The 288,358-nt window shown below is 38.6% G+C and overlaps 1 protein-coding gene across 2 annotated transcripts; it reads left to right on the forward strand.

Moving 5' to 3' along the window:
* Positions 1 to 37,774: 37,774 nt before the first annotated feature.
* On the forward strand, positions 37,775 to 229,050 carry LOC136877344 (saccharopine dehydrogenase-like oxidoreductase). 2 transcript variants are annotated; one of them, XM_067151304.2, is made up of 10 exons: positions 37,775 to 37,849; positions 64,423 to 64,618; positions 79,362 to 79,549; positions 94,059 to 94,188; positions 94,315 to 94,370; positions 160,689 to 160,819; positions 160,964 to 161,201; positions 194,882 to 195,049; positions 202,829 to 202,923; positions 223,952 to 229,050. In XM_067151304.2, exons 2-10 carry the CDS (start codon positions 64,435 to 64,437, stop codon positions 224,055 to 224,057), a joined length of 1,296 nt encoding a protein of 431 aa, XP_067007405.2. In that variant the 5' UTR covers positions 37,775 to 37,849; positions 64,423 to 64,434; the 3' UTR covers positions 224,058 to 229,050. The 2 variants fall into 2 exon arrangements, with proteins under 2 accessions (XP_067007405.2, XP_067007406.2); XM_067151305.2 differs by lacking the exon at positions 37,775 to 37,849 and adding an exon at positions 61,276 to 61,313.
* Positions 229,051 to 288,358: the final 59,308 nt, after the last annotated feature.

Genomic DNA, 288,358 nt, shown 5'->3' on the forward strand with positions numbered 1-288,358 from the left:
TCCTCTCCACTATTGAACAAAATGTAGTGCTGTAGATCTGTCACCTCGATTGTCTTCCATCTTATCTCCTGTAATGCTGCCACATCTATCTGATATTTAAGTAATTCCTCCTCCAATTTTCTACTAGCCCCGGCCTGAAAGATACTTCTCACATTCCACGTTCCAATATATCCGTATCGTTGCCATTTAGCGCGCTTTAGTCGTCGTAAGCTTGGGGCCGTCCGGTTATATTGATTTGGTTTCTGAACAATATGTAGTTTTGTGGTAGTGGAGTTGTTAGCCCCACGTACCAACCCCCAACCTGGAGGACCAGGGTATCACTCTTAGTCTGGATCATCACCTTAGACCTGTCCGGCTTGGGTGGCCCTACCAGGAGCATATGCTCCCGCCGGCATAGCTCTAAGGATCATTTGAACACGCAAGCCTCCAAAACACCCGGCAAAATGTATTTTGCCTTCGTCAAGGTGGTGATACCATCGGGAGGTTAGTAGTGCAATGAGTTACGTTTTTCTAACAGAAATCAGTATCTGCCTGATAGTTTTAAGTGTTTGGAACACTGAACCTTTAAAGAAGGCAGCAGCGAGATTAGCGATATTCTGTTGCTGGATTTTAAATTCCGCGTACGACATGCATAAGGTTGCAGCCTTGATGTTTTGCGCCGTGAAGATGGCAGCAGTGAGGTTAGCGATGCTCTATTGTCTTTAAAAGTGAAGTTAGGGTTCGTCAAGATGACAGCTGTCAAAAACGCACATGGCGATAAATGTCCTGGAAACTTTTCAAGAAGGCTTCCTTTGGGATGGTGTTCAAAAGCCCGTCACGTTTCGTTGGATGTCAGGAATATGATCAAATCTCTTTCCTATCAAAGCGAGTTATAGCTATGGGAATAGGAAGAAGTCTGGAGAATTGAGACCTGGTGAGTATGGGGGATGTTCAAGATGTAATAAGTAGGAGGGAACATCTATCCGAAAAATCTACATAGGATAGTAATTGTGTATAGTTAAACTACTATATCAGTGAAGGTATAACTCCCCGTATGCGTCTTGCGTGATGTAATAAGGATAACTCGGAAGGCTGGCTGTCTATCGGTAAAAGTGTGCCTACAAGATGTTTGATTTTGTGTGTAATTTGGCTTAATGTAAATAGAGTAGAATTGTAAGATTACATTCAGGTTTTAAACCGAGCTGTTAGCAGCCCACAAGATAGTATTCCGTGGTATTCTATATCTTCTACAGACATATAATGAGAATTAAGAAGCAATTGCACGTTGTAAACAAGGATAACCCCAGTAGGTACCTACTTTTGTGAAATAGTGCTAGGAGGAACATCTACTGTAACCGTCAAAATAATGATTCTGTGCAGTTAGGTACCAGGTCTTTTGAATTACCACCCGTTTTTGTCCTGTGTGTCGTAACAAGGATAAGCTGGTTATGTATCCTTGTACCTGGGCGAGTTGGCCGTGGAGGTAGGCCCAGGTCTTTTGAATTGACGCCCTTTGGCTTCTTGCGTGTAGTAATAAGGATAACACAGACGAGTTGACCGTGCGCTTATGGGCGGGCGGCCGTAAGCTTGCATTCCTGCGTGTCGTTATAAGGATAACACGGGCGAGTTGGCCGTGCGGTTAGGGGCACGCGGCTGTGAGCTTGCATCCGGGAGATAGTGGGTTCGCGTCCCACTGTCGCCAGCCCTGAATATCGTTTTCCGTGGTTTCCTATTTTCACACCAGGGCTATACCTTAATTAAGGACATGGCCGCTTCCTCCTAACTCTATCCCATCGTCGCTATGGGACCTATCTGTCTCGGTACTTCTCATCCAGGTGATTGACGGGGACAGTACCTAACTTAAGGCCACGGCGCTTTTCTCCCGATTCCTTGTCCATCTCTTCCAATCTTTCCATCCCTCTACCAAGGCGCCTGTTCAGCATAGCAGGTAGTAAGGCCGCCTAGGCGAGGTAATAGTCATCCTCCCCAGTTGTATCCCCGGACCCAAAGTCTAAAGCTCCAGGACACTGCACTTGAGGCGGTAGAGGTGGGATCTCTCGTCGAGTCTGAGGAAAAACCAACTCTAGAGGGTAAACATATAAAAAATAAGAAAGAAAAGGCAACAGCCTATAATATTTGCCTGGTATGAAAATGGGTGTCGACATAGGGTTTCAAGGGTAGCTCCATACGGGCGTCAAATCAAAAAACTTGCGCCTGGCCTCTCCGGAGGCTACATGCTATTATTATTGTTCCGAGGTATCTGTGGAACAGCAGAGGTGAAAGAAGGTGCGGGGGTGAACAGGTCTCAGAATCCGAAATTAAAGTTAAGATAAAATTTAACAAGGTTATATTTTCTTAGCAAAATCAAGAAATAACAAGAATGGCAGGTACAGAGTAGCAAGGTAACAAATGTACAATTACAGTATTCACATGATTTGGGCTTCGAGCCCCGGACTCACAATTCTTGAGCAATTAGCCCAACTTTACGATATACACAATTCAACAAAGGGGCAGAAGGCCCCTATCATGCCCAGGAGCACTTGCTCCCAATTACACAGTAAAGCCTCCTCGAGGCGCGCAGGAAACAAAATTTTTAGAAAGAGCAATCTGCTCTTAAGTACGAGCCTATCCAAGGCCACACCAAACTCCACTTTCAAGTTGTCCTCCAAGGACATGAAAACAGGGGTAAAATACCCAACCTACTGAGGCCTATTAAGTAAGGAAAGGTTAATTACGTGGCCTCTAAAATACCAACTTGAGAGGAGGCGTTCTTGCACTCCTAACACACTTTATATAAAACCTACTTGGCACTAGGCCGTTACTGCAAGGGCTAATCCCATACTAAAGAGGTGACTTTTAGAAGGAAACAATTTACATTACGTTAAGGAAGAAACGGTTGTAAAAAATAAGTTCACCTCAATGCAATATGAGTGGGAGCTCGAGAGGGTTAAGCACTCTCTATCCCAATATGTAGTTTAAAAGATAGCATAGATACTAAGTGTCTTTACATTTTAGGGGAAAAGTTACATAGTGGAAAAGCTTCGGACCTGTCCCGAGAGTTAAACTGCTGAGCTAACAAGAAAAGAAGTTATTAAACGGCCATTACCTTGTGGTTGAACTGCTGCCCGAAGAAAGAGGCGCTTCCCGCCCCCTGCTACGTAATTTATGCACTGATAGATGTTACTGAAGTGGCGCGGAGACCCGAAAATCAGCAGTTTATATACTTTCGCGGAAAGTTCGAGGCGTTTCAAGAATGAGAACACCCTCCCACAAGAATTTTATTGGCTAACCAAGAAAACCCCTACACAAGATGAAGAAGAAACACATTATTGGTGGAAAATTAAATCGAGAAATTCGGGATTGGTAAATTCAAAACAAGGGGAAAGAAAGGGTTAATATTGCCAACTTAAACAATGACTGAAAGAAATTTTACAAAGAACAAACTTATGAACACCAAATTTCTTCAAAAACATAGTTCTTTCACTTCGCACCAGGGTGCATAATTGTATTTCTTCAGTAGTGCCATCTAGAAGAGAATGTCCACACTTCTTACTACAGGCAAAACAAAAATACATCGAAAACGACCCAGTTCAGAAACTTCAAAATTTCCAAGTAGTGACATCTTCTGAGAAACTTGAAAATTAACACAGTAGATAAAGTTCCGGCTTCCTCCAGTAGAGGAGTTTCAACTGGCGCAAGGTTCGAATTAGCGACGTGGAGGTGTACCACCCGGTACAGTTATTATTATTTAATTGTTATTTATAAGTTGCTTTACGTTGCACCGTTACAAAGAGGTCTTATCGCGACGATGGGATTGGAAAGGCCAAGAGTAGAAAGGATGTGGCTGTAGTCTTAAATAAAGGGACAGCCTCAACATATTTGCCTACTGTGAAAATGGGACACCACGTAAAACTATCTGTACAGCTCCATCGCTAAATGGTGGGTTTCCAGATATTTTTCAATAACATCCCCTACACCAGTGACGCAACATTTTAAAATCATATGTGATAAATATTTTATTATAATTCTCAGTACTGTATGGAACTGTATGCCTGTAGGTAAGAGTAAAATTGCTGCATGCGTGCTCTGAAACATACATCCGGTCATGCCAGCGACGTGCAGGCAGAATCTCGCAGTATCTCGTTCATTTCTTTCTATGGCTTCATGCAAAGCACCCACCCACGTACAAAAATCTTAATATGATGTACCGGTAACGGCGGTACAGACTAAGTCCCCGTTATGAAAATCTTAAACTTACGTGTTATGCTCCGGTCCGCTTACGAAGAACTGACTCGACAGCGAGCAACAGCTGCGCGCGTGTGACGTAGTGAGCGGGTGACGTCACAGCATGCCCCGCTGCACCACACAGCCTGGATTGATGCAGAATGTTCTACAAGTTTCGGATCAAATATAAATACGTGCTGCTTCGCTCAGCAGAGCAGTGTCAGTGTGTCAGTGTGTGTTACAGCTTGTTATAGTGAGCAGCAGTGTGCTGCAGAATGTGATACCAGTTTGCGGCCGGGATTTCTATAAGCACACTAGACTGTCGTATTCGCGCAGTCAGTTCGCGGGTGCGGTAACCGAACGTGAAGCCACTGCTAAGTTTCAAGTTCGTGGACTTTAATATAGTCACGTTGAATGTGGACTTATTCAGATTTCCTTATATTGTGACAACCTTTTACTCCGATAGGACGTGAGGTGAATTGTGTATCGTCTGGACATTATTTATTGACTGTTACTCTATACGAGTGTCCAAGACCCGCAAATATCTTCGAGTGTTCGAAATTGAAATTTGATGGACTTAAAACTGATTGCTCCTTGCCGAGGACTCGATACTTTAAGTTATAAACTGTATTTAATCCAAATTTAAATTACCAATCCGTAAATTGTGTCGACATTTTTGAACTGTGCAGGTGTGAACAGCGCATCTCTATTTTAATGAACAGTGCATTTCTACTCTAATGAACAGTGTATTTCAATTCTGCGCACATTTAGTTTATGAACAGTCAAACCAAGGACTGTCAGTACACAGTTAATTTCGTCTTTTGGTTTCAACACGTGAACGAGTTTGATTCACGAGCGGAACATCTTTATTTCATTTAAATTGGACAGTGCTTCAATGAACTAAGTAATGTAACATTACTTCACGTTGTAATAGGTGCAACAAACTTTAAATAACTTTAAACTGGACAATCAGTTCCGAGTGGACTTTACTTTGTGAATGTTTCTTTCACTTGACACGTGATAAAGTTAAGTGACATTTCATCGAGACATTTGTGTTTGGACTTTGTCAAAAGCATTTATAAACACTCTATCATCTGTGCAGAAGCAGCCGTTGCACTAACTCGCCCCAGAGCTGAACGATGTTCATTTATGTTCACCATTTACAAGGACTACCTCGACGCCATGGATCTTCAAAGCACCGAATAGATCTTCTAGAACTTCCATCGGGGGACGAATGGTGGTTCGTCGCTATGGAATGTGGAGCTGCCGGAATCCAAGGACATCGCCAGCCATAGGACGAGGAAAATTTTCGACTGTATACGCTGTACAGAGGTGATATTAATTTCAATCTTTTAATAAACTCTGAAAACAAAGTTTTTAGGATTTCTTTTAAACAAAACCCTCTCCCTCTGTATGCACTTCAGCGACTGGTACACGCCCTGCGTCTCATCTCTACCAAAGTACCAAATTTACTGTTACAGAGGAGAGGGGTAGAAATTGGCGCCCCAGTCGTATCGGGGCCGATTTGGAGTGCAGTAAAATTAGAAATTAGCGCTTCAGCAATATCAGAACTTAATTATGAGTGCAGTAGACATTAAATTGACACTTAACCATTCTAGACTCAATGTTGAAGTACTAGTAATAATTAAGAAGTGCAGTGATAGACAAAATCGCACTAAATCGTGTGACTTAGTAATTTAATTCAGATACATTTCCAGTGCTTTATGTGGAATAACTATTAATATTACAGTGAACTTTCTAACAAGATTTAACTTCTCTATAATAAGAAGTGTTATCAATGATATGGGATCATTTTTGTGTGTTAAATGTCTTGGAAATTTTTCTCTTTGAATGACTTTGAACATGAACTTTTAACCATTGGACAATAATGGTGATATCTGAATCCTTTTCAAGTGGTTTATGATTTTCTTGTTGCTTGGTTTAAATGCATTACCATCAAAATGGAAAATATTTTAGCTGCTATTGAAGCTCTTAAGATTAGCTTAAATGAACGTATCGCCAAATCGCATGCTCAAGTAGGTGCTGATTTACAAGCTCGTATTAACGAGGCTAATGCCGTAACTGCTCAATTAGGTACTACTTTAGAATCTCGTATTAATGAGATTAACACTCGTATCAATGAGACCAGTACCGCAACTGCAGCCAACTTAGAAAGTCGTATCACACAAGTAACTAAAATAATTAATACCAAGTTTACCGAAGTTAATGCTAATTTGGAAAATAGGCTTACTAAAGCTGGTTCTGAGATTGAAAAACGATTCTCAGAAACTAATGCGAAGATTAATTCTAAGTTTACGGAAATAAACGAACGCCTCACCCGTGACTTAGAAACAGTAAAACAGGACCTTAAACTACAAATAGTTGAAGACTTAAAAGCTTCTTTTCCCACCTCACATCAATTGATTAAGGAAGTTGAAAGCTTAAAGGCAGAATTTAAAGAATCTCATGGTCAGTTATCACAGGCACAAGCAAAAATAGCCTCTATTCAGGATAACATCCATGAATCTTTTAAGACTAACTTTCAGAAAATAAGTAATGAAGTCAATTTACTTAAAACGAGGCAGGAGGAAACAGATAAGCATGTAAAAAACCAATTAGATAGCGCACATACTCAAATCATTCGCATAGGCCGCGATGTAAATGAAGTGAAGCAGGACCTCGAAAAGGAAGTCCAGAGTGTGGAAAACTCCATCCGTGGGCAAGTTAAGACTATCAAGGTCGAATTGCAAGGAAAAATAGAGACGATTGATAATAGAATCTCTCAGGTGGAGAAGGAGGTGTCTACACACCAGTGTCAAGGGTCTAGTGGAGATACTTCTAGCATTTCCACAGTCTTAAAATTATCAGACGATAAACCTGCAAAATTTTCCGGAAAGGAAGAGTACACAGCGAAAGAATTCCTTCTCAATATTGAAGAATACTTTCAAGAAAATAAAGTACGATCCGATCATCAATTGAGGATAGCTTCTAGATTATTGGAGGGGAAAGCACTAAATTGGTACACAGCATTTAAATTTAACATTAAAACCTATGATGAGTTCAAGGAAGCCTTGTTGAAGAGGTTTTGGAATTCGGAAATTCAGCATTTGATTAAGTTACAATTATACTCTAGGAGATACAACACAGCTATTAATTCTTCACGATATTCTGATTTCCTCATTTCCCAATTAAAGAAGATGCAGTTCTTTGATCCTCCTTTGCCAGAACAGGAGTTAATACAGGTAATAACTTTACAATTTCCGGCGCATGTACAAGAAATTCTTGTGGCAGCCAATGTTCAAGACCTAGAACAACTTGATGATTTATTAAGGAAACTTGACACTGCACATACACAAAATCTACCTAGGGTTACTAAGACGAAAGAGGTTGCAACTAACCATGTCGAAGTTAATAACCCGCCGAGATCGAATCCCGAACCCCGTGAGGAAGTAGAACCACGGAGAGATCCGTTATCTCATTTCCGACGATTCAGGAGACGTCCATACAGGCAAAGTGCGCCTTATAGACGTAATCAAACGTGGAAGAAACCTACCGAATCACTTACTCGAGATAGAGATTCGCCGAGAGCCGAGATCGAAAAAAGATGGAGAGAAACTCGCGAATATATCCAGAATCGAAACCGGGATGAAGGATTACCTGGCGCTACCTCTTTAGAATATCAAGAGCATGCCAGAAGACAGAACACGACGCCTGCGACCAACCTCGAATCGACAGGCGCAATTAAAAAAAAAACTTCGACAACACAATAATAAGATTGCCTGAAAACCGTAGTAGAGGGGAAATAATTTGTGTCACTAATATTAATTACTGGTACTTGGATGACTCAGATCTCTTGTATGAAGATCCCACTCCTACAACACCGAAGGTCCAACGAAGCCTTCCAGTTATTAATATTACTTTGGATACCCTTTATGTAACTGCCTTAATCGATTCTGGAGCTCAAGCTTCATTAATGTCTGAGAGGTTAATTGAAATGTTGAAGGGAGGAGAAGACATGTTATTGATACCAGTCGCACAGATTAAAATTAAAGGGATAGTACCGGACAGGCATATCAAATGTAAATTTCAAGCTTTTGTTACATTTGACATTGAAGGTGTTCAGTTCGAGCATATATTCCTAGTCATTTCGCCGATGAAATTCAACGTCATCCTAGGGTCAGATTTCCTAGCCAAGTATGGGGGAATCATTGATTATCCTGCCAACGTCATACGATTTTTTAATATCGACTCTGTAGAGTTGCAGCTGGTAGACTGTAATAATTTGAAGTGCCAAGGTCTGGGTACCCCATTCATAGAAACCGGAGGCAAGATGAGCGATGCTTTGCCTGCCGATGAAATAGATTGCGAAGAGGGTAGACCCGGTCAAGAGGGACCCGTCGAGGGCCAGAAAGTGCCCGTTTTTGAGGATATATTCGACGAAGGTCGTGATCACTTCATATTTCTCACCAGTGCGGCTGAAAGCCCAGAGTTCGATTCCCGCGTGGCAGAAGCAACTCGACAAATATTTGAAAAATTCCCTGAAGTTTTTGATGACAAACCAGGCGTTATTAGAGATTTTGAATAACAATTGAATGTCAAGGACACCTCTCCTTATAAAAAACGGCCCTATCCAGTTCCTGAGAAGTACCGAGAAGAAGCCAGGACTGTGATAAAGGAAATGGAAAATAATGGTATCATTTCTAAATGTGTCACTCCGTATCTAAATCCCTTGGCTATTGATAAGAAAACCAGCTGTTTCACATCCCGAACTTCGCATTTATGCAAAGTTTTGCCCGCTTTATGTAGGACCATATAGGATTGCAGAGGTTCTCGAGAACGGGGCATACAAAATCAAGAAACTGGATGGAAGCATCGAGGGCATTTACAATGCAGCCAACCTAAAGAAATATTTCAGGAGAGAATATCATTAAAAGAAAATCCTATCGAATTTTCTTTTCCCCAGGAGGAGGGGGAGATGTACCGGTAACGGCGGTACAGACTAAGTCCCCGTTATGAAAATCTTAAACTTACGTGTTATGCTCCGGTCCGCTTACGAAGAACTGACTCGACAGCGAGCAACAGCTGCGCGCGTGTGACGTAGTGAGCGGGTGACGTCACAGCATGCCCCGCTGCACCACACAGCCTGGATTGATGCAGAATGTTCTACAAGTTTCGGATCAAATATAAATACGTGCTGCTTCGCTCAGCAGAGCAGTGTCAGTGTGTCAGTGTGTGTTACAGCTTGTTATAGTGAGCAGCAGTGTGCTGCAGAATGTGATACCAGTTTGCGGCCGGGATTTCTATAAGCACACTAGACTGTCGTATTCGCGCAGTCAGTTCGCGGGTGCGGTAACCGAACGTGAAGCCACTGCTAAGTTTCAAGTTCGTGGACTTTAATATAGTCACGTTGAATGTGGACTTATTCAGATTTCCTTATATTGTGACAACCTTTTACTCCGATAGGACGTGAGGTGAATTGTGTATCGTCTGGACATTATTTATTGACTGTTACTCTATACGAGTGTCCAAGACCCGCAAATATCTTCGAGTGTTCGAAATTGAAATTTGATGGACTTAAAACTGATTGCTCCTTGCCGAGGACTCGATACTTTAAGTTATAAACTGTATTTAATCCAAATTTAAATTACCAATCCGTAAATTGTGTCGACATTTTTGAACTGTGCAGGTGTGAACAGCGCATCTCTATTTTAATGAACAGTGCATTTCTACTCTAATGAACAGTGTATTTCAATTCTGCGCACATTTAGTTTATGAACAGTCAAACCAAGGACTGTCAGTACACAGTTAATTTCGTCTTTTGGTTTCAACACGTGAACGAGTTTGATTCACGAGCGGAACATCTTTATTTCATTTAAATTGGACAGTGCTTCAATGAACTAAGTAATGTAACATTACTTCACGTTGTAATAGGTGCAACAAACTTTAAATAACTTTAAACTGGACAATCAGTTCCGAGTGGACTTTACTTTGTGAATGTTTCTTTCACTTGACACGTGATAAAGTTAAGTGACATTTCATCGAGACATTTGTGTTTGGACTTTGTCAAAAGCATTTATAAACACTCTATCATCTGTGCAGAAGCAGCCGTTGCACTAACTCGCCCCAGAGCTGAACGATGTTCATTTATGTTCACCATTTACAAGGACTACCTCGACGCCATGGATCTTCAAAGCACCGAATAGATCTTCTAGAACTTCCATCGGGGGACGAATGGTGGTTCGACGCTATGGAATGTGGAGCTGCCGGAATCCAAGGACATCGCCAGCCATAGGACGAGGAAAATTTTCGACTGTATACGCTGTACAGAGGTGATATTAATTTCAATCTTTTAATAAACTCTGAAAACAAAGTTTTTAGGATTTCTTTTAAACAAAACCCTCTCCCTCTGTATGCACTTCAGCGACTGGTACACGCCCTGCGTCTCATCTCTACCAAAGTACCAAATTTACTGTTACAATATGACTTAATATTCTCTCTATCTTCTACATGTAAGTATCTCAGGTAAACAAAAAATGTGAATGAAGAATAAAACTCGTATGTTTCGTTATATCTAAGTTTTTACTGCGTGCACTTGAATGAAGTGTGCAGAGAATTAAACTTGTGTGTGTATGCTATATCTAATTGTAAGTTATTTTTACTGCGCGTAGTGATGACATATACTGTGCCAGTAAAATATAGCCCTACTCTACTGTTGATTTTAAAAGGGCACAAGACATTTCTCAGGTCAATCCTGGGCGAAAGTTAGCTAGGGCATGGTATAGGAGGATAGGTCCTATCTACAAGAAAATTGAGGCCTTTAAATAATTTAGTTTATTCAAATTACATGCAGGTTGAATTGCATATCACCTTGGTGCAGATATTCGATGTCTTCAGAATCGCCTACAGGTAACCTCGTACTCCCAGGTCTCCTTGTCACCACGGAATAGAATCCATTCTGCAGGGTCCTTTCGTCACCATGGAATGGAGCTGGAACACACAGATCCGTCCGACATGGGAGTCGAACAAGGACTTTCACTATATCCTCACACTATACAGTGTTGTCACTTGAACAGCCTAAGTTTGCCCGCACACATTGACGAAATTCGGGCTATATTTAACAAAAATAGCGTCCATTTGATAGGTATTAGTTAAAGCTGGTTATCGCCATCAATTTCAAACAACATGGTTCACATTGACGGCTATAACCTCTACCGCTATGATCGTACAAATAAGAGCGGTGGAGGTATTGTTCACTACTGCAGAGATGACTTGAAGTGCCGTGTCATTTGTACCTCATCGACCGGTGAATTGCCGAGGACGGGGTGAATGTTCGTTGAAGTAGTTGCTAGTGGACAGAAAATACTTATTGGAGTGGTTTACCGACCACCTAAAGTATCTTACTTGACCGAGTTTGAAACGCACCTACTTAACTTGCTACCAGCCTATCAACATATCATTATATTAGGGGACTTCAATATAAATCTACTTACGAAGAAATACGATACTAAGAAACTAGAAGACTTGTTTTTCCTCATGTGATTTGACTATCCTTCCCTCTGACCATACTAACCATGTACGTACAGCCAACAACATTTCCCACACCTTAATAGATCTGAAAATAACAAACAACCCTCAGAAAGTGGTAAACCACGGACAAATATCAGTACCGGCCATATCCACCCACGATCTTATATTTCTTGCGTACTCACCTCGCGTTCCAAAATATAAACCTAGGTATATAACGTGCAGAAATATGAAAGCTATTGACATCTATGAATTAAGACACGATGCCTACAATCTGCCGTGGAATTGCATTTTAAATCTGACAGACATTGATGAAAAATATATACATTTAATTCGTTAATACACAATCTATACAACAAACATGCACCGAAAAGACAGATCATAATATCCAGCAAAACCTTATCCATGGCTAACCTCTGCAGTTAAAAATATGATGTCTCAACGTGATGCTCCTTACCGACATTACAAACGTACTCAGGACCCAAATGACTATGAAGAGTATAGAATAATTAGGAATAAAACTAAACAAATCATCCGTAATCTTAAATTTAAATATGTTCGACGAATCAGTAAGTAACCTAAATACGGCCAGTGCCTGGAGGCATCTCCGAGCCATGGGCATAGGAAAAACACTTGAACAGCTTCAGGTACCCGACATTCCACTCGACGATTTAAATGAGTATTTCACGGAAGACAGAACTCAGTCTAATCCGCTTAACAGACCACGCGTAAATAACGTCCCAGCAACCGTCCCACAAAATCGCCCCTGCTTTGCCTTTCGTATCGTCAGCACTAATGATGTTAAGAAAGTCTTGTATTCTATTAAATCCAAAGCAAGCGATGTCGATGAAATTCCTATTACTTTCATACATAATATTATTGGCGCTATTCTACCCATTCTCACCCATATTTTTAATTACTGTCTCAAAAACGGCACACTACCGACAATTTGGAAGTACGCCAATGCAATTCCACTTCCTAAAAACCCAATTTCGAAACTCCTTTCCGATTACCGTCCCTTTTCGATTCTCCCTGCTCTCTCCAAAGCGTTAGAACGGTTGGTACATGCGCGAATACTGGAATACCTTCAGGCTCACTCTTTTCTTGACCCGCTACATCTGGCTTCAAGAAGGGTCATAGCACAGCCACTGCCTTACTCAAAGTGACTGAGGACATCAGACAAGCAATGGACAAAAGACAAGTGACAATACTCACACTCCTTGACTTCAGCAGTCCTTTTGAAACGATAAAAATCCAGACATTGCTGATGAAACTCAAATCGTTTTTCGGTAATGTTGCTTAAAAATTTTTCACCGCATATCTTACAGATCGTATGCAACGTGTTACAGTACAAGATACTGCTTCTCAGTGGTGACTCCAGAAGACAGGAACCCCCCAAGGTTCTGTTCTTGGTCCACTTTTGTTTGTCCTCTATATAAATGACATCTCCTCTAAAATAAAGTATAATAGACATCATCTCTTTGCCGACGACCTCCAAATTTACTGCCACGTTAATATAAATGATATATCGAATGCAATAAGAGATATTAACTCCGACCTCCAACAACTCAGTGTGTACGCCAGTGAGAACTCTCTCCTTCTCAATCCCCAAAAAACTCAAACAATCATTATCGGTTCTCAGAAATTATTAAACATCATGTATAAAAAGTATGCTATTCCTCCGGTGACATTAAATGCCACCGCATTCCCGTTCAGTAAGGAAGTGAAGAACCTAGGTATGACTCTGACTGAAACTCTTGACTGGTCTGCACACATAAGCAATACGTGTAGAAAGATGTACGCGACGCTACACCCTCTGAAACGACATAAGGACATTTTGCCACCAGACGTAAAGATAAAACTACTCCAAACTTTGATACTACAAATACTTGAATACTGCGACATTGCCCTCATTGATGCGACCTGTGAACAAACTATGAAACTTCAATGCGATGCTACATAACCCCTAGCTACAAATTTCTTTCCTGTCTGAAACCAGAGAGGCGACGGAAATTCCACGTACTTACGTTGATATATCGAACTCAGAAGGAAAATCTACCCGAATACATCTCTTCACAATTCCATTTATTATCCTCATTCCATAATTGTAACACTAGATCTGGCACTTCCCTCGCTATTCCCGTCAACCACTCTTAAATATATAACAGATCCTTCGTTGTGGCTGGGTCACGACGTTGGAATTCACTCCCAGCTGCTGTCAGGAACTCAAACTCAATATCGAAATTTAAGACTGCATGTAGAGATTACCTGTTGAATGCCGTATGATGACGTATGATAGATTGTGTGATTGTTGTTATTATTATTATTATTATTATTATTATTATTATTATTATTATTATTACTATTATTATTATTATTATTATTATTATTATTATTATTATTATTATTATTATTATTATTATTATAGTGTAATGTACATAATATTTAGCTTCTTACTCATGTACATAGATCACTTTTATGGCCATACTTATATTTCCATTTACTTTATTACTTATTGTGTTCTCTTTATGCATTGCTTATTTTTTCAGTTTGTATCTTACTTTTTCATTATGACTTTGTATCTTTCTATTTATCTTTACGCTTTGAATTTTATTCTATTTTATTTGTTGAACTGTGATTTCTTTATTATATGTTGTCCAAATCTGTAAATTTTAGCTTATCTTTGATTTTATGATAGAATAGTACCTTTTTTTATATATGTATTATCTGTATATTAATTATGTGGTTAAGTGTAAGAGAGGGCCATGAGCCCTAACTTCGCCACTGCTAAAGTTAATACAATAAATAAATAAATAAATAAATAAATAAATAAATAAATAAATAAATAAATAAATAAATAAACAAACTCGTATCTTGTACCTGAAGCTATAGACGATATCGAAGCTTCTCCGACGATCTTGCCGCGGGGTAATCACTCGTGATTTACTTATACGAGTGTCCACATTTACACAGTCCCCCGACACATTTGTTCGGCACCAACGATTGACTTTGATATTGATGTAACACGAAGTTTGAAGTAGATAGAACTTTACTTGTCACATGTAGATAGAAGAATTCAAATGTCATTTAAGAAGTTGAAGATGCGGGTAGCATCGAATTAAGAAAGAAAAATAAATAAATCACAGTTCACGGGTATGGACTTTTGGAAATAATGAAACTAAAGCTCGTTCACGTATTGTGCACTGTTCGTGGTTGCTTTCCACAGAAAATAATGTTGCACTTGACACAAAGAAGTAAATATAGCCGCTCAAGGGTTTATCCATTGGACACTGCTATTAGCGTCGAAATGATAAATTGTTAATCACCCTTATGAAATAATAATGTTTGGAAATTATTATGTACAGTTATAAATTCAATCCGGTTTGAATTGATTACCGTTCACTTCAACACAAAATCAATCACTTGTATCGAAGCACTCGAGTATTGAATTGCGCAATAGGCAAATACTTGTGTATAGCGAAGCACTTTAAGCACTTTCAAGATTACCTTTGCGTAACAAATGAAATAAATTGAACTGAGTTTCGAAATAGAGACATTCTAAGAAAAATTCCACAGTTAGTGACATAATGTTGCAGTGTGTCACTTTGAAATAATTACCACATTTACAAAACTTAATAGTCGGGAATCTGAATTCCACAATCCGTTGAAAAATAATTTTAAAGACTGGACAAATACCAAAGTCCATACGCACATTTATAACACTTGATGGTGAAAAATCTAAGTTCCACAATTCGTTGAAAATTTTATTAAAGACTTGACAAATATGAAAGTTCATTAGCACGTTTATAACATTCGATGGTTAGAAATCAACTTTCCACAATTCTCTGAAAAATTTTAAAGAATTGAAGTCCCTACTTGCACACAAATTTTAAGTCCTGTTTACTCGGAGAACCTAAGTTCATTTCACTCGGAGACTTTGAGCAGTACTATGTTCCGACGACCAGAATTACGACGTAGCATGGTGAGTCTTACACATCAGAGCTCCCAGCTGTGACTGGTACCTACGGCTTTTTTTGATACGCTCCCCCGCCGTGACCATCGACTCAATCTACATGGCCTTCGACATGCTATTAATTTCTAAGAAGAAAAGAGATAGCTGGGTAGAGTGGGAAGTGATACAAGGAGTATCTGTCTGTTTCCATGTCAGACACGTTACCAGGCGAGATTGTGTTAGGTATATGGCGTTGAAGTATGGTATTGAAGGGTCAGGGAAAAACCACATAGGCAGAAAGGAGGAAGACCCTACATGTAAAACCTGACATCTTTTGATAGCACATGCAAGGATGTGGGCTGTAGAAAGACCAGAGGTTGTGTTAGTTAGGAACAGATAACATACACGAAACATAAACGCATTCCTCGCCATTCCATCGCCTGGGGATCAGTCCGTCTGGGCACTGCTGTGACTAGCGCGGTCCTTGTTGGCTGCGGAGCCATGCGTCGAGTACCACTAGGGCCTGCCGCACGGCTCTACCTCCTTGGGGTACCTCGTACCCAGTTTCCGATCCCGGAGAATGAGGCCAAGCCCGCCGAGGCGGTGGCCTCCTAGAAGGGGGTGGGTCATGGCGCCGGGCCTCCTTCCTCTCTGCCCGCGCCATGGCCCGGTAGACAGGGCAATTGCGATGGGAGGCCGGATGGCCCTCCCGAGCAGATGGCGCACACCGGCGCCTCCCTAAGTGCTGCGCAGGCCGTGTAGTGGTGATCACCACCACAGCGGTTGCACCTCACCTCGAGCCCACAGCTGACCTGACGGTGGCCCCACCTCAGACAGAAGAAACACTGCAAGAGCTGCTGAGGGGGACGATTTACTCTCACCTGACTGCCGCTACCCGCTGAGGCCCTCTCCTGATTGGCTCCTCGGTTGACTGCTGTTCTTCCTGGGGGTTTCTTCTCGGCAGGGGAAGAGGCCTCGTCCTGGTGGCCCTCCTCCCGGCCTGATGACCCCGGGGTAACTGGTGGTTCCGCTGCGTCGCCGTCTTCTTCCTTCTCCTGGCTGGCGGCGGCGGCGTCGGTCGGTGCTAAGACTTGACTGCGTTCCCTGTCCTGTGGGGCGCACATTGAGGTTTGCAGCTCGACAGACTGGCTGGCAGGCTGGGCCTGGACAGCAGCCTCAGAACGCCAGGGGGAGTCCTCCTCCATTGCTGTGGTGCCGTCCGCCGTCGCGGGCGCTTTCCTGGATTGCGACAGGGTAACGGGCCCTTCCTGGTAGGCCTGCTTCTGCGTCCACTTCGTGAAGGTGGTCCATGGAGGAGCGGTCTGCGTCCACTTCGCAGTACCGAGCCGCTCAGCCTGGGCCGCACAGTCGCGGCGCCAGGGGGCAGCATGCCTCCGTGGTGGCGTCGCTGGTCTCCGTCTGGGTGGCGTGGACTAGGTCGGTGTTAACCGCCCTATGACTTAGCCTTCTCGGCGTCTTGGTGACGGCCTCCCTAGTCTCCGTCATGGCCCTGACTGCGTCGGGGTTCATCCCTGGCACTCCTTCCCTCCCTGGTAGACGGATTACCTGAAAGAGAGTAGAAAGCTCCTTCTCTGCGTCTCGCATCCGCTCCTGGTCATGATGCCTGATGATGAGACCTCCTGGTAGGAAGCTATCGAAGGACATGGTTGTCGAGATGATGCTGCCTCCGTGGCGAGGGCGCCGCATTCTGTCCAGGACGAGGCCCCGTTCAGAAGATATAGGGCGCCCCGTCCTGTAGTACACGAGCAGCGCCTCGTACTCCGGGTCGGTGTAGCCTTCGGAGAAGAAGAAGCCATCAGGGGGGGTCGCACCCGTCCCTGTACGGCTCCGTCTCCACCTCGATCACCGGCTCCCCCTGCTGCAGCTCCGGCTCGGGTGAAGGCGACTCGTTGTCCGCCGTAGTCATCACGTTGTCCTCCGCTGCCCAGAAGTAGTGCGGCGATCGCCACACGTCCGACTTCTTCATCCTGGTCCTCCTGAAAGAGAATAAGCGAGCACTGAGAAGTGCTCAGCTCAGACAAAGCTCTTTCGAAGTCGTACTAATAAGTACAGCTGCCTGGTTAGCACTTGAAGAGTACCTACTGAGCGCCTGGCAAGGAGAGAGAAAGTGGAGCGAGAGGCACGTACCTCCTTCCGCTTCGACAGTCAGCTGCTCCTTGGGTACCTACTGCGTAGCTGGCTCGTCTTATATACGATTAGGAGCTCATACGGCATCAGATGTCGTGATTATTAAGAAGTGCAATAACGCGAAAATCCCTCGGTATATTTGCTTGAAACTTGCCATGCTAGACGTTCACATAAATCCCCACAAAATACCTTATCTCTCGATTTGATACGACCACTATCACAGAAGTTTTTGAAAATATCCAAATCGAAGTTTCTGGAAGGTGTGACATTTATTCTGGAACACCAGTCCATGTCGCGTGGCAAGTGGCTGAGAGGGCGGGTAGCCTATCTCGCTCCTTCGCCTACGTCACTCGCAGCTGTCTGCACCCCATGCTGGCTCGCTCTTTTAAACGCAGACGCATCAAGTATGCAGTATATGGCGCGCGTGATAAATAAAATTCATCTTAAAAAAGAAGTAGTGTTTCCTTACCTCATATAGTGCGTTTGTTAACATGTATAGTCTATTGTTATTTTACACATTCCATAATTTTTCTCTACACATCAGAGAGATTCAGTGTTCGATTCCATGCATATAATAGTATTTTTTTCTGTTACGGTGACTATGTGTTTGTGCAATGAATCATATGTAGACAGCACACGAAATAAGGAGTAAGGTAGTTTTTTATTCTAGCCTCAATAAGAGTAGTCAGGTTTCGAATCCATGTCTGTAATAGAGATTTTTTCTGTTACAGTTACTATGTGTTGCATGTAATAGATATTTTTTTATCCTGACATTGAACAGTGTGATCAGAGTTCGAATCCATGACTTTAATAGAGGTTTTTTATTCTGGCACGGCCACAACAGAGAGTTTCAGTTTTCGATTCCATCCATGTAGTAGTAGTTTTTCTGTTTTGGTGACTATGTGTTTGTGCCATGAATCATGTGTAGACCACACACGAAATAAGGAGTGAGGTAAATTCAGAGATTTTTTATTCTAGCATTAATCAGAGAGAGATCAGTGTTCGAATCCATGTTTGTAATAGTCAATATTTTCTGACACGGTGACTATGTGTTGCATGTGTTAGAGATTTTTTATTCTGGCATTGAACAATGAAACCAGCGTTCGAATCCATGTCTGCAATAGAGAATTTTTAAATTCTGTCACGGTGACTATGTGTTTGCGTTATGAAGTTAATGTTACATATAGATCAGTGCATGTGTGCGTATTTACAATTAAATTAAAACAAGAAATAAAGTGCTTCAATAGGTTGAACCACTTTATTTATTGTTTCAATTTAATTGTGATACAGTTCAATACGGAACATCATGAATTTTTTATCTTTAAATTACATGTGTGCGTATGCTATAACGAAAGTTTTTCCGTTGTCATGTGTTGACAGCTCGCAAAATAAGGAGAGAGAGAGAGTTTCCCGTTGAGTTTTAGGGATTCGATTCCATGCAATCATCGCCTGCCTGCGTGTCAATTTATATTGTTTTGTTTTATGAACAAGATACCGCGCCCTTCTCCTAACATATATTTATAATCATGGCAAGATTTTCCTGTTCATAACACGAGAGAATGTTTATTGCCTATTCGAATCTTTACATGTATATTTGAAAATTATGTGCAAGGTAAGATAGCAACATACTATGTATGTTCTAAACACAAAATTGTAGCTCTTGGTAGAGGGCACAGCACAATGTATTTTCCGGTCCTCTGTAACAAGATTGATTGTCGACATGTTTAGTCATGTTCAGGTTCGATAAGGAGGAGAGGTTACGCGTCGGATAGAGATGTAAAGCCTTGCTTAAGATGGTGTCTGGAAGGGGGACATCTCACAAGATGGCGTCGGGAAAGACATCTCGCTATAAAACTATGCGCTGTAAGCTTAGACCTCTCCAAGATGGCGTCGGTAAGGGAGATCTAGCAAGATGGTGTCCGGAAGGGGCATCTGGCCAACCTGTGATGTTAGGCACCTCCAAGGTGGTGTCGGGGAAAGGGTATTCGGCAAGATGGTGTCGAGAAGGCATCTAGCCTTAAAACTAGGACCCTGTGAGGTTAGGCCTCTCCAGGATGGCGTCGGGAAGGGTATCTGGCTGGATGGCGTTGGGAAGGGGAATCTAGCCTTAAAACTGGGGCCATGTGAGGTTTAGCCCCTCCAATATGGTGTCGGTAAAGGCATCTAGCCATAAAACTAAGACCCTGTGAGGTTAGGCCCTCCAAGATAGTGTCGGGAAGGGCATCTGGCCGTAAAACTGCCACCAGTCGTTCTCTCTTTTCAGAATTCTGCGTCACACACCTGTTGGCTAAGTTCGGTCAAGATGAAAGCAGTGAGGTTAGCGTCGTTCACTTTTAAAAATTCCACCTGTCAAAAGCACGTGGCTAAGTCCCGTCAAGATGTCAGCTGTGAGGTTAGGTTTGCTCACTTATTCAAATACCGCGTCTCATACCTGTCAAAAACACGTGGCTAAGTCCTGTCAAGATGACAGCAGCGAGGTTAGGGGTCGTTCTCTTATTCAAAATCCGCGCCTCACATCTGTCAGGTTAGGACCTGTCAAGATGATGGCAGTGAGATTAGCCACGTTCTCTTATTCAAATTCCGCGCCAAACAAGTGCACGTGGTTAGGACCTGTCAAGATGACAGCAATGAGGTTAGCCACGTTCTCTTATTCAAATTCCTCGCCAAAACACGAGCATGCGATCTTGTTTGTAAACAATAGCACGTGGTCGTTACATCATGGGGTCAAAGACCTTGACAGGGGTCAATGACCTCGTGGGAAAATGCTGACGCAGCACTCATTGTTTTAGAACATGCATTGCTCGTACTACTATTGATATCCAACATTATGCAGATAGGTACATCATTTTCAGGATGTTCATTCTCCAGCAGTACTTGTTCCACGATAGACATCTACAATTTGAGATCAGAGTATCAGCTCGTGATGAAGAAAAGAAGAGGAAGAATGAGAGGTCGCTTTACACCGGTTCATTTACTGTTATGGCACACCTTTGTCTTTGAACCTTCGATTACATGCTGAAGAGATTTTGGGGATAAGCCGAGCAGTCGAGGGGAATTTTCTTAATGCGGTGTATGGCCGCATTCATTCACAATATAATGTGATCGTCCATAGCGTCACAATATAGTACAGCATATTTCTGATTAGATCTTGTCTTTTAACTATAAATCTTTCAAATCCTTCTGAAATTCTGCTGAAGTTAAAATTTACATTCTGCCAGCGCTTCCATTATTTTGTACAACAACCTCGTGGTATTTCCCTCCTTTAATAGCCTAAAACTCTTAATCTCCTTGGTACCGGTATTATATCCTCCCTGGCTTACAAATGGAAATTGAAGCCAGTGACCTTTATGGACAGACTAGACAATATCTATGGCCCCATACATAGATTATTTTTACGTACACATTAATTATATTTTCTAGGCAGGCATTATTTCTTGTAGGCTGATCATTTATGAGGTGAACATTGCATGATCTTAAAGAGTCACAAGAAAGTTACTTAACCTTCGATTGCTCTAGAATATTTATGTTAATATCTCTCAGAAATATAATGTAGAATTTGTTGTATTTTTCTAAGTGTTTTGTTAAATTATCCCATCCTTGTGTGAGAATATTAACATCTGAATTAGGAGTATGATACGGAGAAATCATTATCAATTTTATATTAGAAATCATAATACCCGCTGCTTCAATTTTTTTCATAAAATCTATCAAGATTTAACGCAATATGGTATATATTGTGGTTGAATTTTTAGAAACATTTCAGCAACTCCGTGTACAGTCATTCTTATGCAGTAACTTCCCACGGGTTTATATCCTGATGGTTCATGTAAAATGACTCCCTCTTATCTACGCCAATGTTCATTGACGCATAGAACATCAAACAGAAGTGTATTAATAAAATGTTCTATGTAATTAATTTTTATTATCGAATGTACATTAATAAAGAAATTTCTTTTTAAACAAGATTATCCAAATTAGTTTGCTATAATATACTATGTTCAATAATGTTCTTGATTACCCAAATCATTGCCAAGATAATTTCATTTAAGCTCCTGTACTACAGATTTATGGGCTTGGACTCCTTGTGTTACTAATTGATAAATAATTGCGGTATCTACACCCTTGGATGTTTTTACGTTCTTCCTAAAATGTTAAATTTGATCACCTAGCGATCTAGTAATATTGATTTGCTACCTTTCTGATTATTATTCGTTAATTCTCAGTATCATATCCTAATTCTCAATCAATTTTCCTAGCCTGTAACATACTTCGTTTGTTCCTCTACTGGTTCATGTGAAGGCCATGCTTTGTAAAATTATCCGTAGGAAACCTCTTACTTTCAAAGTAAATTGCTATTCCTTTTCTGCTTACAACTTTAGCTACAAATCCGATCATATGTTTGCTCTCTCAAAAACATATTTTAAGTTACGTATATAAATCATGTCTGTGCGGTATTGCATGCAATATTTGATTTTTTTGTGTTAATTTTAACTGATGATTTATGACATGACAGTAATTATATTTTTATTTAGCCCCCACACACCCATTATCACCTATACATCTTTCTCTCCGAAGTTTTTCGTCTCATTTTCAATATCACAGTTTTTTTCTTACAGGAGTATTCAGCTTAATGATGCTTTATACTTTGTTACCTGGACATAATTAGGAACGAAGAATTCATTACATTGCTGACCGAGTCTGTCGCTGATCAGTAAGATCTTCCTCATCTTGCTACCTTTCGTTATTGAAGTCTTCATCGTCCTAGTTCTCTTCTTCTTCTCTTTCTCCGCTGAAATGAAATATTCCCTTTTTTGTTTCATTCGGAATGTCAAATCTGTCTGAAAGTTTCATTGGATTTGAGTCCACTGTTGTCAGAATCATCGGCCTAATTTTCCTGCTCGACCTAGGCCTAAACACCGTCTCAATAAGTAGTTCAATTTGTGCAGCATTACGTCCTCCTCAATTACACTATTACCACTGATTTATTTAAACAATCCAAGGGCAAATCGTCGCACTCTGAACATTCACTATCCGTAGCATCCAACATGTTGTCATTATAACATTATAACTATCCATTGAAACACATTCCAAATAGTAACATATTCTGTACACCATTTCTCACACACTTTTATTCAAATGATTGTTATTTCTGGTTCCTTTGATTTTACAAAAATGAAGGACCATCAGACGCCATTGTATATGCTTCTGGCACCATTTTGCTTAATATGGCTTCATCGGTTCTTTCTTTAATCATCAGCTGTCTTATTTCTCAGTTTCAGATGTACCGTGGGTTATTTTTCTTATATCTAGCCGATGGGCACTTTTTAGCGTACGAACAAGTCAGTTCAAGGTCAGTAAAATGAACGTAGGTAACGTGTGATACATGACTCTTGTTAAGTCTGCAATAGTAGTAATGTAAGTATGAGTGATGTAAGTAAACAGTGGTGCGTAGAGTTTTCTTTGAATATAAAGATGCCGGTCTCCAACCGGTACTTGAGTTGTGCAGCCATCAACGAGATACAGACAGAATAACACAGTGGGGCTGTATAAATGACGTCAGAGATCCTTGCGGAGGCAAGTTCATAAAGAGCAGTCAAGTTTCGAGTTGTCAAAACAAAGCGAGTTGGCGCGAGGACATAAATGATGAGATGACATGGAGATTGTGCGCTACGATTGAACATCGTGAATTTGAAGAAGTGAAAAGTTAGATTCTCGCCTTTATGAATGTCAGCCAATCGTATACTCAGCATACGACTGCACTATTCGGTGTAACGTGATTGATAATGTTCCCTACTTTCAGACTTATCATAAGTGATAATTTCTTGGTACCTGTTTATCTTTACCCTTGAACGTTCATTTTTGTTGTAATCTGGTGTTGATGTACGATACACTGAAATTTGATACTGAAGTTCTTTCTCCTTTTTCTCTCCTTAATGATCCTGAAGACTTGTGTTACGCTTGGGCATTTTGTTTGATGTAGGTTTATTTCAGTCAAACGTACAACAAGCATGGAAAATACAGTATCTAACTGGTGTTCGTGAAATTTAAAAAAGTGTTTATTGTACACTTAGCGAGTTGGCCATGCGGTTGGGAGCGCGAAGCTGTCAGCTTTCATTCGGGCGATAGTGAGTTCGAACCGTCGACAGCCCTGAATATGGATTTCCGTGGTTTCCTATTTTCATACGACGTAAATACTGGGGGTGTACGGTAGATAAGGCCACCGCCGCTTCCTTTCAACTCCTAGCCGTTTTATATCCCATCGCTGCCATAACAGCTATCTGCTTCGGTGCGACCTAAAGCAATTTGTATAAAAGGAATGTTTATTGAAGACGCCAGTCGTATTGATATTTATAATTAGGCTGCACTTCATAACGGACGATTTCCAAGGTTATTTTTCAATTAGTAATCCCAATATGATATGGTAAAAGGAAAAAAGTCCCTACAGTATAATAAATATTTTTACCGAGCGAGTTGGCCGTGCGGTTGGAGTCGCACAGCCGTGAGCTTGCATTTGGGAGATAGTGGGTTCGAATCCCACCGTCGGCAGCCCTGAAGATAGTTTTCTATGGATTTCCATTTTTACTCCTGGCAAATGCTGGGGCTGTACGGTAATTAAGGCTAAGGCCGCTACCTTCCCAATCCTTCTACTTCCCCATCCTCCCGTCGCCGAAATCCTTCGATGTGTTCGTGCGACGTTAAACAAGTAGCAAAAATAAATACATTAAACAATCATAGTGGTACTCATGTGGATGCCATACGTTTAAAAATATGATCATAATGAGGTTGTAACCTGCCGTGGGTCACTTCCGTTTTAAATATTTCCTTCACAAATACACATTTACGTCCACAGTTTTAACTGCAATTTACTCTTTGTAACCGTTGAACGACTGGTTACACAGTAAACATCTAATAATAATAATAATAATAATAATAATAATAATAATAATAATAATAATAATAATAATAATAATAATAATAATAATAATAATAATAGGTTTATGAATTTATGAACACAGAAGAAACAGCAAAACGAACTCAATATTCATAGATGCGGAATACCATAAAACGTAAACATGACAACTATAAAATGGATGTGGAAAGCGGCATGGACCCTACGAGTTTTATGAAATGTATCCGTATTGAATGAACAAATAGTAATGGTTATTTCCCCTGAATATTTTTAATTAAAGTAAACAAAACAAAATAATAAAAGAACGAACCCAAACGCATCATAGAAAGAACTAAACAAACTCATTTATTAGATAAATGTAAGTATTAACTGCGCTTGCAGATATATGTTATTGTAATGGAAACTTTTAAGTTACACTTAAGTGTACACTGATGCATTGTGATTTAAATGAGGGCTAATCCCAATCTACACAAATTAGGAAAAAGACATAAAATCTTAACAGAAAACTTGTGTCAGTACCTAAAACAGTGGCGTATGCTGCAATCAAGACATGGGCTATCACTAGACTTAGGTTACTCATTTTCGATAGTTTAGTGACCGTCAAGCCTTAAGGGTTTTGAGCTGCAGCTAATAGCCATCGGAGTAGCCTGCCCTAGCCTCTGCTACTGCCAATACTCAACACTTGATCAATGTAGATGGTAACCAACGAGTCAGCCTCCTCGTACTCTTAATACCCCTAGCTCGGGGACTGGGTCTTCACTATTCATTTCATCAGGTCACCATCAAGCCTTTCCAGAAGCTATGCATTATTATTATTATTTCTTAATCCGTTTGTCCTCCAGGGTTGGTTTTTCCCTCCGACTCAGCGAGAGATCCCACCTTTACACTCAAGGCCAGTGTCCTGGAACGTGAGACTTTGGGTCGGTGGGATACAACTGGGAAGGATGACCCGTACCTCGTCTAGGTGGCCTTACCTGCTGTGCTGAACAGGGACCTTGTGGGGGATGCGAAGAACGGAAGGGATAGCCAAGGAGGAGGGAAGGAAGGGGCCGTGGCCTTAAGTTAGTTACCAACCCGGCATTTGCCTGGAGGAGAAGTGGGAAACCACGAAAAACCACTTCGAGGATGGCTGAGGTGAGGAATCGAACCCTCCTCTACTTAGTTGACCTCCCGAGGCTGAGTGGACCCCGTTCCAGCCCTTGTACCACTTTTCAAATTTCGATGCCGAGTCGAGATTCGAACCTGGGTCTCCGGGGGTGGCAGCTAAACACACTAACCACTACACCACAGAGGCGCACATTATTATTATTATTATTATTATTATTATTATTATTATTATTATTATTATTATTATTATTATTATTATTATTGTTATTTTCTCAGTTGCAAACAATAAGCATGGCCAACAATAAAGTTTGTGAAGTTCGCATGAGCCACATAACCACAAATACTTTTAATACTTACCGTATTTAAGTTGAAATACCCTTTGTATGGATTCTTGTTTTTCTTCTCCTGTTCACAATGTAACTGAGTAAGAGGTGGGGTAGGCTTACCATTTTTAATTATCAGCAATTTTTCTTCATATTTCAGTTGCGAGAACGGTTTATCCAACAGCTTACACATGGTTCAGCCATCGACATTCGCCAGCAAGCCTCGTGCGGCGGGTCGAGGGGAGTGGGCCGAAGGCCTGGGCTGCGATGTTAGTCTCCGATGCGATGCTCTCAGAAATATGAGCGACGTTCTTTCTTTCTCAATGTTTTCAAGTTTTGTAAATGGAAGAATGTGTCAGATGCTTACATTATAATAAGATTTAGATTTCCATCCTTCTCATTTGAAGCTTGGGCTTCACTGATGGCCTTGGTAGACCTCAGTATACGCCACTGACCTAAAACACTTCCAGTAAAGAGCATAGCATTTATGTGGGTGTGGTAGGAGATACAGAACTACGAAAGGCAAACCCGAGGAAACGTTAAATTACCGTAAATGTTAGTTACAAGGTTAAAAAAGTAAAACGGAATTGCCTCCCTAAACAACATTGCACGTGCTTAACTGAAAAGCTAAGTCATTTCGATCATTTTAATGATGAATGTGAATCTCGAGGATAACCTTCTGCGCAAGAAAATAAATAATTACATTTAACTGAAGTAAAAGAGCCTACAGTGCTTACCACGAGACAGGTATGCCATGACGGGACCGATGCAGGAGCACGACCGCTTTCTAGGATAGCCAAGAATCAAAGACGCAGAGACTACCTCTCTCCCACGGAAGGAGCAGATGAGATCGAGAAACAGGAAATAGTGCAATCACCAAAGTAACCGATCAGGAGACGGAGTTTACTCTCGACTTTCACATTAACCAAAATAAACATTATTTTGTTTTCACCAATCAGAAGTCTCTTATTTCTCGCTGATCCAGAAAAGTCTCTTACGCAACAGGAAATGCGCTTCTAAAACGGCACATGTAGGTACACGCTGTTTCATAATTTAGATACACGATAATTTTAAGCTCACGGCTACATGCTAATTTTACACACACACAAAAAATTCCAAAACAGTTTTTTTGTTCAAGAGTCCAAACCAGATATCTTATACAACACAAATAATTTTTAAAACAAAAATGAAGTTTCCATCGTTTCCCCCTTGCTGCCTTAATTCCTGCAACACTTTAATCACAACAGCAAAGCAGGGTAACGCCCGTACTCCGATTTCGTGGCTTTTTCGTATGTCACTGTACGACGATTCCCCTTACATCCTTTTCGAACTACACTACAATCAGCTGATCGTGGTGTTCGCCTCGCGCCGCAACACGCATGCAGTGGCCTTATTCACACTCTATGATTATTATTGCTCTAAGCTTTCGGCTAACAGTCTTTAATTTTGCACCAGTAATTCTATAACGCGTGAATTCAATATTGTATTTTATTTCATTCAATTGTCTCCGAAGACCATAAAAAGTAGTTAGTGGGACGTAAAGCAAATAACATTATTATTATTATTATTATTATTATTATTATTATTATTATTATTATTATTATTATTATTATTATTATTATTATTATTATTATTATTATTATTATTATTATTATTATTATTATTATTATTATTATTATTATTATTATTATTATTATTATTTCATTCAGTTGATCCTATTGTTATATGGGACACAGTAATAAAGGATAAAGTAGTATTATACATGCAATGAGAAATAAAGAGAAATATACAATCTAGTAAAGAAGCACAGATAAACAAAGAAATGGCATAAGTTAATTTTCAAGAGCTAAGTATTCTTCAATAGAATAGAAACAGTGCTTAGAAACAAATTTGTATAATTCTTTCTTAAATTTTGAAGATGGTTTCATATGCTTTAATGAAGTCTGGCAATTTATTAAACAAATTCACTCCTGCATAACTCAAACTTAATTCATAAAGCTTAGTTTTGTGTGGTGCTATATTTTTCGTCATTCGACAGCCACGCTCCCTTGCTTATGTGACCACCGAAAACATGGTGGACGGTCGTTTAATTAGCTTCAGCCAGGCAACCCTTCCGTCTTTCTATGTTGTTCTAGGTCGTTGGTAACCATAGATGTGACAGATACCACCTAACAGAGGGCCACAAAATGTTTATGGCATTTGAAGAGTATAGCAAGCACTAAATTACTCCACAAAATGTTTATGGCATTTACAGAGTATTGCAAGAACTAAATTACTAATACCCATTCGAGCGATCATTTCTTTAATTTACCGGACGAGTTAGCCGTGCGGTTAGGGGCGCGCAGCTGTGAGCTTGCATCCGGGAGATAGTGGGTTCGAACCCCACTGTCGGCAGCCCTGAAGATGGTTTTCCGTGGTTTCCCATTTTCACACCAGGCAAATGCTGCGGCTGTACCTTAATTAGTGCCACGGCCGCTTCCTTCCCATTCTTAGGCCTTTCATATCCTATCGTCGACATAAGACCCACGAGAGTTGATGTCTGACATTTGAGCGGCGAAAGCAGTAACTACGAAGTAAGCTGCGTTGTCATAGTTACCTCAATATGCGGCATATTACTCTTTCATACAGGCTGAATATTTAAACAACTATTGTATGTTGGCCTAATGCAATTCAATAAACTTTGACCCAGTGGCGGCTCGTGGGTTGTAAGTTTGGTGCAGCCCAGCCACTGATCTCTATACATGGATGGCTGGTGGCTTGGTTAGCAGTAAGCCAAATAGAAGATGACTGGCGTAGTAAGATGGCAGCGAGCGCACCGTGCAGTAGACCCATTGAATAGACCACGAGGAGCGGGCTTGCTTTGTTTATGCTTAGTTCAGTGACGCCAACCCCCTTGATTGTAGTTCCACGGGTGTTCTGTGCTGTGTTATTTCAAAATAATAGTAGTGTATTTTATGAATTTAGGTTTGTTGCCTTGTAGTATGCTTGTAAATTCGTCCGTTCGTAATCTGTTTATCCTCCAGGGTTGGTTTTTCCCTTGGACTCAGCGAGGGATCCCACCTCTACCGCCTCAAGGGCAGTGTCCTGGAGATTCAGACTTTCGGTCGGGGATACAACTGGGGAGTATGGCCAGTACCTCGCACAGGCGGCTTCACCTGCTATGCTGAACAGGGGCTTTGTTGGGGGATGGGAAGTTTGGAAGGGATAGAGACAAGGAAGAGGGAAGGAAGCGGCCTTGGCCTTAAGTTAGGTACCATCCCGTCATTTGCCTGGAGGAGAAGTGGGAAACCACGGAAAACCACTTCCAGGATGGCTGAGGAGGGAATCGAACCCCCCTCTACTCAGTTGACCTCCCGAGGCTGAGTGGACCCCGTTCCAGCCCTCATACCACTTTTCAAATTTCGTGGCAGAGCCGGGAATCGAACCCGGGCCTCTGGGGGTGGCAACTAATCACACTAACCACTACACCAAAGAGGCGGACACTGCTTGTAAATTACAAAATTAAATTTAAATGTGCTTGTATTTATGTGAAATCCGAATGAAGAAACATCCCACCGGGTATTAACATACCGCAGTGTTCAGCTTATGGATGTACAAACAGAAACGATCAGCAGAAGGAGAAATCATTTCATCGGTGAGTTTTATACTGTACATAATAATCTTCCTAGGGCAGTGTTTTGAGTGGGAGCAAAATGGCAATTTTTCTAGGTTTCCTTTCTCGAAACCCGAACATCTAAGATCATGGATTAGGAGTATCAGGCGGGAGACTTGGGAGCCTTCTAAAACAGCTGTTCTCTGCTCCCATCACGTTGAGGAAGACTGTTTAGATAAAAATGGACAAACTGCACGCCTTAAAAGTGATGTATAGCCAACTGTTTTCAATTTTACTGAACATTAACTGCAAGTAAAGATTTACTTATATTTTTATTTATTTGTCATAATTAAACTGACGGTTTTGATGAAATAATTGACGTGACCTTATAACAATCTTAGAAAATGAAGTCTGGAGGAATTCTAGACCTTATTTACATCAGTAATATTTATGGGTTTCAGACACTGGAGTGGTGGGAGAAGGCAAAGTGTGGTGGGTGTTTTAGGCTATCCCATTATACTAGTTGTGGTATTTGGGGCTCATTTAACGGGTGTTACATATTTCTGATGATGACCATCAATATTGCTTTGGTAGCTGAATTTAATTAAAGAGGTCTGTAATAGTAAATTAAGCTGCAGGTAATGTGATATATTGACAAGTTTTGAATATTTGCTGGTTTTATGAATGTGTACATTTGCTTCAATTATATTTTAATTTGATAAACTGTGCGTTATTTCATAGAAAGAGAAAACAGGAATTCATTATCAAGCACCGATTATGGTATGTCGAATCTAGGTCTGTATAGTGAGCTACGTTTATAGGTACATCATTTTAAGAATGCATAATTTCGTGACATCCATGTATACAATTTACAGCAATGTTTCCAGAAACTGTTTTTCACTCGTATTGTGTTACCGATCGCTAATTGCATGTATTCAGCACCTAAGTTAATATTAGTCGGCCGTTATTATACACTCGTTTTTATTGCTATCCCGGAGATTTATTGACCACGGAACGACGTGTCAGTGATCCCAATGTCCTTATGCTTTGAGTGAACATGTCCCTATATTTTTAATTATTCCAACGCGCCAATAATTGCGATTTAAAATTGACTATATTATCATTGCTTCCCCATAAGGAGAGCTCTAGGTTGGGTACGCCAACATGGCGAACCGCGCGCTCAACTTGGCGTACTTTCTCCTGCAGCGGAGAGCTGCCATCAGCGATCCATTTATAGAGATCAGTGAGTCCAGCACTCGCATCTGCAGTAAATATGTAGCCTACATTTTGAATAGGTGTGTTGGATAATCTAGCTAGGAGGAAATAAGGGATCGGGGAGATCTTTTGGTATGATAATGGTCTACAAATATCCGCTGTGTAATTTTCATGCAATTACTTTAAAAAGCACAATGTAACTATAACATTAACTAAAAAACAAATATTACATTCGGTAACGTCTATTGCTTGTACGTGAAATCTATTCTTCGGTCCTTTGAAGCAGCGAACTTACCAATGATGTCATCGTAAAAGGGCATTGTATCCATCAAGTCGTTGAGCAGACTTCTCCAGGGATATGGTTGCCAGCGCAGTCAACCTCTCCTGCGATGTTGAATTCCTTAAGGAGGTTTTTATCCGCTTAAGACACGAAAAGCTTCTTTCTACTGAGGAGCTGGTAGATGGTATGGTAAGTATTAATTAATAATTTATACGCTTCTTTGAAAACGTCCGTGAGTTCATTTTTATTGAGCGACAGAATTATTTCCTCCAAACTGGTATTTTTGTAGGTGGAATCAGAATAGATAAACTGAAGTTCATTTTTTAACCTTTGTGTGTCAAATGTCATGGGATAAGACATTTTCAAGTTTTCTAGACCATCAAGAGGGAGGATTTTAGAAAATTCTTCAAACTTAGAGCTATCCCCTAAGCAAAGAAAATGGAGCTTCTGCATATCTTGAAATCTTGTATCAGTCTCTACGGAGACTAAATCCAGTATCTGAAAATAAAGTACTCGATAGTTTAGAAAATTTTCACTTTCTGTTTTTAAACCAGAATGTCTTTTTAGTTCAATTTTGGTTTCCTTCTCAGCCGTACGAAAACTGGTTTTAAATGTTTCTTCACTCCTTTTACCTAGTATCCGTTGCTGTGTGGGTCTTACTTTTGAGAGGCAGAACTAAACGTTCAGAGACTTCTTTTGGATCACGTTAAATAATATATTAGCAAGCTCAAAAATGTCATTGAATACTATTGATAAAAATGTGAACTGGAAGCTATTAACAACCCCTCTGATTGGCGAATGGTTTTTTGGTCTGACTGAGGATCGTACATGAGTCTTTCAAAAATTTATTTCAATCCCTCCCACTCCTCGACAACCACGCTCAAAAGTTTCCCATGTGACGACCAACGTGTATCCACACCAGATGGTATTCGCTTCGCAATTACTGAATCAGCGACGAAAGTTCTTTTGGCTGATAAATGAATAAATGAAAGAATACCACCAAGACTCGCAAAAAAAAACAAAAAAAAAAAAAAAAATACGGCACTCTGATATGTTGGTAATACTCTGCTGTGTGCCGAACAATGTACAAATAATGCTTGACTGGCATCCCCCTTGACCTGTTTGAAGACCATTTAGATGACCTGCCATGACACTAGTTCCGTCATAACACTGAGCAATCAATTTAGTTTTGTAGGAAATTTCACTCAATACAGTCTGCAGCAAGCTGAATAAAGTAATCGCCGTACGGTTTGAACTAACTTCAAAAAACCAAGAAAGCGTTCAACTAGCGCACCTTTGTGGATAATATACCGAAGTATCACCGAACACTGCGATTTCTTTGTGATATCAGTTGTATCGTCGACCTGCACTGTGAAAGGAAAGAGGTTTCTAAAATTTCTTCTTTCACAGCATCCCTAATGAAGGTATAGATGCAGTCTATCAACTCACATTGTATAGTTTTCGATTCTGCGCTAAAAACTTTCTTTATAGAAGCATAATGCTGCTGCATTTCAAATGAGCTGTTGGAAACTAGAAGTTTCAACAGTTCTTTGAAATTCCCTCTATTTAAGGAGTCGCCGCTCTCATCATGGCCTCTAAATGTCATTTCCTGCTTAGAGAGAAATAAAACTGCATCGATTTGCAATCGCATGAAAAGTCTGTTAAGCCTCACATTCTCATTAAATTTTGTGATGTATAGACGAGCATTTTTCTTAAAGCGCCAGCAATTTGATTCTGATTCTTCTTAAGTTCTTTAAATCCCACGGCATTTTTATATGGTCCGAGGAACCTTCGTGCTTTTGGAAAGACCTAATAGCACAGGACATATTTTCTAATCCTGTGTGATTCCAGACTCCCTGTTTCACTCCAACAATAAGACAAGGCCAACAAAAGTGTTTCTGCAAATAATGACTACCGCATAACCACGGATAACTACTATACCAAGGTACTTGGAAAGTTCGTGTGTGCATCTTTCCGGAGGCAGTACCTGTTATTTTCTGATATGTCAAATCTGGCTGGGGACGATTGACTGATAAAATTTCTCTTTTATCCTCCTCCTTCCATTTCGAAAACGGAGTTTCTCTTAAAATACAAACTAAATCCACGGAGGGTTCCATGTTAAAGCACGCTTTGGAGGGAACACTATTCTTTCACACTACAAGAAAATATTTAAATACTATAATACTACATATTTATATCCCTAATGAATTTCAAACGCACTTCCTCTCCAAACATCCATACGACAATAATCATTCTACGCTTCACATAGTAACTATGAAAACGCCAAGAGCTCACCGTGTGAGCTGTGCTATTAAATGCTCTTCAAATGCGCTCATGTTATTTACAGTTCACTCACAATTAATCCGCCACACGGCCACGATTCACATTATAACAACGGACATTTATTTTCACTATGAAAGAATACTCCGTGCACCGCACGTTCAAATTTATAACAAGCTTCTTGTTACAGCTGGTGTAACAGTAGCCACAACTCTCGCGACAAAATATACTAGTAAATGTGTCTTTGTTTGATTGTGTTTTAGCGTGAGATTGAGATACCAATATTGGCAGCAATGCTGTAGGAGCCCGCATGTGTTCAACCTAAGCAGAGAGGGCGGGTTACACGTTCGGTAGTGATGGGTCGCGTGATGCAAAGCACTCGATGCATTCTGAGCAAGCGATGCAGTACGTGCCTCATGATGCTATCTCGATGCCGTATAGTGACGTCAGGCGCATGAGCCCTTTGTCTCGAAGTAGTGCTGGAAAACGTACCGAGAGCTCTCGATGCATTTCGAGCAAGTGATGCAGTCCATGACTCGTACCGGTAATCCTATCTCGAAGTTTGAATCGGGACATCATGCGCATGTTAATCCCTCGACTATACTACCCCTGCTGATCAACTAATTACGTCTCCGAAAATCTTAATAATTAGTTAGTGGGACGTAAAGCAGATAACATCATTATAACAACTAATGACGATACGCCCACTTCTTTTTAATCTACTCGCAGTCAACTTACTACGTGTACTTCCTGCATTTTACTTATGCACTGTCCGCTTCCACGGCGAAATGGTTAGCGTGCTGGCGTTTGGCCCAAGGGCTTCCGGGTTCAATTCTCGGCTAGGTAAGACATTTTATTCTCCATTGATTAGTTCCTGGTTCGGGGACTGGCTATGTGAAACAAATAGTAATGAAGAGTGTGACATATTTTTAATATTTTATTGAAACCATTTCTTTTACGACGCATCGAGTTGTGTAATTATTTGAACAGAAAGGAAAATATACCGGGAATGGCATAAAGATACTCGTGTATGTGTGCATGTATATGAAAAGGGACTCATTCTAGGGTTAAGTCTTCTTCTGGACTATCGATACTTTTATATAAGTATGGTAACAAACTGATCGTTTCCATGAAAAGGATCATTGAAGACCAGCCACAATATTATCCGGCCTGTAGGCACATACACAGGATGAAGCCGAACTCCGTCGACAAACTTTCGGAAGTTGTTGAGGGAAACCTTCTGTGAATATTGGTAGAAGGTACCCGTGGTCTCCGGTAGCTCGTTTTAGAGTAGAACCGGTAATTAAATTATGATTTATTCGGTTTTATTACCGCAAACAACCTTATTTCTGTGGAAATATCTTCACAACAGAGAAAAAGTCTGCAGTATTAAATAACCAAAACGTACAACACAAAACCCAGAGTAGCAAAGCCTGTAATATATAATAACCAAAACGTACAACACAAAACACAGTAATGCGATAATCCTCTGTAGAAACACGTACACTTTTATCACAGTGTGTTCAATATTTTCTGCCAGTGTACTGTTTTAAAGGTAACAATTCCATGTCGTTGGCTTCCAGCACGTTACCGAACTCCTGCGGGACATAATTCCTACACCCCGGCGTCTGTCAAGAACTAGCATTTAGGACGGACGTAAAACAAATAACATTATTATGAGTACTATTTTCAGTGCAATACAGATACAAAGCTAACTGATCTCATGACATGGCCACGAGATAATCACGTTTGTTTACATTATGATTGGTGTATATCGCATGTGTTCAAGTGGAAGAGATTTTATTATATATTGGTTATTTTGTATGCTCAGTAACGTTACACTTACTTCTATTAGCGATTTGGTTGTTTCTGCACGAACAGGCGTGTGTTTGGTAGCCGAAAATCCGATTGCAAAACAAAAACAAACAAAAATATTTGAAAAGAAGATTCGAACCACCACAAAACGTAGCGGAGGATAATACCCAACGATGCTATTTAGCCAACTGAGCCATACTAACAGCTCTAGTTCAGTGTTTGCTAATCATTTCTGTTTCTACCATATTCGTCCTGGCTGAGGTCCAATTGGAGCGTGCCTCGAGATGCATCGAGATAATGACGTCAGGCTCGAGTATCTCAAACGAGAGTTATGCCCATACCTACGTAGACCTCGAAGATGCATCGAGAGTGGTGACGTCAGTCTCGAGTATCTCGAACGAGAGTTTTGCCCACCACTAACGTTCGGTTGGGTTCGGATAAGATCGTCCCAGCTCGGGCCAAGCAGCCGAATATCCCAGAGACTCGCTGGGCTGCACTACGCAAAATACAACCGTATGCGTACTCATGACAGTCTTGAGCGTTGTCATGGCAACCGTTGTTACACGTCACAAGTCAGCCCGCACTGCTTTGAGCATTGAAAGGGCTGCACTCAGTCCGCAGCACTCGTAAGTGAAGCGAACAGCGGTGGTTGCTTAACTATGAGCGCTACGCATGTTGAGTAATCACAACATATAGAGCGCACTCTTCGGTTTTTTCAACGAATATGTTTTAAACAGAAAATGTAGGGATACAGAAAATGATAGACAATTGTTTTGAGAAATGTTAGTGCAGCCGGGCTGTACCTGGTGCACCTGAAAAGCCGCTACTGCTTTGACCCGTTCCTAAGCTCGTGTTAATAATTCCGGCATTTATGACAGAACATGTCATTGCCGATAAATACGAGATTTCATATTCACTAAGCTGACAATAACCTCAACAAATGTACATACCAAATAGAGAATATAACTGTACAAGCCACTGATTAACTTACAAAAATATAAAATAAAAACGAAAATAATATTCAGGAAACAAACATGTCAATAATTACATAAACCAGCAACAACTAACGCAGCTAACACAGTACTACTCCCAATAATGTCACAAAAGCCACTGAGAGCAAGCCAACCTACGTGGCTAAAGCGTTCTTGAATGTGACATCTCTGTTATTGTTGCCATAGCAACAGACCATTTTCGAGCAACGTGAAGCCGGCTTTACATTTACGAGTAACTCGTATACGAGCGCTCGTATACGAGTAGGAAACGCGTTTACATTTATGGTGCTTACTCGTATAAGAGTACAGTTTCCAATATGGCTGCAAGCAGACGAAAACGTCTTGCTATGGCTGGTATCTTGCTGTTGTGTTTTAAGACAAGAGAATGAAGCGAAAAAAAGTCAGGAGCTTTTGGGTTAAAGAATCCTTGAAGAAAAGACCCATTTTTGGAATACAGGAACATTTACTAGTTGATTTATTAAACGAGGGAGGAGATGGTTATAGATACTTCTTAAGGATGGATTTTAGTACATTTGAAATGTTGTACCTTTTGGTAAGTGGACGAAATGACATTTACAATACCGGTACCGATATGCTACATACTGGCATATTATTAGTAATTAATTTTTTCTAGGTTGCCTCTCATATCCCCAAAGAAAAGACTCAGATGAGAAGTTGTATCAATTCTCAGCTGCAATTGGGAGTGACTCAGATTTTTAGCTACTGGAGATAGCTTCAAATCATTAGAATTCTTGACGCGTATATCAGCCTCAACTATTTCCTTGTTCATTCCAAAATTTGTTGATTTTCTTTTTAACTAGATCCGTAGTTATGTTTAACTTCATAGGCCTTATTTCTCGCATTGATGTCCGGATATTGAGAACACTTAACATTCCACAGGCACTCCGCTCTGTAGTATAAATTAATGAACTCCTCCAGATTTTCACGAGACATCCTGCAGTATTTGGTCTCCACCATTTTTAAAACAGTCTAACTCGGATGCAAGTCGGAAGCCTCTCTACTTTGATTGCTATTCGTATACGAGCTACGAGTACGTACGAGTCATCGTTTACATTTACGATTTCTTATCCGAGTCAGTCCGAGTAGCCTACTCGTATAAGAGTTACTTTTGCGCTGGTGGCGCTAAATGTCAGACTTCAATTCTCGTAGGCCCTACTATATCTTTGACGGTGCGACGTAAAACAAATAGCAAAAAAAAAAATAATAATAATAATAATAATGTTGACAGTTTGTTGCGTTCATTCACTATCTGAATGCTTCTAACTACTGTGTGTTCACCATTGAAAGTCGTTGGTCCTGCTATGAAGTCTAATGGTGTTGCCTCTTTTACGTCACCTTCTCTGCTTATTACTCCTTGCAGTTATTGGAAACCTGTCATGTCTGCTGAGCTATGTTCTTTGCTTTGGTTTTTTGCTGACTGGATGTTGGCAGAGGGCGACGACTGAGTTCAAGTGCTGAGTCGGTGACTGGGAATCGTTGAGGTTAAGGTAGTGAGCGTTTGATACATGTGTATTTTATGTCTGCAATAGTAATAACGGAATTATGGTTCATGTATGTAAACAGCGCAGGATAGAGTTTCTTTTGAATATAAAAGGTGCTTGTCTTCAACCGGAACCGGTACTTGGATGTTTTATCCTGAATTTTTTTACAGTAATGCTACTGGTGTTGCGTCCCTCTTACTACTAGGCTTTTCGGAGACGCCGAGGTGCCATCATTTTGTCCCGCTGGATTTCTCTCCTGTCCATGTACCCTTCAAAGGGTGTGGTGGCATGTCGTGCGGGTGCAGAGTTTTTGCCATGTTTTCTATCCTGCGATAGGTGGTGGTGGTGATTATTGTTTTAAGAGGAAGGACAACTAGGAAACCATCCTCTTATATCACTAACTAGAGAGAAAATGTGGAAAGGATCCGACACTTCGAAAACTGAAGGTATCGGTCAAAGGAAGACAAGGGCCACAAACGGCGTGAAAATGAAAAACTCCTTAGGCCTCGGAAACCTAAAACGGTCGGGGCCGGAAAAGAACAAGATTTGATCAAGGGAGGTCAGCTAGGATAGGTGAGCCTGACACAAGTGGAAGCAATGCCAGGACTCAGCTCATGGTCCCGTGGTCGCCAACGCACGCTCCCAAATTGTGAACCCCTGTGGCCTATCCTGCGCTAGATGTGTTGCTTGATGTAGACACTTCCCGATCAACTCAATCTTCTTCATGAGTCTGTCCTTGATCTTGAGCTCTTCTAAGACAGAAGCATTCATCTGGTGCTCAGTCCAGGATACTCTTAGAACTCGGTGATTTTCTAGCACTTCAATCTTCTTCCAGTCAGCTTTATGAATTTTCCAGGTTTCAGTTCCGTATGAGGCAAGGGGGAAAACTCTGTATTTGCCAGCCTGAGTTTGGTTGTGTTAGTGATGGCTGTCTTTCCAGATCTTAGTCATCTTCACCATCACATTGCATTGCATTGCAATGTCACCTAATCTCATCCGAGCAGCCCCTGTTGTTTGTTATCAGGGCACCGAGTTAAACTAATCAGCTCACTACCTCAAAGTCTCCTATTTGTCTCAGGTGTGACAAGTTGTTTGCCCAGTCCACGATCATGACCTTAGTCTTGCCAATGTTGATCTCCATTCCACATTCCCTGCTGGCTTATGTGATCCAGTCCATGTTAATCTCCATCTCCCTGGCACTCAATGCTATGATGAGGGTGTCGTCTGCATACTCAAGTTGTTGATAGTCTTCCCTCGTAGGGGTGGGGGCGATATAATTAACACCTGTGGTGCCCCCTGCATGTTGTAAGAGGCAACTGAAAGGTGGTGCTCCGAACTTTGGAGCGTGAGTTGGTGACCACAAGGCTTTTAGCAGAGTCCTTGCACTGCTTCCACTTACTTGTCAGGCTCCTCGCTTTCATCTGTCCTATTTGACCTCCCTTGATCAACTCTTTTCTTTTCCGATCCCGACGGTATTAGGTTGTGAGGCCTAGGGAGTCTTTAATTTTCACGTCCTTCTTGGCCCTTGCCTTTCTTTGGCCAATACCTTCATTTTTCTAAGTGTCGCATTCCATCCACTTTTTTCTCTCTGATTAGTGTTACGTAGAGAATGGTTGGATAGTTGTACTTCCTCTTAAAACAATAATCACCACCACCTTTCCTCCAACTCGAATGCCTCCTTCTCAGTCTTCTCGCACCTTCCTCATAATGTGCTCTGAGTAGATGTTATAGAGCAGAGGCGATAGGATGCACCTTCCTTTGACAGCAGCGTCCGTCTTGAATGTTCCTGAGAGTGCATCGTTGATGCAGATGTGTGACCTGTTGTCACTGTAAAGTGTCTTGACTAGTTTGACAAGGTGTTCTGGAGTTCTCATGTCTCATGTCCCGAAGTATATCCCAGAGTGTATTCGATCTTGCTTTGTCGAAGGCTTTCTTGAAGTCAACGAAGCACAGAAACATTGCGATGTTGAAATCTTTTTCGATAAGCTTACGTATATTCAAGATTTGTTCTCTTGTGCCCTTTCCTGGGACAAAGCTTCACTGTTCCTATGTGATCTGTGGTAGCAGTAAATTCTTGAGCCGCTCGTTGACTGTGGAGGAGGACCTTGCTGGCGTACTGTATCAAGGCCACAGTGAGGTAGTTGTTGCAGTTGGTGGGTGCTCCCTTCTTGTAGATGGGGGTGAAGATTGACTGGCATCATTTGTCTGGCCACTTACCCGTCTCACAGATCTCCTTGCACAGGTCCAACAACACGTCTACTCCAGCTTCTCCCATTGCTTTGGGGGTTTCTGCTGTGATGCCGTCCAGTCCAGGCGACTTGTTACACCGAAAATGTCATATTGAATTTTTCACCTCTGATCTCATGATTGCTGGCTCTCCCTCTTCTGCTGGAGTATTTTGATTTCTTGTGGCTCATGCTGTATCATCCTGATGTGTCTCACTGTAACACCTACATACTTTGGCTATGCTTTCCGAATCTGTTTCTTTTCTCCATTTGTATTAAAGATAACTTGGGTTGACACCTTGAACTCCCTGGACAAGTACTTCACTTTTCTGTAGAGCTGCCTGGATTCATGTTGGTCAGCATGGTGTTCCAGTTCTTGACAGATGTTTCTGGGGTGGGTATTCTTGTTTCTCTCGGACCCTGCCTTAATTCTTCTGTTCAGCTCCCTCAGCCTGGCTTTGTTGTTTTCATGGGTTCCTCATTCAGACCTGAACATTCTTCTTTCTTCAACCAGTGTTGGTGTGTTATTCGTCATCCAGTGCTTTTTCTTCGTGACTGGAATCTGTTCACATTTCTTAGCTGCCTCCTGTATCCAGCTTTTGACCTGTTTCCACGACTTGTTGGTGTCTTCAGTCACGTGAGGTATTGCTGCGCTTTGGAGAGATGTAGTTAGAGCTGTGCTGGTTTCGAGACACAGATCCTTTCTGTCCGCTTCGTCCTCCTGATGGTGTGGAGTTTGAGCTTGCAGATAGCAATGAGAAGTTTGTGATCCGGGCCACAGTCTGTTCCCCCCAGTTTGTCATTGGTGTTATTGACATGTTCTCCACCTTCTCCTCACCGGCACAAAGTTGACCTGGTTTTCATGCTTTTTGTTAGGACTAGTCCAAGTCGAGAGTCGGCGTGGGTGGTGTTGGAACAGCATGTTTGCAATCGCCAGATTATGATCCATGGCAAACTGCAGCAGGCGATCTCCAAGTCCAAATTGACCTACATCATCTCGAAGATGAGGCTCATTCTTAGTGCAGCCTACTTTCGCATTGAAGTCCCATAGGATGTAGACGGGTTTCTACACCAGCTTGTTATTCACCAAGATCGCAACTCCATTCCTGCCTGTGTTCTGCCCTCCTGAGATATACACCATATGGTTGTATGTGGTGAAGTGTCCCTGTTTCTTCGAGTGTGTCTCAGCTATGTTGATATTCTCCCTCATTAGATCTCGCTCCACGGTGTGGAGTTTTTTCATCTGTAGTAGGCCTCTCCCTTCAGGTCGCTATATTGATCTTTTCTCGGGCTTGAAATTTCTCTCTCCTTCCAGTCGCAGCCAATGGCCGTAGCTGTGTTGAAACACCCGGTCCCGTTAGATCTCTGAAGTTAAGGAACATTGGGCATGTTTAGAGGCATGATTTTTTCGCATTAATTTATGTTCAATTTCGCGAAAAGGAAGCAATGTTTCGCGTTATTTCGTGAAGTAGGGCTGACCCCATCGCTTTAATTTTGCTTTAATACTTCCCTAAAGTTATTCGTAAAAAGTTTAATTAGTGAAATTTGTGAGTTATTTATGCGAGATAAATAAAGAGAAGCAATGTTGATAATCATTCATTATTCCTTATGTAATCTTGATTAGAACTATAAAATAGCCCTAATGAAGATTCCATAACAAGTTACCCTTTCACCCTACAAGGCCATAGCTTTCACCATATATGACCATATCATTAAGAGATTTTATGGAATATTAACACGAAGAGATACTTCTGTCAAAATGAGAAATCCTTATTCTGTCTTCTGTTTGCCTTCACTTACGTGATATTGGAATAAAATTTCAACATTATTTTCCATGAATATCGCTGTATTTTTGCACTTATCACAAAATAAGTAAATTTAATTTTAAATTGGCCTGGTTGCCTTAATTCACTGTAATTCATGAAAACAAAATCACTAGTTTCTTAACCAGAATCATATGATTCGTTAAGATATTTCGAAATCGCTTCAACATATTTTTTGTCGCATTTATCGTTAATGCGAAAATATCATGTCTCCAGGCATGGTCAAGATTTGGATTGGTTGCCACGTGCCGTTGGTGGGGGTAAGGGAATGGAGCAGCGGAAAGGAACTGACCACCCTACCGTACGTAAACTCCGGCTCAGGCACACCTCTGCGGAGGTTCGGACCTGCCTTCAGGCAGAATATACCCTTACCTTACCCTTCCAGTCTCATATTTCGCATGTTGTGCCTGGTCGCCTACAATAACTTGCCCGGTACAAAGGCCACTAAGAAAGGTTTCCAATACGCAAAAACGGTTGGCTGGACATCCCTGTTATGGTGAGGGATGAAAAGAGGGGTGAAAACCCGTCTAGAAGACAGTAGGATTGAAAGCAAGTTAAGATGTCAGTGTAGTCTAAAGGTGAATATCGTGCAATTATCTGCTACAATTTTGCTCGTGGATTAACGGTTGACCAGTGCCTGGAGGAAATGACTCCTGTGCTGGGGAAAGACTGTCCACATTGGACAACAATTTTCTGCTGGTACAAAGAGTTCCAGAGGGGAAATTTTGGGGATTGAAGACGATCCTCGTTCTGGGCGACCGTTTCGATCAGTGACCCTAGGAAAACATTGAAGCTGTGAGGAAAATGTTGCAACAAGAGAGGCAGGTAGAAGAGACCTTCCACATCCCTTCACCAGCTATTCATTCAGTTCTACATAACCATCTCAATGTTAGAAAGTTTTGCTCCCTTTGGATGCCCCATTCACTTTCAGAGGAACTAAGGGCACATCGAGTGAAATGGTGCCGAAAAAGGCTAAAACAGTTTGAAAATGGGACTTTGTGTAATGTCAATAGCATCGTTACAGGTGACGAAACTTGGCTTTATTATTACAATGTCCCAACAAAATCCCAGAACAAGGTGTGACTGTTTGAAGATGAGGGTACTCCTGTGACTGTGCGAAAGTCATGTTTAGTGAAGAAGAGGATGATTGCAGTATTCTTCACTAAATGGGGCATCCCGACTTGGGTTGTGCTAGAAACACAAAGGACAGTTACTGCGAAGTGGTACAGTGAGACTTGCCTCAGGTCATCCAGGCTCTCAAGCAGCTCCGTCCAAGGTCACGGCTCAACACTTGGCCTCTTGCGTCACGACAATGCTCCAGCGCATCGTGCTAATGCAACAATGGATTTTCTTGCCAGATCAGGGTTGACTGTGCTTGATCACCCTCCATACAGTCCTGATCTTGCCCCATGTGACTCCATACTCTTCCCAGAAGTGAAGGTGAAAGGGCGGCGTTTTGCATCTGACGAAGAGCTACTGGCAGCATGGGATCAAGAGAGTTAAAATGTAGGCTAACTGTGATAAGTGGCAGAGTTGGTTCAGTGACTGGTTTTGACGTATAGAGAAGTGTATTGAGTGTGGTGGAAATTATTTTGAAAAAGACTATAGTGTTCACTCACATTGCAAAACTTTTCTAGTGCCCTTTGTAGCCCATTTCTCTATGCCCGACCTGAACTTGGAACAGCGTTGGTTGTCAGCCGGAGCGCTCAGCAACATCAATTCATTATTGCTTCCTTTCATGAGATGCATACATGGGGATGAGATAATCAGGTGTTTCCCCTTTGCCTGCCTGATTTTATGCCGTTCACTGGTCTATCCAGTTCAGCCGCCTTTAGGGACGATTTCTCATCCTAAAGCCAAGAGAGTGGCCTGTGTCAGTCTAGGACTGATTTGGTGGCTTATCCCGGCAACCTCTTGGACCCCTTTCGCAGCCGCTCCTAACCTAGAGAACAACGCTGCCTGATGGAAATAAATGGCATTTCTTCCATTGAGGGTCGATCACTATCCTAAGAGAGCTCGTCCACCCGAAGCCGTTGGCTCCCTTAGGGTGTCAGGTTATTTCCTGCCGTCTAACTTGATGTTGAGTTGCTACCTGTGTGGTCTACTCCATACCGATCCACCAACTTGAGCCCCTTCAAATACCACTTGACTGAGCCATGATCGAACCCCCCAATTTCATCTCTGATGGCCAGCAATCTACTGTTGATCTACTGTGTGAACTAGGTATTCAGCCCAGTAGTGCTGAATATTGTTGCAGTTGTTGAGTATAAGCTCTGTTCATTTAAGTTTCTTCTCTGTTTTATCAATAAACTGTTCTGAAAGTGATTTAATGGACATTATTCAATTGCCGGATGCGTATCATCCTTGACATTTACCGATGTTCCTTCTTAAATTAGGCCTATGCACTTCGACTCTGATGTGAAGGATACATTCCCTTGCCTTAGTCACTTTTCAAATATGTAAATACTTGCTTTTTAAATGATGGAATTTATTTGTTACTGTTCATACGATGTTACTGCACTGAACTATACAATCTTGAAACTATGGAATGTGCATTTCTGTAAATACACAATATGTTTGATGCGATTTTGCAAGTAAATGAAATGAGCATGGAAATGATTGGGTTGCCGTTAGTGGATTGCCCTTGGCATGATTGTGTAAGTTATTACCTATGCAATGTTCGAACGTACAAAATGTCGGACGATTTGGCTTCTTACTCCTTCATTCCATGCCTCCGCTGTTTTCTGTTGATGTTGGCGAAGCCCATTGCGTTTGAGTTCACAATGTTTTCATGACACCTTTGATAATCTGTTCGCCCTTGAGCAGTTTTGCTTTTATCGATGTGGTCGGCTTTAATCAGAATCAGAACATTTTATTTTGTAAATGGTGTATTTTCCCCAGTAGCAAACTCATAAATGCAAAACAACAATATATGCATATTTACGTATAGCCTACTACTCAGAATATTGTTTTTTGTTGAGCTCTTACTTCCTCCTGACATGACTTCATTCTACCTGTGAACAAACTGCACATCTTTTGGGAAAGAATTGAAGATGTCCTTTAAGATATTCCATTCTCTTTCTTTCCTTTCCATAAATTAATATCTCTCCCAGTTATTGTGCATTTATTTGACATAATTTTTTAAAACTCGTGATTTAGTCTAACTTTGCAGACCGCTTCAGGTTTTAATCTCCTTCCGTTATAGGCTACTCCGAAACACTTTCTGCTGTATATGCCAAGAACATACTCCTTCCCCCATTCTTCCTATTGACCTCTTTTCCAGTAAACTTTCCCTAACAAGTTTCTTTAGCATATTATTGATACTGCTAGTCCTGTGGTACCTCATTGTATACCCAGCTACCGAGCTTGATAGCTGCAGTTGCTTAAGTGCGGCCAGTATCCAGTAATCGGGAGATAGTGGGTTCGAGCCCCACTGTTGGCGGCCCTGAAGATGGTTTTCCGTGGTTTCCCATTTTCACACCAGGCAAATGCCGGGGCTGTATTTTGAATAAGGCCACGGCCGCTTCCTTCCACTTCCTAGGCCTTTCCTCTCCCATCGTCGCCAAAAGACCTATCTGTGTCGGTGCGACGTAAAACAAATTGCTAAATGTATACCCAGCTGCTTCTCTTGGATACCACATATCTGAAGCATACTCCAGTCAAAGTCTTATAGGTGTTAACCCTTTGCTGTTCCCCATTTAAGGGTGGCTGCCTGGCCAGAATTACAGTGTTTTCTGGCAGGGGCATTTAAATCCCAATAGATGCAGCAGCATAAATGTCTCCCTTTCAATAAATTATCATAGAACTCAAACAAATTAAGATAGGAATGTAATTTCTTTTGCATTTCATTTCGAAATGTTCAGTTCATAATTTTTGTTTTTTTGTTTTTTTGTGGTACTTACCCGAATCTAAATATTGCCCAAGTTTCCTAAACAGTTACATTGTAAAAATGTAAAGTCGATTTCATTGTGATTATTTGCCGTACTAATGGGCACGTGTAAAAGTTTCCTAGGAAGTAATTTCAATTTCAGGTAAAACAACCAAGCTCATGTATATTAGAACACTCACATACACCCTTATGTCAACAGCGTAATGTTTAGCAAGGTAATATCAACCGTGCCAGTTTTTCTCCATAAATATTCCACGTGAATATTCGTCTGCTTTATTACAAGCTCTGAAAGAAATAAAAAAAATTCCTAACTTCTGCAAGGTAAATCATGATTTGAACCAGTATTGTTTTCCCATATTTCCAGTTCATAGAAGAATTATTGTGATATTACTAGTAACATTTCTCCGTAGCCTTGTCCCTTGCTCTTCACACAATATTTGTTCAAGTTTTTCACGATTCTCGGAATCATTATCACTACTACATTCATCAGAATATTGTTCTAACCTCTTAGAAACTTTACTGTCTACACTAATATCTAACGTACTCAATTTTGCATTCTTTCAAACCTTGCAACACTTCTCCACCATAAGTAGATGACATGATGAGAACTCAAACATAATCTCTAACTGGAATATGATGTTTATAAACTAGGTCTGCTTGTGAAATACACACAGGAAAGACTGTCATCAAGGGACTGAGAGCTTGTTGAGTCTTGGAAATGCACTGAGGTTTCATAAGACCCTTCAATATTTCCGTCAACACACTTTTAATGCCCGCGTGTGCTACAAGCGCTTTGGAGTGTTCAACACACCAGACGAGTCATTAAACTAGAGTGCTCTAGAACATTAGGAACGGCATAGGGTTAAATATTTAATCTCTTTTATGCCCCTGTTTGCACCTTTTAACATCTATATTGACATGTGCATTGACGTAAATGCCTTTTTGACCAAATCTCACATATGTCTTCTCCAATGAAATTGACCACCCCCTAATGTGACTCCTAAATATCTACAATTACCCTGCACTATCTTTGTGTAAAGTGGAAGAAAAATGAAAGAAATTGAGGAAAATTAAGTCGAATATGTTCATTTTTGTGAACTTTTCAATATGATCTATGAAGTGGGAAATATTCCACATGATTGGATAGAGCCCACATATATTCCCCCTCCTATAAGGCTAGTCCCCTGTCACTGTAATGACTTCTGCCTGACAACTTTTACAGGTCTCATACTGAAGATTCTCCAAGTCATTCATAACTGAATCTACAGAAGATATGAAATATATGTTGGTAGAGAACAGTTCGGTTTCAAGAATAGAATAGGTGCAAGAGATGCACGCTTTACCCTTGAGACGCTAGCACAAAATTGTTTAGATCAACAGAGGGACATATTCATCTGTTTTGTAGAATACATCCAAAAGCTCTTGTGAACTTGGATCTTGATGGTAAAGATACAGGTTTTCTGAAGAATCTCTGCTGGCTACAGACTGCAAAATTATGAGTGTAGGGATCCTTGTCAGATGAAATTGGCATCCATAGAGGTGTATGCCAAGGGTGTGTTCTGTCTCTCTTTCCCTTCAACATATACTCAGAGCTGATAATCAAAGAAGCTATTGAGAATGAAATGGCTGGCATTAAAGTGAACGGAGAAATCATCACTAGGTATGCTGATCATACAGTGCTTCGTCCAGTTTCAAACCTTGGGCTACAGCATATCATTAGCCTAGTTAACATAGCCATTTCACCAAGCGAATTGGCTGTGTGGTTAGGGTCGCTCAGCTGTGAGCTTGCATTCGGCAGATAGTGGGTTCGAATCCCACCGCCAGCAGCCCTGTAAATGGTTTTCGATGATTTTCACACCAGGCAAATGCTGCAGCTGTACCTTAATAAAGGCCGCAGCCGCTACCTTCCCAATCCTAGACCTTTCCTATCCTTCCATCACCGACCTTCGCCTCTGTTGTCTGCCATTTCGGAAGGCAGTTCCTCTTTGGCTTTACTCTTGACAACTTAGTGCTTGAGGTCCATCTTGGATCAAGATATTTTTAGAATCTCAAATCCTTTGAACGTAATGTTTCCAAGAAATCCGGTTCACCAGTCTACTATTATCAAGTCTGTCCACAATTAAGAACACTACAATCAAAACATAGAATATTATGCACATTAATATTATTCAACGGCATTGTATCCTTTGTCATTTAACTTTGCATTCTACCAAGACAGAGTGAACCCCTTTTTATAGTTCGTTAACATTCATTTTATGAGGAACTGTTTTTCACTAAAGACCTTTACTACAATGGACCTCCGTACCGAACATAAAAATGTTTAATGTTTTAAATAACATCAGGCAAATTTATTTTAATGCATGTCAATAACCAAATTCTATAATTGCTCAAGAAACACTGAATACTCCTAATGTCAAAAGCAGCTGTAATTTTTAAGAAATAGCTTTTACCAAAGACTTGTACTGCAATGAATCTCCATAACAAGTAAAAATATGTTTAATGTTCCAAATATGACAGTGGCAGATTTATTTTAATGTATGTTAGTAATTAGAATGTATAATTGGCCAAGAAAAACCATATGCCCTTAAGGTCTAAGCAGCTGTAAAAACGTTTTAAGAGATTGATTTTAATTGAAGTAGATGCTTGTTCAGCATTTAGCAATAACTGTAAGGACTTGACAACGTTTTAACTATTCATATCCAAGTACAGAGTTAACAAATTATAATATATCGCATAAGAAATATGCTAGTAATTTCAATTAAAAGTTTTGTGGTGAACATCAAATTACAAAATAATTGAAGACTATGGTTCAATTTGTATAAAGTCTTGTAACAATTTTCCTTTGGCTGATGATGGCGAACACAAATGCCGAAACTGGTCCCAGTGTTGAAATCTAATAAATATGTGATCTACTAATGACGTCACACTGTTGTAGTATTGAATAGGTGGAAATAATTACCCTCACTCCTTAATGTAAATCTGGATTCAATACGGACTAAAAATGAAGTTTTTGACATTAAAAAAAAAAAAAATACGTCACGCGACGATGGGATAGGAAAGGTCTAGGAGTGGGAAGGAAGTGGCCGCGGCTTTAATTAAGGTACAGGGCTGCCAACAGTGGGGTTCGAACCAACTATCTCCTGGTTGCAAGCTCACAGCTGCGCGCCCCTATCCGCACGGCCAACTCTTCCAGTGACCAATATTTTAATGTGTTGGTTATAAGTGAGTAATTCTTTCTAGTTTTAATATGTTGTTTTAGCTGAAGAAGGCCCAATTATGGTTCATAACATACTGTTATTAAATGTTTGTATGTAATGTATTGAACAGGTGGATTGAGCTTTTGTAATCTCTTGATAAGAAATGTTGTCCGTTGGAAGCGATTTAACCAAGTTGCAAAAAAAGGGATGATCATTGACTGGGGCCAAGGGGGTGGCATTTTGGAAACTGCAACATTTGTGAACTGTTCACAGGGCTCTGTGGTAAAGGTGTATCATCAATGGGTGAGTGACACCATTGGGAATAACCATTCTGGAAACTGCAGAGCTTTACATTCATTGAGGTCCAAGGTGAACATTGAATATAACGGTGTGTGAAAGCCAACCGACAGGCTCCAGTGGAACAGTTCACTGTCCAAATGAACTGGGGGAATACAGTCACATTTCTACTGTATCAGTTCAGGAAATCCCTCTGTGAATGGGACTAAATTGAGGGTAACTGCACCCTTGCTAACTTTGGTACATCAGCAAAAGCAACCGGCATTTGTTCGACCCTGTGATGACAGGTAGCCTCCTCCTATGAGTCATATTTTCAGCTGCATAGAACGGATGGACATCAGTGTGTCCGGCAAGAAATGCCAGCAAGCCAATACCCTGCAACCTTTGCTGGATGAACACAAGGTGGTGGGGGCAGTGTTATGTTCTGGGGAATGTTGTTGGTTATTCTCTAGGTCATGTCGTCTTAGTGGAAGGCACTTTTGATCTAGTAGGTTATGAATCCATCCTTGGTGATCACGTTCACCGCACGTGATGATTGTCTTTCCTCATGAGGATGGAGTCTCCCAGCACGATAATGAGCCTTGCCACACATCTAGAAATATTGGGACATGGCTTTAAGAACACGATCAAGTCATCAAAGTTCTTCCATGATCCCCTCAAAGGACCCCAATCTCAACCCAATTCAACATCTGGTAGACCAGCTTGATTGTCGTGTTCACCATCTGTCTCCTCTGCCACACACTCTTTAACAGTTATGGGATGCCCTGCAGACAGCATGGCATGAAGTTAGTGTATTTGGGAACCTGATACCTGTGGAGGCCTATCTGCACATGACTGAGTCACTGCCAGCATGTCTAGCTGGTTACTGTGGATACTAGCAGTTGTGACTGTGTATATAAACACTGTTTCACTTTTCTGTTTAGTGTTTACATTTTCATATCATTACTATGGTTCGGGACACATCATTGCAGGCCTGAAGGTCAACCGACTCACCGCTCTGCCTTACAGCCCTCGTCCGGCGATGTTCCCACACTATTCCACCACACCTTCAGTCTCCTACTTTATCTAGATGCCAAAATGTGCAGTTGTTTGACAGCAGTGATCTTATTACGGTTGTTTTCCACTATGTGTAATTCTGACACTAATAATGAGGATGTTCCTCATATGCAACCACTGAGAAGGCCAGGAAAAGGACTCTGCAAGAAATTACTTCAATGAACAGTGTAAAATGTATTATTACACATGCATACAGATTTTTTCAAACTTTGGCTGATAATCAAGATATTTTAAATACTGTAAATTTCAAGCAAGTTCAAAAACTGACTGAAGATGCATGTGGAGTACTGTAGGTATATTAACTGTTCAGAACATTAAAAGGGCTATAGATAGTGCTGAAGGAAACAAGCCCCACCTTAATGTGCTGTGGAAGCAATTTAAAAGAGAAAAGAAAGTAATCTGATTAGGTGATTTTGATAAGGAAGCAGTGCGTAAATCTATCTTCAGTTTTTATGATAATGGAGAATATCCAACAGCCGAGGTCAGACTCTATTTTGTTGAAAAAATTAACTTCCAGGGTTCAAAGATCTCCACGTCACATTTCTTAAGAAGTGTGGGTTTTAGTGCAATGACATACGAAGGTTTTGGATTGAAAGAAATATAATGTGGGCATGTGCAATATTCTGTCATAAAATGAATGCTGTGAAGAATGATGCTCTTGGTAGACCTATATAATGCTTATAATATGTTTTATGTCGCACTGACACAGGTAGGTCCTATGGCGACGATGCAATAGGAAAGGGCTAGGAGTAGGAAAGAAACATCTGTGGTCTTGATTAAGGTACAGCCCCAGCAGTTGTCTGGTGTGAAAGTGGGAAACCGCAGAAAACCCATCTTCAAGGCTGCTGACAGTGGGGTTCGAATTCACTATCTCCCGAATGTAAGCTGACAGCTGCGTGGCCTAAACCATGCAGCCACTTGCAATTTACCTATATTTTATTTAGATGAAACATTTGTGAACCAAAATCACAGCAGGAAAATGATTTGGCTGATCGCAACAAAACTTTTAAAATAGCAGCAGTTTCTCAACATCTGCATGATGACATTGAGAGAGCGACTACAGAGGACTGAATGAAATGTGACCGACATGTAGAAGCCTTATAAGATATGTGTTCATGATGTGGCCATTGAACCAATTGTGATGCGTCTGACAGAAGATAGTTCCGATGACAGTTCTTCTGATGACTCAGACTCTCGTGAAGAGTGAAGAAGGCCTTGCTTCTCTGTTGTACCAACCCCCTGTGGGTGCGGGGCGCAGACGAATACACCCATGGTATCCCCTGCCTGTCATAAGAGGTGACTAAAAGGGGCGACCTAGGAACAGAAATGGACTGTGGTTTTGGTATAATGTGATAGTGTGTTGAACCCCCTGTGGATGGGAGGGGTTGAATACATCCACAAATAATCCCTGTCTGTGATAGAAGACGACAAAAACTGTCATGGTCATCGGTCCCCTCTTTATTTTTTTAATTTTTTTGAGGGTCAGTTGTAGACAGATTCAAAATTCTTGCCGCTCAGAGATGGGCCTTTTTCGTGTGCAGTTACATTCAAAATCCCTATAGTATTCCCAAAAATCATGTCGAGTGGGAGTGCCATGTACCCGCGCAGTAATATCCAGCTGATAACACAGGTCCCCACACAGCCAAATGCCAAAAGGACATATTATTGTTTTTTTAATCTATATTTATTACTCTGTACACACTATGGTATACATGCTATTGCGGGTGATTGGAGGAAGGGAGTCTTAGGCCTAGTGCTCAATGCCTCAGTTATCCCGTATTAGTCATCGTCCAACATCAGACACCGAGCAATACCTGCTATGACCAGGTGGGTATTGCCTTGACTGCTTGGTTCAGCTACAGAGGTCCATGATCGGAGTTGGTGGTATTCGGGGAGGAGGATTTTGTGCATGACTTCGAAATGGCTTCAGCCTGCCAAAGCCACCGAAGTCTTTAACTTTTGATTCACTGAGGGGTTCCACCCCCTGGAAACATGCGCAGTGTGAAGGTATGGGATCCAGTTTCCCTATGTTCCTGGTTACTACCAGAACTGATGGGAATGATTTCAAGCTTGTAAAGTCTATTTTGTTCTGTAGACACATAGAAGGTGTCTGGCGAACTGTAGGATCTGGAAAAAAAAGGTGCAACGGTAGTTTGTTGCTAAGGATGCACACTGCTTTGCAAGCTGATCGGTTGCTCAAGTGTGACTGCTTTGGCGATATCCCTGTCAAAGTGGAGGAGCACAAAATCTTTAATCTGGTTTGTGGAGTTATCTTTCACGGCATCTTGAACACTGACGATGAGTTGATGGAAGACATGAAACACCATTGCGTGCACATGTCCAGCGCATTAAGCGTAAAGTCAATGGCAAAGACGTTGCCACAGGTGTGTTCATTGTCTCCTTCAATTGTCAATGTTACCAGAAGAAGTCAACAACCTATCGCTGCAATGTGAGGCCATACATCCTGCCCCCCATGCGCTGCTATCAATGAGAGAGATTCAGGCTAATGGTATCTTGTTGCTCGAATCAGTCTGAATTTGGTACATTTGGAAGAGGAGCTTATGGCGCAGAAGAGTGCACAACTCCTTCCAGGTGCATTAACTGTGCCGGTCTCCATTCTCCTCAAAATCAGAACTGTCCCTAATATCTGAACGAGAAGAAGATCCAGGAAATAAAGATCCTGGAGAGTCTTTCCTATCAGGAAGCATGCCGTAAGTTCAATTCTACAACCACACCTGCCAAGACTCTAGACTGTAGCGTCATGGCACAGAGTCTGCCCGGTTCATCGTTTACATCCTCAATACCAGTGAAGATCGCTGTGCCCAAGGCTTCTGTGAGCAAAGTTGCAAAGAGTAAAAGCTCCAGGGCTCCAACTGGAGGGTATGAATCAGTGTCAGCAGGTACGCCTGCTCCAAAACCTAAGCGCTCCCCTCGTAGGAAGAAATCCCACCACCAAAATACGTCGAAGTTCTGGGCGTCACTCCCCTCGTTTGTTGATGACAGGGTGGACATCGAGCTTTCATCTACAAGACTGATGTAATATCACTTACTTGATATATTGTATTCAAAAGGTCTTGTCAATTTATTTCTTATAGCTAATTAGACAGTTCGTGCCAAGTATAGTCTGTATTCAAGAAACAAATCTCAGACCAGGTCACCATACGGTCTTCAGAAATTTCAGGCTATAATCGACAGAACGAGATTATGCCAACCAGACTTCTGGTGGCGTTGGTATTTTTGTTCATTCTGATACCTACAGTGAAGAGGTTCCACGAAGAACCCCACTGGAGGCGGTTGCGGTAAGAGTTCCGTTGTCTGTCATAGCAACAGTTTGTAATGTTTATTTTCCACCAGGTCAGTCTCTTAATATAAATGGCGTTATTAATCTTAAGATCAGCTTCCACCTTCATTCTTGTTGTTGGGAGATTTTGATGCCCATTACCGTTTAAGGGGCTCTACAATGCCTTGCCCCAGAGGAAGGGAGTTCAAAAGATTAATAAGAGAGCTGGATTTATGCATTTTGAATTCAGAGGAACCAACGCATTTTAGCACAGCACATGGCACTTATTCGTGCATAGACGTTAGTCTATGCAGCCGAGTGCTCATTCCCCTAGTCCAGCAGAATACACACGATGACCTCTATGACATTGGCCATTTCCCTATTAGTCTTTGTTGAAACAGAAATCCATCAAGGTTCCTCCCCAATGGTTTCTTAAACTTGCAGATTGGCCAAAGTTTACATCATTAGCTGTCTTAAATGATGCGAATATCCAGAGCGTAGACGATGATATAACTTATATCACGTAAGTTATTCTTGTTGCTGCTGAGTCCATTCCATCCGTTTGAGGGACTCCTCGACAAAATCTCATTCCTTGGTTGAACTACAAAATTGCAGCAGCTACTGTATAAGGGAACGACGCCGTGCTCATAAATGGTATCCTAGGCAGCTTACTCTGGCCAACTTGGTAACATTAAAAAACTCCATGCTAAGGTGTGAGTTCTTATTATACAGAGTAAGAAAGCTTCATGGGAGAGATATGTGACGTCTTGACGTCACATACACCGTCATCTCAAGTGTGGTCTAAATTTTGAAGTATTTATGGTATACAAGGTCATTTTCAGTACCAGGAATTTCCATTGCAGGCAGTATTGTTACTGATTCACCCACTGTTTCTAATCATCTAGCCAGTCATCTCATGGATGTGTCTGATTCCGGGAATTACCATTGTGATTTCCTAGCTCTGAAGTGGGAGGCAGAACGTCATCACCTCAGTTTTGCCACTCAAGCTTCAGAGGACTATAACGTGCCCTTTACAACGTGGAAACTCCTCAGTGCCATGGTGTTTTGCGAGGACGCGGCTCTTGGACCAGATAATGTCCATAACCATATGTTGAAACATCTTAGTGAGGATAGTCTCTTATATCTCCTTCGTGTGTTCAACTGAATCTGGATAGAGGATGAGTTTCCATCACAGTGATGGGAGGGAATAGTAATTCCTGTCCTCAAGCCTGATAAAAATCCTAAGTATGCAGGAAACTACAGACCTATTTGTCTTACTAACTGTTTGTGTAAGGTTTTTGAGAGGATGGTGAATTGCAGACTAGTGTGGTGCCTGGAGAAAAGAGGACTTTTGTCCAAGTACTAATGTGGTTTTCGAGCCGCTCGCTCGACCACTGACCACTTGGTATGTTTGGAGAGTTCTATCCAGGACGCTTTTCTCTGAAAACAGCTTTTAGTGGCTGTTTTCTTTGACTTAGAAAAGGCCTATGACACCACAAGGTAATACGGCATCCTTTCAGTCCTGCACCAATGGAGTTTGCGAGGTAACTTGCCAGTTTTTATTGCAAATTTTTTATCCCTCCATCTATTCCATGTCGTAGTGGGGAGGGCATATTCACAATACCACGTTCAGGAAAATGGAAAGGGGATGTTGCTCTTCCTGTAGTTGACACCTATCAATTCCTTGGGCTCCTTTTCGATAGCAAAAGGGAGCCACATGTGTGGCAGTTAAAAACGAAATGCACAAGGAAGCTGAATATTTTCAAGTTTCTTAGCGGCAATACTTGGGGGAGGGGGCAGATTGCACGGTGCTCCTAAGATTTTAAAGGGCACATATTTTATCTAGATTAGACTATGGCAGTGCAGCATATGGATCAGCAAAGGAAAGGGTCCTTGTGAAACTGAATAGTATCCACCACAGCAGAGTTAGGTTGGCAACGGGAGCTTTTCGTACAAACCCCATTGCTAGCCTGCTTGCTGAATCCGATGTGCTGCCTTTATACCTGAGGTGCCAGCAAATGCTTCTTTCCTGTGCTGCAAACTTGCGACAGATGCCTTTTTACCCTAGCTATACCTGCGTATTCCTCAATGGAAACTGTCCGCTGTACGCTGATTATCCTCAAGCCACATGGCTGGTTGAAATGCGCTTGGATAGCAGTCACAGATGGTTTGATGTACCTTCGGTTCCTTGTCTTGTCAGATGATCATGTAGGGTACCTCCGTGGATGATATGACGACCCGAAGTAATCCTGGATCTGCACACCGGCCCAAAGGAGAACATGGACCCCTCCATTTATCAGAGACTCTTCCTGTCCATTGTTGGCCGGTATCCAGATACAATAGTTGTTTACATGGATGGATCGAGGACAGAAGCAAAAGTAGGCGGTGCGTTCGTTGTCGACAATGACAGGTTTCTTTTTCCTCTACCAGAAGCCTGTAGTGTGTACACAGCGGAGCTCTATGCCACCTTTGAAACTCTGCGTTATGTGCTGTCCAATGAGCGCCAGCACTGTCTGCTGTGTGCGGACTCGTTGAACTCGCTACAATCTATTGATACATGTTTTCCTTGGCATAATCTGATGCTAAAAATTAAATAACTGGAGGTTCAACCTGTTCAATACTCAAAAGAAAGAAACGTAGCAATCACATTTCTATTTAAATGGGACCGGTTTCGACCTTAGTCTAGGTCATCATCAGCCATAAAAAACATGTAAAATGTTTAAGAATGTTGGAGGTCAGTTTTTCACTGTTAGGCACAAAGACACGACATCACTGACCTCCAACATTCTTAAACATTTTACATGTTTTTTATGGCTGATGATGACCTAGACTAAGGTCGAAACCGGTCCCATTTAAATAGAAATGTGATTGCTACGTTTCTTTCTTTTGAGTATTGAACAGGTTGAACCTCCAGTTATTTAATTTTTAACATCAATAATTTCAATACGGAACAATGAAATTTTTATCTTTAAATAATCTGATGCAGCGGATCCAGGACATGCTGGCCGGGTATTGGGATGCTGGCACCAGAATCACATTTATGTGGCTCCCAAGTCGCATGGGTGTAGTGGGAAATTAGTTAGCTGATAAGGGTGCCAAAGAGGCTGTTACATTACCCCCGTTGCCTTCCCAAGGTTCGAACCAGTATGAAAAAAAGTATGAAGACAAAGGAGAAGGAAACACCTTGGTGGAATGAAAGAGTGAGAGCAGCAATCAGGGAAAGAAAGGGATCGGGAGAAAAATTAACTGGATCTTACTAGAGATGAGGCAAAGATCAGAAATCTCGAACAATTATACTGAAACAAGAAACTAGACGTTAAAAGAACAGTTACAGAAGAAAAGACCAAGGGATGGAATATATTCACTTAGAAACTGGAGGAAGACAGCAGAGGCAATCAGAAACTAGTGTATATTGTTATCAGAGGTAAAAGGAAGCCAATGAATACCATAAAGGCACTTGAAGATGAAAATGGAAATCGGGTTAGGGCAGAAAGTGACATGAGAGAAGTCCTGAAGAACCATTTCGACCACCTACTGAATAGACCAGTTCAAGAACAAAATACAGAACCAGAAATTCAAGCCTACAATGAGGAACCTCCCATCTTTTGAACAGAAACTGAGACAGTCTTAAAATCTATGCCTAAAGGAAAATCTTCAGGTGCAGATGAAGTGATTGCGGACATGATAAAGGCATCAGGCATCCAGGGTATACAGTGGCTGCACAGAGTACTAAATGCCATATGGACAGACAACAAAATACCTGCAGATTGGAGGAAAGGCATTATAATTCCCCTGTTTAAGAAAGGCAGCAGATGGAAACCCACCAACTATAGAGGAATAACACTGCTGTCTCATGGGCTAAAAATTCTAAAGAAGATCATAGAAAGGAGATTGAGAACCATCATTGAACCACAGTTAGAGGAGGAGCAATACGGATTCCAAAGTAACAGATCAACAATGGATCTAATTTTTAGCACCCACATGCTGATGGAAAAGTATTGGGTGAAGGGCAAGCACCTGGTCGTTGTATTCCTGGACATATAAAAGAAGCCCTCTGATAGTATTATAAGAGATAAAATCTGGGAGTGCCTGAGGAAAAGAAATGTGCTTGAAGGACTGGTAAGGAAAATTCAGATGTTGTACAAAGACTGTACTAGCTGTGTACAAATTGCGGAAGGTCGTTAATCATGGTTTGAGACCAAGAGTGGAGCTCAGCAAGGAAGTGCGCTCTCCCCACTACAGTTCATCACTGTTATGGACAACATAATGAAGAACGTCAAGGAAAGGTTAGGTGAACTGAATGCAGTGGCCTTTGCTGATGATATCATGAATTGGGGTGAAACAGAAGAGGAAGTACAGACCCAACTCAACGTATGGAAATCCCAATTCCAGGAATATAACCTGAACATCATCGAGACCAAGACAGTAGTGATAGCAGTCAACAGAGAAGGGCATCCAGCAAGTGTAAAACTAGGAGACCACAAGCTAGAGTGTGTGGATAGTTTTCCTTACCTTGGAAGTGTAATCTCCAGTGATAATTTGGTCAGAAAGGAAATTACAGAGTGCAAAACGGATCAGAATTCTACCAACACTTTTATGGGCCGAGATTATTCCAAAAGCGGCCAAACTGATGATGTTTAACAGCTATTTCATGCCAATATTGACCTATGGCATTAAAGCGTGCACCCTCACAAAAAGAGATTCATCAGGACTGCAAGCATCAGAGATGAAATTTCTTAGATCCACCATCCAGAAGACCAAGATGGACAAGTTAAGAAATGAGGAGGTGAGGAATGAAGCCGGAATAAAGACATCCCTATTAGACAGAATCGGCACATCCAGACTACGGTGGTAGGGCATGTGATGAGGATGGAGCCTACAAGAATAGCCAGAATAAATTTGGAAAGACAGGTGGAGGGGAAAAGACCAGGAAGACCTAAAACCCAATGGATGGACATGATCAAGGTTGATCCAGTTGACAGTGGATGATGTTCTCCATGAGAAGTTGTATATGGACAGGAAGAAGTGGAAGAGGCTCATTAATAGTAGCCGGGAAGCTGGAACTGTACAATGATGATGATGGATATATTTTAAAATGTCATCATCCCTTTTCATTCCATCTCGTACCATTAGGGGGCCGATGACCTACAGTAGATGTAAGGCCCCTTTAAACAATAAACATCATAATCATCAGCATCTGTTGTACCATCAATACCAATGCATGAGGAAATAAAGATAATCGGTGCAAAATAAATATATTCCTCATTTCCATTGTGTTCAGTTCAGTGAATGTTTACAATTCTGTTTTTAGTCGTTGACACTTCGTTTTATTATGCTGTATCCTTAAACGAATCGAAATGAACTCTCACTGTTGTATTTAATTCTATTACAAATTGAAAATTGAATGTAAATTGACCTAATTTTGAAGAAAAATTACAAATTTTCTGTGCCTTAATATCCTGTTAATTTATCTTTTCATGATTTTTCTGTACAGAACAGAATAGAATAACCTTTTCTACCAGTTTAGGGGTAACTGGAAAGAGGGCACTCGTTAATTAGCTTATGTACTTTTTATGACAAAACACTCTTAGTAAATAATGTAGCTTAATTGTGTTTTAATGAAATATCACTATACAGAAATTATTTCAGAGTATATTTTTAAAGTAATTTTGATTTCCTTTTTTAACAGATGTGATCCTTATGCATTTTAAGTGTGAAGTTCATGTATTATAAATCAGCCCTTCACACCACCCCTGCGTGCAAATGCCAGGTAATCACTTGCTTCAGGACTGTCATTGGTGTGGTTCGAAGCCACTGTTCCCGAGTCTGGGAGTAGCTTGAACACATTAACACTCATAGCTAAACACGTTGGGTGGGCAAAAACACCACTTCTTTTTAAACAGCACATTTTGATGATGATGATGATGATGCTTGTTGTTTGAAGGGACCTAACATGCAGGTCATCAGCCCCACAGCACATTTCTTCACGAACATTAATTTAAGAAGCGACGTATAGACATATTACCTCTTAATAGGAACAGGCATGAAAACTTTTAAGCGCTTTATTGTAGTGCAGAAAGAGAAGTAACATCAGCTCAACTGGACAACACCACACTGACTACGCGTGACCTGGAGACCTGTAATATTGTGTTCCAAGCTATAAATACTTTAAACAGAAGCGTAAGCTTAGATGCTTTCTCTACGCTTAATCGGTTGTATACTTTTAATGCACTAACCCATAAAGGATTTTTTCATCACTTGCTAAGAAACCTGTGCTGTATGTAACTGCTCAGTAATGAGAAAAACTTTGTCCTGAAATTTATCATTTTTTTTAATTTTTTACTTTTCTACCACTTGCAGGTTGTAACCTGTTGAAGAACATCTGACTTTCCAAATACAAACGCTGCTTTCTTTTCTTCTTCAGTTAAATCCAGTGCTGAACTCCTTCCGTTTGGATCCAGCATCTAAGCTAAGAAATGAGCTGGTGTTAGAAACCTAATCTCTGATTTCAAATTTTTTTTAATGTGACATGTTTGTTCTTTGTAGCTTCAAATCCCATTTGAAGATTCTTCTATGTATCTACTGACTTGGAAATGGTACAGTTGTTTTTTGGAATGGTATCAAATACAGTGGTAATAGGCTTTAAATGAATATCCTCTACATTTTGTTTTAATACAAAATTAGAAACTGTTTGCACTGCTTTGTCAATAGTTCCACAGTTTTCTTCACAAATTTCTAACAGAGTTGGCCAGTCTTTAAGATGTGTCTCCAGGCAACCTACCATGGTATTCCAGCACACTTTACTTGGAAGCACGAGTTTTGTTACACCAGATTTTTCTGTAACATGCATTAGTGATTATTTCTGAAGGACTTTATTACATTTATCAAATGTTCTCTTACATTTCGCAAATGATGACATACAAATCTTTATAATTTTCAAGTTGAAGATGCAGTTTTTGATATTTTGGCAGCATTATGTTTAACAGCAGTGGTGTCCAGTAAATAAACATTGCCTGTTTTGGTGGTAACTGTAAGGCATAGCTTATTATAGGTTCATTGTAAATATTTGACTAACTATTAAACCATAGGCACATAGTTCAGTTTTTTTTTTTAAGATAAAGGAACAAGTTTTTTTCTTCTTTTCTTCATAAATAGTTTCTAATAAAGACACGCTAATTTTCTTTCTGTTTGGAGGGATGTAACCTGGGCTAAGCTGTCGCATAAGTCACTTAAATCGAGGATGTTAAACACTACAAAGCCAATATCCAGTATTCGGGAGATAGTGGGTTCGAACTCCACTGTCGGCAGCCCTGAAGATGGTTTTCCGTGGTTTCTCATTTTCACACCAGGCAAGTGCTAGGGCTGTACCTTAATTAAGGCCACAGCCGCTTCCTTCCCAGTCCTAGCCCTTTCCTGTCCCATCGTCACCATAAGACCTATCTGTGTCGATGCGACGTAAAGCCAATAGCAAAAAAAAAAAAAAAAACCTCACTACAAACAGGAGTATTTGTTGCAAATATACAGTATTATGAGCTACTTAATCATCCAGAGACTACTTCTGCATTGGTATTGATGTAACCACATATGAATCCCATAATGTTGCAACTTTTTCCTTCTTTCCGTGAAAGTATTTTGATATAATTTCATTTATCTAGGTAGAAGAGGATGCTGCAATACCAGTTTTGGGAGTGGCAAGAGCAAAAGTAGGTGTACTATATTCCATACAGCTTTACTTCCAAATTGACAATTCGCAAACCATATGACCAACGGCTTACCTATATCGCCAGCACTTCACTACTGTGACAACACTAAAACTTAATAGATGCTGTATACACTTACTAACAATATTAGATCACTGAATTGAGAAATATAAAGGATTAAGAATAAAAGAGAATGAGGAAATGACAAATTACTTGCTGCTAATGGCTGAAGAAGGAGGTTATGGTTTACAGAGGGGACACACTGCTGGTCTGAGTCACTGAAAACCTCCAACGGTATATCACTGTCACTATCTCCAGCTTCCAAAGAGATTATTAAACTTTTGACGCAGTTTGTCATTACATTTTCATTTTCCCACGTCTCTCATATTACTGTTCATGTATATTGGCACTAACAGTGACCTCAGCTTCACCTAACACATTTTCCTCTTCACAAACTGTGCTTAGTTTTTGAACAACATAACCCATATATGCTGAGCAATATAGCTTAACCATGTTGAATGTATGCAATAGAGTTGGCAATCAGGATTGGAGATCTTGCTTTACCGATATAAATCAATATGAATGGCTTGGGATTGGCTGGATGTCTGTGTTTCTGTGCACACTCAGTAGAGAGCACCAAAATTGGCCAAAACTTCAATTTGGCATGTGAAAAGCCCATCAAGTTCATGTTAATACCATAATTCCTGGACTGATTAGTGGTGATTTATTTATGACTTGTTCTTGCTACTGAACCAGAAGGCTCATGGAATATATATTATGTTAATGCACCAGTATCCCCCACTCCTAAAATTAACACACTCCTGAGCTTGACCCCAATCCAAAATTCTCATCAATGTCCCATAATTGAGTCCATCAGCAAAAGTCATCACACTTCCTAGAAATTTCCCAGATAGAGGTGGCACTGGTGGGCATTGATGCATCATAGTGGTATTCTGTTTTTATGGTCCAAGTCTCACATCCATACGTGAAGATTGAGAAGACAAGTGAGTGGACTAGTCTTTACTTTGTACTCAGTGTAATTGCTCTATCTTGCCAGAGCTTCTTTCATTTTATTTTGCCATACGTATAGATCCCAACAAGATGTGACGCTTGATTTTCTTTTCACGAGGAAGAGAATGCCCAAGGCTGGAATGGGAGGACTATGCAGAAAGGTTTACTAGAGTTGTGCTGCCCTCACTGAGGACAGGAAAGCATATGCAAAGTGACTGAAGGAGTTTTCAGAAAGAAAAGTTTGGAGGGCCATATAGAGGTATAGCTTATAAGAAGATTCTAATCTGGTACTGCACAGTAATACTACTACTACTACTACTACTATTCTTCTTCTTATTATTATTATTATTGTTATTATTTACAATAGGATAAAAAACATTCTGCAACCACAACTTGGAGAATACCAAGGAGGATTTCGCCCATACAGAAGTTGCCCAGACCAAATTCTCAGCCTGAAACTAATAATAGAATATTACAAGTACAGAGATAAACAGCTGTTAATTTCATTCATAGATTTCAAAAAGGCTTATGATAGTATACACTGACTTACTCTTTTAAAAAACCTCAGATCATATGGCCTTCATCCTAAATTTACAAAAATTATTGAACTAACTTTAACTAACACAATTTCAAATGTAAAGTTCAGGGGAGAAATGTCAAATGCTTTTACAATAATTACAGGTCTCAGACAATGTAACAGATTATCCCCATTGCTCTTCAATGTGGCTCTAGATTACATCAGGAAAATTTGGCAAAAAGAAAACCCACCTAAAATCAAAATTGGGGCAAAGCCCTCAATAAGGACAAACTGCCTAGGGTTTGGAGATGATTTAGCTCTTTTAGCCCTTGACATGGAAGAAGTCCGTGCTCAGATCACCAGTCTCCAGAAAATTGCATTAGAAATAGGATTACAAATTGAGAATAATGAGATCGTGCCAAAGTCATTATAAATGATAAAAAAATTAACATAGTCCTACAATTTAAATACCTTGGAGAAATCATTATGCACAACTTAAGTGAGAAAGCAACATGGATAAATAGAACTAACAAAATGAAAAAAGGCACAATTTCTATCCTGGTCAACTTATAACAAAAAATGCTTGTCAGTAGACACTAAGATCCAACACTACAAAACAGTAACTTTGCCTGAAGCTAGTTATGCTTGCAAAACCTTGTTCCAAATTAAAAATGAAAGAACTGATCAGCTCCTCAAAACTGAAAGAAGAATTATTAGAACTTGCATAAATAAAAAGTACCAGGTTGAAGGAGTGTGGAGAATCTTCCCCAATGAAACTGTCTATCGAGAGATTGACCCAGTTACCAGCACGATGAACAAGAAAAGAATCTCTTATTTCTTTCACATCTTACAATTACCAGAAAACAGGATTTTACGACAACTAGTGATGAGAAATCTGGGAAAGAAGACAGGAGGGCATTGGATCAAAGAAATTCAAAAGGATCTCCATACAGTTGGACTCGAAATTACAGATGCAGAGAACAAGAATAAAATTACCACCCTTCTTAAGAATCACAAATTTTCAACTGAAATGATGCAGAGAAGGCCTGTAGAGATTTCACACGAATTAAGAACACTGCGATCAGAACAAATGAAGAAGTACTGGGCAGATAAGAAGAATCAAACAGTACAACCTTGAAAGAACATGGATGATCAAGTGGTCCAATATGGCCAATAAAGTTAATAATATCATCCTAGACAGAAATATATTTAAGTACATTCATTTTACCACAGGCCCAGTAAGAACATAGGCTATTTTTGTCACTAGCTGCACCATTGTATGGAGCTGATAGACCCACAGTTAAAATGAATTTGCAACTTGGTGCAGTCATCATTGGTATAAATATTGATGAAGTTTCTAATTAATGGTCACAGTAACATCCACATGCATTAATTACTGCTGCGGCAGGTATGGTTATTTTGGTTATATTTCTTATCAGATAAATCTTAACTCTTGGTAATATTTAATGATCTGCATCTTTCTATAGTTGTCTTAACAACTCTGAACTGTGTAAGTTTATTTCTTAATTTTTTTTGGTTCTCTGTTGTGTATAACTTACTATAATATGATTTTAACTTTTTCAGAATATCAAAAAAATGGCAGCAGTTGAAGAACCAAAATTAGATATTGTCATCTTTGGAGCCACAGGTTTTACTGGTAAATGTGCTGTTCAGGAAATTATAAAACTTGCAAAGGAGAAGAGTGACTTATCGTGGGGTGTTGCCGGCCGCAATGAAAGCAAGTTGAAAGAAGTTCTTGCAGATATTTCCAAGAAAACAGGTGATTATTATTTCTATGTGCATTGCATTTTTCAAGCATTTCTTATATTTGATTTCTTAAATTAGTGTGATATGTTTATGAACTTAATGATATAATTTAATTTCATTAGAGGTAGTGTAAAGCAAGGGTCGGGAACCTTTTCATACCCGCGGGCGACAGTCAAAGTCTCGATAGCTTGTGGGCCGCGCAGGTCTCAACTGAATATTTTAAAGTTGAATGAAAAGTTAAAATTCAATAATTTTGTAATACTTTAATGATGCTGTTAAAAATTAGCTTGGAAGATCCAGGTATAAGTGTGTACGTCACACTGATGATAGAATCGGTTATACTGCCATTCATTCGCCGTATTCAAGTAGGTATTTTCCAACAGGATAACACTAGTCCTCATACCACTGCTGTCACCCAAGGTGCTCTACAGAGTGTCAACCCGTTGCCTTGGCCTGCAAGAACACCAAACCTTTCAGTCATTGTCTGCAAGCCGATACTCAAAAAATTGTTTGGTGTAAATTCAAGAATGATCAATTGTATTGTTTCATGAGGGGTAATCATTACTATGATACATTGTCATTAGTCTCGTTAGACAATGACTTAAAAGATGACTGTTGAAATGATTATACTGATGGATAACCATCGCAAACACAGATAAAGTTACTAGTGCTGTGGCTGGTAGTGAACAGCTGTTATCCCATGATAGTGCTGGGAATTAACAGAGCAGAACCGAAGCTTCCTGGGCATTCTGTCAGAGGTTCTGAGTACATCTGCAAGTGAAAGATTGGCGGGAGAACGATAGTTCCCTCCGAAACTTCTATTCCACTCACCACTTTCCTTTACGTGTAGTGGAGTTGCTGTATTGTTATTTAGACATTACATGCATACTGTATAACACTTTAGAATGCAGTGATGATGAATGGATGTAGGGCCTGTTAGCAAATTATACCAATTGAGGTTACAACTCACAATTGTGCAACGACACATATTTGATGTTCTGAATGCTGACCTATCAAAAGGAATTATTTTCTTCAGTAATCAGTTCAGAGGCAGATGCTATTAATATAATTTGAGAGAAATCATATAGATAATACTTATTTTTCAGTTTGAGGAACGTAAGGGATGCAAAAAATAAATATTATATAATTGAACTCTATTCTACAGATGCACCAAGTATAATAGGCCTACGTATGAAGAAATAATAATAATTTTTCTTAGAGATATAACCAAATATTATATATAATATGCAGGATGTTGAAATATTTTTGGTGGTGATGGTATGCATCAAAACAAGAAAAAAAAGTAATAAACATGGGTCCTGCAATATATAAGTTCTGAGATCTGAGCATGTGTTCATAGGATGTGCCTGATGTAATATCATTCATGGCAAAGTATTTCTCAGCCCTGCAATAACAGCAGACTACTGGATAATAATAGTTGACATCCCTGAAACGGAATGAAAAGAACAATCTGGTTACTCACCAAAGTGGCCGCTGTTTGAATCCCGACCAATGCATGTGGGTTTTTAAAATGAAAAGTCATGTCCCTGTGGTTTGGATTCCATGTAAAACTCGAGGGCTCATGACTGTAATCTTAATGTCAACAGTCAGGTAAAAATAGCTTAGCTTTTAAAAAAATTGGTTGCGGATATGAGCACAGTTGTTGCATTGGTCCTCGAGGTCAACAGACAGTTTTGATTTCCTTCAGTATCATATTAAATAGTAGTATGAGCCGAAGGGCCATCTGCTGCTATTGTAGGTCAAGAATGCATGAATGATGACATGTACGCACTTCCTATGAACAAGTGTTCTGATCTGAGAATGCATGTCTTTTAGGACCTATGTTTGAGACTTTTTTCCTTGTTTTGATGCATACTATGAAATAGGTTACAAACATAATAGCGGAAACTCTCTCAAAAGTGCATTGGTTGCAGGTGAGACAGGGTCGCTAACTCTATCCATTGGCTCGCAGTTATAACTATTTGCAGGTGTCGTTTGCTCGTGTTGGCTGCTATGACACAATACCTGAAGCAGGGATGTTGAAATTTCACTTGTATATAAAAACTTACTGCTTTTAAGTTTTAAAGGAATTATGGAACAGGTTTTCAAGTACAAAATGCTTGGTTTGGGGTTAGAAAATGTTATTAGTCATGAGATAAAGGCATGAAAACTGACATCCATTTTAGGCCTACAGCTAAACCAAAGCCACTCTTACACTTAACTTGTGATATTGTCTACAATTTTCAGTTAAGGCATGAAAAGTGACAACTATATATATTCAAAAATAGGTTCTTTACATGTTATTTTCTGTAAATTGAAGTTTAGACATGACAAATTGATGTAACAATAACATACAACTATAGGCCGTACATCCATATTTACATTAAATTCTCTTAAGCATACAGACATACTTTTTTTTTTTAATTAGAGATTAATGACAACAGTGCACATACCATAATTATATACTGTATCATATTAGATCAACATGCACATTCACATGAAATCACATGTGTGTTACTTTATGTAATTAACATTTTTCTTTCCCTGTTGATATGTAGAGATCATTTGTTTTATTTGCGAAGGCTTTATTGAGGACTGCAGAGTATTTAAGAACCAACAAGAAATAACAATTGAGGTTCGTATCCCACTATCGGCAGCCCTGAAAATGGTTTTCCGTGGTTTCCCATTTTCACACCAGGCAAATGCTGGGGCTGTACCTTAAGGCCACGGCTGCTTGCTTCCAACTCATAAGCCTTTCCTATCCCATCGTCGCCATAAGACCTATCTGTCTCGGTTCGACGTAAAGCCCCTAGCAAAAAAAAAAAATAAAAATATAACAATTGTTACACATACCCTCTATGCTAACATATTCACTCATTTTTTTTTTACATTATTCTGAAAACTATTGGACAACTTAACAAATGAGCACATTCATTGTGGATTATCATGTTACTTGATTCATATTTCTTCATTAATTTGTGGAAGTTTTCAGGGTCGTGGGAATTCTGTTCAAGTGGCATCAAAACACTTTTACTGTCATAGTGTGGCAATCTTGAGATTGCCCATCCAATAACATAATTGTCTGCATTTACCTCTGTAGTTTGCACAAAATTGTCATTGATCTCATTACAGTTAGGTCTATTATCTCTGTTATTTAATCTTACGTTCATAGTGTAATTCATTTTCAAATAATTGTATTTGGTTAGGAATACCGCAGCATCAGCCTCACAATTGCTATCTTGTAATGGGGATAGTAAGTTATTTATGATAACAGTCTGTTCTCAATGCACTGCAAAATTTAGATGAATCTGGAGCGACATTATTTCCCCTTTTACCCCTAAAATGGCAAATGTATTTTCCAGACAATCTTGCATCAGCCTTCTAGTGAAGAAAAATTGAAAATCAAATCACACTTTCAAATCTGACCATAAACACTTAAGAGCAGTGATATCATCTCTCCAACTTTGAATGGATAGTGGGTTGTGTTTACTAATAGAACCTCAGTGTAACACTACAATGTGCTTTAAACTTTCTTCAATTTCTGCCAATTTTTCTAAATGATCAGAAATTCTACAAAGGGGGCTTTCTATGTTGCTTTTGAGGAATTGAAGATATGAAATATGTCAACACATTTCAATAAAATCAGCTATAATAGCAGCAGATGATGATAGGAAATTAATTGAACATGTACTTTTATGCCACAAGTGGCAGAATGACTCAAAGTCCGAACGGTTAAACACACTCCCAGTAGTGAGAGGGGGCTAGTCTGGGCACAATGGTTGGATCTTTGTTGTAAAATTCCTTAATATGAGACCAACTATGAATTTTCTCTCCTGTGTTGAAATTATACTTCAGATTGTTTCTCAGTGATTTGATCAAGTTAGGGGCATCATAGAAAAAGTATGTTTTTTCATCATTTATTTCAATATATAGCTAATACTGAATTTTCACGAAAGTGTTAATAACATATCTTTAATGCTCTGCCCTGACATAGCTAGCACCTCTGGTCAAATGATCTATATAAAATAACTTGTACTGACTGACCGACCGACCGCCGAAATATGAAATATCATATCATATCTACCACTCCGCTGTACGAAAACATAATCATTCTTGGTGACTTCAATACTAATCTACTAGTTACAAGTAACGAATCAACATACTTACAAAACTTATTCCATGGCATGGATTACAACATACTGACACTAGATGCGACTAACCATGTTCACAGAATAAACCACACGTCTCACACACTGATTGACCTTATTATAACAAACAATCCGCAGAAAGTGGTAAAACATGGACAGCTTGCTGTACCAGGTATTTCGACCCACGATCTCATATACTTATGTTACTCTCTCAAGGCACCAAAGTACAAAACCAGGTACATAATGCGAAGAGACTTCAAGCATTTTAATACTGAGATAATACGAAATGAAGCATATCAAGAGATAATACGAAATGAAGCATATCAATTGCCATGGAATGACATTCTACTGACTAATGACATTGATGATAAGGTTGACAGACTGAACTCTTTAATATTAGGACTGTATGACAAACACGCTCCGAAGAAGCAAATTCGAGTTTCTCACCCTTCGTCTCCTTGGCTAACAAATGAAATTAAGTCGGTCATGGCAAATCGTGATGCTTGGTATAGGCGATTTAGGCGAACTGAAAGCACTAGTGATTTCGAAAATTACCGTATTCTCCGAAATCAAGTTAAGAAATTAATTCGTAACAGCAAGTATAAATATATTCAAGAGATAACAAACAGACGAAATTCAGCACTAATATGGAAAGATTTGCATCAGATGGGTATAGGTCGCAGCCTGACCATGCAAACACCCAGTATACCACTTGATCTAAATTCTCATTTTACGAAAGCAGCATACACTAATAATGATATTACTGACAATAATGACTATGATGCTAACTATCCTAATAATGATGATAATAATAATAATAATAATAATAATCATCATCATCATCATCATCATCATCAACCAGTTGATGACCTAACTGATGATGATATTAACGCCATAAATGCTAATTCCCGAGTAAATCAAGTAAAATTCACTTTCAAAAAAGTTGGGGCGAACGATGTGAAGCGTGTAATTTACTCCCTCAAGTCTGATGCTCCGGGTAATGACGACATACCATTATCTTTCATAAAAAATATTATTGGTGCCACATTACCTATTCTGACGCATATATTTAATCATTGCCTTGTACAGGGAGTATTCCCAACTGTGTGGAAGCACGGTATCGTCATTCCTATTCCTAAGAAGAATTCTCCTAGTTTACCATCAGATTATCGCCCTATATCCATTCTCCCACCCCTTTCAAAAGTACTAGAACGCTTGGTTCACGAACAAGTCCTCACTTACTTCACTAACTTCTCACTGCTTGACCCTTACCAATCTGGTTTCAAGAAAGGACACAGCACGACGACTGCCCTACTGAAAGTAACCGATGATATCCGACAGGCAATGGACACTCGACAAGTGACTGTACTGGTTCTACTTGATTTTTCTAGTGCTTTTGATACTGTTGTTCCTCAACTGCTACTTTCAAAATTGGACTCATTAAATTTCAGCAAGACGGCAATAAACTTTTTCAGCTCGTACTTCAAAAATCGCTGTCAGTGTGTCAAAGTAAATAATAGCAGATCTGAGTGGCTTAACAAACCCCTCGGTGTCCCCCAAGGGTCTGTACTTGGACCATTGCTGTTTGCAATTTACTTACACGATGTTGCCAAATCGATTACACATTGCAAGTATCATCTTTATGCTGATGATCTGCAGATCTACTACCACTCAAGAACTGATAAAATTCAGAGTGCTGTAGAAAAAGTTAATGCTGATTTAAGTCTCATAAGTAATTTTGCATTGAGTAACAATCTCAAAATTAATCCACTTAAAACGCAAGCAATAATCATTGGTACTTCAAAAAACTTACACGTCTTAAAACAATACGAAATTCCTCCTGTAGCACTAAACAATACCATTATTCCATTTTGTGAAACAGTTATGAATCTTGGTGTGGCTATAAGCGAAACATTGAACTGGTCGCAACATGTGATGAAAGTGTGCCAAAAGGTATATCAAAGCCTGCATCCTCTGAAGCGGTTTAAAAATATATTTCCTCGGTCCTTGAAAATAAAGCTCATTCAATCACTCTTGTTTCCAATTCTCGAATACTGTGATACAGTTTTTATTGATATCAATAACAAGCAAAGCATGAGACTGCAAAGTGCCCAAAATGCATGCATCAGGTATGCATTCGACATACAACCATACGTCCATGTATCCCCATTCTATACACAATTATCTTGGTTACGACTGAATGACAGACGTAGACTCCACGCAACTACTTTGGTGTATCAAGTGCTTTCTGAAAACACTCCTCCTTACCTATCCACCAGATTTCGCTACCTTAGTTCCCTGCACCTGGTCAATACCCGGTCAGGCTGTACGCTAGAAATTCCTGTGCATCGAACCGCAACCTACAACAGATCGTTCACTATCACCGCCACGAGCTGGTGGAATGAACTCCCCAATGACATCAGGGAAGCTAAATCTAAGACAAAATTTAAAATCCTTTGCCAGCGTCATCTTTTAAGCACTTCCAGTCTTTCTTGAGTGTGAATGGGATGCATGAATGAGAGTGAATATGGTTGTTTATTGCAATGTGTTCCTGTATATAATTTAGTTATACTTTACTCACCTTAGTTTAGTTAGTGATACTTTAGTTGCTTTAGTTATACTTTAGGTTGTAAAGATTTCATATGTTTAAATTTTATGTAAAATATACATTGTATATACATGAAGTGGTTAAGTGTAAGAAAGGGCCGGGAGCCCTAACTTCGCCACAATACAGTTGTATACAGTTGTATAGTATCATTTGAAGTAATTCCACATACTGTATATCAGTTGACTATATTTGTAAGTAGGACAGGATATATTATAAGTAGAATTTTGTAAACAATATAAATTTATTAAGGATGAGCTGTGTGTTTAATAGAAAACATTGTTAGCGTAAATTGTATAATATTGTATTATAGGAAAAATTTTCTTCTCTTGTTAATTTAATATTTAGTGCTTGACAATAATGTATTTTAGTGTACCATTTGCCACCGAGGTAGACACCTCATTTGCAAATAAAGAGATTTTGATTTGATTTGATTTGATTTGATTTGACAATAAAGACGCTTTAATAATAATAATAATAATAATAATAATAATAATAATAATAATAATAATAATAATATTTTATTTCATATTCATCTGTGCAAATGTTATAGTGTGTTTTTAAAGTTGTTTTAAAGTCATATTTCATATTCCCTCCTCTGCGAACCATGTGACCTTGCCGGGGTGGGGAGGCTTGCGTGTCCCAATGATGCAGATAGCCGAGCCGCAGGTGCAACCATATCGGATGGGTATCTGTTGAGAGACCAGACTAACGAATGGTTCATCGAAAGGGGGGTAGCAGCCTTTCGATAGTTGCAAGGGCGGCAGTCTAGATGATTGACTGATACGGCCTTGTAATAATACTCAACATGGCTTAGCTGTGTTGATACTGCTACACGGCTGAAAGCAACGGGAAACTACAGCCGTAACTAACTCCCGAGGACATGTAGCTCTCTCTGTATGGATGATATACTGATGATGGCTTCCTCCCGGGTAAAATATTCCGGAGGTAAACTAGTCCCCCATTCGGATCTCCGGGTGGGGACTACACGAGAGGGGGCGATCATCAGGAAGATGGATACTGACATTCTGCGAGTCGGAGTGTGGAATGTTAGAAGTTTGAATCGTTGTGGTAGGTTAGAGAACCTGAAAAGGGAGATGGATAGGCTAAAGTTAGATGTAGTTGGTATAAGTGAAGTACGTTGGCAGGAAGAACAAGATTTTTGGTCAGGCGACTACCGAATTATCAACACAAAATCAAACAGGGGAAATGCAGGAGTTGGTTTAATAATGAATAAGAAAATAGGGCAGCGGGTAAGCTACTACGACCAGCATAGTGAAAGAATTATTGTCGTCAAGATAGACACCAAACCAATGCCCACCACAATAGTACAGGTCTATATGCCTACTAGCTCAGCGGATGATGAAGAAATCGAAAGAATATATGAGGAGATAGAAGATTTAATACAATATGTAAAAGGTGACGAGAATCTAATTGTGATGGGAGACTGGAATGCAGTGGTAGGCCAAGGAAGAGAAGGTAATACAGTAGGAGAATTTGGATTGGGACAAAGGAACGAAAGAGGAAGTCGGCTGGTTGAATTCTGCACTGATCATAATTTAGTCCTTGCCAATACTTGGTTCAAACACCACAAACGACGGCTGTATACGTGGACGAGACCTGGAGACACCGGAAGGTATCAAATAGACTTCATTATGATTAGGCAGAGATTCAGAAACCAGGTGTTGGATTGCAAAACTTTCCCAGGAGCAGACGTGGACTCTGACCATAACTTGTTGGTCATGAAATGCCATCTGAAGTTGAAGAAATTGAAGAAAGGAAAGAATGCAAAAAGATGGGATCTAAACAAGTTGAAAGAAAAGAGTGTGAGGGATTGTTTCAAGGAACATGTTGCACAAGGACTAAATGAAAAGGCTGAAGGAAACACTATAGAGGAAGAGTGGAGAGTCATGAAGAATGAAGTCAGTAGTTCTGCTGAAGAAATGTTAGGAAGGAAGAAAAGATCAACTAAGAATCAGTGGATAACTCAGGAGATACTAGACCTGATTGATGAACGACGAAACTACAAGAATGCTAGAAATGAACAGGGCAGAAAAGAATACAGGCGATTAAAGAATCAAGTGGATAGAAAGTGCAAGGTAGCTAAGGAAGAATGGCTGAAGGAGAAGTGCAAGGATGTCGAAGGCTGTATGGTCCTGGGTAAGGTAGATGCTGCATACAGGAAAATCAAGGAAACCTTTGGAGAAAGGAAATCCAGGTGTATGAATATTAAGAGCTCAGATGGAAAGCCACTTCTAGGGAAAGAAGACAAAGCAGAAAGATGGCAGGAGCATATCCAACAGTTGTATCAAGGTAAAGATGTAAATAATTTGGTTCTGGAACATGAAGAGGCTGTTGATGCTGATGAAATGGGAGACCCAATTTTGAGGTCAGAGTTTGACAGAGCTGTGAGTGACCTCAATAGGAACAAGGCACCTGGAATTGATGACATTCCCTCTGAATTACTGACTGCCTTAGGAGAAACCAGCATGGCAAGGTTATTTCATTTAGTGTGCAAGATGTATGAGACAGGAGAAGTCCCATCCGATTTTCGGAAGAATGTTGTTATACCTATTCCCAAGAAAGCTGGTGCTGACAGGTGTGAAAAGGTGTGAAAACTACCGCACCATTAGTTTAGTATCTCATGCCTGCAAAATTTTAACACGTATTATTTACAGAAGAATGGAAAAACAAGTAGAAGCTGAGTTGGGAGAAGATCAATTTGGCTTCAGAAGAAATGTAGGCACACGTGAAGCAATACTGACTTTACGTCTGATCTTAAAGGATCGAATCAAGAAGGACAAGCCCACGTACATGGCATTCGTAGATCTAGAAAAGGCATTCGATAATGTTGATTGGACCAAGCTATTTATGATTCTGAAGATGAAAGGGATCAGATACCGAGAACGAAGAATTATCTACAATCTGTATAAAAATCAGTCTGCAGTGATAAGAATCGAGGGCTTTGAAAAAGAAGCAGCAATCCAGAAAGGAGTGAGGCAAGGCTGCAGTTTGTCCCCTCTCCTTTTCAATGTTTACATAGAACAGGCAGTAAAGGAAATCAAAGAGAAATTTGGAAATGGAATCACAGTCCAAGGAGAGGAAATCAAAACCTTGAGATTTGCCGATGATATTGTTATTTTATCTGAGACTGCAGAAGATCTCGAAGTTGCTGAATGGTATGGATGAAGTCTTGGGTAAGGAGTACAAGATGAAAATAAATAAGTCCAAAACAAAAGTAATGGAGTGCAGTCGAACGAAGGCAGGTGATGTAGGAAATATTAGATTAGGAAATGAAGCCTTAAAGGAAGTAGATGAATATTGTTACTTGGGTAGTAAAATAACTAACGATGGCAGAAGTAAGGAGGACATTAAATGCAGACTAGCACAAGCAAGGAAGAGCTTTCTTAAGAAAAGAAATTTGCTCACTTCAAACATTGATATCGGAATTAGAAAGATGTTTTTGAAGACTTTCGTGTGGAGTGTGGCATTGTATGGAAGTGAAACATGGACGATAACTAGCTCAGAGAGAAACAGAATAGAAGCTTTTGAAATGTGGTGTTACAGAAGAATGCTGAAGGTGAGATGGATAGATCGAATCACGAATGAAGAGATACTGAATCGAATTGGTGAGAGGAGATCGATTTGGCTAAATTTGACGAAAAGAAGAGATAGAATGATAGGACACATCTTAAGACACCCAGGACTTGTTCAGTTGGTTTTTGATGGAAGTGTAGGTGGTAAGAACGGTAGGGGTAGGCCAAGGTATGAATATGACAAGCAGATTAGAGCAGATGTAGGATGCAATAGTTACGTAGAAATGAAAAGGTTAGCGCAGGATAGAGTGGCATGGAGAGCTGCATCAAACCAGTCTATGGACTGATGACTCAAACAACATTTCATATTCATCCATGCAGATGTTATAGTGTGTATAAAGTTGTTTTAGGGTTTTATTGTGTTTGCCCGATTTGACTTTGTGGCTGATGATGGCACATATCTGGTGCCGAAATTAGTACCTCATTTGAACGATATGTGATTCTTTCATATTAATAAATATCTTTGTATTGAATAGGAGGAACCCTCTTAATTTTTAAATATTGTGATTGGTGACAGTCACAATGACAATCATATCTATATTGTGATGTGTAAATAGATATAGTTATAACTTGTTTGAAAGGATTAAGTACTTTCCAGACAATATAGGCTGCAACAAGGGCAAAGCTCCATGCGAAACCTAAAAAATTTAAAACTTTAAATTAAAAACACAGCAGTAACTCTAAAACTACAAAATAGTTCATAAAATATCAATCAACGTCGCAATAAAGAAATCTACTAAAATTCACTTGACACATCATTAACAGGTAATAAAAATCATAAAAGTAAACATAATGTACCTGGCCAGTGCATGGAGCAGCTCCATATCAAGACATGTTATGTGACCTGTTTATGATGAATGGTGCGGAACAGTCTTATATGAAGTCTACATCCTCTCAAATCCTAATGTGTTTGAAATACTTACTCCTGACTTACTGAATTCATGTTTCTAAAGTCTTTCTGCACAAAATAATGGGAATATACAATGTAACTTTTGTTGAAAGGTTCTGGTCCATCTCTCTTGAATATATCATTCAGGTCTGCTGCAAATAACCTAGTACTTGCATATAATAAAGTCAGTAATATCAGTTAGAACTTAATTTTCTTATGCCATAAAATGAAGTATTCTATATAAACTGACGTTGTGTAAACATAAAGAAATGTAACCTAACATTTCAATTCATACTTGCATTTCTTTATTTTTTGGAAATCTGTAGAAAGACTTTGATGCACTTTTCTGTCTGTAATTATTACAACTATATATACTGGTAGTGCAAATACTGCCTCTTCCAGCCATCTTTGCTTAAAATAATTGAGTATTATTCACATTTGACTTTGTATTACTTCCCAGCTGTTGATGACCAGTTTTTAGAGTCCACTTCAAGCTACCGTAGTGAGTCACTGTTGCAAGTTTTCATGCCTGCTTTCCACTGTTATCTTTGTAACCTATTTAATAATATCACCTCCTAAACTAGCGGACATTTTATTTTAACACTCTGTATTGTCCCTTGGTGTTTCTGCATAATAATAAATCTTAACTCCAGCAAGTTTGATTTTCCATTTTAAAGAAGCAACACTTTGACCCTTCCTGGGGACAAAGCATTTCTTTTGTTTTATATTATTTGCCCTGATGTAGTAAACAATCTTTCTGCAGGTATAGACAACTGGAACACACTATATGTATCACTGAAGAAAAAAAAAAAGTAACTTTTAAAATGTGTTTCAGTTTGCTGTATGGAGGTGAATGTAAAATAAAAATGTTCCTTTCTTTTAAGTGTGCTCTCATCCTTCCATAGGCACGTTAAATGGTTTACCTGCTTCTTTGTTTAAATTGATGTTTTAATAATTTTACAGAGTCTTAAATGCACTTATTGTACAAACCTGTTTGATTTCCAAAAGTTAATTTTTTCAAAAAAAACCCCCACAAAAACCACCACCTTTGGAATTTAAAATCAATAAATTTTCAAAAATTAACGTTTTCTAACACCTCTAATTATTACCACACACAATTTCTACCCACATGCCTTCAGTGGTCAACTCCAACTTAGGACATCTTGTTGAATTACTCTGATTTTGCAGCAATAAGAACTCTGCCTCCTGAAGTTGGGAGCCAGTCCTTACAGAACATGACAGAAAAATCTGGTAACACTTACAAGTATTTTATTCTGTCTGACAGTCACGGTTTCATTGATATACACTATAGTGAGATTGAGGCTTGCGAGTGAAATGAGAATTTTTTTTTTTCTGAGTGCAAAATGCAGGAATGAAATGGCTTCATAGAGTAATAAGATTAGCATGGAGTATTAGTAAGATACTTTCTGATTGGATGAATGTGGTAATTGCAGCTGTTGATTAAGCAAGGGAAGAATAGGAATGATTGCAAAAATGATCAAGGTATTCCATTAACAAGTATAACAGGCAAGGTGTTCAGTGTATTGTGGAAGGGAGGGTGTGATCAATGGTTGTGAGGTATGAAGGCCAATGTTGTTACAGACCACCCCTAGATTTTCAATACGCATCAGTTAATTGAAAAGTGCTACAAGAGGAATAGACCATTGTATTTATGTTTCACAGATCTGGACAGTGCTTATGGCAAAGTATGGAGGGGAAAGATGTTAACCATACTGAGGGATTTAGTAGATTATTAGTAAAAGTAATCGGAGACATTTATGTTGATTAATGGTAAAATGAGTTTTTGGTTGAAGGTACTTACAGAGGTTAGACAAGGCGGTAATCTTTCAACTTTGTTGTTCATAGTTTACATGGATGCTCTACTGAAAGATACAAAGTGGCAGGGTGGGTTTCAGTTAAGTGGAAATATTATAAGCATTTTGGCGTATGTCAACAATTTGGTCTTACTGGCATATTGTGCTGAAAGTGCACAATCTGACGTCTTCGAACTTCAAAATAGGTGCAGTGAATATGATATGAAAAGTTCGCCTTTCCAGAATTAAAGTAATATCAGTAGGTAAGAAACCTAAGAGAATTGAATGTCAGATTGGGAATAGAAAACTGAAACCGGTAGATCATTCCAAGTATTTAGGATGTGTTTTCTCCTGGGATGGTAGTATAGTACTTGTGTAGTATAATGTCCAAGGATAACTTAGCTAAATATGAAGTAAACAGTCAAATCAGCAAAGCAATACATTTTTACCTCCAAGTAAGACAGCTACTATGGGATAAACAAGTACCACTCAAAACCAAGATGACACTGTATAAATCATACTACACCCCTATCCTTGCATACAGCCTGGAAACTGCTACATTAACAAGAAAGGACAACTCAAAACTCCAAGCAGCAGAAATGAAGTTCCTACGCACAATGATCCAGAAGACCAGGAGGGATAAAATCAGGAATTAAAAAGTCAGAGAAGACGTAGAAGACTTTACTCCAGGAGATCCAAAAGGCAAGACTGAAGTGGTTTGGTCATGTGAAAAGAATGAGTGCAAACGGGTCTGCAAGAAAGGAGTATGAAAGAGAAATCAGGGGAAAGAGAGCAGTGGGCAGACCTAGAGAAAAATGGACAGACTTAGTGAAGAAGGATGTAGAGGAGAGAGGTCAGGATTGAGAGCGGATTGTGAACGAAGAATGGTTTATGGACAGAACAAAATGGAAGGGGCTCATATACCACACCTGGGAAACTGGAGTTGGTCAACGATGATGTGATGATGGTAGTATAGTAAGTGCTGTTGAATTAAGGTGTGGCAAAGCTAATGTAGTGAGCTTGCAGTTGCGATCAACAATATTCTGTAAGAAAGAAGTCATGTCCTGGACAAAAGTATCTTAACAATGGTCTGTTTTCAGTCCAAATTTGCTTTACAGGAGGTGAAAACTTGGCGGACTCAGTATATTTTGCTCACAACAGACATGAAAGTGGTGAGAATGATCACCGGTACAAACAGGTGGGAACAATGGCAGAAGGGTATTTTGGAATAAAGAGATAAAAGCTAAGTTATAAATGAACTTGATTGATGAAACAGTACACACAAACCAGCTTCGTTGATGTGGTGATATGAGGCGAGTGGAAGAGGATAGGTTATCAAGGGGAATGATAGACCTGGTCATGGAGGGCACAGAAGTAGAGGGAGACCAAGATGATGATTAGACTCAGTTTCTAGTGATTTAAGGACGAGAGGTATGGAACTAAACGAGGTTTCTGAGCTAGTTACAAATAGGGGATTGTGGAGGCATTAAGTAAATTCACAGAGGCTTTCAAGATGAACATATTGTATAGGTATACGTACTGTATTTTCAACATTCCTCTATTCACATTTTCTGAGAATTTTAGTTGCACAATGAAAATAATTCAACCTTATTTTTTCCTCTTTTCTCTTTTGTAGTATTAATTTTTTTTTAGATGCATTGTTATTATATGCAAACAATTCCAATTACTTTTAATATTTTTCAGGGGAGGATCTTGGGAAAATTCCCATCATTATAGCTGATGTTTCTCAGGAGGACTCTCTCCTCAAAATGGCCAAGCAAGCTCGTGTGATAGTTAATTGTGCTGGACCATATAGGTTCTATGGCGAACCTGTTGTCAAGGCTTGTATTGCTGCTGGTGCTCATCATGTAGATGTCAGTGGAGAACCTCAGGTAAGGAATATTCTGGTAGTTGATATAGTTTTAAAGACCTGCTTTTATTGATGTGTCTGAAACTATGTTTCATATGTTACATCTAGCCAATATTCCATTTTACGTGTCATGGCTCCATGGCTAAGTGGTTAGTGTGCTGGCCTTGGTCACAGGGGTCCCAGGTTCGATTCCCGGCAGGGTCGGGAATTTTAACCATCATTGGTTAATTTCGCTGACACGGGGGCTGGGTGTAAGTGTTGTCTTCATGATTATTTCATCCTCATCACGATGCGCAGGTCGCCTACGGGTGTCAAATCAAAAGACCTGCACCTGGCGAGCCGAACATGTCCTCGGACACTGCCAGCACTAAAAGCCATACGCTATTTCATTTCCATTTTACCTGGACTGTTTACAAATTTAGAAAATCCATAGAGGTACCGTATGATCCCGAATACCGCCCGCACTTTTTCCCCCAAAATATTGGTTCTAAATCTTGCGTGCGGAATTCAAGTCGTTCATTCTCGTAAATATTTACTACGTTCACATGGAGTATTGAAATAGATTTGAATACGGTTACCATACTCAATATAGTGCATGTAAATGGGCATTCAGGTCTTATTTTGTTTTAGTTGCGTTCTAGAAAACAAGATTGATTTTTTTTTTCTCAATACGGTTACAGTGGCATGTAAACGTGAAATTTAAGGTAATGAAATACGGTAAATCAAAGAATATGGGTAAATATACGGTAAATATGAAAGCCGCTACTGCGAATGCTCAATCGTCATTTGTTTCACAAGTGTTGCTGGCATGTTGGGTGCGTGAATAGCTGATCTCACGGCATATCGTACTTTGCAAGAGTCGAGGCTGTTTGTTACGGAAGTCTACCTCGCTCACACTCAAGTTCCGTATCTGTCCTGTGAAAGTGCTGTCTCGATAGTAAGCGATAAATTCAAAACGGCGTCTGCGGTCATTTACTGTGTGTGAGAAACTTTGTTGTAAGCAAAGCTGAAATATACGGAAATCGTACCGTTGGCAGAAAGTACGATATTAATGAATTGTGTATTTGTGATTGGCGGAAGAAGGAAAAACTTCTTAAAAGTAACGGCGATCGCAGAGCGTTCCGCGGGCGGAGTGCAGTGTTTCCGGAAATTGAACGACTCCACAAATTTGTGATAGAAAAACATGAGTTAGGATATGGTGTTTCTAGTGAAATGTGTAAATTGAAAGCACTAGAGATCTCAAAAGAACTCAAAATACAGGGTTTTACTGCAAGTCTCGGATGGAGAAAGGGATTGTGCATTCGGAGACATACGTCTATTTCACAATGTCTCCCTGGGGCGTATGAAGAAAAATTAATGGCCTTTCAGTGTCACATTATTCAATTGAGGAAGCAAAATTCTTATTTGCTGTCGCAAATTGGGAATGCTGACCAGACACCTGTCTATTTTGAAATGCCGTTGGAAAATACAGTGGATACGGAGGGTTCTAAAAGTGTAACCATCAGAACAGATGGTAAGGAAAAGCAACGATGCACAGTAATGTTGTGCATATTAGCGGATGGAACCAAACTCCCTCTATGTGGTTCTGAAAAGGAAAACACTTCCGAAAGGAAACTTGCCGTCCGGTGTTATTGTTAGAACACGAGTCTGGCTGGATGGACAGTGTGTTAGTTGAGGACTGGGTGAAGTGCATTTGGCAACGTCGGCCGGGAGCTTTGTTACAAAAATGAAATGGGCTTGTGTTGGACAGTTACCGAGGACATACAACTGACTCCGTAAAAGATACGATGAGGAAAGGAAAAACCGATCTTGCGATAATTCCCAGAGGACTCACTTCTATTCTACAGCTGTTGGATGTGTGCGTGAACCAGCGTTTCAAAACTGCAATGAAACAGTTGTACACCGAATGGGTGTCTGATGGTGATCACGTGTTAACACCAACTGGACGAGTGAAGAGGCCTGAAGTGGGACTAATATGCAGCTGGATCAAGACTGCATGGGCGCGCATTCCCAACGATCTAGTGTCCAAAAGCTTTAAGAAATATAGAATTTCAAATTCAGTGGACAGTAGTGAGGACGACTATTTGTGGAAAGATGCCAGTGACGAAAGTTCGTAGGGTGAAACTCAGATGACAACGGTGAATTGTGAATGATCTGAGTATTGTACCAATTTTATTTATGATTTTATGATGATTTTATTAATTGTAAGCTGTTTGAAATTATGTTTGTGGTATATTTGAAGAAAATTAAATAGGTATGTAAGTTATTTCATTTTTTTATTTTCTTCTGTATTTTGCTGTCTCAAATTTAGGGTGCGGGTCTTATTCGGTGGCGGGTGGTATTCGGAATTATACAGTACTAAAAAGCAAGAAGTTGTATATAAATTGTTTCACTTATCACTTACAGATACAGTTTAAAATGTACAGTACACTTGCAATGAGGTTTCTTCATCTCCTTAGCATTGTCCTACTTCATTGTGAGGTCCACTGTTTTTCACTTTGCTCTCTATATCGCCATATCCTTTGCATTGTTTGGAGTTATGCTAACCAGGAACATGTCCTTCGGAGTATCAAGCCATCATTTCTTTGGCCACCGTCTTGATCAACAGCCCTCAGGAGTCAATTCTAATGCTGTCTTAACAACTGAAGTGCCGCTGTTGCTCAGCACATGGCCATACCACCTCAGATAAGTGTCTTGCATTTTCTTGATTATTGGAGGCACACCGAATACCGTCCTTGCATCCCGATTTCTGACATGGTCCAGTTTTGTGAATCCCATTGCTATTGAAGCATCTTCATTTCCATAACATGTAGGTATTCATGTTTCTTTGTGACAGGCCAGCACTCTGTCCCGTACAATGCCACTGGACTTAGTCATTCTGAAAATTTTCGGTTTTATGTATAGTGACTTCTTCTGATTGAAAAGAACCCTCTAACCTTGCGCCACATCATCCAGGTAGCAATGACTCTGTTCTTTACCTCTGGAAGTGTATTACAATTCGAACGGATGACTGATCCTAAATATTGAAAATTTTTGGTGTTAGGAGATCAGCGCCATCAATGTTCATTGACCCATCGTTCTGCTCTCCACACTCCAAGTACACTGCCTTCTTCAGATTCTCAGTCCATGTCTATCAAGACATGTTTTCCAGCATTGGATTAACTGCTGTAAATCTTGTCAAGTTTCGCTGTCAACAATGATATCATCAGTATAAACCAATGTCCAAAGGTGGAGTCTCTAGTTCTGCAGCTATGGTGCAGGATGAATAGAAGTGGAGACAAAGATGGTCCCTGAATAACACCACCATGGATGTTAAAAGCTGCAGAGGTTCCTGGGGTGCATTGGACATGGCTGGTAACATTACTGTAAAGGATCTGGGTCTATCAAACATAAACATCTGGTACTCCACGCATCCTAAACGCATGCCAGATAAGTTTATGTGTCACTCTATCGAACACATTTTCAAGATCCAAGAAACCTAGTTGAAGTGTTCTTTGTTGTTCATAGTACCACTCCTTTAGGAGGTATAGGGCATGTATTGCACCTATAGTCCCTGTGCCTTTTACAAAACCACATTGGTGTGAGTTATGTTAGCTAGGTCGTGAAGACTAGAATCCAGAACACATTCAAAGATCTTCATTGTGTGACATAGTAGGTGAATTGGATGGTAGCTGGAACAATCCATGACATCACCTCTACGTTTCCATATTGGAACCATAATACTACTAAGCCAGGTGGGAGGAACTTAATTTTCATCAATTATTTTCTTGAATAAATCTGCAAGAAACTGGGCCATCTTATGTCCAAACAGCTTACCCACCTCTTGATAGCGGCATCTACTTCATCAGCGGTGATCATCAGCAGAACACAGGTCTGCGTTTGATATTGGAGGATGAGGAAAGTCTTCATCCCTTTTCCTACGGCTGAGGATCTCGTCTGGTCTTCGTAGTAGTTCCTGGTTTTCATCCTTTATGGTTATGACGTGCCCAATGTTCTGCATCGAGTGGTGACGATTCCGTGCCAACTGGTAGATCATCTTAGCACTCTCTGGGTTGTTCAGCTGGTCATAGACATCCTTGTCGTTGTCTACTTTTGCATTTACCAGTTCACGTTTTGCTGTTGATTTCAACTGTCTTTACTGCTGATCATCCACATCGAGTCCTGTCCTAAGCCAGCTCTTGTAGTCAAATTTCTTTGCCTTAATGGCATTTTGCACATGTTCATTCCACCACCACACCTCCTTGTTGATGAAACGATGACCAGGTTTTGTGATTCCTGAGATGGTTGTGGCATAAGTCATTGTGTGTTCAGTGGCTGTTGTCCAGACCTTAGCAGTAGTATGACCGTGTTGTAGAGCATCTAAAGTACTAATGGAGATTTTCAGCCTGGTATGATGCTGATTTATTTTCTAACATTTAAGTTTGGATGTGATCTTTGGAGCTCTCATGTGGTGATCCAGTTGAATCCTGTAGCTTAGCACAAGCAGATGATGTTGAGATGCATTGTTGTTGGATGGAATGACCTTTGTGTCAGTTCGTCAAGTCTTTTTATCAACCGGTAATCAACTTGTATATTTCTTCTGCCGCTAGTGTAGGTGATGAGATGCAACAGATGCTTCTTGAAAATGTATCGATCATGCTAAATCATAAGCTTCAGCGCACATCCAGAATTTGGTTCCCATCCTCATTCCGCACTCCAAAACCTTGACCACCATGGATTCTGTTTTAACCGTCTCTGTCTTGTCCGACATGCCCATTTAAATCACCAATGAATAAGATATCTCTGTCCTCAGTAGATTGTGACTTTCAAGACCATCCCAAAACTCATCCTTTTCATTATCAGGGCATCCAGTTTGTGGTGTTTAACATGAAACTACATGCATCGCTTTGGAGCCACTACTGACATCATTCGGTTAGATAAAGAAATGACTTTGATAACATTATGTCGGAACTTGGAGCTCACCACTATGGCTATGCCATTCCAATTTGTGTCTTTCCAGGATAGAACAGACTTTACCCTTTTCTAATTTCTTTGGCTTTGGAGCCAGTCCACTTGGTTTCTTGGATGCAGGCAGGGTCGATGTGTTGGGTTTTTAGGAAATATTGTTGCGAATAAAACAGTGTCTGTTTTTATTACTCAAATTTATTTCAGGATGACCCAATAAGCGAACACACATACACACACACAATTCTAATCAACCATGAATGGGCCACACTTACTAATTACTGTCTATTAACAAGTCTCTTCCTTATGGCACAGCAGGCAATCTGGCCTGTTGCTATTACCTGGGGATGGCTAATCTTTCCCCAAGTCTAGTCACCTCATATAGCAGCTGTGTGTAGACTGTTGGATGTGAACGCAGCGCTACTGGTTATACAACACACGATGACTATTCCTTGGTTTGACTCCAGAGACAGTCCAGTAATTTAGTTGCTTCCTTGTTCACAAATTCTGGCTTTTAATTAATGTACATATTGTAAACTATGTAAATATCACCTAAAGCACAACTTTTGTAAAAAAAAAAAAAAAAAAATTTTAGCACAAAACCTTGACCACCATGGATTCTGTTTTAACCGCCTCTGTCTTGTCCGACATGCCCATTTAAATCACCAATGAATAAGATATCTCTGTCCTCAGTAGATTGTGACTTTCAAGACCATCCCAAAACTTATCCTTTTCATTATCAGGGCATCCAGTTTGTGGTGCTTAACATGAAACTACATGCATGGCTTTGGAGCCACTACTGACATCATTCGGTGAGATAAAGAAATGACTTTGATAACATTATGTCAGAACTTGGAGCTCACCGCTATGGCTATGCCATTCCAATTTGTGTCTTTCCAGGATAGAACAGACTTTACCCTTTTCTAATTTCTTTGGCTTTGGAGCCAGTCCACTTGGTTTCTTGGATGCAGGCAGGGTCGATGTGTTGGGTTTTTAGGAAATATTGTTGCGAATAAAACAGTGTCTGTTTTATTACTCAAATTTATTTCAGGATGACCCAATAAACGAACACACATACACACACAATTCTAATCAACCATGAATGGGCCACACTTACTAATTACTGTCTATTAACAAGTCTCTTCCTTATGGCACAGCAGGCAATCTGGCCTGTTGCTATTACCTGCGGATGGCTAATCTTTCCCCAAGTCTAGTCACCTCATATAGCAGCTGTGTGTAGACTGCTGGATTTGAACACAGTGCTACTGGTTATACAACACACGATGACTATTCCTTGGTTTGACTCCAGAGACAGTCCAGTAATTCACACAGTCACATGCAATGAACAACCAAACAGCAATAGCCAACATTATTCAAAACAACAGGACAATACAACAGCGAATATTAACACAGGTCCAATCACCCTCACAGTCACGATGGAGGCTTCTCTCGCTAACTCACGGCAATCCTCAGTCCACAGAGATACACAAAACACACAGTAATCTCGTAGTACACAGTCTTCTATTTCGCAAGCCATCTGCAGTCCAGCTACACTCTGGGCACTACCAACAACAACATCAACAGCTCCTCCTTCAGACCTTGGTGGGACGCTCGCAGCAGCCACACCCTCTTGTCACCCTCAGCTCAGCCACCGAACCCCAACATACTTTAGTCTCACACTGACTCCACCACGGAGCCCACACTGACCCCAAGTCCAACACCAACTCTGACTCCACCACAGAGCCCAATACTGACTGACTGACCGTGGCTAGCCTCCTTTTTATAGTTCAGGTGATGTCCACCAGAATATTCGTGATGTGGCCAGAGGCAGATTATTCTCGTTTTATCTTCAAGAAATTCACAGGTAAGCCAGCTGATGAGGGCAATACATGAAAATGCCAACCATGCCCTCCAGGCTGGCTGGGAGCTCCCTAGTTGGCTGACTCACTAGTCCCTTCCAAGAAGTACCAAACCAGGCTGGCATGTAACTGTATTATCAGGCTTTCTATTAGCACTGGCATTTTAGTGACCAGTCTCATAATTCTTGTGGAGAAAGTAAGGAAGTCACACAAAACCATTTGGTGTATTTTGTTGCATACTTTATGCCCTTTGATAATTCAAGCCCCTTGTTTAATGTGTTAAAGTGAAATTTTTAGGAACATTTTATCAAGTTATCTGTCTTCAATAACTAATGGAAATGGAACAATTGTATGATTGTACCATTCATCACTATCAGTAAAATTCTTTCAAGAATAAAATTACTTTGTCCACCTATTCAACACAATTATATTTTGTAGTGATTAAATTCTACATGAATTATAAACACCAGTTAGGAACATGTTTCACCCTAGTTTTGGACATCTTCAGCCTAATACTAATCTTAAGGTCAAGTCTTAAATCTATTAAACATTGGAACTTAATCCTAAAGACAATGGTCTAATGCTAATTTTTTTTTTTTAAGTTGTGCTTTAGGTGATATTTACATAGTTTACAATATGTACATTAATTAAAAGCCAGAATTTGTGAACAAGGAAGCAACTAAATTAATTTATTTTACAATGACTAGAAAACATCCAAAGTGTAAATTGGATCTCTCCTATTGTATGGATGAAGTTTATGCAAATGTGTACATATTGACTAGAGATTGATTACAGCGTGAATTGGGGCTTCTCCAGCTGTATGGATGAACAATAGGTTGAAGGCTTTACAGCTGGTTCGTTCAAAGGTGGTTATGGTCACCTATGTCGTAAGTATATTGTTACAAAACCGGAACCGTGGTATAAAGCCGATCATGTTGGGTTTGAATATTCCTTTAGAAAGAAGCATGATTGGACGGTAATATTTTATAGGTTAAAACATGTATGTTGGAAACATATTGTTGATATCATTCGTTAGTGCTCATCTGATAAAAATGTTTGGAATATTGTGCCATTCTTGTCGATTAACGTTCCCTTTGGTGCACTGTTCAACCTTGGGAGGAATTATGAGTTGTCTGTAACTGAATGAGAAAAGGGATTTAGAATGATGAATGTGAGCCCAATATAATAATAATTATTGTAAAGTATTTACCCCATAAAAGTGGACAAACTTACTTGTCTGGAACCATTTGCTTCGGTTGTGTCTGAACGACTAACCTTGCTACTTCTAGTGAAGTATTGATGCGGTAACAGAGCGTAGAGGGGAAGGGCGAATGAGTTTCAATTTTTGCATCTGTGTTGTTGCTTGAGAGGTGTTATTTAAAGTTAAACATTTCATGTTCCGTATTGAATAGAGAATTGGAATGGGCGGGCCCAGCATTAGGCGTGGCAATTGGAGCGCATGCGTGATGTGATTTAAACATACTGGGGACTTTATTTACGGCCTGGATTAACCTCAGAGTTGCCTCATATAACAAAATTTTGTTGTCAATGATGTTGTTAAGATTGATATTTTTATTATAAGTTTGTTCCAATTTAAATGTACAAGTTTTCCGTCTTGCTCAATAACTTCCCCTTACCTAGGCTTCTAACAATCGTCAAATCTTTCTCTATTGAGGTGAATTTATGGCCTGTTTCACTCATATGCTGGCTCATGGCCGAATACTTGTTATGCTTGGAAGCATTGTAATGTTCCAAATACCTTGTGTAAAAGTTCCTCCCTGTTTGACCAAAATACCTGTACCCACATTGTGTACATTTTAACCTATAAACACCAGATCCTGAGTAAACGTTATTATTATTGACCCTATTGTGGTTGAGGAATATGTTCTGGTTATTATTTACTGTCCTGAAGGCTATGTTAACGTTGTGTTTTTTAAAACATTAGTGATCTGATGGATAGCCGGGCGTGTTATACGTAAATGTGGCGTAGCTGTTTTTCTTTGATTTCTCTGGGACTAGATTGGAAGATAGCCTAATTTTGATCTTATTAATTAACAGATTGATTATACTTATTTTAAAGCCATTGAACTGAGCTGTCTTATGTAATTCAGCTCTATTTCCAAATTTTTGGACGAAAGGAATTTGTAGTGCCCTATATATTAGACTACGATAGGTTGCTAGTTTTTGGGTCTTAGGATGCAAGGATGAATCTTTAATAGTTATGGGTGAACGAGTAGGTTTCCTAAAAATTTGAAATTCAAAAGTGTTATTCAAGCGTGTAACTGTTAAATCTAAAATTTTTAAAGAATTATTGACTTCATCTTCTTTGATAAATTTGACGTTAAGATCTATTTCGTTTAGTGAGACAATATATCGTCATTGTTAGTAATGTCCTTATTGATGATCACGAAAGTATCGTCGACAAATCTTAGCCACAAACGAATGCCCTTTATTTGTGAAATAATTTTTGTATGTTCTATTGAATCCATGTAAATATCTGCTAGAATGTCAGAAAGAAGGTCTCCCATAGCTAGGCCTTTCTGCTGATAATATTTACCATTAAAGGAGAAGTAATTATTGTTTAGAACTAAATTCAATATCTTCATGAATTCTTCAGTTTCCATTTTACTAAGACTGCTGTGTTTATTGATGTTGTCATGGATAATTTTAATGGTTTCTTTAGTAGGAATGCTTGGAAACATGTTTGTGACATCGAAAGAACATTAAATATGGTTGGGTTGCAGTTCAAATTTCTTCAATATTTTGCAGAAATTAATTTAATTTCTTAAGGGGTATTTATTGTTGAAAACATAATGCAACCCAACCATATTGTATGTTCTTTCGATGTCACAAACATGTTTCCAAGCATTCCTACTAAAGAAACCATTAACATTTATTATCCATGACAACATCAATAAACACGGTGGTCTTAGTAAAATGGAAATTGAAGAATTCATGAAGATATTGAATTTAGTTCTAAACAATAATACTTCTCCTTTAATGGTAAATATTATCAGCAGAAAGGCCTAGCTATGGGAGACCCTCTTTCTGGAATTCTAGCAGATATTTACATGGATTCGATAGAACATACAAAAATTATTTCTCAAATAAAAGGAATTTGTTTGTGGCTAAGATTTGTTGACGATACTTTCGTGATCATCAATAAGGACATTACTGACAGTGACGATATATTAGTTTCAATAAACGAAATGGATCCTAATATCAAATTTACCAAAAAAGAAGAGGTCAATAATTTTTAAAATTTTTTAGATTTAACAGTTACACGCTTGAATAACACTTTTGAATTTCAGATTTTTAGGAAACCTACTGATTCACCCATAACTATTAAAGATTCATCCTTGCATCCTAAGACCCAAAAACTAGCTGCCTATCATAAAATTCCTCTTTTTCCAAAAAGTTTGGAAAAAGAGCTGAATTACATGACAGTTAGCTCAGTTCAATGGCTTTAAAATAAGTATAAGCAATCAGTTAATTAATAAGATCAAAATTACCGAGGTCAATAGCTGCAGTCGCTTAAGTGCGGCCAGTATCCAGTATTCGGGAGATAGTAGGTTCGAACCCCACTGTCGGCAGCCCTGAAAATGGTTTTCCGTGGTTTCCCATTTTTCACACCAGGCAAATGCTGGGGCTGTACCTTAATTAAGGCCACGGCCGCTTCCTTCCCACTCCTAGCCCTTTCCTGTCCCATCGATCAGTTCTTCTACATCCGTTTCTTCTCAGCTGCCATAGAGCTCTTTTCTGCTTCCCAGCTTCATCAGGACGGTGAGCTTCAACTCTCATTGGAGTTGTTCTTGACAGATCTTCAGTCTTGGTGAAGAAAGTGTAGGATAACAGGAAACTGGATAAGTACAGGGAAAGGGAAGAGATTGAAGGATAAAGATTATGCAAACCAAACCAAAAAAGCAAGTTGCAACAGTCCTGAAGGGCCATGGCGTACGGTGCCCTACAGCATCCAGTTTCTTTCAAGCAAAAGCTGAGAACAAACTGGAAGTGCTATAGTTCTACAGCTCCGGACTACACAGCCGGTGAGTTCAGTGGGTTAATAAGGGTGTCAATATATTAAATTGAAGGGGAACAGGATGTTTCGGGGTTAAACTACTTAAAACATTCTTTGTAATATGAGTTGCCAACCAAAATGAAATATCAAATAACAAATTTATTTAACAAAGAAGAGAAGTGAAGTGCAAATAATATTTGAATGGTTACTGAATTTAATAAATTTACATTAAAATTTATTACACAAATACTGTCCAAAAGTGGCTTCTTCAATTATCGTCAGATTTCCAGCAGGGGAAGTCCTATGTATTCTTCTGTGACGTGGTTGCTGAGTGATTTCTCTTACAACTTTCTCACGGTGCAGACAGATTCTACGCAGTATGATGTTTGCTTAAAAAGATAATATTGTTGAGTTAGAGATGAATAACTTTGCTTAATTTTACCTAATAACTTCCCTGTTTGGGAGATATTTACATTACACTACAGGGCATCTTAACCTATGAAACAAGTACATAAAAAAGACTTGCAAATCTCGTTCACTATCCGAGATGAACCTACCCGTATTGGATCCATGCAATACCTCAGAACAAATATAAATATGATTACAATACAATGACTATGCACGGAGTAGACCGGATATCGCCCAATTCCTGTAAATAAATGGCACAAAGAACTGCATTTTTCTTTCCAGCTTTCAAAGCGTGTATATGACCTTGTTAAGAATGTGTCTGCGGAGGCGATGATCTTCTCCTTGGCAAGGCGACTGAAAACCCAAACAAATTACGTCAGAACTCACACCCACAAATAACTCCAGACACTAGCAGGGAGGGAGAGATGGCCATCTCGGATTCCACACTTGATTTATGGGCCCACACAGCCGGCTTAATGGCTCTGACTACTGCGGGATTTCTTTCACTCATTACATGCCCACAAGTAATAAATTGAATTACTTGGCCCTTTCATAACATTATCAATCGTGAAATCTTAACTCTTTATTTATTTCTGTGCGTATATCTGCACACAATATTGCTCATCTACAGAGCTCAATACCAGCAATTTAAACCTCTTATATCACACGCTTATACTTGCGTATGTACACAAATTAGGGCTCTTTCTTTCTTAGCATCTCTGGGCTGATTAAACTTATATATCTTGCCAGGACCTTATTTATCTACATTAAATAGTCTGGCATTCATATCCCACTCATCTGTAAATGTGTTGTAAGGAGCTGTTACGAAGATCTTACAGCTTACAACGCCGACCACAAATATGACATGCTCATGCAGTTATCTATCTAGTTCACCTAAGACACAAGGTCTTCCTATCCCATTTGCTAGATTGTGCTGGTCACTCTATTGATGATATTACAGAATAATCCCTCCTTCAACTGAATGACAAATTTATGCACACAAAGAAACAGCCTAGAACTATGACCAATTGAGAATGGCACACAACTAAATAAACTACACTACCAGTGCATGCTTGGCCTGAGCGCAACATTTATTTACATGGTCACCTGAAGGGCAAAAATTCATTTTTACAACATTAGCGAAGCCATCCACTATCTCATGCTTAAATGGAAGAATCTGCATGACCTTAATTAGTTGCTCATCTTAACGATCCTCCATGGCGGACTGCATCCTTTAGCAGGTCATGCTTCTGCCGTTGACACAAGGCAACACTCCTAGGTACGACTGCAACAACATCACCATGATCTTCTGTCTTCTTGACTGGAACACTTGGTATTTATATCTCGTACGGACCGTCATGACCTAACGCCGCATAATTATGGATCTTTTTCTCCCTGCTGCTACTGAAGTCTCCCTTCCTTTTCTTGAACAGCTGGGCTCGCCGTTATCTATTTGCACTTGCGGGTGGGTGTTTGTGTGATCGAATGCAACTGGAAGGAAATGCAGTGTTAACATTTGTATCTTGTTAAATGCGTACTTCCTGATTTTGCATATTAGTGCACTCCTGACATCTATTTGCATATAGTTTGAAGCTGACAATTCTATGAGATCACACACGGACTTCACTCCTAATACCATGTACAATAAAGTTCTGGACTACTACTTCTTCCTTTCACCTACGCCACCGTAATTAACACATTCATAATTCTGTGGCGTTTCTTCGAGATAATCACCTAATATTTCGGCAGATTAATTTCTGTCCATGTGTAAAAGGTTCATTTTAAGGCAGTTAGATTATACTGTTCTCTTTGGGCCTACACCGACTTCAGAACAAGTTAGCTTTCAGAATATACTAGATTTCGACTTATTCGAAGAATAACTGTAGCGAATAAAAATTGTTTCTAACTCGTATCGCCTTAATCGGCTTTCTGCTCAGTTTATGACACACGATTACTGTATTTGCTGTAACTCAAATGCACAGACAAAAGTTCTCAAACTGCAAATCACAAGTATAAAATGCTTTGTTCTATCTAAGTGTGATTGACATGAGACACGTAGCTCACGCGCAAAGTTGAGTGTAGAGAATGATCTCCACGTCCTCAGCTCAGTATTTATTTGAGTTACTATCCCAAGCCACGCCAAGATTTTCCCTGCTTTGGAAACTTGAGTTCTGTGTTGGGAGCTGGCTTGGTTCCCATGGTGCTCAAGACAATGATCAGTTAATTCAAGGAGATGATAATTAGCTTATTGAGACATATCAAATCACTCAGAAAATTACGCTCAATATTCCTATTGTTTTATATTTTCTAGATTCCATCTATGGACAGAGATACTTCTCAAGTTTTATATCTGACAGGCCTGGATTTTCCTGCTTTTTCCCTCTCACATCTTGGCATAAAAAATTCCCCGACTTGAAATGGTTGGCTTGGCTTATCTCCCTCCTTGTTTGGCAGGGAACCGCACCCCAAGCGAAGCTATGATGCTCTCAAAAACGTGCACCATTGCGTCATATTACACCACATTACACCATCCCTCTGTGGTCTCGTCTACTTATGATAATTGCATAAATATTACTTCCAATGGCCCATGAACCGAAGGGTTCAGTACCAAGTGACTGCTGCTCAGCCCAAAGGCCTGCAGATTATGAGGTGTCATGTGATCAGAATTACAAATCCTCTTGGCCATTATGAATGCAGGTGGTAAAATACTAGGAACATAGGAGAAACATTAGGTGGAAAGGAACCCAGTGTGTCAGTATAAATAATGGGAAGCAGAATGGCTGTAAAAGAACTGGGATTGAAAACAGTAGTGCATTGTGATTGTGCTTGTCCTTCTGTGTTTTCATGTTTGTCCTTGTCTTTCTGTTGCTCCATCTTCCAATGCTGACCCGTCATTACATGTATGCCATTGTGTGTTCCTCTTTCCTACCTTTCTGTACATGGCTTGATTCATCACTGTGTTTATTTTGTTCCATTCCATTAGCTTTATTGACCTGTTGGGTCCCTTTTCTCTTTTGGTGTTTGTTCTAGGTTCCCAGTTTTTTACTACCTGTGTTCATATTTATCGTTTTGCCTGTGCCCTATATCTAAGCTTATCCAGAGTAGTTCTTATCCTTTTGTCTTCAAGACTGAAGGTGTGTCAAGATGTTACTATCGTTCTGTACATGACTATACATTAACTTACGTGTAAATAATTTGTAGTGGTCCTCTGTTTTGAACAGTATATTTCTCTTTTGTATTATTGAAGTAATATTGTTTAGAACTGCTGTATTAATAACTTCAATATGAATTTGTCTTAATAGTACATGGAGAAAATGCAGTTGGAGTACCATAAGTCTGCAGAAGAAAAAGGTGTATACATCGTCAGTGCTTGTGGATTTGATAGTATACCTGCTGATATGGGAACAGTTTTCCTCATCAACAAATTTGAAGGTATGTAGTATAAATATCAATTCATCATAATTGCATAGATGTTATTGATGGCTAAAATTATTCTGCTACGAGAGAGCAAGTAACATTCACATCTTTATCACTCGTCTGAAATATTCTATTTTTCAGGAGACGTGAATTCAGTTGAAACTTATCTGGAAAGCTGGGCTGAAGGGAGTGTAAAGGTAAATAATTATGAGGCATAGAAAAAAAGTCTGCACTTCAGTCTGTCAAACTTGAGACTACATAATTTAATAGTATTACCCCTCTTTTACACTTTTCAAGGGACCCTAGGTATACTGGAGTAAAAGGGGTGGTGGTAGGTGGGGAGCCAGTGTGAATCCTGGGAAACAACTTATACAGTAGAACCCGGCTTAACCAAAATGCTCTTGCAAAATTGTATTTTAATATTTTGTTTTTACCCTCTCGTTCTTAGCCGTCGCTATTAGTAATTCTCTTGTTATATGTGCTGAGAGCTACTAGGCAAACCGTGTTTTTATATTATGACTTATGCCAGAATGCACGTGTAGCATAAATCAAAACAGTTTCTTACCCTCTAGGTCATTCCGTGGTACATTTTTTCTTGATAAAGCAGGAATTATTATTACTGTATTATTATTATTATTATTATTATTATTATTATTATTATTATTATTATTGCTGTATAATTCATCATGAAGATTATGCAGGCGACTCCGACCTTGACAATAGCAGTTCTGAGAATTGAGTTACAGCAGATGATGGATTTAATGCATTGGAGGTAAGATTGATTTCGAATTTTTATTAAAATACAGTACCACACGCTTTAATTACAGTATTGTAATAAAATTACTGTATACAGTATTCAGTTCAGTAGTAACAAAAAATTGTTTCATTATTTCAGTTGCTTTGAGCTTTGTTGAACAAAGCAATGAATCTACACCAGCTGATGTGCGGTTGATTAAATGGTAGCGCGACACAGCTGCACCAAGAAATTTTATAAGAAAATCACTGATTTTATACAATGAGTGATATGTAAATCTTTTAATGTTAATATGCAGTATGCACCTTTGCTTAAGAGTTTATACATTTTCATTTCAACGTTTAACTTCCGAAAATATTTACCATGTGTCATCCGAAAAAATGTGTCAACAGAAGTGGCAACCCCTTTATTTTGGATAAACGGGATTGTACTGTATATGCAAAAAAAATTCTGGAAAAGGAGGGAAATGTTCCACTAGTGCATAATAATAATTTATAGAGAAACCTGGACTGGGACAAAATGATGGAAGAGGAATGGTGGAAAGAGAGAGAAAGTTAGAGAAGTATCATAAATGCCTCGACCTGGCATGAGCTGGATAAGGGGAAATGAGGAGGAGAAGGATGATGATGATGATGATGATGATGATGATGATGATGAGACTATTTAAATCTTAATCCTATTACTTACCTCACATAAAGGGCCATTGTAAATTAACTGTTAATGCTACAATGCCTTCATAATTCTGCTTATCCACTGACCTGGTGAACTGATAGAATATTGTGTGATGTATTATCTGCGCACTTTTTAGCGATAGATTTACACCCTAGTGCTGAATCGGTCGACTTCGGTTATCTTCGAGATTCGTATTGGCAACCTTTGAAATACAAACTAAGAATTGCTTTTGATTGCTGTGCGACATCTGGCATACACTTTACGTACTCATACTGTTGTAGCCGGGCTGAATGGCTCAGACGGTTGAGGCGCTGACCTTCTGACCCCAACTTGGCAGGTTCGATCCTGGCTCAGTCCGGTGGTATTTGAAGGTGCTCACATACATCAGCCTCGTGTTGGTAGATTTACTGGCACGTAAAAGAACTCCTGCTGGACTAAATTCCGGCACCTCGGCGCCTCCGAAAACTGTAAAAAGGTAGTTAGTGGGACGTAAAGCAAATAACATTATTATTACGTACTGTTGTTGTTTACACAGCAAAGCCAAACTATAGAATTCATGCTACGAACAAGTTTTGCAACGAGAAAAGTTATATAGTATTATATATTGTGTGTGTGACACAGTTGTTGGCGTAAGATAATAAAGGTTTAGAAAATTCATATCGATCGATCATATTATCGATTCAATTCAGATTTCATTTCCATTCACTAGGCAGTATTACCGGAACCGGCAGTGCTCCCTCCTTACTCGTCAACCCAATACAAAAAATCTGTCACTAAAAAGTGCACGTACAATAGTATATTCTTTTTAAATCTGGTTATCTTTCTTAGAATGGCCATAGAATTTTCTAAGATGTGATAAATTTTCCTTCTCTGTATGGAAAATTTTAATTGCTACCTATTCACAACATTAATGCATTTATTCCAGATGGAAAACTACACAGTTTCGTACCAAAATAGTCCAGAATCAGTCTCTGCTAACACTTCTTATTTCTAATGTACATTAAGGTTATGAAAATTACTTTCACCCCCCTGTACAGATGTAGAATGTCCAGTTCTTCTTCCACTGGCATCTGAAAATCGAGATGATACTTGAAGAATCCTGCTTTCAAGAAACAGTTTGAGATGGTAGTCTGCTTCACAGCTATCCAAGACTTTGCAATGAAGTGAAGCATATGAAAAATTGAAACTTTAAATGACGACGAATTTTTTCCAGCATCCATAAGGAATAAAATTTGCTGCACCAGGATTTTCCTATAAAGTGTCTTAAAGAAGTGTGTAACTCCTAAATCCATATGCTGCAGTTTGCTTGTGCAGTTACCAGGCAGAAATTCTATCTGCAGCACATACCTCAAATAAACATCCATGGGATGTGCAGGACAATGGTTGATGGAAATGAGGATCTTCCTATTTTGCACACCTATTTTTTAATCCAGAGCAGCCAACTGATGTTGAAAAGATCTGAAGTCATCCAGGCTTTATGGTTGGCATTTTAGGCAGTTGGTAATAATCGCACATTCTACAAGCAATGAGTCTTTTAAATTTTCCCCATCACACAGGGGTGGAGCTTCTTGGAGCCATCTGTATTGGCTCCCAACATCACTGTGAGCTTCATTTGGCTGTGTTTCCCACCGTGGCATTTATCACCTTTGAATGCCAAAGTCTTGTTGGGCAACCTACTGAAAAGCAGACCAGTTTTGTCTTGGTTAAAGTAATTCATGGGTTCATATTTGTTGATCAGCTCCTGCAATCTTCCATTGATGCAATCTTCTGCAGTTTTGTCACTAATTGCATTTGATTCCTCACAAAAGTTTTATAGGTTATGTTATACCTTTTTCTAATTTGGTCGATCCAGCCACTGGATGCGCTGAAATTTTCAGTGCCAAGAATGTTCACCACTTTATGCATCTTTTCTCTTAAGAGCACACCATCAATTGGAATGCCCGCAGCTCTTTATGTTTCAAACCAACTTTTTACTATTTTTTACCAGTTCCTTGTTTTTGGAATACAGGTGTGTGTGTTTTTGTTTTGTCCGCATTCTGAAGCAGTTGATGTATGCTTCCTCTATTTTCTACCATTGTATTCAGCATGGTTACAGTGCTGCAACTTGCGTGCCCATGCAATTTATAAATGCAAAGAGGAGAAGAATTGCACCTAATCAGTACTTGTTTATTATTGTTGTGGCACAGGAAATTATCCAAGCCATTTCTCGGAATGAAAGAACACACAACAATATGTTCTTTTTCAATACTGAAAAATTACTGGGGTTTGTTGAATGCATTGGCAACTAAGTACTCACCTGCGCACTAAAAAAAAAAGTCTTTTGGCAATATTTTATGGAACTTTTTTAAATATTGACTATTCAGATGTTTGAAAGTTGTCAGGACATTGTCAGGTGTCTGTCAGCTGTGAGATAAAGATCAAATACAGGCAGATGACTTAGAAAAATTGGAAAGGAAAAGAGCTTTGCCTGGAGAAGAATGCAATTGTTATTAAAAATACAGGACCGGTTTCAACCCTAGCAGGTCATCCTCACGTGAACATACATATACATATAACACATCGTGCAATTGTAAACATTACCATATCTTATGAGGAATATTATGTGACGGTAACATGTCAGGTTGTACTCATGATTAGGGCATTCATCAGATTGGAAGTTGGGTATATGTTATCATGCGTGAATGCGCATCTATGAGAAGTGAATATTCCTACCCTTAAAACTAACTTATAAGTATTCATAAAATAAAAACAACATATGCGTAAAACACTTTCATGCTTGTGAATGTTGGACTTTTGGACTTGCACTGTTTCTTAGCTCACCGAGCTCGATAGCTGTAGTCGCTTAAGTGCGGCCAGTATCCAGTATTCTGGAGATAGTAGGTTCGAACCCCACTGTCGGCAGCCCTGAAAATGGTTTTCTGTGGTTTCCCATTTTCACACTGTAACCGCTACTACGGTGGTTACACAAAACAAAGCACTAAACACAGTAAAGGGGGGAAGGTAAGAGCAACTACATAATATCAGAAACCACTACACACTCAGAGAAAAATTAGCTGAAGTTACGCGGATCTCTGCCGACCAAAACATACGTAAATATCAGTAGGGCCAACTAGTGGACAATAAACCAGGAAAGTGGAAGCAGGCAGGACCTACCGAGGGCATGGACATGGCTTAGATTGCAGATTCCAAAATAAATCAACCGTGATCCTTAAATTTGAAAAAATATTATTTACAAATGAATTTTACAAATACATTCCAAACAAAATCCACCAACTTGCAACTTACGAACTACAAGCTCTGTGATACACATAACTTAGCGGTTTTTTGATAATACTTAACTCCCAAGTTCAAAATTTCAAAACAACTATACATCTAGTTACCAATGCAATTGTACAATGCAATTTACAGTGAAGTAAACGTACTCTCCAAAACTCTAGTGTTCATCAAGTGAGACTGAACTACCAGAGGCAAAATGCAAGGTAATTATATTAAACTACAGTCTACATATTTAGTGAAACAAGCAAAGGGAATGCCTCGAAGACAAACAGGCAAGCCCAGCTGAAAAGCTAAGGCGTCATAAATAATTAATTTGGCGAATCTAGGTTAGGCTAGGGCAGACTCTTATATGAAATAGCAACCGAACATTACGGAAATTTTAGCTGGAACGGAAATCAAGAGTGCTTACCCGAAGGTGGCCCATCCCGTTAGCGAGGCGTCGCACACGACGTAAAACTTCAGACAGACTAAGGCAGACCAGGCCAAGACAAGACAGACAGAATTAACACGAACGCTGCCTCGCTCTCTATATATAGGTAAACCCTGGCTTTGGAGTAGCCAATCAGAATGCACGAGTCCGCCCATCCCCTCCTAGGTTCACCAATCACAATTCCTACTCCCGTCGCGAACTTTAAATAACATTCTCGAATACACACGCTTGCGAACCTTCCATTTCCAGAACAGTCAGAAAATATATTCTAGAAGACATAACCAACAAAATACAACACACCCTGCTCAAAAATTCATGTAACATTTCTGGATACTTCCAGTACAGAACTGAAATCTACTATTTACAAATACCATATGTTACAAATATTACACAGTACAGGTTAGGTCATTACAAATAAAACATATTACCACACTTTACAAATAAGGTCTTCAATAAACACTTTCCACTTCCACTACATTGTTCACCTGTGACATCACCAGGCAAATTCTGGGGCTGTACCTTAGTTAAGGCCACGGCCGCTTCCTTCCCACTCCTAGCCCTTTCCTGTCCCATCATCGCCATAAGACCTATCTGTGTCAGTGCGACGTAAAGCAACTAGCAAAAAAAAAAAGTTTCTCAGTTCTTCAGTTTGACTGCTGTAATTAAGTCTTGTTGTCCACAACTGTGCATTATATTAAAAACTCAATAGCTTAAATTGTGGTACAATACCAATATCTTGTTTTAAAGATTTTTGTCACCATATGTACACGAAGAGTAAGAAACACTTAACATCTCTAAAAGGCAAAATATTGAAGTAGTGTGGATTCAGTTGAGGCTTGGACGGAAGTGTAGAAATTGCAGCTTGCCGTATATAAAATCCAGTTGTTTACATTAAAAGATCAGTCATGATGTTCTGTGCCGTATTAAGTAAAATTGTAAGGCATTAACCCTTTCCCACCCTTAGCGCCTGAAAGCGCCTGGCTGTTCACATTGTCGTCCGGTCCTTAGCGCCCGAAAGCACCCAGCTGCATTATCTGCACATGTCTGCTATCTATGCAATGGTTTTATATTTTTTCGGCGCGGAGGTGTTGTAAGGCATTTATGAACTCGCAGTACAATCTACAAGGTTTAGAAAATAAGAGAAGAGCTATAATCTATCTTGACATTACCTAGGTAATGGTCTTGAACTTCCACGAGTGCGGATCAGGTGTTTCGTTCGTAAACATGGCTGGATTGAACACTGCAGATTATTGAAACTAAGCTAAATATAGGCAGAAAAATGACACAGAATCGTTGAGTAGGGGTGGAGTTGAATTTTTAGTGAGTAAATAACATATCAGCAAAGATAATTTTAGTGATAACAGTGATATAGGCTAAGTGAAAATGGATATCAAGAAATCGGACCTAATGGCACTGCAGCGGCAGTTCAAGTAACAAAAATATTTCGTTTCATTGCTCCAAATGATTATATGGGTTATATTGAACCTACCCATAATTTAGAAAGAGTATTATGAGAAATAGATTATTTATTACAGATGTTAGGAGGTGACAATCTATTCAGTGATATAATCAATTGCCTATATAAGTTATCAATGCAGCATTCAAACAGGCGCATTCCAGTAAAATAGATACAGAATGGGAAGACACACTTGCTCAGCGGAAATAAAAGCTGATATACGTGGGCACCATTCCACTTCCAGAATCATGTGATTATTGGTTTAGAAGGATTCAGTCAACATGAGAATATGACAAATACAGCCTATCTCTGTGTCAAGTATCACCAGCAGGGGGGGGCGTGAGGTTTGAACTAACAACCTTATTTTATTACTCAATGAATAGAGAAATGGATGTGATGGTATGTTTTCTAATATTATTGAAAATGTGAATACATTATGATCAATAGTTTTTATAATATTTAACTTTTTCCAAAACAGTGTGTCTGCTTCAATGTTTCCTAAATAATAGGTTGAAACCTGGGGATAAGCGGAGTGAAAATGTGGACGGGAAAGGGTTAAACCAGAGTGGTGGCTCCTTCTTTTTTTGTAGTTGTGTGATAATGTAAGGATTATCTGTGAAAGATAAGAGTAAGACGCAAGTGATATCAATGTATTGAAGGAATGCCTCTGTCATGTGGGAGAATCTATATGTGTACTTACTACTGTTGTGGTCCTGAGGTTGTATATGGTTTGGGAGCACGTTGTGTACTGCTCCGTGTTCATCTCGAGCTAACGCCATTTGCTGTGAGGCGGAGGTGCGGGAGTAATGGCTGTTGAGGGGGTAGGGGTAGAGCTGGGCATGTCTTCCAGTGGTTCTCTTGCTCGTGTCAAGTTTTGTTTATTGATTCTCTTGAGATAAACATTTTTTAGGGAAGGAATGACTATCAAAGATAATATTTGTTTTTTCTGTGATTTCATTTATATTAAAATTAGGGTTGGTGTATTGATCTAGAGAGAGAGAGAAAATTCTATTATATTGAGCAAGGTGCCCTTGGGGTTTTTCAGAATTTGCTTGTCATTTTCAATGTTAGTGAATGTTTGTTTATAATCTTCAATATGTTGGCCTATGGAGGAAAAATGATTGTGTTTTATGGCATTTAAGTGTTCATTATAACGGATTTGAAAGTTCCTGCCAGTACGTCCGATGTAGCTGGTGTCACAGTTGTTGCATTTTATCCGATATAACCCTGAATGGTTGTATTTATTATTACTGTTAATTGTTGTGGCGTTGTGTATGACATTGGCACTATTGTGTGTAGTTATTAATGCTATTTTTAAGTTGTATTTTTTTTAACCCACTGAACTGCAATTTTTCTTGAAAATAAGGGTATGATGCGCAAAGGTATCACCGAGATATCACTATAAAATTTGTCACAAATGGAACATAACAATTGCTTTTACACATATCAAGTGAAAAATTCCTGGCACATTAAGAAATACCGTCGTTATTTGAGAAATATGAAAACATACTTAAGGCTTGTAGACAGGACTGGTTTATGTCGTATTCCGCTGCTGATGCCGTCTTTTGTTTTTTTCTTGAGGTCCAGGGCTAGCACCGAGGAATGCGAGTGCTATATCTGTGGATTCTCATTATCTTTGTCCATTATGAGTAGAGCGGCTAGTTCAAAAAGCAAAATGGAGGTGAACAGTATTCATTTTTCGATGAGGCAAATGAACAGGTTATTGTTAAATTACAAGACCTTAAGCTATTGCCGAAGTAGCATGATCCCTGGACCAATAAATAACATAATGAATCAGTTAGGGCACAAGTCCACAACTCGTCGTGATCAAAGAACTTCAGCGAACAAAGACATTATATACGAAATTGTTCAACGTGTGAGACAAAAGACATACGTGTGTCACTGTGAGCGTAACACCAAATGTACTTGTAAAGTGGTAAAGTACGCATACATAATATACTCCAAAAATGAAATATTTCTTAATGTGCCAGGAATTTTTCACTTGATATGTGTAAAAGCAATTGCTATGTTCCATTTGTGACAAATTTTATAGTGATATCTCGGTGATACCTTTGCGCATCGTACCCGAAAATAAATGTACATTGATTGTGAATTAATCTGGCTTAAAAGAGAACACTTTTGCTACAGCAAGTTAACACACTGAAACACAGTTCACAATCTAACAATAGCTCAACACAGTGTGGTAGATTTTAAAACACTCATATACATGCAGTGCCTCCTTACACTTATCACATTCATAGTGGGATTCACCCCTTTTCTTTCCCTTGAGATTTTTTCCTCTGCAGTCATAGCAGATCTTGCAAGAAAAGCCGCAGTGAGAAGATGAAGAGATTTTGGGAGAAGGAAAAGGCAACGACATCAGCTAAATAAGTTTAATTGCGGTCATTAGTTGGACATAAGGAATTAATAATAATAATAATAATAATAATAATAATAATAATAATAATAATAATAAATACAAGACTGACAAACCGCATCAATACCTTCTTTCAGCAGAAGAAAAACTATGGGGCTTGGAGAACTGAACTCGGTGGTAGCAAGAAGATTACACCACATATTTTTTGGTACATTGTCTGTTTGTGTACACTTTCAGTCTTCTAGGTTATACACATGCCCACCTGCATCCCTGTCTTCATTTTCTTCAATAATGTCATCTAATTCTTCGGAATTAGTAATGCTAACATCACTCGAAGGTAATTCAGTATCACTTTCATCGGAAGAACCATCACTGACATTGATTTTCTCCAAAAAGCGTAATATTCGAGCTTCATCCGACTCGGCCATGACTTTGACTTTACCTTCACTAAAGCTTCACGCGGCAATTTACTCGATCATATTTAGACTCTTTGGTGGCGAAATACGTAGCTGAAGGGCAAAGATAGCTGAAATACGATTACCAACATCTCGTAGACATGTTGGAATTGCAGAGAAATATTGATATGTATCCTTGGAAACCTCAACAAAGCAATAAAGAGGGTGGACGGAAATTTCCGTCATTGCATTTATGGGAACCCGCGGACAATGATGGAAATTTCCGTCATTGCAAGGTAATGGATTAAACATTGGTTATGGGATATATATATATGCGTATTATTGAAAGTAAATAATAGCTAATCTTTCTTAGATTTTCTGTTTTTGTTAATTTTGATTTGGGTTGAAATTTTATTTTATGAATAATTTTGTTAATCATTTCTTTCTTATATCCATTGTGTTTGGCTATTTCATGAATTAGTTGTAATTCTTTATTTAATTCTTCTGTTAATGGTATGCTAAATGCTCTATGTATCATGCTATAGTATGCTGCTCTTTTATGTATATTGCAGCGTTATATAGCGGCGTTATTGAACACAGATTCCACCCACCTATAAAAAATCTAACAGAAACGGAATTCGATGAAATGGAAACAGTCATATCAAGCAAGGGACCCAAACATAATTGGGGAAATACATCAACTTTCCAGAACATCACAACCACCATCACGGAAACCAAAAATGCTGTACAAAAAATCCCATCCTATTTACATGATGAAGCCAAATACGAAATCAAAAAAAGACTTCTACAATATATGAATAGAATTCACGACAATAGTCAAAACAACAACACTATCAACAGTTCACTTATAAAAAAAACTCAAGGACAAGATTAAACAGAATAACCTACTCATAACCAAAGCCAACAAAGGTAATACTACTGTTATCATCAACAAGGACGAATATATAACAAAAACTAAAGAATGTTTTCAAGATAATACCTTTCATATCAAACACAAAGATACAAAGAAATTTCAAAGCATTATTAAAAAATGCACATTTTCTTTTAACAGAAGAAGATTCTGTAAAACTTATCGTAATGAACCTACAATTACCAACCCCCAAAGCTTACCCCAAAATACATAAAGAACACATACCAATGAGACCCATCATAAATTACAGATCAAGCCCAACCTATAAACTATTACAATTTATTCAGAAATTCGTTAAACTACCCTACATATTCTTAGCCAAAAAACAAGTACGGAATTCAATCGATTTTTGCAATATTACAAAAGAATTAAAGATTGAACAATACCACATCCTTGCATCATTCAACATAACAAATATGTATCCTAACATACCTACACAGAAAACTATAAAATTAATTGAGCCCACTTTAAAAAAAACAAAAAAAAAACTACAGTAATCTAAGAAGTTTAGAAATAGAAGAATTTGTAAAACTACTCTAATTTGCCATCAGTAACAAGTATTTTAAATTCCACGATACTATTTATCAACAGCAAGGCCTACCCATGGGATATCCTGCCTCAGGCATACTGGCCAAAATCTACATAGATAATTTAGAGCATCAATCAATCAGTAAAATAGATTGTTATTATTGATAATAGATTTACCAATGAAACCAACATATTTAACCAATTGAATACAATAGACGCATACATAAAATTCACTAAAGAAATAGAAAACAATCGTACCCTAAACTATTTAGACATATCCATAACCAGACATGAAAGTCACCTATCTTAGAAAATATATAAAAAACCCACACACACCTATAATACTATCAAAATGGATTCTACTCGTCCCAATATACATAAAAGAGCAGCCTGCTATAGCATGATACATAGAGCATTTAGCATGCCATTAACAACAAAAGAATTAAATAAAGAATTACAACTAATTTATGAAATAGCCAAACACAATGGATATAAGAAAGAAATGATTAACAAAATTATTCATAAAATAAAATTTCAACCCAAATCAAAATTAACAAAAACAGAAAAATCCAAGAAAGATTACGTATTATTTACTTTCAATAATACACATATATATCCCATAACCAATGTTTAAAAAAAATACAACTTAAAAATAGCATAAAAAACTACACACAATAGTGCCAATGTCATACACAACACCAGAACAATCAACAGTAATAATAAACACAACCATTCAGGGGTATATCAGATAAAATGCAACAACTGTGACACCAGCTACATCGGACGTACTGGCAGGAACTTTCAAATCCGTTATAATGAACACTTAAATGCCATAAAACACAATCATTCTTCCTCCATAGGCCAACATATTGAAGATTATAAACAAAAATTCACAAATATTGAAAATGACATGCAAATTCTGAAAAACCCCAAGGGCACCTTCCTCAATATAACAGAATTTTCTGTCTAGATCAATACACCAACCCTAATTTTAATATAAACGAAATCACAGAAAAAACAAATATCATCTTTGATAGTCATTCCTTCCCTAAAAAAATGCTTATCTCAAGAGAATCAATAAACAAAACTTGACACGCGCAAGAGAACCACCGAAAGACACTCCCAGCTCCACCCCTACCCCCTCGACAGCCACTCCTCCTGCCCCTCCGCCCCTTCCCCTCATTGCAAACGGTGTTAACCCGAGACGAACATGGAGCAGTACACAACGTGCTCCCAAACCATATACAACCTCAGGACCACAATAGCAGTAAGTACACATATAGATTCTCCCACATGACTTAGACATTCCTTCAATACATTGATATCACTCGCATCCTACTCTTATCTTTCACAGATAATCCTACATTATCACACAACTACAAAAAGGAAGGAGCCACCACTCTGGTTTAATGCCTTACAACTTTACTTAATACGGCATAGAACATCATGACTCATCTTTTAATGTAAACAACTGGATTTTATATACGGCAAGCTGCAATTTCTACACTTCCGTCCAAGCCTCAACTGAATCCACACTACTTCAATATTTTGCCTTTTAGAGATGTTAAGTGTTTCTTACTCTTCGTGTACATATGGTGACAAAAATCTTTTAAACAAGATATTGGTATTGTACCACAATTTAAGCTATTGAGTTTTTAATATAATGCACAGTTGTGGACAACAAGACATTACAGCAGTCAAACTGAAGAACTAAGAAACAGTGCTAGCCATAAACTCAAACATTTACAAGCATGAAAGTGTTTTACACATATGTTGTTTTTATTTTATGAATACGTATAAGTTAGTTTTAAGGGTAGGAATATTCACTTCTCATAGATGCGCATTCACGCATGATAAGTTATCATTGATAACATATACTCAACTTCCAATTTAACGAATGCCCTACTCATGAGTACAACCTGACATGTTATCATCACATAATATTCCTCTTAAGATATGGTAATGTTTACAATTGCACGATGTGTTACATGGAAAACCATCTTCAGGGCTAACAGTGCGGTTTGAATCCACTATCTCCCCAGTGCAAGCTCACAGCTGCGTGATCCTAATCGCACAGCCAACTTGCTTGGTTTATTGTGAAGTAAAATTGCTTCACTGTATTGGCTGATAGCTGTAGAAATTGAGATGGTGATTTAGAATATTTAGAGATTGTTACTCTTGGAAGGCACTTATCATGCTACTGAGGAAAGGCCTAGGAAATTTTTCAGATTGCTGGTAATGCAAAGACTGCCAATGCTGCCATTCAGGAATAGAGAATCCAAAGACATTGTTATTTTTGCAAATGGAATGTGCAGAGTTGAGTCGAGCCAAATTTGAAATTGTGAAAACTGGGTGAGTTAGCCATGCGGTTAGGGGCATGCAGCTGTGAGCTTGCATCCGGGAGATAGTGGGTTTGAACCCGACTGTCAGCAGCCCTGAAGATGGTTTTCTGTAGTTTCCCCATTTTCATACCAGGCAAATGCTGGGGCTGAACCTTAACTAAGGCCACGGTCACTTCCTTCCCACTCCTAGGCCTTTCCTATCCCATCGTCGCCATAAGACCTATCTGTGTCGGTGTGACGTAAAGCAAATTATTTTAAAAAATTAATGTGAAAGAAATTAATTTTGATTACACATTGATATTCTAGGTGTCAACCAAGCAAAGTGGCCATGTTGTTAATATGCTGTGGCACTGGAGCCAAGTTCTGCATTAGGGAAACGAATGGGTTCAAACTCCAGGGTCGGCTGTCCTGAGAATGGTTTTTCTGTGGTTTTCCATTTTCACTTCCAGGCAGATGCGGGGACTCACTCAGGACAGTTTAGGCCAGAACTAGGAACATATTAAGTTTCAAGTACTGCTTGCCATGTATGCGTTGCATTTCAAAATAATGTCTTGCAACCCATTGATGTTTTCCTAGGCAATCACCTTTAAATTTTCCTATTATGATGAAGTTATCAGATTCCCCCTTAATTAATTTTCAACAGGAACTGATGATGACTCCAAGGGAGTCAAAACCGGTCTTCTCATAATTGAATATAGTTTACAATGTGTTGAATGTTGGAACATCCCTCAAACTCTATCTTATTCAGCTAAAAAAATAATCAATTAACAAAATAAAAAGCAACTAAGAACTGAGTACATATATATCTAAAAACATGAAGGTGAATAATTCACCATTTCCATTTAAACAAGTCGAAAGGGACTGGAAGTCCTGTAAGAAAAGAATACAATGATCAAGATAATGTGTACATTCAGTGGGTTAATGATTCTGAAAGTTACATATATAATCCATAATACTATGTGCTGGCTTAAAATCTTGATATCTAATTAAAATAAAGTGACAACCACTTTAATTGCAAATAGTCCACTGAACATCTAGACTGTTATTTCTAATTGAACGTCATCATCATCATCGGTTTGCCCTTCCAGCGAGCCGGGTAGGGTGTTTGAAAATGAGCGCCTTCCAAAGTTGCCTATTCAGAAACATTTCGTTGTCCAAGACAGATTCCCAATTCCATCCTCTTCTCTCCACATCTTCCCTCAGTTCTTCTTGGCCTCCCAGCTGGTCTTCTACCTGTTATTCTCTTTTCCAAATAAGCACATAGTAACCTTGTGCTATTCATTCATTTAACATGCCCAAACCATTTAAGTCTAGATGACCTCTTTCCTCCGTCGATTCATTAAGAAACTTCATTTCACAGGCTTGAATCCTACTACAGTCCTTTGATTTTAGAGTGCAGGTTTCCAGAGAATATGTAAGGATGGGAATGAAATATGACTTGTACATGACTTGTACAGGGTCATTTTTGTTCTTTGTGGGACCTTCTCATCCCATAGTAGGTGTCTAACGATACTGTAAAAGTTAGAGCCTTCGGTTACTCTGTTTGTTATTTCTATCTCAGCTCTGTTATAACTAGCTGTTACGCTTCCTAAATAACTGAATTGGTGTGCTACTTTAACTTGGTGGTCTTGTATTTTTATGTTGCATTCTGTATTATGTCTGCTGATTTTCAATGCTACTGTTTTTTGATGGGTTCAATTTCATTCCATTATCATCAAACTTCTTACACCATGCATTCAGATTATTTTGCATTCCCTTCTCTGTTTCATCCCATATTGCCACATTATCTGCAAACACCAGAGCCTGAAGATCTTTATTACCTTTTCCTTTTAGTTCCTTTAAAATGGTATCCATAACTGCTATGAATGTTGAACGTATAAACGTATAAAATGTGCCTAGTCACGTAAGATTGTCTGACACTAGTTGATTATGCAGGGCTTCTGTGTATAGCTGTAGTCTTCTATTTTTTTCCAAGATTGTATTGACATCCAAATTAATGAGTGAGGAAAGTTAAGTCTGAAAGCGATATCCTATTTGTGTCGGAACATGAAGTCATTTCGATCAACTCGCTGAACGATGTGTTTGATCAGATATCCCTTGATGTTCCAGTGGGAGTGCAGTAGTTAACATCTGGTAATGTTGTCACTTTATTTTAATTAGACATCAAGATTTTAAATACTGCCTGGGAAGTGAGCAGCTCAGGATAAATTGCTTGAGGTGTTAAGAATTGTTCTGAAGCTTTAAATCTCTTGGACAAAGAACCAGAGAAATTGTGGTGTTAAATTAGAAATAATGGTTCATGTTTGTGGGTTACTGTAGTCACGTCGTAGTTCGTGAACCATGGGCAACGGCTGAGTGGCCTAGTAAGTGGTCCTGAGAGTCGGGATACCAGTTACTATGGAATGGGAGTGGGCATCTCGGACATATTCTGAGTCGTGCTCAGGCGGCTAGGACTATACAATTCACCGGTGGTCCATAACCCGTTAGAGGAGAGATCCTCACTTGGACTATGTGCAAGTAGGGCAGCATCCTGCTTCATGAATCGACTGAGCTCAGAACATTTTAAGCAAGCCTCGGACCTATGGGAGTAACGGAGTCCCACTCCCATTTGACAGGCGAGGGACTCCTTGGAAACAACTTGGCGAACGAAATGGAATTCGATGGGGAGCTATCAATATTAATGGGGCTTATGGAAGAAAGAAAGTAGAACTGGCCGAGTCAGCAAAGAGGATGCATCTGGGCTAGGAGTAAGTGATATTCGGGTAAGGGGAGATAACGAGGAAGAGATAAGAGATTATAAAGTGTACTTGACGGGTGTTAGAAAGGGAAGGACAGAGTCTGGGGTAGGGCTCTTTATCAGGAATACCATTGCACGGAACATAGTTTCTGTTAGACACGTAAATGAGCAAATGATGTGGGTAGATTTGTCAGTTGGAGGAATTAGGACTAGAATTGTGTCCGTGTATTCACCATGTGAGGGTGCAGATGAGGATGAAGTTAACAAGTTTTATGAAGCATTGAGTGACATCGTAGTCAGGGTAAACAGCAAGGATAGAATAGTGCTAATGGGCGATTTCAATGCAAGAGTTGGGAATAGAACTGAAGGATACGAAAGGGTGATTGGTAAATGTGGGGAAGATATGGAAGCTAATGGGAATGGGAAGCGTTTGCTGGACTTCTGTGCTAGTATGGGTTTAGCTGTTACGAATACATTCTTCAAGCATAAGGCTATTCTTGCAAGTAATGAAAATCATTTTTATTTTATTTTCCGTATTGAAAGATTCTCAATAATAATAATATAAAAGAATTTATTGGACTCCAACCTATTCAATACATTACTGGATGTTAACATTTTTAGTTAAACATCGTTAAAATGGAGACATGTTTCGCCCTCCATGTGGGGCATCATCAGTCATATCAAAGCACCTCAAAATTAAACCAGACGTCTGGTTGGAAATTATGAGCAATATTTATAAGAAAGAATACATTAAAAACACGTACAAAGTCCTATCCAAAACGAAATAACAACAGACTAGTTAGGTACACATAGTAAAATACGCTAGTGGTTTCTTAATATTAAAATGCACAGTATAAAAATGGAAGTAATCAAAGTCCGTATGATATTGAGTTCGATGGTGGTTCTGCGTAGTATATACAAATGTTGGCAAAATAAAACACAATTTATAATTACTGTACACTTATTTCTAATTGTTAAAAATGATGAGGTAAAACATTCCAATTTGACTATTTATAATTTGGCTACAACCAAAATAATTCGCCCTAGAATTCATGAGGTAGTCAAACTCCGTTGGTCACTCTCTATTTGAATGGAGTGCACAGTGCAAGTGAACAGCTTTTGTTGATTATAAACTGAGGCTGTGCTAAGACAGAGTTAAAACAACACCAGCTTCAAATGAAGATAGTTGAAAACATCATTAGGTTCTTCCTAGTTGACTAAAAATTTGCGTATATTTTGTTGTTGAAGTGTGGGAAAGTCAGTTGTTGGTTGAATGGGCAACGGTCGAAAATGTTGTGCAGTGCAATCGGTGTTTGAGCTGTCCTACATGTGAGGGAAATCTGAAAATGGAGGATTTGTCTTAATTAGTTAAGTGAAATGACGGAAAAAGAAAAGAAACGGGAAATCATTGAGAAATGAAAAATGTGAAAATTAAAAATTTACCTTGAAAGCTGTTGAGCTGTTGCCTAATTGTTAGGAGGTTTGTGGAGCACTGGCTGTCGCTAATGTCCTGCTCCTCGTGTTGTACGTGTGACGTCTTAGTGGAGGGGAGTGGATTTGAGAAGGCGGCGCTGTGGGTATGTGATTGGCGCTTGGGGAGGAGTTGTGTGTATTGGAGGGAGAATAGGGGCGTGATGAGTTGAGCGGCTTAGTGGGGGTGCTTGGAGAGCTTGTTTTGAGGATGTTAACAAGTCTTTTGTCTTTCAGATTTAAACTATTGAGCGAAAATATTAATTGTTCGTAAAGAGGGCTTCGGTTGTCTATTGGATCATTTAAATTCTTATTCTTATTATATTTTTGGTCCAAAAAAATGTATAAATTTTCGAACTCGGTCATGAGCCTGCCTTTATCTAGTCTTTTTAAAATTTGGAGATCCTGTTCGATTGTGGTAAAGCTATGTCCGGTGTCTTTCATATGGATGCTCATGGCTGAGTGTTTATTGTGCTTTTGGGCATTGAAATGTTCTGCATATCTAATTGCAAAGCTCCTACCAGTTTGACCGATATATGAACTGTTACATTTAGCACATTTCAGTCTATAAATGCCAGAGCCCGAAAATTTATTGTTGTCCGAGTTTATCTTATTGTGGTTGAAAAATAGCTTTTGATTAGAATTATGGGTCTTATAGGCTACCCTAATATCATGTTTTTTTAAAGGGGTAGCGATTTGATGTATAATGGGGTTAATGTAGGTGAATGATGCATATTTAGGCTTATTAATTTTAATTGGGGAGAGGTTTGTGGCCAATTTCAATTTCACTTTATTGATTATTTTCTGTATGATTGAGGGATTGTATCCATTGAAAACAGCTATTTCTTTTATGGTACTTATTTCTTTTTTTAAATTGACGGTTGACATGGGAATTTTTAACGCTCTGTACACTAAACTGTAAAATGAGGCTTGTTTGTGCGATTGTGGGTGAAGAGAATTTTGTTTTATGGTTGTGGGAGTGAATGAAGGTTTTCTGTGAATCTGGAAATCGAAATTGTTTAAGGTCCTGGTGATTGTAATGTCTAAAAAATTGATGATATTATTGTCCTCATCTTCTTTAGTAAACTTGATGCAATTGTCAAGGCTGTTTAAGTAAGTTAGTATGTCTTCACTATTATTGCAGCTTTTGTCTATTATTGCTAGTGTGTCATCGACATAGCGTAGCCAAAGACACAAACCGTTAATGCTGTTTGTTATTTTACTATTTTCGAGGTTGTCCATATAAATTTCGGCGAGTATTCCCGAAATGGGATCACCCATGGCTAGACCTTCTTGTTTGTATATCTTATTATTGAACGTAAAATAATTGTTATGAAGGACGAAAGTTAGTAACTGTAAGCATTCTTCTATTTCTAACTGACTTAAGGTGCTGTGTTTAGAAAGATTAGTTCGTATGATTTCGATAGTTTTTTTTAGCGGGAATGTTCGAGAACATATTGGTAATGTCAAATGAGCACATTATGTGGTTAGGCTGCAAATTAAATTTATTTAAAGTTTCGCATAATTCTATTGAGTTTTTAATAGGGTGTTTATTGTGAAATGTGAAGTGTTTCTTAAGGAATTTTTGGAGGAACTGAGAAGTTTTGTACGTTGGGCTATTTCGGCTATTTATGATGGGTCGAATGGGAACATCATTTTTATGTATTTTTGGCAGTGATCTGACGGTGGGTAATTTGGGATTCATATTGATGAGTTTTTGATGTTCGTGTTCATTAAATAAGAAAGGTGAATTTTTTAGGATTGTTTTTAAATTACGCTGAGTTTTTAAGATAGGATCTTTTGAAATTATTGAGTAAGAATTATCGGAAAAGAAATCCTCCGTTTTTTTGACGTAGTCGTGTTTATTCATTAGGACTACGGCATTGCCTTTGTCGGCTTTCGTTACTATAACATTATTGGTGTCTACCTTTTTTCTTAATTCGTGGGTTTGTTTGAGAACGGTGAAATTATTGATGTCGGAAACTTCTTTTATAAGGGTGGGTAATTTCTTTTTTATCTCATATCTCACGTCATTTTGTCTATCGAAGGGAATTTGTTTATTTATATTGGATTCAACTTCGGCTATTGTGGTAATTATATCCTCGGCTTTATTTGGACTAGGCCAATTATATTTTAGGCCTTGGTCAAAGAAAATGATTTCATTATCCGAAAATGTGGTGTTAGATAAATTGATGGTGGTTGGAGTGTTTTTCCATGAGGGGGTGAAAGTTTCTCTAGTTTTGTTTTGGTTTATGGATTTAGGTTTCTTTTCTAATAGACATGTCAACTTGTGGTCTAAGGTTTTTTGTTTTTTGTCTAATATGTTCTGCAATTTACGTGCAATGTGTCTTTGGTATGAGCTCCATTCGAGAGGTGATAATGATTGAGCAGTGATCAAATGTTCCCGGTAAAGCTGCAGGTTTAATAGAGATTTTTTTCTATACATTAGTTTAATTTCATTTCTAAGCCAGATGGTGTTGACTTTATTTTGGACGTCTTTAGATTTCAGTGTTGGAATGTTTTTCCTTTGAGTTGATTTTAAGAAATTCGGCACCAGACCTAATCTTAAACATTCTTTTAAGAATAAGATATCTTTTGAAATTTTACCGATTTTGATTTTGAGGTTTTGATATCTATTTTTATTTTTATTAGCCTGGTTGGCTTTATCATTGCAAGTAATGAAAATCATTTTTATTTTATTTTCCGTATTGAAAGATTCTCAATAATAATAATATAAAAGAATTTATTGGACTCCAACCTATTCAATACATTACTGGATGTTAACATTTTTAGTTAAACATCGTTAAAATGGAGACATGTTTCGCCCTCCATGTGGGGCATCATCAGTCATATCAAAGCACCTCAAAATTAAACCAGACATCTGGTTGGAAATTATGAGCAATATTTATAAGAAAGAATACATTAAAAACACGTACAAAGTCCTATCCAAAACGAAATAACAACAGACTAGTTAGGTACACATAGTAAAATACGCTAGTGGTTTCTTAATATTAAAATGCACAGTATAAAAATGGAAGTAATCAAAGTCCGTATGATATTGAGTTCGATGGTGGTTCTGCGTAGTATATACAAATGTTGGCAAAATAAAACACAATTTATAATTACTGTACACTTATTTCTAATTGTTAAAAATGATGAGGTAAAACATTCCAATTTGACTATTTATAATTTGGCTACAACCAAAATAATTCGCCCTAGAATTCATGAGGTAGTCAAACTCCGTTGGTCACTCTCTATTTGAATGGAGTGCACAGTGCAAGTGAACAGCTTTTGTTGATTATAAACTGAGGCTGTGCTAAGACAGAGTTAAAACAACACCAGCTTCAAATGAAGATAGTTGAAAACATCATTAGGTTCTTCCTAGTTGACTAAAAATTTGCGTATATTTTGTTGTTGAAGTGTGGGAAAGTCAGTTGTTGGTTGAATGGGCAACGGTCGAAAATGTTGTGCAGTGCAATCGGTGTTTGAGCTGTCCTACATGTGAGGGAAATCTGAAAATGGAGGATTTGTCTTAATTAGTTAAGTGAAATGACGGAAAAAGAAAAGAAACGGGAAATCATTGAGAAATGAAAAATGTGAAAATTAAAAATTTACCTTGAAAGCTGTTGAGCTGTTGCCTAATTGTTAGGAGGTTTGTGGAGCACTGGCTGTCGCTAATGTCCTGCTCCTCGTGTTGTACGTGTGACGTCTTAGTGGAGGGGAGTGGATTTGAGAAGGCGGCGCTGTGGGTATGTGATTGGCGCTTGGGGAGGAGTTGTGTGTATTGGAGGGAGAATAGGGGCGTGATGAGTTGAGCGGCTTAGTGGGGGTGCTTGGAGAGCTTGTTTTGAGGATGTTAACAAGTCTTTTGTCTTTCAGATTTAAACTATTGAGCGAAAATATTAATTGTTCGTAAAGAGGGCTTCGGTTGTCTATTGGATCATTTAAATTCTTATTCTTATTATATTTTTGGTCCAAAAAAATGTATAAATTTTCGAACTCGGTCATGAGCCTGCCTTTATCTAGTCTTTTTAAAATTTGGAGATCCTGTTCGATTGTGGTAAAGCTATGTCCGGTGTCTTTCATATGGATGCTCATGGCTGAGTGTTTATTGTGCTTTTGGGCATTGAAATGTTCTGCATATCTAATTGCAAAGCTCCTACCAGTTTGACCGATATATGAACTGTTACATTTAGCACATTTCAGTCTATAAATGCCAGAGCCCGAAAATTTATTGTTGTCCGAGTTTATCTTATTGTGGTTGAAAAATAGCTTTTGATTAGAATTATGGGTCTTATAGGCTACCCTAATACCTTTTTTTTTTAAAGGGGTAGCGATTTGATGTATAATGGGGTTAATGTAGGTGAATGATGCATATTTAGGCTTATTAATTTTAATTGGGGAGAGGTTTGTGGCCAATTTCAATTTCACTTTATTGATTATTTTCTGTATGATTGAGGGATTGTATCCATTGAAAACAGCTATTTCTTTTATGGTACTTATTTCTTTTTTTAAATTGACGGTTGACATGGGAATTTTTAACGCTCTGTACACTAAACTGTAAAATGAGGCTTGTTTGTGCGATTGTGGGTGAAGAGAATTTTGTTTTATGGTTGTGGGAGTGAATGAAGGTTTTCTGTGAATCTGGAAATCGAAATTGTTTAAGGTCCTGGTGATTGTAATGTCTAAAAAATTGATGATATTATTGTCCTCATCTTCTTTAGTAAACTTGATGCAATTGTCAAGGCTGTTTAAGTAAGTTAGTATGTCTTCACTATTATTGCAGCTTTTGTCTATTATTGCTAGTGTGTCATCGACATAGCGTAGCCAAAGACACAAACCGTTAATGCTGTTTGTTATTTTACTATTTTCGAGGTTGTCCATATAAATTTCGGCGAGTATTCCCGAAATGGGATCACCCATGGCTAGACCTTCTTGTTTGTATATCTTATTATTGAACGTAAAATAATTGTTATGAAGGACGAAAGTTAGTAACTGTAAGCATTCTTCTATTTCTAACTGACTTAAGGTGCTGTGTTTAGAAAGATTAGTTCGTATGATTTCGATAGTTTTTTTAGCGGGAATGTTCGAGAACATATTGGTAATGTCAAATGAGCACATTATGTGGTTAGGCTGCAAATTAAATTTATTTAAAGTTTCGTTTTGTCATTTTGTCTATCGAAGGGAATTTGTTTATTTATATTGGATTCAACTTCGGCTATTGTGGTAATTATATCCTCGGCTTTATTTGGACTAGGCCAATTATATTTTAGGCCTTGGTCAAAGAAAATGATTTCATTATCCGAAAATGTGGTGTTAGATAAATTGATGGTGGTTGGAGTGTTTTTCCATGAGGGGGTGAAAGTTTCTCTAGTTTTGTTTTGGTTTATGGATTTAGGTTTCTTTTCTAATAGACATGTCAACTTGTGGTCTAAGGTTTTTTGTTTTTTGTCTAATATGTTCTGCAATTTACGTGCAATGTGTCTTTGGTATGAGCTCCAATTTCAATTTTACTTTATTGATTATTTTCTGTATGATTGAGGGATTGTATCCATTGAAAACAGCTATTTCTTTTATGGTACTTATTTCTTTTTTTAAATTGACGGTTGACATGGGAATTTTTAACGCTCTGTACACTAAACTGTAAAATGAGGCTTGTTTGTGCGATTGTGGGTGAAGAGAATTTTGTTTTATGGTTGTGGGAGTGAATGAAGGTTTTCTGTGAATCTGGAAATCGAAATTGTTTAAGGTCCTGGTGATTGTAATGTCTAAAAAATTGATGATATTATTGTCCTCATCTTCTTTAGTAAACTTGATGCAATTGTCAAGGCTGTTTAAGTAAGTTAGTATGTCTTCACTATTATTGCAGCTTTTGTCTATTATTGCTAGTGTGTCATCGACATAGCGTAGCCAAAGACACAAACCGTTAATGCTGTTTGTTATTTTACTATTTTCGAGGTTGTCCATATAAATTTCGGCGAGTATTCCCGAAATGGGATCACCCATGGCTAGACCTTCTTGTTTGTATATCTTATTATTGAACGTAAAATAATTGTTATGAAGGACGAAAGTTAGTAACTGTAAGCATTCTTCTATTTCTAACTGACTTAAGGTGCTGTGTTTAGAAAGATTAGTTCGTATGATTTCGATAGTTTTTTTAGCGGGAATGTTCGAGAACATATTGGTAATGTCAAATGAGCACATTATGTGGTTAGGCTGCAAATTAAATTTATTTAAAGTTTCGCATAATTCTATTGAGTTTTTAATAGGGTGTTTATTGTGAAATGTGAAGTGTTTCTTAAGGAATTTTTGGAGGAACTGAGAAGTTTTGTACGTTGGGCTATTTCGGCTATTTATGATGGGTCGAATGGGAACATCATTTTTATGTATTTTTGGCAGTGATCTGACGGTGGGTAATTTGGGATTCATATTGATGAGTTTTTGATGTTCGTGTTCATTAAATAAGAAAGGTGAATTTTTTTAGGATTGTTTTTAAATTACGCTGAGTTTTTAAGATAGGATCTTTTGAAATTATTGAGTAAGAATTATCGGAAAAGAAATCCTCCGTTTTTTTGACGTAGTCGTGTTTATTCATTAGGACTACGGCATTGCCTTTGTCGGCTTTCGTTACTATAACATTATTGGTGTCTACCTTTTTTCTTAATTCGTGGGTTTGTTTGAGAACGGTGAAATTATTGATGTCGGAAACTTCTTTTATAAGGGTGGGTAATTTCTTTTTTATCTCATATCTCACGTCATTTTGTCTATCGAAGGGAATTTGTTTATTTATATTGGATTCAACTTCGGCTATTGTGGTAATTATATCCTCGGCTTTATTTGGACTAGGCCAATTATATTTTAGGCCTTGGTCAAAGAAAATGATTTCATTATCCGAAAATGTGGTGTTAGATAAATTGATGGTGGTTGGAGTGTTTTTCCATGAGGGGGTGAAAGTTTCTCTAGTTTTGTTTTGGTTTATGGATTTAGGTTTCTTTTCTAATAGACATGTCAACTTGTGGTCTAAGGTTTTTTGTTTTTTGTCTAATATGTTCTGCAATTTACGTGCAATGTGTCTTTGGTATGAGCTCCATTCGAGAGGTGATAATGATTGAGCAGTGATCAAATGTTCCCGGTAAAGCTGCAGGTTTAATAGAGATTTTTTTCTATACATTAGTTTAATTTCATTTCTAAGCCAGATGGTGTTGACTTTATTTTGGACGTCTTTAGATTTCAGTGTTGGAATGTTTTTCCTTTGAGTTGATTTTAAGAAATTCGGCACCAGACCTAATCTTAAACATTCTTTTAAGAATAAGATATCTTTTGAAATTTTACCGATTTTGATTTTGAGGTTTTGATATCTATTTTTATTTTTATTAGCCTGGTTGGCTTTATCATTGCAAGTAATGAAAATCATTTTTATTTTATTTTCCGTATTGAAAGATTCTCAATAATAATAATATAAAAGAATTTATTGGACTCCAACCTATTCAATACATTACTGGATGTTAACATTTTTAGTTAAACATCGTTAAAATGGAGACATGTTTCGCCCTCCATGTGGGGCATCATCAGTCATATCAAAGCACCTCAAAATTAAACCAGACGTCTGGTTGGAAATTATGAGCAATATTTATAAGAAAGAATACATTAAAAACACGTACAAAGTCCTATCCAAAACGAAATAACAACAGACTAGTTAGGTACACATAGTAAAATACGCTAGTGGTTTCTTAATATTAAAATGCACAGTATAAAAATGGAAGTAATCAAAGTCCGTATGATATTGAGTTCGATGGTGGTTCTGCGTAGTATATACAAATGTTGGCAAAATAAAACACAATTTATAATTACTGTACACTTATTTCTAATTGTTAAAAATGATGAGGTAAAACATTCCAATTTGACTATTTATAATTTGGCTACAACCAAAATAATTCGCCCTAGAATTCATGAGGTAGTCAAACTCCGTTGGTCACTCTCTATTTGAATGGAGTGCACAGTGCAAGTGAACAGCTTTTGTTGATTATAAACTGAGGCTGTGCTAAGACAGAGTTAAAACAACACCAGCTTCAAATGAAGATAGTTGAAAACATCATTAGGTTCTTCCTAGTTGACTAAAAATTTGCGTATATTTTGTTGTTGAAGTGTGGGAAAGTCAGTTGTTGGTTGAATGGGCAACGGTCGAAAATGTTGTGCAGTGCAATCGGTGTTTGAGCTGTCCTACATGTGAGGGAAATCTGAAAATGGAGGATTTGTCTTAATTAGTTAAGTGAAATGACGGAAAAAGAAAAGAAACGGGAAATCATTGAGAAATGAAAAATGTGAAAATTAAAAATTTACCTTGAAAGCTGTTGAGCTGTTGCCTAATTGTTAGGAGGTTTGTGGAGCACTGGCTGTCGCTAATGTCCTGCTCCTCGTGTTGTACGTGTGACGTCTTAGTGGAGGGGAGTGGATTTGAGAAGGCGGCGCTGTGGGTATGTGATTGGCGCTTGGGGAGGAGTTGTGTGTATTGGAGGGAGAATAGGGGCGTGATGAGTTGAGCGGCTTAGTGGGGGTGCTTGGAGAGCTTGTTTTGAGGATGTTAACAAGTCTTTTGTCTTTCAGATTTAAACTATTGAGCGAAAATATTAATTGTTCGTAAAGAGGGCTTCGGTTGTCTATTGGATCATTTAAATTCTTATTCTTATTATATTTTTGGTCCAAAAAAATGTATAAATTTTCGAACTCGGTCATGAGCCTGCCTTTATCTAGTCTTTTTAAAATTTGGAGATCCTGTTCGATTGTGGTAAAGCTATGTCCGGTGTCTTTCATATGGATGCTCATGGCTGAGTGTTTATTGTGCTTTTGGGCATTGAAATGTTCTGCATATCTAATTGCAAAGCTCCTACCAGTTTGACCGATATATGAACTGTTACATTTAGCACATTTCAGTCTATAAATGCCAGAGCCCGAAAATTTATTGTTGTCCGAGTTTATCTTATTGTGGTTGAAAAATAGCTTTTGATTAGAATTATGGGTCTTATAGGCTACCCTAATATCATGTTTTTTTAAAGGGGTAGCGATTTGATGTATAATGGGGTTAATGTAGGTGAATGATGCATATTTAGGCTTATTAATTTTAATTGGGGAGAGGTTTGTGGCCAATTTCAATTTCACTTTATTGATTATTTTCTGTATGATTGAGGGATTGTATCCATTGAAAACAGCTATTTCTTTTATGGTACTTATTTCTTTTTTTAAATTGACGGTTGACATGGGAATTTTTAACGCTCTGTACACTAAACTGTAAAATGAGGCTTGTTTGTGCGATTGTGGGTGAAGAGAATTTTGTTTTATGGTTGTGGGAGTGAATGAAGGTTTTCTGTGAATCTGGAAATCGAAATTGTTTAAGGTCCTGGTGATTGTAATGTCTAAAAAATTGATGATATTATTGTCCTCATCTTCTTTAGTAAACTTGATGCAATTGTCAAGGCTGTTTAAGTAAGTTAGTATGTCTTCACTATTATTGCAGCTTTTGTCTATTATTGCTAGTGTGTCATCGACATAGCGTAGCCAAAGACACAAACCGTTAATGCTGTTTGTTATTTTACTATTTTCGAGGTTGTCCATATAAATTTCGGCGAGTATTCCCGAAATGGGATCACCCATGGCTAGACCTTCTTGTTTGTATATCTTATTATTGAACGTAAAATAATTGTTATGAAGGACGAAAGTTAGTAACTGTAAGCATTCTTCTATTTCTAACTGACTTAAGGTGCTGTGTTTAGAAAGATTAGTTCGTATGATTTCGATAGTTTTTTTTAGCGGGAATGTTCGAGAACATATTGGTAATGTCAAATGAGCACATTATGTGGTTAGGCTGCAAATTAAATTTATTTAAAGTTTCGCATAATTCTATTGAGTTTTTAATAGGGTGTTTATTGTGAAATGTGAAGTGTTTCTTAAGGAATTTTTGGAGGAACTGAGAAGTTTTGTACGTTGGGCTATTTCGGCTATTTATGATGGGTCGAATGGGAACATCATTTTTATGTATTTTTGGCAGTGATCTGACGGTGGGTAATTTGGGATTCATATTGATGAGTTTTTGATGTTCGTGTTCATTAAATAAGAAAGGTGAATTTTTTAGGATTGTTTTTAAATTACGCTGAGTTTTTAAGATAGGATCTTTTGAAATTATTGAGTAAGAATTATCGGAAAAGAAATCCTCCGTTTTTTTGACGTAGTCGTGTTTATTCATTAGGACTACGGCATTGCCTTTGTCGGCTTTCGTTACTATAACATTATTGGTGTCTACCTTTTTTCTTAATTCGTGGGTTTGTTTGAGAACGGTGAAATTATTGATGTCGGAAACTTCTTTTATAAGGGTGGGTAATTTCTTTTTTATCTCATATCTCACGTCATTTTGTCTATCGAAGGGAATTTGTTTATTTATATTGGATTCAACTTCGGCTATTGTGGTAATTATATCCTCGGCTTTATTTGGACTAGGCCAATTATATTTTAGGCCTTGGTCAAAGAAAATGATTTCATTATCCGAAAATGTGGTGTTAGATAAATTGATGGTGGTTGGAGTGTTTTTCCATGAGGGGATGAAAGTTTCTCTAGTTTTGTTTTGGTTTATGGATTTAGGTTTCTTTTCTAATAGACATGTCAACTTGTGGTCTAAGGTTTTTTGTTTTTTGTCTAATATGTTCTGCAATTTACGTGCAATGTGTCTTTGGTATGAGCTCCATTCGAGAGGTGATAATGATTGAGCAGTGATCAAATGTTCCCGGTAAAGCTGCAGGTTTAATAGAGATTTTTTTCTATACATTAGTTTAATTTCATTTCTAAGCCAGATGGTGTTGACTTTATTTTGGACGTCTTTAGATTTGAGTGTTGGAATGTTTTTCCTTTGAGTTGATTTTAAGAAATTCGGCACCAGACCTAATCTTAAACATTCTTTTAAGAATAAGATATCTTTTGAAATTTTACCGATTTTGATTTTGAGGTTTTGATATCTATTTTTATTTTTATTAGCCTGGTTGGCTTTATCATTGCAAGTAATGAAAATCATTTTTATTTTATTTTCCGTATTGAAAGATTCTCAATAATAATAATATAAAAGAATTTATTGGACTCCAACCTATTCAATACATTACTGGATGTTAACATTTTTAGTTAAACATCGTTAAAATGGAGACATGTTTCGCCCTCCATGTGGGGCATCATCAGTCATATCAAAGCACCTCAAAATTAAACCAGACGTCTGGTTGGAAATTATGAGCAATATTTATAAGAAAGAATACATTAAAAACACGTACAAAGTCCTATCCAAAACGAAATAAATACTACGCAGAACCACCATCGAACTCAATATCATACGGACTTTGATTACTTCCATTTTTATACTGTGCATTTTAATATTAAGAAACCACTAGCGTATTTTACTATGTGTACCTAACTAGTCTGTTGTTATTTCGTTTTGGATAGGACTTTGTACGTGTTTTTAATGTATTCTTTCTTATAAATATTGCTCATAATTTCCAACCAGACGTCTGGTTTAATTTTGAGGTGCTTTGATATGACTGATGATGCCCCACATGGAGGGCGAAACATGTCTCCATTTTAACGATGTTTAACTAAAAATGTTAACATCCAGTAATGTATTGAATAGGTTGGAGTCCAATAAATTCTTTTATATTATTATTAATAAGGCTATTCACCGCTACACATGGGAGGCTAGGGGTACCAGATCCATAATAGACTATATCTTAACAGACTTCGAATGCAGGAAATCTGTTAGGAATGTGAGAGTTTTCCGGGGATTTTTCGATGATACAGACCACTGTCTGATCTGTAGTGAACAAAGTATCTCTAGGCCTAGTGAAATCTGTCTGCAAACGAATAAGGGTAGAAAATCTCCAGGACGAGGAAATTAGACGGAAGTACATGGATGTGATTAGTGAGAAGTTTCGAACAGTAGACATTAAGCAGGTTCAGGATATAGAAAGTGAATGGGCGGCATACAGGGATGCTGTAGTAGAAACAGCCAGGGAATGCCTTGGAACAACTGTGTGTAAAGATGGGAAAAGGCGAACATCTTGGTGGAATGATGAAGTGAGAGCAGCTTGTAAACGTAAAAAGAAGGCTTATCAGAAATGGCTCCAAACAAGGGCCGAGGCAGATAAGGAGTTGTATGTAGATAAAAGAAACAGAGCGAAACAAATAATTGTTGAATCCAAAAAGAAGTCATGGGAAGATTTTGGTAACAACCTGGAAAGGCTAGGTCAAGCAGCAGGGAAACCTTTCTGGACAGTAATAAAGAATCGTAGGAAGGGAGGGAAAAAGGAAATGAACAGTGTTTTGAGTAATACAGGTGAACTCATAATAGATCCCAGGGAATCACTGGAGAGGTGGAGGGAATATTTTGAACATCTTCTCAATGTAAAAGCAAATCATCTTGGTGGTGTTGTGAACAGCCAAGCTCATGGAAAGGAGGAAAATGATGTTGGTGAAATTACGCTTGAGGAAGTGGAAAGGATTGTAAACTCCATCGTCATAAAGCAGCAGGAATAGAGGAAATTAAACCTGAAATGGTGAAGTATAGTGGGAAGGCAGGGATGAAATGGCTTCACAGAGTAGTAAAATTAGCATGGAGTGTTGGTAAGGTACCTTCAGATTGGTCAAAAGCAGTAACTGAACCTATCTATAAGCAAGGGAACAGGAAGGATTGCAACAACTATCGAGGTATCTCACTGATTAGTATACCAGGCAAAGTATTCACTGGCATCTTGGAAGGGAGGGTGCGATCAGTTGTTGAAAGGAAGTTGGATGAAAACCAGTGTGGTTTCAGACCACAGAGAGGCTGTCAGGATCAGATTTTCAGTATGCGCCAGGTAATTGAAAAATGCTACGAGAGGAATAGGCAGTTGTGTTTATGTTTCGTAGATCTAGAGAAAGCATATGACAGGGTACCGAGGGAAAAGATGTTCGCCATACTGGGAGACTATGGAATTAAAGGCAGATTATTAAAAGCAATCAAAGGCATTTATGTTGACAATTGGGCTTCAGTGAGAATTGATGGCAGAATGAGTTCTTGGTTCAGGGTACTTACAGGGGTTAGACAAGGCTGTAATCTTTCACCTTTGCTGTTTGTAGTTTACATGGATCATCTACTGAAAGGTATAAAATGGCAGGGAGGGATTCAATTAGGTGGAAATGTAGTAAGCAATCTGGCCTATGGTGACGACTTGGTCTTAATGGCAGATTGTGCCGAAAGCCTACAGTCTAATATCGTGGAACTTGAAAATAGGTGCAATGAGTATGGTATGAAAATTAGCCTCTCGAAGACTAAATTGATGTCAGTAGGTAAGAAATTCAACAGAATTGAATGTCAGATTGGTGATACTAAGCTAGAACAGGTCGATAATTTCAAGTATTTAGGTTGTGTGTTCTCCCAGGATGGTAATATAGTAAGTGAGATTGAATCAAGGTGCCGTAAAGCTAATGCAGTGAGCTCGCAGCTGCGATCGACTGTATTCTGTAAGAAGGAAGTCAGCTCCCAGACTAAACTATCTTTACATCGGTCTGTTTTCAGACCAACTTTGCTTTACAGGAGCGAAAGCTGGGTGGACTCAGGATATCTTATTCATAAGTTAGAAGTTACAGACATGAAAGTAGCAAGAATGATTGCTGGTACAAACAGGTGGGAACAATGGCAGGAGGGTACTCGGAATGAGGAAATAAAGGCTAATTTAGGAATGAACTCGATGGATGAAGCTGTACGCATAAACCGGCTTCGGTGGTGGGGTCATGTGAGGCGAATGGAGGAGGATAGGTTACCTAGGAGAATAATGGACTCTGCTATGGAGAGTAAGAGAAGTAGAGGTAGACCAAGACGACGATGGTTAGACTCGGTTTCTAACGATTTAAAGATAAGAGGTATAGAACTAAATGAGGCCACAACACTAGTTGCAAATCGAGGATTGTGGCGACGTTTAGTAAATTCAGAGGCTTGCAGACTGAACGCTGAAAGGCATAACAGTCTATAATGATAATGTATGTATGTGTGTATGTATGTAATTAGAAATACCATGAACGAGAAATATGACAATAATTTACAAGATATTGAAGGAAAGAAAAAAACAAAATGGATATCATCTGAAAACATTCAAGTAGCTAAAAGGAGAAAGGAAACTAAAATTCTGAAGGACAGAGAATTAATAATAAAGCTCAGCAGAGAAGCGTTCAAACGGGGAAACAGCAGTATTATAACAGTGTTTGACTGACATAAAAATGGAGAACAAAAAAGATTATACCCGAAAAGTCTTCCTGCAAATATCCATTGAGAAAGAAATTTCAATCAAGAGTTGAAATAATCAAGGATGCAAATGGACAAATGGTACGTGGTGGAGTAGGGATCAAATGAAGATGGAAAGAATGTACGAAGGATTTGTATAATCAGGATGTACACACTGACAACTCAGCAGAAGGAATTAATTTTGATCTGCAACCTCTGGTATTAGAAGATGAAGTCCAATATGCTCTTAAGTTATTGGCCTAATGATAGGGCTTAAGAATGGATGAAATTCCAGCTGAACTATGGCAGGCTATAGAAGGATCTGTCAAAGTTCTAACAACAATATGCCAGCACATTGGGAAAACAGCAACACGGCCCACTAATTAGAAATAACCCATCTACTGTATATTGCAGTACCGAAACAGGGAGATCCGACTGGTTTGAGTAGGAACTGAAACAAGTAAAATATTAAAAACAAACGTTTTCAGTTAAACAACGAGGAAGTTAAGGAAACTAAAAATATTTCTTATTTTACTACATAACTTGGAAATCATGCAGGCCATCCAAAATACATGAAACAGAATTTGCTAAAGATACTTTGGAATCTTGCAGAGCACTACCTTCTATATTTTGTTTGGTCCATATAGATATTTTCTTTTTTGTGTTGTGGAAGAATGCATAGTTAAAATACCTATTTTCTTCATTTTATTTGTTCTAAATGTCGCAGTTCTGCAGTGCAGCATGTCGTTTGCTCCTGACATTTTCTCATTCCACTGAAGAACAATTCAGTTGAATCAGACTTGAATTCCATTGTTAAGAGAGTGAAAGCCGTTCTTATGGCCAGTTTCTGGTACACCTTATCTGTGAATTATGTGTGATTATAACATTAGTGGTAACTTCACGAGTTTCTGAAAACTAAAATCCAAATTTATAAGCTCAGGCAACAAACATTAGGATATTGGCATGTTTAGCATCTCTTATCCTCTCATAGACATCTACACATATGTTTTTAGTAAATTTTTAGTAATATCTAGTTATTTTTTTACCAGCAGAAGTTTTCTGTAATGTAATTTGGTTGGTTAACATCTACACATTCTTCTCAATAATAATACGATTAAGAAATCTGTTACTGGTAGTATTGGCACGACACAATACGCAAAACAAAATGTGCAAAAATTTCAACTTTCGAAAAGAACTTGTAAATAGACTTTATTCTTCAAAGAAAACAGGTGATTGAAAATAAGATGATGGAACGGTAGCTCAGAAGAAAAGGTCCTGAGAGGACTTACATAAAGTCGTCAATGCATCTATAGAGCATCCAGAAAAGACTACAGTTCTTATGGGTTTCTGTTTCTATTGGTGTTTCCCACTTCAGCTTTAAATGTATATAAGAATTATAATGAGGTCCTATCAAAATGTATTATTTTTGTTATGAAACAAGCATTGGTTGTACCATATGATTCTGAAGATATCATTTTGATATCTTTGAGTTTGTCCTTTTAATATTACATATGCGGTTCACTACACAGAACAGTAGGCCATGCTAATCAAATCGTGCCATTTTAGTTAAGGCTGAACATGTGAAAAGGAGAAGTGGTGAAGTTATCAGGAGAAAGAACACCTGATGGTGCTTAATACGTTTTCAATTGAAAACTAAGCATCCCGGACAAAGTGTAAGCTGGGTAGTAGACAAAACCGTGAATACTTTAGGAATTTCGAGGTCTTCCATCTTCAAAATAAGGAAGGAAGCCATTGAAGGGCCACTCCAGAGTTCTAGCAAGAAGCAGGAAAGAAAAAGGATCATTCATGGTAATTCCAGACATTAACTACAACGATTTTATCAGAAGTGGAATACGGTGCATTGTTCATGAATTCTATTTTAGAATTGAACCGCCAACTCTGAACACAGTCCCGATTTTCATAAACAGTAACTCCGAACTTCCCAATTTTAAGAAATCTACTGTATGTTGCATGTTATTCTCAGGGAAATGACCTTTGCGGATGAAAGAAGGGGACATAAAGCAGTGTTAATAGAAAGGGAAGATATTGTATCGCGGCATCATAAGTACCTCTGACAAATTAAAAAGTACAGAGAAAGAGGCCGGAACATTGTTTATTCAGATGAAAGTTGGGCTAACACTGGAATAATCGTTGCTCAAGAGTGGAAAGTTAAAACAATTACAACGCCAGTATAAACTTTTCTTGCAGGGCTATCAGTTGGGTTGAAAACTCCTATCGCTCGTGGGCTGCAATTTGCTATCGTTCACGCAGGTAACGAAAAGAGGTTCGTGCCTAATGCTGCCTATGTCTTTGTGTGTAGGAAAAATACTGCCGACTCACACAATGAGATGTACGGAGTGTGTTACGAAACATACTTTTTAGAAAAGCTTCTGCCAAACTTGCTTCCAAATTCCATTATTGTTATTGACAATGCTTCTTATCACAACAGAAAGGAGCCTATACCTATAAGAAGCCAGAAGAAATGCACTACACAAGAATGGGTGAGGGAACATCATATTCGGTATGAAGATGAAATGTTGAAAAAAAAAAAAACACTTACTGGGTAGTTTTGCTTTGGGAAAGGGAAAATACAAGTATAAGATACATGAATTTCCTTTAGGAAGAGGACACTTAGTATTTCGACTGCCCCCCTTACCATTATGAATTAAACCCCACTGAACTCGTTTGAGCTCAGGTAAAACATTACCAGTATGTGAGCTTACATAATACAGACTTCAAAGTGAAAGAAATGCAAATGTTGAGGAAGGTTTAGCATGTGGAGGAATTATGTGAATCACGTTGAGAAATTTGAAGACAATATATCGAAGGCTGATGAAATTCAGGACGACATTGAACCCGTCATCGTCCACCTCGGTGGCTCTTCAGACGAATATTCCTCAAGCAGTGTGTAAATGGAAGAGGTGAATATTCCACCTCTGCCTTGAAATCTCTACATTGCTGATAATGTAAGTACAGTTGATGGATTTATTTTTAAATTATATTTATGTTTTACTGTATTTGTCTATCTCTGCTTGTGTGTTTTCGCATATTCATACGAATAGGTCAGTCTGCATACCGTTTTGTAGGTTACAGAAGAATATTTAAGTTATATTTTGTGACGAACATGAAGCCTTTGCATCTCTTGTCAATTACGAGTAAATTTATGTGAAGTGAGCTGTAGGATACTGTAATCTATGAAAATCCACCGCCTGTTTCTAGTCTTTTGCTCGGGTCAGGAATGGAATGAACGAAGCCCCCACCCAGCGGCAAGAATAGGATTTGTGCTGGCTGCTGAAGCCTGTCGCACTCCTCTGGGGCATACTGTAATCTATGTAAATATTTAATAAAATAGGCAATTCTTAACCATTGCAATATGATTAAAATAATTGAATATGAATAAAATAAAATACTTAATCACCTCACGCTTGGGTGTAAATTGTAATCTAATTCAAAATGTATGAATAAATAACCGAAAAAATTACTGACATAATTAAAATAAATTAATAAAAATAATTAATCGAAATGTCCATAGTATGGGCACCAGAGTTCACTAGAATGGATCCCTCGAATTTTGATAGAGCATGATCATTCTTTCTCTCCCAGGGCGTGTACATAATGCTGCGAACTGGTACATCTGCTTCAGGCCTTACCTAGCCTTCTGAAAACAACTAAATAGGTTCATCAATAACTCCACTGATTCTAAAATAACTATATTCTGAACAATATCCGTGCAAGAGCACCTCATAAACACACCAAAATATACATATAATAAACACACAATATTGCTGGAAGACTCCATATTTACAACGACGACAACAAAAACAGTGGGAAACCAAAAGCGAGGACCAAGCTACCATTTGCAGTTCGTCCGTTGAAAGTTCATTACAAAGCATATATATATGGATGAATACCCTTCACTGTCTCTGTGTATCAACACAAGTTGCATATTCTCATAATTGGCACTTATTATATCACACAGGTACTGTACCTTTATAATACTGTGTTCACTGACTTGTTTTAAAGATACATTTACTTGAGAAACACACGTTTGCTGTTCCAGAACATAAATTATGGAAAGTCTGAAATACAGCACTCCGTAGCTCTCACCAAAATATAATACCAAGCCGCCACAAGCGATACAATACCAAGTGCTTAAACACTCCACAGTTGTAGGTTATTACCACACTTCACAAATATAATAAGACCATGTTCCACAAACATTACATCTCCTCTCCTCCGCTGTTTGAAGTCAAGTCTCCTCCACCAAAGTTTGAAGTCCAGTATCTTCTCGCCGTTTTATCACATATTTTATCACATACCTATATAGACCTCAGCTTTCCCCTTCCTCTCACATGATATGTGTAGATTGATCCTGGCCATCCAATCACGAGTAGAAGATCCTCTGGTCAAGACCACGCCCTGAACCTCTTCCAGATCCCATGCAATAACAACCAGGCTGCATCATCAGACTCTGGGCTATTCACATGACTCATAGGAACTTTCTGACCTGGAAATAGCACTGTTTTCCTATCTGTTTGTATGAAACAGATTACTCGTATCACATATGGAGACCTTCCAGCTTACGATGTTAAGAATAAACGTAGACATGAAATAATAATAGTAGTAGTAATAATAATAATAATAATAATAATAATAATAATAATAATAATAATAATAAATCAAATACAGTACTGACAATAATATCTCTCACTTCTAAATACAGTGCGAGGGTGTGATATATGTACTATCACAATACATCACTAGATAGAGATGTCTCGCTGTCATCAGTCCTTAACGGAGCTTCCTGTGCTGTAAACTACACTGTATTTGTCTTAATAGTGAAATGTTTATGGAGAATAATAAACTCAGCATTCCGGTCCCTTAAAGCAACAGGGCAAACAGGACGAAATTTCCTAGTGAGATACCAGGAACATGTAAATGCCAGAAATACAAGAGATATTTGGCCATGAGCTTATATATGACCGAATATAATAATAGTTTTACTACAATAGAAAGAGACTTAACCATTCTGCGAACTTTAAATAAGGGTAAATCGATGAATATTTTATAAAACATTTACATTGAGATTGATCAAAAAGAGAACACTAGTCAGAATGTAAATTAAATAATCGGTAATATAAATATACTGTCGGAAATGGCTTGCAACCTAGATTTATGTAAGAAGGCCATCAAAAAGGATCCAAAGAAACATTCCATACGTCTCCTTCCTGTCGGCTTCACTACTAACGACATTTCCCCTACTTTGCCCTCCATTTCTCCTCTTTCGCTTCATGCTCCTCTCACAGCCATACACATACATACTCAGCTGACGGCGTAAGGGAATAAGTAAACATAGCGGGACCGGCTGGGAGGTAAGCATTTTCATTGAAATGACGTATGGCTTTTAGTGTCGGGAGTATCTGAGGACAAGTTTGGCTTGCCAGATGCAGGTCTTTTTATTTGACTCCCATAGGTGACCTGCGCGTCGTGATGAGGATGAAATTATGACGGTGACGAAACATACACCCAGCCCCCGTGCCAGCGAAATTTACCAGTTATGGTTAAAATTCCCGACCCTGCCGGGAATCAAACCCGGGACCCCTGTGGTCAGAGGCCAGCACGCTAACCATTTAGCCATGGAACCGTACAGCATTTTCATTATTCCTTAGACACTTCACTACCATATGTTTACAAGGTTTTTCTTTATTTCCTTTTTTAAAACGAATTTTCATATCTTGCGTTACAGACTCCCTACAACATCTTAAAACTTTAAAACAAAAAATCAACCTCAACTTCTGTTATTCTTTAGGAGTCTTCCCCGATCATCGTATTTTAAAATTTTACATTTTAATTCTCCTCAAGATATTAAACATACATACTTCTCCAGCTTTTAAAGAAAGAAGATCCCTTATGTCGGATTTTTTTATCTCAAACTCGATTGAACCACAGAACCCAGTGGTGAGAGTCTGGTGCGCTGCCGCCTGAGCCACGGAGGCTCACAAGGATGCTGTAGAACACAAATGTCCTGGCTTCAAAATATAAAACAGTGGTCAAAACTGCACCAGATAAATTCCGTATTGACTACAAGATGATCTCCTGAGTGAAAGAATTCAAACATTTTGGTGAATAGATTACAGAAAATTGTAACGAAAAGAAATCTGTTGAATCGAGAATTCAGAAAATGAAGACTGCTTTTCAGTTAAGAAAAAAAAATCTCTCCTGGAACCGCAAAATCCGATACTATATAACAGTAATTAACCTGGCATTGCTCGCAGTCGGGGATATATCACACTGTTACTCGTACTTTCATGTTCCTAAGGATTTCTTTTGCCTACTTTCATTCAGATGAGAAGATTTATTTATTATAATTTTAGTTTTTAAATAATAATATACATTTTTGGGTTTAACTCGCTTAATATAGGTTAGAATGAATGATTGATAAGGATTTATGTTCATCATATTAGAATTGGTTTAATTTAGAGTGCATTATTAACAGGAATTAAGGTTAAACATATTAGAATATTTTCTTGAAATCTGAATAGTAATGTGACATATAACCTTCCCATGCACAAACAAAAAACAATAAAACAATTTTTCTGCCTATAGAAATGTCATTGTTGAACCTCTTTGTTAATAAGGCAACAGTTCTTGTTCGTGTGGAACAGATGTTTCAGTATGCATTTTTAATAACTCTGTTGTCACCTTCATTCTGTTTCCAAGTCGCTTTGATCGGGATTTTGAAAATGGTGCGGTTACTTTGTTGTCTCCGATAATTGGTGCCGTGCATTTCACACATCTGGATGCTGTTTTCCTATTCCTCTTTCTTGGACAATATGAACATTTTTCACTTCCTGATGATGTCACCTTGGAGGATTAGGCTTTTCCCCCAAAGATCTCTAGAATTTTCATATGAATATGTGCGTGAATTCCAGATTTTGCAACTCTTTCGTCTAGATGAAATTTGCTAAGGTTCAGCATGAGGGTCTGCAGGTACTACCTGCGGGGTAAATCCTGAGATGTATTTGAACGAACAATAATCTGACTGTTGATACCGGCAATATCCAACATTGTGAAAAGTATTCTTAAAAGCCATCTGCAGCACACTCTAGTTAAAGTGTACAAATACTTAATTTCATCAATATCAACTCCTCCTTTCATCAAATTATACAAGGTAATTCCTTCTGGTTTCATAAGGTCCCCAGTTGTCTCATCAATGATTGGAGACTTGTGCATACTGGAAATGAGTAATATGTTCCTCTTCTTATTAGGCACATACAAAGTTACATGCAATGCTCACCAAAAGCAAAAAGGCTGCTATTTACAGGTGTGGATCTAATGTTGACTAGTTCTGGAAGGATCTCTCGCTTATTTTTCTTCATTGTTGTTACCATTGTCATATTCTTGTCCTGTACAAGATCATTCCCATTTCCAATGGATGAAAACCAGTTGTCAACTGTCACATTCCGGTCATTGTTTTCCGTTGGCTGAACCATCCTTCTTATGACACTGCTAGGACTTTGTCTAATACAAAGGGACCTTCAGGCTTTTTTCCCACATATACAATATGTATCTATTTTGGCAGTATAAAACATCTGAGGACATACCAAGGCCAAAAATTTGCAATTACATAATTTGAAGGTTGGTTTGGAATGTATTGCCATGCACCTGCCAGAAATGCTCCCAGCATTTTGTCTAGTGTGACATATTTGCCACCACTGTAATTGTCTTCATTTTGCTGAGCAAAACTTTGAAATATTTCTGATTGGAGCCAACTTATCCAAAGCTTTGCTTTGCTGCCTAGTATGAATATCATCAAATCTCAGTGCACCAAGAAACAAATAAAATCTATTGTAATTCATTACCAGCTGAAAATACTCCAGTGCTGTCAAATCAGTTGCCCATAAGTCTTGGATATTTTGATGTTATGATTTCTTAACATATGTTAAGTATAACAAACCAATCAGGGCCTTTATCTCGTTCACAGTTGTGCTCAACACATCACGCTCACGGGTGTAATTTTGTCTGAACTTCTGCAAACGAATGTTTGTGTAGCTCACTATATTAGCAATCACAAAGAACAAGTCCCACGACTGAAGAATTGTCATTGCATGCTGAGCACGTGTTTTCACGGTGGGTAAATGACAATGTTTTTCTTGCTCCTTCACCTGTTGCATAATGGGGTATGGATGTTCCACACCTTGACATTGTCTTTATCAACATAATGAGGCCCAATATGCTCATCAAAATCAGGATCATGAGCAGCTACTTCACTGCTAGTGTCATGATCACCGTTTTCAACTTCACCATCTGAATCTTCTCTATCATTGTCTACCAGAGGAGAGCCTAAAATTTTTTTGTTAGATTAATCTAAAAGCTACCTTTGAATGTGTTCATCACATTTCATTAATATATCATTAAATCATGATTCAACAATCGTATTTGCAGTACTTCGCACATGCGTAGGGTTACCATATGTCCTGGCTTAGCCGATACCATACCAGTTTGGAATCTCTGTCCCAGTGTCCTGCCTGGTTCATAATTTTCCCGGTTTTTATGGAAACTGCTTCTCGAAAATAATTCACACTATTTCATTCTTTGTAAGTGATCTTATGGCGTTGACATATTTTCTTACGTAACACGGTCACCTTTAATATTGACTAGCTAAAATCCGAAACGTTGACTTGGTAAAATCTATATGATTATGCGTTGTTCCATGTGCACTACTAATGATTGATTCTTTATATTATATACATCGTTTAGCTGTGGGAAAACATAATCAATGTAATGACTCAAGTAATCTGCCACTTGGTTATTGTTTTCTCTGTTGTCTGGTGAATATTGTCCTCCCCTTGTGCTAGTGTTTCTACTTTCTTTCCAAAATGCCGAAACGGAGTTTTAAGTTTACGGGTGTGCTTCGGAAAGAATATAAGATTTCGAAAACACCATGTAATCAAGAAAGCAGAATTAATCAAAACCGACTTTCAACCTATTAGGTCGTGTTAGGTACATTTAGTATGTATTGAAGAGATGTTAAGTACAGAACAAAAATGGCCAACCAGACACCAGTGGGATACGAACCCACAACCTCCCGATTTCGCGTCGGTTGCTCTACCAATTGAGCTATGGTGGCCTAGGCCATCTTTGTTCTGTTGGAAAGGATCTGAGCTACAGGTCTGGTACTACTACCATCACACTGTAGAGTGCGTTTAAGTTGCCCGTTGAGGGCCAAGTCAATGAATATTGAATTTTCACAACCGCTTTGTAATCGAAATCGACTTTCAACCTATTAGGTCGTGTTAGGTACATTTAGTACGTATTGAAGAGATGTTAAGTACAGAACAAAAATGGCCAACCAGACACCAGTGGGATACGAACCCACAACCTCCCGATTTCGCGTCGGTTGCTCTACCAATTGAGCTATGGTGGCCTAGGCCATCTTTGTTCTGTTGGAAAGGATCTGAGCTACAGGTCTGGTACTACTACCATCACACTGTAGAGTGCGTTTAAGTTGCCCGTTGAGGGCCAAGTCAATGAATATTGAATTTTCACAACCACTTTGTAATCGAAATTGACTTTCAACCTATTAGGTCGTGTTAGGTACATTTAGTACGTATTGAAGAGATGTTAAGTACAGAACAAAAATGGCCAACCAGACACCAGTGGGATCCGAACCCACAACCTCCCGATTTCGCCTCGGTTGCTCTACCAATTGAGCTATGGCGGCCTAGGCCATCTTTGTTCTGTTGGAAAGGATCTGAGCTACAGGTCTGGTACTACTACCATCACACTGTAGAGTGCGTTTAAGTTGGTAGAGCAACCGACGCGAAATCGGGAGGTTGTGGGTTCGGATCCCACTGGTGTCTGGTTGGCCATTTTTGTTCTGTACTTAACATCTCTTCAATACGTACTAAATGTACGTAACACGACCTAATAGGTTGAAAGTCGGTTTCGATTACAAAGCGGTCGTGAAAATTCAATATTCAAAGCAGAATTACTTGTTCACATTGTGGCAGTTCTTTTTCTGTGGCACGTGGAGGTCGATCTGATATCGTAGACCACGTGCGGAATGTGAAGCACAAATCTGCTGTATCAGAAACATCTAATTTGAATATCACCACGCGGATCCTCAGAACAAGGAACTTACAATGGCTGGTAAACTTTTGCTTACCACACAGCCTCTCATGATTTCAGTTTCAAATTAGCTGACTGTAGTTTGAAACTAACTTCTCAGCTGTTTGATGGGAAACTTAGTCTTGCATGTATGACACGTTATTCAATAATATGCACAGTTTTAGCTCCTTTACCAGTTGACAAAGTCAAGGAAGATTAAAAAGAAGCCTCTTTTTTAAGTGTCCATTGATACCTCTAATATTCAGGAGATAAAAATGTTATCAGTGTTAGTGAGGTATTTCCTACCTTCAGAGGGAGTGAAAGTAGAACTTTTAAACAATTTGTCAAATCCAAGTGAAACATCAGAGATATTAAGCAACTTTTTAGTATTTGTCATGAATAAGAATGACCTTGAGCAGAAAGTAATAGTCTTCTGTGCAGATAACTGCAACATAAACTTTGGGGTAGTGAAAAGAAGATGTAGAAAAAATGTGTACCATCAGCAGAATAATGAATTTGACAGAGAATGTTTGGATATTGGCTGTGCTGTCCATATACTGTAGTGCACAATTGTTTTCAAACAGTTGTCTTTGGTATTAGTTGAGTTAGTGTTTATTTAAAATTAAATGTTTAAACTTATGATAATGTAATGATTAGGGCTCAGATGTTTAAGACGTAAAAATAGCCCAAATAAGCAAGCAAATATGACCTCAAAAGTGACAAAATATGACCTCAAAATGGACAAAATATGATGTAAAAATAACAAAATATGACCTGAATGTGATTAATCTGAATATGTCCATTTTAAAATAAATTTTAAATTGAAACGGCAATCCCTTTGATTCATATATATTAACTAAATTCTTGAGTCTTACTTTCATATTATTTTTCTGAATATACATGTTCAGTGGTTATTCACAGTCAGTTGTCCTTGATTCACTTATCAAACATTTGTGAATACATACTTATAAAGTACTAATTTCGCTAAGATTATCAGATCACACAACATTTTAAAAGTCAAAACATGTGGTGGTTTGAAATATAATAAAACTAGAAATCAATATATTGTTTTTAAAATATTTCGAAACGTTTAAGCCCAGATTCCATTAATATTACTTAAATGCATTAAGATTTAAATTAAGTAGACGTCTTTCAATACATTATGGTAGGGCAGCAGGGAAAATGGTGCAAACTCACATATCTTTTTCGTTCTTCTCCGCGGGTGGAACTGAAGTGTATGACAAGATTCATCTTCAAAGCATCAGGCGGAAAGACCGATTATCTTAACACATTCTTGTAAGAAGAGGCTCCTTTGTACATCACAAGACGTTATTGGTGCATATTTAAATATAGTTACATCACTGCTGCTGAGTATGCAGTCATCTTAAACTGTACTGGTACCTTCTCCTCTAACATCATCATTTATCTTGTACGCACAGCAAAAACCGTTATTTCGATTAAGCACGTTTTGAATTTTCCGTTTTACACTGTCGCCAGATATTTCACGTAATTGTTGTACTGAAAGTTCAACACTTCTAACAATTTCAATATTTGCATGAATTTCTATGCTAGTAGCTTCTAAACGAGTAATTGCGCGCGATATAATTCCAAAGTTCGACTTAATATATGCCAGACTTTCTGACAACTGTTGGAAAACAATTCCTGCACAATCTTGATAGAAGAGGCAGAGTATTCCACTTGTATTAACTGCAGATGTGATACCGAGAAGCAGTTTTGTGAACATTACTTCGCATTCGGTAAGTTGAAGATGATTTTGCAAAGCTACAGCTGTCGTCAAACCGGCGAAATATGACGTTTCTACGAAAATAGCTCAAAATATGACTTTATTACAAAAAAAAGCCAAAATATGCATTTATATGACCAATAAAAGTCACTTAATTGCGATGATAATCGCTTGATTTGCACCAAAATCCAATCAGGCAAGAAAATAGAGACAAAGAAAAAAATATGACTTTTCCTAAACGTCCGAGCCCTAGTAATGATGATGATTAATAAAATTTGTTTTTGTGTTTGAGAATTCAAAGTGTCCCGGTTTGTGGAAAACAAAATATGGTAACCCTACACGTGTACAAAAAGATACACTGTTACTCACAGGTGAGCGCCACACTCACTCTGTTAACTATTAATAAAGATGGGTAGGTTCAGCCTATTCAGTACCTTAAATTATATGTTATTATTAATTATTCATTATATATTAGGACTAGATTCAACCTTTCTGTTGGGCCATCATCAGCCTTAATCACAAATGGAAAAGACATAATTTGCAATCATCAAAACCTGACATATCACATTGACTCATTGATACAATGTGCTATGATCATGTATGAGTCTATTTAAACTTATATCCCTTGCACATGTGAATCACTTGTTCTTGTAAGAAAACTATTGTCATGATATATATGAGGTAAATATTACACGTTTAAGATAACACACCTATAGATAAAATAGGAGTTTTGTCTGTACATTGCTCAGAATTTAGAAAGGATGGTATTTCTATATCGGTCGTGTCCATAGCAAGGAAATGCACATTTTAATTTTCCGTAATTTCTGTCTGTCTGTCTGTATGTATGTATGTATGTATGTATGTATGTAAGTAAGTATGTACACGCATCATGAGAAAACGGCTGAAGAGAATTTAATGAAAATCGGTATGTAGTGTCCGGGAATAAGTCGCTACAATCTAGGCCATAAATAATTTTATTCACGCTGAGAGAAATGGCAGTTCAGAGAAGGCCTAAAATTTAATTCTCAAATATTTGTTATTAGTGGTCCTATCTTTATGAAAATCTGTATGCAAAGTCGGGAAATAAGTTGCTACAATCTGGGCCATAAATAATTTTATTGATACTGAGTGGAATGGTAGTTTAGGGGAAGGCCTAAATTTTAATTCTCAAATACTTGTGTTATTAGTGGTCCCATCGACAAATGCTACATAATAGTATTAAATTTCCGATCATTTATGTCTGATACATTTTTACCGTAGCGGCTATGATGACAGAGATATTCATGAATTTGGATTTTTGTTGTTAAGTCCATATCACCGAGCTCGATAGCTGCAGTCGCTTAAGTGCGGCCAGTATCCAGTAATCGGGAGATAGTGGGTTCGAGCCCCACTGTCGGCAGCCCTGAAGATGGTTTTCCGTGGTTTCCCATTTTCACACCAGGCAAATGCCGGGGCTGTACCTTAATTAAGGCCACGGCCACTTCCTTCCAATTCCTAGGCCTTTCCTATCCCATCGTCGCCGTAAGACCTATCTGTGTCGGCGCGACGTAAAGCAAATAGCAATAAATAAATAAGTCCATATCAGCGCCAAGTCACGAGAAAATGGGTAAACAGAATTTAATTAATATCATTATGTAAAGTCGGAGAATAAGGAACTACAGTCTATGCTGTAAATAATTTCATAAGACGCCATAATATCACAGAGCCTAAAGAAAACTAAATGTGAAGGCCTACAATATGGAAAGCTCATAACATTGAACAACAATAACACTACATTGACCATTGTTTGTTGTGATGTGCTTTGTGTCTTCTGTTGCCAGTCATGTCCGATAGATGGGATTACTGCTGTATACCGAGATTTTTAAAAATTTGCTTTACGTCGCACCGACACAGATGTGTATTATGGCGACGATGGTTAGGTAAGGGCTAGGAGTGAAAAAGAAGCGGCCTTGGCATTAATTACAGTACAGCCCCAGCATTTGGCTGGTGTGAAAATGGGAGACCACAGTAAACCATCTTCAGGACTGTCGACAGTGGTTTTCGAACCCACTACCTCCCGAATGTAAACTCACAGCTGCGCGCCCCTAACCATACGGCCAACTCGCCCGGTTGTACCAAGTATAACAGCCTGCCTGAATATTGGTGGGAAGTAGCTATAGAGTTAGATAACTTTCTTCTTTAGCATGCCATTCCTCTGGTTCGTAAATTTTCTGATACTACTGGTACGTAACAAACTGGTTCATTATAGCATTCGAGCTATTCAATCCTTTCCCTGAGGCACTGATTGAAATAAGCAGTGTGTATATTTAACGGAACAATGGCAGACGACTGTTCACAGGTGTCTGCGGCCTGGTCATTCTAGCACTGGAACTTTGGACTGTTAGATCGGCGTCGTCGTACTGTTCGTTAAGTGAGAAAATGTGCAGTTTTTCATTTGAGCGAGTATTTTGTATGATGACATTGCTTCTAATCCCTACATTCCTACTGACATTTTTATAATGGCCTAAGTTAACTGTAGTTAGGAAAACCACAAAGACAGTCTTTCTGAGAATCCCATAGCGAAGCATGGGTACATCAGCTAGTTACAAATATATTCTTCCAGTATATGATTTTTATGATGTCCTTTGGTGTAGTTCAACTCTTTTAGGATAGGTGTATACTGTAAGGTAATCAATGTGAGAAGTGTATAACAAAGATCAAACTTTATATTATGAATAGTTTTATTATCAAGTCCATGACCAACTGGTATAATTGAAGTTGCAATGATAAGCTATAGGCTATGTGAACATGTGAACTATCATTTTGTAATACTTATGGGGATATTTACAGTATGAATTTGTGGCCTTCTTATCTGGTGGATTGATATGTTAAATTATTCTGTATAAATCTGAATGTTTGGAGAAAAAAAAGGAACATTAAATTGGAAATGGAATAAAATATTATTATCTTTAGGTATATTGTGAAGATATTTAACCCATTAGTGCATAAAGTTATTTTTTTGCGTGTCATTTCAATTTATCTACACATTTCTACTCTTAATAATTACAGAAACACGTTCCAACAATCAGAATGTTCATACAAGTGATAGTTTTATTTACACAGGCCATCCTATATATCGGACGCTATGCACTCAGGTCAGTACAACAACACTAGTTATTCAGCATTATATTGTACAATAATGTTGCAAGTGTGTGCATCATCTGATGGGGGGGTAAGAGAGACAAGAAAAACAGTCAATCACTAAATGAGTTGTGATCTCGTCGACTTTGGGGTTGCTTCTTTTGTGTTACAATTTGACCTACTAATGCTTTTGAATTTTCTATCAGGGATATCGGAAACAGGGGTATTGGCCCAATCTTATATATGACTATTTTCCCATGAGAGTTTCCTTTTGCACGGTTTTCTGGTTTTTCAGTTCCATCTGTATACTTTCAGTAATATTTTGACTACCACTGGACGTAGCCTCCCTTTTTCATATTTTATTGAAACAATTTGCCCTTCACATTTACTCAGAAGTAGGTTTCTACTAAGGTAATTTATATTACCCTCATACTCATCTGTCATTATCATCAAACGTTTTATACCCATCATCAGGAGGTTTGATGTGCTGCTCCTCTCCAAATGTTGGTTCTTCCTCCAAAACTTCCAACATTTCACTCACCATCAAACTGTGTGCGTCTGTGTAGTAAGGGACTACAAATGTCTGAGACGGTAGGACTCCCTGTGCATAGCGTCTGATTTTCAGGACAGCTATATTTACAAGCCTCTGTCATGTCATTAATAAGACATAGTTGACATCTTTGCATGTCGGTAGATTCATAGGACTGTCAACAATACGGTCCACACCAAAGTTTACAATTATTGGAAATATTTCTTAATTCATAAATAAAAATCTTGACTGTTGTACTGTTGCACAAAACTCTGTACTATCTTGCCGCCATGTTCGCAGTAAGTGTGATTCAACAATAAATCGTAAGGATAAAGACTTCTGTATTCTTGTTTCTTGTTGCCTTTCTGAAGCACAAGAAGGTATTACCTGCTTAAAACCATGCATAAATCTCACACAATTTTATTTTTTGTGACGTCCGATTTTTCGGACGCTATGCACAATTGGGTTAATACCGATTCTAGACTGATCGGTCATTAGGTGTAAAGGAATGGTTTATGACGGTGGAGAGTGGGAAGAGAGTTGGTGGGGAGGGTCAGGTGGGGACACGTTATGTAGATGATATGCTAGCAATTTTAAATGAAAATCTAGGAAATGCATCCTCAACCTTATCTAATTTAAATAACAATATTTACATCATATATCAAAACTATAGTTTTCTTACAAGAACAAGTGATTCACTTGTGCAAGACTTCTATGATGTTAGGAATGTGACAAACAGCGATTAGAGCAATTTATAAATAATAATAATAATAATAATAATAATAATAAAGTAATTCGGGAATTAATCCCGGGAATTTTTTCATTAAGAAATTGTTAAATACACTGTAATATTATAAATACAAACTAATATTTCAACAATCATTTTTTTTTTTTTAACTTCGCTCCAGCTCGAAAGTCTAAGGTGTAAGATAAAAGACTTCGTCCAGTGGAGCGTTATCTGGAAAAATGCCCATAACACTGGCAGCAATTCCTATCCGCTGTCTCAGGAATTCTTTTGAAGAGGTGTCTCCAGTGATTGCTGTTAGTCGTTTGCCAATATCTGAAATCAGACTTTTAGCTTCTTGACACCATGTCCCCATCGTTTCGACTGCGAATACCACGAAGATGTAGTTGTCCGTTATTGCTCTTTATTTCGCCCTTTTATTACGCACGGCCATTTCTGCAGCAGAACCAGCAGCCTTGCCAGTGTGAGGCAAATGCGATGGTGCTAATGTGTCCACACACGTGGTATCCCACAGGAGAGATCTGCCTTTGTTCCATGGGACTAAAGTCAGACCATCAGGGTGTTTTCCGTCTGTGCAGCTAATTCCACTCGGTTCTAGGACAGAAGGGACATCGATAGACGTAAAAGCTCTTTTGATAATGTCATTAATTGAACAGTGTCTTGAAAATCGGCCAGCACTCTTAGGGCAACTTAAAGCATGGCGTCCATAAACGTAGACTTCCGCTCCACACATGCACTTATGTGACTGGCATAGTTTGCAACCAAGACGTAAGCCGATCGCTATTTTAAACGACATGTTGTCCATAAGCGTGCCAACATTGGGTGACGGAAAAGCCTTAAGCCATGAGCCCGCTTCCTTTTCCTGGATAGCAAGATGTCGTGCTCGATCAGTTTCTGTTGGACATGACAAAATCAAAGAATCGAAAATTCGTTGGGTGTTGATCATATCCCAACTTCTTTGTGAATCCAGGGATACTGGAGGACTCAAGTTATTGGTCATGATATTCCAGTGATATCTTGCGTCAACCAGATGGCATATCTCGACATTATCACCGTAATCAGAGAACAGAGACTTGATAAAGTCAGATACTCCATGAGCGGAAGCAAGAAAAGCGGGGATGGAAATATCACTTAATACGAATTCCGAGGCCTCCAGATCTTACTGGTAAACATGCCAGAGTCCAGTTATGTTCCTCAAATGGTATATTTAGTAGAGACTCGAGACAACTTCTTGTCAAATCATCAGCCTGAGCAAGGAACGAAGGAAATAACCATAGAGGTGTGGTCCGCAGAAAGTAATTAAATTTTGGAATAAAAATACAGTTCTTTAATAAGAGTATGCCATGTGAGAATTGATCGCTTGGAGACCATCATACAGCCTCATTAATTCTGTTAGCTTTTGCTTCGCAATTTCCTCCACGGCCTCGACTGTAAGCGGTGATCCAAGCAAGGATAGACTGGAATTTGTTGTAACGTGAATACCGGGAACAATATCTTGAATTGCAGAAATTGTTGTCTCATCTCTCACGGAACAGAAGTAGATTTCACATTTATGCGGATTAACTTCCAAACCGATGTTTTTACACTCAGTGATAATTTTCTTTAGATCCATAAGTACCGTATCAGGATCACTGCCGATGGTTCCATCATCCAAATAAAATAGGTTAAGAGGACTGTTCAAGTCTGCGATGACAGGCTGGAGTGCAAGACTAAAAAGTAAAGGTCCTGTTGGATCACCTTGCTGTACCCCAGACTGTGACGAAATAATATGAGACCCGAAATACAGGTTAGAAGGGTATCTATACGCTTGCCAAAGGAAAGCATAAAGTCGCCTTAGAGGAGATATTCTTCTGAAATTTCGCTGGCAAATCGTACAATGGAATAGCCTACTCTCGGGGTGCGTACTAGAATGACTTTGAGGACTTGAAGGCGTTCTGAAAATACTTCCACAAATTGTACAATCAAACTGTTTACTCGCTGGATGAATGAAGAGATGGGCTTTGAGATAACTTCATTGGATGAACGCCTTCCAGCAGATGATATAAGTTTAAATACACTCATATATTATCATAGCATGTTGTATCAATGAGTGTCAGTGTGATATATCAGGTTTTGGTGATTGTAAATTACATATAATGTCTTCTCCATTTGTGTTTAAGGCTGATGATGGCCCAATAGAAGGGTTGAAACTGGTCCTAATATATAATAAATAATAATAACATATAGTTTAAGGTATTGAATAGGGGTACCTATCCATCTTTGTTCATAGTGATACATTGTCAATATGGACCATAATGAAATTAATTTCATATGACACTCATTCTGCTCACGTTTGTGCCAAGATTTAAATCAAAGTGGCTGATAAAGCACACGCGATAACTCACGTTTCTGGCTTCTTGTATCCATCAAAGTGGATACTCAGAAAGGAAGGTAGATGAGAGCTTGGCTTCCCAAATTCCTCTAGGTTTGACTTACAAGTTGTTCAAAAATAAACTGTGTGCAGCGCTCACCCGCTAGTAACAGCGGGTTAAATCTGATGTTCTTTGTGCATCTGAAACACGTACCCTCCAATGTAAAACATTAAAAGGCCAAATAGAAGTGAAGGAACATAAAATAATGAAAATATCTTAAGATCAAGGATAAAAGATGGAGTACATTATCCAAAGCCTAATGCAGAAATATATTTAAACATTTCCAAAACCACAGGCGCAATGCACATGCGAAGAATCCAGTTCATGGGGGCACTTAGAAAGAATGGATTCAGACTAACTCACAGAATTCACACATTTTCAAAGAACAAGGGTATCCGGCTGACTTGGTATAAACAGACAGAAAGGGAACTAGGATCACCAAATCTACTTGACCGAAATGTGGGGTTTCGAGGAAGAAGAGAGGAAGACTCACCGACATAAGTACATAGTCAATGCAACGAAAACACACTCACTTGTTGCATATTAAGGAATATTGGACTAAACGAAAGGCTCGAAAATGTTGATTCTGTGTGGCTCGAAGTTACCCTTTTATGAAGAAGAAGAAGAAAACAGTGGTTAGAGATTCATTCTGCTGGAGAATTGTTTATGCTTGCGCAAGACAGAAACATCTTGGAGGTAGTGATAGCCAACGTTTGGGGGACCAAGCATGGAACTTGAAGATAAAACTACAAGTTTTCTTTCAGATCTTGGAATGCTACTTTGCTCAATCATTCCTTCAGGGTACAGGCTTTTGAATTGCATATCCTTATTGATGGTGTCCTGGCTTCTCTGTTTGGTAGTGCATGTGGTCATCAATCATTGATTTCCAGCTTGTAAACTATTTTGGCTCTGGTGGAAGGTTGTGCTGTGGGAATATGACTGTGGTAGCAGAGTTGGCATTCTCTCACTCCCTTAAAAAGACACACCAAACTGCTGCCAGTCGATGTAATTTGTGGCATTATCGAGTAGTGTAATACCTAATATCGAACAGAGCATTCACATTTCCAGGCCATGGACACAACTTTCTGCACTGTTTTTTTTTTCTTTTTTTTCTGACCAGCACTCAGTACCGTACATTGCAAAAGGGCTAGATTCTAGATCATGGATTTGAGATAGATTATCAGTCTGTTGCATGGTACACTGGTGAATTCCTACCAACTCGTCCAGAGCACATGCACTTATACTCACTTGCTACTGATGCTGCCATCATCTTCAGATGTGATTCAATGTACCAGAACAAGTTCATTTTTTAAAAACTGTATTTGCAGCACTCCAGGGGTGGCAAAAGTCTCCAAGTATTCTGAAATGGTTGAGACGAATGTTCCACATCTTAACTTTCTACTGCAGTTTGTCTCCTAGTTTTTCAGAATGTATATCATTAGTGAAGAACCAAATTGTAATGCCACATATCTTGGCCAAACAGAGCTTAATTTCCACACCCGGTACAAAGATTACAAAAATGCAATTATACACTGCAGATACTCAGCCTTCTGTCAATACATTGATGCAAGTGTAATGGACTAATATAATTTGGAAACAACTCTCTAAAATTCTCTAACCTGTGGACAAATAATGAAAATATCGAGCTTTATTATTATTATTATTCTTTCGAATGGGCCACCACAGGACCACGTGCCAATTTCAATTCCTCCTTCTTTGTTCTTTCCTTTTCTTCCAGTACGCTTTCATCTGTTCACTGTGTTTCTTCTTTCTGTCTTCAGACCACTTTGAACCAGTCTTTTTTACTTTCCTACCTTGGAATCCTTCTATTTTCAATACTTTTTCCCGAAAGCCTTCTCTTATATTTATTTCTTCTGTTGTTATATTGTTTTTTTTTTCTAAATCCTTTCTTACTTCATTGACCCAGCTTGTCGTTGATTTCTTACTCCACAAATATCTGAATCTTACTGGTTAATCTACTATCTTGCATTCGATATAAATGTCCAAAAAACATAAGTCTCCTTTTCCTCATTACATCTGATATATTTTCTATTTTTTTATATATATTTCAGCATGACTTCGTAATTTCCAACCTTGTGCTGTGTTTTGTGGGCCTAATATTTTCCTCATGATTCGCCTTTCTAGTATTTCTAGTTTATCTAAATTATAGTTTAATGCCAGACACTCTCTTGCATATAGGCATTCTGGCTTCACTACTGTGTTGTAATGCCTTATTTTTGCATTTTTTGATAGGCATCTTTTATTGTAGATATCTTTGGTGACACCATAAGCTCTCTCCATTTTATGTACCCTCTCCTCTACTGCAGATTTTTCTAAACCATTTTCTTGGATTATTTCCCCTAGATATTTGAATTTTTTTTACCCTCTCTATTTGGCCAATATCTGTTTTCAGAAATTTTGGTGCATCCCAAATATTTGTTAAAAATTTTGTTTTTTCTGCAGAAATTCTTAAGCCAGTTCTGTTGGCGATTCTTTCCAAGACATTTACTTCGGTTACAGCAGATGTCACATTTTCAGAAAGTATTGCAAAGTCATCTGCAAATGCAAGACAATTTATTTCAGTCCTTTTGTTTCCTCTTCCTAACCTTATCGGTGAAATGTTGAGTTCAATAAGTTTTTCATTCCAAATTCTCACTATTTTCTCTAGGACACAATTAAAAAGAATTGGGGTTAGTCCGTCACCTTGTCGTACACCAGTTTTTATTTTGAAAGGCTGTGATATCTCTCCCAGAAATTTCACTTTAGAGACTGTGTCTGTAAGTGTTTCACGGATTAGATTTGCCAATTTAGACTTTATGCCAAATTCTCGAATTATTTTATATATAGTTTCTCTGTCAACAGAATCAAAAGCCTTTTTGAAATCTACAAACATGACTACAATGTCCTTTGAATTAAGTAACCTGTGGCGAATTATTGACTTAAGATTAAATATTTATTATTATTACTTGTGAGGTATGGTTATGAAGTTGTTTACGTCTATTAGTATTATTATTTACATAATCATGTACGGACTTTATTTGGTATAAATCGTTGTCATATCGTCTTGTGTAACAAAACGTGAGGTTATGTCATGATATGTATGTTGTATGTCTATTAATATGACTATTTAATGTAAGAACACGTAACTAATAGTATATAATAGTATATAATTTATTATTACTATTATTATTAAATATGATGTATAAATCCAATGTAATGTTGTGCAACGCAGGGTAATAGTCCAGAGCAACACATCTAGAGTTGTATAGAACATTTCATTCATTGTACATAGGCTATTGGAGACTCGAGAAACTAGAAAACATGTTGTCATACTTGTCTAGAAGCCTGGCCAGGCAATGTATATGAAGAGAGACAGTCTTGAGAGTTGGAGTTGAGTTATTAGCGTGACTTGTAGTGGAAGTTGTTAGCCGAGTGGGTAACTCGTGTTGTGATTTTGTTGTGTTGGTAGTTGGTTGACATGCTAATGTTGCAGTCTTCTTAATCTTCTTCTTCTTCTTCTTCTTCTTCTTCTTCTTCTTCTTCTTCTTCTTCTTCTTCGTAGAAGTGGTTTTTTTTTTTCAAAATGGTGGTTCATTAATGTGTGTGTATAATGTGTATATAATTTGTAAATAAAACAGTACACAATTGACAGCATCTCGTTCGTGCGTTTTTGTGAATATGAGAACATATATGACACGCTCACCACTCTATGGACATCAGCACAGATCTCAAAATATTACTCATCAAAAATAATATAAAATCTTGAAATATAAAGAAGTCAATAGAAATACAAATCATGAAAAAAGCCAACCAGAATAACCTCAATGATCACCACATATCTAAAATATTACCCACTATTCACTCTACTAAATTAAATCACATATCTCTAAGGCACAACAATTCAAACTCCATTAAATAAAATATTAAAAAATTTGCAAGTGCTCATTAAACATTCCTAAATCTATTCTAAAACATTTTTTTTTTAATAATTAAAGTTATAATAGACTATTAGTACAGCTACGCGAAAGCCAATGAGATCACTGGAGCATGACTTTACGGAAAGTTATCAGTAAACAATACAATTCAGTTCTAGCTGGAAAATGAGGAGAGAGGAAGCACAGGAGGATTACATCATTATCATAGAGAAAAGTTCAAGCGTTTCAACAATGATTAGGTAGGTGTATTAAGAATTTTAACCCTTTTAGTGCTATGCTCTCATGCTGAGAATGTGCCAAGAATGCTAGGCCTAAAGTGCCAAATAATTTACAATATTGAATATTTTGACTAAAGCCCATTAGGGATGGAATTATTTTTCTTTCAGAATATATTGTTTTCTAGTTTATTTAAGATTGTTGGAACATAAAAGAAGCATAAAGACAAACAGAGTAATTATAAACTCGTTAGTTGCCTAGATATTACCTGTGACCACATGGTCACGCTCGTCCTAAGCAAGTACAAATCTCGGATCATGAAGGCGATTGAACAAAATGCACATTCTTCTGTATTTTTTCAAACACTACATTTGGAATGCAGTTTTGCCTGATTGTGCCTTTGCCACCACAGACTTCCGAATGTGCTAGAAGAGGCATCCAGTACAAAGTTCGTCAAACTTCAACCGTAATGGCAGACATTTAACTTGTTGGGGGAGGTAATTTATCATCTCTAACATAGGAGCACCTGTCTTTACAAACTTCACCTCATCATTTACGTTGGAATTGTACCCTGAAAAATTATGAAGTTCGCAAGATATTGATTTTTGTATGCAAACATTATAGCGTAGGCGTAAGAATAGCTTATAGAACTAAAATCACCAATTCAAGTGTACTATTCAATTCACGTGCCATTATTATTATTATTATTATTATTATTATTATTATTATTATTAACAACAACAACAACAAATATCTCAGATCAGGGGTATATAAAATCAGCTGTCAATCCTGCAAAGCATCGTATGTTGGTCAAACTGGGAGAAACTTTGCAATAAGATACCAAGAACACTTAAATGCTAATAGATATAATAGTTTCTCAGCCATAAGTATGCATATGAAGGAATCCAACCATGATTACATGTCAATCGATCGAGACTTAAAGATTATTAGTTTGGCACAAAAAGGTCCCTTACTCTATATTGTACTGGAAAAAAAATGTCTTTAACCACAGACACTAGCTTGAAGTGCATGGAATATTTCTAAGGGGACAGTACGTAAGCATTGGAGTCGGTACAGAGAGGGGTATTAGTTCATTGAATTTATATTCTTTTCAAAATCTGGTTTTATTGTTTATTTGAAACAAATTTGTATCACCTTTTACACAAGTTGAATTAATTCATTGTAGCAGGCTGGAACCACCGGACTCCGGGATGATTATTGGGCTCGGTCTGGACAGGGATCACGCCCGTCCTTGATGCGAAGTTCTCAACGTTCTAGAATTTCTTGAATTTCTGAAGGATCTGCAAGTTCTCAAATTTCTAGGTGCAGATGTTGCAGGGTTCGATCTCACATGAGAATACTTTGAGGTGAGGCATGACGAACACACAAGTCCCCCGTATGGTATTCAACTCGCTTGTATCACTGTCAAATTAATTAATTTTTGCTTTAAATACTGCGTTAATTCATTATAAGTGGGATATGTCAAATGTTAATGAAATCAACACTTGAATTTTTGACTCTAACACCTCGTTGAATCACAAAGGTTCATGAAATTAACACTTGAAAAGACAACCATTGAACTGAGTAACTGATCACACGCTGCATGTCAGCCGAATTGATACTTAGGAAAATTATGTACAAATTTACTACGTCAAGTTCGCGACGTAAGTCCGCTGATATTGGCACGACAGTCTGAAAATATTCTATTACATCGCTAACTTGTATTATCACTATTCCTAATTGACTTGTTTTGTCAATTTTATGATTGGAACACAATGTTGAACATAATATTTACAGTTTGTTCAAGTTCAGAACATATTAGCATGTTTGTTACAAGTTAAACAAGTTTAATGGCACTCAGAGAATGTTCTACACTGTCAGTAAATAATTATTGAAATTATGTGCACTCAGAGACTGTTATTAAAGTTTAACTGCACTTGAAGAATGTTTAACATTGTCTGTGAATAATTATTACGAAGTAGAATCTATAAATTTAAATGTGGCACTGAAAATTTTATGTTCTCTCGGAACTTCTCGAGAAGAAAACACAAATTCAGATATGGCATTAATATTCTATGTTCCCACGGTTTGTTTGGAAAACACAAGTTCAAATGTGGCACTCGGAAATATTCTATGTTTCACAGTTTGTTTGGAAAACACAAGTTCAATATGACACTCGGAAAAATTCTATGTTCCTTTGGAGCGCAGCTGTTTGTAAAGAAAACACAAGTCCTAACATGGCACTTGAAGGGAAATACTAGGTTCCACTTCCACTGGAACCGAGCATTAGAGATCTAGAGTATCATCCGACCAAAATACAGAGTTCCGACTGGACATAGGTTCGGTCTGCTGCACATGTAGAGCTCCACCCGTCACCCGTATCGCAGAGACGGTGGAGTATTACTGGCTGTGAACAACCTAGATCGCCTTGCTTTTTTACCTGGAGCCAACGAAGCATCACGAAACGTGGATATTATCCACCTCTATAACTCCTAAAGTACATGGTAGATTTGCTAATGACAAATTGTATTCTTTATTTGAAACTTTTATTCCGCTTCTTTGTAGATTCATGTCTAATAATGAAAGGTCCCACCCCCAACCAATGATAACTTCGCTTGCTCCGCCTACAGTTCCTTTATCAGTCACGTCCAGTTCAGTCCCCCCCCCCCCCTTCTTTCCTGCCGTCCCTCCTCAAGATCTTGAACCTACAACACATGATAAACCTGGTTAGTGTGCACAAAACCACGTGTGTAAACATATCGTTCAACTGGGCAAAGGTTTGTCAAAACTTTGTTACTCACAAACACATGATACTACATTTTTGATACTACATTTTTTTTTTTTTTTTTTTTTTTTTTTTTTTTTTTTTTTACCATTCAATTTACTTTAACTTTCCTTTTACAGGCAATCATACCACCGAGACTTATGCAGTTATGATAATCTTTAAAAAGCCAAATTACATAATATCAATCATTATTCAGATATTGCCTAGTCCAATTAGTAGACTTGCAACTAATGATAACATCAAGAGAACATCACGACCGGTGCACACAGAAGATTTTAAACCACGACCTTATAAGAACATAAACTTTTTCTTAATGAGAACATTTTAACATTTTAATATTCATAATATCATCTTCACTTCAGTTTTAAATGTGTTTAACTACAATATGTAATGTTAATTTTACCAATCTACTGAAGATGATCCAATTAAGATCGAGACATAATGAAATGTTAAGTTTATTAAATTCACATTAACCATAAGGTGTTGAATAAGGAGGATACTGTTCAACAATCATTGTTGATTTAAAGAATATTAGTTTAGCTGTCAATACGGAAACATGAAATTTATATTTTGTGGTTATAGCCGAATCGAATGGATTTGTTTTTGATGCACTGCTTGCACCCATGGAGTCCTAAGTACAGTACTCCATAAATTTGTCACAATTCAAATGCTGTTCTGGTTTGAAGTGAGTAACTTAAGCGGTCTTCAGCAAACTTACAGCTGGTCTCAGCTACCTCATTTTATCCAGCTCATCTGCGCAATATAAGCAATGCATAATTTAAATAAACCTATCCCTGTGCATTGAATTACAAACCATCTGGTTTCGCATGCCAGCTATAGAATTCCTGTATTTCCATCGATGCTAGCTATAGAAATAAAAACAGGCACTTGTAAAAACAGGCCTCAGCAGGCACTTACAGTTGATTACCTGTAACGTTATCCAACAGGCTGCCACCATCCTCATCAGATCCCTTACGAACTTCAGGAGGCTCCGTATATATATCCTATCCAACTCATTTTCTAAGGGCCTATACTATGACAGCCAGGTAAAAGCACGGTTTAAATTTGTGCGGCATTGTGCACATTTATCTGTAAGTTCAGTTGAACACGCGTATGACTTTTGCTTATGTGCAGTATGGGGGAATATTCTCTAGTTTAGTTATGCCAAAGTTGGAGAGGAAGTTAACGCTCTCTGGGACTCTGCTGTAAGAATCAAGATGACTGTACATCATGATGAATCTGCACTTGCATGATGTTGTACGAAAAATAAGTTATTATAATGTAATCTATGTATATACTATATAAAATATATCACACTTCTGTTCAGCTATCACTGAGTTTTTAAAGACTTCTTGAGCCAGTGAGTTGTTGCCCAAGTATATGAGTTGTACACAAGTAGCTTAATGTCATGCTTCCTTGGTATCTGTAGTCATTACAGCGTCATCGCTTGATGCTGCCACATCATTATTTGTCAGTTTGAGTCGCATCAGTTGAATCTCTTTTTACCTTATAAATGTTAGTCGCCAGGGTACTAAAGATGGTGGTATATATTTCCTAATCACTAGAGTGCATGTCAAAGCTTGAGTTTTACTCCAAACCTCTCCACAGTGCTTATATGGCGTAGGGGTATATGATATTCAAGGTGATTCATCCATCAAATGAGGACATTGAGGAGGTTATATTTCTTTGACTTCAAAACAACTTACTACAAAGTATTTACACTAAAGTGAGATAAATGCTTGCTAGTTACTATTCTAACATGGTCTTTAAAAAAAATGAATTACTGGTAACTGCTTATTAAATTGTCAACAGTAATTTGAATAATGAATAATAAAATTACATATCCTCTGCCTGCTAGTGATATCCACGCTTCCCAATTTATTTTACATCTTAATAAAATTGGTGGCATTAATTACAAATATAAACTTTACTTTTGCTGTAACTCGCATTGTCGTAATTAGTATTAGAGAAAAAAACTAAATTATATCTTGTGGTATGAATAATTTGATAAGATACATAACTTGCATCTTACCTTTTGTATCCATGTAACATTTTGAGTCTCTTTATTGTCTACAACAATTTCTATGTTTTATTACATGCTTAATTAATTTCAAAATTTCTTCGTATGCGAAGATCTCAGTCCTAATTCTTTCTTGGCAGGAACTTCAACATTATAGCCAAATAGAGGTCTAATATTGGACTCTATTAATACAATTCTTTTTAAATAGGGCTAAACCAATGAAAAAATGGAAACAGGTATACCACTGTGCTGAATGTCACTATATTTTCAGTAACCTCATTACCAATGCAATAAAAATGCTACTACATCTTATGCATAACAATACCATAATTAAAATCTGTTGGTAGTACATAAGAAAATATTTAACTTCTAGTTTCCAAAATAGCATCCTGCGTATCTGGCTGTTTATCTGACAGTCGTACTATAGGCCTTAAGAGAACATTTTTAACACACAAACTGAGAATAAAATAATAACATGGAGTAAATAAAAATGTACTCACCAAGGACTAGCATTACCATATGGTAACGTAAGATTTAAATGGCCTTTGTCAACCTACTAATATGATTTTCTTAAAACTAAGAGTACTACTCTCTCTAGCCATATACAAAGGGCACTAGGAAAGTTTTGCAATACGCAAAAACCGTTGACTGGTCATCCCTGTTATGGTGAGGGGTGAAATCCGGTCTAGAAAACAGCAAGGTGTGACCTTCACACGAGTTGGTACCAAGCAGTGGGATTGAAAACAAGTTAAGATGTCAATGTGGTCTAAAGGTGATATCGTGCAATTATCCGCTACAATTTTGCTCGTGGATTAACTGTTGAACAGTGTCTGGAGGAAATGACTCCTGTGCTGGGGGAAGACTGTCCATATCGGACAACAATTTTTCGCTGGTACAAAGAGTTCCAGAGGGGAAATTTTGGGGTAGAAGACGTTCCACTGTCTGAATCAGCGACTGAGGGAAAACATTGAAGATGTGAGGAAAATGTTGCAGGAAGAGAGGGAGTTGACATATCAGCAGGTAGAAGAGACCCTCCACATCCCTGCACCTGCTGTTCATTCATTTCTACATGACCATCTCCCTTTGGGTGCGCCATTCACTTTCAGAGGAACAAAGGGCACATTGAGTGAAATGGTGCTGAAATATGCTTAAACAGTTTGAAAATGGGACTTCGCGTAACGTCAATAGCATCGTTACAGGTGACGAAACTTGGCTTTATTATTACGATGTCCCAACAAAATCCCAGAACAAGGTGTGGCTGTTGGAAGATGAGGGTACTTCTGTGACTGTGCGAAAGTCAAGGTCCGTGAAGGAAAGGATGATTGCAGTATTCTTCACTAAACAGGGCATACTGATTTGGGTTTTGCTATAAACACAACGGACAGTTACTGCAAAGTGGTACAGTGAGACTTGTCTGCCTCAGATCATCCAGGCTCTCAGTCAGCTCCGTCAAAGGTCACAGCTCAACACTTGGCTCTTGCATCACGACAATGCTCCAGCGCATCGTGCTAATGTAACAGTGGATTTTCTTGCCAGATCAGGGTTGACTGTGCTTGATCACCTTCCATACAATCCTGATCGTGCCCCATGTAACTTCGCACTCTTTTCAGAAGTGAAGTTGAAAGGGCGGTGTTTTGCATCCAGCGAGGAGCTTCTGGCAGCATGGGATCAAGAGAGTGAAAATGTAACCGAAGAAAAGTGGCAGAGTTGGTTCAGTGACTGGTTTCGACGTATGGAGAAGTGTATTGAGTGTAGTGGAAATTATTTTGAAAAAGTCTAAAGCGTTCACTCACATTGCGAAACTTTCCTAGTGCCCTTTGTACCTAGGTATTATGTAAAATAATATAATGTATTATAGCCGCCCCGTGTCGGCACGAGCACTCTACACTCAGGGTCTTGACAGGTTCTTCTCGTTTTGGGGCTACTTCCGATAATTATAATGCCAGAGCTAGCTAGAGTGACTGGTTAGTATATAATTGTTTGCTCACACCCCCAATATTGAATAAAGATGAAACGCGTCAATTATGAGGTGTTGAGCTGGGAATCCTATTGGGCGACCAAAAGTGTCAGGTCGAAAATATGACGTATCAAATTAAACAAATTGCTTATGTTATATGGCTTCAGGTTGGAACGAATTCACAAATATGGTTGATTACATCTAAATAATATTGATAAGAACTGAGATATTCTGGATTGGAACAAGTTTATTAAATATAAAGTCCCTAACTAAAGTAAGACGAAACCAAAGCGTGTCTTGACATCCCAAATATATAAATATTGAAATCTTCACCAGTCATTTATCCAAATTCAAATCAATGCAATGCGGTGATAGCGTTACATAATTTTCATATTTCAAAAGGCTAATCATTGATACGAACACCAGTTCACAATGATAATTAATATTATCCTAAAGATTGTTTAAAAAAAATATTATGTGACTTCCTTGAGTATAATCTGCCTGAGTATAATGACCTGTGTTATAATAATCATTGCCTGATTGCATTATCGTTCACCCATATATGTCAGACTTAATATTTCATGTGTTACGTGTTTTTGGTGATTTACATTCATTTTCGTGTATCTGGTCCTGACAATAATGCTTTTTCATGGTTCAAATGAAATCAAATGAAATCAAATATTGACGACTATGCCCTAAATAAACTAAGTTGTCCTGAAGGCGCTCGCGTAAACGTGAAAAGAAACACATAACAACCCTCACACATACCTTCGAGGATCTATCTAACCTAATGAAATGACGGGTGATATGAATGATGAAAAGACATGACACAATATCAATATAACACAATCACACTCAAATAGCAAAGTTAAAATATCACTTGATATCTAATCTACATACTAAATAACTACTCTGTCCTTCAAGTGCTACTCTTAACCTATATAAGATATCATGGTACACATCCTCGTAACTATGTGTGTGGTGAATAACACAAATATCGCAAGTATACCGCTTCAAAATCAGTCATAAAGCATAAAAGAACATGGTGTGAATCTCAGATGCGGTAATCATGACATCGTGAGAGTACTGTAAAACATTCCAAAACAGCCGACGTTACTTCGTAGATAATAATCATCACCATTATAAGGCCAATATTAATGCCTACATATGTGACATATATACATTAGGCCCGCCTGTTGTCTAAGGTATGAACCACACAAATGAACAATATATGTTTCATAGCGGACTGTTCAGTGAAATGTCACCAAATCTCGTATGAATTTTTATAATCTTAAATGCGCAGCACATCTCGTAACCAATACGAATTAGGTACGCTCAAACTCTTCACAAGCTTCGGTTGCATATCACGGTGTAATTCAACACCGACCTATCGTCTATCACAACTGGTACCAACATCACTCAATCAATGTTCACTCATCACTTATATTATCATGACACTTTAAATCATATAATATCGTTCCACAGATCCATTATCACTCATAAATTCACATCAAGCACACTACTTACCTTATCCCTTTGAAACACCACGATATGCCATATTTGCTTAATTATCATTAGAAACCATGCCGTGATAAATACTCAACTGTTAATTCAACGTCCATTTCACAACGTTCATCTACGACATCACTAATTGCAAACCACATCCCCATTTGCTGTGTGTAGCTATCATTCCCCTAGCAGTACCAATATGCATCATATATAAGCCGATATATGTCACACGTATTCACATCGCATTATTTATCAAGCAGTTATAATGATATAGATTGATATAATCATCAAGGTCGACCTGTTTCAACAAATGATCACACACGCACATATTACCATATAAATTTCAATATTCCGTTTTCAAATGTGTGTGTGTGTGTATATATATGGATCGCAAAATACCAAAATAACCCAATATACCCAATTACTTATCATGTGCATACCCCACATTCCAACGAGCTACTTCAGGACATCAACTGCTGCTACAAAATTACATCTTACTACTAAGAAAAGAAATAAAGTCTACCAGAAAGAGCATTATTATCAATAATTGATTTACTGACTTGGGGACCAGGGTTCATGGATGCGCGTGGTCCAGGCATTCCTCCACGTAATCGCGGCATTACCGCGGCCAGAGCTCACTCTCACATCCTAGCCTCTCATATCATTAGTACAGTACATGTTCCAAACCGTCATATATTCCTTTCAAGCAGATCAAACCTGAAACAGTCTAGTGTTAGATTAACAAGTTCACACAGAGACATATTATACTGAACAACACCATATACTCCTTGCTTTAAATAACTCTTTACAAGATACTGACTTGGAATCCTTCCACGCATAGTTGATTTCAATATAATGGCTCGGATTTCTTATAACTTTCAATATCTTCACAATATTGGTCAGCTATAACACAGTTTTGAAAGACCTGTCGTGTATTACAATTCTTTCTCAAGACTATATCAATATCCTCTTGATTTCCTCCTTATACTTTCGTGAGACCTTCTCAATTCAATTGCAATCTTCTCAAGATTCACACAACAACAATAATCTGCCTTTTGATTTTTCATTATAACAAAGACATGTAATGGAAGTTACAAATAACATTTCCTTTCAAAGAGTATACCTTGATAATCAATACACAGGTGTCGCCACTGTTATACTTATGAACAGTCAATATTTTATCCTACGTAATACTAACCTATTTGCATTCCCCTTTGGTTTCGTCCTATACAGTACATGTTATAAACTACAGAATTAATTAATCTTATATGACTAGTATTATACATTCTCAAGTTTAAAATGTGCATAAAGTCCATTTCTTCACTTTCACCATTTTACACTTGTGATATGTATAGATGAACATATGTCCAGACCACTCATGCGCCATATTCTTGGGTCACGACAAGCTTCAGTTTCTGCATCGGCACTCGTGTTGTTGCCTTCATACCATATGGAAACGGCACAGTATATAAGTTTGATAAATGCAGTAAACTTGCAAAATAATACCATACCTTTTCATGGGCTCCATGTTTGACTTCACTTCAACAAGACACACAGCTTTAGTAGTCACTAGTGAGCATTTAGATATAACGAAGCAATCACTATTATCATTTGGAGAAGTTTTACCTCCCTTCTGTGAGACTTGCTAAGAAATATACTCAGCTGAAGTCAAATTTATCAACATAGATGAAGAAAATGCATAATCTGGAAATCTGTGACCATGTGGACATGCTAGTACTTGAAGGAAATGTTAAAGATAGTATGTACTTACTACTGACAATGATTGAAATACCATTCAGATTCTAATTTTTTTTTTTTTTTTATGAACACTTTGAAAACAAAAATAGCAATAAAAATAACTCAAAATTCAACTTACAGATAAAATGTGTTAATCCCTCTGCATTGCTGCCATCCAAGTGATTAAACACAGAAAATTTGAGAAATATTTGTTTGATATTTCTACAAGTGCATAGTAAAGAACAAATAAAAGTATGAACTAGATTTTGCGCCTGGCTTAGGGGTGTGTTTCAGACCATGTGTTTCATAATATCCATGTGAGGACTGGTGTTCAGAATCTTGGCCAGTGGCAAAGACGACGAGCTGCTCGACTAAGTGGTATGTTCCGAGCTGTCAGCGGAGAGATGGCGTGGAATGACATTAGTAGACGATTAAGTTTGAGTGGCGTCTTTAAAAGTAGGAAAGATCACAATATGAAGATAAAGTTGGAATTCAAGAGGACAAATTGGGGCAAATATTAATTTATAGGAAGGGGAGTTAGGGATTGGAATAACTTACCAAGGAAAGTGTTCAATAAATTTCCAATTTCTTTGAAATCATTTAAGAAAAGGCTAGGAAAACAAGAGATAGGGAATCTGCCACCTTGGTGACTGCCCTAAATGCAGATCAGTATTGATTGATTTGATTTTGATTGATTCATGGAAATACAGAAATTGATAGCATTATTACTGTTATCAGTACTGTCATTATTCTGGAGATCGTCACTGTCACTACCGGTATGAATTCCTATTGGCATGTGGTTGCCTATTTGTCTTGATCATTACTATCACTGTAATCATGATCTTAAACTTCCTCCTTATCGTGTGTCTGAGGACATCCGAATCAATATAATCCTTGCATTCACTTAGATTATTCATAAACTCAGCCAAATCACCACCATCAACAAAATCACTCTTACTACCAATCTCCATTTTGCCAGCCATCACATGGTCAGAGAAACATATAAAATTCTGAAAGTCATTGTGCGTAAATAAATGAACAAGTGTGCCACCTATTGATAAAATAAGAAACTACATTCTTCGCCCTATGGAATCAATATGTAAAATGGTACCATCAGCCATTCATAATCATATTAAATGCAGATAATAAGGCATGCTGTTCAAATGACTATATATCATTTCTGGCACTTTATGCACAAGTACCCAACAATGACATATTGTTGTCTGTTATTCTAAAGGTTAATATAAATGTTTTTACACTTGTTCATAATATTCATGAACTCATTAAAAAAATAAGATGATAATAATAATAATAATAATAATAATAATAATAATAATAATAATAATAATAATAATATAATAATAATAATAATAATAACAAATTTAAAGTGTGATTCAATGGAATCTAATGATGTTCTTTCAAGAATGAAGCATGCCATTCTGTTTTTGATTAAATTATAATATCCTTTTCAGCGACAGTCTGTTATTAAATGTTTTCTTTTTCACATATTTTCAAATTTTATTTGTCCTGAATTAATTTTGACAGGCTGAAAATCCTCACAGTTATAATGGATTAACAAGTCAAAACTGAAAAGAAATGGCTTCTGCTATAATAAAAAAAAGTAATCCAACAGTGTTCTTTTGGTTAGATTATCACTGTTTCTCTCCAAATAATACAGTGTTCTTATATCATGATGTGTTGCACTTGATCCTGGCCAGCTGAGTTCACTTATTCCAGAATGTGAATTTCCAGTCTCCTAATTTTTCCTTGCATTGTTGATTTTTCCAACTGCATAAAACCTCTCACATTCCATGCGGCTATACAAATTTTAGATTTCATTACTTTCACCCAGGGGATTCCTAGCACCTCTTGTCCATTTGAAGGCTGCCCGGGACTAGGGACCATGTTAATTGAATTCTTTACCATATTAGCTTCCTGGGAAATTATTTATTAGAGTGGTTTGCCATTGCCTTCCCTGGTTTGTAATTTGGGTGTACAATTTTGAAGTGCATTATTTGTTACTAATAAGTATCTTTGTTTTGTCGTAGGGAGCAGGCATTCATTATGGAACTTGGGCATCTGCTGTGTATGGGTTAGCACATCAAAATGAACTTAGGCCTTTGCGTCAGAAGTTATTCCCTGAAAGGCTACCTGAATTAAAGCCAAAATTGAAGCCAAGGTTTGTATTCGTTGTTAGATATGTCAAGGTTGGTAAAAATGTATTATTGTTTATGGGATGCAAATCTTATAAAAATTAAATTAAATGTCTTATTTCTATTGCTGTTGATCTGCTATGTTGAATGTTCTTATACTTCGGTTTCAGAGGATTGATACACAAGAATGAATATGTCGAAGGTTGGTGCCTTCCTTTCCCTGGTTCAGATCGTTCAGTAATTCAGCGATCACAGAGATACTTCTATGAGAAGGAAAAGCAGCGACCTGCACAAATTCAGGCATATGTTGCCTTCAAATCTTTCCTGGCAATTATTGCAATCTCTATAGTTGGAACTGTGTTGCTTGTGCTGAGCAAGTTTAACTTTGGAAGGAAGCTCTTGTTGAAGGTAATAACATACTAAATACTTGAATTAGAAAATGTGTTGTATGTACCATATAGAGGCACCTGTTTTTGTTAGGTGAAAAATTGCTTTTCTTTTTCAAAATTATGATATAATATTGAAAAATTATGTGAAACTTGAATATTTGAAGTGACCAGGGGTGATTTAAGATCATTTTTCAGATAGAAATTTATTATTAATGCTACAATCAATTTTTATTTCTCTTCTATAATGCTCCTCAAGGTAAGTTGCAATATAGGATTGGTCCTTATCATGTATTCAAAATCTTTGTCTCAAGTGTGGTAGTCTTCTAGAGCATATGTTACCTGATGAAGTGAAATTACTAATGATCTATGCAAACATATTATTTGCAACTTCTTTTTCTGCCACATTAATGATAGTAATAGTTCAGGAATGATAGAAGTAATTCTCTTAGATAGGATTTTATGATTCCAACAAATCAAACCAGTGAAATCTTATAATGGGTGATTAATGTGGTAGAGAAAATGCACATTTTTGAAACCCATTATTACGTAGAGATCCATGAAATTAGTTAAATTTTTTAGCAAAATACATTTTTTTAAATATGTTTTTTGTGTTTAGGAAACTGGGTGATGTTATTACATGTTAACCAATCGCATACCTAGTGCAGATGAAAGTAATGAAGTTATTTTTTGAACTTTTTAACACTTTATGTACACATATTTACATAGAAATTTATACAAATACAATTCTTATTTGTTAACAATCATTGTGTTATACAAATCAGTTGTAGCCATATTTCTTGGAATATCTTCAGTCACAAGCCCAAAATTCTGTAAATAGAAATACCTTCTATTAGGTTCCTTTAATTGAAAATATGCTCAAAAAGTGAACTAGATATAAAGTTGAGGTTAATTACCTGTTAGAAAAATGCAACAATCGTGAGAATTTCTGCGTTCTTTAATTACAGCCGTTCCCCACGGTTGCTCTCCATTACTCCATAACGTGAGCTAGAGCGCTCAGTATCCATATTTGACATAGGGAACCACACAGCTAGTAGAGCAGTTGAACATTTGGATTAGTTATCTTTCAGGGAGCAGAAAAGACCGCAAATGTTCAATGGAGAGGTATCTGACCAGAACATTTCTTCTTTTACTGTTTTCTGGAAGACTGTGTAGCACTCAAAGAATGCTTGCAGACTAACTGGAGCTACATATGACAATTTTCTTGGTTCTTTCTCTACACAATCTACAGTTAGGATCTTGTTGCACAAATTTTTGGGGGCAAACAGGTTTCAAAGAGCTTCAAAAACAGTCTTTGAAGGGTCATCTACCATCAACTAGCTTAGTTTCATCAAACTTTTCTGCGCTGTTGTCTTTAGAATGTCTTCACAGCTTCAGCTTTGTGAATTGCTGACATTTCTTTAAGGTAGCATTAAGCTCAAGCAAAAATGCTTCACTAGTCCACAGATACAGCATGTTCTGCAGTACTCTGATCTTAGAATACAGAGTATGAGCCATAGCTCGCTCATGCCCAGCTCCATGGCTAAATGGTTAGCGTGTCCCAGGTTTGATTCCAAGCGGTTTGGGGATTTTAACTTTCATTGGTTAATTGGTATAGTCTGGGTGCTGGTTGTGTGTGCCATCTTCAACATTAGAATTCATCAATGGTAGGCCCCATTCTTAGAGACAAGCAGCTCGCCTATCAGGCGTCAGCTCAAAAGCCTTGCACCAGGCCTCTCCAAGGCCACATGCTGTTATTATCATCATCATCATCATCATCATCATCATCATCTTCCTTCCAAGTATTGGGCCATGTGTCCCGTTACGGTCTTACATTTTTCTTTTTGCAAGACTTGAAAGCAATCAAATGTTGTTGTTGTTGTTGTTGTTGTTGTTACGGGGATACCGTGGTTTGCAGAGGTGAAAAGAAGATGCGAGCATGAATGGGTGGATAGAGAAAAGATCAAATTTTAATTTAAAACTTTAAAATTTGGAACTTTATTTTTTTTCTGGAATTTTGTTTCTTTTCAGATTTTAAACTTTGTTTAGACAATAACAAATAACAATTTGCTATACACAAGGGGAGCTGTACAGCTCTAGAAACAACAGATACCTTATTTACTCGCGTATTAGACCCCTTTATTTCCCACTTTTACAGCCAAAAATAATAAAGGGGGGTCCAATATGCGATAACCTCAAAATTTTGTGCAGCGAACACATGACTTCTAGGTTATAAAGAGCTATAAATTGTACGTGTAAACATTCTATACTATTATTTAACAAACTTAAAATGTATTTAAGTTATACTGGCTATTTTCGTCGGAAGGCAGTATTTCTAAACGTAAAAAGACAAAAAAAATGGTGAACACGACTTTTAGGCCTACAGTACATATAAAAGTCCGTTTTAGTTACTCATATCACGTCATTGGTTACATCTCATTAATTCCTCTGGTAAGGTTGACGTCAGGAAGGGCATACGGCAGTAAAAACTCGCTACGAAGATTCTTCTCACTTAATACTCGATCCCGTAGAAGAAAGGGATAAGGGTATCGTGTTATCATATACAGTGAAACCTCGGAATGCGAGTAACTTGGTCTGCGAATGTTTTGCAAGACGAGTAAACATTTTAAATAAATTGTAACTTGATAAAGTGAGTGAGGTTCCGCAATACGAGTGTCACGTGTGCCTAGGTTTCCCCTCTACTGTTCGTTTGTTGAATGGATGAACGAGGTCTTTGGTCCTGTAGTGAAGACATACCTTTCAGAAAATAATCTGCATCTCAAAGTCTTGCTGGTTATGGACAATGCTCCTGCTCATCCTCCACGCCTTGAGGCCTTAACGACGACTTAAAGGAGGAATTCAAGTTCGTTAAGGTTAAGTTCCTTCCTCCCAACACTACTCCACTACTCCAGCCTATGGATCAGCAAGAAGCTATACACCAATGAACTATTTCAGCGATGCTTCAAAGTGACCGAAGAAACAAACTTTACCCTCCGAGAGTTTGCAAGAAATCATTTTGCTATCGTGAACTGCCTGAAGGTCATCGATAAAGCCTGGGATGGAGTCACCAAGAGAACTCTCACTTCTGCTTGTGGAAAGCTGTGGCCTGACTGTGTTCTTGGACGTGACTTTGAGGGGATTATTGGTGACAGTGAGCCGCCGATTATCGATGAAATTGTGTCCTTAGGGAAGACTATGGGGCTGGAGGTGAATGACGTGGACATTCAAGAGCTGGTGGAAGAACATAGCCAGGAACTGACCACCAACGAACTGATGGACCTGCATCACGAACAACAGGAGAAGTTTATGGAGATCTCATCCAGGGAAGAGGATGAAGAAAAGTCAATGGAATCTCTCACTTCAACTGAGATTCGGGAGAAGTGCAAAATGTGGGAAACAGTGCAAAATTTTGTAGAAAAACACCACCCGAATAAGGCTGTAGCAGTGGGAGCGATGAATCAGTTCAATGACAATGCAGTCACATTTTCGTGAAATCCTCAAAAAGAGGCAAAAGCAACAATCATTGGACAATTTCCTCGTTAAAGTTGTACGAATAGGAAACAATTCCTGTGAACCAACAGATAGCAGTGATTCCGTTAGTGAGATTCGTGCTACACAGTAACTCTTCTCATGTCGTCTCTAGTCTGCCTCACACCAACAATAATTCTATTGCAAGTAAAAGTACACTTTAATTTGTTTTACATTGTTTTACGTTATATTTTGTTTTAGAAATGGTATGCGAATAAATATTTTAGTGTTGTGGACGAATCATCTGCGTTTCTATTGTTTCTTATGGGAAAACTTGCTTTGATATACGAGCACTTTGTATTACTGTAATTAAATATTGATACAAAAGAACTTAATGGCCAGTCATTTGTCTCTGTCAGTTCAGCAGTAGGCCTACCACACATAAACCTGATCACTGCTGTCATTTGAATTATCGCCTTGCGCCGCCAACTTCCCTTCCTTGCTACCGGCGTGTCAGCATTATAAGTGACGTCATCTTTACTGCTATCTCTCGTCAGTTGCTTCAGCCATGCTTCATTCTCTAATCTCTTTGAGCCATGCACTGCAATCAAGAGCATACGAGGTCTTTTTGAACCTTTTAAAAATAATTTCATTCCCGACTATAGAGTCTAAACAGTGTAAATCTATTCCCAGATGGTCTCTGATATTCCCAGTTGGTGTATATGTAGCAGAAGCCACTCCTTCCGAATGAAGCTGTACTGTAGAAGGCATGCCAAACCATCAGCTGATAACTAGCGTATGTTACGAGTTGTACTTCCAAATGTAATACATAGTAACTGGAAACATTCTTTTGATAACTGCGGCTGTTGAAACACAGACCCTTATTTTTAAGTATATTTCATGCTTGTTCTCTACATTTATCACATCAGGATTTGCGTAAACAGCTGTCCATGAGATAAGACAGACCACATTGTTTAGGTTAGGTATATTATCGCCCTGATAGTGCCAAAAGTTTGACGGAAAAAATAAAAATAAATAACAGGAAAATATACCGCATTTATGGATATCTACAGGTGTGGCGGTAATGCGGTTTACTATCATAATGTTTAATTTTGTACGTTCGTTGTCTCTTTTTTTATTAATGCATACCCTAGTGTGTTTTGTTTGGCGTCTCCGAAAATAAATTTAAAGTACGTGGCGACATAAAATTATTATTATTTGTTAGGTTCGTTGGCGAGTAAAACGATCATTTTAATTGGATAGCTTTTATCACGTTTTAAACTTACTTCTCTCCAAATATATACCTATAATGGCCCGAGTTAGGAGATATTAAACGACCACTTTGTTAATGATCTCGCCTGCTGTATAAATAGCAACAACCACGAATATTTCTCAACTAAAGTAAACTCCTTTCCTCATCCCGAGGTGATACAGCTCTTTTTAGACACACCCCCAGTGGAGGGGAGTTACAGGTACCGCATATCAGCCTTCCTGCCATTTGTAAATCTCTGGCAGTACAGTACCAGGAATCGAAGTCAGATCCCCGAAAACAGCAACTAATTGTGCTAGCCATTATGCTGGCGGACATTATTAACTACAAAACACAGACATATAGCATGACTGATGCATGCTTGCAATGCGTGGGTTGGACACGAAGCTAGGCCTATTCATCTATTTGTGCGACGTCATCAGAGCTGCAGTAGACCTGCGCTACAGAGGCGGACATTTCTTAACTACGAAACACAGATGTACCGCATGGATTCGACGTGTTTTTCATTGCGTAGGTCGTACAGACGAAACTATTCACAAATTTGTGCGATGTCATCAGTGCTGCAATAAAACTTGTACCGGTACCCGCTTCGAAGCGGAATCGTCATCGTTCTCTGACGAATTACATTGGGGGGTCTTATACGCGAGATTTATTTTTTCATTATCTTCGTCTCGAAAAGCCAGGGGTGGGGGGGGTCTAATACACGAGTAAATACGGTATCTGACGTTTAAGAGTAAAAAAGAATTAGGTAGCTTGAAAGTTACAGTTACCAAGAGCACTACTACTCCAATCAATTACAAGTCAGGGGACTGGGTGCCATCTGACCTTCCAAATAATGAAGGGCGAACACCCTCGTGTGAAACTTGATATCTTGAAATAAAGTCAACTAAATTCTCGTCCAGCCTTTGGACTCTGAAATAGTACCTTTGTATCAACGAGGACATAGCTCTTGCTGGAATGAAATTGGCTAAAAGATGGGCATGGAAGTCTTCTACAGAGCGTCTGTCAGTTATTGCCTTTACAATTTTATCAGAGAGGACGCCAACCGAGTATGGGTAAATGATTTGGAGAATTTGAGAGTGAGACAGAGAAAACACTAAAGCATGATCCTGAAATTCTACTAGAAACCTTAGGAAGGTGATCACCTCGTTGGTTGAATTTACAGAAAATTTTGAGGTGTCCTTAAGCAACATGGCTAAGGGGTGGGGCAAACTACTGAAACCTGGTGAAATAATCGGAGACGGCATTGGTGGCGAGGGGGTTCAAAAGCGGCATTACTGATGATGAAGGGTGGAAGTTGTTGTGGATGATCAGCCACTTGTCCAGATGGGGCAGAAGTTGTGTTGTGGGACCACAGATTTCCTACTCTTAGCAGATTTACTAGGGTCCTCTTCCGTTGTTAAGTTTACTGTTGGAATATAGTCACTCTTAGCACTGGCAGCTCCTGACAACAGTTGATTAACCTTATTTGACATCTCAGAAAGGTGTTCAACTAGGGTATTAGCTTCACTGGCATGCTCGTCCTTCAGTTCCCGAGACAATAGGTTCCTAGCCCTATTGTAAAAATTGAACAATCTAGTTTGAGCTTATTTCCAAAAAAAATTAAAACAGGGGCTAGCTCAGTATTATTGTCGATGATGGTGGACAGAGCCTCGTCAATTTCCTTCTCCTCATATACCGGAATACAGATGGGAAGTTCTAAAGATTCTTTAAGTTTAGCAGTATCTATAGCAATCGTGCCACCAGACAGGACCTTTCTAATTAAAAGTTCATAAATTAATTCTTCCTTGCAAATATACCACAGTGCAAGGACTCCTTAGGACCAGAATAGTGAAAGAGAAACTGACAAAATTTAGAAAATTCCAGAAGCAGAAAAATGTTTAGAGTTTGGTTTCAAGATTTATGAACAGCCGTCAAAAGGGGCTTTATCCAGACCCATTCAACCGTGCTCTGTTTCCACTTGTTACAGGAATACCGTGGTTTAATGAGGTGAAAGAAGGTGCGGGCATGAATGGGTGGATAGAGAAAAGATCAAATTTGAATTTAAAACTCAAAAATTTGGAATTTTATATCTTTCCTGGATTTTTGTTTCTTTTCAGGTTTTAAACTTTTAGACAATAACAAATAACAATTTGTTATACATAAGGGGAGCTCTACAACTCTAGAAACAATAGATTTCTGACATTTAAGAGTAAAAAAGAAGAATTAGGTAGCTGAAAAGTTACAGTTACCAAGAGCACTACTGCTCCAATCAATTACTGGTCAGGAGACTGGGCTCCAAAATTTACAACATTAGAAGGAGCATCTTTGCTCCACACAAGTACTCTCTAGGAGAATATTCTCCAAAATTTACAAGATAAAAGCCTCTTAAAGGCACAGTCTGCATTTTACAAAAAGCAAACAGTAGTCACTATCTTATACACTCAACAGTCTAAGATACATTTAAGTCAGAAATTGAATAAGAGAAGTTAACTTTAACAGAGGCAATGAGTGCCCATTCTACATTGCCTTAGTAAAAGAAAAGTTTAAAGTTATTGGCCGAAGATCATAATTTTAGGAGGCGAACTCTTGCACTCCTTCGAAATTCATAAGAACATAATTAAAAAGCCTATATGGGCTTAATGTGCTGTCACCTCTCTTATTCAACATTTATTCTGAGGCAATATTTAGGGAGGTGGTGTTGGAGGAAAACAGCGGGATAGTTATAAACGGACAGGCAATTAACAATATCAGGTACGCAGATGATACTGTTGTCATAGCAAATGAATTACCTGTGCTTCAACGTATGACAGACAAATTAGTCCAGCGCAGTGAAGAGTTTGGCCTGTTTGTCAATGCTTCCAAGACCAAAGTTGTAGTCTTCTCTAAAAGAAAAATTCCAGCAACCCTGTCAATAAACGGCATTAAGATTGAACAAGTATCCTCTTTCAAATACTTGGGTACTGTGCTAGATGAGGAATGTGATTCCAAGAGAGAGATAAAATCTAGAATAGAACAGGCCAGGAGGCAATTTCTTAGCATTAAACAGCTATTTACAAAATCAGATCTAAGTGTGCAATTAAGAATGCGAATGATTCGGTGCTATGTATTCTCCATTTTTCTCTTTGGATGTGAAAGCTGGACTCTTGACCAAAATCTAGAAAAAAGAATTGACGCTTTTGAAATGTATCTATATCGCCGCCTACTCCGAATACCTTGGGTGCTGAAAATTTCAAATGACGAAGTCCTTCATCGCATGAAGAAACAAAAAGAACTATTACTTACTGTTAAAAAAAAAGGAAAACCCAATATCTAGGGCACATTATGAGAGGCAAGAAGTACCAGCTATTACAGCTCATCATTGAGGGTAAAATACAGGGGAAAAGGTCTGTTGGCAGGAGGAGGAATTCATGGCTGAAGGACATCTGAAGATGGCACAACTGCACTTCAGAAGATGCTTTCCATACTGCAACATCACGTCCAGAGCTGGCTATGTGGACCGCCAACCTCCGCTAGGAAAAGGCACCTCAAGAAGAAGATGATATGGGCTTAAGGTCCGACATTACAGAGGCTAGGCCTATACTACGGAGGTGACTAGATGGAGAGAAAATTTAAATTACCAAAGGAAGAGATAAATTTTAAAGTTCACAAAATCATAGTCACCTCAAAACCAAGTGAAGAGGAATAAAAGAGGGTTCCCACTCTTTATTCCCTAAGTTAGACTAAGATCTTTAGACTTGTTGAAAAGTTACATGTAAAGATTACATTAAAATAGGGTTTTAAAACCTTCCCCTCGAGTTAACTTTCTGAGACTATTACATGATTAAAAGATGTCTGCCATTACCTGTGGACCTTCCGGAGATGGATGAGGCAAGCCCTCCCCTGCCTGCTCTACGACACAGTCTATTGCTGGACTGGAGCGATCAAAAGAGAACATGGCCAAAAGGTCCCAGCTTTTATAGCGGAAAGGAAGGTTCCAGAATTCTCTGGGCCGAAGCCGTGAACATGCCCACAAATATCTTGGATAATTGTATAAATATAAAAAATTCCTGATTAGTCGAACATTTAGATGAAGGAAGGGATAGCAGTGCTAATAACCTAAGAACTTAAAAAGGGATTTACAACACTTCAGTGCTGAAAACCTCAAAATTACAAATTTCTTAGAAAATGAATTGTTCATCCTCTCACATAAATCGACAGTAGAGACATCTGACAATTAACGTTCAAACTTCTTCCACTAGAAGTTTCATAGTTCATATCACAGATGGCCTTTCAAAAGGCGCTTGTTTTAAATGTATGGAGTTGGTGTACCTCCGGTACAATTATTATTATTATTATTATTATTATTATTATTATTATTATTATTATTATTATTATTATTATTAATATTCCATAAACCTACTATGGTGTCGTAGCAGGTGGAGGGTGGCGCGTCCCAGGTGGCGGATTGGGGGGGGGGGGGTTGGTGCTCACTGGCTTGCCGGTGGACTAGAGCAAAGTAAAATAGTTCTCGCGGACCAAACACACAACAAGCTGTGTGGTTAACAACCTTACTTGTAAATGCGAGCTTGCTCCACTTAAGGTTCATTACCTTTGGTAGTCAATATGGCAAAGTCTTTTAGAAAAATTATTCCACCGTCCTGTCTAATCAGGCTTCAGGAGAAGGCTCCTTAAGATTCACTGGGTAGCCAACTGAGAGACAGCAATGAGTCGGAGCATTTGCAACCAACTAAACTTAAGAGGATTAAACATCAACAAATTGTTACGTTGTAACACACAATATAAATTCTCCCTGTTAAATTGGAAGACTTAAGACTTTTACAGATGAATTAGATAAACAAAAAATTTTAATAGTGGGCCTTCAAGAAATGAGAAACACAATGGAAGAACCTTTTGAATCACAAGGTTATAGAATTTATAGTGGGATACCTGACTGAGGAGAATCAATGTCCCCAATTTGGAACAGGATTTATAGTGAATTTAAAAATAATAGATTCTATAATTTATTTTCAAGCAATATCACCAAGAATTGAAACTCTCACCTTTAAAACAACAAACAAAATTTATACAATATTAAATGCTCGTTCCCCTACTAATGAAAAAAAATGTCTAACACGAACAAAGAAGTGGATAAAGTAGGGATCTCCTTGAACACATAATAAACTCAGTAAATAAAAGTAATGTTAAAATTTAATTTGGGGGCTTTAATGCCCTATTAGGAAGGAAAAAAAGGTATAGAGATATAATCAGAAAATGGGCTCTGCATAAATTTACAAGCAAGACTGGCCAGCGACTTGTGGAACTTTCTGAACCTTTTGAATCAAAAGGTTATAGAATTTATAATGGGATACCAGACCGAGGAGAATCAATGTTCCCAATTTGGAACAGGATTTATAGTGAATTTATTATATCTATATATGTATATTATATATATCTAAATCAACATATTTCAAAAGGAAACCAAAATGCTTAAAACTTGGAAGCATCCTGATTGGAGGAAAGGGGTATAGCAGCTAGACCATGTTTGTATGGATTAAATTTTTCCATAAGGAAATTTATAAACGAGGGGAGAAGTGCGGCCCACCGACCTCGCCACCACTACCCAGCCAAGTAGAAACCCGTTTACCACCCTGGCGCCGGATTGCTCCATGCAGGGGGACGGACCCATCTGGCCAAAGCAGGGGAAGAGGCACGGATAAGACTTGAATCTCCCCGGTTGAGATATTGTCGGGTTTCTCACGTTTACCCCCGAACGGTTTCACATACTCTAGAACTCTCTCTTCAAAGTTCTTTCCAACTTTCCCTCACTGTACTTGTTCGCTATCGGTCTTATGGTCATATTTAGCCTGAGATGGAGTTTACCACCCACTTAGGGCTGCACTCTCAAGCAACCCTACTCCCAAAAGCCGCAGCGGTCTGTATGAGCCTGGCACCCTCTGTGGAGTGTAGCCCCATTCAAGAAGGATTTGAACTCACCACAAGTTCCCGGAATAAGTGGACCTTCCCAAAACACCACATTTCTCGGCAGGGTGAACCTGTGAGATTTGGTGCTGGGCTCTTCCATGTTCGCTCGCCGCTACTAAGGGAATCCTTGTTAGTTTCTTTTCCTCTCCTTAATAATATGCTTAAATTCAGCGAAAGAATTGATAAAAAGTATTGAGAGGAATAAATACTGGTTCTGATCACTACATTGTCAAAATTAAACTTAAATTCACACCACTAAAGAAGAAGAATATCAAAACTAATAAAGTAAAGAGGAATATGACCCACACTAGTTAATAAAAAGACAAATATAAGGAAGACACGCAAACAATAAAACTGACAGATGACCTTGAAGAATTGATCCCAGTTCTTGAAAAACAAGCTGAAAATTTAGCTCCATTGAATCCTCGTAAAAAAAAAAAACGTGCCTGGTGGACGATAGAATGTGATAAAATTCATAGAGAGAGACATCAGGCATGATTAAAGTTCCAAGTCCATAAATCAGAAGAAAATGCTATCAAACTAAAAAATATCAGGAGGAAATTCTCACAAAATATTAGAAAAATTACGAGAATTTTGTAAGGATATAATAAATTCCATTGAAGTTAGTTATCATAACACCAATTCTAGAGACTGTTATACAATTTTTGGAAGACAACTGCAGGAATACGCTCCTCCTACATTAATGTTGAAAGATAAAAATGGCACACATCAGTAGTGAAAATGGGGCCGATGACCTTCGATGTTAGGCCCCTTTAAACAACAAGCATCATCAGTAGTGAAAATGCGGAGGTGCTGAGTGTATTCTTATTATTCTAATTCATTTGTAATAGTTCCTTAGGTTCTTCACAGTTAAAAAGTTTATTGAATGCTTTTGCCATGAAGAACCTAAAGAACTCTTTTAAATTAATATAAATACTCCAATAAAAACCAGTTTTAATAACAGACACTCCAACATTTCAAGAATTAGAAAAAGCACTAAAAGAACTTAAAAATTATAAGGCATGTGGAGAAGACTAGGTTTTTGTAGTGATGTGGAAATATTCAAGTAATACGGTTTGGATTTCCTTACATATGGCTTTCACAAAAATTTGGATCACTGAACAGTTTCCCGAACATTGGACAACAGCCTTAACACACCTTCTTCATAAAAATGGAGATAAGAGTAATCTGGGTAATTATAGAGGATTGTCTATCTTGGACTGCACATACAAGATTTTTTCCAAGATCTTATATAGAAGGACTAAAGATCAACTAGAAATAGAGATAGTAAAATACCATTGAAGGACTAAAGATCAACTGGAAATAGAAATACCAAGGAGGCTTTAGACCCTGGAGAAGTTGTGCTGAACAGATCATCACTAAAATGAATAATGGCATACTACAGAAAACTAAAATAGCCTATAGTAATAACATTTGTTGACTTTAAGATGGCATATGATTGTACACATAGAACTTCAGTGTTAAAAATGTTATGGGATTTTGGACTCCATCCTAAATTAATTAAACTGATAGAATTTACTTGAACTAATACCATATCATTGCAAGTTATGAATCTCATTCCGTATTGACGGTTATCACTTTACAAAAGAAAATTTTTATAAAATCCTCCTATCAATACAAGTCAAGACATCTGTTAGATGAAGCAAAGTCTATAGATGTTTTAGCCTAATCTCAAGGCCATCTTCAGTAGTAAAACAATGATTACATAATATACAAACAAATTAAAAATCGTAATTATGTGAAGTGACAGTGATCATGATTAGTGAGTTAAAAACACATTGAGGTATAGTAATCGCCACGTAACGAAATACCCCAGAAAGTAAATATCGCCGCCCGATGCTCTTCTTTTCTCTTTTTTGTAATGGCTGATCACTGCTGCCGACCTGCCTGGTTACATATTAAAATCACCAGACATAACCAAACAAACTAACCTCAATGTAAACACCGATAATAAATGTTTCCCTACCCTAGTAAATGATAAAAGTTAAGATGAAATAAATCAAGATATTCATAATTAAGTCGGTTTCCACGCTCAATGAGAAATTTAGGAAATAAACACCCTTTCTCACTCAAATTAATGTTACATATATCTGTCTTTATTTTGATATGCAGTAGGCGTACTATAACCATATTCTTGAAAATAGGGGCGTGTTAAACGATGCAATTTGTTTAATAAGTCTTTGCAGTGTGATTTTCGAAAGTCCAATGACTTCCCTTTCTTTTGCGCGAACATTTCCTTCTCTCTTCAATACCGGTAACCCGTAGCCTAAGGAGAGAGATTGGGCATATTTTCAGCCTGCAGGCTGGTTATATCTTCACGGTTATCAGGAAAAATATAGGAATACTAATGTGCCAAGCTACGTGAACGGAAATTAGGTCAGCTTCAAGCTTACTGCAGAATTGAATATTAGTTCTACTATCTACTTCTATCGTTTTCACATACACCGAGGTGCCAGTATTTTGTCCCGCAAGAGTTCTTTATGTACCAGTAGATCTAGACATGAGGCTGGAGTATTTGAGCACTTTCAAATACCGCCGAACTCGAATCCGCCAACCTGAGCTAGTCATACATTCTCTCCTTCACTCGCTTAAAATAATGTTAAACATTTCCTGCCTTTATTCTGATTCTGATGTATGCATTACTATAACTGCATTCTTAAAGAAAGGGGGGAGGGAATATAGATTGAATAATTCATTGCGATTTCTGCAAGTTCAAGGACTTACCACATAAGACATATGTCCTTCCTTTTAATAATAATGCTAACAGCTTTACATCCCACTAAGAACTTTTACGGTTTTCGGCATTTGGCATTTTAAACATATTTTCAGCTTACAAGTTGGTGTATCTCAAGCTTTCAACATTACGGAAACCAATGTACAGGAGCACTATGAGTCAAACAACATTACCAGATTTTTACATATATATTGGCTTAAATCACATGAAGACAGGTTGTGATGCAAGAATTGGATAGGAAAGAGGGCTAGGATTTAAGATGTAAATAAGCGTACAGACACAGCACTAGCCTGAAATGAAAATGACGGGCAAAAAAAAACTTCAGACCTGCCAACTGTGGGGTTCGAATACATCACCATCTCCTGAAACCAAGCTAACAGCAATGTGATCAAACTGCACAGCCAGTTCACTCAGTTTCCTATGACGCGTAATAGGCCTACCACATGGGCGACCCACTTACCTGTATATGGATCTTCAATTCTTCAATTATACATGTATGCAAAAACATTATGCACCTTAGTAAGAGGTACTTCCCTAGTTGGTTCTCTGATTGGTGCACGTATAACAAATATGTTTGGGAAGAAATACTTTTATTTTATATTTATTTATATCATAAAGAAGTCATGTTGTCATAGCAAAACGAATATGCAACGAAGAAATGAATCCGAAGAGATAAGCATTATTTACTGTATTAAATATTAGTTTATTTACATGTTAAGCGATATGTAGTAGTAATAACAATAACAACAACAAACGTGTGCAATAAGGAAAAAGGAAATAAATACAAGTAAATATAAATATAATTTACAACATTTAGAGCCATTCCATGGTCACTGAATTACAAAGCAGGGGTATGAATAAACAAACATAATAAACATGAATACTAATATTTAAAAAGCAAAAAGCAAAGTCATCTCCGTACAAACCATGAAAGCCATTGGAAAGGGGGAAGGTGAAGGCTTCCACTATCCATGACGTTGGCACTTGGTGGGGTGGGGTGGAGTGGTTAGCTCAACGCATGACCGCCTTTGCCCCCAATAGTTAACTGGTACTCATTTATCATACGCAAAACATTCCTTCCAAATTACGTTAAACCTCTGTCACTCATTATTATTATTATTATTATTATTAATAAATTGCAAATGGGAAATACCCCGGTGGCAACGGTCACTTACAGTAATGTGATAATAAAGTTAACATAATTACCCAACTACAACAAACAAACAAACAAACAAACAACAAGAGTACAATAAGCAGATATATGGAAGGAAAATATAACAAGAATTACTGCTAGTTTAATATTCTAAATCGAGCAACATCATATACAAATTCACACACAACTTAAGTATTTACAGTATTTACAGTGCTTAACAATTTGGCTTACAATATTATAGGTTGACCTTACTACTAGCTTAACATTATAAGTGATAATAAAGTGAAGTTAAACCGTAATTACCCTACAACAACAACAACAACATTACAACAAGCAAGAAATACTACTAATTAAACTTTCTAAATCCAGTGTCATTATATACATATTCACACACAACTTAAGTATTTCCAGTACTTAACACTACAAATTACAATACTATAGATTGAACTTACTACTAGCTTAACACTACAAGTGATAATAAAGTTAAATCATACTACCCAACAACTACAACAACTCAAGTACAAAAAGGAATTCCATGGAAAAAAATATTACAAGAAATACTACTAGTCATTCTAAATCCAGCATCATGTACAGTTTCATACACAATTTAATTATTTCCAATACTTGCTACTATGGCTTACAAAACTATAGATTGAGCTTACTACTAGCTTAACGTTACAAGTGATGATAAAATAAAGTTAAAAACATTGTTAATTAACCAAGAACAACAACAATTACAAAAACATTAGTACAGCAAGCACTTCCCTGGAAAGAGAAAACCACAAGAAAAAGCCTCCCAGTTTCACAATCGAAACCAAGCAGAAAATCACAAATTCAGTGCCCGTAATTTACAACTTTTACTTTTCATTTTACACAAATGGTCTTCTTAAATGACTTGATACCAGAAGGGAATCTATCAAAGACTGCCGCAGGTAATTTATTCCAATCCCTTATGGTCCTGTTGACGAAGGAAAACTTGCCCACATCCGTATGCTGGTTTCTGGCCCTAATTTTATGCTTATGATAATTTCTCGATAAGTATGAGGGAGGTTAGATAGATAGATAGATAGATAGATAAAGAATGGGTGAACCCTGCCTTCGCAGGGCTCCACACGTAGGTCTGTGAAGACCCTTTGTGTCCCTTAAACGGGTTTGCCTAGTCCAGACCTAGTGCTCCTATAAAGGATACCAGTGCCCGGATGTTGGCATTCCTGATGTCTTCCAGGCTCACGAAATGTGAGCCAAGGTATCGATGTCTAGTGCTTGCAAGAGCCTCACACTGACATAACACATGCGCGGAGGTCTCCTCCTCCCTACCGCATCTTCTACACATCGGATCCTGACTGATTTTCATGATGTGTAGGTGTCTCTGTAAGGTATTGTGGCCTGTCAACAGTCCAACTACCATTCGCATTCTGGTCCTATTCAAATTTATCAGGACCTTTTTATAACTTTGGCTAGGCCCTTTGATAAGTTCACGTGCCTGCCTTGCTATAGTTAACCTCTTCCAAATGTCTAAGTGAGACTGGTTTGTCCACTGGGATATTACCAGTTTCACGCTTCGGAGTGACACTCCCAGGAAGGGCTCTGGTCCTATAAAAGGACCTTTTGAGCCTTGTTTCGCTAGTTTGTCAGCTTCTTCATTTCCACTGATACCTGTGTGCCCAGGGACCCGTAATAGGGTAACTGAGCTAAATTCACACAGCTGATCTAACATCCTTTGGCATTCCCATACCATTTTTGATGTTGTTTTAACTGCACATAGTGCTTTTAACGCTTCCTGGCTATCGCTGCAAATAGTGATACAATGAGGGAGGTTATAACCTATTCCTAATACAACTCCAAGCAGCCCTTCCCGTATAGCTCTTATAAAGACCACACAGGCGAGCTCTAGTTCTTCTAGATTCAAGACTTTCCCAATTAATGGTATTCCTTCTATTCCCAGTTACGAAACGCATCGCTCTTCTTTGAACTTTCTCTAGGGAATTTATTAAACCAACATGCAGATCCATATTCGAGAATGGGTCTTACAACGTATTTATAAGGTTTATTTAAACCTACTAGGGTGGTGAGCACATAAATAAGAATTCAATGAAAGTATTTTCCTTCTGGACCTTCATGCCAGACAGATTTTTTTTTTAAACAAATTTTTTTTCACTATAATATGATTTATCTATAGAGCAAAACCGCTATGCAGTGTGCGTATCATAGCAATCGAGATGGAATTGGTAATGTACTATGTATCTGTAGAGCCTATATACGACTTTTTACAATTACTTCTAAAGTGAATTTCAGCTGTGTGACAACGCTGAAAAGACTATGGACTTAGAGATTGGCATTCCTGAAGAGGGTTTTCTACACTTTCCCATTTTCACACATTGATTCAAGAGTCTGTATTGACTTGTGACAAAACCACTGTATTCTTCCGAAAACCACTGATAGGGACAGGTTTGGTTGTGATCCACCGAAAACAAATTATAATGACCGGTTAGGTAGTGATCCATTGAAAACCACTGATTGTCGCAGGGTTAGGTTAGGTTTGACAGGATTTGTAATTGAGCGACTGTTGTCATTGAAAAAACTGTCGTGACAACTGAAGGCAATAAACATAAAACTGAATCCATTGGTCTACAAAGTTTTCATTCAGTAGATACGCTAGGAACTGGCGAACCAGATGGCGTCAACTTGAAATGTCTGCACATGGTAGCTGAGGCCATACGATTATTATTATTATTATTATTATTATTGTTATTATGGTAAAGACGAATTACTTTGCAATGCTATCTATCTTAATGGTAATGTACTATGTACCTCTACTAGTGTAGGCTACTGAGTGCTTGATTCGAAGCAGTGTATCGATTCATTCAGTGTCCGAGTGAATCGATTCACAGGAACGGCAAGCTCACGGCACACAAATCATGCACAATCACGGCTCAGTGAGCCACACGACACACACGGCTCCTTATAGGCACACTGGACACTGGCGGGGAGTCGAGCTTTCGCTGCAGCGAGCCACAGTGAATCATGGCACACTGAAAGAATCGTACGCAGTCATGGATCAGTGAGACACAACACACACATGGTTCATTATCGGTACACTGGACATTGGCGGGGAGCCGAACTTCCTCTGAAGCAATACATACAGAGTCATGGTACACTGAAAAAATCGTATGCTATAATGGACTCTCGAGCTCAGCTCATTTGAAAATAATACCTATTCGCATCCACTGTCCTCTTCTTACAGGGAGTTTTAAACAATACATGGATTTATTTGCAGTGTTAAAAAGATAGAACACAATTCCAAAGTACCTAGGTTGTAAGTAGGTAGTCAATTAGGTTATTCTAATTACTGTATTAGTTTAATCAATCAGTATCTTTATAACTAGTTGACGTTCGACAATTACTTAAACTCAGCTCTCTAGCCTCCACACCTGGCTGAGTGGCTCAAACGGTCGAGGCGCTGGCCTTCTGAACCCAACTTGGCAGGGCCGAGCTCAGTGCGGTGGTATTTGAAGGTGCTCAGCCTCATGTCAGTAGATTTACTGACACATAAAAGAGCTCCTGCAGGACTAAATTCCAGCACCTCGACGTCTCAAAAAAAACCTAAAAGTTGATAGTGGGACATAAAGCCAATAACATTATTATTTAGCCTACCCTATGACTATGAGTCATGCTCATGACCACTCGAAATTGTCTGTTTTATATTTGGAAGAACCACTCGGTATTCTCTTAGTTTGTATGTCGCATCATTGCACAATACTTCAATAATCGAATCACGAGGTTACCGATGTACGTGGACAGTGAGTATGTAAGTAGACTGATGCAATAGATTAAATAAATGATGTTTAATCAGAAAACCAGTGGGCTACTGTACATCTCCTGTAGCCTATACAAAATATGACGATTTTAAAAAAGCCTCTGCTGATAGAAAAAGACATTTTCAAAGATGACCGAGTTACCTGGCCGTGCGTTTAGGGTCGCGTAGCTATGAGCTTGCATTCGGGGAATGGTGGGTTCAAATCCTACCGTCGGCAGCCGTTAAAATGGTTTTCGGTGGTTTCCCATTTTCACACCAGACACATGCTTGTGCTGTACCTTAATTAAGACCACGGCCGCTTCCTTCCCACTTCTAGCCCTTTCCTATCTCTTCTATCCTCTTTGTCGCCATAAGACCTATCTGTGTGGGTGCGACGTAAAGCAAATTGATTTATATTTAATATGTGGGCTACTTATTGTGGACACAGGTATTTTTATATGTAATTCTCTCTATATATATACAGTATACGTGAGTTGTGACTTTCAGAGAACTGTGGAAAACCATTAGATAGTGTATAAAATTTAAGTTATGTCAGTATTTTAACAGGCGTACAATGTTTACATCGTGTATTGGTGACAGAGTGCTGTCTCCCTCTCTCTCTCCCCCCCTTGCCCGCTCCTCATCACATTGCGCCACAGCAGTTCTAGATAATTCCACTCCGATTGGACACTGATCCCCACCTGCACATCTATACCGCCCTGTAACTTGTAGATACACAATTCCCACAATTTTGAAATGTAACTTCGTTATATCAGAAAGGACGGGGCAATCAGAAATGTATTATTTCCCAGCAAAGTTATAACATTCTTAATCTCATGGAATGGCTCTTACAATGGTACAGCTAACTCCTCGGCTTCTCTTCTTTCTTCTTCTTCTTCTTCTTCATCTTCTTCATCTTCCTCCTCCGATTCACTGCTTCCATGATGAATGACTAGTTCCTCCACTTCAGGAAGACCTCTCACCTCATTATTGTAGAACTCGACAATCTTCTTCTCAGTGTGTTTTACTTCATTTCTCCACATCTCTGCTGTCACCTATAAGATATATTGAAGTATCACAACCTGACAAGTATATTATAAACTCCACTTGCATATATCCAATAAATAACATTTCCACTTGGCCTACCTGATCAAGAGATTCTTTCCACACAGCTGTAGCTCTGTCCAATCCGTGACCAGGTCTTGAAGCCACTGTTTTGTTATAATACTGTTTTGCCACAGACCATACAAATTCGATGGCATTGAAAAATGAGTGGTATGGAGGAAGTCGTAAGACAGTATGGCCTTCACTGTGCAGCATCTCGTCAACAATGTACCTGGTTTTAAAGAAACAGAGAAATATTGTTATGCATACATGAAAGTCAAATACACGAGTGTAAACAACATTATCTAAACTTATGTTCACGTGCTTCTGTACCTCTTTAAGTGACTTCGATTCATATTACACAACCTTTGCAGCTCATCTTTTGTGGCATTTTCTGGTGGAGAAACTCCATTCTGCCTTAACCATGACTGTAAATTAAAGGAAAAATAAAAATTAATTTCTGTAACATCATTAAACATCATTCAGTAGAAGGAAATATTCAATTAAGTATAATTACCACTAATTGATCCTTCCTCCATTTCGTTGTTGGTTGATGCTCAACAAGCTTACAGTGATATGGTGCATTATCCATTACAATAACACAGGGTCCTATATTTCTTAATCCTACGATTAATTGCGTCTTCACCCACATCTGAAATTTCTCGCTGTTCATAGCACCATGGTAATCCTGATTTCTCTTCAAGTTTGTAGCAAATATCAAATCAGCACCTGTAAGAATTTTAAGTTTTAGTATGAAGTTATTTGTTCTAAAAAAAGTATAGGCCTATTAATAAAAAATGTGATTTCTGTTGAATGATACAAAAAGCTGTCTGATTTTAAGTAAAACCAACTACTGTGTAGCAAAGTCACCTGATGATGAAGTCAATTAATTACTACTTACACTACTTTATCGTAACATCTCTCATGAATGTATCTCCATTAGTAGGCCTATATCTGGATTAGAAGTCCACGATCACTTGCATAAAAGATATAAGTATAAACACCCATTTCAATACCTTAGAACAAATGTAATTGCTGCGAACACTGAACCTATATCAGGCAGTAAGAAATAAGAAGCTTGGAAGGTGTTCAACAGTCAGGTATCAAGCACTGATTCAGGTGGAGATTGTCGAATGCAGAATAAACATAATAAATAGGCCTACAATACAAGTAATTTACTGATACAAATATCCAGTAATATTATATGAAAATACACTGAGTAAGTTTTGATTGAAATACCTCTCTAAGGTTAATCATTGGCCTAAAGTGAATACCTGCAAGTCTTTTTAATAACAGTGGAGAAGTCAAAATCAAAAACCACGTACAGAGCTCAATGAGCGGTAAGTTATAATGCCACTTCCGACCTAGTGCCAGTCAATTTCAATCAATCAGTCACCACTGATCTGCACTTAGGACAGAAAATGTAGTTTCAGGGATAGGCCTAGTATTTTCTTCAATAATTGCAAAGAATTTGGAAATTTATTGAACATCTCCCTTGGTAAATTATTCCAATCCCTAACTCCCTTCTTAAAAAAAACAAATATTTGCCCCACTTTTCATCAACTTTATCACTGTACTGTGATCTTACCTACTTTTAAAATACCACTGAAACGTATTCGTCTACCAATGTCATTCCACACCACCTATCCACCGACAGCTCGGAATATACCACTTAGTCCAGCAACTTGTCTCCTTTCACCCAAGTCTTCCCAGCCCAAACCCGACAAAATTTTTGTAACGCTACTCTTTTGTCAGAAATCACCCACAACAAATCGTGCTTCTGTCTTTTGAACTTTTCCAATTCTCAAACCAAGTAATCCCAGTGAGGGTCTCATACACAGGAACTGTACTTAAGTTGGGGTCTTATCAGAGACTTATGTGCCCCCCCCCCCCCCCTGCATCCGTACTACAAACCCTAAATACCCTCATAACTATGTAAAGAGAGATCACCTCACTACAATAAAATGAAGTAAAATAAAATAAGAACATACCAGGTACAAAGCCATCCTTCGTTCCAGCATGAACAATAACCAGTCTTCCTCCCTCAGACACAGGTCGACGAATTACTCCTTGAACATCATGTCCAGATTTGTGTGGTTTATTCCAGGAGTATGTGGGTGACCCTGAAAGACAAATGCACAATTGAAACCAAAGACACCTGATGAAGATAAATTATTCCAAGATTTTTTAAATATAAAATGTAATATATAACATATATATTCACCATTCATAAAAATCCAAGTCTCATCCAAGAAAACAACAGGTTTTGGTTTCTCACTGTCCTTATTACGCATGTATTCCCTCAGAAAACAGGATCTCTTAAAACAAATGTCGTCATTTTCTCTAACATACGCATAGGGATCACCTTTACTCCACACAAACCCCATGGCCTTCAAAATTCTTCTTAATGATGTTTCGGAGCCCTTGTACAAATAAGTGTCATAATTTGCTTTCATGTGGTCGAAAACCTTTCTTACAGTTACGACTTCTCCTGTGGGAAGAAAAAAGAGAGTTACAAGGGACTCAAAAGAGCTGTATGACAATACATGCACAAAACATTTCTGGGAGCTTATCTCACCTGCGTGCCAATTTCTATAAATAATGTTGCAATAGATTCCTTATGAAGTCACCTTACCTTTATGTAATTTATCATAAATAAACCTTGCTATCGCTTCCTTAGAAAAACTGTCTATGCCGGTCACTGGATGTTCACGCTTTCGGCGTTTACCTGGTGTAGAAAATTCAACTCCCTTCTTGAAATTTCCTATTACTTTTCGGACTAAACCGAAACTACACTGTAAGAATACACACACAGAAATATATTACATACACATATACCGTAAGTCAACATGAATACACAAAGGTTAAGTCTACGAACCGTATCGAAGTCGACACAAGACATGGTACCGGTATAGGCCTAGGCCTACATGATCAGGTTAGGTTAGGTTAGGTTCAGAATGAAATACTGCTCCTTTTCAACTGATTGTCATTATGCCAGAAACTTATCATAGAAACAAGATAAAAACGAACACTTACCCCAGTTAATAATGAAACTCTTGCCATTAGCTTCGTATCACTACGACTGATACCTTCTTCGTCGTCTTCCTGTTTCAATTGCTCGTAGCAATGTACAAGCATTTCTTGACCTGAGCTTGTAAAGGACGTAACCTTGGTTTCCTTTTCGGAGGAGTTTTTGCAGATTTTTCTTCCTTCTTAGACATCCCAATCGAATTCTGTTCGTATAAGTATGGGACGAAATAGGAACGTAATTAATAAAATGATGTGCTCATCATTTCACACAAACTATGTTATTAAATGCATTATCCGAACATGCCACAATTCTACTTACCTGGTATTAGCCAAATAGATTTACAATCCCACAGAAAAAGAAAATATGCTTTAAATATTCTCGCAAATGTATCGCTAGTGACTTTAGAGGCAATGCGGTGGCAACACACAATTCACGCTAGAACAGTGACTGAACGTTGCCAACGTGCCAGATTAACGGTAACAGTAAGACGTCGTATCGGCAAGTAGGGTCCCTAAACTGTATGGTTACCGACACTGAAAAAGACCCAACAGCAAGAAAAGTCACTATAAATCAATACCTTAATATTACAGGGGAGAAAGGGTAAGGTTGCACCCTTGGTGTACGTCCTTACACGGAGAGGACTATACAAAGTCCTCTCGTCTAATAGATCTTGCTGACTGTTAAATAAAAACACTAAGCCACACACAGGCTTAGTTGTCAATGTGACTTGAGACCGACAAGGTCATCTCCATTCGAGACAACAACTTTTAGTTACAAATGTTATACACGTTTTATTCGTAGTATTGACGGTCTCACTACACTCCTCAGCATAGTGTTTTTATTTCTAAAGGAGATTCCAAACACCAATTTTTATGTCTGTAACAAGTTACATATTGTGGATAATTTCGCTGCTGTAAGAATACTGGAGCTGACGTTGCTATGGTTACGGCAGTTCATTTCTTTATCCGATACCTAGAGCAGGAGTTATTGACCAATGCGCACTGTACTGGAATCAAACCACAGATGTCAAAATCGACCAAAGAACATCAGAAGCGACTACAATCAGAAAAGGTGTTCGTCAGGGTTGTGTGCCTGTCACCTCTGTTATTCAACATTTATTCTGAGGCAATATTTAGGGAGGTGGTGTTCGAGAAAAACAGCGGGATAGTTATAAATGGACAGGCAATTAACAATATCAGGTACGCAGATGATACTGTTGTCATAGCAAATGAATTACCTGTGCTTCAACACATGATAGACAAATTAGTCCAGCGCAGTGAAGAGTTTGGCCTGTTTGTCAACGCTTCCAAAACCAAAGTTGTAGTCTTCTCTAAAAGAAAAATTCCAGCAACCCTGTCAATAAACGGCAGTAAGATTGAACAAGTATCCTCTTTCAAATACTTGGGTACTGTGCTAGATGAGGAATGTGATTCCAAGAGAGAGATAAAATCTAGAATAGAACAGGCCAGGAGGCAATTTTTTAGCATGAAACAGCTGTTTACAAAATCGGATCTAAGTGTGCAATTAAGAATGCGAATGATTTGGTGCTATGTATTCTCCATTTTTCTCTTTGGATGTGAAAGCTGGACCCTTGACCAAAATCTAGAAAAAAGAATTGATGCTTTTGAAATGTATCTATATCACCGCCTACTCCAAATTTCTCGTGTGCTGAAAATTTCAAATGACGAAGTCCTTCATCGCATGAAAAAACAAAAAGAACTATTATTTACTGTTAAAAAAGGAAAAACCCAGTATCTAGGTCACGTTATGAGAGACGAGAAGTACCAGCTAATACAGCTCATCATTGAAGGTAAAATACAGGGGAAAAGGTCTGTTGGCAGGAGGAAGAATTCATGGCTGAAGAACATCCGAAGATGGCACAACTGCACTTCAGAAGATGCTTTCCATGCTGCAACATCATGTCCAGAGCTGGCTATGTGGACCACCAACCTCCGCTAGGAGAAGGCGCCTCAAGAAGAAGAAGAGCAGTAGTGTGGTGCCAATATCTCCATAACGGTTGGTTTTAGGGCCTCAAAACTTGGTTTTCGGGCCCATAGGGCTAACCGAGTTTTGTTCTTTGCGTCAAGAGGTTTAAGTTGAGCTTTGTCTTGTCCTTGTACGACAAAGTCTATTTTTCGCCTACATTAGCCTAGTATTTTTATATCTCCCCCATGCCCTCCCCCTCCTTGAATTGTTTTTAAAATATAATACAGCCCATGTTAGTCATTGGCAATGTAGCTTTCTGTAGGTGAAGTAATTTTTAAAAGCTGTTCAGTCATTTTTGAGTCTATCCGTTACAAACAAATATTTCCTCTTTATAATATTAGTATAGGTGGCAGTGGCATATGCTGGGATCAAGACATGGGCTACCACTAGACTTAGGTTACCCCTTTTCGATGGTTGTTTAGTGAACGTCAAGCCTTCAGCGTTTTCAGCTCCAGCCAATAGCCAACGAAGAAGCCTGTTGTGTTATCAAGGTTCCTTTACAAACTACTGCCCTGGACTCTACTGATACCAATTCTCAATCCCTGATCAGTGGAGATGGTAGCCTAAGATTTAGCAAATGAAAGTCAGGCTTTATGGCTAAATGGATAGGATGCTTGTCTTTGGTCCGATGGCCCCAGTTCAATTTTCATAATTAATCCCCACATGCTGTTAAATTCCCTGGTTTGGGAGACTGGATATTTATGACATCTTTGCCATTTATTTTATCCTCACTAGGTCACCACCAAGCCTGTACAGATGCCATGCACCATTATTATTATTATTATTATTATTATTATTATTATTATTATTATTATTATTATTATTATTATTATTATTGTTGTTGTTGTTATTATTGAAATGAAAAATGAAAATTCACAGCCTGTTTTCAGTCATTTGACCGATTCAGGAATGGAATGAATGAAGCCCCCATCTTGTGGCGAGGATAGGAACGGTGCTGGCTTGCGGACCCTGTCACACTCCTGTGGGGTAATGATAAATGAATGACATATGAAATGAAACTAAAATAATATTATTTCCTAAAATCTGTAGGCAACTAATACATGTAACTTCTTAAAAGTATATAAGTTGATATTTTAAAATACTTTCCAAACCTGGAATGTGGTGATAGTTAAATGTTTTCTACTTGTTTTTTGTGATGCCTATTTGTTCAACTATCTGCACCAACTCCATTGGCAAAAAAGTTTCTAAAAATCAATGATTTTCGGGTCGTCATCAAACACTACTTGCCCTCAGAGCCTGACACAGTTACTTGAAACTCTGGTGAAGAAAAGTAATCTGTCCGCCAAAAAAATAGTGATAAAATAACTTTTGTACTCACCGTGTTTTTCTTCTTTAGTTTATAAGGAGTCTCTGTTTCTCTCTGACATACAATATTTTCGGCACTCCTTAAAATGATCATCACCGAGCTCGATAGCTGCAGTCGCTTAAGTGTGGCCAGTATCCAGTATTCAGGAGATAGTAGGTTCAAACCCCACTGTCGGCAGCCCTGAAAATGGTTTTCCGTGGTTTTCCATTTTCACTCCAGGCAAATGCTGGGGTTGTACCTTAATTAAGGCCACGGCCGCTTCCTTCCCACTCCTAGCCCCTTCCTGTCCCATCGTCGCCATAAGACCTATCTGTGTCGATGCGACGTAAAGCAACTAGCAAAAAAAATATTTAAAAAAATTATCATCTCCATCATCACTTCCCACTCTGGTTAATAACTGAAAGATTCTGTGATCAGAAATAACATCGCTACAAGAGCAAATAGATTGTTGATCCGCCATGTTTTTTTACATCACAGATGAACTCCACAGACATCTACAAAAAGCTCTGTAAGTTACTTCCCAAAGCTATAATCTCTGATCAATTAGTTCTACAAAATGCCCAACAGATGGCAGAACATGGCAGAGATCAAATTCGCACTCGAAAGTGAACCGGGAAACTCAAAAAAATTAAAATTCTCGTGGACCGTCTATAGACGGGCGTAGCACTGGTGGACCGACCGAATCAGCCCGTTTATAGGCGGGCGTAGCACTCATCGGGTTAAAATGGTGTGAAGGAATTTTGATACCTCTTCCCAAGTCAGGTAAAGATACAAAACTTCTTGATAGATATAGGCGAATATGTCTTACAAATGGTCTTTGTAAGCTATTTGAAAGGATGGTTAACTAGCGTCTTGCATGGGCCATGGAAAAGGGAGCTCTCGACTAACAAGTATGGTTTTCACTCTCATCATTCTGCCACCAATCTTCTGATCAGACTGGAGACCGCCATTCAGGAGGCCTTTCTTCAGAAGGAACACCTAGTCGCCATGTTTTTTGACTTGGTGATATGAGATGCTCTCCACACTACACCAGTGGGGATTTCGGAGAAATCTGCCAACATTTATTGAGAAATTCATGTCCTCCAGCTCTTTTGAGTCCAAGTAGGGAATGCATTTTCTCGATGTTACGTTCAAGAAAATGCAAGTACTACAGGGATCTGTACTGAGTGTCGCACTGTTTGCAATCGTCATCAATGGCATAGTTGCTGCTTCTGGGCCTGCCGTCATTCCATCACTGTATGTGGACAATTTGCCTCTATGTTACAGTTCTGGGTGGATGGCGTTTGCTGAGAGAGAGAGAGCTACAGCAAGCTATTAACCATGTCGACAGCTAGGCCCTGAAACGTGGTTTTCGATTTACAGTGGCGAAAACCTCAGTTGTACACTTCTGTTGATGTCTGCTTGTGCATCCTGAGCCAGAGCTCCGCGTGTGAAACAGTGTCTTACCAGTGGTAGACACCTGCAGTTTTCTGGGTCTCCATTTTGATAAGAGACTAACGTGGCAGCCGCATATCCACCAGCTGAAGGTTGCCTGAATGAAGAAACTTAACATGACGAAGTTTTAGTACTTAATACCACCAGAGGTTCTGAGACCGTCCAAATGCCACATGGCTGGTTGGGTTTTGAATAGATAGCTTGTGTCGTGAGTTAGGTGTGGCTACCGGTGGTTGTCTTGAGCGGACTTCTAGCGAGGTACCTCCATGGTTAGTTCCGCGACCAGATATATGGCTAGATCTACTCCGAGGACCCAAGGTTAATACGGATGTTTCTATTCATCTGAGGCATTTCCAGGACTTCATTCACCAGTATCCATGTCCTCATGAAAAAATGTATACATTACTCTATTCTAAGATCGACCTCAACTCTTACCTTCAAGATATAACACGCTATGTCATTACGCTCCTCAGCTGTTTCAATTTTGCACTTTTTGGTATTTTTTCTCCTCACAATTGTTTTTTCTATGTCATATGTTTCAATAACTTCAAGAATCTAACGTACGAATTTCTTTAAATTGGATATATTTCTTTTGACAAAAAATATACAAGTATATTGTACTATTTCACTCATATCAGCATTTAAAGGCTTGATACTTGAACTTTTAAAATTTTTTCATCAGATTTCCACAAACTTTTGGAAGCACAGTGCCGATCAGCACATATGTTTTGCTACTCTTCAAGAACTTCCTCCGTACTACATTTACGCATTTGATCTACGACTTCTTCAAGTATTTTAGAGCTATCGACATGCAGTACTGACCCCTAAAATTATACAGTGCCTCATGAACTGCAACTGAAAAATATGTATTTGATTCTAGACTTCTTCATAACATTGAAATTTCAACACACTGTACTTCATAAACAGCATCTGACAGAATTATTTAATCTTCACATTTTGTTTACCTGTGCATCATCTTTTATACTTATTTGTGATTGGCTGAAATTTCAACACACAGTGTTCCCTAAAGTGTTTTAGTGCTTCACAAACAGCAACTGATCGAATTATTTAAACGTCACATTTTATTTACCTGTGCATTGTCTTTTATACTTATTTGTGATCGGCTGATGATGACTCAAGAATACTGGTCAAAACTGGTACCATTTATAATTTATTAGAAATGTAAACCTTACATTTCTTATTTTAATAGTATTGAACGGTTGAACCATCATGTATCTTCTTTCAACTTAATAGCGAACTCACTTCAATTCTTATCTCTTAAATATTTATACTGTAACTATTTTTGATGAATTTATACAAGTTATAATGGCATCCACTGATCAGATACTTTTGTGGTTCAGTGAAACGGAGGAGGAAGTGGACTTGAATAATGAAAGTGATGGTAATGAAACAGATTATGTTTACGAAAGTGATCATAACTCTGAAACAGAAGTGTCCGCATGTTCTGAAGAAGATAAGGCAATTTTGTTGGTTGAAGGCCACATTCCATTCGTTCTAGGAAGGAATGGAATTACCAAGTGGGGCCTCCATACACCCGCTACAAATATTTGAACATGGAGACATAATTTGGTGTCACATTTACCTGGAGTGAAAAGGAAAGCCCAATGTATCAAAACACCTTTTTGAATCATGGCAATTGTTTTCTTCCTACAGAAAATGTGCAGAATATTGTCACATACATGAATGCATATTTAGCTAAAATGAGGGTAAATTATGCTAGACCTAGGGATGTTCCGGATACAAATATTGATGAAATTAGGGCTTTGATAGACTTACTGTATATGGCTGGCGTGTTGAAATAGTCACATGTCAACCTGAACGATCTCTGGGTAAATGATTCAACTGCTCCATTATTCTTTTGCATTGTGATGTCCAATAGTGTTGGCTACTGAATGTATGATTCAAAGCAGTGTATCGATTCATTCAAGTGTCCGAGTGAATCGATTCACAGGAACGGCGAGCTCACGGCACATGATTCAGCTTACTCCCAGCGGACAGTGCTGAGTGGCGCACTCACTGGACGTTGACGGGGAGCCGAGCTTCCGCTGCAGCGAGACATACAGTGAATCATGGCACATCGAAAGAATCGTGAACGAGCGCGGCTCAGTGAGACACATGATACACACGGCTCCTTATCAGCTCACTGGACACGCGGAGAGCCGAGCTTCCTCTGCAGCGAGACATACAGTGAATCATGGCACATCGAAAGAATCGTGAACGAGCGCGGCTCAGTGAGACACATGATACACACGGCTCCTTGTCGGCTCACTGGACACGCGGAGAGCCGAGCTTCCGCTGCAGCGAGACATACAGTGAGCCATGGCACAACGAAAGAATCGTGAACGAGCGCGGCTCAGTGAGACACAAGATACACACGGCTCCTTATCGGCTCACTGCAGCGAAACATACAGTGAGCCATGCTACACTGAAAGAATCGTATGCTATAATGGACTCTCGAGCTCAGCTCATTTGAAAATAATACCCATTTGCACTCACTGTCCTCTTCTTACAGGGAAGTTTAAATAATAGATGGATTTACTTGCAGTGTTATAAAGGTAGTCACAACATAATTCTGAAGTAGCTAGTAAGTAGGTAGGCTATTAGGTTATACCATTTATTAGTTTAATGAATCTTAGTATTATAACTTAGTTGACATTTGACAATTATACTCGACTCTAGCCTGCCCTATGACTGAGTCATGCTCATGACCACTCAAAAGTACCTGTTTTATATTGGGAAGAACGGCTCAGTATTCTCTCAGTTCATATGTCACATCGTTGCACAAGACTTCAATCATATGTGGACAGGCGCAATAACAGTATGTTGAATCAGAAAACCAGCGGGCTACTGTACATCTCGGGTAGCCTATACAAAATATGACTATTAAAAAAATCCTCAGCTGATAGAAAAATACCGCGGTTAATATCGCATGGCTATGCGCTTGCATTCGGGGGATGGTGGGTTCGAATCCCACCGTCGGCAGTTGTTAAGATGGTTTTTCCGTAGTTTCCCCATTTTCACACCAGGAAATGCTGGGACTGTACCTTAATTCAGGTCATGGCTGCTACCTTCCTAATCCTAACCTTTCCCACCCTGCATCACCGGACACCTTCGATGTATTAGAGTAACTAGCATTTTTTCTAAGAAAGGAGTTCATAGTATGAAGACCAGATGGCAGCTGCGAGCACTGAATGCTGTTGCTGCTGTCTTACCAGCACATACTACACAGATGCAGTAGGAGCGGTGACCAATGAGCCGTGAATCGGATCACTGTATCGATTCAGTAACGTGAACGGAATCAGATGAATCGATTCAATAAAATGAATCGAATGTCCCATCACTAATGTCCAAGAACCGGTTTTGCACACTGCTTCATGCTCTGCGATTCAACAGTATCTATGATAGAGAAGAAAGAAAAAGAACTCACAAACTAGCTCCCATCCGGAAGTTGTTCGATGATTTTGTCTTCCGCTGTTTAGATGTGTACCAAGCTGGTGAATATTGCACTGCAAATGAGATGTTGGAGGGCTTTCGAGGGCGATGTAGCTTCCGGCAATTTATGCTTAGAAAACCTAATAAATATGGAATTAAGATCACAGAGATATCTCTGTGATCTCAATCTCTGTGATCTCAGTGCAATACGGAAACAATAATTAAACTTATGTCTTTGAATGGAATTAAGACATTAAGATGTTTGCTTTGATGGATTCTAGGGTATTCTATACCCTGAAACTGGAAATTTATACAGGACAGCAACCTGATGGCCCATATAAAATGGATAATAGCACAAGGAGCATGGTGAAACGACTAATTGAGCCAATTGCCAATGCAGGGCATAATATGACAAACAATTGGTTTACCTCTGTGCCGTTAGCCATCAATCTTTTGGAAAATCACAGTCCAACGATTGCCGGCACACTTACGAAATATAAACGTGAGATTTCCTCTTCCTTTCTTGACGTCGGAGGGAGACCAGTTTACAGCAGCATGTTTGGGTATGGGGAAAAGTGTCTCTTGGTGTCGTATGTTTCAAAAAATATATATATATTCTCATGCGTTCTACAATGCACAATAATGACAAAATTGATCCAGATACTGGAGTTGTGGAGAAATCAGAGGTGATACCTTTTTGCAACCTTACTAAAGGCGCAGTTGAGGTTATCGATGAAATGGAGTCTATATTCAGTAGCTCGAGTAAGTTTTAGGTAGCCCCTCACTATTTTCTTTTCACTGTTGAATATTGCTGCTATAAATAGCCAAATAATTTATTGCAGCAACACAGATCATACTGAGTCACAGTGCAAGTATCTGAAATGTTTGAGCAGAGAGATAGTAAAATCACACTTGGTTACATGATCATCAGTTGTAAATCTGGATACAATTTTGAAAATGCAGATAAGAAGAGAAGCTGGTTTGCCTGAAGTGGAACAGCAGCATCAGCAAGGTCCTCTTGGGGTGGAACGTCAAAAGTGCATGTACTGTCCACGCAAGAAGAACAGAAAAATGACCGCTCGATGTGTGCAGTGTGCTGTGGCCATTTGCAAAGAACATACTGTAATAATGTGCAAACAGTGTTCCAAAAATAATGTTGAAATCAACGAAAGTGATGAGTGAGTGTAGTTCGAATGTAAAATGTGAGATGATGACTGACTGTGTAAAATATTTGTTTCCTGTTATGTTGGTTTATGTTTGAATAATTTATTTTGTACTAGAATAATCCTCTTACCTCAAATTTGTTTAATTTAATTATTAGGGTTCCTAAATAAATAACTGTTTGTTTAAATTTAAGTATTCGTGTTCCTAATAACAAATAACCTTCTCATTTTGATGTATTAAAAATACCTCCATCTTTATATGGGTACATTTTAACCTTTAAATGAAGGTGAGCGCTGCGCTCACTAGCGAGTAACGGCGCATGAAAAGACTTAGCAAGTAATGCCGGATTAAGAACACAATTGGAAAATTCTAAATTCCCATGGAGGGAATTAGAAAATTTTCACTAATAGAGCATGTCACAATTGTCGACAATTTTGCACTTATCAGATCAAAAATTAGATGTATGGCTTTTCAGGCGTTTGCTCTATTAACCAGCATTTCTTCTTAGGTCTGACACTAGACTCTTCAGAGTGGGATGTGTCAGACCCTACCCACTGATGCTGGGGTGTATGCAGGTGAACTTATCAGAAGCCTTTTATGAGGCACATTCTGATAACTGCATACGGGAGATAAAACTCCACAATGGAATCAATGCCCGCCTAGCAATTCCAAATGGAAATTCTAAGTTCCCATGGAGGGAATTAGATATTTTTTCACCAATAGAGCATATCAAAAATTAGGGCGTCTTTCAGTTATAGTATGACCCTGCTTTGAAAACAATGTCCTTTTTCTGTGTAAAACTAAGACCTTACATTGCAGAGTTCTTTTAGTAACCTGAATTGCGGTTCAGAATATGAAGCACCTATTAACGAGTGTCGGCTCATCTTCAGGGCAGTGTCACACGGAATGTTTCTATTGAGGCAAGAAGATAAAAGCACAGTCACTTTTTCGAAGCATCAATGTAGCCGACATATGGAACAACTGTTGTTTCTGTTCACGCAACACAACACGCAAAGCAATCTTACTACATCGAAACATTGAAGCGCTGATGTGTCAAGGCATTGAGACATCTGATTGCGCTGGCCTAGTGTTTCGAAGCATACACACACTAGCCAACTCTAATGGCCACCAGGTAGGCTACCTAGACAGTATCCCTGCTAATTTAATATGGTTATCTCCTCCCTTAGTTCACTGTGTCAGGGCCATGTTTAAAAGGAAGCCAGTGTCTAATTGATGAGTCTGCTACTTCACTGGGATAAAATGAAGCCTGTACACTATCAGCTCTTTAAAACTTTCTTTGGCATTAACACCTGCCTTAAATAGTCTATGAACTGATGACTCGAAACTATACTGCCACTTATATCAATGAAACCTTTATGTAGCATTGGATCTCGTATTTTCAACAATTAAAGACATGATATCATGATGCCTTAATGTACTTATTTCTTTAAAAAATTATGTAGAACATAATTTCTGCTCATTCAATTTTCTCTAAATTACCCTTCAGCGTAAACTAAAAGTTAATCTTTGTTATTAACTGTTGGTCACCCTTGAACCAGCACTTTTGCTGTTCGACAAGCAATCCTGTTTGCCTCCTAGCCTCAACTAGAAGTATTCATGAAACTCTCTTTGAAAACTAATAAGGAAGTTGATATTAAACTTATCTCAAATAGGGATGCTCTTAGGTGTAGTTTCTCAAGAAGTAATTAATTTGCCTAGTAATCAGATGATTTATAAGTATAATGTTCAGTAAATATGGTACTAAGTACAAGTAATCAAAGTTTGAAATAGTTCTAATGAAATATATTTCTTCCACAGTATCCTAGGTTCTTCTCTTGTGGTTTTATCAGTCATGAAGGTCCATCTGAAGAAACAATGAAAAAGACTCGCTTCAACTTGACCATTGTTGGTGAAGGTTGGAAAGAAAAACAAGCAGAACCTACTGACAATCATGCAGATCCTCCCAATAAAATGATGATTGTTAGGGTGAGTATTTTACTTTGTCTTAAATCAAATGCAGAGGATTAATTGTTTATAATTTCAGATTATATTTAGAAAATAAGCTTTAGTGTATGAAATAGTTATCCATTTTTTTAATAGGTAGGTTATTATGAGTGGGAGATATCATTAATTAGTTACAGGTTGTGATATTGAGATACTGGTAGATGTACCAAAGTCTGAAGTCCAATGTATGTTATGTTTATCTTGTGTTATTTGCTTTCTTTCATGCATAGGTCATTTCATAAGCTTTGGCAATGGTCACAGTAGCACCTAGAAAACTGAAATTTCAGATAATCCAAATAGAATCTGTGATAGAGGAAAAAGAAATTAAAATCCCACTTGCAATCTAGAGGAAGTATTTAATCATAGTACTGTACGTACAATGTTTACTGTTTTAAAGCTAGCATTTAGCAGAATGGAACTTTCATTGCATTAACAAACATCATTACTATATTTTTCTGTACATTTGATAATGCATTATATAATACGCTGTTCAACAATATTTTCCTCCTCTGTAACTTTCACATTTATATGAAAAAACAGTAACTTTCACTTAACTAGAGAAATCTGTAATCTTTCTCTGGCATAAGAAACTAAACCTGCTAGATGATGCAATATTCCACCAGCTCGCATTATGAGTGGGAGATATCATTAATGAGAGTATTAATTAATTAGATGTTATGATATTGAGATACTGGTAGATTTACCAGCAGCATGCTGTTCCACTTAGTATAAAGTCTGAATGTAACACAAGGTCCTTCAGGGTGTCTTATATTTCACTATCTGTATTATGTTCAGAATTTTCATCAGGTTGATCCAGGACCATAGAGACATCTTCGTCAGTGAAGTCTGTATGACCATTGCTATCCACTTTTGAAAGCAATTTTCCCCAGCATCTCATTTCTTGAACAAGTTGTAGGAGGTTATCATTGTTCTGTGTTTGAACGGGTGGACTTTCTTCAAACATGAGATTTGGCCGCAGTTTCTTTGATTTTTTTAAAGTAAATGTTTATTGCAATCGAAGGGCTTATTTCCAATGTGACACAATTCCATTTGTTTCGGATTTCAAGCTGAACGTACAGATGTATTCCCAAAATAGTACTTTATCATGTGGAAATGTATTTCCGAAGTGGAGTATATCGTGGTTAAAATGGCATCCAAAAGTTGTATTTATTTCCAAAGTGACTCGACTCCTCGCTGTTTTGATTTCCAAAGTGCCGTAACTCCACATGACCGATAGCCTGGCTCGTGCATATTACATGACCGTTTATCAGTTGTGGTGGGACTCTGCTCTTTTGCTCATGGTTTTGTTCTTTCTCAGCTTTGTGCAAACACACCCTGGCGAAAAGAGGTAAGAAATGATAGTTTCTTGAAGTGGAACAAGTACCACTGGGCAATGTATTGAAAGAAGACGAAGTCAGTGATGTTAAGAGCCTCCTCGATAAAGTAAGTGTACGTGAAGGACATCTTGTCATGGAATTTTATGATAGATTGCTTTCTTCTACTTCAGCTGCTGAATATTGAAACCCACAAAGAAAAATATAGCGTCCTTCAACTAGTTTTCTTTTTTAATTTTACTGTGTGAGTTGAACATTTGATGTGTATGGACCAATAGGTCCTTCCAAACATTTTTTCCCAAAAATGTGTGTGTTTTTGGTTATACAAGATATAACTTGAGACAATCAACATTGTTTCCAGTGATATGTTAGGTTTTGCTAAATTAAATTTGTTTTTTTGCATTGTAGGCATTTTTATTTTCTAATCATATTATAGGCACTTCGAAATTCTTAAATTATGAATAAATACACCCTTTGTGAAGTATTTGATGAAATATGAGGGCAGATCGGAAAGTAACGCACAATCTTTTTTTTTTCTCCCCTGGTATTGCAACTGGAATATTGAAATTGCACGATGATATACAGTAGCTTGAAGTTTGAACTACAGAAGGTATTTTGTTTTCATGTGCAGCTCTAGCGAGAGAAGCCTGAACTGTGAAACAAACATGGTGCATATGTTAGTGTCATTCACTTGTGAAGAGCAGCGAGGTGTAGTTTGATAGTTGTGGGCCAAAGGGCATACGCCGAGTGAAATTCACAGGGACATGTGTGGCATGTATGGGGGTGACTGGACCGTAGCAATGTCTCCAGGTGGTGTGCATTCTTCCAAGAGGGCTGTGTGAACCTTAGTGATTCGCCACGCTCCAGGCAGCCAGTAACAGCTTCAGCTCCACAGAATGTCCGCCCCATTGAGGCAGCAATTTTGAACGACTGACGTATGTACCTGCGAACCTTATCGCAGACGTTCAACATTTCCTATGTTGTGGTGTACGACATTGTTCATGACACATTGAAATTCTGTAAAGTTAGTGCTCACTGGGTGCCTAAGAACCTGACAGACAACCACAAGGGCTAGCGAATGATGACAAGCATGGATCACTTAATGTGTTCGCCGCAGAGGAGCATGACTTTCTGAAAGGAATCGTCACTGGTGAGGAGTCATGGGCATACCACTACACGTCCAAAACCAAGCAGGTCTCTATCAAGTGGAAACATGCTGGTTCCCCAGTACGAAAAAAATTCAAAGTGACTCAGTCTGCTAGGAAAGTGCTTGTGACAGTGTTCTGGAACATGTTCGGTGTGTTATTGGTAGACTTTGCTGAACACGGGACCACTGTGAATGCTGCAGCCTACATAAAAACTTTGGTTAAATTGCGGCGTGCCCTTCGTGACAAACGCTGCAACATAAATGCTGATGGTGTCAGACTTCTTCATGACAATGCCCGTTCCCATGTTGCTGCTCCTGTTCGTGAAAAACTTGCCAAATTTGGGTGGAAGGTGAATATACGAACAGGGCATCTGGTACCACGATGGGAGAAATGTTGAGAAACTTGGTGACTATGTAGAAAAGTAGGTCAAAGATACAAGTTCATTTGTGATTTGTTTGGTTTTGGTACATATTAAACTTGTTGCGAAAAAAAAAAAAATTGTGCGTTACTTTCCAACCTGCCCTCGTATATCATTAAGCATTATATTTGGAAATTTGAACACCTACAAGGTAACCTAGCTTACACTGTTCTACATAATTCACATTCCAAGCCCCTCTTTTAGTTCCAAAGTGATGTGATGGTATTCTTTACACTAAAATTTTAGCCACCACGACAAGTAGATTTTGTTTGAAGTTTTATCTATATCATGTCAGAAGTGTACGTAAGTTTTAAATTAAATATGAGGAAATTCTTTGAAGTGATGTGGCTGCATAGAATAAATGAAGTCTCTATGTTATTAGGATATCCGTTCATTAAAATAGCATTTTGTGAAAAAAGTCACTTCTTGGAGCTACATCACTTTGGAAATAAGCCCTTTTATTGTCCCAAGCCTCAGCTACCCAGAAGATGACATCCTTTATGGTTATTTTTTTCAATTTTTTCTAAAATGGAATTGTCACTCCTTCAGTTAGAGTTCATAGAAGCATTTTCCAGCAGTTGAATTTCATGTTTTGTAATGCACCATGATCCAAAAGTTGCAAGATTGAGGTTTCATTTGGTGGCAAAAAGATTGCTTTTATATCTCCATTCTCTTGCTGTATATCTGAAGGATTAGATGTACTGGATACTGGCCGCACTTAAGCGACTGCAGCTATCGAGTTCGGTGGGGGGAACAAATTGTTTTTCAAACCAGTCTAACGTGGATGCATGGCAACTGAGTACTGGGTGCACAGTGGACATCCAGTGTTTGCCAGTGCAGATGTATATGCAGCTATTTCTGAAAAGTACGTACATATTGAGGTCTTGCTCACTTTCATACATTTTAATCCTCTTGACAGGCTATTTTTCACTCAGTTTGGATTTTTAAATTAAATATATACTAGTTTTGAACGTAAGTAATTCATTTCACATATTTGACTTCATATTTTCTACTTAATATGCCGGGCTGAGTGACTCAGATGGTTAAGGCGCTGGCCTTCCGACCCCAACTTAGCAGGTTCGATCCTGTCTCAGTCTGGTTGTATTTGAAGGTACTTAAATACGTTAGCCTCGTGTCTGTAGATTTACTGTCACATTAAAGAACTCCTGCTGGACTAAATTCCGGCGCCTCAGTGTCTCCGAAAACTGTAAAAGTAGTTAGTAGGATGTAAAGCCAATAACATTAATTATACTTTGGTAGAAACTGTAATACAGTTGATAGATCCCTTACCATTGAAGTAGTGAATTAAATTAATTTTTTTTTAAACTAATAGGATATGGCTGATATTTAGTTTATTTGGTTTTTAGGCCATTCAGAATTGTTTGTACAAGAAATACTTGTACGTAATATTATCACTGTCATCAATATCTGATCCTGAATCACCATATAACAACACTTCCAGTAAATCACTGTCATTTAATGTATGTTCACATGCAGCCGTAGTAAGTTTATTTTGTAGTAAAAATGATGAAAACCAGCTAGCGTGCACTATGCAGGTTTGTTCTCCACAATAAATGACATAGCCTGAACAATATATGGCCTTCGACCTCAGTGTGTTAACAGAAGACTGACATCGGACTGCAGAAATTATCCACACCTACAGGGTTTAAACTGGGTGCCACATCAGTTAAGAGGTGCAAAAGTGGACACAACACACAACCTGCCCTATCCAGCTGGAATGATTTAGTTGCATTAATGCAATTGATCTTTGTAATTCGGCGTTATGCTGTTGCAGATCCTGAATAAATAAATAAATAAAATAAAAAACCTGGGCATGAGTCTTCAAATCAGAACTGAAAGATCAGTCTGCTGATTGACGTCGTCCAGCATCACCATGACAACACAACATGAAGCTCATATCTTTAAACTCTAAAACACAACTTGTGACAGATTCCATCTTGTACAAAGCTCATGCTCATTTTGGTGTATGACAGCCAAGGAATTCTTGAGTGATATCCTATTTGTGTAAGTAAGGCAACCCATCAGTGCTCTGTACTCCCGCTCATTTCTACAGGGCCATCTGCGTCATACACTTCAGCAGAAATGTCCGGCAGTGCTGGATAACACCATACTCTTGTATGATGATGCTACTGCCCTCCCTCCCTGTGGCTCTCTGTGCTAGAGGTTATATCAATAAACATGATACTGTGGCAACCATGTAAATGTAATTCAGTAGCTTCTTCTCTAGCTACATTATTAAAGCATTGTGTTAGGAGATGCTGTATCTACAGTTGCCTTATGAATTTGTCCTGCATGTCTATCATGCCCACTGGAGAGACAAATGTGCTCCTTTTCAAACAGTGTCAGGTGCCTTATTTGTTAAGCGCGCAACTGAATGTAAGCATTTTCTGCAGGAGGTTTAGTGATAATGTCCTCCACTTCTGTTGCATATCTACAGCCTATCTTCGACATAACATATGCGTATTTGGTGGAATCTTGTGTAATACTGGATGCACTGGACTACGCTTCCGCCTGTGCAAACCAAAGTGTCTGGCTAAAATACGGACAGCTTCACACTACTTCTTTACCAGTACTGACTGCGCTTTGCTGACCTGAGGTAGTAATGGTGGTGTTGATGATTGTTGTTAGAGTTGGTGGTGCATCTGTAGAAATTGGTTCTGCCACGGAAGTTGTTCCTAGAGTTCTTCCATTGTGAAATGTGGTTATTTTTGTTTTGTTTTCCCTTATTTTTTAATTAAAAAGTAACACTTCATCCACTTTCTCAACATACCATACAACTGGGCGAGTTGGCCGTGCGGTTAGGGGCGCACAGCTGTGAGCTTGCATCCAGGAGATAGTGGGTTTGAACCCCACTGTTCGCAGCCCTGAAGGTGGTTTTCTGTGGTTTCCCATTTTCACACCAGGCAAATGCCATAGCCGCTTACTTCCCACTCCTAGGCCTTTCCTATCCTATCGTCGCCATAAGACCTATCTGTGTCGGTGCAACGTAAAGCAAATTAGAAAAAAAAAAAAGAAACGTACCATGTAAAACACATTAATTCAACTCACTCGCTGTATAAGCACTTTATAATAAATTTCCAATCAGGTTGTGGTCACCAGTGTGGAAATTACAGCAGTGAATCCAGTTAATTATAACTGGAAAAGCTCATTGCTATAATGCCAGAATACGACTGCTGAATTACATTTATACAGGTGCCATAGTACCATGTTTATCTGTATAACCTCTTGCAAAGAGATATTAGCTTTTTAGTCCATATCAGCTGGAGAATGCTGCTCCCTGTCTTCTCCCCATCAAAAAATATAGTTCTGTAACAGGTGGGGGCCTCATGAGGAAAGCAGTAACATGTGGTTACATAGATTCCTTTTAAACTTTGTATTATTTGGGTTATGGTTTAATCAAATATGGGGAACTTAATAATATTGTATCCTTCCTTACAAAAACTTGTTTTGTGGAATTATCTTATGTGCTCACCAAAGTAGTCAGTTGGGTTGAAGATTGTAAATTTAAATAATTTTCATTTAATCTAAATATTTGCTTGTCTGGCATGCTCCATCTGCAGTGCATGCATCTAACCACAGCATTTACTAGCTTTTATTCATTTCTTAGCTGTTGCACATACAGTACTCACATCAGTGTACCTACTACCAATGAACTGTTGCCAATTGCACATCTGTGGAATCATAGTTGTGGTTGGGGTGGTATTCACCATTGTTGTCCGGCTCCATAGCTACATGGTTAAGAGTGCTGGCCTTTGGTCACAGGGGTCCCGGGTTCGATTCCCGGTGGGGTCGGGAATTTTAACCATAATTGGTTAATTCCTCTGACATGGGGACTGGGTGTATGTGTTGTCTTCCTCATCATTTCATCCTCATCACAACGTGCAGATCGCCTACAGACGTCAAATTGAAAGACCTGCATTTAGCGATGTGAACTTGTTCTCGGACACTCCTGGCACTAAAAGCTATACGCCATTTCATTTTTCACCATTGTTATCTGTACATCTTTTCTTTATACGTCTCTGCATGTCAGGGGTGTTTAGCAGAGCCTCTCAACACGGGGGCTCTGTTTCTTGTCAGCCATTGGCCCACATTGTTTGGATTTTTTTAGTGTGCAGTGGTTGGTTACAAACCACTGAAAAAATGAAACATGAAATATGAAAACATTATCTTAGTAACTAAGGGTAGCAATAACACACAGATAACATTACTTAGATAACTTTTTCATGAAAATAATTAATGTAAATAGTAAAACAAATGTTTCACAATTTAACTTGCTTTTTCCTTTGAAAATTCAAGTGATCCATTAATTTTGCCTGTCAGTGTACTGTATGTGTGTGTGTTGATTTTGGGAATGACATCCCTGAATTATAGTTCAGCCAATGACAGTGGTGGTAGCTGCAAAAAGCATGGTAAATGATGGATGCTTCATTATATTCGGTTATAAAAGTAAATATACTTCTAGAGGCGAGTTGGAAGGGTCCTTGGCATTCAAAATGAACACATCTTGCCTCTACAAGCAATCTGCAGTAAGATTAGCTTCATTTACCTTTCTCTATATTGTTATTAACCTTGCGGGACCTTTGGTGAACTAATACCACTTGTCTGTTAAGTACCATGCTATCTTGGAGGTGGAATATGTTTGTTTGAACTGAGTTGGAGTACAGAACTTCATTAGTGAGGTGCATATTTCTCCATTTTCTTTTGCTTTGAAACACTTTAATGGTATTGTGTGATTGTGCTTTTCATTATTTTTAAAAAAAGTGTTAATATCTTACTAAAATGATATATTCATGTATTAATGTTGTACATAAATGATATATTCACAAACACAAATTTTCAGGTTAGTGGAAGTGATCCTGGTTATGGTCTAACAACCAGAGCCCTATTGCTCTCTGCTATCACAATCCTTAAAGAAGCTAACAAGATGCCTGGCAGGTGAGTCCTGAAATTACTTTGTGAAGCATTTTATCTTAGAGAAATTCTGCTCTGTACTGAGGAATTTAATAAGTTTCTCATATTTTCTATTCTTAATAATAATAATAATAATAATAATAATAATAATAATAATAATAATAATATCGGTTTTAAGTTCTACTAACCACTTTCACGGTTTTAGACCCTTTTCTATTCTTACACCGGTTGAAAACTATCTATAGCAATAACAATAATTAATAAATAATATTGGCATTGTATGGAAGTGAAACATGGATGATAACTAGCTCAGAATGAAAGAGACTAGAAGCTTTTGAAATATGTTGTTACTGAAGAATTCGGAAAGTGAAATAGATCGAATCACAAATAAAGAGATACTAAATCGAATTGATGAGATAACGTCAATTTGGCTAAATTTGACCAGAAGAAGAGATAGAATGATAGGACACATCTTAAGACACCCGGGACTTGGGCAGTTGGGTTTTGAGGGAAATGTAGGTGGTAAGAATGGTAGGAGTAGACCAAGGTATGAATATGACAAGCAGATTAGATCAGATGTAGGATGCAGCAGTTACATAGAAATGAAAAAGTTAGCACAGGATAGGGGCATGGAGTGCTGCATCAAACCAGTCTATGGACCGATAACTCAAACAGTATATTGTACATTAATGAATTTGTCAACAGACATCTCACCTGATTTTTTCCCCCTCTGCATTATCTTTGGCTGATATTCAAGGAATTCACTAGTGTATGCGAGCGGTCAGCGCTCAGGTCTTCAGACTGCTTGTAAATAATGTAGCCTAAATAATAATTTAAATAACCCTTGTAAAAATTGTACTGTGTGACATTTCTAAATTAGGAAAGCAACCATTTGTAAACCTGCTATTGAACACCCAAAGTCCTTGTGAGAAAAGGTGATGGGTAGTGGAATTTGTACGAGGAAATAAAATCTAAGGTTGAAAGTAAACAAAAAACTGTGTGTGTTGCTCGTTGTGTTTACTACAGTTCACAGCAATGCTGTACCCAATTTCACCACCCTGCCTGCTGTTAATCGCACGGTCCAGCGTGCACATAACTTCCAATCAATATTACTCTTCATAAATTCAGTATTACACTGTATGGTTACAATGGTTGTAGTTTCCGATAACCACGACTGAGTGCTTCAGAACAAGCCCAAATTTCCTGTTGTACATTTATCCTGGGCTAAGAAAAAGTTGCTGTAGAAAAATTAAAAATTTCATTACCATCAGATACATAGTTTTCTATGTATATATTTTTAAGTGAGCAGTTCCTAGAGAAGAGGTCAAACACCCAGATAATATTTACTACAACCACAAATGAAAAAAAAAAATTAATGAACTTCATAAACAATATGTCTTATCCACTCTGATGCAGAATTAAACAAGGAAAATATTGGTATAACTCATTTTGTAATAGGCCTATTGGTTTTTTAGTAATTAAACCTTAAATTTGAGTGTCTGTAATAAAAAATCTGGAGTACTCATTACAGAATCAGATAATGCTTCACCTACTCTAATTCTCTGACTTCTGTTTTCTAGAAATTTAACCGTCCATTCAACCATTCTTTTGTCTAGTCAAATAGCCCTCATTTTCATCAGCAGTCTCCCATGTTCTTCCCTACCAAAAGTCTTGGGTAGGTCAATAGCGATATAGTCCATTTGACTTCCTGAATCTAAAATATTTGCTGTATCTTGCTGGAATCCTACAAGTTGAGCTTCACTGAAATAACCTTTCCTAAACCCAAACTGCTTTCTATCAAACCAGTCAGTAATCAGGAAGAATGCTTTTCTAGAGCTTTCAAGCAATATATATCAAACTGACTGGCCTGTAATTACCGTACTTACGCAAATAATACCCACATATTTTTTTTTTAAATTGGGGTGCAGGTTTTATTTGCGTCAATGTTGGCTTTTTTTTTTTTTTTTTCAAAATCAACCTTCCTAAAGTTGGGGTGCAGGGATTATTCGTGTAAATACGGTATGTGCTTTATGTTTTATTACCCTTTTTTCTTTTTGCTGTAGTCCTGGTTGGTGCTATTTAAGTACTCCTTCTTTACGTGGCAGGTATAACTGACAGAATAGAGCGCATTCTTAAGAAGTATAATATAATTCCAGTTTTCACCGCAGACCGGAAGCTCAAATCCCTGTTTCGACCAGTCAAATAGAAGCCACGTCTTGAAACACCGGTCGTATATGAAATTCCATCTGGTTGTGGTTGTTCATATGTTGGCATGACAAAAAGGCTTATTAGCACCAGGGTGAAAGAGCACATAAGATCGGTAAAGAATGTCGCTCTTTCATCCTCCACGGAGAACGCTATAAGCCAGTCTGCCATAGCAGAACATTTCTACAGTACAGACCATGAAATCCTCTTTGACCAGGCGAAGGTCATCGCGCCTGTAAAAGACTTCTATGCTCATCTTGTGTTGTGAGGGAAGCCATAGAGATAGAGCTCCACCCAAATAACATCAACAGGGAAGACGGCTTCAAGTTATCAAACACATGGAGACCTGTACTGCAGAAATACATGCATAACACCACCATGGCACAGCGGGACGCACTCAAACTGTCGACAGAGGGCGGTGCATCAGTAACTTCCCTCCCAACCACCACAGCACAGCGCCACGATCCTTGAGTCCAGTTAGTGGGGTAAACCGTGGATAGTACGGGCATGACTTCCACGTTCCTTCAGATAATTTCTTTGCTCACTGTCGGAGGCAAAACTTCTCATGCCCTGATGAAGGCCAATGCAATTTGGCTGAAAGCTTGGCTTTATTATTAATAAATATATACAGGGTGAAGCGTAACATGCCAGCAATAAAAAAATGTCTCTTACAAAATTTCGTCTTGCGAGTATATCCGGCAGAAAAACGACGTTGAAGAGTAGCAATCTGGCAACACTGTAACCACATGTAGGGTAACTACCTCTGTCAGCAGAAGTGAGTCGTACTGTACGGTTGGTGCAGTGGATAGAGTTTTTGGTTAGCATGCAGGAGGTCGAGTGGTCGATCCTGGGTTGAGGCATATGTTTTTTATTTCGTAAATGTAGTCCAGGTGGTATGGAATCTGGCATCTTAATCGTCAACAGTGATTGCAGTGGGTCCTCTAGAAACCATTTGCCCTTACATACTATGATCCTATAAATGGACGAACAATCGTTTTCATTGGTCAGCTTTAAAAGGTGCCCTTTCCACGTCGTGGGCGTGAATTTATTCACACCACTTCATCTACTAGATGTGAAACCTGTTTTCTTTGTACCCTCCTCCAATGGTCCCATAGATTAGTCATCATCATCATCTGTTTACCCTCCAGGTTCGGCTTTTCCCTCGGACTCAGCGAGGGATCCCACCTCTACTGCCTCAAGGGCAGTGTCCTGGAGCTTCAGACTCTTGGTCGGGAGATACAACTGGGGAGTATGACCAGTACCTCGCCCAGGCGGCCTCACCTGCTATGGTGAACAGGGGCCTTGTAGGGGGATGGGAAGATTGGAAGGGATAGGCAAGGATGAGGGAAGGAAGCGGCCGTGGCCTTAAATTAGGTACCATCCCGGCATTCGCCTGGAGGTGAAGTGGGAAACCACGGAAAACCACTTCGAGGATGGCTGAGGTGGGAATCGAACCCACCTCTACTCAGTTGACCTCCCGAGGCTGAGTGGACCCCGTTCCAGCCCTCGTACCACTTTTCAAATTTCGTGGCAGAGCCGGGAATCGAACCCGGACCTCCGGGGGTGGCAGCTAATCACGCTAACCACTACACCACAGAGGCGGCCCCATAGATTAGTACCAACTATTATTCTTGCCTCGTTCAGATCCATTACATTTCGTTAGGGCCTTACGTTACGTTACGTTGTTTCAGCGTTACAAAATGTTGTAAATGTAGGATACATGTGACCTCAGAAACGATGTCTTACTGTATTACAGTAGGTAATGTCAGATGGAAATTAGCAAATAAAAAATGCGCCTCAACCCAGGATCGACCACTCGACCTCCTGCATGCCAACCAAAAACTCTACCCACTGCACCAACTGTACAGTACGACTATATTCTGCTGACAGAGGTAGTTACCCTACATGTGGTTACAGTGTTGCCAGATTGCTATTCTTCAACGTCCGTTTTCTACCGGATATACTCGCAAGACGAAATTTTGTAAGAGACATTTTTTTATTGCTGGCATGTGAGGAGTTGCACTGCGATGCCCGAGTGCGCGAATTACGCTTCACCCTGTATATATAGTGGCTTTAATCCAGTTCATTTATTTCTTTATATTATGAATCATCTTAATTAGTGACTTGTTTAGTGGCCATAATTCTGGAAACTTTTAGCATTTTCACTGTGTTATCACAACATGTGTACTTATTAGCAGATGAACAATGTACGAAACCCAATTAAATACTGAGAAGCTAATTTTGATCTGTAGTAAAGATAATTTGTCCTTAAGTCAGTGGTATTTACAAATACAGTAGAACCTCAATAATTTGAAATCAGTTAATTCAAAGTCCTGCCTAATTCGAAGAAGCTCTCGTTCCCGGAAACATGAGATACGGTTTTGCATGTTATTTAAATTGTTTAATTTGAAATACGGATAATTCGTCATTCGAAGAATAATGTCTGTCCCATTAATGAAATTCAGACTTTTAATTCAAACTGCCTTTATATAAACAAAATAGGGTTTTTTTTTTTTTCAGAGTAATTTAAATTTGAAATTTATCCGCATCATGATAGAACGCGTCTTTCGGAACGTGCTGGGGGTAGATTTCAGCATTTTCACTCACTTCATTGTGTACAGGGTGCTTCATATTTGCTAAGTTCGAGTAAAATCATAATTCTTTTGTATTCAGAGTTTTAAGGAACATCATAATATCACTTAGCAAGCAGTGTGTGGAGAAGCAGAATCCGCGAACACCGGCGATGTTGGTGAAAAGGCGTGACTCATATATAGTGATCAATTTGTGCACACCAAATATTGTCAATGCCAATGAAACTGCATTGTTTTTTAATGCCAAGCCCAAACAGACGTACGGTTTTATAGGAGGGAAGTGTCAGCCGGAAAATCGTACAAGGGGTCATTGCACTGTGTTGCAATGCACACAGAAGCGAGAGACTTCTTCCCCTCGTCAAGTTCAATAAGCCACGATGTTTTAAGGGCGTCGGACACTTTCCGTGCAAGTACAGGAAATCTAACATGCATTCCTTACAGTAAACCAATGAAGAAAGGACGTGCACAAGGGAGCCATCATAATTTGTCCTCATCTTTGAATCGTGTGTTTTTTCTAACGACGCGTGAGGTTATGTTTGCCAGTGATTTATTCAAGTGCATTATTTTAATAATATTGTACCGGGAGGTACACCCCAATGCCGCGCATTCAAATTCAGCGCCTAAACGAACTCCTCTATTGGTAAAACAGTGAAACTGAAACTACACCAACTTAGAATTTTACTCAGAAGATGTCACCACAGAAACATGATGGAATTTTGTTATTATGAAGTTTCCTAAACTGACTGAATTTCTACCAGTTTTGTTTGCTATGCATCAAGAAGTTTGAACATTCTTCTACAGAGGACACCACTAAAAACTATGATCATGCAGCCTGGTGCGAGTTGTAAGAAGTTGTAATTTAAAGAAGTTTTGTATTTCTAGGTTTTTGTAACTGAATGATGTTCATTTATTTTTGCGTTGGCAATATTTCCTGTTTCTCTCCGCCTGTTTTGAATCTAGCCAATCCCTAATTCCTGTACTTAATTTTCAACCTATCACAGGCTTCTTGTTCGATTTTAAGTGTAACTTTTGAATTTATCCAATAAAATTGAGAGGGTGTAGCTAGTTTAATCTTGAATGATATCAAACCTTCCCTGAGGGTTTATAAACTGCGGCTTTTCTCGTTTCTTGGCCTATTGATCGTCATCTTACTGAGTGTGTGTGTCAAAGCAGGAGGCGGGCGGCCTCTTTCATCGGTCAACAGAACATCTACCAGGTAATGGCCATATAACTTCTTTCTTTCTTTCTTGCTACCTCCGAAGTTTAACCCAAGGGAAAGGTCCAACTCTTTAGTTAAGTAACCAGCTTTTCTAAAATGTAACTTCTTCTGGCTAATGTAAAAACTTCATAAAAACCTTTAACTGTAAATCGGGGATAGAGAGAGAATTACCCTCTCGAGCTCCCCTTCATCTTGGTTTGAGGTGATTACGTTTTTATAACTGTTTTTCATTCTGTAATAGGGTAAAGTAATTTCTATACGAGTCACCTCCGTAGTTTGGGAATAGCCCCTGTTTCATCGGCCCAGAGCCCCTTAGGTTGTTTTAGTGATCATATCTAGGAGTGCAAGCATACGCCTCCATTCAGTTTGTGTTTCGGGCCATTTACTTAACCTGTTCTTTTCCGCAAAGGCCCTGTAGCTTGGGTACAAGATACCCCTGTTTCAAAGTGTAAGTTGGGCCATGGAAGGCCAGAGAGTGTAAGATGTTTGAGATTGCCTCGAGGAGGCTGAAAGAAACGGAGACCCTGTTAGCTCTTTTGCAAGTTTTGTGACTGTAAAGTGTGCCTCTAGGAGGCTAGATATTGTGATTTAGGGAGCAAGTGCTCTTGAATTAGGGGACTTCTGCCCCTCATTAAATAATACCTCTTCCTCTTGTAAAATTGTAAAACTAGGGGCTTAAAGCCCAAAGAGTTAAGCTTCTGAATCTTGGAATTTTCCCAATCTCGTTTAATGATTGCTATTTGTACCTGTAACATTGTTATGAAAAATTGTTAAGTTTGAAGTTCTAAAAGAAATATAACCTTTGTTAAAGTTTTAAATCTATTCTTGACATCGTAGTTAGACCCATTCACCCCAGCACCTTCTTTAACCTCTTTCTGCTCCACGGGTAAACCCATAACAAATATAAATGCACTTTGTTGGATACATTTTGGGAATAGATTTTTCCAAGGCATTTGAAAGGTTTAAACTGTGAATCAAGGTGATTGTGTGCATTAATGCATCTTAGAATACTTTGTGATGCAGCAAGGGTTCGCATTTCTCAATTACGAGACAAGTACCATGACGGGAAGTCGTACAAGGATACGTGAGTCACTGTACTGTGTTCAAATGCAGACAGAAGTGAGAGACTTTCTTCCCTCATCATAGGAAAGTTTGATAAACCACGATGTTTCAAAGGGCATCGGGTACTTTCCGTGCAAGTACAGGACATCTTGATCTAAAATGCATTCAGTTCAGTAATCCAATGAACAAAGGACTTGCTCAGGGAAGCCAGCTTAGATTTCTCCTCGTCTTTGAATCATGCTTTTGTTTTCTTTTGTTGCATGAGGTTATGTTTGTCAGTGAGTTATCCAAGTGAATACTGTATTGTGAATTTGAATGCTGTAAATGCACCTTGTTGGATACATTTTGGAAATAGTTTTTTTTCCATGGCATTTCAAAGGTTTAAACTTTGAATCAAGGTTAATTGCATGCAGTGCAGGTCTTAGAATATTTTTTGATGCAACAAGGGTTTGAATTTCTGAATTAAGAGTTGACGGTTAATTCGAAATCACGCAATTCAAAGTTGATTTTTGTGTCCCAGCGACTTCAAATTAACGAGGTCTCACTGTAATTACTATAGGAAAAAGAGCAAATGAATTTTGGTGTACTCACTGATGCAGATATCACTACTGGCTCTTTCATGTCCCACTGCTGAAATTGTTTGTTTTCATGAGTAGGCCTATATCTTTTACATTTTTGACTTCTGGCAGCAATTTCAGCACTGTTGAGTATGTATTTTGTAATTCTGAGTTAAGTTTCCATCCAGGTGGGCCGATGACGTAGATGTTAGGCCCCTTCAGAGAACAAGCATTCCATCCAGGTGCCATTGTCATTGCTTCATCAGGAAAGCAAGGTTGTAGTTTTACACGATTGTTGATATTGTGATCATAGCTACGGTACCTCCAGTTTTGTATGGATTCTGCACCATAGAGAAGTAACTTTTCATTTCAACAATCCCACATGCACTGGCTGGGAGTTTGGGATTTGAATTGCAGCCACCTTGATGAAAAGTCACTGGCATAGTAAAATATTCTCAAAATGGCTCTAAGAAAAGAATAGCCACTCTCTAAACAATGCATGAAGATTACCAATACAAGGAGATTTTTCAGTAGAATTGGTGATGGTGCTTCAGTATCTTCAGTTATAAAAGGAAACCAGAAATGCAGTTTTGGCAAATTGTACAGAACAGCTCCAAGAACTGGTAGAGGTCTCAAGGGATGCGAGGGATATTTTCAGATTATTACCAAGAGATCACAGAAAATCCTTTATAGAAATCCATGAATTTTGACAACTTAGTATAATTGATGTTTCTGCGAGAACTGTTGTAAGGAAATTGTTCCAAAATGACCTAAAAGCTTGATCACGTAGGAAAAAACCATTTCTTAACTGCAGCATGATGAGAATTGGTCTAAAAATCACAAATATTAGACTAGTGATAATGAAGGTAATTTAACCATGATACTGTATAGGCTTTTGGGCTTATGCCGTGTCAAGAAAATAAGGTGAAATTCTTTATGTTTCGCACAGAACTGTGCTCTGCGTCATGAGAAGAAAATCTCGACTGTCCACGAGAAAGGCTAAACAATGACTCTTTTAAATTTAGACATAATAGAAGTGGAAGTGGTACGTTCATTCGCCACCAGATGGCTCCCTGGACATGGCACAGCGCTAGCGTTCGAAGCAGAAGCTGACCGAACAATCAGAATCAGTCTAAGAGGTTCACATAACTTGTGTACGTAACATGTGACGTTGACACAAGCCTGGAATGAAACATCTAGCGGATGACACCATTCTCCTCCTCCTCCATTGCCCTTATCCTGGGAGCTCCTGGATCGGGCTGTGGATCAATGACCTCCATCCACTTCTCGCTCCTCCCTGGAGACACATGAGATGTGCTTCGCTTCTGGGATACTCGTTAGATCTTAGTTTTGATCCACTGTGATGCTTCATCATTATCATTACATACCGTGCGTTCTGTAATTCTAGTGCTTCGATTTCATATACCACTGTTGTTTTTTGGTTATTTAAGATATCTCTTGCTACTTTACACCATAAATAGATTTCTTCAAGGCATATGATTCAATCCATAGAGAAGGGCTGTGGAACATCATGATGGAGTTTGACTTTCCCATAAAATTAATTAACGTGTGCAAACTGTGTGTGGATGGTATTGTTAGCTGTGTTTTGCTCAAGGGCAGAAAATCAAGTTCCTCCTGGTCTAAGATAAGGTGATGCACTATCTCTTCTTCTATTCGACGTTACACCGGAGAAGATTATCAGGAAATTAGCTCTTGTACCTGCTGGCATCATATTGAGGAGATGACATGAAGTACTTGCATATGTGAATGATCTTGTTCTTATTGGCTGCAATGAATTGGAAATTAAGCAGTTATTTGTGGAATTAGAGGAAATGGCAGCAAAAATTGGCTTACGGGTAAATGATAAAAAGACACATTACATGGTTGTACAGTGACAGAATCATGAGGAGGTTGATAGATTGCCTTTGAAGATTGGGAAATACATATTTAAAAGACTAGAGCAGTTTAAATTCCTTGGTGTATTAATCAAGGAGCAAAACCGAAGGCAACAGGAACACAAAGCTAGAATTAAGAATTCAAATAAGGCATTCTAACAAGCAAAAATGATTATCTACAATACAATCATTCGAACCAGTACTTCTGTATGGTTCCCACACATGAAGTATAACCAAAAAAGAGCAGCAGCAAATGAAAATCTTTGAGAATAAAGTTTATAGAAAAATATTTGGACCATGGTTCGATCCTATCTCTCAAAGCTGGAAGAAAAGATCTAATTATGAGATTTACACCCTCTCTCAACAACATAATATAATGATTGTGATAGAATTCAACAGACTGCGCTGGGCTGGACATGCACTGAGGATGCAGGATAACAGAGTACCAGTAGATCTATACAAGGATCTCTTAATGGGAAAAGACCTTTAGGAAGACCCTGAAGCACCTGGAAGAAGGAGATCAACAAGGTATGCCGGACCCTCCAAATTGATAACTGGAAAGAACAGGCTCACGATCGAAAAGGATGGAAGAGGATTGTAAGTTTGGCACGGGAACTTCACGTTCCTCAGAAGCCTACAAAGTGAGTGAGTACTTTACATCATACATACATACATACATTATCATTATAGACTGTTATGCCTTTCAGTGTTCAGTCTGCAAGCCTCTGTGAACTTTCTAAACATCGCCACAATCCTCGATTTGCAACTAGTGTTGTGGCCTCATTTAGATATATACCTCTTATCTTTAAATCGTTAGAAACCGAGTCTAACCATCGTCGTCTTGGTCTACCTCTACTTCTCTTACCCTCCATAACAGAGTCCATTATTCTCCTAGGTAACCTATCCTCTTCCATTCGCCTCACATGACCCCACCACCGAAGCCGGTTTATGCATACAGCTTCATCCATCGAGTTCATTCCTATATTAGCCCCTTATCTCCTCATTCCGAGTACCCTCCTGCCATTGTTCCCACCTGTTTGTACCAGCAATCATTTTTGCTACTTTCATGTCTGTTACTTTTAACTTATGAACAAGATATCCTGAGTCCACCCAGCTTTCGCTCCCGTAAAGCAAAGTTGGTCTGAAAACAGACCGATGCAAAAATAGTTTCGTCTGGGAGCTGACTTCCTTCTTACAGAATACTATTGATCGCAACTGCGAGCTAACTGCATTAGCTTTACGACACCTTGATTCAATCTCACTTACTATATTACCATCCTGGGAGAACACACAATCTAAATACTTGAAATTATCGACCTGTTCTAGCTTTGTATCACCTGTCTGACATTCAATTCTGTTGAATTTCTTACCTACTGACATCAATTTAGTCTTCGAGAGACTAATTTTCATACCATACTCATTGCACCTCCTTTCAAGTTCCAAGATATTAGACTGCAGGCTTTCGGCACAATCTGCCATTAAGACCAAGTCATCAGCATAGGCCAGACTGCTTATAGTTGGGGACAAAACATGACAGCCTCAGTTCCTAGAAGTGAGCTGGAAGCCAGTAGTCAATCACACCCTGCACCCTGCTGAGTTAACGAGTTCTAAGTGATCCTTGTTTGTTTTGGAGAGGCTGCCAACCACTTATTTCCTCACTCTGTAGTATTTACCCTTTCTAGTGTAGAGTGCAGTAGCCGATTTGGCAACTCTGGCTGCAGTAGAGGTAGTAAATTCTAATAAGTCGCTAATAACACCGAGCTGCCGCTGGAAAGTAGTGGTGTGAGGGGAGGTCGTCATGATTTCTCCCCAACTATACTACATTTCCACTTAACTGAATCCCTCCCTGTCATTTTATACCTTTCAGCAGATGATCCATGTAAAGTACAAACAGCAGAGGTGAAAGATTGCAGCCTTGTCTAACCCCTGTAAGTACCCTGAACCAAGAACTCATTCTACCGTCAATTCTCACTGTAGCCCAATTGTCAACATAAATGCCTTTGATTGATTTTAATAATCTACCATTAATTCCATAGTCCCCCGGTATAGCAAACATCTTTTCCCTCGCTACCCTGTCATATGCTTTCTCTAGATCTACGAAACATAAACACAACTGCCTATTCCTCTCGTAGCATTTTTCAATTACCTGGTGCATACTGAAAATCTGATCCTGTTGAATTTCTTACCTACTGACATCAATTTAGTCTTCGAGAGACTAATTTTCATACCAGAATACTTAGTTCACAGAATCTGTGCTCTGAAACCACACTGGTTTTCATCCAACTTCCTCTCAACAACTGATCGCACCCTCCCTTCCAAGATGCCAGTGAACACTTTGCCTGGCATACTAATCAATGAGATACCTCGATAGTTGTTGCAATCCTTCCTGTTCCCTTGCTTATAGATAGGTTCAGTTACTGCTTTTGACCAATCTGAAGGTACCTTACCAACACTCCATGCTAATTTTACTACTCTGTGAAGCCATTTCATCCCTGCCTTCCCACTATACTTCACCATTTCAGGTTTAATTTCCTCTATTCCTGCTGCTTTATGACAATGGAGTTTACAATCCTTTCCACTTCCTCAAGCGTAATTTCACCAACATCATTTTCCTCCTCTCCATGAGCTTGGCTGTTCACAACACCACCAAGATGATTTGCTTTTACATTGAGAAGATGTTCAAAATATTCCCTCCACCTCTCCAGTGATTCCCTGGGATCTATTTTGAGTTCACCTGAATTACTCAAAACACTGTTCATTTCCTTTCTCCCTCCCTTCCTAAGATTCTTTATTACTGTCCAGAAAGATTTCCCTGCTGCTTGACCTAGCCTTTCCAGGTTATTACCAAAATCTTCCCACAACTTCTTTTTGGATTCAACAACTATTTGTTTCGCTCTATTTCTTTCATCTACGTACAAATCCCTGTCTGCCTTGGCCCTTGTTTGGAGCCATTTCTGATAAGCCTTCTTTTTATGTTTTGAAGCTGCTCTCACTTCATCATTCCACCACGATGTTCGCCTTTTCCCATCTTTACACAGAGCTTTTCCTAGGCATTCCCTTGCTGTTTCTACTACAGCATCCCTGTATGCCACCCATTCACTTTCTATATCCTGAACCTGCTTACTGTCCACTGTTCGAAATTTCTCACTAATCATATCCATGTACTTCTGTCGAATTTCCTCGTCCTGGAGATTTTCTACCCTTGTTCGTTTGCAGACAGATTTCACTTTCTCTACCCTAGGCCTAGAGATACTTAGTTCACTACAGATCAGTTAGTGGTCTGTATCATTGAAAAATCCCCGGAAAACTCGTACATTCCTAACAGATTTCCTGAATTCGAAGTCGGTTAAGATATAGTCTGTTATGGATCTGGTACCCCTAGCCTCCCATTTGTAGCAATGAATAGCCTTATGCTTGAAGAATATATTTGTAACTGCTAAGCCCATACTAGCACAGAAGTCCAGCAAATGCTTCCCATTCCCATTAGCTTCCATATCTTCCCCACATTTACCAATCACCCTTTCGTATCCTTCAGTTCTATTCCCAACTCTTGCATTGAAATCGCCCATTAGCACTATTCTATCCTTGCTGTTGACCCTGACCACGATGTCACTCAATGCTTCTTAAAACTTGTCAACTTCATCCTCATCTGCACCCTCACATGGTGAATACACGCGGAGACAATTCTACACTAGTCCTAACTCCTCCAACTGACAAATCTACCCACATCATTCGCTCATTTACGTGCCTAACAGAAACTATGTTGCGTGCAATAGTATTCCTGATAAAGAGCCCTACCCCAGACTCTGCCCTTCCCTTTCTAATACCCGTCAAGTACACTTTATAATCTCCTATCTCTCCCTCGTTATCTCCCCTTACCTGAATATCACTTACTCCTAGCACATCCAGATGCATCCTCTTTGCTGACTCAGCCAGTTCTACTTTCTTTCTTCCAGAAGCCCCATTAATATTGATAGCTCCCCATTGAATTCCATTTCGTTCACCAAGTTGTTTCCAAGGAGGCCCTCGCCTGTCAAATGGGAGTGGGACTCTGTTACTCCCAGAGGTCTGAGGCTTGCTTAAAATGTTCTGAGCTCGGTAAATTCATGAAGCAGGATGCTACCCTGCTTGCACATAGTCCAAGTGAGAATCTCTCCTCTAATGGATTATTGACCACCGTTGAATTGTATAGTCCTAGCTGCCTGAGCACAAGGAGGGTCATGACTCAGAATATGTCTGAGATGCCCACTCCCATTCCATAGCAACTAGTATCCCGACTCTGGACCACTTACTAGGCCACTCAGCCGTTGCCCATGTTTCATGAACGAGGACATGACTACAGTAGCCGACACCATGAACCATTACTTTACATCATAAATTAGAAAACATGTAAGGGTCTTCTTTCTTTCTGCATGTTCCTCTCTGGGTGTCCTTTTATCATGGGTCAGTTATTTTCTCCTTCATGCAGTGAATTGTCTTGTGATTGGTTTGACTGTTTGAGTTATTAGTAGATGACCAAACATCTGATCCCAATGCCTAGCAAGAAGTATTTGTTCAGTCAGATGTTTGGTCTCGTTTTCTGTGCAAGAACCTGAACAGAATGTGGATTCAAAGGAATAGGTCTTAGAAGGTCTGAAATATTGTGACAGTCATGATTGTGATTGTTGTTTTAAGGTTCTTAGCATGTAGGTCATTGTCCTTTGAATGTTGTGCCTGTAGTATTGCCTTAATTCAGTATCTAGATCAGACATCATAAATATCCCTGTAGAGGCTTTAAACTGGGGAGTTATAGAGTGCTGTCAATAGAGCCCCTAGCTGTGCTTGGTATTGCTTCTTTTTATGCCAGACTCCTCTCTCTAAAAAAAAAAGTAAAGACTCCTCTTTTACATCTTTTTTATCCAACATCCCGTGATTTGAGTGTTGTCTTTTAACTTTGACAGTAATAGGTTTGTGATGGCTAGAATATCTTGCATTTTCAAGGCTTTTTGGTTTCCCTTTTTACAGTACCTTCATCTTTTTTTAAATTATTATTAATACAACTTCCCCCAACGAGGAGGCTGCCACAAGGACAAAGTATGTCGACTACATAGTAGTAGTCTTGTAAGTTACTGGTGAGTTTGCTAGTGTGCCAGATAGAAATAACCATCGCAAGGCTCAAGAATAAATTTGGAATGAATTTGGAATATGGAATGATGCATGGTTCTTCTGTTTACTCTATAAATCAATGATATATCTTCTCAGTTCAGTAACTGTAAGTATTATTTATATGCAGATGATCTACAAATATATTATCACTGTAAAGCTGTTGATATTGATGATGATGCTTGTTGTTTAAAGGGGCCTAACATCGAAGGTCATCGGCCCCCTGTTGATATTGAGTTTGGAATTCATCAGATGAATTCTATTTTAAATCAGCTCCTATTCTAATAAGAACTGTTTATTAATTAATCCTAAAAAGGTACAAGCTATTATAATAGGGCAACAAAGGCAGTTAAATATTCTTAAAGAAGTTATTGCCTTCACGTTTGCTTTGTGGTGTAGCTATACCATTTCAGAAGTCTGTCAAAAATATTGGGATTATCATAAGTGACACACTAGATTGGAGTGAGCACATAACAAGCATCTGTAGAAAAATTCACTCATCACTTCGCCGTCTCAAAACTCGCTAATCACTTCTTCTACTAAGCAAGAAAATTAAACTTATCCAGACCCTCATATTTCCCATACTTAATAGATGCCACCATGGAACAAACATTAAAATTACAGAGGGCAATGAACTCATGCATTAGGTTTATATTTTCAATTAAATTTTCAACTCATATCTCCCCCTATTATGAAATTCTCTCGTAGTTATAAATCGATAAACTATGACATCTTCACATTGCAACTCTCGTATTTCGTCTGTTGAATGAATCTAAACCCCAGTATTTATCCTCAAAGTTTAATTTACTCTCCCCCTCTCATGAACATAACACACGATAGACTACTACACTCTCAATTCCTGTGCACCGCTCATCTTCATTTAACCGCTCCTTTCAAGTGTCTGGTGCAAGGCTATGGAATTCCCTTCCAGTCAGTGTTAGAAATTGCACTTCTGTAGCTTCATTCAAGCGGTTTTGCGAGATTACGTAGTAAATGTTTAACCAGCTTGTATGAATGGAAGAATGAATGAGGTTAGGATTTAGGTTCAGGGTACTTACAGGAGTTAGACAAGGCTGTAATCTTTCACCTTTGCTGTTCGTAGTTTATATGGATCATCTGCTGAAAGGTATAAAATGGCAGGGAGGGATTCAATTAGGTGGAAACGTAGTAAGCAGTTTGGCCTATGCTGACGACTTGGTCTTAATGGCAGACTGTGCCGAAAGCCTGCAGTCTAATATCTTGGAACTTGAAAATAGGTGCAATGAGTATGGTATGAAAATTAGCCTCTCAAAGACTAAATTAATGTCCGTAGGTAAGAAATTCAACAGAATTGAATGTCAGACTGGTGATACAAAGCTAGAACAGGTCGATAATTTCAAGTATTTAGGTTGTGTGTTCTCCCAGGATGGTAATATAGTAAGCGAGATTGAATCAAGGTGTCGTAAAGCTAATGCAGTTAGCTCGCAGTTGCGATCAGCAGTATTCTGTAAGAAGGAAGTCAGCTCCCAGACGAAACTATCTTTACATCGGTCTGTTTTCAGACCAACTTTGCTTTACGGGAGCAAAAGCTGGGTGGACTCAGGATATCTTATTCATAAGTTAGAAGTAACAGACATGAAAGTAACAAGAATGATTGCTGGTACAAACAGGTGGGAACAATGGCAGGAGGGTACACAGAATGAGGAGATAAAGGCTAATTTAGGAATGAACTCGATGGATGAAGCTGTATGCATAAACCGGCTTCAGTGGTGGGGTCATGTGAGGCGAATGGAGGAGGATATGTTACCTAGGAGAATAATGGACTCTGTTGTGGAGGTAAGAGAAGTAGAGGGAGACCAAGACGACGATGGTTAGACTCGGTTTCTAACGATTTAAAGATAAGAGGTATAGAACTAAATGAGGCCACAACACTAGTTGCAAATCGAGGATTGTGGCGACGTTTAGTAAATTCTCAGAAGCTTGCAGACTGAACGCTGAAAGGCATAACAGTCTATAATGATAATGTATGTATGTATGTATGTATGTATGTATGTATGTATGTATGTATTATTTCATTATTCTGTTTTATGAAGTTTATTATAGATAATATGTGGTTAAATGTAAGAGAAGGCCGTGAGCCTTAACTTCGCCATAAATGATGGCATGAAAATATATAAATAAATAAATGATTGCGGATTATGTTTACTGAACCTCGTATTGCAGCGATAGCGATGTCATGAAGTCGTGTCCAGTTGAGACTGATACAGTTGAGATAAGGTAATTACATCATATTTCTCCTTAAAATAAAAATCGCTACCACCTCTCTCTTGAATGTGTACATCTACTTGTATGTTGGCCATAATTAATCGAGTATCGGGCACACTATGGTCTTTTAGACCGCGTGGCGTGATTATTGTGTGCCATTTTGACCAAGCACTTTTCTCTCTTTTTTCCCTTCTTGGCTTCATTGGAGGAGGGATGTAGCGCCACCCAGTGGCTGATCACCTCCCTCAAGTTGAACACATGTTCAAACTCGTGGCCATTTTGACCGTGTGTGCCTGATGCTGTTTGTCCACTTTACTAGTTATGTTGTTGAGTGATGCAGTGGATGGAGCAAAAGAAGATTGAATTAGGAGGAGAGGGAGAGAAGTGAAATCTAGCAACAACACCAACTCAGTACATCGACAGTTATTTGAATGTGACAAAGTTGACACTATTAGTGATAATAGTGATGTGGATAGTGTACTAAGTGACCATAATACTTATTCTATTGTGTCTGCAGAGTTACGGCATGAAGATAAGGTGGTTAAAACCAATGGTCCTACTTATTTGGGTAAGGATAGTGTTACAGAGTGGCAGGTTCACGCTATAGCACCCAGAGGTGGCTATGCATGGGTACACAAGATTGTTAGATGGTTGCCACGGGCTAAAGAGCAACTTAACATGTTCCTTCTCCTTTGGAAGCATGGAAAATATTTTTCCCTGATTGTGAATTTGAAAAATCATACAGTATACCAAGAGATATATTGAAAGAAATGGAGACCATATCAATGAAGAATGTGATGCTGTACAAACCAATGCCAACAGAGTCGAAAGCACTTCGGATTATTGTATCTTGCTAGTGTTGTGAAAGCTTTATAGACAGAAGATGATACCAGTATTGACCTGTTTTGATGTGTCATGAATCCAAAGTGGTTTAGTATCTTGCTGCAAGCCCTATGTTTAGATGAACTGGATGGCTATGAAGAGCGTTCAGCTGTGGACAGACTGGCAAAAATCTGTGATACAGTTGAACCTGAGTTATACGTATATCAAGGTGAAGAGCAGATTATACGTATAACTAACAATTACTTACAAATCAGGTTTAGTTATATCATATAATTATTGAAATAATGTTCTCTATTTTCAGGAATAAGATTAAAGACAGGTTACTTCAGAAAGTTAACGGCATAATTTGTACTGATGATTTTTTAATATAAATCAGGTTTGCAGCATTATTAATCAACATTATTGATTTTGCCCCCAGTGTTTAAAAATGTGTCTAAAATAGTGTTTCTTTTACTATGTGTGGTATAAGCAATTCCTAAATTTCCAACTATTTCAATTTTAGTTTTATGTATACTATTGTCCACTTCTTATATTAATTTTACTTTCTCATCCAGCGTGTAACTTTTCCTCTTTCTCTTCTCCATGGCAGACTGACAACTACATACAATTTCTGATAGAACTACAGTTTTTAATATACTCAATATGATAAATGTCAGCTTCCAGCATCATTTTAATGTGTCTCGTTTAAACAACCTGCTTACAGTTAAAATGGAAGCGTTTTCTGTGTCCCGAACACATGTCTTATAATCTTTCTACTTTAGCTTTATGCCATGCAGTCACTTCCCATGACCTTTGCTATACCACTGCACCTTTCTGATATCTGCAGCCAAAGTCTCGCCGCTAACAACACCAACTTTAATAGTCACATTTCTATCTCGCCTGTAGTTTGGAAACGTCAAGAAATTTATATATCTGCAGCATTATTTGAACCTGATACTAACAACGAACATGTGTCTGGCTCATAATCTTTCTCTTTTAGTTAAAAGCCGCGTGGTCACTTCCCACGACCTTCGTTACACTACCACACCACAACCCTCCGACACCTGCAGGTGAAGTCCCACCGCCAACAAAGCTGATTCTAATGTGTCACTTTTCTAACTCGCCTGTTTTGTAATCAGAGGAAATGCATACATCGCCAACATTATTTTAACTTTGTTACTTACAAATAAACTGCATTTAATGTAAATGAACACACACAACACCAAATTACGTATAAATGGGTTATGTACAAATGAGGTTTAATTAACATGCTTTTGTGTTATATTTTGCTGGAACCTACAGAAATTTACGTATAAAACAGAATTATGCAGAACTGAGTTATGTATAAACCAGTCTTGACCGTGTATTCAATCCATTTGTTGAACAATGCACAAGTGCCTGTTCACCAAAAGAGTTCCTCACTATTGGTGAAATGCTAGACACATTTAGGAGGCATTGTCGTTGCAGGCAACAAACTGACCAAGTATGGCATAAATATACTATTTGCATTATGTTGTGCATGGACCTTTTATACTCGAAAGCTTGAAATCCATTCTGGACAACAGCCAAAAGAGCCGTACCAACAGAGCAATATGCCATGAGACATTGTTGAAAGAATGATCCTGCCTATGACTAGAATGGGCAGAAAGGTGACAGTCGACAGTTGGTTTATGTCAGTTCCCTTAGCCGACTATCTGAGGGAAAAACACTGACTGTCGTTGGCACAATAAAGAAAAAAATGTAAAACAAATAAACATAGCAAAACATGAACTTAACTTTGTAAAAGGCGAAAGATTTATGCAATTTGAAGGGAGATACTACACTGCCAAGCAGGTCAGCTGTTAACTAAGGGAGAAGAAGAAATCATGGGAAGGAGAAGTTATCTGAAAATTTTTGAGTTGTAACTTTTTCTATGTTTATCAAGAAGGATTTTGAATGCCTCAAAAAGAACGTTAATCTGTTCAGGAATCCTGTTTAAATTGAGAGGAGGGTTCTTCGATCTAAATATATGACAGCAGCATGAAGCAAGTCACATTTATTTCAGATTTACTTTACTTCTTTCATTTAATTATTATCCAGATTTCTTTTCTTTCCTTTCTTTTTCTCAGTATATGTAACTTTCCAATTCAGCATTTTTCTCATTGTCAGTCAAAAGAATTTCTGCATGATTATTACATTTTGATGTATCTTACCAATTGAAATACATAACCACCGTTGTACTCCACAAGTAATTTCATATGTCAAGACTTCAAAAATGAGTGCCTTTATATGTTCCTCTGTTTGGTGTTATTTAGGTAGTGTTTTTGACAATAAGATATTTTAAGATTAATTTTTCATAAGGACTCGGTTTTAGTTTTATTAACTTTATATTTTACTTTCATGGCTGAAGAAGGCCCAAAGGAGCCTAAACATGTACATACCTATTGTGTGTTTTTCTTAAAATTCTCTTTTTAAGATACATTTACCTGTATGTATTGACTAAGGTGGACCAATTGTACATTTTTCTTATACCAGTACTATATAGTCAATACAGAACAACCCAAATATGAAACTCTTATATTACAATTAAATGGTCAGAAAAGTGGTGAACTTGTATGATTTTATCTCCCATTTTCTTGCTGACCACCCCACTAATGCCATTCTGAGCCAATTTTCACCATTATAGAGGAGTTTGGAAGCATCTCCAAAGCTCCTTAACGTGTTAGGTCTTTTCCAGTTTGTCTCTGCACACAGGCGATATCAATCCAGCAGGTCTTGAGGCTACTGGCCAGCTCACAGCTTCACTTAGGCATTTGCTGCTTGACTCCTGGTTGAAAAATATTTTTAGTCTCATTTTGTGGTTAGAATATCCCACAACAAATTCACATCCTATGGGTTACATAAAACTCCAACCATTGCTTTTTATTTTTGCAGTCTAGTATGCAGGAAGAATTGATGTTACTAAGTTCATTTTCCCTTTTACTATGGAATTTCCTTTCATGAAATTATGTATTTAAAATGTTTTTAATGTTTTTTCTTCGTTACGATGCAAAACTTTCCTCATTGTACTGCAGTTAATTAGAATTTCATGAAAGACAAGAAATACATTGTAAAAGTGGTCCTAAATGTTGAGAAACTAGATGCAACTTGTGTGACTGTGCAAGATGCCATCTGTGTTACTGTAGATTGAACTTGGATTATGGGTGAGAACATATTGTTAATCTACAAGTAATCTGTGAAGTATCTCTTAAAGCAAAATGTACCTGTTGAAACACAAAAAATGCACATACCATTATTTGTAATGTGTTTCTAGCCTTTTCTCTTTTTTACATTTAGGGGTGGAGTTTTCCCTCCTGGAGCAGCCTTTGCTAAGACTTCCCTCATTGAAGAATTGGACAAGCATGAAATGAAGTTTGAAGTGGTCACCTCCAAAGAGAAATAGATGCTGCGTGGTATAGTTATTCACTAATATATGCATAAAACAATGCATTTATTAAGTTACTTATTCTGCACATACTTTGTAAATGCCTTTTTGATGTGGCTTGTAAAGTGCTTTTATCATGATATCTTGCATGCACTTGAGGTTTGTGCTGCCATTTTATTTAATACATGATTTATCATTGTTTTTCACACTAATTTAAGGTTTTAGAATGATAGGAGAATGTACTAAGCTTACTGTCCATTCTATTGTTTCACTCCTTGTTACATTAAATGCATGGGATTTATTTTACGGAATTCAGTAAAATGCTAAGTTCCATTGTGTTTGAGAATTAAGCCCCATTTTCTGTGAGAATTAATCCCAATATTCTTCCATGTGATTATAAATGAAGAATTTATCCAAACACATACAAAATATGAGCGTACGGACTTGGTGACATCATCAAAAGTTTATCACCAACGTACTGCATCATTTCATCATTTTATATGAGGAAATATCCATATTTAATTTTTGTTATTGATCAGACAGCTTCTAGTTACTGCCATGGTTTATATCTCAGCCATTGCTTGTGGGGGATATTTGAAATTAAAAGTCATGTCCCTGAAGTTTGGATTCCACTTAAACTGGAGGTCCTATGGCTGTGATCACATTATGAATAGCCACGCGAAACTACAAGCTTGCTTTACTTTGCTTATTGTCTATACGTGTAGTTGAGAAAGTACATGCACCTGAAACCCGTTGTGTAATTTGACCCTCTAGTTGTGTTAGTCAATGGATATGGACACTTAGTCAGGTCACATGACCACCTCAAAGGCAAAGGCAAACAAATTTGTCAAAGAGCATTCCAGTTTCTCTGAGCCAGGAAATGTGTGTAATTTAGGTTAGTAAAATGTTTTGGTACTTTTGTTTGTGCTTTTTTACAATTAATTTTGATGCACCGTATCACTGATACAGCTATTTAGAACAAATTTTAGTGGTTCACAAATTCAGTCTGTTTGAAGCGCTTGTGTAGGATGATGGTAATGAACTTAAACTGTTGTGAATTAATTCCTGACCACTTGAATTTTGTGTTCCAGAGCACTAAGGTTAGAACCACAAAAGAAAAATTAAATTGAGAACATGCTAACAGAGTGAAGTTATCACTGACTTCTCATCTTAATGGATGTGGTTCAAATCCCTGCCAATTAATTACATTGGTATTTCTAGATGAATAGTCATGTCCCTGTGATTTGTATTCCACATTAAACAGGAAGCCCCTTGACTATGATCACAATCAAGTCATTTAAATTACAACCTTGGTTGAAAAATTAAATAGATCATCCCCAAGTCACCTTAAAACTAAAAAATTGTGTTGAAAATATTGGTAACCAGAAAAAAAGAAAAGAATTTTTGAATCATTTGACTAAACTAAAACTATTAAATATTTTATTACTATGCATTCACAGTCTGTAACAATAGGCAATTCCTAAAATTATTTCTCAGATTAGTAATTTCAAGATCATTCTCAACATCCTCTACTAGAATATTATGTAATCCAATTTTCTGCAAGGCACTTTGGCAAACAAACATTTGTATAATACAGTAAAACCAACCTTTGTGGCTACCGTGGAGGTACACAAAGTTGATAGTCCAAATGTGGGATAGAGATTTTCTGTGGCTATCCTAGGATATTTTTGCAACAAGGAGATTGATATTCTAATTAACAAAAAATTTGGTATCCATTTTATAGGTGATATACTCCATCTGCAATCTGCATAGGTTAGTCTTTTCCCTCAGGGTACAGAGGAATTGTATAGAGTTTGTGCTCATAGTGTATTGCTGGAGGAAAACTGGTTTAACATTCCAATCACTGAAGCTAGACATATGTATAGTTACCAAACACTGTGCTTAGCATTTCACTGTTGTATTGCAGGTTTAAAACTAAACTGATCATTGTAAAATTCATGGTGAACAGAGTAGAACTGATAGTGGTTTTTTTTTCAGTGTCTTCAGATTTCTTCAGTGTGGTTCCATAAGAAATCTGTATAAATGAGGATATAATTTTGGCTGTATACTTCAAATGTTTCCCTCTCACTTAGTTTTTATGTTGGATTAGTTAACAAAAGTTGAAAGTAGGTTCGGTATACACCAAGGGCGCCCATACCCGGGGGCAAGGTGGGGCCGCGGACCCCCACCCCGTAGCTCTCAGGGAAAGGCAAAAATCTAGTCTAGTCAGGTGTTTTCCTTTCAAGAAAATGATGTAAAAGTCAGTATTACGTTGAAGCAGTAGAACCGTTCCCCACCAACAGGCAGGGAACACAGTGGGATTATTCTACCACAGAATACAAGTCGCCATTTATCTTCCAAAATATTAAAAATACTATGTACCCCCAGGTCTGGGCCCCCCCTACAAACTGTCATATGGGCGCTGATGGTATACGCTTAACCTACTGCTGTTATGTTGTTACTGCCTAATGTTCACAGTGCACTATGGAAATAACTGCTATGTGGCTCATTTTACAGAAAATAATAATAAATATAACAATTACTGTAAATATAACAGATTTTTATGCTCATTGCTTTAATGTTTAAGTTAGGTCAAGGTTAAATTACATTTTACAAATGGTCAGTGTGAACTTTATCTTCAAAAGTTACCAGTTGATACTGTTTTATGGGGCATAAGCTGAGTAAAGACCTCTTTTAGGAGTACAGACAAATCAGTGTACTGCCATACAGGATTCCTTGGTTAATAATGTTTAAGGTCAATTGAGGCTCATTTATATGGGAGTCACAGTATTAGAAATCTTGATACTGTACAGGAAGATTTGAGAACAAAGTTCTGAGAAGGCCAGTGTTTCCCTGCTTTACTTCCTTCTTATGATGTAAGTCAGGGATGATAAGTTTATAACTTTATAGAAATAAGTACATTTGTAAAAATGCTTAATTTGAGTACAGAGGAACATCCTTATAATGGACACTGATGGATAGCATAAATATAAGTATGTCTGCTGTTAAGAAGTGCCTGCTATCGATAAAGATTTAAAATTCTGTAAGAATTTGTTTTGCACAACAAAATATTACTCAGTATTTTACAGTAATAATTATCTATACAGTGTACAGTACAATATTTATGAAACACATGCCTAAGTACTTTACTCGCCTGATACTATTCACCTATTTGGGTAACGTCGTCAGAGCTGTAGTAGGCCTATGCTACAGAGGCGGACATTTAACTACAAAACACACGTGTACCGCATAACTTTGACACATGTTTTCATTGCACACGTTGTACAGACAAAACAAATTTGTGTGATGTTGTCAGAGCTGCAGTAAGGCTTGTACCCGCTTCGAAGCGGAATCATTGTTCTTCTCTGAAGTCTTACGTTGAGGGGTATTGTATGCAAGATTTATTAGTTATGAAATTCTAACTGTAACGAACATTTATTGTACCATTGAACTTTAATTTTCTACACTTCTTTCTAAATATACAGTAAAATTTTACAAAACATTCTCTAATGTATTCTTGGATTGATCCAGATGGTTTGAACTAATCCTGGTGTTTTTCCTCCAAAACCCAGAGGGGGGTCTATTACATGAGTAAATACCTGTACAAGATAAGACTGGCACTGGATCTTGTGCAAGTTTTCAGAGATTTACTGGCCAGAAAAGGCACTGCATGTTGATTAAGCCTTGATACCTTTCAAAGCAGACTAGGTATAAAACATTATGTAAAATCCAAGCCTACCAAATGGGAAATGAAGGCATGGGTTCTAACTACAAGGTCTGGTTATACTCTAAATATTGAAATCTGTCTGGGAAAAAAACAAGAGAAAAATAAGGATTTGTTGTTTATTGAACAAGTTGTTCTGGATTTGAGTAGGACCTACTGGGGAAAAAACCATATATACAGTACTCAGATAATTTATTTATCACACCAAGGCTCCTCTCAATACTACATAAACACAAGACATATGGTTGTTCCTTCTTTGACACCAAATGTAGGTGTAAGTGCTTTGAAACGATTGTGTGGCATTGCCTGGATTACCAAAGGACAAACACCTAAGCATCGGACCAATATATTTCAAAGTCAGGACGTTTCTTTACAGTATAGAAAAAAATGTCCTGATTATTTGGCTAGAACTTGGGTAACATCAAACCTCGGTTAATCAAGACTCTACTGTACCTTCACTAATTATATACAGTAAAGCAACTACACTGGCTTCCTTGCTAATATTAGTGTACCTCGCTAAGTGAGTATATACGAATTTGCAAGGTGTTTATAGGGCACTTTTCTGTGTGAAGGTAGCTGTGAGGGGGAAAGATCATTTGTAGTGTGTTTAAAATGCTGTTTATAGATTGTTTTCTGTGGCTCTGTTGGGAGATTGAGATAAGTTCTTATATGGTTCATGGTTGCTTGCAGCTGCATGATTATTGTGCAAAAAATCATTCCTGTGCTTTGTTTTGAATAGAATAGTAGCTCATGAGAAGTTACACCATTACTTAATATCCTATATTTTGAAGGCACTTAGCTAAGGAATTAATTAGTTTATCTTACCATAGCTCTCAATCAAAATTTATATCACTTGTGTAGTTGTGAGTTTTTCAGTTTTTAAAAATGTTATATGTGGTCACTGAGAAGTATTTTTTAAGTCATTGCCTTTCTCCTCTACAAACAATTTTATTCATATTTTTCTAGCCCCACATAAATGATGATTGGTTGATGATAAAAATAAAATTACTGTATTATTAAATATGTGAAATCATTTTAAGACTGACTTAATCTATCAAGTACATAGATTGTGGAAAGTTGCCATAGAAAGGTATTACCTATCTTTCCTATATCTGCCTTTTTTTTTTTTTTTTTTTCTTCTTTTCAGAAAGATATTTTTTGATGTTTTCAAGTTGTAACTCTTGTGAAAATATTGTGGTGCTTTATATTTGGGAGAGGAACCTTCTATAAAAGACTGATATAAATTGTTCTTTACATTCACTTGTAATAAATTTGATTAAAATTTTATGTTGCATATGTCTACCCTTTAGTCCCATTTCCTTACACAATATGGAGAATGGATTGAGATAAAATTACTGTATATGGCATGTTTTTATGGTCACTTGCCCTTTCTGATGCCAACCTCAGTTGAGGAACTAATGAAGATGAGAATGATGGTGAATGAAATTGGATAAGGAAGTGGGAGAAATTGTCTGTGGACTATGAATAGGAACTGTCTTGGCATTTGCCTGAAAGTGAAAATGGGAAACCACAGATAATCATTATCAGGACAGCTGATGGTGAGTTTTGAACCCACTTGTCTCTTGCATGCAGAACTTGGCTCTGTAGCAGTAGTGCGCTAGTACACACATGGATACTTCCTTTGGTCTAATATTTTATATTGTAATTTTTGTTAAATGGTAATAGCTCGTCTTGTAGTGACATCCTCAACAAGATCCTGTTGTATGAGGCATGATCAGCTGAAATCTGCTAGGCATATTTACTCAGAACAAGCCAATGTAATGACATTACAAAGTAAAGAGAAATGGCAATGTTTAAGGAATAATAAAAATGATACCATCTTAGGAGAAATGTCACTCTGCATTCAGACCTGCATCCCTCTGATTCACCAAACATTAGATATTATCTAGTAAGAAGGGCTGTGATTGCTGCTTTGAACCACTTTAAGCTTCACAGCCTTCAGTCCATCATAATCGTTCTTGACAGGCTGAACAAATGGATGTTACAAGGTGATAGGTCAGAACTGTTAACGTGAGTGCTCAAGAACCACAGACTGTTTCTTTACTAATGCCTCTTCATAACAATAACAACAACATACCAGGAAGCTTTCTTGTTATGCCTTGATGCAAGTTGTCCGAGTGAGACACTGAGCACTGTAATGTTCCAAATTTCCAAATTACCCCCTGTGGGTGGGGGGGGACACAAACGAAGAATACACCCATGGTATCTTCTGCCTGTCATAAGGAGTGAACAAAGGATGATATTAGAACCATGAGAATACTTGTGATTAGTACCATTACATGCGGAACACCATGGGTCGACATTATTTGCAACTAGTACCACCTTGTGAGGAAAACCATGGGTCTACATTACATCGGAGCAGTACCATTATGCGAGAAACGCTACGAGTCTTAGAGTTGTTTGTGATAGCGGTCATCATGTATATTTCACCGGCCGGTTGCACTGTGTTCAGAAAGCATCTGCGTTACCTATAAGTAGTACCACTTTATGAGAAACACCATGAGTCTACATTGCCTGCGATTAGTGCCACTGTGTAAGTAAAACCATGGGTCTGCGTTGCCTGAGAGGAGTAGTACGATTATGTGAGGAACACCGTAGGTTTGGCTGGCGCCTGTGATTAGTACTACTAGGGGTGCCACATTTTAATATATGAAATAAGGGACATACACCTAAAAATACAGGATTTTTTTTTTTACAAAAATAAGGGACAGTTCATAAATACTAGAAAATCCAACGTTAGGTACCAATTTCAATTAGATTATTATTAGTTTCATTAACAGAATAAGATAATTACTGAAATTCGTAAAAGAAACTAACTTTCCACCCTTTTAACAGTACATACAGAACAATGCATCTGACAGACTGATGTCTTCAATGAGCTTTGATAACTTCACAATGGAAATTCTAAGCTCCCATGGAGGGAACTAGACATTCACAATTTAAGTAAGTAAGTAATTCGTCTTTATTCGTGGCGAAGTTAGGGCTCAAGGCCCTCTCTTACACTTAACCACAATATTTAAAATGATTAACGTACATATAATATTTAAATACAACAGATCTTTTAAAATAATATGGTACTAATAGAAAATTTGGAGATTGTAATAAAAAACTATTATAGAATGTACAACACTACAATCTAAGTGTACATGATATTAAATATAAAACTAACACTAGTGATAATAAGAGACGGAAACACAGAAAAAAAAAACCTATAACTAGCAAATATATTTCTAATTTTTATGAATATATGCTCATTCACGCACTTATTCACACTACACACATCGAAAAGTCAGCTAGAGGTATTCAGAAAGTGATTTCGGCAATCCATCTTAAATCTCCTACGAGAACGCAAATCCCTAATGGTAGCAGGTAGGGTATTCCACAGCCTCGCGGCAGTGACTACAAAGTAGCGGTTGTAGGTCCTGGAGTGACTGAGAGATATTGTTAAACAGGAGCCAGATCGTGTATCGTGGTTATGATAGGAGGAGAGGTAATTAAATTTTGAAGAGAGATAATTCGGTACACCTGTGTTTAGAACTCCATGCAGAAGAGACAACATGTGGAGACTGCGACGCTCATGAACACGAAGCCATGACAACTCCCTGTAATAAGGTGAAATGTGAGAACCATATCGCAGCTTAAATATGAATCGAATACAGGTGTTTAAACTCCGTTCAAGCATCTTGTTACTGTCTTGAGATATGTCCGTAAGTACAGTGTCGCAGTAGTCTAGAATTGGTAAGATTAGGGATTTTACCAGTTGTATTTTAAGATTTTTTGGAAATATAGTAGAGTAGCGTTTGAGAGGAAAAAGGGATTTCTGCACTTTAGGCATGTATCTGTCACTTGTTCAGTCCAGTTGAGGGTCTCAGTCATTATAACGCCTAAGTTTCTTACTGACGTACAATAGGGCACGACAATGTTATTTAAAATAATTGGGGGTACATGTCTACTTTTTAAAAAGTTGAGGTTTATTTTGGTACCAAATATAATAGCCTGAGTTTTGTTAGGATTTATTAACAAGCTGTTATTTTTTGCATAGTCATTCAGTCGTCGTAAGTCAAAATTTACTCTCTCAATGGCTACATCTATGTCTTGTGGATATGAGTGATAATAAATCTGAAGATCATCTGCATAGATATGGTACTTGCTATATTTCAATGCGTCCCCTATGTCGTTCACACTAACAACAAATAAAAGCGGGCCCAAAACCGACCCCTGCGGGACACCTATTGATTTGTTGTGCCATCCTGAGTACATTGTTCCTACTGATACTCGTTGCCGACGGTCAGTGAGGTAGGAGCTAAAAAATTTAAGAGATGTCATATTAAAGTTGAGACTACGGAGTTTCAGCAATAGTAACCCAGGGCTAACTGTATCAAAGGCGCTGCTTAGGTCTAGTAGTGTTGCTACAGTCACATATCGTTGGTCTATCGCTTGTCTGATGTCCGTAACTCGCAGTAATGCTGTCGCGGTACTATATCCTTTTTTAAAGCCGGATTTAAAAGGGTCAAGGAGGGAATTTTGGGTCAGGTATACAGTGATTTGTGAATGAATCAGACGTTCGAGTGCTTTTGCGAGGGGTGGCAGGATGGACACAGGGCGGTAATCTGATGGAGAATCCAAGGTATTGTTTTTCGGGATAGGCCTTATTAGTGCGTCTTTCCAAACGTTAAGGAATACTCCATTGGTCAGGCAGTAGTTGAATATGTGAGTCAGTATTGGTAGTACAGCCCCGATGATGTTTTTAATTAATTTTATAGAGATACCGTCATTACCTGTCGCATCGGAAGTGATAGAGTACAGCACACGTTTAACATCATTTGCGCTAACGGTGTGGAAAGAGAACTGGTCGCACTCGGAAGAGCGTGCTAAGTTTGTGGGATTAGCTGGTAATGGAACTGGTCCGACTTTAGGTTGAGAAAAGTAATCATTTAAGGTATCTAGAGATATGGTGGGAATGTGCTCTTCTACGGCTTTGCCTATGCCCAGAGATCGTAACTTCTTCCAGGTTTGGTTTAAATTATTATTTCCCGCTAACTGTTGAAAGTAGCGGCATTTACTGTTTCTAATTAGCTGTTTAACTTTGTTTCTAAGTATCCTGTATTGCTCAAAGTCATCTTTGTCACGTGTTCGTCTGAATTGTCTGTACCAACGGTCACGGCTGGCCATAACAGATCTTATCTCGGTCATCAGCCAGGGAGAAGGGGGGCGGGTAAATCTTACCTGCCTCTCCGGAGCATGTTTGTCACAATGCAAACGTAACCGTAAACTTAACGACGTAACGTAACCGTAAAATTAACGTAAAATTTGTGGTATTCACAATGGAGGAACGTAACATTAACGTAAAGAGTACACAGCAGCCAATCAAAACACTGCCATGTTATTGAGTACGGAAGTCAGGTTTTGGGCTATCTCGCAGTTTTATATTTCAATACCTCGATGGAATCAAACAACGTGGTAGCGGAATTCATATTACGTCAAACATCTATTGCTTTGCTCCTAGGAGCTGTGTAGGCCTACGGTACCTGAAAAGGCGATCTAAACAACGGTGCAGAAAATGGGTTCATCCCTTGAATCAAAGAAGGTTATCTCAGGGCGATTTTTGGACATGCGGATGAAACCTGGACTGTTTGCCTTTCTTACGATTTGCTTCCCCTTTTGTAATAAAAAGAAATGTAAGGTCTCCTTTACCGACATCTATGACCCTATCTATCACACCCCGATGAGACGTTTGGATCTATTTGTTTGGATGATATAGTTTTCGTAAACTAGTAGTCCGTCATAATGTTAAGAAATATACAGGGACACTGTTTTATTTATGACAGGGATTGTCTCTTGTCCGTTCGCCAGAGCTACGAGCTTGTCTCCCGCCAATTTACCGTCAGATTTCATTACTACAGGAAATTTATTTCCACCTATTATTTTTCGGTACAGCGTATTTGTAATTCTTTTTCCTTCTATCATACATAGCCTATACACAAAGATTATTTTGAAAGAGAATTACAAGTGTTTCGTCGAAAGAAGTCATTATATCATGCACAACACACAATGTTTACCTCTGCTCTGATTGGCTGGTTTTTAAAGTTAACGTAAAATTAACCGCAAGAGCTTGGAGTTTGCAATCCCTTAATATTTTACGGACTCGCAGTTAACTTTACGTCGGCGCATTGTGAATGGTTCCATTAGATAAGATGGCCGCTAACTTCTAAGTTAACGTTAGTTTTAAGTTTACGTTACGTTACGTTTGCATTGTGAATGGGGCTTAATGAGTTGAATCTGTTGACTTTTGAGTCAATGTCATGAAAATTACGTATGTCATCCCACGGTAAGTTATATGCGTCATTATGTAGGTCATCTAATTCAATATGTTTTATGTCTCTTAAAATAACGTAGCGTGCTTTATATTCGGTCCTCGGATAGAGTAACATAAGTACAATAAGTCGTGAGTTGAAATCCCAGGAGCTGGGATCTGTCCGTGCTTAACGACTTTCTGGGGTTGATTTGAAATTATAAGGTCAATTAAAGTGTGAGTCGAGTGGTCAGGGTAGTAGACATGATTTGTAGCGTTAAGTGGTAGGATTTCCATGTTCAGAGCATGGAATATGTGACACAACTTATCCGATTCACTAGTTTGTTTTAACAAGTCAGTATTAAAATCCCCCATGACTATGACATCTTCGTAGACCGAGATAAGATCAGTTAAAGCTGCTTCGAATTCCCCCATTTGTCTAATATTAGGTGGCTTATATACAATTCCTATTAATATTTTCTTATTACAGTCGAGTTCAACAAACATATACTCAGGTCGCAGGGGAAGGCTTGGGTCTGAGGTGCAGATAATCTTGCATTTTAAATCATTCCTGTAGTAAAAGGCTACTCCACCACCTCGTCTGTCAGTACGGTCATGTCGTAAGAGCGAGTATCCGTCGAGATTTACAGCACATGACGGCAAATCTCCACTTAACCAGCTTTCTGATATGCCAATACAATGCACCTTATTATTTTCGAAAATTGCCTGTAGTTCGTCTAGGTGAGCTGCAATGGATAGTGAATTTAGGTGACAACACGAGAGAGCTCTCGGGTGATTCATCAGCTGTCGCCTCAGTAATGGATCCCGTTGCTTCAGAGTATGGGACGGGTGATGGTTGAGTTAAGAGGGGAGGCGAGGAATGCGGGTCATTGACACAAGGGATAGATTCGTCTACCAACATAACAGGAAAACTAATAGTAGGTACATGAAATAAGATGAGCTTACCTGAGAACAGCACTGAATACATCCACTGAATATTACATACACACACTCACTCACACACAAACGTAAACTACTGAAAACACATAATAAAATTTAACAGTCCACTCGTTCATCCTACACAGCTAAGGCATTTAGTTGCGCAATCGTGCATATTTGAAACTTTGTGTTATCTTTCAAAACACATATTCTCCCGTCCTGAGTCCAACAGTTTCTTGGTCCCCAAAAGTCCCTAGCACGATTTAATATACTTTTCCTCACACTTGTTAGGGACTCTGTGATAAGAAGTCCACTCCCCTTCAGTGCATGCTTGGCTCGCCACACACGATCATGATAGCGCAGGAATTTAATTATAATCGGGCGATTTCCATGCGCAACCACTTGTGCAGATGTCCGGCTTCGGCGCCCCAGTCGGTGACAGCGGTCAACGTCACTCATTGAGAGCTCAATCGAAAATTTAGTTTTTATTATATCCAAAGACTTATTATATACATATTCAGAAGGTTCTTCCGGGACGCCGTGTAACAGTAGGCAATTTCGGCGACTATATTGCTCTGCCTCATCTAATGCCTCATCCTGTTTCTGAATTTTATCCTCTATCGCGCTTAGTTGTTTCTTCAGGTCACCAATTGCAGTTGTTACTTGCGACTTGAATGCTTGGAATTCGCCGTCCAGCGTTTGAAGTACAGTCGGAGGGTTGGCAGCACTTACAGCGGAGTCCAAGCGAGCTTGAAAGTCCTTCATCACTTCTTCAAATTCACTTATTTACGTAGATTTAGTCTCAAACAGCAAGAACTATCATGTTTAGAAATTGGAATGGAAGACCTACGGAAGTACGCGGCAGAAGACGAGGTAAATAACCCAGCACGTTCAGCTTTACCAGGCAAATGGCCAGACACAGCGAGATTTCTGTCTTCTCAGGCTCCAAAGAGAAAACAATAATGGAGCTACTTTGAACTTCAATGGCGCTAGAATCAAATAAGAATTTTAAACTAATTAGAGACAAAAAAAAGACAAACGCTCATTTTTATGGGACAACATTTCATAATACGGAACGCAAAATTTACACCAAGTACGGGATGTGTCTTACAATACGGAACAGGTGGCAACCCTGAGTACCAGTATGTGAGTAAAACCTTGGGTCTGCATTGCCTGAGAGGAGTTACCATAATGTGTGATACACCATGGGTCTACATTGTCTATGATTAGTACCACTATGGAGAGACACTATGAGTATACGTAGTCTGTGATTAGTTCCACTAAGTGAGGAATACCGGCACCCATGATTAGTCCCACTATGTGAGGAACACCGTGGGTCTGCGTTGCTTGTGAGTGATGCTCTTATGTGGGAAACATTATGGGTTTTTGTTACCTGTGAGTGGTGCCAATGTGTGTGACATACCACGGGTCTCCTTTACCTTTGATGGTACCACCATTCGAGAAACACCATGAGTCTACATTACCTGCGATTAGTACCAGTGCATACCACTATAGCAGGAACACCATGGTTCTGCTTTACCAGCAATTAGTAACATTATGAGGGGCTGGTGACTTGGATTTTGGACCCCTCTAGATAATGAGTATCATCCCAGTAATTATTGCATTGTTATTGTGATCCACTGATTGTTTTTGTTTCACGATCATTTTTTCATCATCATTCGTTTTAGATTCTGGTCAGTGGATTTATTTTGAAGTTTTAATTTTCGTTTTGTTCACCTCGTATCATTAGGGGCCGATGACCGAGCTGTTAGGCCCCTTTAAACAACAACAATCATCATCAGTTTCCAAATTTGTCTTAATATCTAAGCAGTACATGTTGTGAACCAAATGCAAAACTCTACAAGAGAGAAGAGAAGAAATCTACATTCACCATAAAAAGCAACGGGAGGTCCAAGAAAGGCAGGCACTGTCTGTATATTGAAACACTAGCAACTCTGTATGGTCAAAAAATGCAGTCATCTTTTTAATGTCTGTTAAAGATTGTCTTGAAGTTCTTAGGTTTCAGATAGCCTGTATGTTTTCATTGCATGCAGGCAATTTTTCTGTATATTTCAAAATGGTATCGCTATGTTTCATCACTGGCCAATATATACAGTAGGAAGTTGTTGCCATCTTTGTACCGGTACAAGTATTGTAGACTCTAACCCATACACTAGTCCCAATGCTCTGCTGTTAGTATGAACAGAAACATAGCTGCCTTAATGAGTCATGACAAGATAGCACTATAAGCAGTAATGCTGCACCTCGTCCTATCAGCAGAACAGTGTGTTATATGACTGGATGCAAGACACAGTCCACGCTTATATATTTGTGCCGATAATTCCATTATTATGGTGTCTGTGGTGATGTGAAAATTTAATAATCATGCCAGATAGGTGTGTGGTGCTGGGGTGCATAAGCAGCTAAAGTCAGTAAAATTAGAAGAATACGTAAGTTGTTTTCTGTTTGTTAAGAATTCTGATCATCTCTGTAAATGGATTTGTTCGGTCCCATGCGTAGACCTGGCCGCCAGCCAACAGATCAGTGGTGTGCATGAAACATTTTCAATAAAGTAACTTGAGCTTTATTAAAAAACATATCAATAAGGACGGGAAGACGTGTTTATGTAAACGCTATCACCCAGTTTTATGCAAAGGTGCAATTCCAAAATGTTTCCAAATTTGCCTTCATATATAAGTAGTACAAGATGTGAACCAAATACAAAACTCTACAAGAGAAGAGAGAACAAAACTACATTTGCCATTAAAAAAACAGCATCAGGAAGTCCAAGAAAGGTAGGCAGATGGAAGAAAATGTGTCAACGATTTTTCTCATTTTTGAGAATTTGTCAAACAAAATATCTTCGAAAAACTAGTCAGTATTTTAAAATGTATATTGATGCTAAAACAGGACATAACCAATGCCCCAAAAATAACTTTCACTATTAGAATAAAAAGCAGTTTTGGTGTGAAAGTGCATGTGCATGGTGGATGTCTACTGAATTAAGTTTTACGGGATAAAACTTCTAACTTAGTAATCTGTATAAATTCTTTTCTTCCAGATTGGAGTCAGCTTTCATCTCTCTTAGACTTTTACGATAATTATGTCTTACCAGATGATATCAATAACACAAGCAGTAGTCAATCTTAAATTGTTGCCTCTGCAAAAGTTGGAAGATGATGAGAATTGTGATGACAGCTGCCTCAAAAAGTTAGAAATGTTATGTAATCAGTTTGGTCTCACATTCATAAAAAAAGAAATCCAAGTATGGTGTGTCAATTATTTTAAGTTAATTCGTCATTTACATGCAGAGCGCGAAGTGCTAGGACATCACATTAAATAATGTTTTGTCCTTGCCGCTGCCCAGATATCTAAGAAAATTATCTGCTACTCATTAGAAAATGAGAATGCATGTTAAGAACTTCCTGCGAGAAAAAAAAATTGTGAATCTTCAAGTTGATGATATTCATGCAAAGGGAAATGGACAATTGTTTGGGGTTGCTATGAATAAAGCAAGTGATCTTGCAAAATTTGTATAATTTTTAATTTCTTCTACCTTTGATCATTTCAAGCAACTTACAGGGTCAGATTCACCAACACTGTGTAAAAATGTCTTAAGAGAAATAGACCTACATTTATGTGGAATGAAAACATTGTGTGTCATAACTTGACAGTAAAACTATAGAGTTAATCGTGTTATGTTTAATGAGCTTACTAAAGGTTCAGGAAGTAATACAGTGTATTATAAATAAAGTAATAGCATTTGATGAAATTGTTTTTGTTTTATTGACTGAACTTCTTAACCCACGGATGGTTGCTATGTGAGATCTTTTTTTCACATATTTTAAGATTGTAAGTATACTTCCCAGTAATGAAAGAAAGGTGACTGTTCCCTCTTCTAGCTGAGTTAATAACTGTTTTGAGAAAAGCGATTCACATTTGCTTCATATCGGTTCGTGCATCCTGCGTGAGAGGTTCTCTCATCGCGTGACCAGTGGTCTTGATGTTATTTGTATGTTGAAGTTGAGCAGGAAAAGTTTTTTTCTGTTGTATTCTGTTGTACTTGACTTAGGTCACATGCGAAACATTTTCCATTTGCAATTTACTGATAAATGTGCCTTCAAAATGATGAGTCAAGGAAGAATGCTGGTTAAATTAGGGCTGTTAAAGAATCCACAGTTGTCTTTGAGTCAGCAAGGAGTGCGGATGTGCTGAGTGGAGCGCGGAGCAATGGGTAATACGTTGACACAGTACAGGATAGCGACTGGTAGCTGGAACTGTAAAAAGGGAAGCAGAATGGAGACAAGAATGGAGCTGAAGGGTGAAAACAGGAGGATGGTGGCTACTCTACTGGTGGCGGCGGTGGTGATGGTGCTGTTGATAATAGGAGGAGTGGAAGTTAATCCTGGCCCAGGTCCAGTGGGTTCCATTGGACGGGAAGAGTTCAAAACGATAAGAGAGCTGAGAAGAGAGGCTTGTCAGACGGAGCAAATAAGAGAGATGTTTCGAGAGCTATCCAAGGAGTTTATAGACCTAAAGTTGAGTATTAAGGAAGGCGTAAAGAAGATATTAGAAGAGGAAGGGTGTAATAAAGATGAGTTGAACCTGTTGAAACAGAAGGTAAGAAGTTTGGAGCGGGACTTGAGAGAAACTAAGAGATTAGTAGAGAGGGGTGTGGAAGAAAGTGTGAGAAAGAATATTTTTATATATGGTGTCCAAGAAGAGGAAAAAGAATCAAAAGTGGAACTAGTGTAAAAAGTAGTGGAAGTGGTCCAGAATAGGATGAGGATCAACTTTCGTGAAGTGGATATAGACGATGTGCATCGTGTGGGGAAAGTTAAGGGAAGGAGGCCCATCAGAGTGAAATTATTATCTACGTTGATGACTGATATTGTGATAAGAAATTCGACCAATTTAAAAGGAGAGAAGGTGTGGATAAGAAGGGAGATGAACAGGGAAGCCATCGAGGAGAACAGGATCGTTAACTGACATTAAGAGAGGCAAAAAACAAGGCCTTAAAGCATATATTAGAGGGCAGCAATTGGTGGTTGGAGACGGCAGATGGAATCTTGTATGGGGGTGGGCCCGCTAAAAAAACTTGATGAGGAACACCAACAGCGGCAGAGGGAGTAGCAATGAAGGGCATAAGGAGAAGTGGCAGTGACGTACAGGAGAGTGATATTACGGAAGTGAGCGAAGTCCACATCATATCAGGTGCAGGAAGTAGAGATCTGCTGAACAGCAGTGCCAGCAACCAGATGGTCGGGAAAGCAGAGACCTTGAAGAGTCAGCGCAACGTAGAGGTGGAGGAAGCAAGTAATTTGTCACGAATGGTGCGGAGTGAAGTGAAAGTTGTGAATGAAGATAATAGGAAGCAGGGTAATGATTCATCCTCCCCGAGTAAAAGAAATACAGAAAGTAAAATGGAGAGAAGACAGGTGCTAAATAAGGAAAGATCATTAAGTTTGAAGGATTTATGGGGAAAGAAAAAAGGCGTAGGTACGGAGAAAGGGAAGGAGGATGAGAGAAAGGAAGAAGAGGAGAGAGATAGAGAAGACTTTCAAGGAAGAGTGACAAGGAGTAGGGGTGGAAGTGGAGAAACACAGAAGCAGAGAGGGGGAGGGAATAAATAACTAGATATGGCGATAGGGTTGTGTAATATTGAGGGGTTGATGGGGAAGCTAGGGAATAAAGAAATAGAGAAATTGGTAAAGGAGTTTGAGATCATTGCCCTAATAGAGACTTGGTTAGGGAAAGGGGTAGAAATTGAATGGGATGGGTATAGAGTAGTCAACGTCATAAAGAAAAATTGGGGAGGATGGGAAGAAACCCTGGTGGGATAACAGTTTTAATTAAAAATGAGATAGTAGGGAGAGTAGAGAGAATACAGAATGAAGTAGAAGGGGTGGTGTGGTTTAGAATTAAAATGGGAAGTGAAGAGTAGGAGGCAATTTGTCTAGCTCTATTATACAATCATCCTAAGGATTCAGTTTATGTGAATAATTTTTTTTGAAGAACTGATTGAAGAAATAAACAAAATTAAAGGTTTATATGTGGAAGATTGATATTAATAGGAGATTGGAATGCAAGAGTGAGTAATAGGGTACCAGATTATGGGAGGGAGGATACCGAAGTGAGGGGTACAGAAGAAGCAGTAAAGACAAAGATATGAATAGTTATGGTGTAAGGTTGTTAAGAGTTATATGCTATAGAAAAATTATATATCTTAAATGGATGGATGAAGGGAGACAGTATTGGAGAATTGATATTCATCACATCGAAGGGAGGGAGTGTGGTAGATATAGGTGTAAGCACGGAAACAGCTTTAAGGAAAATAATAAGTTTTGAGGTGGCAGAATGTGGGACAACAGAACACATGCCCATTAAGATAAAATTAAGAGATGATAATGGTGAAGTGAAGAGAGGGGTAGGGAAAAGGGTGAGGTATAAGGAGGGATGGAAGTATATTTGGAATTTATTTATTTATTTCGTGTCAGAGTGTTGAGAAACTTAAAAATATAAATAAGGTATTATATACAAATAAAACAGAATACATTTTTTGTCACAAAACATGTTTCACACAATGTCTGCCCAGAAATGGGCAACAGAAATTCCCTCTTCAGTGGCTTGAATCAAGTCTTGAAGTGTACAACGAACAGGGCAGGACTGACAGTCATACAGGTGTTGGGTAGTTTGTTGCTCCCCACAATCGCAGAAGTCTGACTGATCTTTCAGATAACCCCATTTTTAAGGTTATCCTTGGATTTACCTACTCCACTCCTCAAACGATTAAGTGCCTTCCAGGTTGTCCATTCCAAATGATGACCAGGGGGTGGAGATTCAGAAGGCACCATCCAATCAGAAAGATGCTCCATTTTTGCTCGCCACATATCACAACGTGCTGTTCTTGCTGGTTTATCCAGAGCCTTGGAGACATTGAGGAAACTTTCCTGGACTTCAGTCTTCTGGGTGGAGGTCGATGTCCAAATAACGGGTGGTTGCTTGTGAGATCCACCTTCGACCTCTCTTGCCTTGCAAACACTTCTCGCCGAATGTCTGGAGGAGAAATACCAGCCAAGCAGTAGAGTTTGTCAGTGGGAGTAGGTTTCAGGCACCCAGTTACTATTCTACATGTTTCATTAAGGGCTGCATCCACCCGCTTCATATGGGCTGACCTAAACCATACAGGACACGCATACTCAGCTGCAGAAAAACTCAGAGCAAGAGCTGAGGTTCTTAACAAAGTTGGATGGGCTCCCCATTTGCTTGAGCCAAGTTTACAGAGGATGTTATTTCGGGCTGAGACTTTCTGTCCAGAGTTAACACAGTGTTTCTTGTATGTTAAGGTCCGGTCTAAAGTGACACCCAGGTACTTAGGTGTAAAACAATGCTCCAGTTGCTTAGTGGTGGTGGTGGTGATTATTGTTTTAAGAGGAAGTACAACTAGGCAACCATCCTCCTCCAGTTGCTTACCCTCCCACGTCACGCACAACTGTCTAGTAGCTTCTCGATTTCGAAGATGAAATGCACACACCTGGGTCTTAATCGGGTTTTGCAGTAGCCGGTTCTTCTGATAGTACACTGAAAGTTCCTTAAGTGCAATTGAGAGCTGCATTTCAGTGGTTTGAAAGTCGTCGCACTGGACAGCTAAAGCCAGGTCATCGGCATAAATGAAGCTTCTTGTATAGGAAGGCCTTGGCTGGTCATTTGTGTAGATGTTAAAGAGGATTGGCGAGAGGACACTGCCCTGAGGAAGTCCGTTCCGTTGGTCCCTCCACCTACTGAACTTTCCTTGAAACTCAACAAAGAACCGGCGATTCTGCAGGAGAGTTTCAACAATCTTCGTGAAACCATAGTCTCTGGTGAAGTTATAGAGCTTGGTGATCAAAGTTCTATGGTGCACTGTGTCGTATGCTGCTGTAAGGTCCACAAATACCACACCTGTGATTTTACATCTTTCAAACCCATCCTCTATGTGCTGGGTTAAATTGAGCACCTGTGAAGTGCAATTCCTTCCAGATATAAAGCCCGCCTGTTCTGAGATAAGAAGTTGATCTACTTTAGATGTGAGGCGCTCAAGTAGGATCCTCTCAAATATCTTATATAGGTGACAAAGTAATGGTATTTGCCTATAGCTCTTAGGATCTAATGGATACTTACCTGGCTTCAAAATAGCTATCACTAGACTTCCTCCATACCTTAGGTATCTGTTTACTCTGCAGGCAATTGTTTAGAAAATCAACAACCCACTTCCTTGCTCTGGAACCAAAATGTTTTATTTGTTCCACTCTCATATCATCCAGACCTGTAGCCTTGCTATTTTTGGATTTGTTTATGGCTTTCTCTAATTCCTCTAGGGTGATATTATTAGTGAGGTCGCTAGACTCCTTATCTATTTGGCGTTCTATTTTAACTCTATTCATATAACCCCCTATTTTTCCATTGAGCAAAAGTTGATGAGCAATGGCATCTGGGGACAAATTGACGTGTACAGGGGCTTTTGTGAAGTCATTATTAAGCCTCTTTAAAAGTCGCCAGGCTTTCTGACTACTTTTAGACATGTCCAGCCCTTCAAGGGTAGATATCCAACGATTTCGTTTATCTTCCGCTAACATTGTTGTCAACTCTAGACCTTTCTGCACAGTCTCTTCGCCAAAGGGATTCGTCTCAAATAGATCAATGTATTCAGCCAGCAGGGCTGAGGAATATTGATTGAGTCCAGGAACATAATTCATTCGACAACCTCTGGAAATTGACTGTCTGGAGCTCTTGTTCACTGCATCTACAAACAGATCGTAGTCAGTCATAGAAATACCTATATCAGATACCGCATCTTCCAGATATGCAGTAAACTTGTTCCAGTCTGCTTTCTTAAAATTATATCGCCTGCGGAAAGGTACGCTCATAGGACGTACCGCAGCAAATACCTGACACATGATGGGTCTATGCTGTGTGTGTGGTATTGGGGTGCCGATGTTCTTTATACACTGCTGAGCAATTCCTTCGCTCACAAAGATTAAGTTAGATCAGGGTTATAACCTCGTTGCCAACGCCCGCTGTTAAAAGAAGGAGGAAGTTTAACATCGTGTAACAGTAGCATCTGGTGGGTCTCAGCCCATTCCAGCACAGCCTCTCCACCTTCATTCTCATGTTCATATCCCCAGACGTTGCTTTGGCTGTTAAAGTCACCAATTACAATGTGGACGACTTGATTGTCAAAATTCCTTGGTTTCTGGAAATGGAATGCAGAATTTGGTGGTTTATATATAGAGGAAACAGTGCAATGATTTAACTCAACTGTAAGGAGTTCTACGTCAGCACAGTCAGATATATCAGTGGATAGGACTGCTATACCAGGTTTGACAAATATTGCACATCCATGCTGTTGGCTTGGTCTCTCTACCACTAAACGCATGCCAGAAATTCTTGGCCTGCTCTGATTATTGTCTCGATGGGTTTCTTGTACACAAAGGACATCACAGCCATGTTCCTTACATAAATACTGCAAGAGTTCTTCTTTTACAAGGGACATTCCTTCGATGTTTATAGACATAACCGACAACTGTGGTCCTGAAAAGGACCTTTTAAAAATCATCTTTCAAACAACACTTCTGGAATGGAAGAATTAGCCGGTAGATATGTGCACTCTCTACCGTTTCCAGGGAGCACCGTCAGTCACAGTCTGTTTAATCAAAATTAACTGCGATTGAGATTAGAGTTAAGAGAGAGGGAAGATAGTATAAGGGTAGAATGTGAATGTGGAAGGTGGGAAAGAAAGTGAAGATAAGAGAAGAGGGAGACAAAAACAGAGTCATGGGGTGGTTTGATGAAGACTGTAAGAGGAAACGAGAGGTTGTTATGTCAGTCTAGCTGAGTTTAAGAAGGGAGGGAAACAAGAAAAAAAGAGAGGAATACTTTAAATTAAGAAGAGATTACAAGAAGTTACTGAACGAGGAAAAGAAATGCTGGAAAAAGGCGGAAGCGGAAAGAGTGAACAGATATTGCAAAGAGAAAAGATTTGAGAGGATTTGGGAAACTATAAATAAGCTAAAGAGAACTAGGCCTACGGAAAAGGGTACAGAGGAAAATGAGTGGGTAGGATATTTTACAGGTCTTTTAGGTGGGAGGGGAGACTGGCATGGGGATATGGGCAAGACTTATATTCTAAGAGAATTACAAGTAGGAGTACAGTTACTAGATGGGGAGATAACAAGACAGGAAGTAATTAGTGTGTTAAGTAAAGTAAAAATGAAAGCAGCGGGTGACGCGAATGGTATTACTAACAGAGTATGGAAGGAAGTAGGGACAAATGAATTGATGTTGAAGGTGATGGTTACATTTTTTAACAAGATATGGGAAACGGCAAAATTTCCTGGCAAATGGAGAAAAGGAGTATTATGTCCTATATATAAGAATAAAGGGAGTCGAAGCGATCTAAATAATTATAGAGGAATAACACTCCTTGACTTGCTATTGAAGGTATATACAGGAATTCTAGCACATAGGATTAGAAATTGGGCAGAGAAGTATGGAAGGATATCGGAGTATCAAAATGGGTTTAGAAAAGAGAGAAGTACGGTGGATAATGTATGGATTTTGGATACCTTAATTACGAAGTATGTGAAGATAGCAGGGATGAGATTATATGTAGCAGCAATAGATTTAGAGAAAGCCTTCGATGCAGTGAATATGGAGGAGTTATTTACTAGATTAAGGGATATTCGATTATCGAAGAAAATGAGGATGGCAATAGAAGGAATATATAAGAAAGTAATGGTGATGATTAAATTACAGGGGGGTGAGTTGAGTAAGTGTATTGAATCGAAGAGGGGTGTGAGACAAGGCTGTAAGCTGTCACCGATATTATTTTTATTGTTTATAAATAATATATTAGACATGGAGGTGAAGGATGGCAATGTCCTTGGATAGGGAAACGTGAGATACCGGGACTGCTATTTGCAGACGATTTCTTGACCTTGGCACTAACAGCATGTGGATTGAAAAGAGGGCTAGAAGAAGTTGTGGAATACACTAGAAGATGGGCACTTAGAATAAATGTACAGAAGATGCAGATAATGGTATGTAGGAAAAGGAAAGCCAAGAAAGAAAAGAAATTTTGGATAGTAGAGCAGGAAGAAATCAGCCCAGAAAAAATTGAGTATTTAGGAGTAATAATTAGTAGTAACGGATACTGGAAGGATCAGAACAAACGAGCCAAACTGAAGGAGAGGGGAACACTTGCAGTAGTGGGGGTATTAGAAAATAAATTCCCGGATATTAAGTACAAAATTCGGAGAATGGTGTTCCAATCAATGGTTAAAGGAAAAATGTTATATGAGGTAGAAGTGTGGGGATTGGGGAGAGTAGAAAGAAATTAAACCAGGTGGTGGCAACATTTTGTTAGATTATGATGGGGGTTCCAGACTGTACTGCAAATGTGGGGACTAGATTAGTATGTAAAGAATCGATAGGCATTACTATAGCTAAGAGGGTGATGAAGTATTGGATGAGATTGGAAGAAGGGAAGGGAGGGGATTTATTACAAGAGGTGTATAGGTTCCAGAAAAGTATGGAGAACGAAGGGTACTGGGTGAATAAGTGCAAAAATAAATTACGAAAGTTAGGGTTAGGAGTTCTAGGGTGTGAGAGATGGGGAGAGAGGAAAGAATGGGTATGGAGAAGGGTTAAAAGGAGAGTGGCTGATATAGAAAGACAGAGTTTAATAATGGAATGTAGGGAAAGAGATTCGCTATCAGTATTAAACAAATTGGTGGAAGCTACGAACCCAAGAACCGAATTTGAGGGTAGGAAGGGTAAAAGAGGTTTATACTGGTGGGTTATGGGAGTTCCAAAAAATAGGGGATGGATAGGTCGAGAAAATAAGAATAGATGTATTTTATGTGGGGAGGGATGGTCGGACCTGCATATATTTACTCAATGTAGTGCGTTAGAGGAGACGAAAAAGAAAGTGTTGAATAAGAAAGAGATAGAAAAAGTAGAAAAGTGTTATAAGATGACGTCATGACTGTGCAGAGAATGGGAAAGAGGAACAAATATATCAAAATATTTAAATTTGGTTAGAGCTAGATTTTTAAAGAAATTAAGGGAATAATAGGTAGAAGGGTGTTTCAGAGGAATGGGAGGAAACATGTAGATAAAACTGTTAGGTTATATATAATGTAAATAAATAAGAGGAGATCTGAATATACTGGAAAATAATGTATTATAAAAAGAAAATTGTAGATATTGAAAGAAGATTGTATTACGTTGTCGAATGGGTTATGTTTCAGTTAATGTAGTGACAAAAGAAGGGATTGTAGATATTAGTATTAAGAAAAGAGTTGAAATAGTTAGATAGCGACGAGGATGAGTTGATAAATGTGTTATAGGATGGATAAACTAAACATAATAGAAGAAGCCTGTAAATATGAATAAAAGATTCTAATAAGTGATGAGTAGGTAATTGCTAGATAAGGTGAGGTAGGAAAACCTTGTTATAAAGAAATTAGATAGAGGAAGGTAAGTTGAGAGAGGACCTGTAAAGAGATGGTATAATAATTGAATTGGTAATGTAAAGAAATGTGCAATTAGTGAGTGATTTTCTAGACTAAGAGACATAAATAAGATGAAAGAATTGTGAGGAGTAAGGGAACTGTAGAACTGTTGGCAAGTTCGGGGTCGTTAAAAGTGTTTAAAATATTAACTCTAGGACATAGTGGATGAAAATAAATAAGCAGTGTGTAAATTACAGTGGATAAGTTACTATAAGGTAGATGAACAGATGTATTGAATGGTAATGTAAAGAAATGTGCAATAGTTAGTGTTTTTTTAGACTAAGAGATGGAAATAAGATGAAAGCGGTGAGGAATAAGGAACTTTAGAACTGTAGACAAGTTCAGTGTTGTTAAAAGGTGTTTAAAATTTTAACTCTAGGACATAGTGTTGAAAATAAGCAAGCAGTGTGTAACTATAGTGGATAAGTTACTATAAGGTAGATGAACAGGTGTAAGTGAGAGAGATGGAAAGATTTCGAAAAGGGTGGGGGGGATATAAGAGGTGGAAGGGTGGGGTGTGACAGACCCATCCTAAGGTGAAAAGAATAAGCATGTCCGCACAGTGAGGTACTGGAGTGTCAAAGATGGGAGCAGGCAATGTGTATGTAAGACGACTCGGATTAGCAGGCAGGGCAGTATATAAGAGCATGACGGGTCACATGATAGACTGGTTTTCGCTTCAGGGATTCGTCACGCAAGGAATGGGAGGGAAGCACATTGCCAACGAGGTTTAGGTGGGGATAACATCTGACCCACGGGTGTGGCTGATAGTGGTATCATGGGTGGGAGGGGCTCTCTCCATATCAGGGGATACCGTGAACAGCCAGTTGTCTTTTTTTCTTTTCTTTTCTGTTAGTTAGTTGTAGTTCTAGTGAAGGGTGGTGCAGCTCATGGTATGGTATTCCGCCTGTGCGGGCTCCACCAAATTAGTTAGAGTATGTAGTTAAGTAGTTTTAAGAGATATATAGTAGATATGGTTTGTTTATTTTTTATTTCTGTGTGTTTCATTGTCTTTATTGCCTGTAAACCGATGGTGTATACTAAGGTGAGCAATAAAGAGATGTTCTATTCTTAAAGAATCCAGGGAACTAAAATTTTATAGAGGAAACCTGTTTCATGTTATTTTTGTATTTGTATTGCAGCTTTTAGGAAGCCCTCCTGTAGGTCACTAATTCTCCTATCTGCGACGACCGTGTCATCAGCGGACATGTATAAATTTACATTGCTGCTTTTGTTATTTACTATGTCAGCTGTCGTTATATTAAATAAAATGGGACTTATGGGATCGTCCTGTAAAACACAGTTCATCTGTGTCAGTGGTTCGGAATATGTCATATCGTAAATTATGACTTTGTTGAATTACAGTATCTCTTTGATGATTATTGTAAAATAGTTTTCCTTGCCTATCATTGTTCCCAGTTTCTTTATTAGAACATGTCAATCAAGCAAGTTGAACACTTTGCTGTAGTCTGTAAACATAAAATACAGGTTGCCTTTTGGCTCTCTCAATGCTTCCTAATCAGTTTTTTTACAGCATGGAGAGTCAATCTTCCCTTCCGGAAGCTGAACTGTTCCTCGGGTATATCCCTCAAATACTGCAACTAAGACGAGCAGTCTTCCCAAAAATCACAGCTGAACAGGTAACAGCCACAATTAATAGTCTGAAGAACAAGAAAGCAGCCAGAACTGACCAAATTTTCAACGAGCAGTTCAAAGAAGCAAATCAGATATCTGAAATATGATCTGACCTGTTCAATACATGCCTTGAGACAAGTACCATAGCAGATGGTTGTAGTGGTTGTGATTATTGTTTTAAAAGGAAGTACAACTAGGCAACTAGAAGAGTGGAGGATATGATAACAACGATGCTATACAAAGGAAAAGGAGACGTCACATTGCCAGACTCATACTGAGGTGTTGTTCTTGTCAAAGGTCTTCACCAACAAACCGACAGAGCGTTACATGGTCTGGTGAATCCCGATACCTTCTTCATCATGCCAATGGGAGGGTGCGAATCTGTCATCTTACAGGGAAACAGCTCCTTGACACCTGTATTGCAGTAATAGACAAGAAAAATGTTCCACCGATCAATACATTTATTGTGAATGAATTATTGCACTAGTACCGGTTTCGACCTACCTTGGTCATCATCAGCTAGCACACAAATTTACAGTCATAGGACAAAATTACAAAAATGTTACGTAAGAGCATCCGGATGTCTAATGAAAAATGGAAGTAAAATATATTGCAGTATGTTGCGTTAAAATATCTCTGATTAAAAGTGGTGATGGTTAGAATAAACTAAAACCTATTGATTGAGCATGGACATGAGTACATAAACACATTAAAATATATATGCCACATCATAAGACACTAAAAAATATAGCACATTAAACACATTAAAACATGGTATATTTTAAAAACGTCTATTAAAATTTGAGTTCATGTTGCGTTGCATTCATTCTTCAATCCTCTTGTAGTTCTTGTGTTGATTAAGTTGTATAGGTGAATATCGAGAATGTTCTATGGCTGATATACTTTGTATTGGTATGTTATAAGAATTCTTGTCATTAAAATTTGAAAATTGAGTACTGTGCAATTCAACTGTTGATGTAATCAGGTAAGATTTATATATACAGAAAGATATGGTTTAATTTTAGAGCAGTTGGTGGTGACACTTTTCTCGTCTATGAACGTTATATGGTTGTTATCTGTAAAGAAAAGCTAACATGAGTATGGCGTATGTATGAAGGAATGCCTGGATGTATGTGTAAAATGAAAAATGTACTTATTGTTGTTGCTGTGGAGGTTATGTACTGATATGTTTGGAGATTTGTTGTGTTCTGCTACGAGTACGTCTGGGGCTCATGTGAGCTGTGTGGAGGGATGTTGGTGGAGGGGATGGAGGAGTGGCAATTGTGAAGGTATGGGCGGGGTTAGGTTAGTGATTCGTCGGTTTGTTATGACGTGTGTTTACTAATTTGAGATAGTCATTTTTATTGCAGGAATGACTTTGTCAAAGATGATACTGGTTTTCTCTGTAATGTCGTTAATGTTATGATTGGGGTTAGCGTATTGATCCAAAGAAATATAGAAATCTTCGGTTATGTTGAGCAGGGGGCCTTAGAGTTTATGTTTAATATCATCATGTCATTATTGATGTCTGTGAAGTTGTGCTTAGATTCTTCAACATGTTGGCCTATTGATGAGAAATGGTTGTGCTTTGCTGCATTTATATGTTCATTATAACGGACGGTGAAGTTTCTACCTGTACGTCCAATGTAGCTTGTGTCACAGTTGTTACATTTGATGCGGGAGACACCTGATTGGTTGTCTTTATTATTATTATTGTTACGGAGTTATCCGTGGTAGTTAGAGGTGAAAGAAGGTGCTGGGATGAATAGATCTCAATCTACGAAATTAAAGTTAATTTAAAATTTAACAAGGTTATATTTTCTTTTCAAGCTCAAGAAATAACAAATATAACAGGTACTTAGTAGCCTAGCAACAAATCGAGAATGTACAATTACAGTAGTTACAGGATTTGGGCTCCGAGAGCCAGACACACAATTCTTGAGCTATAAGCCCAACTTTACCCGTATACCAGATTCAACCAAGGGGCGGAAGACCCCGATTATGCTCAGGAGCACTTGCTCCCAATTACATAGTAAAAGCCTCCTCGAGGCACACAGAAGCAAATTTTTTTTGGAAGAGCAACCCGCTCTCAAAGTTCCAGCCTATCAAAGGCCACACCAAATTCCACCTTCAAGCTGTCTTCAAAGGACATAAAGACAGGGGTAAAAATACCCAACCTACTGAGGCCGATTTAGTAAATAAACAGGAAAATTACAAGGCCCCAAAATACAAACGTGAGTGGAGGCGTAACTGGCACTCCGAATATACTTTATTAAAACCTATTCGGCTCTAGGCCGCTTATGCAAGGGCTAATCCCATAATACAGAGATGACTTATATATATATATAAAATTTATATTACATTAGGAAGGGAAGAAACGGTTGTGAAAATAAGTGCACCTCAAAGCAATAGGAGTGGGAGCTCGAGAGGGTTAAGCACTCTCTATCCCAATATGTAGTTTAAAGAGATAGAATCTATACCAAGTGTCTTTTACATTTTAGAGGATAGTTACATGGTAAAAGGTATCGAACCTGCCCCGAGAGTTAAACTGCTGAGCTAGCAAGAAAATAAGTTATTAAAAGGCCATTACCTTGTTGAAGAACTGCTGCCCGACGAAAGAGGCGCTTCCCGCCCCCTGCTACCTAATTTACACTATGATAGATGTTACTGAAGTGGCCCGGAGACCCAAAAATCAGCAGTTTATATAACCTCGTGGAACATTCGAGACCTTTCAAAAATAAGAACACCCGCCCACAAGCTTTTTATTGGACGGCCAAAAGATTACATGTCAAAACTGAAGAAGAAAACCAGGATTGGTGGAAAATTAATTACAGAAATTTATGATTGGCCAATTTCAAAACTGGCGGAAAGAAAGGGTTAACGTTGCCAACTTAAACAATGGCAGAAAGAAATTTAATAAAGAACAAACTTATAAATACTAAATTTCTTCAGAAAAAGGTTCCTACACTTCGCACTAGAGTGCACAATTGTAGTTCATAAGAGGTGCCATCTAGAAGAGAATGTTCGCACTTCTTGCTACGGAGAAAACAAAAATGCATCGAAAACGACACAGTTCAGAACGCTTCAAAATTTACTAGTAGGGACATCTTCTGAGAAACTTGAGAATTAACCAGGTAGTTAAAGTTCAGGCTTCCTCCAGTAGAGGAGTTTCAACTGGCGCAAAGTTTGAATTAGCGGCGTGGAGGTGTACCACCCGGTATAATTATTATTGACTGTTTTGGTGTTGTGTATAGTGTTGGTGCTGTTGTGTGTGGTTTTGAATGCTATTTTCAGGTTGTGCTTCTTAGAGATATTAGTTATAGTATATATATTGGTGTTGTTGAAGGTAAATGGGACATAATCTTTTTTCGGTTTGGCTGTTTTGATTAATTTAGTTTTAGGTTGGGATTTTATTTTGTGGATGATTTTGTTGACCATTTCTTTGCTGTATCCATTGTATTTGGCTATGTCGTGGATTAATTTTAATTCATTATTTCGATCTTATATTGTCATTGGGATATTGAAAGCTCTATGTATCATACTATAGTAGGCTGCTCTTTTATGTGTGTTAGGATGAACGGAGTCATTTTTTATGGTATTTAAAGTGTGTGTGGGTTTCCTATAGATCTTGTAATATAAGTGATTGTCATGCCTGGTTATTGTTAAGTCCAAGTAATTTAAGGTACGGTTATTTTCTGTTTCTTTAGTGAATTATAAACCATAAAGCCAGTCCAACCTATATGTTATCACAATTCATCCAGAAATTTTTGTAAAAGCATTATTCATTTTTAGCAAACAAAACAATACAAAACTCAATATATTTTTGCAACAGAACCAAAGAACTAAAGATCAAAAAACATAATACACTTACTTCATTTGATATAACAAACATGTACCCTAACATTCCTATTAAACAAACAGTCAAAATAATTGAATCTAACCTAAAAAAAACCATAGTAACTTGAGCACCTTAGAAATAGAAGAATTCGTGATTCTGCTTAAATTCGCCTTAAACAATAACTACGTCAAATTTCACGATACCATATATCAGCAACAAGGATTACCTATGGGATCTCCTGCTTCCGGAATATTAGCAGAAATATATATCGACCACCTAGAACACACGTCAATTAATAAAATAGATAATATATATTTTTGGTGTAGATTTGTCGACGATATCTTCGTAATTATAGATAATAGATTCACTGACGCAGATACTATACTAGACAAACTTAACAATTTAGGCCCCCAAATTAAATTCACAAAAGAAACAGAAAATAACCGTACCTTAAATTACTTGGACTTAACAATAACCAGGCATGACACTCACTTATCTTACAAGATCTATAGGAAACCCACACACACTTTAAATACCATAAAAATGACTCCGTTCATCCTAACACACATAAAAGAGCAGCCTATTATAGTATGATACATAGAGCTTTCAATATCCCAATGACAATAGAAGATCGAAATAATGAATTAAAATTAATCCACGTCATAGCCAAATACAATGGATACAGCAAAGAAATGGTCAACAAAATCATCCACAAAATAAAATCCCAACCTAAAACTAAATTAAACAAAACAGCCAAACCGAAAGAAGATTATGTCCTATTTACCTTCAACAACACCAATATATATACTATAACTAATATCTTTAAGAAGCACAACCTGAAAATAGCATTCAAAACCACACACAACAGCACCATCACTATACACAACACCAAAACAGTCAATAATAATAATAAATACAACCAATCAGGTGTCTACCGCATCAAATGTAACAACTGTGACACAAGCTACATTGGACGTACAGGTAGAAACTTCACCGTCCGTTATAATGAACGTATAAATGCAGTAAAGCACAACCATTTCTCATCAATAGGCCAACATGTAGAAGAATCTAAGCACAACTTCACAGACATCAATAATGGCATGATGATATTAAACATAAACTCTAAAGGGCCCCCTGCTCAACATAACCGAAGATTTCTATATTTCTTTGGATCAATACGCTAACCCCAATCATAACATTAACGACATTACAGAGAAAACCAGTATCATCTTTGACAAAGTCATTCCTGCAATAAAAAATGACTATCTCAAATTAGTAAACACACGTCATAACAAACCGACGAATCACAAACCTAACCCCGCCCCTATCTTCACAATAGCCACTCCTCCATCCCCTCCACCAACATCCCTCCACACAACTCACATGAGCCCCAGACGTACTCGTAGCACAACACAACAAATCTCCAAACATATCGGTACACAACCTCCACAGCAACAACAATAAGTACTTTTTTCATTTCACACATACATCCAGGCATTCCTTCATACATACGCCATACTCATATTAGCTTTTCTTTACAGATAACAACCATATAACGTGCATAGACGAGAGAAGTGTCACCACCAACTGCTCTAAAATTAAACCCTATCTTGCTGTATATATAAATCTTACCTGACTACATCAACAGTTGAATTGCACAGTACTCAATTTTCAAATTTTAATGACAAGAGTTCTTATAACATACCAATACAAAGTATATCAGCCATAGAACATTCTCGATATTCACCTATACAACTTAATCAACACAAGAACTACAAGAGGATTGAAGAATGAATGCAACGCAACATGAACTCAAATTTTAATAGACGTTTTTAAAATATACCATGTTTTAATGTGTTTAATGTGCTATATTTTTTAGTGTCTTATGATGTGGCATATATATTTTAATGTGTTTATGTACTCATGTCCATGCTCAATCAATAGGTTTTAGTTTATTCTAACCATCACCACTTTTAATCAGAGATATTTTAACACAACATACTGCAATATATTTTACTTCCATTTTTCATTTGACATCCGGATGCTCTTACGTAACATTTTTGTAATTTTGTCCTATGACTGTAAATTTGTGTGCTAGCTGATGATGGCCAAGATAGGTCGAAACCGGTACTAGTGCAATAATTCATTCACAATAAATGTATTGATCGGTGGAACATTTTTCTTGTCTATTACATTGAATCTAATCAATACGGAATATGAAACTTATAAATAATAAAACCTGTATTGCAGGACGGAGACGAGCTGGTGGCGGCTCAATTATGCTCTGGGAACATTCACGTGGGCATCCATGGGTCCCGTGGAAGCTCATGCAAGGCACCATGACGGCCGAGAAGTATTGTACCCTGGTTACAGACCACATACACCCCTTCATGACGATCATGTTTCCCAACGGCAGTAGCATTTTTCAGCAAGATAATGCACCATGTCACAAGGCCGGGAGTGTGATGGAGTGGTTCGAGGAACACAGCAGCGAGTTGCAATTGATGTGTTGGCCCCCCAACTCGCAAGATCGTAACCCGATCGAACACATCTGGGATGAGACTGAACGTGGCATCAGAGCTCATCGCCCCCTCCCCAGACTTTACGGGAATTAGGTGACTTGTGTGTGCAGATGTGGTGCCAACTACCTCCAGCGACCTACCAAGGCCTCATTGCTTCCATGCCAAGACATATCGCCGCTGTTATCCGTGCCAAAGATGGACTTAACGGCTATTAGGTAGGTGGCCATAATGTTCTGGCTGATCAGTGTACACCAATTCAAGAGAACATTCCAGTGAAAAGTGTGATTGCAAATCAAAAAAAGGCATCTTGGATTTTTTAAGTAAATAGCTGGAAGTAGGTCCAGTAGAAAACTACTGTGTAAGCAAATTAAAATTTTCAATCTAGTACACTAAATTATGGATTTCTTCTCTGTCATCACAAATTCTCTTCTGTATGCCTGATTTATTCCAAATTGATGGAAGTTTGTTGTAATTAGCAGTAACCCATTAATTTTAAATGCCAGCGTGGTCTGTTATCCAGGATATGTCATGCCCTGACTTGAGAGTATATCCTGTAAGAATTTTGGGACTACAGCACTGAATGTGACTAAGACAAAAACTGTATTTTCTCAGGAACTGACTGCTGGTTTAAAGAGCATGGAAATTGTATACTGTATATGAAAAAAGTAAAAGGCTAAAGCAGTTTGGGTGAGGCACATCTTGAAAATGTTTTGACATCCATGATAATTGTAATACAACACAGGAATATATACCAATATATTCCAGGAAAGAAAGTAAATTTATTTTCAAAGTAATTGACGATGAGCAACTCGATTACCTACGTAATGAATTTCTGCCCTACGTGGCAAATATCCAACGTAATTCATAGAGGATCAGGAAATTTACAAGGGAAACATATGACGCTCTAGTCCTTGCTACCCTATCTACTGTAGCCTGCGTAAAATATTTTATCGGTAACAATTTCCATTATGTCCTAACATGGAATTTCTCCAGCAATGGTACTGAGCTCTTCTTCAGCCATTAAAGGCGTAAAAGGGGTGATACCAATATGATGGATGTAAGGTCTTGTATATATGCCAATGAGTCAATACTTTAGACAGGTTTGATAGCTGGCTCGGAACATGGGAATGTTGAAGTAAGGGATGAAGCCTCGGCTTCAAGATTGTGTTGTGCCGAATTTTAAAAAAGGGACTCATTAGAAGAAGCCCCTGTGTGTGCCAAAATTCCTACTGTTTCAGGGCACATTCTTCAAATATTGAACAAATCCATTCAAGGTATTCATAGATATATAATTTCAGTTAAATAAATTTTAATCTCCTGAGTTACTGTAATTTCATAGTAATTAATGCTTATTATTTTGTTTCAGAACCTGCAGCTAATATAGCCAATATTTCAATTGCTATGGTAGCAGGATACTTGGTGCGCATAGCAAAAGAAGGAACAAATTGTGATGGTTGTTTAGAAAAAATATCAAGTCTTGCAGATCAAAATCCAGCACTGTGTTTAAGATGATTCCAAGAGCAGGGGGGATTAAAATATCCAAAGTCATCTTTTGTATCACTTCTGACAATTGTCTCTGATTTTCTTCCTCGAAAAGAATTACCATACTAAAGAACTGCTCCGATCTCCTGAAAGACAAATTCACAAGGGAAATAAAACGCGACTCTAACAGTTTCTTTTAGAGAGTTCTAAAGCCACATTTAAGTAACATTGCCAAACATCATTGACAAAAAATGTGCCCTTTGCGGAGTGGGAACTCCGCAGCGCTTTATAGGGACACGTCTCCCGGATTAGATAATGTCCATAACCAAATGTAGAAACACCTCAGTGAGGAGAGTCTTTTCTATCCTCTTCGGGCGTTCAACTGAATCTGGATAGGTGGTGAGTTTCCGTCACAGTGGCGAGAGGGTATAGTAATTTCTCTCCTCAAGCCTGACAAAAATCCTAAATATGCAGGAAGTTACAGACCTATTTGCCTAACTAATTGTCTGTGTAAGCTATTTGAGAGAAGATGGTAAATCGCCGACTTGTGTGGTGCCTGGAGAAAAGTGGACTTCTGTACAAGTACCATTGTGGTTTTTGAGCCGCTTGCGGAGAGTTCTGTCCAGGACACTTTTCTCTGCAAACAGCATTTGGTGGCTAATTTCTTTGACTTAGAAAAGGACTATGACACCACATGGCGATACGGCATCTTATCACACCTACATCAATGGAATTTCCAAGGTACCTTGCCGGTATTTATTGCGAATTTTTTCTCACTCCGTCTATACCATGTCCGAACAGAGAGGGTATATTCGCAGTGCCCTGTTTAGAAAAATGGAGTCCCACAGGGATCGGTTCTCAGTGTCACTCTCTTTGCAATTGCCATAAATGGTATTGTCGCTGCTGCTGGTTTAGCAGTAATACCGTCGCTATATGTAGACAATTTTTCACTGCATTATAGCTCGCAAAATATGGCAGTCGCTGAGCAAGCAATTAGGAGAGTGGAACAGTGGACCTTAGAACATGGCTTCCGCAAAGACCTCTGTTGTGCACTTTTGCCGGAAGCGCACTTTTCACTCCCATCCTGATGTTTATGTAGGGAATGTCGCTCTTCCTTTAGTTGTGTCCAATGAACACTCCTTTTTGTTAGCAAATTATTGTGGGAGCCTCACATGTGGCAGTTAAAAGCAAAATGTGCTGAGAATCTTAATATATGGAAGTTTCTTAGCAGCACTAGTTGGGGGGTGGGGCTAACCGCACAGTGCTCCTACGATTTTATAGGACACATATTTTATCCAGGTTAGACTACAGCAGCGTAGCATATGGATCAGCAAGGCAAAGCGTCCTAGCCAAATTGAATAACATTCACCACAGCAGAGTTAGGTTAGCAACGGGAGGTTTTCGTACAAGCCCCATTACTAGCCTGCTCGCTGATTCTGGTGTGCCGCCTTTATTCCTTAGGCACCAGCAAATTCTTCTGTCCTATGCTGTAATTTTGCGACAGATGCCACTTCACCCAAGCTATCCTTGCGTATTCAACAATGGAAACCGCCTGCTGTATGCTGCTTACCTTCGAGCAACGCAGCCAGTAGGAATATGCTTGGATAGCAGTCACAGATTATTTGATGTAACTTCGGTTCCTTGTCTTGTCAGATGACCGAGTAGGGTACCTCCTTGGATAATACGACGACCTGAAATCATTCTAGACTTGCACACCGGGCCGTAGGAGAATATGGACCCCTTCATTCATCAGAGCCTCTTCCAGTCCGTTATTGGCCGGTACTCCGATTCGATCGTTGTTTTCACGGATGGTTCGAGGGTAGAAGGGGGAGTATGCAGTGTGTTCATTGTTGGCAATAACAGGATTCTTTTTCCTCTATCGGAAGTCTGTAGTGTACACACTGTCCGATGAGCGCTGGCAATTTCTCCTGTGTAACGACTCAATGAGAGCACTACAATCTATAGATTCATGTTTCCCTTGGCACACTCTGGTGCAGTGAATCCAGGACCTGCTGGCCGGGTGTTCGGATGCCGTCACCAGAATTATGTTTGTATGGCTCCCAAGCCACGTGGGTGTAGACGGAAACGAGTTAGCTGATGATGCTCCCAAGGAGGTTAACATTGTCCCCGTTGCCTTACAGGGTTCCAGCCAGTGATATTTGCTCTCAGCAAAGACACTTGGTTATGCCGCATTGGGAGATGGAGTGGTAGGCCACCCCTCTCCCAAATAAGCTGAAAGCAATAAAATGAACTATGAAGGTATGAAAGACTTCGCTTCGGGCTTCACGGAGAGAAGCAGTGGTATTATGTTGTCTTTGGATTGGTCACGGCATAGTAACTCACTCCTACCTACTGAAGGGTGAACGCCTCCCAGTGTGTACTTGCGGCGGTCATCTATCCGTGGCACACATCCTTACGGAGTGTATGGACCTGGCCGATCTGCGCCGTAGTCTAAAACACCCAAGTGGCATTTCCCTCATCCTACAAGATGACGAGCAGTCAGCAGACCTCGCCATCCGTTTTATGAGGGAAAGTGGCTTTTTTTATCGTGTGTAAAAGTGTATTTTTGTTAACTATGCTTTTATCACATTGACTATTTTAGTTCGTGTTTATGTATTTTAATGTGTTATTTTATCATCTAACCTGAATGATACATATATCTCTGCACTTCAAGGCAATACAGTGAAACCTCGGAATGCGAGTAACTTGGTCTATGAGTGTTTTGTAAGACGAGCAAACATTTTAAATAAATTGTAACCTGATAAGCGAGTGAGGTTTCGCAATACGAGCATCACGTGTGCCTTCGTTTCACCCTCCTCTGTGCATTTGTTGAATGGATGATCGTGGTCTTTGGTCCTGTAGGCCTTGAGGACGACTTACTGGAGGAATTCAAGTTATTTAAGGGTAAGTTCCTTCCTCCCAACACCACTCCAGCCTATGGATCAGCAAGCCTTTTCGAACTTCAAGAAGCTATACACCAAAGCACTATTTCAGCGATGCGTTGTAGTGATTGAAGGAAGAAACCTTAACCTCCGTGAGTTTGGGAGAAATCATTTCCCCATCGTGAACTGCCTGAAGATCATCCTTTAATTTTCGATAGGCCTGCCAAGATTCAAGACTAGCTGTCCATTAGGTGGGGGAAATAATTTAACAGCCTGTGAAAAATGTATGAAATTTGCACTAGATCTAAATCTAACGTAAAATAGAGGAGATATCGTCGATAAGGCCGGGGATGGAGTCACCAATAGAACTCTCACTTCCGCTTGGGGAAAGCTGTAGCCTGACTGTGTTCTTGGACGTGACTTTGAGGGGATTGTTGGTGACAATGAGCTGCTGATTGTTGATGAAATTGTGTCCTTAGGGAAGACTATGGGACTGGAGGTGAATGACGTGGACATTCAAGAGCTGATGGAAGAACATAGCGAGCAACTGACCACCAACGAACTGATGGACCTGCATCGTGAACAGCAGGAGGAAGTTATGGAGGAGATGTCGTCCGGGGAAGAGGAGGAGGAAAAGTCAATGGAATCTCTCACTTCAACTGAGATTCAGGGTAAGTGCAAAATTTTGTAGAGAAACACCACCCGAATAAGGCTGTAGCAGTGCGAGCGATGAATCAGTTCAATGACAAAGCAATGTCACATTTTCGTGAAATCCTCGAAAAGAGGCAAAAGCAACAGTCATTGGACAGGTTCCTCGTTAAAGTTGCACAAAAAGAAAACAATTCCAGTGGTCCAACAGATAGCAGGGATTCCGTCCGTGAAATTCGTGCAACATAGTAACTCTTCTCATGTCATCTCTCGTCTCTCTCATATCAACAATGATTCTATGGTAAGGTAAAGTGCACTTTAATTTGTTTTACGTTATATTTTATTTTAGAAATGGCATGCGAATAAATATTTTTGTGTTGTGGATGAATCGTCTGCGTATCAATTGTATCAAAGTAATGAGTAAAATGGCGCCTGCCGGTCGTGTTGCTCCTCAAGCTGTTGAGAATTTTCAGAAATGTAATAGTTTAATGGAAAGTAGTGAGTGCATAGAATTTAACGACGGGAAGAAGAAGGTGCCAAATACCAGTGAAAGTGTGGATCAGGTCATAGGCCAAAGGAAAAATAATTCGCGAAGTGTTTGTGTATGTGACGCACGCATCGTGCATGCGGAAGCGGGAAAGTGTGTTGGCTGTGTTACTTTATTATCCGAATTGGCCTCAAGGGATGAAATTATTCGAATGTTAAGGGAAGACATTGAAAGTATTAAACGTAATAGACTTAGTTTAAATGGTGTGACTGAAGTGCAAACTGAGACATGGTCGGAAGTAAGTACGAGGTGTTGTAACAGTAGGCCTAAAACTAATCATGATCGGGGCGTAGGCCTAGGTATTGAATTAAGGAATAAGTTCCAGGTCCTTGAATCAATGACCGCTAGTGAAGAAGAATGTGTAAAGATTAATAACATTCCAGCCATTACAAGGAAGCCTGCACTGGGGTTGAAGAAGAAAAAATGTAAGGTAGTTGTGTACGGGGATAGCCATGGTCGGGGTATTGCTGTCGAACTTGGTGATATGCTACCGGAGACTGAAGTTGTAGGTTTTGTCAAGCCAGGTGCTCTGTTCAAAGAGGTTCTTCAGTCAGATGTGGAAGAGATGGGAACACTTAATGAGAATGACTACGTGGTTATTATGGTAGGGACGAATGATATTGCCAGAAATGAAGCATCAAATGTGATTTCTGGGGTGAAGAAAGCACTTTGCAAATTAAAGACCACCAATGTAATATTATGTAATATTCCACATCGACATGATTTAATTGAATGGTCTTGTGTAAATAAGTTAGTTGATGATACAAACAGGCGGCTACAGAAAATTGTCAAATGCTTTCGAAATACAGAAATAATTGATATGAGCAATATGGATCGAGGATATTTCACAAATCATGGCATGCATCTTAGCAGAAGAGGGAAAAAGCAGCTATGTAATATGATAAGAAAGAAAATACAACAGACTTCAGGAACAACTATCACAACCAATGCCATACCACTGCTGTTCTATAAAGATGAGGAAGTTGCAGAACATTTGCAGGTAATGAAAGTAAGAAGAGTTGAGGAAGTAGTTGAGGTGAGTGCTACCACTAAAGAAGGATGCCTAGGAGAAGAACATCAGCTGAAAGGGATTAATGTGATTCTACCACAATCATCAGAGACAGCAATACCAGAAAGCACTGACTACTCAGGGAAAACTTGTGAGGAAACCATTGAGATCATCAGTAGCAGTCAGTTGGATGAACGAGGAGAGGAGTTACTGGAGAAGTTGGATGTTGGAGCACCATCAGGACGAACTGAAGGAGGGCAAGCTAAACAACCAGAAATAAGAACGTCAAGTAGGACAAGGAAACGACCAGTATTACTAGAGCAGGATTTTTTATGGTAAAAGGTACCGGTAGCAATAGTTATAATCTAAAGGGAGAGCTAAATTTGTTCCACCAGAATGTTCAATCTTTAAGAAATAAAATTCTAAGTATGGAGGTTCTGTTGGCAGATAACCTACAAGGGTATGATGTTTTATGCTTAACTGAACATTGGTTGATGGAGGATGAGATTTCAAATTTTGTATTAGAAGGTTATGCTCTTGCAAGTAAGTTTTGTAGAAAGAAAATGAAGTGTGGAGGTTCATGTATATATGTGAATAATAATATCAAATGTAAGCAGTTGGATAAATTTGAATATCTGAATGTAGAGGAGCATTTCGAGGCTAGCTTTGTTGAACTAGTGGATTATAAGTTAATACTTATATGCATTTATAGAAATCCTTCTAGTAATGTTGAAACTTTTTATAATAATATTGAAATTATTTTAGATGACCTACAGAATCATAACAAAAATGTAATAATCATGGGTGACTTCAATGTAGATTTTTTAGGGAATAATGGTGGGCGAGATAAGCAAAGGCTAGAAATGTTGTTTTCCTTGTACGGTCTAAAGGCAGTTGTAAATCAACCAACTAGAATATCTGGGGATACAAAGTCAGCAGTAGATCAAGTCGTATTGAATGAGGAAATGTGGAACTATGAAATAGAAGTTTATGATACAGGTTTTTCAGATCATTCTGCTCAAATTGTGCATCTAAATTTTATGGTAATAGGAAACCATAATTTAAAAAATAACAATGTAATTTACAGGGAAACTAGAATGTGTAACAAGGAAAATATTTCATATTTTAACCAGTTATTGGCCAAGGAAACTTGGGAGAGTGTATATAGAAATAACTCAACTAATGAGGCCTTCAGTGAGTTTTTGGGTTTGTTCGATCATTATTATCAAGTGGCAATACCAGTCAAAAGGATAATTGTAAAGAATTATAGGAATGGGTGGATTACAACAGGAATTAGAAATTCAAGTAGACGATTAAGGTTTTTAAGCAAATGTGTGAAAGGGAGTAACACCTCATCTGAATTGAAGGATTATTATAAGAAGTATAAGAACATATATCAAGAAGTTTTGAAGGCTGCCAAAAGATTGCATAATGAGAATGAGCTAAAAAATTCTAAAAACAGGTCTAAATGTATGTGGAACATTATAAAAAGGGAAAAAGGTACTCTAGTTCCATTAAAAAATAATATTACTCTTACAAATGCAGGGAAAGAAATCAGTGATCCAGAAGAAGTTGCAGAAATATTTAGTAACTATTTTGTAGAAGCAGTTTTGAGGTTAACGGAAAATTTTCAAACATCAGTGACAAGAACAAACTTGAATACAGTTCACAGGAATGTATCATCCATGTTTCTTACTCCTGTGACTGAGCAAGAGATAGATAAGATAATAAAACAGATGGGTAAAAAGAAGTCTTCTGGTTTAGATGGTTATTCAAACTACCTTATTCAATGCTGTTACCAATACATAATCAAACCTCTCTGTTACTTGATAAATTTGTCACTAACCACTGGTAAATTTCCAGACAAATTCAAGGTAACCAAAGTTGTTCCGATACATAAAAAGGGTAGTGAAGAAGATGCTGGTAACTATAGGCCTGTCTGCCTCCCCTCTGTATTCTCCAAAATACTGGAAAGAATTATGTACGATAAACTGTTATCATTCTTAGAGAAGCATAATATATTAGCTGGTTGCCAGAATGGCTTTCGTAAAAATAGATCAACTACCACAGCATTCATTAACTTTATTGAACGGATATATGACACACTAGATGGGAAGGGTGCATGTTTAGGTATTTTCTTGGACTTAACAAAAGCTTTTGATATAATTGACCACAGCTTGCATTTAGAAAAGTTATACATGTATGGAGTTCGGGGAATGGCCTATGACTGGTTCAAATCATTTTTAGGGGATAGAAGGCAGATTGTTGAAATATCATATACCGGTACTGATTTGAGCAAAAATGTAATTAAGAATGTGTATTCCTGTGCCAGAAACATAGATCATGGTGTTCCACAGGGGTCAGTTTTAGGACCATTATTATTTTTAGTATTTATTAATGATATCGTCCAAATTGTTGATGATATTCAAGGAGTGCAATTAACTTTGTTTGCAGATGATATTACTGTCTTTGTAGCTGATGAAAGTTCTGAAGGGTTAGAATTGAAGGCAGGCAATATAGTGAGTAATATCCTGAGCTGGCTTGAGGATAATAAATTAATTTTAAGTAAACAGAAAACTTCTGTGATTAGATTTCACCATAAGATTAATTTAAATATGGAAGTTAGTCCAATATCATTTGGAGAGACCATAATTGAGTACTCATCATCAACAAAGTTTCTTGGCTTGTGGATGGATGAATCATTAACCTGGGATAAACATACAGAGTTTATAGGGAAAAAGCTTAGTAGAATTTATTTCATGATAATGTCTTTGAAAAATAGTTTTAATTTAAAGGCTTGCCAAATTATGTATTTTGCATATGTCCATCCCATACTAACCTATGGAATCATTTACTGGGGGAATTCACGATATAGCAAAGTCATCTTTAAGTTACAAAAGAAAATAATTAGAGGAATGGCCGGTGTCGGCAGGAGGACAAGCTGCAAGAAATACTTTAAACTTTATTTTATTTTACCATTGCCTAGCCTTTATATCTTCCATACACTTGTATATATGAAGGAGAATGTAAACAGCTACACCATAAATTCTGATGTACATAGGTATAATACTAGAAATAAACACAGTCTGCACATAGAACCACACAAAACTAAGCTATATGAATCAAGTTTGAGTTATGCAGGAGTACATTTATTTAATAAATTACCAGACTGCATTAAGCAGATAAAACCATGTTCAAAATTTAAGAAAGAATTATTCAAATTTGTTTCTAACCATTGTTTTTATTCTATTGAAGAATACTTAGCTCTTGAAAATTAACTTATGTATCACTTTTGTTTTATTTTTTTTAAATCTGTGCCTCTTTACCACATTGTATATTTCTCTTTATTTATCATGGCATGTATATTACTGTTTTATCCTTTGTTACTGTAAATATGATTATTGACGTGTCCCATATCACTGTATGATCAGTTGGACGAAATAAAATACAATACAATACAATACGAGCGCTTAGGATTACAAGCATGTTGCCGGAACAAATTATGCTCACAATACAAGGTTCCACTGTACCTTATTCCATTGTAATCTATATTTTCTATCATTTTATCAGACAATAAAGCTTTGCAAATTAGATCCACTGATTATTTTCATTTTCAATCATTTTTAATAATCATTTGTTTTAAATTCTAGTAAGTGGATTTATTTTAAAATTTTAATTACGTCTTTTCGTTCCATCTCGTACCACTAGGGGCCGATGACCTAGCTGTTAGGTCCTTTTAAACAGCAAATATCATCATCATCATCATCATCATCATCATCATCATCATCATCATTTACAGAAGTGCAAGTTATTTTCAAATTTCTATAAGAAATCTCTCAGCTAGAAAGTTTTAAAACTTCAGTGAAATCTTAACGTCAAAACCAAGAAATCGGCACAATTTCTATCTGGTATCAGTCTATTTGTTTACCTACTTTCAAAAACCTTAGTCTACTGAAGTTGGATGTTCAATTTGAGAAGGTAATATAGAAATAAAGATTAGTAATATCATAGTGAGGAATGAGGAGATTTCAGTTTAAAATTATTCATTTGTACGAACTGTACGCATTTAAAAGTTGCAGAAGTAGGTCGCTTAACTCCGAACATGGTGAGTGATTGTCAAACTCTTAGCTTGCTGCCCAGCATCGGCTGCTTATCTGCCGTCCTTACAGTATTTTGTAGGCGACGGTTGCAACCAATGAATTTCATTGGTATGCGTGATAAACATTAGCCAGCTGTTGTATCTCTTACATCAATCAATCCGTCATCAACACTGATCTCTATACCTTGATGGCTGGTAGCTTGGGTAGCAGTAAGCCGAATAGATGATGACTGGTGTAGTAAGATGGCAGCGCTCGCATGGTGCAATAGACCACGAGGAGCGCGCTTGCTTTGTTTATGCTTAGTTCAGTGACGCCAGGCCTCTTGATTGTAGTTCCACGAGTGTTCTGTGCTGTGTTATTGCAAAGTAAATAGTGGTGTATTTTACGAATTTAGGTTCGTTGCCTTGTAGTATACTTATGGATTACAATATTCAATTTAAATATGTATGTGTTTATCTGAAATATGAATGAAGAAACATTCTACGGGGTATTAACATACCGCAGTGTTCAGCTTATGGATGTACAAACAGAACCGATCAGCAGAAGGAGAAATCATTTCATCGGGGAGTTTTATACTGTACATAAGAATCTTCGAGGGTAGTGTTTTGAGTTTTAGATTTATTGTATCTTTTTTCGCATATTCCGGGAGCAAAATGGCAATTAATTTTTGTAGGTTTCCTTTCTCGAGACCCGAACTTCTAAGATCATGGATTATCAGGCGGGAGAATTGGGAGCCTTCTAAAACAGCTGTTCTCTGCTCGGATGGATCTCGTGAGATCTCCGAAGTTAAGCAACATTGGGCGTGGTCAGGAGTTGGATGGGTTGCCACGCGCTGTTGGTGGGGGTAAGGGAATGGAGGAGCGGAAAGGAACTGGCCACCCTACCGCACGTAAACTCCGCCTCAGGAACACCTCTGCGGAGGTTCGGACCTGCCTTCGGGCAGAATAACCCTTACCTTACCTGCTCGGATCACTTAGAAGAAGACTGTTTTGATAGAAATGGACAAACTGTACACCTTAGAAGTGATGTACAGCCAACTGTTTTCAATTTTACTGAACATTAACTGCAAGTAAAGATTTACTTACTTTTTTTATTTCTCATATTTAAACTGACGGTCTCGATGAAATAATTGACGTGACCTTATAACAATCTTAGAAAATGAAGTCTGAAGGAATTCTAGACCTTATTTACATCAGTAATAATTATGGGTTTCAGACACTGGAATGGTGGGAGAAGGGAAAGTGAGGTGGGTGTTTGGGGCTATCCCATTATACTATTCGTGGTATTTGGGACTCTTTTAACTGGTGTTACATATTTCTGATGATGACTATCAATATCGCTTTGCTAGCCGAATTTAATTAAAGAGGTCTGTAATAGTAAATTAAGCTGCAGGTAATGTGATATATTGACAAGTTTTGAATATTTGCTGGTTTTATAAATGTGTACATTTGTTTCAATTATATTTTAATTTGATAATATGCGCGTTATTTCATGGAAAGAGGAAACAGAAATTCAGTATCAAGCATCGATTACGATATGTCGAATCTAGGCCTGTATAGTGAGCTACGTTTATAGGTACATCATTTTAAGAATGCATAATTTCGTGGCATACATGTATACAATTTACAGCAATGTTTCCAGAAACTGGTTGTCACTCGTATTTTGTTACCGATCGCTAATTGCATGTATTCAGCACCTAAGTAAATTTTTGTCGGCCGTTATTATACACTCATGTTTTTTGCTATCCCGGAGATTTACTGACCTCGGAATGACGTGTCAGTGATTCCAATGTCCTTATGCTTTGAGTGAACATGTCTCTATAGTTTTAATTATTCCAATGCGCCATTAATTGCGACTTAAAATTGACTATATTATCATTGCTTCCCCATAAGGAGAGCTCTAGGTTGGGTACGCCAACATGGCGAACCGCGCGCTCAACTTGGCGTACTTTCTCCTGCAGCGGAGACCTGCCATCAGCGATCCATGTATAGAGATCAGTGGTCATCAACGATCTGCATTTAGGGCTGTCACAGACCAATCTTTTACTTTCCTTTTCCTAACTGTTTTCAAAGAAATTGAACATTTATCCAACATTTCCCTTGATTAAATTATTCCAATCCCTTAGTTCTCATCCTGTAAATGACCCAATTTGTCATATTACACAATATGGCTATTCACGAGCATGTCTTGCCCACAGATTAAGAACATCACAGCCGGGCAAGTTGGCAGCCCTGAAGATGGTTTTCCATGGTTTCCCATTTTCACACCAGGCAAATGCTGGGGCTGTACCTTAATAAAGGCCCTGGCCGCTTCCCACTCCTAGGCCTTTCCTATCCCGTCGTCGCCATAAGACCTATCTGTGTCGGTGCGACTTAAAGCAGTTTGTAAAAAAAACCATCACTTTTTGTGGAAATGTAATCTACTAATATATAAATTCTATGTAATATAAAGCCATATAGCTGACTGACATTATTGGTTATCCATTTCCAAATGAACTAGCAACTTCAAATTTGGCAAAGGGAATAAATTCAAGAAGTTTAAATTTGAGCCTCTGCCTACATATCATAATGGTGGACGCTATCTTCCAGATGAGCTAGAAAATTGAAATTTGGCAAAATTATAGCTTTTGGCCTGTAACCGATGGAGAAATTCCAAGTGACATTATACCCCCCAAAAAATATTTTAATGACAAATGACAATTATTGACAATGACAATTTTAATGCCAATTAAGACCTTCGTATGGAGGCTTTTCGTGGCTAAACGGTAAGTCGTATCATAAAACAGATAGCACGATCGCCACCCAATTTGAAGAGATCAACAACTTTGATCCTCTGACTTTTAGCCTATCACGATCCCATACACCTTAAATTTTAATTTCAGGTAACATTAGTACATTTTCCATATATTATTTTGTTGTTTGACACACTTAGGGCCGGTTGTATAAACATAGCTGATCCGAGATCAATTTTGATTCGAGATCAGAAAATGATCCTTTCCAAGCTGCTCGTTGTGTTGTATAACATTGATCTCGGATCTCATGATCCGGATCAACTTTGATCCGTCATCGTAGAATTTCGCTTGGCAACGTCGTAAACAGCGTGGGAAATTCGTACTAATCAGGAGTATGTTGGTAGTAAAGTCACGTTATTTCATGTTTTAATCTCTGTGACGTAGTGTCAATCTTGGTGTCAATCAGATCTCGAACACCGATTGAAAAATGGACATGGACTTGGATGTCAATGAGCGAAGAAATCGAGCGCCATATTTTACAGCGTACGAAAAGGAGTTGTTGATTGATTTAGTTGTTACTAAATATGAGAATACGATTGAAAATAAAAAGACTGATGCTGTAAGTACGAAAGAGAAGGAAAACGCCTGGAAAGCACTAGCTTCAGACTTCAATTCCCACGCAAATGTGGCGCGACGGGATTGGAAAACATTGCAGTTATGTTACAAGAATGTAAAACGACGAACGAAGGAGTCGGCTGCAGACGATAAAGTAAGTAAAGAAATACATATTTGCGTATTAATCACTAGTTGAGACTTCGGAGTATCGTACTTAACCAACTGTACATTCTTACTAGGTCAGCATTCATAAAACAGGCGGAGGTCCATTCGTACAACCTACGGTGGATGAAGCTGGACGGAAACTCGTAGCAGCATTAAAACCGCAATTCCTTCCACTAGCCTGCGAGTCCGATTGCGATGCGAACTTCCAACAAGAAGTTATTTTTGGTAAGTTAACCTTGAAATACTGGTATAAATAATTAGGAATACTGGTACAGGATGTTCGAAGTGTAGACTCATACAGAGCTACGCTTTTCACAAGCATAAGGCATTGTAAATTAATTACCGATACACAGAACTATGTCTGATGTTAGTTTGTTTTTCGTTCTAGTAAATATTGCGATAAGCCCTTTACCTTAATTAATCGGTCATCGGTAACTCCAATAAAAATTACAAACTACCCCTTGTTGACGAATGACAGGTTAACTAAATACAGTGCACATTTACTATGGAAGTACATAATGTCTAATTTTATTATTTAGATGTACGTGAATGTGATGTGGAGGATCCTGCACTTGCAATGGAAACTGCAGTGAACGGATCACAATCTCAATCCGTTGCTTTCTTGGAGGAAATAGCTGTCAGTGGGGTTTCTTACAACATGGTAATGTATCAAGTTACGTGACTACTGTATGTTGCAAAAAACTTAAGGGTGTTAATTCAGATAGATATTACATATAATGGCCGGTTTCTGGTACACTACATTTCCCTATGAGTTACCTAAATGTGCTTGTAACTAACTGCGCTGTTAACTGGAAACTTAAATCCATATTAATAAGCCCTGGTAATGAACAGTACAGATATCGTCATGTTTAGTATTTCTCGTCCTCCAATAGATGTATCTACGCAAATGTTTTTAGGGTAATTTTGGTAATATCTAGTTACTTTTACTAGCAGAAGTTTCCTATAATGAGAACTGGTTGGCAAATGTGTACACAGTCATTTCAATCAATCTGATTCAGCGTGTAATAATCTCTCATAGTAAGAATATATCTGATCTAATAACGCAAAAACTAGTTATATTTCCCCTTCTTTCTTATTCACAGCACGCATATATAGTCTTAAATTTCACCTAGATGCGTTGTCGTCACTAAAATCATAGAAATACACCGCGATTACCAAACAGATCACTTTTCTCTGATCCAGAACACAAGCGTAAACAATAATAATATAAATGAAAAAAGTGCATGTAATTTCACCTGATCAGATGCCAAACTCTTCAAGAATTCCATTTCTTCTGGGCTTTCACGGCACAACTTGAACAATACGAAAGCGTTACAAACTGCAATCTTCAATAGCCAAAAGAAAACAGATACCGGTACCACTACATTTTTCATTAGTATTTCCGTAATGTACTCTTCGAACTGAGGATTTGTATTTCTTATAACAGCAACGGACTAGTCACTTGAGAAGTTTTACTTACACTGACCACGCAACATGCCTTGACAAAAATACTCTCGCAACTGCTGACGTTAAGTCCACAGATAAGAAGCTAACATAAACTACAGCTCCCTGCGAGATTTTTAATTAAAGAAGTCCAGATGTTTTATGTTTATTGGAAGTCTATCGGACCTCACGTCACCGGTTAAAAGATATAATACGGTAACATTAAAAACGCAACAAAAATCGGTACCGTATACTATTTATTATTCAGCAGGCTTATAGTAAGTGCATACCGGTACCTAACAGATCATGTAGTACAAATGTAAATGCTAATGGTAAATACTCCCTAATTTCAGATTGGGTGTTCACGAACTGTTGGTGAGACTCGTGGTTCAAAGCCTGATGAAAGAAATTTTTAACCGGGCGAGTTGGCCGTGCGCGTAGAGGCGCGCGGCTGTGAGCTTGCATCCGGGAGATAGTAGGTTCGAATCCCACTATCGGCAGCCCTGAAGATGGTTTTCCGTGGTTTCCCATTTTCACACCAGGCAAATGCTGGGGCTGTACCTTAATTAAGGCCACGGCCGCTTCCTTCCAACTCCTAGGCCTTTCCTATCCCATCGTCGCCATAAGACCTATCTGTGTCGGTGCGACGTAAAGCCCCTAGCAAAAAAAAAAGAAATTTTTAACATTATAGTTGCACTGAAAGATCAGTTTGAGTCTGGTAAAAATCCGTTTCATTTGAGTTCCATTTTATTTGACGATTCATTTCCCGTGTTAGAATATTTATCTACAGTAGGAGCGTCATGCTCCGAGGTGATTTTAATCGAAACAGCTGGGACAGATGACACCATACAGGTGGAATCAGTTACTAAGCCAGTGATAACGTGGAAGTAAACCTACGGACCGAAATATTGTAAACTCTAGCACACCCAAGCACGTTAAAACCAGAATGAATGACTGTAAATATAGTATAGTCAGTTCATTATCACTAATGTTTACAAAACTAATTTGCTGGGATCAATTCTAGCATAGAGGTACCTACAGCACTAGCTGCAGTTACCAGTCTTTGCGCAGATAACTGTGAATAAGCCGATAACTGTTGCTTCGGAAACTCATTTTAAATGTATCACCATGTTCGGTCACTGATGACTACTCATCTATAGATAACTGTCATTCCAGAAACCGGTCATAAATCAAATATACTTTTCACACGCTTAACTGTTCCTTATTACTATTCGACTAGCTTTTACAGCACGACCGTTCTTCTTCTTCTTCCTCTTCTTCATCACATTCTCGTATTTCAATTCTGACTGACTGATTTTAGGAACAAGAACCAGATACAGATGTCAGTCCTGGCCCCAGCAGCCGAACTTCACCTCCTAAAAAGAGAAGAGCTGAAGCTGAGGGGAGTTTAAGGGACAACTTCTGCAAGAGAAGACTGGAATGTCTAGAGGCAGAACACGCCATAAAAATGGAAAATCTCAAACTAGACCAGGAAATTAAAAAATATGAGCTAGCGACGGCTAAAGCCAAAGCAAATGTACAGTCTTGTTAGTACTTAGAAATATTAAAAACATACCTGAACACGTTGTTAATTATTTCATTCCTAACAGCAGTATTTCCTCCATTCATCCCAGCTTCCTCGAAGACAGGAAGTTCCTCGAAAACCCTTCTTCCTGCAAAAATATCTCCTTCTACTTCAGGTTCACCATCTCTGGAATCTAAGGCCATGTTATGTAGGACAAACGTTGCCACTATAATAGGAGGAACCCGAAGCAATTTCACTCGAAGACCCATCTTCAAGCAGGGAAATCGTCTTTTAATTAGCCCGAAAGTTCTTTCAATTGTGGATCGCGATCTCTTATGAGCTCTGTTATATGCCATCTCTGCAGGTGTCGCTTCGTGTAATACTGGAGTGAGAAGGTACTCGCAGCAACGGTAGGCACTGTCTCCGAGAAGAAATCCTTTGGGCATTTCGCCCGCCTCAAACCGAGCATGAATTCTAGAGTTATCGAATATATTACTGTCATGTGCAGATCCAGGCCACCTTGCTACTATGTCTAGACAACGCAGATTAGCATCACATATAACCTGTACATTCAAGGAGAACCATCCGTGCCTGTTCCTGAACACTTCGGCGTTGTTACCCCCTGGCGATATGATAGGCACACGTGTACAGTCTATAGCACCAAGAATTCCTGGAAAATAAGCTATGTCATAGAAATTACGCATGATTCTCCTTGCTTCTCTCTGGTCAGTCGGCATATTGATAAATTGAGGTCTCAACGCAGCAATTTCTCGCGTTACTTTATGGATGACTCGACAAACCGTAGCTTTATCAATTTTGAATAAATCACTAACTACGATTTGAAAACTCCCTGTCGCGTAAAATCGCAGAGTCAATAGAATCTGGAACATCGGAGTAAGTGGCTGGTTTCTATTCGTTCGTCTCATTAGAGAGTCTCGAAGTCTACCTTCAATAACCTCAACAGTGTGTTTGGTTAGACGGAATCTCATCTTAAAAGCTTTGTCGCTAAGTTCTAAGAATGGGTTTCCTCTTTCTTGGAATACTCGGAGAGACCGCCGAAATTCTTCATTATCGTCATCTGAAGAAAAATCGGAGAAGTCAGACATCTGTAATTCAAAGACAGAATCGCGAAAAAAATCCCTTCATCAGATTAAATACCGGTAAAAATGCAGAACATCTTTTCTTTTTCTTACCGTGATTATTGTTACGGCACTATTTTGCACTACAAAAGCCCTCTTCTTTTCACGTTGATAAATGCGGCCTACAATACCGGTACAAGAACACTACTTGATCCGGATCACAAGGCTTGATCCAAGGAAATCGTTGGATCAATTTTGATTCGTGATTAAGGAAAAATGATATCGGATCAACGTTTATACAACACAAATTTGAGGATCAACGTGATCTAGAATCAGTTTTACGCCTTGATCTAGGATCAACTGTTTTATACAATCGGGCCTTAGAGGATAGATTGAATCATCAAATTTGGCAGGCATATTGGCACGTCCAGAGGCCATGTGTGAGCCAAATTTTATCATTTTATCTGCCACATGTATATGGAAAAACTAAAATAATGTGTGAAAACTGTACTCGATCTAACGTATACCCGATTGCGATAAGACAGCGTTACAAGACTTAAATTGTGGATCCTTTAATTTTCAATTGGCCTATCAAGTTTCAAGACTAGCTGTCCATTAGGTGGGGAAAATAATTTAACAACCTGTGAAAAATGTATGAAATTTGCACTAGATCTAAATCTAAGGTAAAATAGAGGAGATATAACAAAATATCACAGGAGCAATCATGTAGACAACTGAATATGACGTCTGATGGTGCAACCTCTTTCTCGATACGTGTCCTTTAGCCTCCAAAACAACGTGTAAATCTTTCTTATATCTATCTATAGAATATAAAGCTGACTGACTGGCTGACATTAATGTTTACCCATTTCCAAATTAGCTAGAAACTTGAAATTTGGCAAACTGAATACTTTCAGCCTACAGGAAAAATGCCAGCAAGTACAAATGGCAAAGTACAAATCAAAATGGCGGACATAGCCTTCCAAATTAGCTAAAAAGTTGAAATTTGGAAAAATTGTAGCATTTGGCCTGTAACCGATGGAAAAACTTTCTTAGATGTTCAAGCATATATGCCCTCAATCTTTTGGAATTTAATGCAGGCTTTTCGCACACCCTCTAGTTTTTAGAAATTGTATACTACTACTCCCCGAGGATGTAATATACGACAGTAGCCAGCACATAGCCTACTCCTGTCGAATAGCACCAAGGGGTCTGCTCAAGGCTTAAGTCCCCATCCGACGGACGAATCACCATCAAGAGCATTATATGCCCTCGATTTTTTGGAATTTAATGCAGGCTTTTTGCACACCCTCTAGTCATTAGAAATTGTATACTACTACTCCCCCGAGGATGTAATATACGACAGTAGGGAAAGGGTAAAACCCGGTGCCGGCACATAGGCTACTTCTGTCGAATAGCATCAAGGGGTCTATACAAGGCTTAACGTCCTCATCCGACAGATGAATCACCATCAACATCTTGTACCAGCATTCATTCTCGCTACTTCTATTATGTCTGTTACTTCTAACTTATAAGATATGGGGATAGTGGGTTCGAACCTACACTGTCCGCAGCTCAGAAAGTAGCAAATGCTAGGGGGCGGCTAGCCGCTCCTAGCCCTTTCTTGCGCGATCGTCATTTTTCTTGACAACGTGTAATTACAAGAAACATAAGGATTTGTTTTATGGCAGGATACTCTTCCTGACGCTAGGACCGGGATTTTATTTCTGTAAGTGTCTGACTTGTGTATGCAGGAACAAGGTCATGTGTATTTTTTGCTGAGATAACATGTCACTTCCGTTCACGTTTTCGCAAACGGTAGCAGAAACTTACAGTACTGCTCCCATTTGGTCTTACAACTTCGAAGAGACAACATGCATCCAAAAAAATTCTTGTCCATGTGTTCTGGAAAAGAATGACGTGTATGCGTATACCAGTGTTCTGGTCGATAACCCTTGTTGTGATGTATTTGAAATTACTAAGCGTGTTAGCTGTGTAACCGAGCGAGTTGGCTACGCAGTATAGTTTTTTATTTTTACATAACGTGTATCAGTGTTCTGGTCGATTACCCGTGTATTTGCAATCACTGAGCGTGTTAGTTGTGCGGTATGTGTGACCGAGCGAGTTGGCCACGCAGATGGTTTTTTCAGTAGTTTTTGATTTTCGCACAAGACAAGGCAAACCATTTGGAAGTTGTGTGTTTGATATATTCATATTATCGTTTATTGAGCGAGTTGGCTACGCAGTATGTGCACAGTGTATTTTCGTAGGTTTTTATTTTCGCACTTGGCGAATCATTGAAGTTGTACTTTTGATATATTCATATTATCGTTTACTAAGCGATTTAGCTACGCGATATGTGCACAGTGTGTTTCTATAGTTTTTTTATTTTCACAATAGTCAAATCGTTGATGTACTTTTGCTATATTCAAATTATTGTTCACTGAGCGAGATGGCTACACTATATGTGCTCAGTGTGTTTCTGTAGTTTTTGATTTTCACAATAGGCAAATCATTGAAGTTGTACCTTTGCTATATACATATTATTGTTTACTGAGCGAGTTAGCTACGCGATATATGCCTTGTGTGTTTCTAAAGTTTTTGATTTTTACACTAGGCAAATTATAGAAGTTGTACTTGCTATATCGTTTACTGAGCGAGTTGGCTACACGATATGTGCACTGCCTTATGCATAAGATCGCGTTGTATGTTCGATAAAGCTATGCCTTGACGGAGCAGGAAGAGGAAAAGGAGGTTATAACGGTCGCTATCTTGCGCAAGCTGTTCAGAATTCTAGTTTATTATTTTTCCTCTTACAACAAAGGTATCCCCTGACATGTTGTATCGTGTATCGTGTTCTGAACGCATCAATCAATGTTCTGATCACATGTTGAAGTTAACGATATCGAGTACAGTGTTCGATTCTAGTCTTGTTATGTTTCAATCACTTATTTAGTAATCTGATCTTCTTAGAACAAAGGTATCCCCTGACATGTTCTAAACACATGTTGTATCGTGTTCTGAACACATCAATCAATGTTCTAAACACATGTTGAAGTTAACGACATCGAGTACAGTGTTCGATTCTATCTTGTTATGTTTCAATCACTTCTTTTGTAATCTGATCTTCTTAGAACAAAGGTATCCCCTGACATATTCTAAACACATGTTGTATCGAGTACAGTGTTCGATTCTAGTCTTAATCACTTATTTAGTGTTCTGAACACATCAATCAATGTTCTAATCACATGTTGAAGTTAACGATATCGAGTACAGTGTTCGATTCTAGTCTTGTTATGTTTCAATCGCTTCTTTTGTGATCTTATCTTCTTAGAACACAGGTATCCCTGACCTGTTCTAAACACATGTTGTATCGTGTTCGATTCTAGTCTTAATCACTTATTTAGTAATCTGATCTTAGAACAAAGGTATCCCCTGACATGTTCTAAACACATGTTGTATCGAGTACAGTGTTCGATTCTAGCTTTGTTATGTTTGTTTTGTAATCTGTAAATCTAAACATGCACAATGACGTCATCGCCGCAGTACGTGCTCACTCTTGCCTTCGCGATGCATGTTTAAACTTGTTCGATAGAGAATAATAGTATTTTGAGAAGGGCAGCTTGCTTTATAACCATAGGGTAGCTTGCTTGCTTGCGGTGTGGTTAAGTCCCGCGCTATAATGTTTTACATCCATCAAGATAGTAGTAGTAAGCCATGTGCATGTAGTTAAAGATGGCGGATGACAGCTGTCAAAAAAGCACATGGAATTTACCGCCACCACATTTCAGAGGTAGTAGCTAAAGAAAGCAGCACGATGTTCTGTTGATTAAATATAGCAGCTTGTCAAAAGGCACATAGAATTTCAAATTGCCGCCACCACATTGCAAAGGTAGTAGCTAAAGATGGCAGTACTGAGGTTTGCGATGTAAGATGGCGGATGACAACTGCCTAAAGTAGCAGCTAAAATAGGAGCATGATTAAAGATGGCGGCTGTAAAAAAGCACGTAGAAATTGCCGCCGCCACCATATTTCAAAGGTAGTATCATAGAGATGGCAGCATGATTAAAGATGGCCGCTGTTAAGAAAGCATGTAGAAATTGCTACAACCACAATTCAAAGGTAGTAGCTAAAGATGGCAGCACGATGCTCTATTGATTAAAGATGACCGCAAGCACGTGGAATTTCAAATTGCATCCATAACAGCAGCCGCCATCTTGTGCTGTAGCTTCTAAGCTATCTTTCTTCATAAGAGAAGCCGCCATCTTGCGCAAGCGTCCCTAGGGCATGTCGTAAGAGCAGCAGCCATAAGCACCCCAAGGCAATCTCATAAGAAGCTATGTATAGTCGCCATCTTGCACAAGCATCCGTAGGGCGTCTCATAAGTGCCTATGTATAGCAGCCATCTTGCGCAAGCATCCCTACGGTGTCTCATAAGAGCCTGTGTATAGCCATCATCTTGTGCAATTGGCGTCGGGAAGGGCATCCGGCGTAAAACTGTGGTTAGGCCCTTCTGTGAGGTTAGGCTTGCTGTCTTGTGTGTCAAAAGTTAGGTTAAGCCCCTCCAAGATAGCAGATGTGAGATTAGGCTCGCTCTTTTAGGCGTCAGGAAGGGCATTCAGCTGTAAAAATGAGGTTATGCTAGCTCTCTTATGCATAAAAAGTTAGGTTTAGCCCCTCCAAGGTGGCGGATGTGAGGTTAGGGTCGCGCTCTTAGCCAGAGTGTGGAGGAGGCCTCTCCCGAGTGCGTGTGGAGGAGGCCTCTGCGGAGGGCCGGTGGAGGTGAAGGTTGCAGAATCCTTGACTTGTACTACTGCTAACAATGTTTAGAAAACACAATCCTTCAATCAACGGTGCCTTTTACATATCATCAAGAGGCTCTTATAGAAGGGGGCTAGGCCTAAATTTGGATCAAATTCCCGAGGAACTTGCTAAAGGAAATGAAGGAGATAATAAATTGCCGAATACCATTGCGGTTTGCCCGCCCATGGAAAATCCAGCAGCTGACAACGACGAGGAATGCTATCAGTCAAATGCAGAGGTGACGGGAAATTTTGATCATCCTCCATCTCGTGTTCTACAGTCTGAAGTGTTGCTAACTTACATCAATGACAATGGTAGATTTTATTTAGAAGAGGAGGAAGAGCCGCAACCAAGCACATCATCAGCTCGTGCCAGCGTTCCTCGTAAACGAGGCAGGCAACAGTCGCAACCTTTGTCATGGAAATTGCACCAAGCATCTACTTCTTTCAGTATTCCTGAATTAACTCCAGCCTATAAACCTACCTCCGAGGACATGTTACGAGAGACAGTTACACGTCCTCTAGATGCACTTCAGCTATGCCTCACTAGTGACCTTATCGATCATATAGTAAAAGAGACTAATAGATATGCTGCTCAGCATTTAGTGCATGATTTAGGATGTACAACAAGCGAAATACTCACCCTTATTGCTGTAATGCTATTCACAGGTTATCACACACTTCCATCAAAAAGACGTCACTAGAGAAATGAACAGACGTGCACATAACTCTAGTTACCGGAGCTATACGGCGTAAGCGCTTCGAGGGAATTTTACGACACCTCCATCAGGCCAAGAATGACGGAAATACAGGAGAAGATCGCATGTTCAGGGTTCGTCCAATTTTAAATTTCTTGGATAATTCATTCAAGATTTTGCCCTGGCAGTACTATCAGTAATGATGAAATTATTATACCATACTATGGAAAGCATGGGTGCAAGAAATTTATTCGCGGCAAGCCGATAAGATTCGGGTACAAACTGTGGGTGGCTGCCGACCCTTCTGGTTATATATTTCATATGGAACTTTACTGTTGTGCGTCAACTCAGCTTCCAACTACAAACTTAGGACAGGGTGGTGATGTGGTTCTAGGTTTGTTTGTGCCTTGTACTAAAGTATACATTGATAACTTGCTCACCTCCGTACCTCTCCTGAAGGAGCTAACAAGGAGGACATTAGGAGGCACTGGGAATCTCCGAGAAAACAGATGTCTTCCAAGCATGCACCAGTGGCGGCTCGTGGCTGTATAGTATGGTGAAGAGCTATAACCCGTTCGGTTTCTAGCGACAGATTTAGGAACTGCGTGTTGTTTTTGGTTGTTTTGTACTCGTACCTGTGACTGGCAGAGGGTCCAGCACGTGACCAAAAATGTATACAGACCGGGGCGCTGTTTAACGTCACAGCGCGGTAACCATGTGGCTGCCTTTGCTCTACAATGCAAAGTAGAGATAAGATCTGACCGGGAAACTAACAACTATGGAAGCGCGGCACCCTCAGGAAGAGCTGGACATTTTGTCGTGTTTTCATTTACGACGCACACCTGTTTACTGCCGCTAGAAACCGAAAAAGTTATAGTAGTAAAGGAATTATATATTATCATTAATTGTTTTCTTAATAATTGAACTCGCCTGTTTTTGTTCATCAAGTCGATTCTCTGGTCCTTTAAAGCTGCAAACATGTCGGTGATGTCTTCATAGAATGTTTTTTTGTTCATTAACTGCAGAAGTAGTTATTTCTGAATAGCAATATTTCTAAGGTATGTTTTTATACGTTTTAGGCAAGAAAAGGTAGAACAATTTATTAGCGTCCGTAAAAATGTCTTTGTCTTCGTGAAGCATTTGGAACATCTTTTCATTAGAAACATGTCTGTACTTTTATCGGCGTACGAAATAGAGAGTTCGTTTCTTAATAGATGCATCTTGGGAAACACAGATCCAAAGAAATTTTGCACGTTTTCAAGAGCGCTAGAAGGAAAGCACATGTTATATTCTTCAAATTTTGTGTTATCGGCTAAGCAAACAAATTTAATTTTTTCACAATCGCGATATCTCTCATCAGTTTCCATCAAAATGTTATCCAAAATTTCAAAATATAAAACTCGATACATCTGAACACATTCGTCCTGAGTAAGGTTGCTATACTCTCAGGTTTGGTGCATATCCGTCATTTTGCTGGCCTTTTCACATTTAATTAGAAAATTCTCATCTGTCCTCTTGTTTCTTAGAAGATCACATGGCGTTCTTATTTTTGATATACACTAGTTCACATCCAATGACTTCTTTTGCAAAATAGCATGAAGAATATTGCTTAAACAAAAAATGCCATGAAACCCTGCTGCCAGAAAAGTGAATTCTAAACTCTTCCCAGTCATCCACAATTGCACTCAATAATTTTGAGTTCGAGTTCCAGCGGACAGGAGTCACGGTTGGAATGCATAGCCCCGATACAGCAGAAATGGCGTAAGTTCTCTTCGCCGAGTGATGGAAAAAGGATGGTATTCCAGAAATTGATGAAACAAATAAACGACACTTTCGTATTGTTTTACAAATCTGTTGTAAGGCCAAATTTCATCGGTGCGCCAAACTTCTTTCATTTTTCTCTGGAGTCCATTTAAATGGCCCGACATCACGCTAGCACTTTCGTGAAATGAAATGTATGGCTTTTAGTGCCGGGATATCCCAGGAAGGGTTCGGCTCGCCAGGTACAGGTCTTTCTATTCGACTCCCGTAGGCGTCCTGCGCGTCGTGATGAGGATGAAATGATGATGAAGACAACACAGACACCCAGCCCCCGTGCCATTGGAATTAACTAATTAAGGTTAAAATCCCCGACCCGGCAGGGAATCGAACCCGGGACCCTCTGAACCGAAGGCCAGTACGCTGACCGTTCAGCCAACGAGTCGGACAGCACCTTCGTAACACTGCCCTACTAATTTGTGCTCGTAATCGAATGGTCTCAAAATTTTGTCCAATAAAGCAAATAAAGTATCTGAGGATCTGTCACCACTTACATCACGGAAACCTAAGAAACATTCCACTATAGCCCCGTTGGCATTAACAAACCTCACAATTACAGAACACTGAGACACCTGTGTGATATCTCATATCGTCCACCTGAACAGAAAAAAATCAGCACTCGTCAATTCTGTTTTTATGAAATCATTCTGTATTCTGAAATGCACTCGATTAACTAATTTTGAATACTCTTTGATTCGCCGCTAAACACACTTTTTATCTTAGAATACTGGTTTTGTATTTCTGCAGGGCTCTTTGATAACAACAATGTTAACAATTCCTTAAAATTACCACGATTTTTTGAATTTAATGTTTCGTCAATACCACGAAAAGTTAGTTCTTGCTTACTTAAATAGAGCACTGCATCAAATACCAACTGAAGGAAAAGCCTATTTAAACGTACATTTTCATTGAACTGTACAATATACACTAACATTTTCCTTCAGGTCATCGGAGATCGTATTTAGGTTTCTTTCCAAAGTCTTCAAAACCAGCTGGCATTTTATATGTTCTGCAGAGTCTTAGTGTTTGTGTAAAGAACGTGTTGTGTTCAAAAGGGATGAAAATCCTTCTTTATTCCAAACGTTATTTTTATTGCTAAAAAGCAAGCAAGGTCAACAAAACAAGCTCTGTAGAGCTGGAAAGTAGTACAACCATGGACATTCCTTAAACAACGATAGTTTGAAACTAAGATTGTAAGATTTACCGGAATGTTCCACTTCTTCTGTAGCACAAATTTGCAGTGATTTAGTAGGGCGACCAAAACGTAGAACTTCATTCTGATCTTCGTTTCTCCGACGTAAAAATGACGTTTCTAATAAAATGCACACTATGTCATAAACAGTATACGTGTTTAAATAAAACAGCACAACACTACGAATGAACCACGATGGGTAAGTACTCGTACTTCACACAGGATGACGCAGGGAAAACGAAACATTCGGATCTTCCCGCAACTTCATTTGCACATTTCGCTATGAAGAAAGTGCGCTGGTGACGTCACGGTTGTCATGGCAACCGCCAAGGCCAAGCGGTACGAGGAAGCACTTGGGAGGTTCAGCCAGCTGCGCAATCTCTGGTCTTCACTCAATCTCACGCGCCGTACTTTGGCCGACAGCCGGCGCTTTCGTGAGTTCCCCTGGTTCTAATCAAGTGATGCGAGCTCTTGTTGCTCCAAACGCCGTACAAAAAACATTTCTTTCCGTAAAACCAACACATATCATAAGAAAAATAAATTTAAAAAATCATTCTGGTAAAAATATATGGTGAAGTGGCACTTCACCTACTTCACCTGAAAAGCCGCCCCTGGCATGCACTTGAGTAGCTGTTTTTGCGGGGTTCAGCCGCCACCACCACCACAGGCTCTAAGCTGAGGCCTCCACCGCATTGACTTCTGGCAAAGTCACTGCTATGCTGGCTAAGATTACATGCTTAACCTCACAGACGCTATCTTGGAGGGGATTAACCTTACATTTTACGCGTAAGAGAGCAAGCCTAACCTCACTTTTACGGCGATATGCCCTTCCTGACGCCTAAGAGAGCGAGCTTAACCTCACAGACGCTATCTTGGAGGGCTTAACGTTACATTTTACGCGCAAGAGCATACCTAACTTTACAGTCGCTATCATGGAGGGGCCTAATATGACTTTTCCGGCCAGATGCCCTTCCCGACGCCATCTTGAGTAGTAAGGCAATGGCTTTTGTCGCGACGCCATCTTAAGTAGTTGAGCAACGGCGATTAACGTAAGAGAGCACACCTAACCGCATGGAGGAGCCTAACCTCCGCTTTACGGCAAGATGCCCTTCCTGACGCAATTGCACAAGATGGCGGCTATGCACAGCTCCTTAAGAGACGACTTAAGGGCGCTTTCGCAAGATGGTTGCTGCTCTTATGAGACGGCCAAGGGCCCTTGTGCAATATGGCGCCTATACATGGGCTCTTATGAGACAGCTTAGGGCGCTTGCCCAAGATGGCGGTTATCTGGGACTCTCCGAGAAAACAGATGTCTTCCAAGCATGCACTTGAATAGCTCTTTTGGGGGGTTCAGCCGCCACCGCCACCACCGAGTGACCTTATGGAACCAACAGAAGAAGCCATACAGTGGATCACCCAACTGGACATTCTGCTATAAAACATGTTTCTTGTCTGTGCATATTTGTTAATATTATGTACTTGTATGTATGTATCTAACTTGTTGCCATACACCAATAATAATCTAATGGCACAATATGGCTGCTATACATAGGCTCTTATGAGACTGCCATAGGCCATTGCACGGAATGGCGACTATACATGGAGTCTTATGGAGAAAGATGATGGACATGAACGCTTGCGCAAGATGGCGGCTATACTTGGCTTATATGGAGAAAGCTATCTTAAAGGCTACTGCGCAAGATGGCGGCTATACACAGGCTCTTATGAAGAAAGCTAACCCAGGGGGCTACTGCACAAGATGGTGGATATACATAGGCTCTTATGGCCTCTTTCTCCGCCGAAGAGACACAGCTACCCTTCTCCTCTCATCCGTACAGCAAAAGGGCACCTCCTCCTAGCAAAAGAGCAAATGGACTAAAAGAACACCTCCTCATGTGTAGGGCGAAAGGGCTCCTTGGAAAAAGGGCACTTCCTCCTAGCAACAGGGCAAAAGGGCACCTCCTCCTAGCAAAAGGGCAAAAAGAACACCACCTCCTCATCTGTAGGGCAAAAGGGCTCCTTGGCAAAAAGGCGCCTCCTCCTAGCAAAAGGGCAAATGGGCAAAGAGAACACTTCCTCCTCATCTGTAGGGCAAAGGGGCTACTCTTACTGGCAAAAGGGCACCACCTCTTAGCAAAAGGGCAAAAAGAACACTTCTTCTTTATCAAAGGGCAAATGGGCTACTCTTCCTGAAAAAGGGCAAAAGGGTTCCTCCTCCTAGCAAAATGGCAAAAGGGCTCTTCCTTATCTGTATAGCACACGAGCTCTTCGTCCTGGCAAGAGGGCTAAAGGGCTCCTCTACCTGGCAAAAAGGCCCCTCCTCCTGGCAAAAGGGCAAAAGTACGCCTTCTTACAGTTACTAAGATCAGTTCCATCCCCCTCTTACAACAGATGCTTTCCTGAATTGAACGTTACATTACAAACAAATATACTCACGTTATATAGCGTTGTCCTCGTCGCGAAAGTTTTTCGATTGAGGAGAAAGCGGTAGGAGGAGGAGGAGGTGATAAGGAGATGCTAATACATTTTTCAGCATGGAAAAATATTGTAGGATAAGCAAATGCTGTATCGGACAAGACAAAACAGGTTCAATCTAGTTACAGAATGCAATTGTAAAAATATATAATTGACATGCTGTATATCTATACCCGACAAGACAAAACATGTTGACTATTAAACAGAAAAATGTTATCGCTACTGTGCTATATGTTTCTATTCGTCAATACAAGTTACAATTAGCACACACTAGAATTGATTGTACAACAAAACGAAAAATGTTGGCTATCACTGTTTAGAACAGAAAAACTTATAACGCGAAACATTATAAGATTAATCTCTCTGTTGATACACTCGTACTTTTGTGAAATCAGTGCGCACACATAGAATTGCAATTGTTGTATATCTCCATCCGACATACTTCTTCTAAATCACTGCAGATAAAATGATTACTACATAGCAGAGGATACCTTTGTCCTAAGAAGATAGATTTTTTGGGAATCAAACACATGCAACAGAAACAATCTGTTTAATTAGCGTAACAATAAAAAAACATACTACTGTGCAGAGAAAATTATTTTACTACTTAGCAGAGGATACCTTTATCCTACATCATATTGTGTTAAGGAGAAAAATTATGGATTCAAACCCTGTTTTAACACAATAAGAATCATAGGATTTAAACTTTGTTTACAAGGGAGAGGAATAGAAGTGTGCTTCCTCTTAAATCAATAATCAATACTATTATGCAGATAAAATAAGCTGTTCGAAAGGATTCTTCCTCCTCCTTACCGCGCCTTCCTCGTAGGGATAAAGGGCTAATGGGCCAGGGTATCTCTCCTCTCTTTATCCGGGCTTGAGACCGGCGCTACATCTAGAGGCGGAGTTAACACCCTAAGGAAGGGAGAATGTTGGAAAGTAATCTATACGAATATAACTACTCGATCGACTATGTACTACAGAAGGATGACTTAGGTGAGGGTAAGCACTGGGAATCTAGGAAGGTGTTTAGGCTGTTGTACTGTCGAGAGAGAGCTATTACTCAATAATACCTACACGACGCAATTCTTAAAAATTCGCTTTATACTCTGTGTAACCAGCATCTTGATAGGCTCTTAGCAGTTGCTAACGATTTACGAGTACGTTGGGATCTTTACAGTATCTTATGACAACATAGGGTAACAGAGGCTTGTTGTGAATTTTGAGCCTATATGCAGACAGTTGATGTGTAGGGACTTGTTTTGATGTAATACGTACTTGAGCAGTAGCGTTTCCAGGTACAAACTTAACTTGTTTCGATAACAATGAAGCGTTGAAATTTTCTTCTTCATCATCTTGCATCTCTTCTTGAGATATTTGCACGGCGACAGAACGTGTAGTAGGCTTAGAAAATGAAGTAAAATCATCAAGCTCTAATGTCAATGAAACATCGAGATCTTATTTTTCTTCTTCTACCTTTCCTTTACTACTGTTTTGATCAACATCGTTATTCTTACTATCATAATCATGATCTTGCCTCTCTTTATCTTGAACTGTGTGCTTAGTAACAGAACTTGTAGCAGGTCTAGACAACAAGGGAGAATTAAAAATCTCTCGCATATGTGTACTTTTTAAAAATAAATCAGTGTTGGCTTGACTACGGTTGAACTCTTTGTATTTTGTTCTCGATGAAGCTACATTACACGCGGCTTCGTGACGTTGAGCGTTGTATGCGTTCTTGAACTCTCTTCTACAATGTTTGCATTGAAAAATTGCCCTACATGATATCTCATGACATCTCTCGTGATAGCTTCGGGAAAATACTTTTCCACACTCTTTGCAAATATACCTAAAAATAGTTTTTTCCATGACGGACTTTATATCTTCTGCCAACAGATTCTTCTTTAAATCTACTAGACACTTGTTACTCTCTACTTCGATGATACGAACAGCTTAACGATTAACAGTAAACTAACACAAAAGCGTATAACCAAGATAGCAAAAGTGAGGTTTAACCCCGTCAGGATGGCAGCAGTGAGGTTAGCGATGCTCTATTGTCCTTAAAAGTGAGGTTAGGGGCCGTCAAGATGACAGCTGTCAAAAAAGCACGAGGCTTTTTTTACAAATAAGATCACGTGGTCGTGACGTCGCGGTCACGTGGTATCCTGCGTCAGCACCCGAAGGTCAAAATCCACACCTACGTGGTTAGAACCCGTCAAAAAGCACACAGATTTTAAATTTCGCACCTACGTCGTTAGGTTAGTGCACTTAGGCCATGCTAAGATAGCAGCGCACACATGCGATCGTTGTACACTCCAGCGGAATAAGCTTAGTATGATCCATAATCGATAGGTGATGTGTACACGCTTATAAACATCGCTATTCTTACTGCTGCTATGTTCTCAAGATTTTTAAACATGACTATTCTCAGTGCTGCTCTTAACGACGTAGAGCACGGAATTTATAATCCACGTGCTTTTAACAAGTTCTAACTACGTGGGCGTGGATTTTAAACTTCGTATGCAGCGCAGTGTACCACGTGACCGTGACGTCACGACCACGTGCTCTTATTTGTACTTTTTTGACAGCTGTCACCTTGACGGACCCTAACCTCAATTTTAAGGACAAGGGGGCATCGCTAACCACACTGCTACTATCTTCACGGCTCTAAACCTCATTGCTGCCACGTTATGCACGTCGTGGCGCCGAATTTAAAATCCACGTGTTTTTGACATCTGTCAGCTGCCATTCTTAACAACGTGGGTGCGGAATTTCAAACAACAGAACATCGTTAACCCCAGTGCTGCCCTCTTGACGGTGTTAAACCTCACTGTTGCTACCTTGGTTGTACCCTTTTGTGTTAGTTTACTGTTAATCGTTAAGCTGTTCGCATCATCGAAGTAGAGAGTAACACGTGTCTAGTAGATTTAAAGAATAATCTGATAGCAGTAAGCTAAAGTCCGTCATGGAAAAACCTATTTCTAGGTATATATGCAAAGAGTGTGGAAAAGCATTTTCCCGAAGCTATCACAAGAGATGTCATGAGATAACATGTAGGACAATTTTTCAATGCAAACATTGTAGAAGAGAGTTCAAGAACGCATACAACGCTCAACGTCACGAAGCCGCGTGTAATGTAGCTTCATCGAGAACAAAATACAAAGAGTTCAACCGTAGTCAAGCGAACACTGATTTATTTTTAAAAAGTACACATATGCGAGAGATTTTTAATTCTCCCTTGTTGTCTAGGCCTGCTACAAGTTCTGTTACTAAGCACACAGTTCAAGATAAAGAGAGGCAAGATCATGATTATGATAGTAAGAATAACGATGTTGATCAAAACAGTAATAAAGGAAAGGTAGAAGAAGAAAAATAAGGTCTCGATGTTTCATTGACATTAGAGCTTGATGATTTTACTTCATTTTCTAAGCCTACTACACGTTCTGTCGCCGTGCAAATATCTCAAGAAGAGATGCAAGATGTTGAAGAAGAAAATTTCAACGCTTCATTGTTATCGAAACAAGTTAAGTTTGTACCTGGAAACGCTACTGCTCAAGTACGTATTACATCAAAACAAGTCCCT

Source organism: Anabrus simplex, chromosome 7 (assembly GCF_040414725.1).
Source record: "Anabrus simplex isolate iqAnaSimp1 chromosome 7, ASM4041472v1, whole genome shotgun sequence".
NCBI lineage: Eukaryota > Metazoa > Arthropoda > Insecta > Orthoptera > Tettigoniidae > Anabrus > Anabrus simplex.

Excerpts from the sequence above, each read along its gene's own strand:
- LOC136877344 (XM_067151304.2), top strand. The coding sequence starts at position 64,435 with ATGGCAGCAGTTGAAGAACCAAAATTAGATATTGTCATCTTTGGAGCC. Across the intron at positions 94,189-94,314 it reads CCTCATCAACAAATTTGAAG|GAGACGTGAATTCAGTTGAA; the intron begins GTATGTAGTATA and ends TCTATTTTTCAG. Across the intron at positions 161,202-194,881 it reads GAAGGAAGCTCTTGTTGAAG|TATCCTAGGTTCTTCTCTTG; the intron begins GTAATAACATAC and ends TTTCTTCCACAG.